Here is a 258592-nt window from a genome sequence, read left to right as displayed (position 1 = left end):
AAAATTAACCTTGCACCCTCAACTCAAAGCCTCCTTGATTTGACTCCCTACTTTCTGGAAACCTGCTTCGATTCCCTTGAAGACTTTTACGTCGTCTATTCCAAGGTTTTCAACAATATCAATCTTGAAGACAAAATATTTTTTGGAACTAATCGACTTAAATATCCCTCATTTGGAGACTATTCGTCCTCTAAAGAAGTTTGGAACAAGTTCTATCACTTTTTTGAAAACTATTCATCAGCTTTAGCCTTTCAATGGCTCAGAAAACAAAATCCTGGCTCCATTGAACGACTCAAGTCCACTCCTAGTCAAATGAGAATCAAAAGAAATGAAACTGTGAAGGCTCTTGCTCAGTACATTAGATCCAAGGATCATCGATGCATAAGGAGAAGATTTCGGCGAATCTCTCTCATTAATTTATCAGATAAATTATCCCCAAAATCTTAACAAATGACGGATTGAGTCAACTACCTTGCATGACCAAACAGCTGGGAACTGATGTCATTCATTAATAACAATCTAACCATTGCCTTTATTAATATACATTTTAACATTCTATTCATATTATTTTCTCATTCTTTAAATATATTAACATATAAATATATACATTAGGCATATCTAATATTTAATAATAATAACTAATATTTCACATAAATGTGACTTTATTTCCTGCAGCGTGATTTGATGATAAATATGCTTTAACAAATATTAATAATATTTATTCATATATAGCAAATATTGCGAGGGATATTATGTACATATATATTTTATCCTCATATAGGTTGCTTGAGAATTAATCTAGCTCAAATAATTATATCTAGTTTGATCAAAATAATAGGAGATTCATCATTAAAATGAGACTTAACCGACAATACTCTGGGTACTTTCATTTCTTTCTCCTTTTTGTAGTCTTTCCTTTGACAGATCGCCCCTTACCGTGAGCCATTCCTCCCCCTACCTCCTCTTCCTCCACGATGTCCTCGACCATGCTGTCCGACAAGCCCTGGATTGCGGGGATTTAAGGTATTTTGATGATAGTTATGATGAGTAAATGTTTCGGGGTGGGAAGAGGATGGAAGGGAAGTTGATTGAAAGCCTCCATTTCCTGAGGATTTGTTGCCCTCTCCTCCTTGCGCCTGCGCTGGTACCCCTGAGAGAGACACACATAACATAAAATGAAAAAAATGATGGATTTAAAGAATCCTTCAAGTTCTAGTTTATCTCACTCTTCTTTTTGATAGGATAAGACGTGGACTTATTCTTTGAACCTTTGTCTCCATCATCTTCTCCATCACCTCCAGTCCCATTCACTTCTTCTCGTTCCTCAATATATCGACTAAATATTTCTTTAAATACTTTTCTCATTTTTAATACCTAATAGACCTAATATAAGGTAGATGGAAAAAATAAGAGAGAGAGAAGAGAACAAGCAGTTACGAGGAGGATCTTATGTAACTTAAAATAAATCAAGTTAACTTAGTTATATCTACCATGTAAAGTAAGAGTTCCATTGAAAAATAACATTAGCGTAGGAGAAACCTGTTTGACTGTAGGCGTACCACAGTTTCTGGGTTGTTGAATACTAGTACATAATATTAAGAATGAAGGAGGGCAAATGAAGGATAATTGTACATTTATATTATTTATTAAAATAACTTGTCAGCCAACAATATCCTGGAAATATTTATACTTTAATATAATATTTTTTTTAGTTTCTCAATTAATTATATTATATATCAAATATGCATATTATAATTACATATTTTCATAATTTTTTTATCAGGCTTGTACCCGTTCATTGCAGACAGTTCATTCTGTTCAACCTAGTGGCGCCTTAATCATAAGGGCCATTGACCCCCCATTCTCCCATTTTTGAAATATAACAATTTTTTTGATTTTCAAGCAGTTTTATATTTTAGATGGAGAAGCCTGTAGAACAAAAATCATGACAATATGTAAATAGATAAATTTGAAAGAGAAAAAAAGAAGGAGTCAATAAATCAATTCAATGCTAATGAAACAATTATTTTAATCGAATGTGTTGAAGTTTTGATCAACATTTCTCTATCCCTAGATCGTTTGACTATAGTTATCATCATTGATTATTTAAGGTGGTCATAGGAAATCCTTTAAAAAGTAAAGATGTAATTATTGTAATGTAAAAACTAAGTTAAGAAATTGAAAAAGGAAAAACGGTTTTTGCGTGTGCTCTTTCTTCTTTTATGTTCATTATTTAATAGGTTTCGTGGTGTTAACTTCTCCCTCTGAAGTAAGCATTCACGCCTATCTTTGATCAAAATTGTTTTAATAATGCATAATCAAATAAATTTATATGAATTAAAATACAATGATAATATTTTCGATGTACTTACGTTATGTCAAATGTACAAAGGTTCTCTTCTTTTGAAAGTAATTCATTTTCTCCCCACAATATCATATAACAACCAGCTGATGTTAACAAGGGTCTTAATTGAGTAATACCATATGTCTCACTCTTGCCTTCTTCTACCGCTCTTACAAAAAATGTCTTCCCTAGTTGTAAAATAATTAATGATTTTTTGCGCGTTCACTAACGAACAAAAGCATAATTGTAGCTAATTACACACAAATTGATCACGATGTTTTCATTTTGCAACTTGGTATTTATTCTTTATCCTGGGATAAAGGATGTCTTTGGAGAATAAAAAAAAGGAGCAAAGAAATGAATGACTGATTTTTTTTCTTTAATCGTTTAGATTTTTCCCGTTCTGCGCTCAAAATCAATTGAAAACTTTAATGGCACCCATTTTCCGGTCATATCTAAGCTTGAATTTTGTATAATAAGTTGTAACTTGTATAAGTATATAATACAAGTTACAATTTGTACGTCTCATGTTAACGTCTTCTTTAATTAGCTATAACACGGACTATTTTAATTACTAACGATTAATTGATGATGTCATTAAAAGGTATTAAGAGTATATTATTACATTGTTATTCAATCTTTTTATATTGTAAATAGAAATTAGCTATCACAATGGAAATAAGAAAATATTTTTATTTAATTAAACTAATTTTCTCATCACAAATCGATCAAAAATAAAAAAAATAGTAATACTTTATACATAATGATTTTTAGTAGATATTACTTTGATTGAATTCAAATATCACTCTTATCATTGGGATCCCTTAGTATTCAATGCGAATTTCAAGTCATTTTTATTCAGACAACCTTTATGTCAAAAAGAAAGATAAAAAAGGCCCAAAATCATCTTAGCCATTTAAATCAATTATACCAACTGCTATTTATCTCCCAGACTATCATTTATCCAAATTTTTAAAAATGAATTACAATATATATTTCATAATATTTAAATCCTACATAGTATTTTATACGATACTTTATCAAAATATTGCCAAGTAATATTTTATTAGAAGCGCAACTTTGTAAAAGATTTGTTTTTTTTTTTAGAAATAGTGATATTTTCCGGATTTGACTGAATACCTTTTGGATAGGTGTATTTATTTTTTAGAAAAGACATTTGTGATTTTTTTCCCTCTTTATTTAAGAAAAATGAAAAATTGTCTAAACAAGTAGGTAGGACTCTAAATTCTTCATCTCATTTTCTGATTGCAATATCTTATACACAGCATATCTCTATATTATATTCCCCTTTAGTGTCACACTTTTTGTGATGTGATTTCCACCGATTTCCTTACTTCCACATGAAACCCAAAGAAACTATTCCTTACTGCAACATCGTTTTTTTAGTTTTGATTCAGTTTTCGGAGAAATATATCGGGATAAGTTTCCAGTAGGCTAGACTTGTCGGCAATTTTGGCCCAAGATGACGGAACGTGTAAGTCATTGAGAACTGGGCAACCGTACACAGCAAGGCAAACACCGCAACCTTCCAAAATCGTTGGAGGAGCAGGGTAGGAAATGCATAGACCATTGTGTATTTTTAAAGATAATTGCTATGTCATATCGAGTAAATGTAATACTATGATTAGTGATGAAAATCGTCTGTATTTTGGGGATGTTAAAAATACTCCGAAAATCAACATAGTAACATCAACAATTTGAAGAGCCTTTTGGAGGAAAGGAACTAAGGAGTTTTTTTAATGGAACTTCAATTAGCAGCTGTGACGAGTGAGGAGGAGGAGAAGGAAATCAACAAGGACATTGTCAAGAATTACACCGATATTGATCCTCAATTCTACTCTGAGTTCAACAACGGCATACACTAATAACTCTGTAACAAATTATCAAGGTTACCCTCCGTCTTTTATGAGCACACACGAATGTTCAATCAGGTTTGGAACATAATTGAATGTATTAGAAAAAGCGCTAAATAATAATGACGACAACTAAGGATAGTTCATTCTTCAGATTTCATTAACAAGGGTCTTAATTCAGGTGTACCTTATGTATCGCTCTCCCTTCTCCTCGTGCTCTTTTTTTTTATTACAAACTAATCAACTCTACTTAAGCTTAAAACCGTGCACCACCATTTAACCGTTTAAAGGAACACTAAAAAATAAATATAAGTGTAACAAAACGTGGACTCGAGAAATGGATTTAGGAATATATCAATAATTTTATATTTCCAATAATAGGCAAAAAAAATAATGTTAACAAAACATGTTGACAAGGTTTTTGCAAAACTTTTTTCACTCAATATGCCCACCTTCATTATCAATCACAGTCTTTATACGTCGCCTGAAGGCCATGCAAAGTTGATAACAAACTCCTCTGACAAGTTGTCCCATACACCCACTATGAAGCCCCTATATAAAAAAGTCAAGTGGGTTCAAATCTGGGGATGAAGGGGATGGACGAGAATAAAGCCTTTGAAACTGCGCATAACTTTTGACACTTTGGTGTGAGAGGGGGAACCGTCCTGAGTCAACACGTAGTTACCCTCCGGGTAGTTGGTCTTCAGACATTGCAAGATGGTGTACCTAAGCACTTTAAACTAGACTTCCTGGCCAATTTTCTGTCCAGCCTTGAAAAAGAACAGATGCATCTTCTTTCCATCAGAGGCCACAACTCCAAGGACCATTGCTTGAGTGTGCATATTTGGTGTGGCGAACCCCTTGGAACTGTTCTTTAGTTTCAACAAGCTAACATTTGTTCCGGCAGAGGCCTAATCAATTAAGACATCATGACTTTTTCGTATATCTACCATGAATAATGACAGTTGAATTACTTTCAGACATTCTTTGTAAAACAAATTCAAAAAAAAGTGATAGAGAACCTTTGGGCAAACATCGGCGACTATTTTTGTTTCTAGGGGAGGCCTTACCATTCCTTTGGATAAATTATTGAATTTTGCCAACCATTAGAATATAAATTCAATAATTTAACAGTATTCATGAGGACGGCATTGAAAAAGAGCAAACCTCTTTAAAAGGCTATCTGATCTTCTTATTGAACTTCATCCTAGTTGACATAAGGAATTAACTGTCTCTTTTGTAAAAACTAGGACAAGAATAAGATTAAAGTACCTAAATCACAAACTTAAGCTCAAAAGTGCAACTTCGAGAAGATTGAAACAAATTGGCCAATTTACACATTTGTATGATGACACAAATGTATTTAGTTCATGAACAGTACAAAAAAAATCATTTTAATGAGTGAAGGATTGTGTTTAACTATTATTATTATTAAATTTGGGATCTTTACAAAAATTAATAAATTAGTAAGTGGGTACCATACGACCTAATTATAAGTTGTTTGATTGAAGACAATATTTAAAATGTATCAAAATTATATTACGATTATTTGATTCATTCCCTATTATTTTGGACTTGCAAATGCTATTTCGTTATTGAGATTCTTGTCAGGCGATGAGGGACTTCAAAATCATTCCTATTATTAGTTCAATAACTATTATTGGTTTGTATTACTAAATAGTCCCTGCTATATAAAAGCGGGAATGCTTTAGAAAACTTGATTTCCCTAGTATTATTTAAATATATATATCGAGAGAGAAGAGTCAAAATCACAAGGCAAAAGAGTCTTATTCAAGGAATCATATTCGGTTATCAAAATAATTATATTGAACTCAATTTTTATTATATTCAAGATAAATGACAAATTAAGATCTTATTGTTAGTATTGTATTATTGTAAGAAAACGATTTGGTTTGGAGATTTCAAGATGGCAACAACGAAGGATAATTCAACATTTTCAAAATAGTTATAATCACACTATTATTAATTTATCAGAGAAATAGACAAGATCTTCACAGTAAGGTGCACTTTAGTTGCTGGTGGGAAGCCTCGTAATAAGTGACTTATTACTTATTACTATACAGAAGGTAATATTGTAAAGAAACGTATTACTTTCAAATGCAAGTAACTAGTAATATGAATATATTACATTTTGGAAGTAACTTGCCCAACACTGATTATATCATGTATTAATATAATTAGTTATATAAATTTGATCTTCGCTATAACGTCTTAAAAAAAAGCCATTATAATTCTAAACTAAAGCAAAGAAATCAATTATCGATACCCTTTATATAAAGTCACCTTTCATAATATTATGTATTTGAAAAAAGGGGTCCTTATTGACTTTTACTCGTTTTTCTCTTTAAAAATTATTTACAAGAAACATAAAAGCCAGGAACCGAGAAGAGGATCATAAATACAAATTTATAATACATTAGGGTTGGATTGGAGTAAAAATCGAGCTCGAAAAAACGCAACTTTACTCAAGTCTTAGACTTAATCGAACTCGCCAGAAATCTTATTTGAAAAGCTCGACTAAACTCGAAATATTATTAGCCATAAAATATTACACTTACTGGTGTTGAGCGAGATAGGCTCTTATCAGGGTCGTCCACAGGGGGTAGGTTGGAGGGGTTTAAGCATCTCTTAAAAATCAAGGAATTTTGAAGTTATCACCCAAAAATTATCACTTTGTGGTAAACATTTTAAACAGAAAAATGGGTAAAAGATTATTTGTTCAAATTTGGGGCGAGGCCGAAAATTTTAACTTCTAAACTTTTGAAAAAAACTATCAATTTAATGGAACAATATTTTTCCTTGCCCAGGATGCCTTTACTCGAACTCGACTTAACTCAATGCTCAAAAACTCACACTTGACTCAACTCAATATTCATACACGAACTCGAATACAACACTAATAGTTATTAATGCATACTAATCGAGGAAGAATACAAAGAGCTTATTGATTATTTAGTATGTATCCTCAATATATGTATGTCATTGCCCATTAGAATTTACATACTTATTTTACTCTAGAAGACTCACTCACTTGAGTAATGGGTAGGGTGGGTGTCAAATGAATGTATTTTAGTTTTTTGGTTCATAATTCTTCAGAAAGTATATTTAAACACGTAAATGTAGCCAATACTATGGGCTATTATACGGTATAAGTTTCATCAACTTTATATAATTACCTCCGCGAACAAAGATGAAAAAAGTTTTGTTTTTTTTGTCTCTGTTTGTTTGTTAGTTACCAGAATTATGCCAAAAGTTAAAAATCGATTTTGATCAAGCTTAGTGCGAAGATTATATATTGTCACAGGTCATTTAGAGACCATGACATTTTGTGAGGACATGGTAACAAAAATAATAAAAATGCATAATTGACCATAACTTTGGAACAAATTGTGATACATAACTCAATATGATGTTAGGCGAAGGTTAGTGCTCTACCGAATGCAACTTTTAGTTGATTGTATGTTTTCTTGGTAACGTTTTAAAATATAAAAAATATGACAGTATGGCTCGGAGTAAGTTGGTAACCCACCGTCAAATCATTGTAATTGACAAAGAAACCCGTGGGGCATGTAGGGGGCTCATACCCCAGGCCAATATAGTGTTACTTAGATTTTTATTTACATGATCCATTTGAATTCCAATTGGGTTTGCAAAGGCGATCAGCATCCAGAATGGGGCTCAGGCTTAGAAACATTTAAGAGCTATAACTATAAATTGCAAATAGGGTTTTCTATATATTAAATGTGCATGTCTGTCTGTGTGTGTTTGTCCTTCAATCACTACCGAACAAATGGATAGATAATGCTGAAAGTTTTCATGTAGGTATTTAAGGCTCCAGAAACACAAACACTTAATTATTAATTAAATTTAATACTCTTTAAGAAAAGTTTTTATGTTACAAGTTTTTGTAAAACCATCAGGGCATGTTGCACAGATCATCAGCAATAACATTGATATCTTTTGTCTTCCTAATTGTAAGTCTTAAGTTTTTGTCAGAGTTTCGTCAGTGTCATAATATTATCTTAGTCAGACATCGTCATTGTTTTGTCGTAGTTATTTTTTATTTCGTCTTCTTCGGAGTTTCGTCTTCGTCAGTGTTTTATCTTTGTCAGGGTTTCTTCTTTGTCAGTTTCCTCATTGTCTTATCTTCATCATGATTTTTGTCAAATTTTTCTCTTCGTCATGATTTTTCTCAAGTTTTTGTCTTCGCCAGATTTGACGAAGTTAACACTGCTGATCTATAAGGGAAGTAATTACAGGATTGAAATTTTATTTACAAGTTCTAAAAATACAAAAAAAAAAATCATTAAATGCGTTTGCCATTTTCGCTAATCATTCACTCGATACTCGATAGTAGTAGATGCTGTTGTATGAATTGGTAGAGAGATTCTTTTCCAACTCCTCCTAAAAGAAGTAATCCATAGGATTCATGTAGAGAGAGTTAGAGGACCATGTGTTGGGGTGTCAAAATTCTTCAAACAAGTTTTTGATCTTGTGAGAGAGAGCCGAGGCTGGTTGAAATAGGAACTCGACACTATTGGCCTAAGCTTTCATCCGAGGTATTACGTGGTCTGACAGGAGTTCAAAATACCTGTCAGCACAGATCCTCGCCTTTGGCTTAAAGAAGATGGGGTCATGACACCGCTGTTGGTCCCAATGACCCCAAGGGGCATGATGCTGGCCGTATAATTAGTTTTAAAACATTAGTACTCTGTTTGGGTAACCATCTGTCGTTCTGAATGTTGTTTCCAATCCAAATAAAAGATGATTCGGTTACCATGAAACTTAAAAACCGTTCAGCAATTTTCTTCCGTGGGCAACTCGGGTGGGCTTCATTTTGTCTGTAACGATATGCCTTTTGTAGATGCTGTATGAGTTCATCCTCAAGTCAGAATTTATGGACCTGGAGACTGCTTCACGGCTTACTTGACACTTTTTGGAAGTATTGGAGTTTAACGAAATTACTTCAAGGATCGTTTCAGGCCTACAATGAATAGCAAGATTTAATTAATATGACTACATTGTTATTTCTTCGATAAAAAATTATGCTTTTTATTCAAATATACATTTATACATATATATAAACTTTGTTTTATAAATATATAAAATACCGAGTGCGACAAAAAAAAATGTTGCTACATATATCAAAGTTTTTGATAATGTAGTAAAATGGTTCCGGTCAAATACTAAACATTAACAAAAAATTAAATAAGCAAGAAAAACTAGATTTTTCTAAGTATCTTAGAAGCCATCTGAACTTGACCAACGAATTTCTTTTAGACGCTGTTAAGAGTCCAATGGATATTTCCATGTTACCATGGGTCCAGACCAACTGACTGGGCCTTAACGTGGTGTTCCAGCAGGACGGTGCGCCTGCACACACGTTCAAAAAGGACCAGAAGTGGTTGGAGGAGAGCTTGCCTTTTTGGCCAAAGAAAATGTGGCCCCCTACTCACCAGATGCCAACGCATAGGACTTCATTTTTTGGGTGCATGTTGAGTCCAAGACCTGTACCGTCCGTCACCCAAATATCAACAACCTCAAGGACACCGTCAACCAGCACTGGGATGCCATGTCTGAAAACTACATCTGCAAGGGGTGTAAGGCCTTCCGTGGCCGCCTGGAAGCCATCATTGCTGCCAAGGGGGCTACATAAGGTGATTAGGGTAGCCAAGATATCATATTAGTTATTTTTATTTTTTTGGCATACCTATTATAATTGGTTGCTGAAATACATGTTTATAAATTTCTAGATTAAAAGTGTAAGGATTTTTTCGGTGCACCCGGTATAAGCTAAGGCAGCAAAACGTGGACTCGTGAGATGGATTTAGAAATATATGAATGATTTTATATTTCCAATAATAGGCAAAAAAAAATAATGTTAACAAAACATGTAGACAAAGTTTTTCGAAAACGTTTTTGACTCAATATGCCCACCTTCATTATCAATCACAGCCTTTACACATCGCCTGAAGGCCATGCAGGAGTTGATGACAAACTCCTCTGATAAGTTGTCCCATGCAGCCACTATGGAGCCCCTACATAGAAAAGTCCAGTGTGTTCAAATCTGTTGAGGAAGGGGGCCAAATCTCTTTGGACCAGAATAGAGCCATGTTATGTGTGCAGAACTTTTGGCACTTTGTGGACGTGTGAGAGGGGGTCCCGTCCTGAGTTTACTTACATGTAGCTACCCTCAGGGTAGTTGTTGTGATAAACCCCTTAGACCTCTTCTTTAGTTTCTTTTAGTCGTTTCGGCAGTTGTAGAATTGATCAACTGTGAAAATCTTCTTGTCCTAGAAAATTTTCATAATTGACCCATTTGCCTTCATCCATGTAAGGATTTTCTTGCACCTGTCAAGCCTCCTGGCTTTTATGCTCTTTTTGAGACATGGGCCACTTGTGAAGGAAACTAATCCCAATTTATGCTTTATAGCCCTGTCAATGGTCCTAGGAGTCACAGGGAAGTCCTTCGAGAGGCTAATCATCGACTGAGCGGGATACTCCTTTATGTTCTTCTCCAAACCTAACAAGACTTCATATCCCTCTATAAATAATGCCCACCACTTTCTGACATCCTGAAGAGGTCTTCTCCATTTTTTTTTTTTTTCATATTGGCCAACTTAAAAACCAGGCTCCTAGAACACTTAACAATGTCCATAATCTTCATCACATCAACTCCAGCATCTAGGAGATCTGAGATGTGCGCCCTTTTTGTTTGTTACTCGCTCATGATGATGAAATGACTAAATGATGAGTATAGTTTGTTTATGTAAAAAGGACGGCGAAAACAGATTATCAACAAATAATCACTAAACCTTTTCCTAGTATTGAGAAATAAACATTAATTAACTATCCATGTTTTGCTACTCTATCCTGTATATAGATTACAAATTAATGCTGTTTCAGTGAGATGGATGACTAAAATATGTAATATTAACAATGGAAACATATGAAAAGTTCATCGCATTTCTTGGGGCAAGTATATAAATACGAAAATAAAGCCATTAGACACCCCCTACCCTACTAAGTCATCTTCCTCTTACAATTTTTGAATACATTTTCTGCAGGAATTCCTCATAAAATATCTTTACTTTTAAAAATAAATAATTTTGTTATAGTTATAACTCTATTTGTTGAAATAAGTAAATATATCATCAAAAATAAATTAATCAGAAATTAATTTGAAGAATTTTCTATTCTTAAATTTATTTACTCAGCAAATTAAATGATAAAGGACTTTTAAAAATATATACGTAGGTATACATACATAGGTTATGTTTATTATATTACATGTTGTTTGCTTACTTGTTATCACCATAGTTTATCTAAATATGTATGTATTTATAAATGATATTGCTTTTATACATATTTGATATTTCTATATTTCACATTTTCTTCCTTTTCCATATTGTACCTAGGCTTTTACTTATATCTCAATACCGGTTCTAGGACATTTGGCCGAAAACATTTTTGCCGAAGGACAATTTGCCAAATGACATTTTGCAGAAGGTACATTGTGCCGAAGAAAAATTTGCCTAACAGATATTTCGCCAAAGGACTATTTGGGACAATTGGCCGAAAGATGATATAAAATTTATTGATATATACATTTGCATATTTTAATTCCATTTAAAATGATAGTATGATAAATTGGTATTGTTGATATATATGTCATATATCTAAATTAATGAGTGTTCTTTTGCAGAAAAATAATTTTATATTAATTAAAGAGCATAATATAAACACAACACAGTAGTACGTGGTTCGAATGTAATTCGAATCTACCGCCGACGCGTTTCTAAGCACCAGGGACTCCCTTTTAATATGTTATAATTCATCCCGACCCACGATTTGTGTAGATGAGCTGCTCTGCCCCGATGCAGGTTAAATTATTCCGCTGCCGCTTCCTTGAGCATCTAATAACCCTCCTTATATTCCAAAATACATCTCGGCCCTCGGGTTGTACATGTGAAGTTCTGGGACAAGAGACGGTTTGAACTCTGCCGCCGCCGCGTTTCTAAGGACCAAATACCCTTTCTAATATGCTATAATACATCCCAGCCTACATGTTGTGCAGATGAACTGCTGAGCACCGAAGCAAATTAAATTATTCCTCCTCTGGTTCTCTGAGAATAACGAAACCCTCAAAATATACTCAGGTCATCAGATTATACATATGAAGGGCTGGCCCCAAGGCAATTGAAAATCTACCGTTGCCACATTTCTAAGCAACATGGTTCCTTCTAATATCCTAGAATACACCTGGCATATGGGTTATGAATAGGAGCTGTTACGCCCCAATGTAAGACAAATTATTCCGCCACCGCTTCCTTGAGCATCAAGGAACCCTTCTAGTATCCAAAATACAACACGGCCATCAGGTTGAAGCACATAGTACCTCTTCTAATATGCTCTGATATGCCCCGGCCCAGAGGTTGTCCACAATCCATTCCTTAAAATCGAATATGTATAATACTGCATTAGTCCAATAAAGGATAAAGAATACAATTATATGACATACCTATTTTATTTCTAAGTATATAAATTTGGTTTTTTTATGCTTAGAGAAGCTGCCAAGATAGAATTTGTCTACCTCAGTGCCCAGCTGTTCACCTGCACAACTCAGGGTTCGGGGTGTGTTACAGTATGCTATAAAAGGGGCATAACTTATTAGAAACGCGGCAACTGTGAAGTTTAAAATGCTTTGGGGCTCTGCGTTTCGCCTATTCAACCTGTAAGCTGAGGATATGAAATGAGCATTTAATGGCAAGTTTCTTCATCATTCAATGATTTTATCGTCCAAATATAATATAAATTGCAACAAAATTACACAGGATAATAATGTACCTATATGACATATATAACATATGAACAATACCTATTTATCATAATATCATTTTAAATTGAATTAAAATATGCAATTATATATACTCGTATCAATAAATTTAATATCATTTTTCGCCCAAACGGTCCTGGGCAAAAATGTTTTCGGCCAAAATTCCACTCACGGTGAATACCATGTTACATAAAACATATATTGTAGTGATGTTTCACGAGTAAAACTTGCCAATAAGAACTCGAGTTTTAAGTTACTAAAAAAATGACTAAAACACTCAGCTTGTGGACATACAAAGCCGAGTATTACTCGGTATTTGTCAATTTCGAAGGTTGGATATGTGCATGGTGAGCAACTGGTTGACCTTATTATTCTATAATATAGGAATAATTCCTTATTGGTTTGGATTTTTAAAATGATGAATACTCGTACTCTATTGTTTATTCTAATGGTCCTAGGACTTATTTTCTAATCAGTTTCTTTTCTTCTTGCCGACTTTTTTTGTTTATATTTGTCCTATCTTGTTTACCATTCAACGGGTATAAAGACCGATCAGTCGATCCTTTACTCCTATTTCCTACGGTCCTAGCCATCTTTTTATTTTCTTCACTCCTAGCTAGTATTGAAGAATATATTGAATGATAGTAATCAGGTACGCTTTCGTCATTTTTTTTTTTTAATATAATATGGGGAGCTTAACTTAGCCTCAAAAATTTTCAATTGCGTTCTATAATTACTTATATAAATAGGTTTATTATATATTTATACTAGCACAAACACGCTATCTTAAAGATAGCCAATAAAAAATTTAAAAGATTTTATTTATATTTAGTTTGTATATGTAAAAATTATAAACTAAAACTATCTACTATTAACTATAAAAACATAATAGGTAAATTTCTATTATAAAACCTCTTTTTATAAAACAATTTTTGTTGTTTTCTGTCCATTTGATGTAAATATAATCAAATTTGTAGCCGTTTTGGCACTCTTGAAAATGCAACATATAATTGATCACGTGAAAATACTGATTTTGGTAAATATAAAGCAATTTTTTTCTATTGTTTGACCTTGTGATTAATTTATTGTCATTGTCATTGCTAACTTAATTGGGAACTGTTTTCTTAAAAGTGAAAATAGAAACTCATCACCACCAGAAGTAAGGGTGATTTTTAGAATAATATAATTATTAAATAATATGTTCGTTGTTCGGCCATAATGAAGATACATACTAAGACTAACTCGTTAATCTTCTTCTTAGTTTCTTCCGTTTTTTAATTCGTACTTAGTATACATTCTCCCTTTTTCTGCTAGGACAATAATTTGTGGTTTTTTTAAAATTTTAATTTTTTTTATGCATTTTCGAATCGACAACCCATACCTTAAAAATACTTTAAGACACGGGGAATTGATCTTATTTTATGAAAAAAATAAACTTATTTGCGAAAAAACAAACTTGTCATTCAGAACCCATGAATCTGGTCTAATCAGAGTGAAACATAACCTTACGTACGTAACTCAAAATTCTGAATAAATTCTGAACAACTTTTATGTTTAAAGTCTGTATCTGTCTCGGTTTTTGATATAAATGCGATTTGTCATTGTTTTTTTTAAGCGGGACATACATCACACAATCAAATAAATTACTTTAATACTATTTAGGATATAATAAATAAAAAATGGCTCCAAAAATTTTTACAAACTCCCTCAAAAAAGGCGCTAACGCTGCCACTGATAGCTTGAGTACTATAACATACGTTCTAGCCAGACACTTCTTAATTTAAACTTCAGGTATCTTGTCTCTTTGAAAGAGGTTATCTGAACACCTAAAGTAGGGTTAGGCAACCTTTGAGGCAATGAGTACCAACTTCAACATTTATTCACAATGAGTCTGCCAACATCAACAATAATGGTAAAAAACACACACAAAATACAGGAATATGTTATAATTTGCTCGTGCCATAGTTTTCCGACTCTTGACCTAAAATGACGTAGTTACTAAGTATGTCGTCATTTCAGCTGTTATAGTTACCATACAAGACTTATAAGAACCTACCATGGGACTGACAAATTTTATTAGGACAGTACTTTTAGTTTTTTTAAACCTATCCAACTCTAGTTTTGTGGACTTGAATCGATTCATTAGAAAATGAACAAAAGAAAAGAAAAAAATTAAGTAACTACTCGTCATATCCCAGCTAATTTATTATTTCGGGGATTCTTCTTTGCTTTATGTGCACTAATGAGCTAATATTTTGCAGTAATAGTGAGACCGTGTGATACAAAATCTTGGTATACCTATAACTAGGCTGTCTGATAGGAAAACTTAAATTGTGATTAATTAAAATATCACTTATGCATTAAATGTTTTTTTTTGTTTTTTTAGAAAAATGATGGAAATATGTATGTCCTAAAAATTCAATGCATACATACAATTGAAATCTCACTATGTAATGAATTCGAACCAGAGGCAAAATAAGTAATAAACTTAGTATAATTAGAAAAATAAACAAACACACCAACGATTCGAATGTAAGAAGTGCCAATCAATTCTCCATTATCAATTATCATTAGATATGTTAGATTATTCATAGTAGAAAAGACTCATGGCTTAACGAACAAGCATAAGACGAGGAAAGAGCATTATTCCATGATTAATACAACAAAAAAAAACACCATTTAGTGCGTTTTATAGTAATACACATGATACATTTTGATTAAAAAATTCAAAGGGAACATCAATTTAAAGTAATAAGGATGTATAAATCTCGCTTACATTTATATACATATATTAAGGGGAAATATGTTTGAAGCGGAAAATAGTTTAAGGCGAAAGTAACGGATACCCATAAAATTTACTTAACAATTGTATTGCAATTTATCCCTTTTCCATCAGTTAATATATATATAATTTTTTTTCAAATTTCAAAACTCACTCAGTGAAGTAAAATTTGAGATAATATTCTAACGCTCAGTCAGAAGGGACAATTGCAACAAGTGCTTCAATTTTCCTTGCATTTTTTATTCTTTACTATTATTTTATATATTTACTCATCCCATCAAGCATGTTTTCTATCCAAAGAAAGGGCCTTAAGAGTTGTTTGAGAGTCAATTTCTCATAGCTATAATACAGATCAGTTATATATTTTACAAATTGTACAACCGTATGCTCGCATGATTATTTTTTTCCCCTTCTCTCAATGTAATTGTGGTTGGAAATTCAAATCTTTATAAAAACTATAGAGCTCCTTACTCAACAATACCTTCGAATTTTCAAAATAGGAAGAAATAATTAATAATGTCATGTAGTTTACAAACATGTACTTTTTTTTTAAATTGTTATACTCACGATGATTTTGACAATTTTCCACATCCCTAAATAGGAACTATATTCCTCCTTGCTCACAAATACGTTAGAAATTTCAAAGTAAGGGGGCATTAATTAACATTTAGCCTCATAACAACTTTTATTATTAAATTTATGCTCACCTCAATTTTGTTAATATTCACATCTGTATTAACAGGGGCGTCCACAGGGGGGGGTAGAGGGGCTCAATCCCACTCCCTAATAAATGTATTTTATCTTGGTTAATAAAAACATATGGTTAAAAAAAAAAAAAAAAAGGAGAAAAGAGGAATAATTTTTTTTTTCAAAGGATTTAAATTTTTAAAGAAAAGTCAATCGAATGTAACTGTCCATAGCTATAGCCTACAGGGACAGTCACAACATTTGACGAGTCACATTTAAATATAATTTAGCGAAAACCTATTGACTGCTAATAAATGTTGTATTAAAATTTGGTGAGTCTAAGTCAAACCAACTTGGAGTAATTGAGCCAAAATCAAAAAGTGTTGCAACTGTCCACGGCCCTACTATATTTATACAAACGGGATATTGAGAGGTTGTGTGAAAACATTTAATACTCCCGTTGATTTTAAAGAATATATATAGGAAAAAAAATGAGTGAATAATATTTGTAGTTTTGCTATCGGACTGGTAAGGTGATTTATATTTCGTAGTTAAATTTGTTGGTATAGCCAATCTCTTTCTCTCGTTGTATTATTAATAAATAATAATGATTATTTCCATTAAAATAGTCCAATAGCTAGGCAGTATAGGTACTATCTTTTTCTACGTAGATAAAGAAATTAGAAATGTACTACAAATACAAGCAAGTTATATTAAATATACTACTACGAATAAAGAATATTAGCGTATATACGTTGTCCCTTGATCAATTTCACCATACTATTATCATTACTGAGTGACGTAAGAGAATGTGTTACTTAACTACAAGAAGTTATGAAAATGATAATATCTATGTTATTTGTTAAGTGAAGTTTTTCAATAGATCCACATACTTAAGGCAGGGTCGTTATCAAGTATGAAGTAAAGATAGGAATCAATGATTTCAATGCTTGATTAATACGTCTTGCTCTACTTTCTTATCACTTATCCAGTCATATTACATATTTAGTTAGTTATTATAACTTTAAACAACATTTCCACTCCTCCTTTAATTTAGATGCACCTACCATGTTCTTCATGTCACTTTTCTGCCTCTTAGTCGCCACTCAAGGACAAGAAGAGGAAGGGACAAGTCAGAATACTACTTCTGACACGAGAGAGGAACAAGAGCCCCTCCTTGGACTGACGGACTATGTACTTCTCGTGATTGTTCTTCTTGTTGGCTACTGGTATTTTTTCAAAGATGACTCGAAGTCATCGTCAAGTAACTTAACGTCCTTCAAATATGAATTGACACCGGAGAGTCCCTCCTCGGGTAATGATGAGGCTCAAAGTTTTCTTTCAAAGATGAAGAATAAAAAGCGCAGAATGGTCGTTTTTTATGGGTCCCAAACTGGAACAGCTGAGGAGTTTGCGGCCCGTTTAGCAAATGAAGGGATTCGTTATGGACTTAAAGGTGTTGTGGCTGATCCAGAAGAAACAGATATGGAAGATTTAACTAAACTTGAGGAAGTCTCTGACGTCTTAGATGGATCTCCCACACTTGCCGTTTTTTGTCTTGCAACCTATGGGGAAGGTGATCCAACAGATAATGCTCAAGAATTCTTTGAATGGCTCCAGACTGGAAGCTGCGATTTGTCAAGTGAGAGATAATTAATTAATGTTTAATTGTATATTAATATTGTAACTCAAAAAATGATTTTTTTTTTTACTTTAGCCATGACGTTTGCAGTCTTTGGTCTAGGAAACAAGACATATGAACACTTCAATGCCATGGGTATATATGTTGATAAACGATTAGAGGAGTTGGGTGCTAAAAGAATTCACAAGCTAGGTAAAGGCGATGATGATGACAATCTTGAGAATGATTTTGTAACGTGGAAAGATGAGTTTTGGGCATCAGTTTGTCAAGAATTTGGGATTGGAGCCTCAGACATGGAATTCAGTCTTAGGCAGTACTCTGCAGAGGTTTTGGAATCTCCTGATCCTAAAAGAATTTATTGCGGCGAACCAGCAAGGCTCAGATCATTTGAGACTCAGAGGCCTCCCTTCGATCAAAAGAATCCCTATCTCTCAGAAATCAAAGTAAATAGAAATATTCATGCTCCAACTTCAGATCGTTTTTGTATGCATATTGAATTGGACATTGAGGAGAGTCGCATCAGGTATGAGGCTGGGGATCATGTGGCTATTTATCCTACAAATGATTCAAAACTTGTTGAATCAATTGGAAAGGCTCTTGAGATTGATTTAGGTAAATGAGGCTATTTTCTTTAATTGAAATAATTATCAACTAATTATGTATCCCTATCTTTGTAGATGTGGTATTCACCATGACACCACTAGAAGACGACGCAATTAAAAAACAGCCCTTCCCTTGTCCTACTACATATCGAACAGCTTTGAGCCACTACGTGGATATTTGTTCATTTCCACGTACCCACGTTCTGAAAGAAATATCCAGCTATGCAAATGATTCCATAGAAAAAGAAAAACTTGTGAAGTTATCAAGTCGTGAAGGAAAGGATTTATATCAAGAGTACATCCTTGATTCCACTCGCAATATTGTACACATACTGGAAGACTTTCCGTCTTTGAAAATAGACATCCATCATCTCATGGAATTGCTTCCTCGACTTCAACCTCGGTTTTATTCCATTTCCTCAAGTCCTCGGATTTCACCAGACAAAATACATATAACAGCCGTTGTTGTTGGGTATCAAACACGGGCTGGGCGGATCAATAATGGAGTTTGTACCACTTGGCTCAAACCCATGGTGCCTAAGGAGGAAAATATTTACCGCGTACCTATATTTGTACGTAGATCTCAATTCCGTTTGCCAAATCGTCATACTGTCCCTGTGATTATGATTGGTCCAGGTACCGGCCTAGCACCATTCCGGGGGTTTATTCAAGAAAGATCCTGGCATAAGTCCAAGGGGAAACCCATTGGTGAAACTCACCTTTATTTTGGTTGCCGAAATAAGGAAAAAGACTACATTTATCGCGAGGAACTCGAGGAACATTTATCCAATGGTGGTTTATCCAAGTTGTATACTGCTTTTTCAAGGGATATCCCTGGAAAAAAAAGTCTATGTTACACATTTAATGAAAGAAAATGCAGCGGAAATATGGAGGCTCATCGGTGAGGAAAATGGTCATATTTATATATGTGGTGACGCCAAGAATATGGCTAAAGAGGCACATAGTATAATTCTAAATGATGTGATCAAAAAGCAAGGAAATATGTCTGACGAAGAAGCTGTCGCCTACCTTAAGCAAATGGAGAGCAAGAAAAGATATTCTACTGATGTTTGGAGCTAATATATACTTACTCCTTCAATCCTTAAATTAATTTCTTCCTCCTTAACATTCATTCTTTCTCAATGGCTGTCCATCTTTTTTCTTTTATCTCGAACATTAAGTTTGTCCAAAATAATAATAATAAGGAATTTTTTTAAATCTTTTTATACAGACCTTTTTTTCTAAAGTATATAAAAGTATAATAGAATATAACTAAACATGATGAAAATGAACGTTAAAGGAAATAATTTTCTGGCCAAGGAGTCGATTTTTTCTAAGGCCTCTTCTGTATGTGTATAAATGTACATTTGGGACACCGGTTTTGGTGAAATGAAAGTTATAGCTAATGTTAAAAATCTTTCAATTGTTTCACAAAATTTAAAAATTAGGTCAGATGCTCTTTGAGCTATTTTACTGACTTCTAGAGTTGAAGCCTTGAAATGAACTCCCTTAAGAGGAGTATTATCAGTCATGGTACCTGCACTCTTGGTTTTGACATTTTCGTCGTCAGAGGGATTATTTTCTATTGTAAGTTGTGATATAGTTTTCATCATGTCTTTCTGTTTTAGTAAATGGCGTTTTTGTCGTTTGGAAAGTAACTTACCGAATTTCGTTCTAGCCAACAACTCTTTCTTCTCTCTTGCTTTATAGCGACTAATAAATACGGAGATATAATTAATAAGTGCATACTCCACTAGACTTAGAAATACAGTCATAAAACAAATTATAATGAAGATATCTAAAGCCGTGGGATACTCTACATTTGGCTTTCCTTTTCCTGCAAACCCAATTTTGGTAACAGAGAGGGAAGATGCAACACCAAGTGAAACTCGAGATGGAGCATCTGTTTTGACAATCCAAAAGGCAACCCAAGAGCACATGACGATAATAAACATTGGAGTATATATTTGAAGAAGAAAAAAACCATATTGCCTTTTAAAGGAAAAATTAATTGATGCAATTGAGTCATTTCGAAATCCGGCTGCAATCTTGCGATTTGTAATACTAGTTTCCGCCTGTGAAATCCATTTCATGAGGTTAAATTGAGTCATGGTTGCTTTGGCAAGAGTACTTATCTCCAATGCCTATCAAATAAATTAATTAATCATTGATTGCTTGATATCTAAGGTTGCTGCTTCAATTAATCACATTATCTTTCCAATCATAGAGGACTTCATCCGCCGTATAACCATAGCTTCCAATATGGAGGGGACATTCTTGTGAGTCGAAAGGGAATTTTTTGAGTTCCATGAGACATTGTGCATGAATGGTGAGTCTTTGAGAGAAGCTCACAAGACCATCTATTTATACGAAAAAAATAAGTATAAAATCATCATCATGATATATATAATTATCACTCACCCGGTGAGATTCGAAGAAATCGATTGGGCACCGTGATTTTATGCATTTTTGATTTTTTTCCATTAATGAAGTAGGTATCTGGTTTCCAAATTTTATTAAGTATTTGCCAATTGAGAGGAAGCTCAGTGACACTGGATGTAGCATTAAAAGATAGACGTTGATCAACCCAAGCCTGTCTAAAATAAGCGTCTACCAGGTAGGATTGAGATTTCTCATCAACTGGTCCCATAGAGTTAATTAACAAATTCATAATAACTTTACATGGAGGACCTCCAAAATTGGGACGAATGCGTCGATTGTAGGATGTGAGTAGCTTAGTTAGAGTGACTTGTATTTGATCTCTGACCTCTTTCCCCGTTGAATAGAAATTTAAAGAGTCATTGAATTCTTGACATTGTACCTCAGAAATCTCCTGAAGGAAATACAGGATGAAGATAGTGAAGACTTGATGAGTGAACCTCATTGTGCTTCTTGATCATCATTTAATGGTGACATAGTGTTTATTATTATGTTAATTTATATTAGTACATATTATTGTGTTCTTTTTATTGCTTGAAATTGGCAAAGGATGCACAAAATGAAAGGAGTATGTATTTTAAGAAGAAAAAAAAAAAGGTGAAAAGTGGCTTTAGTAATAAAAATTTATTTTTTTTATCAATCTAATAAATATATATATATGGATATATATAAATGTGTGTGTGTTTGTGAATATATATATAATAATAATATATGAAAGTACAATAAAAGCCTTAAACAAACAGAATCTATCAAGAATGAATAATAATAAAAAACAGAGGAATACATTTAGTTTTAAATAGAGTACAAAAAAATCATCCATTTAATGACCGTTGTAGTGAGGAGGGATTGGCTGAGTAGATAAGATGTAAAGTTACTCATGTCTTTCGAATGATGATTAATACATAGATAGATTCGTAACTAATGTATGTACACGATCCTCTGCCGTGACTCGTGAGGGATGGAAATAAATATAACATAGAATTATCTGATTATATATGACGAAATAAATCCTTGTCTGTCCATTAGTAGTCGAGGCCAAATAGAGAATTGAGGGGGCACTGAAATTAAGAGAATATCCGTGGCATAGCAAGTCTCTGATATTATCAAATATATATGTATATACATAACATCTTGATTTCTATAATTATTTAACAAAGTAAGAAATAGTCAAGGCCCTTGAAGTGTGGAAGTGGACTGAAAATTGCCGTTAGAGGATGTAGATGAGGAGGAAGAGGACTTGTTATTAGTATTGCTGCTTTGCATCACTGTAAATATTTAAATAGATTGAAGGATAAGGCACGTGACTGGATTAATTAATAGTTTTTACCCGTTAAAACACTGCCATGTGACTCTCCTGTATTGTTTGATGCGCCATACAGTAAAGAATGATAGTTTGGTGAAGAAGAGCGATCTCTCGTGGAATCTTGTTCATCAATGAATCGATCCATATAGTCTGTTGTTCCTGCGGTTGTTTTTAGTTTAAAATATCTTTGTAAATGTGCTATTGATATGTTTATTTTTACCCGGATGCAAAGTATATTTTTTCTTTTCGAGCCGATTGGCATTTGCAAATACGTCATGTCTCTCAGTTTTTTTCCAAAGGTAATAGAATTGAACGATTTCCCCCACAGAGCGCGTTCGAACCTTTTGTTGCTGTATCATAGTAAAGTCCTTTCCATAGAGACGAAGACCAAGCTCAAATGCACGACATTCATCTTCAGACCAAAGTGACATTGTATCTGCAGGAGATACAACGTTCATTCGACGTCGACGAAGGGCCTCCTCGTAATTATATCCGCATTGAAAAAGAAGGAACAACGCCTGATTAAATTAAGAATATATATATATATTTAAGTTATAATATAGATATTTAGAGAACTCATATGTTAATGTGAGTCATGTTTATGAGTACCTGTTCATCATCTCTGATATGCGCTCCGAGAGGTAAACTTCCAACGCTGTTTCCTCCATTATTGTGGACTGTCTCATATGATTTGGTTAAATAGTTTTCGACCTCGTCAGGAGACAATAGCTTAGGATCCCATAACTGTTTATCATCATTTTCATAGGGAAGAGAATCTCCATATTTGCTGAGGCCAGCCGGGACGGAGGCTTGGAATGAAGGTCCAATCATGATCGTCTTTTTCCAAGAGAAGTCTCTTCCTTCAAGATCCGACTCCTGACCCCCTTCTGCACCTCCAGTGTCAGAGTCTTCTTCATCCCCTTGATTGGAGGTAGTTGAACGGAGGGACCTTCCCTCGATCGTAGACTCATAGAATCTAGTCAGTTCGGACTTACATTTCTTTGGGGATGGAGAGGAGGAATTGGAAGGTCGTTTTTTGGAATGATTTTCATCTTCTTCAAGATTGGCAGTACGGCAAGGGGCTACAGACTGAAAAGAAAGAACAATAACATTATGAAACATGAAGTAAATGGAATTTCGAAGTTAGTGTTACAACTCACATCCTTGTCTTTATTAACGAGAGTAGATGGAGAAGAACCAAGAAAAGGCTCTTCCTCTTCTTCATCATCTCCATCTGCATCATCTTCCTCACCTCCACCTTCTCTACTCACTTCTGTGGTACTGTCAATACGAGCAGGGCCAGAAAGATGATTGGGCCCCTGAGTTGAGCTATTGCTATTGGGATCATAACCATACATTTTTAACAAATCCTCGATTGGTATATCCTGTTCCTGATTAAGAGCGTTTAATTCCTCTGCTTCGTCCTCTTCACGGGTCTCCAGAGCTTCCTCCTCCTCTAATGTCCGCTCGTCATCGAAGTCGTTCACCATCATCTCTACGGATGGCTCGAATTCCTTTTCAGCTGCATCTTCATCAATGACCAGTGGATCATCATCATCCTCCTTACTCAGACGATTCTCCGACATGATCCAGCCACAATCAAAGGATTTGATTAATTATTTTAATAATTAGTTTATATTTATTTATTTATTTACTAATATTTATTAACTATCGTGATGAGTCTTTTGCTGCTGAGAAAAGAAGAAAAAGAAGTTAAAGGAGAATGCAGCTTATATATATCTAGCTAGCTGCTGCCTGGAAATGCTGCGCTAGCTGTTAATATAATACTTTTTAATTGCAAAGATCGAAATCTTCTTATCAGAGCACCTTTTTGAAACCCAAACAAGCCTATTTCTTCCCTTTGCGGACAATAATTAATTATTATTATCCATTCATAAATTGTTGTGATGGATAGTAAGCCAAATATTCAACCCATAATTTTCCATCGTAGAGTTCAAATATCTATAAATTTCTGAACGTTTACTAAAGATATTTTTATATATATTAAAGTTTGCGTATTTCATTTTTATTTCATCCAAAATAACAGCTTGTACAGGGATTCTTATTGACCGTGAGTAAATTTTACTAGTGTAGTTATGTGTAAGGAGGAAAATGTTAAATTTTATATTTTTCAGGTTATTAATTGTAAATTAAAATAAAAACAATGGACTCGCCTTATATATAAAAAATATATTAATCACTCTTTAAATTTCTGGCCTCAAACAACAACAATTATTTTATTATGTTAGAAAAGGAGTAAATCTGGATGATATAATGATTGGAAAAGTTTAAGAACCCCTAAACAAGCAAGAAATTCATTTACTCCTAAAGTTCTTATCCAATCTACTATATGTTAATAATAAAGTATTATTACTTATTATAATAGGTATATTTAATAATACTTTGGAGTCCTAAATTAAATACTATTTAATCCCAATAATTTACAACAACAAGGCGAGTTGAATTTCTTACAGGACATTCAAATATTGTCGGAATATTTGAAGCTTCCATTTTTTTTAAAACATTTTCTGCCAAGTGAGCCATTGTGCTGACGAAATATTTTTTCAGACAGAAAAAGAAGTCGACACATCGAGCCTGACGGTATAATAAATCCTCTATTTGGATGAACACTAATAAATTTTAAATGAAATTAAAGATGAGTCTGGACAAGGATCTTCTTCATTATGAAATAAAGCTCTTTTCCAAATTAAACATTTAATTTTTTTTTTGCAATACATATACATAATACTGCAATGAATGAAATTGATGCGCTACATATTCTGCAGTCTGAAGCATTACACCCTCTTAAGTGAGATTCTTTAAGATTTACTAAGTCATTGCCGCAGCTTAATTCAAAACGTGTTTCTGTAGAGTCGCTTTGATCGTTTATTGCAATGATCTGACGTTGTTCATCAATAACATTGGCCACAGTTAGCAAGATAGTTTCATCTTGTGGAATGCAGTCCCCATTGATATTTTAAATTATTCCTCCACCAGCATGGCAGATAATTTTTCTAAAAAATATATATATATATAAAAATTAAATATTTAACAATAATAACATACCAATGAACAAAATTAAAACACTAAACATTTATAATATTACCTATAGGCAAATCTAAATTGTTTCGGACTTGGATTGAAACACCATCCATTCCTTTGTCTGATTGCAGCAAAGAGATGTTCCAAATTGTCTTGCTGAAGTTTATGAGAACAAATATATTGCATATTTATTTCACCAGACTTTATTAGTTCCACAAGATGCCTTAGAGAATATATGCAGGCAATGAAGCCTAGTGGCCCAGTGCGTCGCCTAGAAGCAATTATTTTAATCCCATCACTTCTTGTTAAAACTTCATACATATGAATGAATTTTTTGAATATTTCCTCTGCTTGAACTATATTAGTTAGAGATAATGCTGCTTTTACTTTGTAGCCGTACTTGGATCGACTATTCATAATATCAAAAATCTTATCGTGCAATTCGAGAAATTTTGCCGTAACAAGAACATCTTCACTTTCAAACCCAGAAATTTTGTTTTCATGAGCCCATTTCAATGATCTAGTGACCGAATCTGACATTAACTGAACAGCTAAATTAACTCTCATTTTGCAATTTTTAAATGAAATATGGGGTCTGTTAGCTTATTACCAAGCCTAAAATCATGTTTGGACTGAATTTCATGCAGTTCTTTAAGATAAGACCATCTGATAACACCTTTATTGGGCCATATAATGGTTTTGTAATCCGCAAACAAATTCCTGACGTTTTTGAATTAGAATTAAGACGATGTTTCAAATAGTTAAAGATGTGCTCAAGTCAAATCAAGTTCGATTTTTTCCTTCCGATTATAACATATCTACAATTACACATATGACATATTACAACAGCTGTATACCATTTTTATAAGATCAGAATGTTTGTTCTCTGTCTGCCTAACTAAGTACAAAGTAAAAATCCTCGTCATCTCTTTGAATTTCTTTCTCTATGGTCTAACGTTACTAGCTTAAATCAAGGTTAATAGTATTTCTATTAATCTAGGCTGCAATGTATTTTTTCAATGTCGCCTACATGTCAGGGTTTATTTTATGAAAAATACACGAATCATGTAATCATATATTCAAAGATTCAATCATTTATATTTATAAAATGACAGGGAATATTACAAAGAGATATTATGGTTAATTATAGGGTTTGAATTCAAATTTCTGGGATGAATTGAATATATATATATACATATATAGGTTTAAAGAAGTTGTATATTTGAATATGATCGCAATTAAATTGATCGGATCGCAAGTGGCCCTGATCTCGTTATATCGTGTAATTTCTGAACACAATTTTTGATCGGATCGCAATTTTTTTCCTGATCGCTCACAAGCCTGCTTATTACATCCTGCAAAATAAACATTCAGGACATGGCTTTAGGGGGGACATTAAAGTCTAGTCAGTTCTATATTGTATCTGCATATAGTGTGTACCATGAATAGCTGAATTGCAATAATGTTATGATACATAATAATTAATCGACCAAAACCTTAACACAAACTGTTTTTCTATGCCTAATTTATTAGCTCCTGGGTTAAAGCACATCCCAATAAGAATACTATAAATTCAAACTTATTGGGTAAACAACACAAAATACAGGAATGACTCTTAAAAAATCATAATCTACAGACATTTTTACCCTAGAAAAAAACTTCTTAAAACAATTCTCAATGTTTATTTTCAACCCTATGTATATTTATTTTACACTTTTGGCAGCGAAATCGGGGTCAAATCTTCAGCCATGTCATATCCAAAGGGTTCACATTGACAATCTTTTCAGGACCGCCAAGTACAACAGAGAGAAGCTTATCACAAACAAAAAGAAAAACAGGATTATGCAACCCTCCTTAGGGTAGTTAAATGCGGCAGAGGGAAACATTGCGTCTAAGTATCGACTGCGGAAAGCAGATCCCCACTACGTCTTGACTATTGTGATCCATGTAGCAGAGAACGGATTAGGGACAAAAAATGATGTCTTAAAACAGATCAATGTAAGAAACCAGTTTGAGCCTTGAAAGGTGTAGATGTAGTTCCCAGAAAGAAGGAAGTTATATTGCGACTGACCGTATCAATTCTGTTGGATGGAAATGGACAAGGCTTTAAGAGGTGCAATTGAGCAGACTCTAAACTGCAAAAAAAAAAAAAAAAAAAACGCCACACCTCTGTAATTGCACAACATACTCCAGAAGTAGTTACATTGGTTAATGTGTATATGCTAATAATATATTGAGTAAAAATATTTAGATAAAAATTAAGTATTATTATGTTCAAAAAGATGATTTTTGGAAATGATTATATTTGATGTTGAAAAATATATTTGTTTTTGTCTATTTTGAAGAAAATAAATAAAATTTACATTAAATATATATTCTGTAACACAACCCATGGGTATTATAGGATATTGAAGGGGGCTTGATGCTCAGGGAAGCGGTGGGTAATGATCCACCTTTTGGAACAGTGATTCACTTGCACCCGGGCTGTATCATAGGATATTAGAAGGGGTGCTTGATACTCAATAGCAACGGCGATATGTTTTGATCCTCCTTGTGACAAGTGGTTCACTTCCGTAACCCATGGGCCCCTGGGGTGTATTATATAATATTGGAAGGGGTCCTTGATACTCAGAATATTTGTGCCGATAGGTTTTGATCCCCTTCAGGAACCAGCTGTACAACTGCACAACCTGTTAGCTGAGATATATTTTGCAAAGTAGAATGGAGTCTCTCGTGGCAATTTCTTATCATATTATTGATTACCTTAATTCAATATAAACTTCAATCAAAATAAACTAGATTATCAAAATGCTTGCAATGAAATTGTATCTAAATTAAATCCTTAACAATTAAATTGCTTGCAATGAATTGTTTAATAATCAATTTACCAACTATCGTTTTACCTGACAATGTAAATAAAAGTAAAATGACCACCCTATTGGAAATTTTATAGATTGCCCTGGCACTATGCAGAATGCCCGATTTTCCACATTGCACGTAACATATAATATATTTATATATTATAATATTGACCGCGTAAATTCAAAACATGTACAGTACATTAAATCTTTAGTAATTAGAAAGCAGACGGCTATAGTATTATACCTTTCTAAGGTAACTATAAGTTTTTAGTCAGCAAATAGTCATTGTCTTTAAGATACAACTATTACTTAGAATGCTTCATGCCAGTGGATTAATACCGACACGATTTTTAGTATTGATTGCTCATTTTGTCGTAACTACTTCTATTTTGATTTCAAGAAATGAAAATGTGAAGGCATGTCTCCCTTTTGAATACAAGCAGGAGGAGTATGCGAGAAAGGACATTGAACTAGCCACTGGATTAGGTATCCAAAATACAATTTAATATATTTATACATATCATAGAAACAATCCATCTGCCACCCTAGGTATATCCATAGGATTGATGGGGATCGAATTATTTGGGTTCTTAATGGGAATTTCTATGTTTTCACCAGGCGTTACTCTACTATCGATAGGAAGTCATGCTTCTGCTGTCGTGGCCATGACATACTTTTGTTTGGATGTTTGGGATTGTAATTTATATTGGTGGATTTTTGGATTTGGGAGTTGCTTACCAGCATTGACAGAAGTGTTTTTAATGATTGGACTATTAGGTCTTAGAAAAACTTTTTAAGCATTAACGAATAGATAATTAATTATTAATATTATATGGTCTATTTATTTTAATTCATTCTTGACTTCTTTATATAAATCAACCAATTCGCTGAATTTGTATTGGCTCGACAATGATTTATGGTTATATTTATACGTTTTAGAAGCTTTCCTCAGAATATCACCAAAGTCTCCACTCTCTTTAAATTGGTTCACAACACGAAGTAAGAAGTTTTTCACACTTTCCCTTGTTTGCCCATTGACAGTTTCAATAATCTCTGAATAATTCAACTCGAGAGGGGAATTGACTGCATAGTTTGCAGAATTGGGATCGGATAGAGACTTGCAAACGTGCTGTAAACAGGAATACTTCCAGTTTTCGAAAAGAATACCCTCTTCATGCGAACGTATAACAGGAAGAATAATCTTGGTCCAATGATCCTTAAGAGTTTTTGGGTTCCTCTTGAACTTCTTCCTAAGATTTTCATAAAATTTATTATCTGGCTCGTGACTAGGAAAATCCTCGATTAAAATAGAGCGAATCATTTCTTTTTGCTCATTCAGTGAGAATTTGGATTTGCTTTCCACCTTTGATCCAAATAAAAGTATATAATATCGCTTCTTCACAAACTCAAAAGAGGAACCTATTTCTTTTCCCACAGAGGAGAATGTTTCATCGTTTTCCCCATACTTGAGAACACTTTGAAGAAGCAAATGATCGTCATCCGTATCGAAACGTTTTTTTAACCGTTTCTCACTTCCATTACAGTAGAGTAATTCATATCTTCTCTTTATACTATAAGGATAACGCCGATTCAGTTCCTTCGCAATAATTTTATATATATCATTACACACGTATCCCTCTTTCTGAAGATCTTTTACGCGTTTGTGAATATGAGCATCCTCTTCAAGAGAGAATGTTTGTGACTTGTGAGTTTGAATGAGTGTGCTCCAAAGGAGGAAGGCATCATTTCCATGTCTATTTAGATCCTGACCAACATACATGCCAAGAACATGTTTCTTGTAAGATTCTTTCCTTCGCCAAGGAATGGAGATAAACTCCAGGGCTACTTCTTTGGAATTGTTTATTTGGCAAATGGCCACCAGATTTTTCCAAGCTCTGTATACATAGAAATGAGATACTATTAAATAATATTAAGGAATTTAACAATTATATTTAAATATGGTATAATTTTACAGGAAGACCTTGCCTCAAAACAGACTTCTCTTCATTCAAACTCCAGTTGAGTCCGACAGGAGATATACCATGCGTGTGAAAGAGGGACTCGTAGCCCTTTTTGTTTCTTTTACAGGAGATAGGGATCTTATTTTGAAGAAGTGCATCGTATTTGTGTACCTGGAGATTACTTTCTAGTAAGACGTATCGTACAATTGAATTCATGTGGGAGCTGCCGGGAGAAGGAGGAACATAGCCCGTCTCTGAAATTGAAACCTTTTCATTGATGGGAGCATTTTCCTGTAGGGATTTGTGCAGGTTTTGGAGCTTAAGCGTAGAGAAGAGATATTTTTGATGGAGGTGATTATTCCTTAAGTATCTCAAATTGAGATACTTAAGGATCATTGTTTTTACGTTTAGTAAAACTTTAAGCCTTTTCTTAGTACACTATTTATTTATTTTGAAATATGATGACGCAACGTGTGGAATAATAACAAATAAAAATTAAGATGCTTACGCTGGGAGCAGTACCAATGAAATGAGTTATACGGCTTATACCATGGATTTCTCAAGACCTGGATGTCCACCTACCACGCAATATTTCTTTGAGATACCGTAAACAAACTTTTTTACGGTTCAGTTCCTAGAATAAACTCGTGGTAAGCATTATGGGTTTGATTAAGCTGCATTATCAAGAGGATTGAATTCCAGTGACTAATAATGCCTTCTATTACGAAGGATTAATTTTAACTACTTTGAAACGTAGATGAAACACTACTAACAAATGGAACCCTCAAATATTCATCTTCAGGAGCCTTTCCTTTGTACAAAGGAGATAAATCAACTCAAGAAATTCTTTGTCATTGCTGGCGATATCTACAATGAAGTTATCTGCTATATCTGTTCAATATTCATATCATTTTGAATAGGAATTTCAGGAATTGCTCTCGTCAGCATCGGTTACATAGGAATAAGAAGGCTGCTGTTCCTATTTTTGCGTCTGAGGCTCTTAGTCTATAGCATAGCTATAATTAATAATAGTATAACACTCGAGTCCTGATTCGAATGTTTTCAATTTCATAGATTCGTCTCTGACTCAGATGCATTTTGAATCGAATGCACGAGGACTAGGAAAAGTTGGACTTTACTAGAGTACTGGTCTCTCTCTTAATGAAAGATCCATTTTATAAGTTTCTCAAACCCTTAAGAATCTCTTTATGTAATGTTAACATTATCTTCATCAACCCTACTTTCCAAAATGCATTTGGCTTTAAAGACAATAAGACCCTCCGTTTCAACTTGAACTGCAGTGATTTATATTTTATAATGATGTTAGATAGCTGTTAGAAAAATAATGAATGGTAAGCTACCATTCAGTCTTGATAAAAAGTGACATTTGTGGTTGAGTGATATGGATAAGAAGGTTTTTATAACCTCGAAGGAAGCTGGAAAGAATATATCAGAAATGGTGATTAGAGAAACTTTTCCTGCATTACTGGACTATGTGGACTGGTTTCAGGTTCATTAAAGGTTTTAACAAATTATTCTCTACTTAAGTTTCCAAAAAATTGGAATCCTCAAGAATTATGGAAGGCTACTGTTCCGAAGGAAATCATGATATTAATTTATAATATATTTTTATTTAATAGATTATATTAATATGTATATTTCTTGTTGTATTTTTATATCTCGTATCAACTTTATATTTGGAGAAGGAAAATCACCCTACTTCTTTAATGCAAATATCCCCCTCCATGCAAGTTACTACAGGGATTCCGCTGTCAACAGAAAATTACCTAAAGCAAAGATTCAAGGATTTGAACGATAATGAAAAAGTAGTGTCGATCCTTTTAGGCAAAGTATATTCTCAAAAGGTTGAATATATGAATGGAAAAATTTATGGATTCAACGAAGATGGAATAAATAACAGTTCCTGCTTTTGAGTAAATTCGATTGCTGGTCAATTATGTAGTTCCCATGATACCGATAGTGAATATATCATCTAGAACAATGAAAGAATGGTATTTCAAAGTTTTAGAACTACTAACACCAATAGCATTTAACGTAGTGGCAACAATTTCTGATAGTCACGTTGCTAATGTCATTTTTTTATTCTAATTAACTGTGGGGTTCATTTGAAGAATATATAGAAAATCATTTCAAGCCTTCCTCTATTTTTTTATTATTTGATACGGTTCATTTATTCAAAACATATATATACAAAAACCATCTAAACAGAATACATTTGTACGTCCCAATTTTGAACTTACAAGAACAGTCATATTTTTCACTCAAATCCTTGATATTTTTAACTTTGTCCCTCTCAACGGACCTTTTTATTAAATCATCAAGTTTGATTTGTTCGTTTCCTAATCTAAAAATTAAAATTGGTTTGTATTTAATTTTAAAGCAAAAGAACAAAATATCTTGCCTTTGCTCCGAAGATGAACTCACGCTAAGTCTTGGATTAGATGATACGTTCGAATAATAGGAAGGAAGACCTAGATATAAAGTTGGTAAAGCAAGTTTTTTTAATTTTTTCCGACCATTTTGGAATTTTTTTTGCTTCTATATATATTTGTGTCGCATTTTTCTGCTTTGAAATATAAATCGGCAAAATGCTTGCTGCATATTTTTGAATGTTGGCTGGGTTTCTAGTCTTTTCTTGGAATAAGGCTCAAACATTTGGTCGCAAGGTTAGCATCCTTTGGAAAAGATTGAAAGAACACATTTTGATCCTCAGGTTCAAGTTCATGAGCAAGAGATCATAGCTTGACTTTGGTGCTTGAATTGCAACCAGGACAGTAGTAATACATTTTGCAAGATCTAAAAAGTAAAAATTGATGGTAATAACTAATATATATCATGAATAAATATAATACATTTAGGGTGGTGTAGTCGGTGTTATAAAAACATCATAAGACTCCACAACCATGTAATAACTAGTGAAGTGTGATTCAATCATCAAAAATAGTTATCATTGCAAACATTCGATGATATTTCGTAAGTGTAGTAGTAAATAAAAGGACACCATGACGGGGCCGGATTTTTGATAATGACTGAAGGGGCTGAAACACTAGATCCCCACGCTGCACTTACTACAAAAGTGCTTAATAGGTCCAGCGTCCCCCACCTCTGCAGAGGAATTGCTGAAAACCTCCAGCATTCTTCTCCTCCTACACTATGGAGACCCTGGACGCCGTTGATCCGGCCCTGGAGTTGACCAATTGTCTGATACAGAAATAACTTAACATAATAATTAAAATCTTACCCCTTTTCTTCAATTATAACCGAATCACCTCAAGTGAAAACCTCAGGATACTTTTAATCAGAGCCCTATTAGACCTATCCTTAAAGGGCTCTGCTTTTAATAACTAAATAAAAAGGAAAAACAACGTGGATCTACTAAGGTAGTAAACTAAAAACAGTACATTCTCCACCTCTATAGTACTCCCTGGAGTGATACAGACATTACCTTTCACACTACAACACTACCCAAAAGTCAGAAGAGTACTGATGGAAATTCCAGCTCTTTTGGATCGGCTCACTAAAAAGGGCCGGCTCTTCAGATTTTTTTTAGAAAAAATTCTAAAATTTTTGGTCCTCCCAAAAAAAAAAAAAAAAAATCATACTATATCCGATTCCAATTTCATCCCTACAAAAAAAATATTTTATAATAAAGAGCCAAGAAATCCATCATTTGGGGTGAGCTGGCTCCTGTTGTTCACTTAAAAGAGTCGGCTCATAGGGTGGCAAGGAATATTAAAAACATAAGTTATAGACTGTAGTATTCCTTGAGAGCAGTTACGTTCGTGAACGACACATCTGACATAACTCATCATTTTTGCCTATCCAGGCAGGTGATCCATATAATAAAAACAAATTTCATTCGAAGGTTTACCACATCTTCTTTTCTTAATATTTGTTGGGAGTTTTGGGGTCAGACGTCCACGTATGATTGACTGGCATGATTTTCCAAAGGCCAAAACCTAAGGCATTACGTCTTTCTTTTTTTACATGTAAGGAATGAGCGTCGCGTCTATATACTATAGCAACCAGAAATTAACTAAAGCCATATCAATGAAATGATACATTAGCTATTGGTAGCTTTTCTTTGTTTTAGTATTAATTACATACAGCTCAAGAAGGTGATACGCCAGATCTACAACTCCCATCGACTAGTTATATTTGCATACTATAACGGGGCACGTCCGAAATAGTTTTACTTTATCAAAATGTTAGACATTACTTTGGCGAACGTTGAAACTAAATTAACGATTTTATTTTTATTATCGAACCAATGTTACTTCTGTTTCGTTTTCTTTGATGTTATATTTTTTAAGTAGCTATAGGATGAAGGTGGCGATTTTGAAACACGTCCATATTAAAGTCTTGGAGATAATCCTAAAGTTTAAAAAAAAACAAATAGTGATACATCAATTTTATAATAAAAATGTATATCTTCGTACGCCGAATGTTCCTTATTAGGAACGTATATTTAAATCAATATATTATTGAGAAAAATCAAGTTTTAACGAAATATTTGGATGTATATTTCAAACATAATATTTTGTCGACAATTAAGAGCAAAAAATACTCATACTGATTCAAAAAAATCCAGAAGGAACCAATGTGTATTTTTTAAACACAAGCACTTGTCGACGTATCATGATTTTTCTCTTTTTCTCGTTGACTAACAGTAGCATAATATATGCTTATATATATTCTGTTAAAAACTTGTGTACCTAATGTGGAGCATTCGTCCTTCAATGGATAAGGCAAGATCCCTTAAATAAGTGTTTAACTCGGGGGATCTCATCTCCTTTAATGGAAATATCGTTCATTGTGCAGGCGCTTCTTCAAAGCAAGGTCTGTGATAGTGACTTCAGTGCCTATAGATACACTTCTCAAGATCGTCCACCGAATCATCATATACTTCTACATATAATAATAACTAGAGAGTTCCTTAAAACGACAGAATAATCGACTGAAAGACCCAGTAAGGAACAGAGAGAGTTCTCATCATTCATCCACATCTCCTCCTTTGAAATTCTTGAAAGTCAAGTCTGTTTCGTCTCTTACTCTAAGAAAACTATTTTATTAATAAGAGTCCTTCAATGTTCTTGATGTATGTAATGGAGAAATCACTCATCTCAATCACATCTATAAGTTGGACTTTATGATATACAGTCTATTCGGATAATTATATACCCTTGACACTTCAAGCTCACGCCTGATTTATTTATTACTACTGAATCTCTATTGTGATTGGAAAACAAGTGGAAGATAATTCTAGACTCGTAAAGATAATGAGCTTCTTTTTTTTCTCAATATTTTGGTCTACAAAGCATATTCTATTCTGATATTACATATAAATAGTTATTTGGGACTTAAAGAGTTCCACAAAAATAAAAAAATCCCGAATGAATTACCCGGTGAGGAACAAAGAGTTATCATTTATCATCCACAGCTCCTTCGTTGAAACTCTTGAAGCATGTTCCTTCCACAGTCGACTTTTTTTCGCCTCTTTATTAGGAGAAAAACATCTCATTGTTAAGAATCCTTCAGTGCCCTTGATGTATATAAGGCTGAAATCCCTTTGAAAAAAGTAGAAGTCAATCTTAGACTTTTAATAAATATACAGCATTTTTCTCGATACTTTTGTCTGGAATGCATATTAGATTTTGTGAATTGTTGAGTGCTAAATGATCATGTAATAATAAATTATAAGTGACCTCTTAATTTCTGTAGATTTTTATTGGAATACCTTAATATAATTGCAAGTTCGACACTTAGGTAGTCTTAATCATCTTCTAAAAACTTAATTGCTTATCACCTATTGGAATATTACCCACATGAAGATTTAGGATCCACACACTAATAAAGATTATTAATAAATGTTTCCCATAACATTTCTTATATTTAATTAATAGTCATTTTAAAAATACTCATTGATGACCGATAAACATTCAAAATTAAAAAGGAAATATTTATATTTTATCCTGTTTTTCTTTGAATTATATATATATTATAAAAATGTATTACTATTTTAAGATCTGAATAAAACAATTTCTGTTAGCAAGGTCAATTCATTCTCTTTAATGTATTCTAATTCTACTTGAAATTGACGATTTTAATCAATTTCATACTTGAAAAATTTAACGAATTCTAGTTTACATTAAATCATCGTAGTTTTGACTTTTTAGTCTTTTCTTTTAAAATATATGTATTTGGATTAGTGCTAATAAATTTAATGTTTTTTATTTTCTCTTTCATGCTTATTATTTGATTTACATTTAATATTCTTAAGTTTCTAGTATAAATTCAAATCTTTATTTATCAAAGATTTATACGTAATATTAACATAATGATATACGATTATGTTTCTTAATTAAAATAAATGTTCATAAATGATATAGATAATATATCCCTTCAATACCTCGATATAACTACATATTACTATACATACTTCTTTTTCCTCTATACTTGCAAGGATATTGTATGAAAATAAGTAAAGTAAGCTTACGTTACATGTATAAATTAATAATTATAATTCAAAATATTATCATACATGGATAATTATAAATTATGTATATTATATATTACAAAAATAGTTAAATAATATTAACTATGACGTGACGCGTAATTCATAAATCAGAGTTCTAAAAAAGTACAAAATATACTATCATTTTATTATTTTATGATATTACCAAAAAACAAGCTGTACTACTGTTGTATATGGTACCCCTAAGGCCAGACAATTAATAAACAAATCTAGTCAGTGCTCATCTAACTTAAAGAGACTCAAAAGTACATAAGAATACTTACTAATTATGGACATAATTAAATATCATATAAATTATAATTACTTATATAATACAAACCATAAAAACACACAAATTAATAAATTGTATAATTCTAAACAACGTCACGAATAGACTCTTCCACACATTGAATAAGAAAGCTCCTTTTTTCTTCAGGGACTTCATTTAAGGATTTATGTACAACGAAAGGAAGTTCCCTCGTGAATGGTTGTCCATAGAGTATATTAGCTAAATCATAGTCTGGATCCAACATGCCCCTAGGAAGTGTAATTTTAACATCACTAACATATCCTTTTTCAACTATAAGCTCCAACTCAATAGCCAAAGATGACCCAGATATATCTGGCATCAATGTCTCAGGAAGATGAAATTTTTTCATCACCTAAAAGAAGTAGCAGAATACAAAATTTAAGGGAGTGGATCAATGAATATGAATATACCTTAAATTTGGGAGTTTTCCCAAAAACCCAATTATAGCCCTGAAGTTCCTTTTTAGTTTCATCTATTCCATTATACCAATCATTGTCGGGCCTCACGAGATGAAAACCCCAATTTTTATTATTTTGAACCCCTTGATCCTCTCCATTAATATCCGTTCGAAGGAATTCAAATCCAATAGACTCTAGGAGAGAGTCTGTTGTGGCAGATGGATATGCCTCTTTTATATTCTTCACTGGAACTCTGACACTCTGAGTTGCTCTTGACTCCACGTTGCCCTAAGTAGGACCATTGTAAATATATTTTAATATTAATTATTATCAAAGAGGGAAACATCTTACAACTTTAGAACTAAGAGAATCATGGAGAACAGCAGCATTGACATCTACGAGAACTGTACAGTGATGATATGCAGAGCATCTTCCTAATTTGGCAGCCGTCCCCGAAATCTAAAAAATGTGGATGACTTTGTGTCCAGGCCCAAAAATTCCTTCCTTAAAAATATCTCTCAAGAAGGGAATACCTTATGCTCCGAATTTAAAACGATGTCTTCTCTAGAGTTGATCCCCACATCAAGATTCGTCAAGCGTTGAATAGCAGAACAAATAATTTCCAAATTGTGCCTCCTTCTATATTGATCTCGATGTGTAAAGAACGTGCAATTGATGTTACCCAAATCATGGAAAACCGTTCCACCGCCGCTGTTGCGACGTGCTAAATCGATATCATGGTCTCGTAGGAAAGGAACATTAGTCTCTACCCAAGGATTTTGATGTCGACCAATAACAACACATGGATTATTTCTCCAAAGTAAAAGTAAATGCTAGAAAAAGAGTTAAACCATCAACAAAACAAGGCCATAAAAACCCTTTGTTCAGTCTTACGCAAGATATAATTCCATTATTTTTTTATTATTTGAATGAAAACACTCCGTGTCTAGTTAGGTATTTCAGTGAGTATTTTTTTAAGGTGGGGGGTTATTGTAGGTATATAATGATTGACAAAAAATACACGCATAACTAACGAAACATTACATATCATTAGTAATTAAAGTCAAGGCCAGCTCATGATGAGAACATAGTAACATTCGAGTAGGTACTAACATTAAGAACAACCCATACTTGGATCTTCAAACTGATTATAATACAACACTATTGAGAGTACATCAAACTTGTTTTTGGTAGTATTTTTTTAATACTCTAGATATGTAGGTTAATTTGGTCGTCAAATGACAATATTATAGTAGAAGTAGATAATAAGAAAAATTACGTTGACAGAGACTGACGACAATAATGTTGAGATTGTCACTAATAAGGAAATATAATTATAATTTATACTACATATTATTATACAACTTTTTCACGTAAAGTAATCTTTGTTGGAAGTCAGCCATCTTGGAAGCATAATCAACAACCAAATTTAATAATAATAAAAAGTTTTTCTCCTTTTAAAATAAGGAAAATAAAGAATTATAATTGCATGTATTGAGCATCTAATGAGACACAAAGCAATATTTAGTTTCTCTCATTTTTAATGCAGCATTAAGTTTCTTGAGACTTCATTTTTTTGAGAAAATACAATCAACAGGGAGTTTCTTTCGATTTATGATTTATTATACTATCTGTTGCATCGGAGAAAACACCTTATAATACTTTTTTTTTAAAGGCAGAAATGAGATTTGTATGAATATAATATAATATCAAATTAAGATATACATGTACTCATTCTGATTGTGTTTCAAAAGTTATATTTCATAAAACAACATTCTTGGTTTTCTAAAAAAAAAAAAGTCAAAGAAAAAACCAACTATAAGTTACACAAATGCGTCAGTGGCACCAGAGATAGAATGTGCAATATTTCCCAATCAAAATAGAAGTTAAGTAACAAACGATGTAGATGAAACATACATTATTTATTAATAATATTAACAGTGAAGAAATTTACCTTGTGTTGAAAGTCATGATGACGATAAAGCCAATCCTCTAGCGCTAGATTCGAAAATATATCATTCGATTGGGAGATGAAAACCTCTCTCACGGGATCTTCCAACTTATGACCTCCCTCTTTTTCATTACCATTCCCTTTCCAAGACCAGGATCTCTTCATCATTTGGTGGTATATGGGACAAGAAAGGTCCTTTCTTCTAAGAAATTGTTTCAAAACCGACATGGTTTGTTTTAAGGACAAAAATATACTTATAAGTTATATTAATACAAATTGGTTTTGTTTTTATAGGGAGTAAGGACAACTCCTTATTAAATTATTAGATTGAATGAGTTATGATGTGACTCTGAAGAATGAAAATAAGGAAGCAATGAAGGACCCAAGTTAGATGAAGCCACTTGAAGGTTTTATGCAAAATCTTATCCCGTCTGTTATTTCTACTTATACACATTAGGTGCTTTACTAGTAGTGGAGATAGATAAAAAATTGTTTGAATATGATTAATATACATAATTAATTATTATTAGTTACTTTACTTACCTTTAAAGCTTTGAATAACTTACTCGGACAAAAAAGGTGATGCTGATATTTACTTCGTGTAGTAAAAAAAGAGTCTTATAAATAGAATAATAATATAAATATCCAATCTACCCCAAAAGAAGTGAGTTTTCTCAATAAAGCGACTATGCTACTAGTACTATGATCTTTGAATGGCTTAGAGAATACAAAGTGCCGAGTGTCCATTCTCACTTTCCATCTCCGCGAAACTTAAAATTAATACACGCCTACTGTCAGTTTTTCTTGCCTACCTTCCTGGCTACTATTATTGTTTATGCAAAGAAGGAAGATAACTGATTTTTAATAGTACTTCTTCTAAATAGGAGTCAGAAAATGGAACGAGTTTTTATCACTTCCAACACGTACAATATAATATATTCATTTTATATCTAGTGTAGAATGAATCAATGTTTTTGATAACTCAGGAAATAATCATTTGACAATAATATAATAGTAATTCTTAATTTATTGAATGGGCACTACCATCATAACAAAATAGAAAAACTTTTCTCTACCAAGAGCGCTATTTGAAAAAAATCTTAATATATAATGTTGTTACATAAGCAAAGCCTTCAAACACAAAAAATCACCTTTTCAAATAATATAGTTATCAAACTCATATCATTAAGAAGATACCACATTTTTAATGATAATATATATTGAAATGTACATATATTTAATATGCTGTGTGAGTTAGCATTTTTATTTGTTGTATGTGGCTATATATAGAGGGGAAAAACAAACAAATTTCCTTATGTACTACAGAATTTACTAATAAATAACACTAAAAATAAATATCAGGGCAATGTAAATTGTGACAAAAAGAATACTAGGACGGTAATTTACCAAATAGTCACTTATGTTTAGGGTTGTAAGTTATAATAATCAAAAACTAAAGAGTATTTATTGTCAGTTCTGAAGACTGATAGTTTTATCTGAGCATGTTTTAGCGTGTAAGTTTTTTAATTGGCAACTGGAACAGTGTTCTTATTCTCTAAAGCTGTCAGCATTATTAGGAGTGCACATTTAGGAATAAAGTGTAACCACGAGTGTGTGTGCTCATGAATGACGGAGACTAACGCAGAGGATTCTTGGGGAGTTATAAATATAAATGTAAGTTCCCGTTGGAATCAGAGTAGAAGTGAATATCGAAAACGGAGTATCTCCGGTCTACTTCTTTGCTTCATATAAAGTGGAGTTTGTGTTTATTTCCTTTATTCTCTAGCTGCTCGCATCTAATTTAATAAAAAGTTATGACAGCTACTCTCCTCTCAAACATTATTCTAATTGTCAAGGTTACCGTATTAATTTTCGGGGTTCTTTTCATTTTGCATTCCAAAAATACCTCAAATTTACAACCTCACATAAACGGTTCAGTCACGGCGAGATTTTTAATCCACTCTCAACCTCGATTGTCAAAAGAGAAATGACAAATTTGAAAAAAAAAACCATATGCAAGCTAGTCTTCTGTATAACTGCTAATTGTTATTTAGATTTTAAGTAATAATGAGTATATACCTACATTGAATTGATAATTTTATCCATAAAAGAATCAATGACTGACTATGAAATGACACATTGATTTATGATTTATATAAATTAATCGAAATCCCTTTTTCAGTTCCCTAATACGTAGAATGCTGTAAACTCATCTGTAATCTGCTGTAAGTCATATATACCGACAGGGTTGCCATCGAACTTTTCAACAAAACCTAAAACGTAGCTATTTAAAACAAACGATTAAAAAAACCAAGCCTCTAAGAATAATTTATTTTATTATCCTTATGCAAAAAATATTTGCAAATGGTCTACTGCAGATAAACGGCAATGCCTCTATTGATTATAAAGATAGTTTTCTATATGTTTGAGTGCATGTGAAGGGAAATGTACAGCTAATGAAATAATAGATAATTCTGAAATGCTTGGATTTTGGGACACTTTAGGATCTAGTAACCTTTACTTTATAAATATCCCAATCGAATATATTTCATATTTGGTTAAATAGCTATACTTGGAACTTTAAACAATCATGTTTAAATTTTATATCCATAATTTCATTAAACATATTATTCATCATATGTGATGATGGGTTCTACTAAGATGAACTTCATTACTATTTTAATGCTTGTTTTGATTATTCGGATCGATTTCTGACAGTTAACTGGCAGCAATATTTGATTTTTCAAAAAGAAACTCAACATTTTTTGTATTCCGATGTTTTCTTCATATACAAAACATGTAGCCTAAAATGTTCAGACTGAATTCAATATTAAGCTTGTTTAATCTTTGCAACACATAAATTAAAACTTAAGAACCCAAGATGAACGGTAAAAGCTAATATCAGGGTGGTGGGGGAAACTCGAGCACTGGTAGCCCTACATACAAGAGTTAACTCATGAAAGCAGCTGAAAGGAAAATACAGAGCCATAGTGACTATATATAGTCACATTGATACAAAGCAAAGCAAAACATAGCCAAGACACTTAGAGATAGTCTTTAGCTATCTTGGTAATAGCTAGAATATACTATATATACCAAGGTGTGCCGATAAGAAATTTCTATACTTTTGTTTACAATTGTGCTGGCTATTTTAATGACGTCACCGCGGAGTCAATTGAGGAGGAAATTCAAATTTATAAAACTACATAGTTATAATAATATATCATATAATAGTATTTTATTTTCTTATCAGAAAATTCTATTCATGTAAATTTTTACCCTCCGGCCATTACAATAATAAAATTAATAATCTTGTACAAACACGATATGAAGTTGATACTTTATTTTTGAGGGGCAAATTTATCCGTTTAAATAATTAGTTCAATTATTTTTTGAGGATTTACTTTAGAAAAACTTAAAAAAATATCTACTTTAATTTTGAACTGTAAACGTGAAGTAAGTCCATCACTTTCACCTCAAAAACAATTTTTGAGGATATAAAATACTAACCTAAAATGGAAGAGTTAAATAAAACACCACGCGGTGTTGTTAAAAAACTACAACAACGACAAACTATCTGCTCAATCATTCGAACATAAATTATGTTTTTTAATATAAATTGTAGATTCTATAGGACTACAAAAAAATTTCACGCAAAAATTGTGGTTTTGGGGGGAAATTGAAAGGCTTGGATATTGATCGGCGTTCATTTGGCCGTTCATTTTTTATTGTTTCTAAGGGGTCGTTATGTAACTATTTTTTACAAAGATTACTACTTTTTTTTTCGTTATGGATATAATTATTATTGACTTTGAGTGTCCCTAAAATAAAAATAATTTATATTAAAAATTATGAACTTGATTTTATGTGTAAATTGATTACTTTCTATGAAATATCTCATATCACACCAATTGCAAATCACTTACCTATGGATTGGTCGTGTAGGAAATAGGTATTCTGGGGTAGGTAAGAGTGCAATTTTCTACATACCGCTCATTTCTTATTCTTATTGCTAAATATTTATTAAAATTTGAATATAATTTAAGTCTAGGTGGTCAATGTAGTGTAAAGTTAAACACATTGATGGGGATGCTTATGTCAGGGCATTTTTTTGGTGCCCTGAAGTGATTTATCTCAGATAATGTATTTTTAGTACTATGCTGGTAGGACCAAGGAGAGCGTAATGAATAACGTTTCAAAATTCTTTATAATGTAATAAAATGTTTTTGGTTCCTCTACTTCAGATCTGCCTCTGAAGTCTGAGCTAAAGATCATTCTATTTAACTTTATAAGATATCAGCTCTGAACATAACCAATCATTTCCAGCATTCCACTAAAAAATAATTATTTTCCAATTACAGTTTCCAATTTATATTAATAATGATTTAAATAAATTATACTAAGTAGTTTCTTTAGAGAATCATAAACATAAGACTAATCAACAAAGGTCCTTATTTCCAAAATACCATAATTTTAAGAAAACCCTTAATTGTTGGTTGCCTGTTTTAATTCAAGTTTTCAGTAATAGTAAAAATAGATCAAAAGGATAATTAATTTTAGCATCAGTGGTAGCTTATAACGGGCAATTTTTATGGTTATACTTTATTTGATTTAATATATATATTGGTTCCGATATGGTCTTTCAAATAAAATCCGTCATTTTTATTAGGACGATAATTTTTGCTACTTTAAGTCCAATTTGCGACACACTCAAAGGATTAACAATAATAATTTTTGATAGAAATTGACAATAATTTGCCAAAAAATACAGATGTAATCTACATTAAATTTTGAGAATCTTCATTCTAGCTTGCATTTATTTTGACGGGTTATATATTAAAAAAATTAACGTGACTTCAGCATCAAGCATATGTTTTTAAAACAAAGCTCATTGACGCCTAATATTAATAAAGTAATAATTCTGACGAATGCCGGGTACTCCCTCTGGTACATTTATTTTTACAAGCTCTGACTTTACTGGATTTGTTGCCATGTAATCGTGGGAATATTAAGTTTTACCGATCCCACAAAAAGTTTATTATTTTCATGTTTGCTTTTTTGTAACTAAGCGCACTTTTTATTCAAGCAAATAAAATAAAGTCCTTCTTATTCATTATTTGTAATAAAATAGTCAAAGATTACAGAATTGATTTATAATTTAGTTATCTACGTCCCAGTACTGTAAATCCTTCATTTAAAATTATTCATCTCATTTTTTAGTTGCATCTTGTAGAAAATCTTTACTTGTACACGTTATTAATATATAAATACTCAAAACAAAATTATATATTAGTTTTGGGTTTCGGTCTGGAAATCCAAAGCCGGTCTGAAACCGTTAGTAATTTTAGAGAACCGAAATAATTTTCTTATTGAAAGAAGTTTGGTCTGAACTGGTCTCTAAGAGAAAATCAGTTTGGATCGATTCAAACTATTTACAGTGATTGGTTGAGTACTTATAAATTATAACTAAGGTATTTGCTTTAGTTTTTTTGGTATTGGTTTCAAGAATAATATCTTAACCGCTTGTTGTTTTAGTGTTCATTGGTTTGAGTTATCATTTGAAATAATAATCATGGTTCTATATTGTTATGCCTACGGTTGCTCAAATAAGTAAATTCATAAATTTCCTAGAGATCCAGGTCCATCTAACTTAGGATTTAACCTCAAATTTAATTTAATGTCTATGATTTCCTTCAAAAATAGATATGCGCCAGAAATGGATACGTGGTGTGCGACGAAAGGATTTCCCACCTTAAGGAAAAACAAAATAATCTATTGCTATAGGTTACCAGATTATGGTATTTATGAGCTCCTTAATTTGAAGAATTGTATTAAGATGATTATTACATTTCAGATTTATTGTTTCTGAAATCTTCATTTAAAATAATGGGCATTGTAACTGTTCAATTTAATTGCTTGCTCGAACTTCATATAGTTATTAAGAAACTTACAATGACTTTGCTTAATCAATATTTCAATGATGCCAATTCAGAATCCAACTACTGATAAATATGGATATCAATTATAAACGATCGGAATACGGGATAGAGTCCAATTAAACGAAGCGTATTATCATTTTAAAAACGTTAATATTATATTAACTCAACTGTAAACCTACTATTTATATAGTCTGTTCTAAATAGCCTCTAATTATTTGATTTTAAACTGCAAAACCTAACCAAATAAGGAAATTTGTGTATAATATAGTCATAATTATTTTTTATACTTTTCCAATACAATTTTTAAAAACTGAAATATATTGTTAAAATTTCTTGTTGGTTGTGTTTGATAGTTATTGTATAATAAAGTTTTTTTAAATAATTTAATTTTTAATATTATTATATAAAACAATACATAAATTACTACTTTCAAAGCTCTCCATTTTTGCTTGGAAATCGATGAAGAAACTTTCCAAATCCTCTTTAACATCTTTTTAAGCAACTTTTCCAATTTTAAAAGATAGAACTATTCATGCATCTATTATTTTAATAAAAAATACTGTTATAAAATTTAGTATAAAATGAATTTAGAAGATTTATTCGGATAATTATAGTCAGTTATATTTATATTGTTTATAAATATTTACATTAATTTTTTAAATCCAAAATATTCCAATGTAAGACTTGTAGCTCACTCCCTGTTTAAAAATTCAAATATAACTTTTTATTAATGTCATCATTCAATGAATTTATGAAGGACTACTAAAGAGTTAACATATTTTTCCTTCGTTATTATTAATAAAAAAGGTGAGCCTCTGAGATTTTGTTTACTCATAAAATTTCCAATCATCCATATATCTAGTAATTCATGTATTATGGCGATTCTCTGAACAAAGGCATGGAGAGAGTTGATTTTATGCACAAGAAACTGCCGTTAACAGTTTATCTATCAAATCCGAAGTCATTGACACGTTTTTGTTACATAATTTACGTTGATACTATTAATAATTTAGTTATCCTTAATTGCAAAATTGTTACTGCCAAGCATCGGATTCAATATTATGAAGTGTACCATAAATAATTTCCATTTTCATCGTTGAGACAAACAAAATTATAAAAACGTTATTGAAATTTTTATTTATGTTACATATTTACTCGAGTTTCATATAAACATAAATGAAATGGTTTACTGTACTAGTTAAAAATAGATCTTATGTTAATTTGATAGTTTGTAATCTTCCTTTACGCATGTTAAAAAAAAAAATAATATAATGCCACTATTACATATATTTAAAAAAAAAATCAATTGTGTTTATTCAAAGACACTTTTCATTGTACTTACAAGTCCAATATTAGTTATTTTTCCATTCAAGAAAGTATAATTTGTTTAAAATAAAAATAAATATAAAATTAATTAACAATATTGTACTTCAAAATTATTTAATATTTATATAATAGCTTTTAAAGGGTAAATGAATAGATAAATATTATTTGATCGCTGATAATTTATGTCAAAATATATGGAATTACGACGAGAATTCTAGATTTTTGGCATGCCATCTTTGTAATTATGGAACTATAATTCAAAGTAGAACAACACAGTAAAAGCCAAATTCACGAAAGGAATTTGAAACTGTATACAAGTCATATAATTAATTCCAATTATGAACATTCCAATTTTACAGAAGATATAACCAAATGCTTTTCTCCTGCAATATTCCACTCCATATCGTTAATCATCCAAATTTTGTTAAGTTTATGGAAATTTACAATGGAAAAGTAATTCTCTCTCGTTTTTCCATCACCAAGTCAATGGAGTCTCAAAGTAAAGTAGTGTTGACCAAGATTTAAAAAAAAATTGAGGGTAAGGACGAATTAGACGAAACTACGGACACTCGATATCGGTCCATGACTGCAGTGTTGGTTGGTCCTTTATATGGTTAATTTTTGGGTCGTCCATATCTCATAAATTTGGAAGGTATCCAATGATAACAAGTATTGCTGTAAAAAGTATCAGGAACGTTCTTGTCTCTTATTTCAGAGGCGAAGGACTGAAGATTTTCATTACCAACGGAGCTTCATATTGTATTAAAGCAACCAAAAACCTTAAACAACATTTTCCAATTATGTTGCATATCACTTGTCTTACTCATTGGTTGAACTGAATAGTAACACTCTGACCTGATTTCTTTTAAGTGAATATATATTTTTATAATTCAGGTGATCTAAAACAATCGACTACTACGCCAAGTACTTTAATTCAGTCAAAGAGTGTATGAATGTTATGTATGGAAACAATGATGCAATTTATATATAAAAAAAAGATGTTTTGAAGAATGATCCACTTTTGTATGAAATAATGTTTATTCAACACAATTCAAATCCAATCCAGGTAACTAATAAAGCTTTGAAAGAGAAATTATCGTTACTCCCATGTGTAACTATCGTAGAAAATCTATGCCAAGAAATTACGCTTGAACCTTTCAAAATTAATGTCTGTAGATGATGGCGATACATCAAATTCAGAAAATTGGTACCATAAACCATGAATCACGATATAGAGTTTTTAACATACAAAACACTACTATAGTTAAATTTTCATTCCGAGAGGGTTTCCAACGTGATGTACATAAATGTACCAATAAAGTCCCATCTGACGAAGGCTCACGTCAAGAATATGATAATCAAATGGAACATTGGTATTAACTATGAGGATAGTTGAATGATTTCATAATTTCTAAATAATACATACCCTTTACATTTTAATCTATCATTTTACAACGATTACATTATGAAATTTAACTACTTAAAAATATAATAAATTAATTAGATAAAAACTAAATAAATAATAATAATGATACTTGAATGATTTATGATAACATTTACCTATCTTCATAAATCAATGCTCAATTTCACTATCATAATATCCTTGACATGAACCTCTTTCAAACAGGACCTTTTCGGTATATCTATGTCTGACATCACACTGAAAAACTCTTTTACAATCACAGTTAACAATAGGAGTGTTTTTGTATCTAAAAAATCGCTATCGTGATTGATGGTTTCAGGCGCCAATTCTCTCAATTCGATGTATCCTTTATTTTTCTCTATCACCTCCAGACATTTAGTTTTGAATGGTTCGAGTGTAATATATTGGCATAGACTTTAAACGATAGTTACACTTGTGAGTAGTGGCAATCTCTTTTCCAATGCTTTAATGGCTACTTGTATTGGATTCAAATTGTTTTGAACAAACACTATTTCTGACAAAAGGGACTCATTCTTCATAACATTCACTTTTTTTATTGCATCATTATTTTCATCCATACCAGAAGTCCTTGGCATAGTATTCCACTGCTTTAAGCGGGAAGATAGGTGATGGTGGTAGGGGAACTTAGCATAAAATAGTAAAATTACTTTTTCTATCACATGAATTAGAAAATACTTTCTTCAATTTAGAGATGAGAGTGTTTGTATTTTCGAAATAATCAGGACAGAGCGTTGCTATTCTGTTCAGACAATGAGCTAGACGAGTGACATGCAACATCATTGGAAAATGTGGGTTAATGTTTTCGGCTGCTTTAATACAAAATCTGAGCGAAGAACGTTGCTGATACTTTTTACGACAACACTTGTAATAGTTTTATTGTCGGCTTTGGTAACATTTTCCAAATTAATGAGATAAGGACAACCCAAAAAATAACCATCTAAAGGGCCAACCAACACAACACAAGAAACGTAATGAATTATTGTACTTACAAAACCAAATCTTAAGTCAATACTTTATCTCAAACTTCATTACGAAGCAATTTTACACGTGTCTAAACCTTATGAAAATAATCAATACGTAGTTCGGTTACTTTTTATTTATGAATAATTATCATGAATTTTGAGATGTTTCCTCGTCAAGAATGAAAAAATAATGATGACAGCTTTTAGTATTATAAGGATGACTAATTGCAAAAACACGCTCCCGCTTTTGAGGACATATAAATTATATATCCTCAATTATATGATATAATATTCATATCTGGGTAGAATTCATTAGTCGTTGACTCATTGCCTTGGTATAAACTGCATTTTTATTTATTTCAGAGAGCTGATCGTTAGTATTAGCTAGTTTTATTTATTATACTTTGTTACATAATGAATAGAGACGTTTAATAATGGCAATTGAATGACGTCACTTATAAACTTGGAATGTTTCAAATTCAACTCGTACGCACATATAATAATAATAATATTATATATATCCAAATCAAAATTTTAATAATCAGTACATAGGACGTATAATAATAAATTATAAAATAACCCTAGAATATTAGTAATATATAAACTTCTAACTGTAAGGAATTTTGTTGACCAAATAAGTATTATCTGCTCCTATAGCTATTACATAAATAATATTATATATACTTGAGCTTGCATACACAAACAGCCTATTTCTTTTTTCCCTTATATAAATAATGATAAAATTAATGATGACTGGCAGCCGTGATAAGTTATTACTTATTAGAGAGCTAGCTAGAGACAAAGAGGGATGAAAAGAGAGTGAGAGAGAACTGAACTTTGATCATGCATAGCTGACCTTATGTTTAACTCTACTTATAAATGACAAATCTAATTTTTGTCCAATTCTTTGTTATTATTATTATTGTCTCTTATTTGTTCACGATTCTTCGGAGTGTTGAGAATAATAACTAACTTCTAAGGAATAATTATTAATTCCAGTGTGATGTCACGAGTAAGATATGGTTTGTTGCGACGATGTGTGGTTCCTCCTCCTCCCCACTGTGTGCTCCTCCAGGGAGTGAGTAGGGCCTTTGTGCCCCTACGCATTCCATCAGCAGGATTAAGAACTACGACCCAGAGTCTCAGTAGTTCTGGAGATGATTCTTCATCTAAAGGAGGATCCCAAAATAATAGCAATGGCTCCAAACTGATTTGTCCTAAATGTGGGGATCCCTGTGAACACGTCAGTACCTTTGTCTCCACGACGCGATTTGTTAAATGTGAGAAATGCTCTCACTTCTTTGTTGTACTCTCAGACGCAGACTCGAAGGCCAAGGAATCCACTCCTGGAGGGGAATCTGCTGGAGCATCTCAGCGCGTTGCTGCCGCCGCCGCTGCAGCCAGTACGAGAAGAGCGCCGCCACCACCCAAAAAGATTTTCGACTATCTCAACAAACACATTGTTGGGCAAGATGCAGCCAAGAGAGCTCTTTCCGTTGCAGTCTACAATCACTACAAACGCATATTCCACAACATTCCCCTCAATAAAAAAGATACATCTAGTTCAACGGGGGGTTCTCCGAATACGAATGGAGGAGAATCTCTTCCCTCTCATAGAGATTTACTTCATATTGCGGGAATGGGATCCTTCTTTGGGTCCGGGCTACCTCACGGAAACTCCGTTCCCCCCACTCAGGATCGCACGAAAAGAACTCCTTCAGTCAATGCTGCAGGGAGTGATATCCTTGATGCAAAGTCCCATGATTTAAGACTAGAAAAGTCAAATATCATGATGTTTGGCTCCACTGGCTCAGGAAAAACTCTTCTAGCTCAAACCATCGCAAGATGCTTAGATGTCCCATTTGCCATATGTGACTGCACAACTTTAACAATGGCAGGATATGTAGGGGATGATATTGAGAGTGTTGTGGCAAAATTGCTCCAAGACGCTAATTATAATGTGGAGAAGGCCCAAATGGGAATTATTTTTTTGGATGAAGTCGACAAAATTGGAGCTGTTCCCGGGATACATCAACTAAGGGACGTTGGAGGAGAAGGAGTTCAACAAGGAATGTTGAAAATGGTGGAAGGCACAATTGTGAATGTTCCTGAGAAGAACTCTGCGCGCAAGACAAGAGGAGATACTGTTCAAGTTGACACAACTAATATTCTCTTTGTATCATCTGGTGCTTTTAATGGTCTTGAAAAAATTGTTTCAAGAAGAAAGAACGAAAAATACCTTGGTAAGAAATTTGACATGATATTTCTTTGAAGTAATGTGTATTAATGCTCAATCAATAATCATAGGCTTTGGAACGCAAGACAATGAACAAGGAAGAAGAGCTGCAGCTCAATCTGCTCAGAAGGAAGGAAGTTCCAATGATGAGTGGGAAGATCAACAGGAGAGGGATAGATATTTGGCTAATGTAGAAGCGGGTGATTTGATTGATTTTGGAATGATTCCAGAGTTTGTAGGTAGATTTCCTTCACTAGTACCCTTCCATTCCTTGGACGAAGATATGCTAGTCCGCATCCTTACAGAACCCAAAAATGCTCTTGTTCCTCAGTATCAAATGCTATTTGGCATGGATAAGGTAGAATTAGGTTACACATTGTTTAAATTAATATAAAAATATCCTTTTGTATTATTAGGTGGATCTGACTTTCCAATCAGAGGCCTTGAAGGCAATTGCGCGTCAAACCATCAGTAAAAAAACTGGAGCTCGAGGTCTAAGAGCTATTCTAGAGAAAATATTGTTAGACGCAATGTTTGAAATTCCTGGATCTGAAATCGTGGCCGTTGAGGTATTTTTTTAAGTTTAATACATTATTGTTTTAAGGATTTTCAACAATTTCCATTGTTTAGGTCACAGAGGATTCCGTTCTAGGTAAATCCGTACCGATTTACCATAAGTCAGGTTCCGAACCGAATATGAATTCTGGGGGCATTGGTGACTCAGACACAAATGGCGATCTAGACTCGTCCAGCTTGGCCTATGCCGAACGTTAATTGACTCATTGTTGCTAATATTTGATGTCTACATTTTATGGAAGAAAAAAATATATTTAGAAATATTTCGAAAGTACTTCAATAATTTTTTTTTGAAATTACACTTGCTATATTGCAGGAATTGCATTTTGTTTTTAAAGATAATTTTGGTAATGCTCTAAAGATTTATTTTAAAAACGAAAAAGTATTTTATTACTCTCTTTCAGATCATACTTAATACATCTTAAATGCAGGAATGATAGAAAATATGTTTGTCAATAAATTGTTAACTTGTTGTTTAAAGACGTATTTTCTGTTAGATGATGATTATTTTTTGTTACTGCGTTGTATTGACGGAACAAAATTTGTCAAATTTCTTGTATATAATTCTAATTTGTGTGGCACCTACAATTTTTTTTCTCTCTCCCTCATTTCCGTTTATAAATTATAATACATGCATTGAATTTGTTTACTACTGTCGTGATAATATAAATAAAATTATCTAAACCCCACATTTCCTGAATAACTATTTGACAATTGTTTCCTTAACGAGGTGAATAAATAATAAAAATGAGAATGTTGTATTGAGCATCTGATTTTATTCGTCTAATTTTTGATTATTGAACTTGTGAAAGTCATAAAAATTGGCTTGGACCTCTCTTCCTCCAAAAAATCTACCATTAAGATCAACCACGGCTTTATTAAAGAGTAAAAAAAAAAGAAGAGAAATGTAGTGTCAATTCTCAAATCATTAAGAGTAATACACATACCCTTTATGGCAGACTCAACCCGTTTGAACTCAATGAAGATACGAACTGCGTCTTCCTCGGATGAGGCATTAGATACTTCATAAATGAAAACCCTAACCACATCACCATACTTTTCGTTACATTCCTCCTTTACCTCCGGCTCTAAGAACTCGTCTACTTCTCCGGGTCCCACCATATTCTAAGAATGTAAGATGTAATTGTGAATAAAACATAATTCGAAAGGGAACGTTACCTTGCACAAAACCACTTTAGATGGATTTTTCATCATATCCGTAATTGAGGGCTTTCCTCCTCCTCCTCCACATTCTTCGGAAAAACTTCCCTGAAGTGTATTTGGCGAAGTATCCTCAGGTGGTTGTTGCTTTAAATCCTTTTCGTGAACGATTCTTCCCCCTCTCTTTGATGTTTTCTCAACAGATAGAGCCATGGACATTCCTTGCTCATCTCTTCCAAGTCCTTGACCTTGCTACATTCATAGTACATAAGTTTGTATTAAGGATAAGAATAAGTGTTATTTAAGGGAAATAATACTAATAATTAATGCATTATTACCTTGTAACCGTATTTCGCCATGATTTTTGCTGCAACATCAAGTCCAGCCATTCCTCCGCCTTTATCTGTCATACTCCCTCCAGGAGGAACAAATTCAGATGGATTGGAAGTTTCTGTAAGAGAAGGAGGGGGAGCAATAGCGGCTCCTCCACCCGCGCTGGATGCTGGGTATAGGGATTGTTTTAATATTTAGTAGGGTTATATTAAGTAGTATATAAACAATATTTGTATTTCTTCTTAAATAATTCCAAGAGGAGAGGAAAAATAAATTCTTACAGCCAGTATTGGACCTCCGTTCTCTTCTTCGTCGACTGCCTCGGCGCTCTTCATCCTCTTCATCATCAGAGTGTCTCCTTCGAGAGAAGCCACTAGAAGAAGGACTTAGAGTTTGGTTAAATCGCTCTCGTGCTCTTTCCCTAGAGTTTTCTGTATAACGTCGTTTCTTTGTTTCTGCAATCTCTTCTTGCGTTTGTCGCTTCATGTCTCGAATATCTAGAATGTTGGAGGGAGATGTATTATGAATATTAGGGAGGGATAAAGAGTCCTCCTTACCCGCAACGACTTTTTCATAATCATTAGGCCAAAGAGGATCATATTCGTTGCTAGGGGTCCAATTGGGATCTGTGAGAGGAATGAGAGTCCTGTCAGTTCGACTCGACTGGAAGAATAAGAAGAGAAGGAGGAGTGAGTGAGTGAGTGAGAATGACTAGTGAATAGGATACTTTGTCTGTGTTGTAGGTGTATGTGGACTCCACTTGGGCCTTATAGGACTGTCGATTGGATTGGAGATTGATGACAGGAGCCAGAGTGTTGGACCTCTTAGGGATAGGAGTACTAGCAGTGCTAGTAGTAGCAGGAGTTAAAACAGTGGAAGCTACTATGGGCACTATTATGGGTTTGAGTGGCTTGGCTGCCTTTAAGATCGGAGGTGGAGTATGAGTCACAATGGGCGGAGCAGGACGTTGAATGCCTCTTGACCATCCCACTGCCTCTCCTGCATCCGTTAATCCAACCTCTTCATCGTCGTAGAGGGACATGATCCTCAATCTAAGCGTCAACGCCTTTATCTGGATCCTTGCTAGTCACTAGTCACGACTTCTGGCTCAACAGCATTCAGAAAACTAACCTAGTACACTTCATAAATACGACTACTTAGTTATTCCCATACCAGCCAAACATTCCAGATTAGTATTAGTAACTAGAATTACACACCACCACAACAATTTAGAGGATAAGCTCAAGTAGGTTCATTGATTTGGATAAATAATAATTAATTTAATTAAGATTACGGTCTCCTCTACACTTTTTCGTAGTTCCTTCTTGGATGCAGGGAAAAGAGAGAGAGGGAGAGAGAGAGAGAGAATTCAGTAGGGAAGAAGAAAGAGTAAGTTTAAGAATAGATTGCTCACGCAACCTCCCCAATACCACGGCACATCTCGAATGGAAAAATACAACAGAGCATCACACATCATTGGATTCATTCCAAACAATGTCCAATCCCTCATGATAGTCATGCTACTTCTTTACGAATTCTTTTCTCAGAACTATAGCTATCTTGATTTTCCTTGTCCAATATGATATAAAATTTATAAATATGGATTGCCGGTAGATGAAGTTGTATTAAGAGGTTGCGTGTTGGATGGCGTGCATTACTCAGTGCTGATAGCGGACGTACTAGAGAGACTTCCCAAATCTCAACGTACGCTCGTCAATGTTAATGTATGCAACACTAACTTGTAAGTATAGGATCGGAAATGATAGATGAGTATTGTATTAATTCTTCTTCTTCTTCTTCTAATTAGTAATTAGAAATAGTCCTTTTGGAGAGCGGCGAAGAAAGGGATTAGACGGTGAATGGGGTGTAGGTAAGTAGTAACTACGAACTAAAGTAGTAACTGTAAGGATGTCTTCTGGCTATGGAGTCGGAGTTGAGAATGGACATAATTCAAGTGTTGGAGGAGGTGGAAGTGTGAATACGGGTGGTGGAACGAGCGTTGGTTTAAGTGGCGTCGGCGGCCTCGGGAATGGCCCCTCCTTAGGAGCTATCACACTGAAGATCATTCTTTCCCGAGAAGAGGTTCAGTATCTATTTGGGTTTGACGGAACTCTCATCAACCAGCTCCGTTCCCAGAGTGGAGCAAATATCAATCTTACAGATGGAGACTCTTATGAGCGAGTTCTTATGATCAATGGGTCCCTTGAACTCATTTTCAAGGCATTTAGTCTCATCACGAGAAAACTGTGGGACTTTATTTCCAGCCTCAAAACCCCACAAAACTTAGTGATTCGTCTTGCCGTTCCAGCCTCACAATGTGGATCCATCATCGGGAAACAGGGGTCCAAAGTAAAGGAAATACGGGATTTAACAGGTGCAAACATTCAAGTCTCACAAGAGAGTCTGGGGGACTCCACGGAGAGATGCGTCGAGATTTCTGGGAGTGGTGAAGCCTGTCTTCAATGTGCATACCACGTTTGTACTGTCCTCGAGGAAACCCCTCTTCGGGGAGAAATCATACCCTATGTTCCATCTCTCCTTCCTCGCTCTAGAGACTGGAAACCCGTTTTTCTCTGTGGCGATAAGGCTTATGTTATCGATGGTGATGTTGCTCATCTTGCTCCACCAGAATTACTTAGGAAGGAACTGGGTAAAACAGCCTTAGGCCCTGTCGGAGCAGAAAATGCAGCATCGTATAATCGTTCTTCCACTAACAGCAACGATCCTGGATTAAATCCTTTAGCGCTCATGGCCGCCGTCAATGCACGAAGTCACAGCGATAGCAACGCACTCATCATCAATAGAGAAATGAGTGTTGAGACTGAGTTCGTGGGCTCCATTATCGGTAAAGGAGGAACTAAAATAGCGGAGATTCGTCGAATGAGTGGTGCTACGATCACGGTCAATGAAGATGAAGATGGAGGACCTACAAGGGCTGTGAGTCTCTCAGGGCCTGAAGAATCCGTTCTTTTGGCGCAATTCCTTATTCAATCTACGGTTGATGCCGCCATGAGAGAGCGCAGTTCTTCAGACTATGGGTTATCTAATCATCCAATGCAGCAGCAACAACAGCCACCCCCACCACCATCGCAGCAGCAGCAGTCCTACATGGATCCCTCCATTAATTATAAAGATCAATTACAGCAGCCCTATCAGCAACAACAACAACCACATCATCCTAACCAGCTTCACCACGGCCATCATCATCATCAGGAAGAGGATCCCAGGTCTCAATCTCATCACCATCATCATCAGCAACAACAACAACATAGCGGTACTGTGTTAACAATAACAGCACTGATAATCGAAACAAAGGAGGCTACAATCGTAATTATCACCATCGGGGAATGAATAGTGGAAATAGTCGTAGTCACCACAGGGATCGAATGGGTAGACGTTCTCCTGCAGGAGGGAGATCCAGTGGCGGAAGGAGAGGGAGAAGATGAATTCGAAGGGTTTCGAATATTTAATATCTCTTTCCTTCGTGTTACCTTTGCATATGTATGCATCGTCAACTCAACTACTATACACTCTGCTTATTTAACTACCTACCTACCTACCGATTTATCCATGTCGTCAATTCAGGCAATTGGCAATTCCCAATTACATACTATTTATGTCATGTTCTTCTTCTTATATGTCTTGTCTTTTCATAAACAAAATGTAAATTTAGGATATTAGATTTATAATTTTTAAACTCTCAAGAAATAAATAAATATTTACAATAACTATTAAAACTATTATTACTCATACATAAAGTCAAGAAACAACTAATATGGTCATAAATATTAAAGGAATTTCAGAGTCTCAAAGATCCCTGGTTATTACTTATTAGTATATTACATTATGATTATACACTGATAAGTCGAAACTAATTCAGTAAGTGTCAAAATTTACATCACCAGGTGGCGGCACGCATTCGGCATTCCTTTTCCTTCAACAATCACAACACTCATTTATCTCATACCTGAACTCCCGTCGGCTTTGCATAGCAGCATAGGATCTCTTCATCTAATCATGCTCATTGATCAATAAAGTGATAAAGACAATACAACGTTTATTTCAACTATGGAGGACATTCGATCCAATATCATGGAGAGCATCAGGTCTCAAATGGCTCAATTGTACTTCACTGAAGTGTATTTCATCAATACCATTCAGAAAGCGTAAGAACCATGACACTCATACATAATACTTACAGATACTAATAATTAATAATGTATTATCCTTCATTTCATTGGAACTGAATTACAGATTTATTGGGCAAGACAAGCTATTCGTATCTTCGTGGATCTCTCTTTTTGGAGAGACCCAGTTTGTTTATTTCATTCTCTTCTCAGTATTTGTGGGACTTAGATATAATTCAGGCATGAAATTCCTTGGTGCAATATGTTTCAGTGAATGGCTCAACTTCATATTGAAAATGTAAATTCCCTTTCTTTTGATTTGATGAATTCTAGCTGTGGTGTTGTATAGTCCTCTTAACATATTGTCTATTGACATTGTTGTCATTATTTATAGATTCCTTCAGGGTGAACGACCTTATTGGTGGATCAAAACCCAAGATCCTACCCACAAATTACCATATCTCTCTCAAACATCGATGGTATGCAAGTCGGATCCAGGGAATCCATCAAGGTTCTTACAAATCAATACTGTTATTTGGTAATTTTAGTATACATATTTCATATTGATAATTATAAATAATGTAGAAGTAAAAACGAATATATTACTTTGTAGGTATGTTCTAATTGCTACTTTTAATAATGAAGTCATTGAGAACTCAGGATTCGGGTACACTTTTATTTTTATACCATTTATAATTAATATTTTTCGGAATTTAAAAATTCAGATCAACATCTAAAATACTCCTTCGAAGAAATATATGGAAACTCTATGGTGTCTATCTTATATTCCTGTTCATTTCCGAAGTGGTTTCTATCTCTAATTTCCCCCATCAATCTATTTTTGGTGTTGTTTGCGGTAGTCTCACCTTTCTTCCTATATAATTTTAATTTTACATTTCATTTTATTTAGGAATTTTTGTTCTTAACCGGACTTTTGTGAAGTCTCCATGGATGACATGGAGTCCGATTCGACTCTTCTTTTTGGCGGGCCTTTTGATTGTAAGGTAATCCATGACTTATTAATCATTTAAGAAAATATATACACTTGAACAAATATGTCATTTTCAGTTGTTTTTTCGCTGTAGAGAAGGCCTCCCTTCTAACTGGACGTTCCGGTCCTGGTCCGTTCCTCTTGCTAAGAAATGGTGCAATAGCAAGGAATTCGTACTCATTGAAAGATATCCCATGCTACGGTCCGAATAAGTATAATACATGTATAACATTGAGTATAATTTATTTTTTTATCCTCCTCATACAGAATTGTTCAAATGGGAGGTGCATCTATGGCCTTAGCCCTCTCTGTAAAAAATAACGCTGAAGAATCAAGGAGCCTACTTGAGTCCCTATTCCGTGCTGTTCTGGGTCTAACTCTTGGTTTATTATCCTTAAATGGACTGCCTACCGGAAATCAAATGAATATGGATGAATTTTACTTTTTCCAATATTTTATCATGTTTTTGTTTATATATATTAATATTAGTTTGATTCCTAAATTATCCGTTTATTTGTTCAGAGAAACGAAAAATAAAAAGGAGTAAAAGTATTGTTATTAGTTTAGTATTCGTATTGAAATAATAATAATGGATATAAAATATTGAATTGTATTTATGTCTCCATGGGTTGGACTTGAGGCGTTGGAATGACAATGGGCTTGACGACTTCACTCAAGATTGCAGTTGTTCCCTTGGCATAAGTATATTTATTTTTCCTCTCTCCTTTCTTGTTCGGTTTGGCGTATCCTCTAATGATTTCCATAGATCCATCACTGATCCTCGTGACAGCAATATCAACATTGGATCCGGATGCGTTGTCGTTAAAGATACCTGCCAGAATAGCATCCTTAACTAGTTCCTTTGCTTCTTCCTCCGTCATGTTAACTTTATAGCGACTCTCAAGCTCCGCCATAGCACCCAGCATCCCAGATCCCGTGGCCGCGTACAGCTTGGGAGAGGCACAACCATGGGCGGAAATGTCATAAATGTATCTTCCAGACACATCCACTCCCCCGAGGATCAAATAACTCTGGACATGGCCCTGGTATTGAAACAACCTCTGAGTGAGGATACGCTCAGCTGTCACGACACGACTTTGTCTCCCTGTCTCGAGTCTGTGGAGCTTGAGTTGTGAGGCGAGGAGCTCCGTCACTTTGTCACAATCCGCTGAGACTCCAGCGCCACAAGCCACAATGTTAGGGGCGAGTTCGTGGATTTTGAGAGTGAATTTATTGGCTATAATATTTCCAGCTGTTGCACGATTATCCGCTCCGAACACGATTCCATCCTTGTAGATTAAGGCACAGATCGTTGTCCCCGTCTTGGTTGTCTTGAAGGACTTGTAACCCTTTTCTTGCAGGTGAAGATTACGGCGAGCGTTCTCGAAACTGAATCCAGAGACGGGCTCTTCCAAATTAAATTGAGTTGACATTTTTATCAATTAACAATTATGTATTTACTAGTTAGAAAAACACTTTGGATGCCTGCTTAACAATTGCTTCACTTCTCTTATACTTTTTTGCTTATTCACCCGGGCTAATGATACACAGGGATAAATCATTATTTAAGAGTTCGAACTTAATATCTCCAACAGCTTCTAGCTAGTATTTATTTATTCTAGCTAATTTTATTATAAATTTCTTTTTTTCTCCATACAAGGAAATCTATAGTTAGAGGAAGGCAAGGTTAATAGAAATACAAGGTTAGACAATCATATAATCGGGCTTGCTAGAATTTTCAATTCGATGTATCGTCTGACAGTATCGGCTATCCTACCGACTGCTGGGCAAGAGAGGTAGATTTTGACGTCATAGTGAATAGAAAAGATACCAAACACAAATTCACAAAAGGCCAAAATTAAGAACTGGGACTAGGCTGTGGCCCAAGAGAGAGAAGTTTGGTATCCTATTATTGGTATTTCTATTAACCTTGAAGGAAGGGACATTTTTTTTTACTCAAGACCAACAGGGTTGTGAAGGAGAAGTTCAGTTGTTGATTCTCATACTAATCAGGGACAATACTATTTTACTTCTAAAAATCACTTCATCCTAGGGCTTGTATTTTCCTTATTTTTTATGAGGCCTCAGAGATATTATGACTTGAACTCATATCGGACTCGGAGCATTGGGAATTAGACTCTGAATAATTACATGCTATTATTCCCATCTGAAGATCGATATCCCATGGCATGGATGATGTATTACGTACATCGCAAGAGTTCGATTCGTGAGTGAATAGATCTTTGTATGTATATTAAGTGAATAAGGAGATGATTACAATCTCAGTATTTGTCATTTATGGTATGACTACATAATAGTGAAGTGATCTTTTTTGTGCGTAAAGTGATAGATATCGTCTCCATGTATTGCATCAGTTTGTATACTACACGGGTTGTCTTATTCGTCTCATTTTATTATTGACTTCCACTCTGAGTCTCATGAATCACATTCAACTCGGACAAGATAGCATAAGGACTTAAGAGTAATCCCGGAATCGTTAGACAAACTTAAGTTCGGGATTCCACTACAACGCAGTATATTATATTCGCATGAAGGAGTCTTCTGATAAATGTGATTTGATCTTCTAAGGATTTCTGTGTATTAAGTAAAGAAAAACATCGTTACCGCCTCTACTGTTAGTGTATTTTAAGAGACTTAAGTAAGCATGTTAATGAATAAAACAAGCTAGAATGAGGAAGGTGAGACCATCATACTTATGTTTCACGAAATAACTATAATGGAACTGAAACTATTTACCAAACAACCACATATACTGAAATATTTATTTATTTATTGATCATATATTTTAACAATAAAAATTAAATATTTTAAAATATAAGACATAAACTATTTATTCAAAAGTTTATCCAGATTCGCCTTTTGGCAAACGAATCTTTCTCTGCTCCGTATTTCCTTTTCTCATATACTTTGTCATTCACAGAAGATACAAAGTTTCTGGCCATAAAATTAAAAGTTTTTTTGACGATTTCTTCAATAAATTAAAAAAAATATTGACCTTCTTAAAATTTGGAAAGGAAACAATGTAAACCGTCAGATTCTTCAATCTTATTAGAGAAACACTTCACAAAAATATATCCTCTTTTAATTTTACAGAAGCAAGAGTAGTCAAGAATACAAGATCTGAAGGATAAATCTTCTATCTTTTTAATCTGTACAAAATTAGAACCATTTATTTCTTCAGGGAGGTTAACAACCTTATCTTGTTTTTTAAAAGATTTTTGCAATTAAAGCATTTGTTCCTCAATAAAAATGAACGAGAAATATTCCCTTCACAGTAAAAATAATGTACTTCATTTCTTCTAAATCATAAAATTTAAGAAATCATCATCTTCCCACGAAGAGAGGCGTGACATTAGGAGTGACGTTTCTTTTTCAATGATTTGATTAAAATTATTTATATCATTCACTTTGTCTTGCATTAATTTTATTTCTTATACTTCCAAATTGTTAAATATTTTGAGAGATTTTAACCGTATTTTTTCCCCGCCTCGAAGAATTGACAAATGGAAACATATAAGTTGGCATCATTTACCTGTCTGTACAATCCAAACCTTCTTTCCTCAGGGATCAGAGTTTATCTTACCGAGTAATATATAATCCAGGTAATTAACATCAAATAAAAAATCATGGGTCATGGGGGGTCTGAATGAGTTACAAATCAGAGTTACTATCCTGGGGGGGGTGTACGGCTAAGTGGACGGGACAAGGTATAAAACCAGTATTAGTGGGTTGGGGGGGCATGGGCATAATTTTTCTTAGAAATCTGAGACCTCTGATGGTATTTAGTATAACTCTGAGGACTATCTAAAAGCTAATAATTAGAATTTATTTTAGATTTGACGAGTATAGGTTATGGTTGAAATAATAATTCTTACAAGCAAAGGATTTTTTTTTATTCTTTTAAAAATCGATTTATATTCCACAGGCTAGCGGCAAATGTAAAGGTTGATTTGATTACTATTTTTATTATGCGTGTAAATTGACAATTCGTGGCCCAAGTTACAAAGGTTAATCAGTCCTTAAACGGTGTGAATGAATGCTGATCCAGTCATCTTTGTGAGCTTTTCATATTTCATGATTCAAATTAGCACTAACTGTGTTTCCATCGAAATCTGGACATTATACTTCCTTTCTATTAAGAAATTTAGTGTAAATTGACTTGAATAAGTGATTGTGCCAAAAATAGGAAATATTTTATAATGGGGAAGAAATAATATGAGGGTGATAGTGCGGGAGTTTATAAGAGATAAATGGCAGTTGGTATGGACGACTTATTTGGCTAACTATTGATAAGATTTCGGACTTTTCTTCTGTTTCTTTTTGAAGGAAAGGTTACGTGATACAATAAATATTACGACGTGCTATATATATATTATAATTCCAATGAATTCTTAGAATTCATTGGAATAACTTATTTATTTGTTTGTTTATCAAAAAGGAATACATTATGAAATTACCATGACGTATCAAGCAAGAGGAGGGAATCGACAGCTGACAACATGAGTTAACAGTCGAGGTTGAGAAAGAGTAAAATATATTTTTGGGATTTCTAGCTAGATGTGGAAACCTACCTATATTGAAACCAATGAAGCGAGTTGAGCGGGAAATTTATAATGTTAATTTAACTTTCATTTCTTTTAATTTAAAATAAACGGATTCACTGTCGTTAGAATTCAACCAAATGAATTATGAGTATCCATTGGTTTGGGCCAAGGTAGAGCCCTGGCCCTTTTGGCCAGCAATAGTGCAGAAGATATCCAAGAGTTCCTCATTGCGTGTGACATTCGTAGATAAGACTTGGACAGAGGATGACGTTAGTGTTAGTCATATTGTTCCATTCGATCAAAGTGCTCAAGGACTGAGTTTTCAGAACTCTGATCTGGAATGGGCAGTGAAGAAAGGAATTTTCTTGCTAAATTCAACTGAGGATGAGCGTCGCCGCTTTGTTAACTCCTTTAAATATCCCTTCAGCAAGACGAAGACAATTACTTCTTCAAGTCTTTGTCCCAGAGTCTCACTCTCCTCTCGTCCTCTTTCACACTACTCCTCTATAGAGTCAAGGTCATGCATATCAGAGTACGAAAAATATGTTTGGAAAACATTGAGGAGCGGAAACGATACTTGGAGCCCCTTTCATCTGCTCGAACTAAAACCTTAAATCTACCCAAAACGATTGAGTATGACTTCCAGAAAAGAAATACTCTCAGATCTAGAAAAATAGAAGCCATCGAACATCATTTGGAATGGGGAAAGTATGTTGGGACAAGGCAGCCACTAGTCGAAGGAATGATAACATATAAAAGAAGCTCGAAGGACATCTTGGACGATGTTGAGAGGAAAAGTGAAATAGGAGAAGAAGAGTATCTCGCCCCTTCCGAAAGGTCCTTTAGTTCTATGGCATTTGTTCCCTCTTCAAAACAAATTTCTCCAAATGAAGGGTTTAGAGGAATATTGAGCAGCATCCCAGTTGGTTCTGCAAACAAAATGTATGATCAAATGTCGGTTTCGACAGATCTTCAATGTAGACAAAAAACATTGGAAACCATTAGTTCACGGACTAAAGATGAAATATTTGCTTTCTTCATTTTATTTTTAATATTTGGTTTTTATAGTTTATTACACTAGATTTATTATTATTAGCATTATAAAATGGATCCCTCAAAATCCAAGCACACCACTACTCTTTTATCTACATATTTTTTATTTTTCTGATCCTGCAGTTCTATTATCATAATAATGGGTAATATGACTTGCGTTTTGTGAAGTCGGTCCGAAAAATCGCTATGTTGAACTTGTATCCGTCTAGGAATTTGTAATCGCTCAGTGTCCATCAAAAATTCAACACTCATTCCCACCCACACATATATATATCCCTCATAAGTCTGAGAAGCATAACCTGCTATCCTTGTCTTAGTTATATCATCTGTAAATTGATTCCTTAACAGAAATGAATTGTTATGGCTATATATATTTTTTCATTTGGACTAGCGAATACATTCAATAGATGCTGTGTTAGTACTAAAGAGTAGGATCCTATTCAAGGTATTTTCACCCTTGAATCCCAAATATACGTTCCAAGATACATCACAGCAAGTTAACATTTTGTCAGACAAAATAACAAAAATATATATTTATATTTGTCATTTCAACATTTAATTATATTTGATTTTATTGTGTGAACATATCTAATATAAAAGTTGGAACTTGTATAAGCAATACTTTATGTTGCAAACCAGAATTTGTGTTACCGTGCCATAGAGTATTTGTGAAAAGAAGGATAATTCCATAATAGAACATTTCATGGATGGTCGATGAATTTGTGTAATTTTGATGACCATAATTACTAATGGATAAGTATCCTGCGGCACATTGTAAAGCTCAAATTCCCATAGTGACGTCACTTATAAATATATAATAAAAAAATAATTTTAATACATCAAAATGAAATTTTAAGACTAATCAATTGCAACGTTTACAATTTGCTTATGCAAGTAGAATTGTAATTTTAAGTGAACTCACATAATTTTTTTAATTTTAAAAGTTAATGGGGATTTTAAGTAGGAAAGCAATACGACAGGAAGTTGATATTGTGTTTATTTCATTGGAATTGCGCAAAAATAATAATTCTACCATGGCTATTTTTAATTAATTTTATCTCTGAAGATTTACAGAAAATGTGATGACAGAAAAATTAGAGTCTAATGTCCTCCATATATAAAAAAATGTATAGAGCGTTAAATGGGGGAAACAATCTCAATATAAAATTGATTGATCTAAAAAAATAGAAAGAAAGATCATTGAAGAAATGAATTGACAATTCTTTTTTTTTTAAGTTCATTTTGAGATATTTATTTATATTTTCGTTAAAAAAAAAATCAAAAGCCTATATTTTACTTTAGAATGTAAAATAAGATTCTGAATTAAATTCCAATTTTCAAAATGGAAAGAAAAAGAGCCTTGTACTTTTATTGTCTTTGTCCTCAAAAAAATATTCTAAATAAATTTTAAGAAAATATGCAATTAAAAAAAAAAAAAAAAATACAAGTCCGAAATTCACCTTACAAAGTGATAATTAAATATAAAAAAAAAGGAAATAGACTTTTGGGAAAATTGAGCCATTTTACCACTGAACAGACCTCATTCTGAGTTTAGTTTTTTTTTTTTGTTGACACTAGGCATAAGTTACTGTGATTGAACTGAGAGTGCAGTTAAGTGTTATGTTACCAAAAGCATTCCCTCTAAGTCTATGTCCTTATTATCCTCTAGAAATATTAATTCTGATATTACATTGGGCAGTTAGATAATATTCATCGATGGTGTCATACCATTAGAAAATAAGCATATTAAAGACTATATTAATATAATACTGCATTTTATTGCTAATTTAAATCGAAATATCTCCATAATAAAAAAATGCCGTCTCCATGTGTACAGCCTTGGTGTTAAAGCTATAAAAATGATTCGATTTAAAAAAAAAAAAATAACACAAAGTTATACTAGCCCTTATAGCCAGCAAATCTTGTCCTGCGATATAACGGCCTCAGGTATAGTATAATGTAAGGTCGGTTAACTGGTCATAACTCATTGATCTTATATATTCTTTTAAATTTAATTAACATATATATTCGTGACCGGTATTTTTGTCCCTAACATTTTCGCCTCTTACACTTTTTGCGCTGGTAATTTTTCTTCAAGGAGATTTTGTCGCATGACATCTTTGCCGCCTTTTTATGTTTTTCTATTATCAATTCGAACTATGCTGTTGTATCTCGATCAGATTAATTAAAAAACTAGGAGAAGAAAAAAAACCCGAATAATTATAAAGAAGTAACCTGTAATCTTGTGCTGTTTATATATTTAATATTATAAGAATGAGTAGGCAATCACGGATCTAGGATGCTGAGTCTATTTCGAAAAGATTCATTGATTTGTGGCACGTTAATGAATCATAGTCGTTGCCTTAGTTGAGGCTTGAAGAAAAATTGAAAAAACTCAACCGATAGAAAGAAGATGAATCTTCTTGTCCGAAGATGGTGGGTAGCCTCATACAGCTTTAAGCGGTAACTTTTTCAGAATTCTATATTTCTGTTCATCAAAGAAGTCCTCGGGTAAAAAGTGTTCTGAGCATAGGACAGAAATAGGAGAAGGTGGGAAGTCCTTTCGTCGAACAGCACGTATTCATTTCTGGCGCATATCTATTTTTGAAGGAAATCATAGACATTAAATTAAATTTGACGTTAAGTCTTAAGTTTGATGGACTTGGATCTCAAGGAAATTTATGGAAGCTAATACCAGGTTTAGTACTCTTATTTGAGCAGCCGTAGGCATAACAATATAGAACCATGATTATTATGTCAAATGATAATTCAAACCAATGAATACTAAAACAACAAGCAGTTAAGATATTATTCTTGAAACTAATAGCAAAAAACTAAAGCAAATACATTAATTATAATTTATAAGTACTCAACCAATCATTGTAAGTAGTCTACCGATTATTTGTTAATGAATTAATAACGCCGAACAGCCATAAATTGAATCAATGAATTCTTAGATATTCATTGCATAAATAGATATTCCTGTAAATAGAATTAAGACTATGTTTCAAATAATTAAAGGTGTGCTCAAAGATTATATTCAAATTTTAATAAATATTTAGCAATAAGAATAAGAAATGAGTAGTATGTACAAAATTGCACTCTTACCTACCCCAGAATACCTATTTCCTACACGACCATTCCATAGTCAAGTGATTTGCAATTGGTGTGATATGAGATATTTCATAGAAAGTAATCAATTTACACACAAAATCAAGTTCATAACTTTTTAATATAAATTAATTTTATTTTAGGGACCTTCAAAGACAATAATAATTATATCCATAATGAAAAAAAAGTAATAATCTTTGTAAACAAATAGTTACGTAATGACCCCTTAGAAACAATAAAAAATGAACGGCCAAATGAACGCCGATCAATATCCAAGCCTCTCAATTTCCCCAAAAATGACAGTTTTTGCGTGGCAGAATTTTTGTAGTCCTATAAAATCTACAATGTATATTAAAAAACATAATTTATCTTCAAATGATAGATAGTGGCCAGGAATTTAAAATAAAACTGTTTTGTTCTGTTGTTTCTTCAATTATTTTTGTGCAATGGCCGTTTAATTAATATGTCTCGAGTCACAACCGGAATCGAAAATTCACACTTCTAGACATATTCCTGGCTTCGGGTAGCCATATTTACTGATAGGCTTGATTTTTCATATCTATTTGAAATTTAATAAGCTTTAAATTGATACCTAATTTGTACTATTTCTTGTACAGGAACATATAAAAAAAAATATTATCCCTACTTCCTGATTTTATTGAAATGTGAAAAAAAATACCGTCAGTCATTAAAATGGATGCAACATAAAAAAATTTGGAGCTATATACTTGAAAATGTAATCGTTTTTACCTGAAATAGTATCCTTTATGCGGATCTATTTATTTTTCTCCTACCAGCTGTAATATTTCCGATTTTTTTTACGATTTATGGATTTAAAATTTTATGCAAAATTTCTCATTACAAGAAGCATCAACCAAAATATGGAATGAGCAATAATCCTAAAAACTTAATCAAATAAGTCCAGCATATACTTCTTCATGAAAATGATACCCAATTTGAGTGAAACTACTTAATACTTTAACTCAAATCTCAAACCATGACATATGTCCAAACATCTTAATTTTCCCCATGGAAACGCTGAAATGTTCTGAAGCATGGTATTTAAACCCGCAATGGAGCAATTATGTTCTCCTTATACTGATTTTTACAGAATACCTATTTTTTGTCATAGCCCGGTGTACTCTCCATGCCTTTCGTGGTCTATATTTCCACACAAATGTAATAGATGCCTCTTTGTGTTCATATCACACTCTTTGAGTAAATGTTAGCTCTCAAGTCTACCCTTTTTCGGATGGACATACATTGCTTGGTATGAAATTCGCCCAATACCAGAGTGAAAGCGGGGATTCTTGGCATACTGAACGAACCACTGTGCATCAGCCAACTTACTTCTCTTGTTGCCACATCATAAAAATGTCTTGTATGTCTCGATTTGCTCTCTCATTTGATTCCTAGGATTGTGAGTGATGGGGATTTCCATGCGCAAGTTCACTTACACAATCCATTAGCCGAAGTCTATTATAAACTATTAGAAGGGGTCATCAATGCCCAAGGGAAGCGGTGGCTAATGACTAATGATTAAAAGTTGGATAAAATACTATTTAAAAGGAGGGCCCGCCTTTTTTCAGTTGTTACCTGATTCGGGAAGATCGACCATATATGGTGTATCAAGGACTCCTGCTTAAAGGAGTCCTTGTACTAGCCTTCAATATCTGTGTTTTATTCGGGAAACTCTATATACACATTAGTGATATGTCGAATACTTAAAATGCAGGTAAATGAATGCAAATACTGAAATTTGCTGATACGAGTATTTAGATACAATATATTTCAACATTATATAATGTTTTAAATTACAAATAATTCAGTTAAATAAAATTATTTGTTATAATAAGCAACGATAATATTTTTAATTTTTATAATATGAATTTTTTTGTTCATTAGCGAATCACAGACATTTGTATTTGAAGAGAAGTACTTGTATAGTCCAATTCTACAAAATAAAATTAATCATATGATTAAAGTCAAATTTTGAATGTCATGGTTCAATTGTATTGGATTTGAATGTGAGTGTGCTAGTGAGCGAACGAGGGGTTGAATAAATAAGCTGAAAAAATAATATTATCTAAAAAAATGATAAATATTTGCTGAGTATGTGACGTCACATACTCTGGAAGTAAGTCAAAGTTATTATTTACTCACCTTTGGTATGGAATGATGATGGATGATCCCTCAGAGAACTCGCGAGAAGACGTGGAATTATCATTTTATATCTCAATCTTTCATTTAGTATCCCAGTCTCTTCTTTTGGTACTTTGCTGTGTTTTACCTTCAGAGGAGAAGGAGTCCTTTGTGGCATCCTTTGGGAAGAACTTGTATTCCTACCCCTTCCTTTTTCTCACACTTGTGTCCTCCGTGCTCAATATCTACATTTCTAAGAGACTCTCTCTACGTGGCCCTATTTCAGTCAAACTTCAACTACCTGTAAAAAATCCTAATAAGACCAGATCCAGTTCCTCAACCTATCTCCAGAGAACCGTCCTACGAGTGAAGCGACTCATTCAGACTCTTAGTCCCCTAAAAAAACTCTTCAAAGGTATTTTTTATCTTCTTTCTCTTTGGATCCTTGTTAATATTGCCGTATTTTGTTTGGGGGCGGATCTTCGAAATATTCGAACCTGGATATTTTCATCTCTCTTGACTCTCTATGGATGTTTGCCTCCCATACTTTTGGGGCAAGATATTCACTTCTTTAAAAATATATTTGAAGATAAATCCGCTCTCTATTTAAATACAGTCGTTCAACATTCTTTTGGAGCTTTATTTGGTGCCTGGATTGGCGCATTTCCAATCCCATTGGACTGGGATCGGGACTGGCAGGACTGGCCTATCCCCTGTTGCATTGGAGCTTCAGTTGGCGCATATATTTCCTGTCTATACACGACTTACAACTCCTATAAACTGTTAAAAAGGGGTAAGAGGAGTTCCAAAGAGCACAAGTGGAAAAAATACGCTTAAAACATGGTTAGATCTCAATTATTAAAATCACCTCCACTTGATCCTAAAGTTCTTGAGCAACTCCATTCTATTCGTCTTTATACAGAAACGGATTATCTTAATGCAAAAATATCATCTTTGGTTCATGTTCTTAAGGATATAGAGCTCGTATTCTGTTTACGTGAAAGGATCATACTGCAAAATTGTTTTCCAATATTGAGTTTATGTAGTCTGAAAGACAATCAGTTCAGTCTAAAAAAATTGGGGATAGATTCATTGGAATTCAAATCGGGATGTATCTATGAAATTTATGGGGATCCCCAAGTTGGAAAATCGGAGTTTGCGATGAACCTCTGTCTAGAAAATATAAAAGCTCGCAAATCCATACTAATCGATACGAAAAATGAAATTTTCCCCTCAAGACTATCCCAAAAAGTACCATCAGACTCGGACTCAATAACTTTATATAAAACCTTGGATTTATATCAGCTCTTGGTGCTTCTCTACGATCTCATTCATGAAGAAACATCCGGTGTCCTCATTGTCATTGATAATATCACAAATCCTATTCTGGCGGAGATGACTTCTGACCATGTGTTCAATTTAGTGAGCAATTATTTAGTTGGATCCCTTAGGACCCTTGCAATCAATTTCAATAATGCCATTTTTGTTATTAATAATATAGCAAGAAGTCGAAAGCCATCCTTAGGAAATTACTTTAATATAGCAGCAGATTACAGGATTTTAATTGATGAAGGCGGCTTATATGTTTTTGATGTAGTCGATGGATCACCAAAAAATAAAATATATTTTAAAAGTTCATGATTCAAGTGCTAGTCAGGTTCTCCTTATTTTATTTTTATTTTTTTCCTCTTTACAGATGACTGAAAAATCTTTGGAGGATAACTTAATTGATATTCACTTATTTAGTGGTCACTATTGGTCAGAAATATTGAAGAAATTAAAACGAGGCACTGTATTCCTGGAAAGGGATATTTATAGAGTTCTTCATTTTAATGGTGGTGTCAATAGACTTTTTAGCGAGGGGAAAATTTTAGGACTGCGAGAATTTTCTTCGTTCATTTATGGGACAGAAAAGGATAACAAAGGTGTTTTTATTTTGTCGTCACCTCTAATGGGTCAAACCATGGATACTTTAAAGGAAATTTTATCAAATTCCTCTTTTGAATACGTTCAAGTCATAACGACAGCTAGTCCATCCATTCATTCATCTGAAGATAGTGGGGATAGTTCACAAGTCTGGGGTACTAATGCTTTTAAAGACATTGAAGAAACGATCCTTTCCTGGATGGGTGACTTTAACTATACCTGCGAAATTTTTCATTATCCAGTCAATTTAGCTCCTCTGAGTAATGAACTCTTTTTAACACCCACATTTGACGAACTTTTTCCTATTTACTGTGATGGTATGGAGGAGAAGTTCGTTAGAGAGAATAAAGGAGATGGCAATGATGGAGTTTTACTCTGGTCAAAACTTTCAGATGAAATTAAACTATCAGTACGAAGATTTGCATCATTTTGGGCGTCTTTTCTGGGAATGTACAATGTTAGACCAGACATTTTTACGGCAGGGAATTTATCATCTATAATAGCAGATAGAATTAATATCTTACTCTCATTGAAAGAACGAAATCAAACAACCGCCCCTTTAAATGATAATAAAGTTTCTCTTATATTTTTGGATAGAACATCCGATTGTGTTTCAATTACATCCAAAAAGCAAGCAAATTCTTCAGGTCTTGGTCTTATCCTTGAAAATCTACTCCCTTACCCGGACTCTAAAGAAGACGTCTTAGTAGATATGTCGGACCTTTTTAACTCTGATCAAGGTTCTCCACATGGATGTGTAGCTGATAACTCATCTTCTATATTTTTTGACGCCCTACTCTTGTCAAAGCCAGAATGCTTCAAATTTTTCATTAATAAATTAAGAAAAGCGAGCAAGGGTCTACAAAAGAAAAGTGAGCTCTATGAATCCGATTTGATGAAGGAGTTTATAACAGTTGTTAAGAATACGTCTCAAGAATACGAACTCAATGAAGATGACGCTTTTACATCTCTTCAAAAAGAATCTGTGATGCAAAATAATCGAATTATTCGTGACATTCGAGGTAATTCTTGTGGTTTTTTAAATTATCAATACATAGAATGTCAAATATTTTTTTAAATATATATTAGGTGATAAACAGTTGGCACTGGGGAATTATGAAGAATCTAATCAATGTAAAAAGCTTTTGTCCAATTTCAAGCTTCAAAATGATGCAATATTAAATAATATTGAGTTATTGCAAAAGTCCTTTGCTCTCATCAATGCTCATGATAAATTTGAGGATCAAAGAGAGGAAAGTGAAATTTTTATCACTCTTCAAGAAGAGATAAAGAAGGATTTATCCACTAAGCACCCGGAGGTCGTCTTTGAAACCCTGATAAAAGTTGTTAAGGACAAGAACAAAAAAATGTCACTCTTTGACATTTTTAGCCTCATTATCTTTACTTATTCCAGATTGTCTCCTGAATGCATTGGAAAAGATCCTGAGGCAGAAGATGAACTTGAATCACTGATTTCAGACAGACTCTTAAATGAAAAAGAATGTGTTTCAAGAATGATACGAGAGTCCAGCCTAGATGAACTTCTCGCTCATAAAATTGTTAAGAAATTTTTTAGCAAATGTGAACGTTTGAATGGCTGCACCTCAAATGCACTTCGGAAGTCAAATTTCTCCCAGACATTAATTGAGCTCCTCATAAATGATATGTACTCTGATGATTATGAAGATTTACCCTATTTGACATATAAGTCCAGAGGAAGCCTTGGAGGAAGACTCATCAAATCCGGTCTTTCTCTTTTCGGACTCTCTGTGAAGGAAAAAAAGGTTCACCCTAGAGAGAATCCTATTATTTTTATTTTTATTGTTGGAGGGATTACTCCGAGTGAAATAAAGAAGATCAGAGATTGTTTCCAATCCAACAACTCTCGTGCTCAAGTTATAATTGGATCTAATAGGCTTCTACATTCAAACTCAATCGTCGACATGTTCTTTTTAGAAGACGTTCTCTAAATATGTTGTTCTTATTGGTTCTTGAGAGGTCCTTTTTAAAAGTTCATTCTACCATCGTTTTTTTAAAAATTTTATTATTGATAATTAAATATAGAAACAAGTGTCTACAGATAATTATATAATATATATTATTGATCATGCTAAATTAGTTATTTATAGTTTCTGAAATCCCTGTTCTGTTAATGAGGCATTTACTATACCCGGCGGCCAATTAAATGTAGCGACAACTTTGATTCGACATAATTTATTTCATGAGATATCACAATGTACTTAGATCAATTTAGGTACTAACATAGTGCCACTTATCTACATGATCCGGCATAGCACCAGCTTCTCCTTCTGAAGGAGCGTTTGAGATGATTGTGTTGGCTTCTTCGCATGATAATTTATAAGCAGACTCATGTACTGTCCCTTTCCGCGCAATAGAACTCTCCGGCTTTCCCATGAGGGATTTCCATTGGCTGTGTACGTCATTAATGACTTTGATGGCAAACTCCTTATCTTTGGCAGTTCCATTGAACGCAAATTGATTAGCAGGCTTACCTTAACAATAAAAAACTTAAGCATTAATATCATTATAATATTTAATTGAAATATAGATACCATCAGGCATCTTGTAAATCTTGAACCATTCAACAGTGGCAGCCAAAAAACCGGGCATTAGTTTATCAATATCTTGCACATCATTTAATTGAGAAGCCATTGGATCGGTGACGTCAATGGTGAGGACCTTCCAATCAGTTTCACCTTCATCAATTAAAGCTAGTGTTCCGAGAACCTTTACTTTGATCACAGCTCCCTGAGGATGAACCTTTGTGCCAATTTCACATACATCAATAGGATCACCATCTCCCTTACAGTTGGTGGAGGGATCTGTGTGCTCAGGGTCTTCCCAAGTTTGGGGAATAAAACCATAGTTCCAAATGTAGCCCTTATGTGGGAAGCAATTAGCTACATAGCGGAGTTTTCCCTTTTTCACATCCTGTTTTATGGGATTCAACTCTTCTTTTAAATTAATTTCCATTTTGGCATTTGACCAACGTGGAACCTCTATCACAACATTGTACGTCCCCTCTTCATCACTGTATATTCAACATTATATTATTATTATGTTATACATTATGATAAAGGATTTATCAATGAGAGCATGATGCATCTCTAAAGTAACAGTTAAAACATTAATTAAATAATAAATATTATCTAACCTCAATGGAATGTCATGCATGGGTGATACAGGAAGGCCGTCCTGATTGCGGAAATAGCGGCGATAATCATCCTTATTGGGAGAACCACGAACTTCAGTAGTGTATGTTGATGACATGTTGATGTTCCGTCCTAGTTTTGCCTTACAATTAATATCGTAGAAGTTGCCCTTTTGAGCTCAAGAAGGAAACAAACAGTAGCAAAGAATATAATACAATCAATGATGATTTTATGTTTTTTGTAGCATCTAGCTCTGCATTTTGTTACTTATAGAGTATGTAAACTAGAAATACGTTGAACAACGCATTCAACAGTCAACATGCCGGCTATTGCTTCAGTCAGCTGTGAGATGTCGCTAAGAGCACACTACTAAAACAAAATAGCCTTTATAAATGGAATATTTATTAAATGCTGCTAAAAGTGAGGAGGACGAAAGATATAGTGAATTAAATTTCAATAAGCGTACCAATGCTAATAGTGTAATAACTAATAATAATACACAATTTCATTATAATCTATTAAAATTACTTATTTAGTATTTATGAGTTATATGGGAATGGGCATTTGAGCTTTATAATGTACCAGAGAACATGACATTAGAAAGTAATTCTCATTAAAATAGTAAAATATTAACCGATCAACCATCCAAGAAATGTTTATTTTTTGCATTATCCCCCACCAAAAGTACTATAAATTCTATAACAAAATTTTACATTATCATTTATTGGTTGTCAACTTGTAGAAAACCTATCGTATTATCAAAAGATTGGATAGTCGATGGATGATGCAAGAACCTTAACAATTCATTATATAGTATAAACAACCTCCACATTCAATTCAATGTAGTATTTTATTGAGAAATGATACAGTTACATGGCATTACAACTATAATACATAAAAAAAATATTTCTCATTATCATAGGTGACAAAGGAGAGACATGGCACTAATATGTTTTTATTCTTATATAGACACAGGCAAGGAAATAAAAATAGTACGGACTGAATCATCTTCAAAAATAAATTTTTACAATACTAAGTAAGGATTTATAAAGATCATCATACTACTACTAACATTCTTTATCGTAATACCATTATTTAAAAGAAAGAAAGAAAACTACAAAGGTAATTATTAAACTTTAATCCAACGGACTTCTCTGGTTTTGAAGGAGGAGATACTTCACTTTATAAATAACTGTGAACGTACCTAAATCCTTGGCTCTATACTAAAATATACAAAACGATAATTCATAATCGCTAGAGTCAAATCATTGTAACTCCTTCGTCTATGCCATTAAAGAAAATCAATTTAGAAAGAAGAATTAATACAGGGTTGTCGATACACACTTCATTTTTCGTTAATGAGACGTTGTTCTGTGATGTCATAAATGCAATAAGAAAGAGTTTTTGGAAAAAGTGAATTACATATTTAAGGCTTATTCAAGAGTTAATAACGTCGACATTGTCAGAGACAGTAGATTCTTGTCCTTCCGTTTTGGAGGAACTTCTCTGGGATCCATTCTCATCACTAGCCGGAGTCTCGATACTCTTGGCTTCTTGAGTATTATTATTATTGTTATTTAAGGATATCTTATCATCGTCTTTTTCATGCTCACTAGGGATCATGGACTCATTTTCCTGACTAGGACTTGAAGAAGTGGCGGCCGTCTCTTTAGCATTATAATCGGAAGCGTTTGAAGAAGAGATAGAGGAGGTATTGCCTCTCTTTTCGAGGCTCCCATTTTCTTTCAAACTACTACTGTTGGTAGATTTCTCTATGACTGCTTCTTTGGATTTAAATTCTTTTTCTTTATCGGCTCGAATGCTGGAGCAGTACTTTGAAGCATGATGGCTCTCGAGGTCTCTAATTCTAGAAACAACTTTTGAGCAGTAAATACAGGTTCGGGACTCCAAACAATCGTCTCTGAATCTCTCTGCATTAATATCCTGCGTATTTTTGACGAAGTTGCGACACGATTTTGTTTTTTGATGTTTCTTCATTGAGTATACATTAGACAAAACAGCAGAGCATCGAGGGCAAGATAGCGAGTTATTACTGGTTTTTTTTCCATCAGAAGTACTTTGATTATTAGGAAGAGAGGTCTTTTTCTGTTCGGCAGGAGGATCCAGCTCTTCCTCTTTGACTTTTTCATCTTGTCCTTGGGAATTTTGGAGTCTTCTCTCTACTTTTTTAAGATCCTGCTCCAATGACTCCAAAACTTCTTCATCCACAACAGAACGGTGAAGCTCTTTGATATGTTGAACAAATTCTTGTTTAGTATCCGTTATTTTTTGGCATATCTCACACTGGTAAGGTCCAATGGAGGGGAATACTTCTGCAGTATCCAATTCGGTTGAATCTTTCGAGGAATTTAGAGAAGATGGACGAGCCTTGGTTGGAGTTTGCCCTTGACCCCCCCTTGGATTTCTTCTTTGGAGGAGGATAATTGGAAGTAGTTCTTTCCGTCCTATGAATTATTCTTGAGGGGCGTTTCCTGTTACTGTTGCTACTCTTGGGAGAGGGAGAATTGGGCTCTTGTCTCTTGGATGGAGAAGAAATGGAAGAAGATGTATTTGAGTGATTCTTCTCGGATTTCTTCTTCAAGTAGGAGCACCCATCCTCTTCAAATTTCTTGTCTGCCTCATTACGTTCCGTGTACGGAATTTGAACTTGAAGCTCCTCAAGAGAACTTTTTTCGAAATTGTTAGACCTAGGACTTAAAATTCCATAAGAATTTCGTGGAGGGGGCTCACTTTTGCGGGAAGGGGATATCATACGAGATGTTCCGACTGTGTCCTTTCCCAGAATGACAGATGTACACAATCGAGTTTTTTTGATTTTGTGAATAGCCTTGATACAATGTTCTTTGAACCTTTTGGCCTCGGTTGCAGATGAGAAACAATCTGTACATATTTTAGGAGGGAAGTTGTCTGGCGTGATGGAAAGGAATTGAGAGAGGAAATCAATGAGGATCTCATCTATGTCCACAGATGTGTCTACAAGTTGGGAGCAGAGTCCACAAACTTTAAATGCTTCTCCACTAATGGAAACCATTGCTCGTCTTTGACTATATGGAGTATCCGGGAGAAATATTTGTTTGTTATCCTTCAAGTCCCGGGTTTAATTCATGTAAACAATAAAACGCAACCTCTCCCTTTACACTCCTCCTCTTCCTTTTTAATCATTCGGTCGGGCTCACGCAAACAACTCTTTTCAACTAATTTTTCCCTCAGCCGATTTAGCCTATTTCTTTTCTTTTATTCTCCCGGCTGTCTTTCCAGGTCAGCTTCTTTTTTTATCTTTCTAGCTCTTGTAATGCTTTCTACTAATTTTGATGTATTACATCCAAATGTCTAGGAACAAACTACTAAACTGTTTATTAATTATTATAATATTTTCTAACTATCTGTCATCCACCAAGAACGCTTGTTTTTTCACGTTTATGGGATACAAAAACTATACTCCGAGAAGTATGTCTACCTTCAATTCAAATTTATTTTCCCATTCAACAATAACTAATAAGTACAAAACCAAATCATGAAGTGTAGAAATATTCCCTAATTTCTTTCTGCAGTATGGAAGTCTTTGTAGTATTTCTATATATATATTTTTTTTTTTTCTATTTACCGTGGGGTTCCATTTTTAGATGTTATTTTCTAGCTTTGTACGACTACTACTTGTTCGTAGAGTTAGATTTAGCGAGTGGGATTCCCTCACTTAATATAAAATTGTATGTTTGACATTAATAATAAATTATATATCTAAATTTTAATTAACTTAATATGTTTGTAAGTTTACCATTACTTAGTATTTTCATAACGATAAAATAACTTTGTTAACTCGAAAATACTAATAACATTGTCGATATTACATTATATCGAGTCGATAATGGTTCTCTCCTCATTTTATTTTATAAAAATATATTAAAGGATATTATCTTCAAATCGTTATAGTGAATTAAAACTAAGCTTCACGATAAAGAATCCGATTAGGATTTGAACTGAAACATATATACTTGGGCTATCTATACAAGTTTGGAATAGTTTTGGTTGAACTTTTCAAATGTTTCATTTTTTCATGTTAGCATTACAATTATTAGCTATCAATTTCAACTAGACTTTATTAGTTGGTAATTGAAGAGTAATCTAGAAATTTCAATTTAGGAAAAAAGTTACAAATAAGTTTTTTGTACGTCAAGCCAAATATGGTTTAAATACAGAATATGGGACCTACAGGTAGGTGCTAAGTATTTTTATGACGAACGTGGAATTTGTTGATTCTATTGTCAATATATAAAGCAAAGAACTGATTAAATTTTTTGGGAGTTCGAATGTTCACCGAAAACTTATGAGGACGTTGTTTAAATGTTAAGTAACTTATTCAACCAACCACTGTGCAAACAAGAATTCCTCTCTACTTCGTTTAATGAAAAAATTGATGTACTTATTATAAATATACAATATATCATAGTTAAATAAATTATCATAAAAGAAAACAACCTTGATTGAATTCTACATATTGTTCAACTTTACGCAAATGTTCTAATGAAAATTTAGTCTTTTTTTTAAACCACCATCAATTGATGCTGCTTATTGACATATTTTTCTACATTAGTGATGAGACAATTAATTGGAATCAGAGAATCGTGTGTTTCTTCTGGAATCAGCAGCGGTAAGATAATGTTTAATTTACAATTCCGATTCTTATGTATTTATTATTACTTTTCCAAGTTAAAAAAAAAAAATATATATATATTAACTATATCCTTCAAGATATAAAAATCGACCATGTAAATCTGTAATTGTTACTTAAGTCTTATAATTTATAAATATTGTTATAAAATAATTTATGCCAAAAAATACTCGAAAACTGAGAAGAAACAAATTGAAGACGAACTAAACACATGCAGTCGGTGCAGATATTGTTATTTTAGGGGAATAAGCAATGATGAAAATCCAGTGTAGAATGGCCATGTTAAAAAAAAGGAACCGAAAATCAACGTGGTAACCCTGAAAATTTGAAAAATGTTTAGGAGAGAAAGAATAATACTCATGACGTTTCATTAGATCAGCTACAATCAGTTGTGACAAGAGAGAAAGGAGAAAAGGATAATTGCTAGAATTAATCCGATCTCGATCCTCAATTCTACTCTGAGTCCAACAAAGACAATCAGCCTTATCAGGATATTATAACAATCCCAATTTCACTATATTTTCAGTTACACATTGTATTATTAACTTTATAGATACATATTTAAATAAAAATTACATATACATTTGCCATGAATAGTGTGGATTTAAAATCTCCTCTTCATTGTCTTCACTATCCTCACTAGTATCATCATATTTATCAACATGCACTCAAAGAAAAAACACAAAATAAATAGAATTTCATCAAGATCATTTTCTAAACAATGCCATTGATCAAGTTCCTAGTCGACAGTTGGGAGGATGATAGTTTGGTTTGTTTGTTGCAACAGGAAAAACCCTTTGCCAAAATGTGTTCAGTCATTAAGAATAAAATAATAGTAATAAGAGTTTAAAAAAAAAATAATATGTTGGGATGACTGATGTAAAAGTAATAATAAATAATTAATAAATTACTTTAATCTCTAGAGCGCTTACTAATAAAAAATATATCATTTTAAGTTTTTAACATACCTACCAGCGTTGATATTAAATTAAAATCTTAATATATACTGAAAATACTCATGACATACAAATAAGAGGCTAATAGCAAAAAAATAAATATATATATGTATATATAGAACATTTGCACTTTTGATACGCACACACCTGCAATATTTCATTAATAATTATTATTTCTTAAATCAAAAATATTTTGATGATTTACATCTATATATGTTGCACCCTTTATGCAGGTTCGATGCTATCAGTACATTGTTGATTAGTAAGACTTAATTGTAATTTTTTAGATCAAAATATGTTTATAATTTACATACAGGAGCAATGTAGGGTACGTTTACTAAAATCTATCATCACCACTTTGTCTTACAAATTATTCTTCCTTTTTTTCGCTCTCTCTTTGTCTCTTTCTATACCAAGAAGTTTTTCCCTAGACCTAACTAAATATTAATCCTACAATAACCTAATATATTTAAATGCATCATTCAATACATAGATACATTAACATCATAATTATTAACATGATAATCTGGATCGTTCGAAGTACACCAACGGTCATTTGTATACCAATAATTCCCCATAGTCTCATTCTATTCGTGAATTAAGTAGAGATCTGCAATTGGGTGGCTTCAAGCCCGAATACTCCTTCCATCGCTCGTAATTTGTTCGTGCGGCAGGAATTGTAAGGAAGTATTGCGTGCAGGTATCACATTGTTTATGTGTTCTTGGGCGTCTTGTAGGAAAATATATTCAATTAAAAAAAACTTTAATAAAAAGTCACATTTCTTTCAAACATTCTATTATGATCATTCATCATTGGTCAAAATTATCAACGGTTTCTACTACTGCAGACCAAACTGGCCTTTCTAAACGTACACTTGTAGATTGCTATAATTTTTTGCGAGAAATTTGTAAAAAATATTTTGAAAACAAAACTGTAAGGTTAAGTAGGCCTTGGCGCGTTGTTGAGATCGACAAGTCCAAGTTTGGAAAGACGAAGTATCATAGAGGTAGGCACCAAGCAGGGCAATGGTTTTTTTGGGGGGTTGATATAGATAGTGGGGATTGTTTCATGGTTGAGATTCAAGACCGGACAGCGGCTACTCTGTTGTCACTCATCGCAATGTACGTCGAACCCGAAACTACTTTCATGTCCGACGATTGGGCGTCCTATAGGTGGGTATATTCCTTAGGTATGCAACACTTTACTGTGGTCCATAAGACAAATTATGTGGACCTCTTGACTGGAGCTACTTGTCTATTGAGTCTTAGTGGAGTCGAGTCAAGGGCATGATGAGTAAGCTAGGTGTTTTCAACACTTCAAGAGATTCCACCTATCACCCAGAGTATATGTGGCTAAAGAAACTCTCAAAGAATAAAGTTTTTGATCACATTTTGGATCATATTATTGAGCTATATCCACACTAAGTGTCTGTACGAGTAAAGGGATTGAAGAGAAAAGACAGATTATTAACTATTGCTTCTCTGAACATCTGATAATTAAACAAAAAAAAAATAAGGAGTTGAATACTGAATGATTAAAAGGTAAGAATAAATCATTTTATTGTTTTATAAAGATTATCTATTTTTTTATCTCAATAGGTGAAGTATATTGGATGTTTATCGGAAGTGGACTTAAGGATATTATAGAAAAAATCTACTTGTTATTATGGATATATATTTTAAATGTATATCTTACTTTACTTATTTAATTTAAAAATAATGATATAAATAAAACTTCTATATATATATCAAAAATTGTTATTTTAATTATATTAAGGTGGTGGAAGTGGTTGTTAAAAATATCTTAGGTTTATATTGATAACATATAAATTTGTATAATTCATTCTTAACTATTTCATTCATTCATACTCATTCAAATTAGAAAAATAAATTTTTTTAGTATATAATTCATTAATTTCCTATATCTATAGTTTTATATGCTACAGCATATTTAATATCTAGTTGAGTCTAGGGGAAAAAAGTTATTGTTATAGAAAGAGAGAGAGAGAGAGAAAAAAAAAGGAAAAATGATTAGAAAGAGAAAGTGGTGATGTAGATTTTAGTAAATGTGCCCAAAAAGGATACGTGCTATTTACTACATATAATGTAATATGATATGTCCTATAAAGCGGAAGCGGTTTTTTGCTACTGTCAATCAATACTACTAAAAACGAGTAATAGAAGCTATAATCGTTATTTTTTCATTCATAATAACGAACCATATAAAAATAAATAACTTGTAACTACTAACTACTTATTTTTTAATTTTATAAGTTTTAGAAAACTTATAAAGTTGTATTGTAATAAATTTAGAGATAAAGTATTGAACATTGATATTAAATCCTGGATCGCTCATAATAGTGGTAAAATGTATGGAATTACGAAGAGGATTCGAGGTTTTTTGCATGTTTTATTTGTAATTATGGAACTATAGTCCTGAAGACGTTCACAGTAAAACAACACAGTAAAAATCAAATTCATGAAAGGAATTTGGTATTGTATACAAGTTACATAATTAATTCCAATTTTATTACTGATATAACTAAAATCTTTATCTCCTACCATATTCCACTACATATTGTGAATCATCCAAATTTTGTTAAGAATTTTTTAAATACAAAAAACCTCCTATCCTTAACTGCGATTTTAAGAGAGTTTTCACTCTGATGTCGGAATTAAATGTACATAATTTGACGGAGAATCGCGTCAAAAATATTATGATAATGCAATTATTAAAAGTTGGAGATTTACTCATGATATGGATCAGGACTAATTGAAAAGCAATTTGAAAAGAATTTAAAAATAAATATACAAAAAAATAAAAATGTTTGCGCCAGCTTGCGATTTTTGGATACATATAAAAAGGAAAAATCCTCTAAGAAATTCTTCATTCTTATGAATTCATATGAAGATGATACCAAGAAAGGGAATAATTTTTTTGGAAATCTCCATTTCGAAGCAACCAGTGTTTGATTAGATCCCGTTTTTGAGAGATTATCAAAGATTTTTAGCTTATCTTTCAGGGATTTTTTTACTTCTTGTTTCTTCTATGGGAAGTATTTTATGTAATAAAAAATTGTTATCTTAGAGAACGTTTAACAAATGCGTATTTTTATTATATCCAGATTTGACTGTATGTGCATACAAAATATATTAAGACAACACTTGTATTTTTTCTTTTGACTTTTCTAGGGAACAAGATTTCTTATGAGCAGGCCAATGTTTGGCCTGGCACTCTCGTCCACAATATCGAACACTCTTGCAGACTGAGCACAAGTTCCTGGATGAGGGTTTTCGACAAACAACACAAGACTTACTCTGGCTTCCAGTCATCAATTCCTGTACGGCCTCATTGTTTAAAATATCCAAAATAAAGGATGACTCCTCCAATAGAACGGACTGCTTATTTTCTTCGACATGGTTCTTAATTTGATCCATGGCAATAGAAACATACTTCCCTTCATAGAAGGAGAGAATATCCTCACGAATCTCTGCAACTTGTTCAACAAGGAGTGCATTATTATTATGTTTGTTTGTATTGGACCAATGAGATATTTCCAGGGTATGGAGTGCCTGTTCAAAGTCCGAAAGGAGGGGTAGGCATATTTTTAGATCATGGTTTATTAGTGGAAGGAGACTCAGGAGTTGATTCTTACGAAAGGAGTGAATTTCGTATTTCTCTCGAAATGGTATTTTTTGGAGAAGATACCATAAGGAAGTCCAGAGTAAAACTTCAGAGTTTGAAATTTTGGAGTCATCATCCTAATTGATTAATTTGTGAGGGAATGAGCTGTACAAAATTCGGAAGCAACTTACCTTCTTTCTCCAATCATTGCCATCATAATAAGAAGTTTGCCCTCCTTTTTGAATTCGTTCCCATGGCTTACAACGAAGTAGTTCTATACAAAGAGCTGGAGCATCGTGATTTATAACTAAACGTGAAGAAACTCCTATGGATATATCCTCGATATGCTCACACAGATAGTACATGATACTGATGCACTTTATTCCAATCTGAAAATCAAGTTCTCTTCTTTGACGATGAATTTCTCTTTCCTCCGTCAAAGCCCCTTCATCTCTATTGTCGTTCGCAAGGAGAACAAACTTTGTGAGTTGTCTCATTATATAATCTGTGAGATCGACGACAGAGTCATCAAGAGATGTCGCAGAGGCTCCATCGAATAAAACAGTCTCTAAAAGATTACTAACATTTGCCTCAAAAAAGAGAATCATGTAAATCTGAGAAAATGAAAATAAAAATATATATATCTAAATAAATAAAACTCCTTGAGTACACAAATAAATTTACCGAAAAAGAAGTCTTTAAATCGGATTCCTTTAAAATGATTGGAAGAACTCGTTCCTTCCATAGTTCTACAAGAATTAAATCCTTTACAAATATTGGCAATTTATTTTTTTCCGTGAGTGAATCACGTACAAACTCTTCTATCCCTGCATTGGCTTCGATCGCAGCTTGAACATTTAAGCTTTCTAAAGTTTTAGCAACAGATTTAAGCCAAAATGCACTTCCAATGGACTCGAGATCTTGAGTTCCATTATAACCATTAATTGCAATTTCAATCTCCGTGCTTGACTCAAATATCCCCTTCTCCATATTTTGAAGTTTGATACATTTGTTAATATTGATTAAACACGCCCTTGATCGCACATACAAGAACGGAAACAATGAACAAATTTAATCAATAGTATGTTTTATTGTGGAGAATAAAGGAATATGGAAGACTACAGATTAGTGTGGTTTCGAGAAAAAATATGCGCTGGATTTACGGATTTAAAGTCTTTGGAAGTTCAAAGCTGGTTTACAGCCTATAATAAAAGGAAAAATGATATTTTCAAAGGGCTTTTCAATGAAGAATGCGGCTTTGAAATCCTATTTATTAGAGAATCAAATGAGTACATCAAGTTTAAAAAAGTAAGATTTTTTGTTTTGTTTGATATGGATGCGTTTGACATGAATTATGTATTTATAGGAACGAATTAAACAGAAAGAGAAACAAGTACAAGAATTCCAGAACACGAATAAAGGGGAGGAGGAAGAAGAGGAAATAACGAGGCCGGGGACTATTCCGCTCCTTACTATGGACATAGACATAATTAAGGAGAGTCTTCATCCACATGAAATACATATCCTTTACTTTCAACGCATCAAGCCTGGGTCTATACCAAAGTGCAGAAGTTCTGAGTAATATAAGTTACAACTATGGATCTCAAAAAACTAACCCTTTCATCCTTTGAAGAGTTGATTTTTTGAGGTTTTGTCCTCCAGGCCGGTGACAAGAATTTTTCTTTCATTAGATCATCATCCTTTCTTTAACTTATATAATTTTAGATCTTTGACAGAATGTGATGCAAAAAATTTTTACGATGACATTCTTTTTTATAAATGATATATAATAATGATATTAATTTCACTTTTTGACATTTTTTTTTTTTTTTGAATTTTGACATAATAAGCTTAGGGTCTGTTTGTTAAATACGATAAATTTTAAGAATATCATTTTATTTTTTTATAACAACAGCTGTCTTTTGCATAAAATATTAAAAATTTGACAAGAAAATCCCCTCATCCAATTCTTGCCCCTCCTTTTCATAAGGTGTCACAGGCCTGGTTTGATCTTTTTCCTGATGAATATTTTAGAGATACACTCCATGATTTCCTTGTTTAGACATGCCTCTCTCATAATGAATGAGTTCCTCTACGTCGGACAAATCAATAAGGATCCTCTGATTTTAATAAAGGAATTGATCAAAGAAGATGTAATCACGGATACATCTTCCTTTGCAGATCGTCATATTAAAAAATTTGCAAATGAAATTGACAAATTAATTGGTGATATTCCTGGAGAAGCTTTGATTGAGATTCCGTACTCTGTATATGCCCTATACAAGACTCCATTTCTCCCAGAAGACTCTGAAAATGACGAAGAAACCCTCGCTATACTCTCAAATACTGTTTGGAAATGGACGGAAGAAATTGCCAAAATTCTTGAGGATGTAAGATGTATCTAAATATTTAATCAATTTGTGTGTATATTATCTCATAAGACCTATAATTAATTCCTTTTCTAAATTCTTTAGATCAATGAAAAGCAAAAGGGAAATGATTCTACGGGGAGTGATGACTCTTGTCTCATTAGCGATGAGATCATTGAATGGGATGAGAAATTAACACGTTTGAAGTCCCTCGTGAACCAGTTGAGTGTTCCTTGGATTGATAAAGTTATCTCAATTCTCATTCGTGGGCAAATCCCACAGGCTGAAGAATTTAAACGCCATTGCACACAAGTTCATATCCTTTTGGAAGAGGCTGAAGATAATGTTAAATTCCTAAGGACCATAAGCCAACCCACAGATATATTGGCAACATCCAATGATTTTACGGATATGATTGGCTTACTTCCCACATTAATGAGTAGTATTAGGAACATTTGGGTCATTTCAAAACACTACAATACAGACAAAAAAATATGTGGCCTCATCACCAAAATAACTAATATTATTGTTTCAAGGTTTAGTTTAAATAATGAACGAAGATTGGATATTTAATTGTTATGTAATTTTTTGATTTTTCAGAGTTAAAGAATTTATTAAATTTGAGCTCCTTTGTGAGCCTGAGCGAGCAAACCACATTGCCAAAAATTGTAAGACACTTTTGAGTGAATGGAGGAGAACCTATAACAAAACAAGAGAAGCCATTGAGAATTCAGGTCGTGAGGCTCGATGGGAATTCTCTGTAGGTAGCTTATTTGCTCCTTTGGAGCACTGCATTTTTGTTTGCAGTGATGTGATCAAAGTGTCCAATGTTTTATCACAACTCTCAAAGTGCTTCTCTCCTGCTCTTATGTCTATGACGAGCAAATCTGAGGCTATGAATAGGGGTAATATATAAGTACCTACATACATAATATTTTCCAAATCGGTATGTGTTCTTTTAACTCTATCCATGTCTACTACTCTTAAAGGTAATGACAAAATCAATTCAATCACGGAAAGTTTTAAAAACCTAAGCTTCAATGTCTTCGAAATGAAGAATGAGCATCATTGGCGTATTCATGTTGCTTGGTTTGAAAGAGAGGTCCGTTTTTTAGATGCTGAATCTGCACGGATAGCTGAGGAGACTTTTGATCACCTCACTTCTTCTGGAGTCTCCATTAAAGCCTTGGAAGAAATGTTAGGGACGAATTTTCGGCGGGCTATTGGTGACAGATTCATGGACAAAATCGATTGCATAATAAAAAAGTTTTCTAAGGAAATAAAGTGTGCAGAAATTGATTTTGATTTGGCAAAAGACTCCCCTCCCATTGATAAGAACTTTCCACCTATGTCAGGAGCCATTTATTGGGCAAAAGATGTAGGATGTAATTTGGAAAAGTCTTTAAATTCCCTCATGAGAGTGGATGCTGTCCTTTCTCATTCTCTATGGAAGAAGGCAAAGTCCATCTATGATACATTTAGAGCTAAGCTAAAAGATTATGAAACAAGTCGATACAACGAATGGAAATCCCGCGTGAGCGATGTACTCTCAGAAAATCTAACAAGAACTCTATTGCTCGCTGATGATCCCAATGACGGATTTTTATCGAAGAGATATCGAGTTAATTTCACAACAGATTTAAGTGATACCCTTGCAGAAGTAAAACACTTGGATAGTTTGGGATTTTCAGTGCCAGAGGTCGCTAAAAATATGTCTCTTCAGGAGGAAAGACTTATAGGTGTCTCTGACAGTTTGAAGAACATGTTAAAGCGCTATCATAATTCTCTAGATGAAATATTCCCCGCTGAAGAGGAGCTTTTGTTTGCGGATATACAGGAGACTCAGGTTGTTTTACGACCAGGACATATTAGAATTACATGGAATTCCCTGGGCATTAATGAGTTCATCCTTGTGGGGCATCAGTCGATATCTTTTGTCCAAACAAAAATTAATCGAATAGAATTAATACGAAAAGAGATTCAAAGTATAGCAGATATACTTTCCAAGACGGATCTCTTTTCTTTTGAGTGTTATTCAAAGGTACATTTCTTTTCCGAATTTTTTCTCTGTATTTCGAAAAATATAAAGAATCGCTTCGAGAAACTTGAGAGATTACTTCTTTCTCTGACTCCTCAGTTTGTTAAAATTGAGGAAATTCTTGTTCAAACTCGATCTCGGCAAGCACCTCGACTAAAAAATTACTATGCCCACTGGGAGATGAATATATATGAGGCCATCAAGGAGCTCTTATTATCCAATTTGGATCGATATAAAGAATTTATTGAGTCCCGTGATCCTCGATTCTACATTGAGACAATTTTAGTGGATAATAATGTTTCGACAGATCCAAGTGCACCGAAGGTTTTAGATGTAATGGTTGGAGTAATCAAGGAGATCCTTGAGGCAACAAAAATGTTTCCCCGATACTACAAAGGAACTTGGATACCATGCAAAAATATAAGTGTGGATGGAGAAATTAAACCATTGAGAAGTTCCATGCATGATGAAATTATTCGTATACCATCCATCATTGATCGAGTTACTCATATTCAGAGCCTCATTGTGAATATATTAAAAGAATCGGATAATTACTTGGTATCTTGGAAGAGCTATCGAACTTTGTGGAAGTTCAATAAACAACAGACATGTGAAAACTTTGGTCGAACAATTCCAACATGTGTGGACTTTGATGAAAAACTGTTGTTTTACTACAACCTAAACCGGTCTATCCGGAACAAAGAGGACCATAAGGATTTTAAAGTTATGAGACTGGGCTTGACTAAGCTCAAGGATGGAATTCAAGAACATATCATTGAATGGATTCAGGTACTGGGGAAAATGTTGGATTCTACTGCGACTGAAAAACTGAAATACCTTTGGGATCGAGTGGAATATTACAGGAGTCAACTCAAACAGGTTGAGTGTACAGATGAGGTTGAGGACACCTTAAAAGTAATTTCAGGGATTTGGTCCATGTCTCTTGAGGTAGAAATAGGATATTTGGATATTCAAGAAAGATACAGAACTTTAGATATGTATGGCATTAGTGGCGACAAAAGCATGGTTGTCTTGGCTAAGAATCTTACTTCAAAATGGGAAGAACTCTACAAAATGTCAAAACAGGTTTACTTTTCCATCGAAAAACTTAAAGAGAAGCTGTCGGATATTGAGAGCTCAAAAATACTTCGATTTCAGTCTCGATTGGAAGAACTTCAAGGGGATTTCCGACAAAACGGTCCATCTTCTAAAAGAACGACTCTATCCAATGGGTTAAAAGCATTACATAAATTCAAAGATCTAATTGGACTCTTTAAAGAAGAGGCAGAAACCCTTAATGGAAAACAGAAGGTCTTTAAAATCCCCATCACTCATTTCCCAATCCTAAGAAGTCTTGAAAAGGAAATGGAAACCATAAGAGATATATATGCTATTTACGAAAAGTTACAAGATCTGTTTGAGACTCTTCAAGATCTTCCATGGGGAGAATATTTTACATTAGCTCCTGGGAGTCAAAACTATTCCAAACAAAAAATATTTAATATTAAGAGAGAGATCTCATTTCTAGAAAAATCATCTACAACACACGAGGGGGAAGGAGGCCTCGTTGTTTTGGGGAAATTAATGGATCAACTTTACAGCTTTGAACAGTACTTGAATCACTTGGATTGTCTTCAAAAGGGTGGATTATCTCAAAGACATTGGAAGACACTAATTGAAAAAACAGGTTTGATTTTCCAAGAAGGAGACCCCCAATCCTACCCTGATTTCAAGCTCAAACCCTTTTTGAATCTTCCACTCAATACTCTTGTGGAAGCCATAAGTTTTGTTCTCGAGACTGCGGAAAATGAAGATAAAATAGAGAAAAATTATTTAAAATCTCTACAAATATGGAAAAATAAGAAATTTATTTTGGAGTCTCCAAGAGTTCGATGGCAGTCTTTTCCGATGATCAGTAATTTATCCGACCTCATGACAGAGTACTATAATAATTAATTAATGATGCACACAACTTAAAAATCTAATTTATAATATCCTTTTTATATCAATAGTCTGGTGGAAGATGATCAAAATTTAGACTTAATGTTATCCATGAAATATGCAGAGCCTTTCAAAGAAAAACTTGAGAAACATCGAGAGATATTATCAAAGACTGGATCAGTCCTTAAATTTATCTATGAAACTCAGAATAGATGTTACTCCTATGCTAAAGTTTTTATTTCAAGTGAGAAGCAGAGCTATTTCGAGAACTTTGGTCAAATTTTCAAGACTTACAAGGGATTGATGGATGAGTTAAGTCGAAGGGTTATTGTACTGGATATTACACTTGAAGATAAAACATGGAAAACCTATAATGAAATCTCTCGCTTGTTAGATTCCTTCTCAGTTCAAATCCATTCGTTTTTGGATAAGGTAACCAAAATTAGTCTTTGTGTGTCTTATGTTATTTACATTAAAAGTTTTTACCCAATACCTCAGAATTTGAGGAAATTTATTATTCATGTGGGTTTTTCCTCCAACTTTTATTTTTTTTAGGAACCAAATGAATGGAGTCCATTATCTTTGTCATTTTAGCAAAAAAAAAAAAAAAAATGATGTACACCAAAATTTCAAAATAGTCATATCTTCTGAACCTTTGGGAATCAATTTCAAGAACTAAAATTGAACAATAAAAATAATTTTTGGGAATTAAAAAAATCATTTCAAATTGTAACATTTTGGATCAAATGTTGTTTTGATCAAATTCAGGTTTTCGTATACTGCATTTGCAGTCCAGTGGTTCTCACACTTCAGTTAGGTACCAATTTGATTGAAAAAAAGAAGATAAAAAATACATTTTCATATTTAAAGAAAAGGTCATTTGGGAAAAATTCTCAATTTATTTAGTAAAAAATCGAAATTCAAATTTTGATAATGCAAGAAAAAAATAAATCTTTGCTCTAAGCCCTTTTCAAAGTAAGGAGATATGAAAGTACATATGAAGTAGATAAAATACTGTGTTATGAAAGGATTTTGATTTGAATTAGAAATTAAAACAATTATATTGCTTTTCATTAATTATAAACATTTATTTCAGAACATTATTTAAAATAATAGTAAATTTATGTAGAATTTCTGTTATGCATTTTAATTTATAATTAATTCATATCCATAATTAAATATCTTGTAGATTTTTGGCATAATTTGACTCAGAAATATTGTGTTTGTTGAAATTGAATCATAGGTTCAGAAGATATGACAATTTGAAATTTTGTGCGCACCACATTTTTTTTTTATAAACTTGTAAAAATATAGGACTTTATAACTCTGGAACCATTCATTTGAATGAAAAAAAAACAGCTAAAATGGGGAATCGATAGAACGCAAAACCTCCGCTTAAGGTCAAACTGTGTTATGTATCTCAATTTATTCTTAAGTTATGGTCCATAAATATGCATTTTTTAGATTTTGTTTTACTTTGACCTTGACTTCTCAAAATTTAATGCCCTTTTTTTTGTGATCATGTATAATTTTCGTATCAAGTTTGAACAAAATCGATTTGTAACTTTTGCCGTAATCCTATTGACTAACAATAAAATAAATAAAAAACAGTTGGAAAAACATGACCTCCGTTCAACTTCGTTACATAGGTAATTAATATTATAACCCCTAGTAGAACAGCAAATAAATATAAAGTAACTTCCTAAATTTTTACATAGCCAAGAATGAAAATTGTTTTTTTATACATATAAGAAACCTCATTAAATTTCTGAGCTAACCCAAAAATAGAGATATTTTCATATAAAATGAATCATCATCAATTGAATTCAGAGATGGTACGACGTAGCTTAGTGAACAACGCAGATACACAAAATTATTTTTTTGAACTCAATGTCTTTAGGTTCGATTCACAGTCACTTCTAGGGAAGGAAATATCCATGAATATGTATATGGACTTTAAAAGACATTTTTAAGCACTTAAAGAAGGGATCAGTGTAAAGAAAAAACTAGTTTTAGCTGTTAGAAAAGAAAAAAAACTTTTCTTCTTTTTTGTTCATTAGTGTATTTGTCGTTAGAGTGTTAAATTCTCCCTCTGAAGTAAGCATTCGCAGCTATCTTTGGGTGTAAGTTGCTTTAAATATCGATCATAAAATAAATGTAGATGAATTTATATATAATTAAGATAAACATTATTTACAAATGCTATAAGGTTTACTTATAATTAATAAGTGCAATTCTATCTGACCAATCAGGTGATGTTTTTGCCTCTTTTAGTTTGTCTGTTGGTCACCAGGATTACGGCAAGAGTTACAAATCGATTTTGATCTAACTTGGTACGAAGATTAGGTATATATAGTCACAGTAACAGGACTTTAATTCAAAGAGGGTCAAGGTAGAACAAAACTCAATTAGAAATGCTTCATTCAATCATAATTTTAGGACATATTAGATCTCAAATAGGTGTCTTTATGTAGGTTAAAAAAATATACGTTATATAGCAAAAAATCTAATTTAGGAAAATGAGAATAAACAAAGTATTGCATTCAACTTTGTTTCACTTCTAGTTTATATATATGTTTAATTGAAAAAGTCGAAAATCGAAATATCGATAAAAGTTTTCATACTGGAACAGTTATGAAAATATTGATAATTTTATTTATCCACTTATCAAATTTTGAGAGGGAAAATAATTGTCTTTTTAAGGGAGATTTGATAAGGAATAAGCCATGTATAGTATATATAGTGTGACTACCAGTCAGTCCTGAATATCAGTCCGAAAACTTAAAAGTAAAAAGTTGGGCCCTTGATGACGTCACTCAACTTAATTTTTTATCAGTTCTAGTACTGGCAGTCCGAAGGACTGACGGTCTCAAGGACTGGTCCCAAACAGGCTGATAGGGCCGATTCTAAGACTCGACAAGACCTAATAAATAAGGAATGATACACCACTATATACCTACATATCTATAAACATGTATTAATTTATATCTTTATATCTATAAACATTTATTAATTTATATCTTCATATCTTTTAAGAAACGACAATCATTTCCACGACTTTATTTCCTATCAAATGAAGAGCTTCTTATACTCCTCGGGGGATGTTCACCACTTGCGTTGGATCAAGAAAAATTTGTTTTAAAAGATGATTATATGAGGGTTGCAAGAAAACTCTTTGGCTTCGGAGTATTAAGTATAACTCTTCATAAGAACCATAATCATGATTACAATCCCAGTGCTCTACTTTTGAATAATGGAGATGAGTTAAAGATCCACGGAAGAGCCTCCAATAATGCTAATTCTTCCTTTTCACAGACCTCTAGCAACTATCTTAATTGGTTCTCTATGATTGTCAAGGAAATGAAGAAATCATTTGCATCCACTATTAAAAAAGCCCTTAACTTGATGACATCAGAAAATATTGAAACCTTTCTTTCTAGATCAGAGAGCCTGTCCCTCATCTGTTATGAAGTGTACTGGACGGAAACACTTGAAAATTTCATGGAAAAGGGATTTCATGGACTTTTAAGCCTATTGAATGAAGATATTGAAGTCATCCTTGGAATGGAAATGAAAGATTCTTCAAAGAGAAGAGATCATGACCGGAAAAATAATTTCCTAAATTTACTCCTATCCAAAAAATTAGGCTTATCTATTCTAATTGAGAATCAAATCCGAAGCAAGGAAGATTTCACATACCAAGCAGGTACATCGAAGACCATTAAAGCACACTGTTTAATGACTATTTTTTTACTCAGATTTTTTACGGAGCTATTGGAACAAAAACTTGGAGACCTTGACTCTTAAGCAGGGACTGGGAGCGCTGGACTTTGAGTATGAGTTTCAAGTCCCAAAAACACATTTTTTAACTGAGTCACCCCAAGCAACTTACGGCATAATGATGGCTCTGGGCTGGCAAAGACGTTCATTCTGTATTTCAGGGTATCCTGGCTCTGGAAAGACCTCTATAATTGAATCTATGGCCTCTAGACTGGGCCGCTATTGTGTGAAAATCGATAATATGATTGGGTTCAAAAACATGGAATACAGGATTTTGGAACTTCTAGCTCAAACTTGTGTGGCAGATTGTTGGTTAGTGATTGAAAACATAGAGAATATACCACAAGACATGCTCTCTAAAATCTCAAACCCACTTTATCAAATTGAGGCTGCAAAGGAACTTCGCCTGCAACAGTTTAACCTCACTCCGAGTAAGGAAATCAATCTGGGTCCTAACGCTTCAGTCTTTTTTACTACGAGGGGGTCGACTAACTATAATAACAGTATACCTCAATCTCTTAGGAGTAGATGGAGACACATCTCCCTCATACCACCAAAGGATTTGTCCCCGTGGATTTCATGGAAGCTCAGTGTTCTTGGGTATTCGGGTATTGAGAGATTAACAAAGCTTATAATACTTTCGATTGATCAAATCACAAATTTGTCAGATTCACTCATGAATCACATAGGTCCTTATAAGCTGATAAATGATATTTTTGGGTCCATTGAGGTAAAACACAAGCACTTCAACAAAATGAATTAATTTCAACCTTGAGTTTTATCTTCTTAATAATTATAGATGAGTGAAGGGAGTGAGAGTGGAAGTGTCATGTCGGCCATTCTGCATGTCACGGAGTATTATATTTTAGAGGAATTTAAGCCTGGAGTAAAGGAATTCCTTCGAACGCGTTTTGGAAATGAGGAAATTCCTCCAAGATCTTCTCTTAGAAACTTGATATTAGAGGAAAGAATTAACTCTATCTGGGACCAGGAGTTTGAAAAGGTGGAGAGTTTGCCTGGATGTACTCCAAGTGAAAAACAAAAACGGTCACTCGTGAAAGCCTTTCAGTTTTTGGAGGATTCAACAGGTGTCTGCGTTGCTTTTATTGGGGATACAGGAACAGGGAAATGTCTGATGGCCCGTGTTTTGGCTAATCTACTGGACAGTGAATTGTTATTTCTTTCGTCTTCTTTATATACTGCAGAAGAACTTCTAAATAATAACGGAATTATCACGAGTGCAATTCGAAACTCCAATAGAAAATTCACAATCATTTTAAACCCATCCATGAGCAATTCCATCGCTTCAGTGGTGGCCAATATAATTGATAAGGGCATATATATAAACCCTTCCAATTATCACTCCTATAAAGTGGAAACAAATAGCATCAAGTTTGTCATTTTACTCAAGCCAGATGAACATTTAAATTCCATCTTGATTCAAAGAACGAGAATCATACAATTGAATGAAAGACGCGAGGTTATTGTGAGGATGAATTTAAGGTTATTTTTTGATTCTGAGACTTCCATCAGTGATCTCTATGAAAAGCTATCTACTATTCCAATAACTGATCCCTGCCTCAGCTTTGATTCTGATCAACGACTTCAACAGTGTGTGTCACTATATAAATTATTTTTACTGTAAGAAATTCATTAATCACTCAAAGAATTGTTATTTATTTCTCTTATTTCAGGGATTTTGAGAATAGTACACAAGAAGAAAGTCAATTGAGTGTTTCTTCTCGATTAAATACGCTGGTTTTGAGTTATATTTGGTCTTATGGAGCAACATTAACTGATTCCAACTCCGTTGATGACTTTGAGAAGAGATTGAGAAAAATAGTGAAGTCATACTCCGATGATATAGGTCTACTTCAAGAAGAGAGTGTATTTGATCAAATGTATAATGGCAAGGAGTGGGCGAGGAATGAAAATTCCCTTAGAAGAGTGGTAGCGCTCTTAGTACACCATGGAAAAGGAGTTTTTATTTCTGGGAAACTTGAGGCCGACATCTGGGTTGATCAGTTTATTAAAGACATGCCAGAGTTTCACATTGTTCAAATCATGCTTAAAAGGGTGGCATTTACTGATAGATGTTTAACTCAACATCTTTTGTCCAATATGCAAATCAAAGGCAATAGAATATATTATCCAAAGAGTAATCGAAAACTCTTATACTTGGTAAAAGGACTCTCTAATGAGGTGGACGTTGATTGGATGATAGATATGTCCCTTCATAAATCCCTTCATCAGTATGACCAAGAGAGAGAGAAAATTACTCTAAGAGACGTGTCTATATTAGCCACACTGGAGAGGGGAATCTCAGGAGCTAGTAGTATATCTAAAAGCAACATCTTTTGTCCAAAGTACTACAAGAATCAAAATCCAAAGTCTTTGGATATGACTCTTCTCTTACCCAAGAATCCAGATCTCAGTGACAATGATAAAGAGAGTATCAATGTCGTTTATAAAGCATATTCTTCCTACAATACGAACAAAGGCTCACTTTCTTCCATTAAAGCTCTAGGCCTCACAAATATGAACATATTCAGTCGCCTTCTAAAGCTTGATCCTCAGTCATGGAAAAAAGTTTGATGAAAGGACTGTTGGAGCCTCTTTGGTCTCTAGAGGAAAGACGGGAAACCCTTTCATTTCTCCATTCTCATCAAATAAATCCTGATAATGAGATTAAGAATGAAAACATGGCTGTTATTTCGCAACTCCTCGACGAGGGAGAAGTTCATCATATTCTTCTCATAGGACAAGGAGGAAGTGGGAAGAGAGCTTTACTCAAAAATTATAAACCTCTTTGGTATTGGAGTTTCAAAGAATTGATGGATAGCTCCTTAGAGAATAAGGATGAGACCAGAGTTGTCAAAGCCATTGAATCTCTGGTTATCCCTAGGGATTACCCATCCTTAAGAGAACAATTAGATTTGATGCATCAGAATGTCTCTGCAATTGTTGTTATTTGCTTGAATGTTGAAGAGTTTAAGGTTCAAGATTTAAAACGGGTTCTCAGTGCTTTTATGGAAAAATTTCGAATAATAGGAGTCCCTCAAGCATCTATATATGAATTAAAGTAACTACTGGTTAATTAATTACTCATAAATAAGTACTAGTGATACGCGGATTGACTTTTTTGAGCCCAAGGTTCCTGCATCTTTTTAATTATGTAACCCAGACGCACAAGGTTTTATCTAATTTGATTGATATGAAATTTGAAAAAAAAAACTTGATTATTTCTTCCTTAACATATATATTCAATACATATTACGGGTAATTCAATTATTTAATTGAAATTTGAAAGTTTATTTTACAAAAAAAAAGTCAGGAACCTTCTCAGTCATAATGAAATTACTTTTTTTTTCTTTTTTTTTAATGTTGATGTAATGTTAAAGATAACCTTCCACCTACAATTTACTTGCCAACTTATCATAAAAATAGATGCACCCGCCACCGTCAGCCATTCGTTCAATGTTAGTTTAAAAAAAAAAGGTTCTTACATTAAATTCCGATTTTCCTTTCTATATTTAATAAGAATGTGTTTGAAATTCAATGTTTGGCATCAAAGCGTGATAAAAGGTAAGCTGGTGTGTGATTCTAGCGTAACGTGTGAGACTTGAGAGCCTTGGAATGGGGACACATTTAAAGGGCCAAAAACCTAAACTACTGAACGAACTTACATTTGCTGAAATTGTGGGTTGAAATTACGTAGCCCGATTCAACCTGACCCTCTAAACCCACATGCTAAACGTCAAACCGCCTATTACTAGTAGGTGCAGAATATGTATACTTAATTCTTATTTAATTTCAAGGCAAGTCACTCAAGGTTTTGATATTGACTCTTCCATTCTCCAAAACTTCTTGGACATCCACGATAAAATTCGTACCTATTTTGAGACAATGAACATAATTATCGGAAATACATCTCCATGGAAGCTTCATAAGACTCTTAGTATCTACAAGGAAAATGTATCTAAAAAAAAAGACTCCCTGGAGAAAGCAGTCAACAAATCATCCTTCATTCTCACTTTTATTCAAAAACTCAACTCCAAATCCCTTGAACTCAAATCAGAACTCGAGATTATTAAGACCCAATTGAATCTCCATACAAAGGCATCCCTATCTAATTCACAAGCCATAAAAAACTTAGAGTCCAAATTAGAGGAAATACGTGCTGAGGATGTTGAAACGAGAGGCTTTGTGGATCAAATTCAAAAAAACATTGTAACAGCAAAATTAGAATACTCTGAGCTTTTGAGTCAAAAGAGACGTGACTATGATGAATCTCTAAATATAATGAGCTCACTAACCATGGAAGATGTGATTCGATTCTGTTCCTCCAAACCTGTTCATGAGTCTTTAATAGAAGCCTTTTTAGTCTTCACTAATGGACATGGACCTGGACAATACGAGGAAACGAATCCTAGTAAAACATGGGAAACATTTAGAGAGCTTTTTTCCACGGATTTGTGGGCGAAAAACTTCAAAAAAATTGATCCATTGATGTTTGGATACAGAGAGGAGTTCTATTTACGACAACGTCTCGATGAATTTCATAAAAATTCCGAGGCACCGGAAAATTCAATGGGTCAAATCATTTTAAGTAAAAACATTATAAATAAATTAATAAATGCATACTAATGCTCGGTGGACATATCGGCCGATTATAGAGCGTTTTTGCTGACGTCACAAATAAACCGACAACACCATCGTGGTGACGCTGCCTAGTTATTTTGACGTCTCGTGAAAAAGCTCTATATAAGAGAAGAATTGCTAATTTGCAAAGTTTACCAATAATAATTATTAGTCATAACCGATACAAAAATTTTCTTATCAAGAAAAAAAAACAATATCAAAAATTTACAAGTTAATTCATCCCTGCTAACCCAGACATGACTAGCACCCACCATTTTGAAAGTTATCCTGCTTATTATCAATCACTTTGATTCTGAGAAACACATTTAAATCCTACTAGAGTCCGGATTGTCCCGGGACATTAAGAAATTAAAATTAATTAAGAATTATTCTGCTTAATATGAAACAAAAAATAAAGATAGTACAATTTTAAGAATTATTCTCGCTTCATTTCGGTGTTAGGATTTATCATTGCACCCTTTGTTTATAAGGACATAGAGTAGGTTTTCTGGACATTAAGAAATTAAAACTAATTCTGAACTCTTCTACTTTTGTGAAAAGGAGATTATAAGGTTTAAAGAAGAAACAATATTCAAGATGCTCATCTTTCTTATTATTGTAAAAATATTCCTTTGTCTTATTCTCTTTTTTTCTTCTCTAAATCTTATTATCTCCATTTAAAAAAAGTCTGCAACGATAATCCAACAGGCAGTGAAAATAATTCTTAAAATTTTACTGTCTTTATTCTTGTATTTTATGAAATAAGCACTAATAAACTATTTGTTAGTCAAAGAATTGGTTTTTAATAATGACTCTTTTCTTTTAAGAACTCTGTAATGGAGCCTATGAGTCAGCTGCATCATTTGAGGATCGCCTTGATCTTGAGATTAAGATTATGGCATACGAAAACTTTGTCTCTGACAAAATATCAGAGCTTGAAGACATAACTAAAAAGGAGGATATGATACAATTGGAAAGGCAAGATTATTTGGACAAAAAATTGGATCACAAAATCAATATGGAACGCTTAGAGAAGGAGTTGGAAACATTTGAGGCCTACAATACGTCTGCTGGGAATCTTTTATCCCTTTTATCCGAGCTTGGGCCTCATTGGAAAGAAGAAAAAGAAAGGACTATGGTTATTCTACAAAACCTAGAATCAAATGAAATTTTTGAGACTATCAGAGATGTATATCTACGACTCCTTCCAAGACGTATTTTAATTCAGAGCATTGATCAATTATTTGATGGCCGAATTATTCATTCAGAGGACTGTAAGAAGAAAGGTAGAAAAGTGGACTATTTTGGTCTGAGAGATCAATTTTGGAGAAATATTCTCTACTATCCCGAAGGCTCTATTTCTCAGAATATTTGCATCCTTCATGATCCAGATGATGTATATTCCTATGTTTTGAGAAAAAGAAAATATAAAATACTGCATATCCTTTGTGAAAGTGACGTCCAAAAGGTTTGAACTCCTCCTTGATATAAATAAACAAGTCAAGGAATACTCTAAATACTTAAAGTAGACATTTTTGTAAGGAAAAAAGTTCAAGGTGAGAGGGATACATATGATACACCTGAATTAAGACCCTTGTTAATATCAGCTTCTCTTATACGATTTTTGGGGGAGAAAAGGAATCACTATTCTAAAGAGGAGTAATTCTACCTATGAAATAGCATTAGTGCAGGCAAAATATTGTAATTATATATACATACATTATTGCTCGGGTGTTAATGGACAGCCCGTAGTTGTTCTACCCCCATGTAGGACATACAGTCTTTCTTTTTTCTCCTTTTTAGATCAACTACGGGCAATGTTTTCTTTTTTTCTATTTATTGAATATTTATTAAATGAAAAAGATAATTAAATCAAAACAATCTCGTAATGAGTATTTGTAATTGAATATTTTTGGGTTGATCTATTTGTTTTATATGCTCGGAGCAATAATTCATGAATAAAGTTCTTTTAATTCCTCCAGACATTAATTAAACGATTGTTTTAATTCTATTCCCTATTTCATTTAATAAATATTTTACAAATGGAAAAAAAGAGAAAGAGGATGTATCCATGTATAGAGTATTTCTTGCAATAAACAACAAAGTTTTAACTTTTTTTGGTCATTGGGTTAAGATTGTAGACCCCAGATTGCTTATATCTCGAGAAATATGAAAATTATTTAAGCAATGTTAAATGGTGGCTTTTGTTGTCAAAATATTGCTTTTTTGTTGTCAAAAAACACAAAGCCTACCTTTCTTCATTTATTTTTTGGTATATTTTTTACTCGTACAATCTAGCTTTGTTGATTATTATGCCTGGTTTTAGAGTAATTGAGGGTTGGGCCAAAGTTAAATATGTGGCCCTTTTCTTTCTTTCTACTTTTATAATTTGATTTAAAAAAAACAAAAAACTTCAAACACAACATTTCAAATTACTTTTTCATGTTTTTTTTTTTTTTTTATAAAATAATTTTTCATTTTATTTTTAAAAGAACTTTTTTTAAGGTAGGTCAATCCTTCTTAATCTTTGAAGTAATTCCTACGATAAGAGTGGAGCCGGATGAAGGTCCATCCTATCCACCCTAAAACCGACGCAGTATATGAAATGTTGCACTCTGCAGGCCATAAAATTAGAAATTTCGGGTCATAAAAGTAATGTACATTCTTTTGAGTAATCAGGGGGACACCTTCTCAACCCAAGGTCTAAATGTCTTAATGATGATGATCTTCCTATTCATTCCCTTCTCTCTACCTGAATAGATTCAAGAAATCCTTCGTGACAGATTGGACATTGTTGTTCCCAACTTTGGTGGCTACATTAACGGCAAAAATGAAAATATGGGACTGCTATTTAGGTCTCTCATAAGTAGTATTCCTTCAGACTGCGAGTCCATTGTCTTCCTACTCATATTTGAAGAGAATCAAATCTCCAACCATGAAACTCCATATATAAACCTATCTCTCTCGGAAGAGTCATTTGAGGATCTGGATCGCCTTTCGAAGGAAATTATACACATTCATTTCAGTGAGGATGGACGTAGGATACGAGAAATTGAGGTGGAATTGGAGTGTATACAAAATGGAATGGAGAAACTAGAGGAGGATATCATGAAGGAAATGAATTCATGTGATTCTGTAATGCTTCAAAACAATGACTCTCTCCTCTACCTTCTCCGGAATCTATCCGAAAAACGAAAAAAATATATTTTTCTGGAGGAGGAATGGATTCGTCACGGGGAGGAGAGAGAAGTTGTGAAGGAAGATGAGGACTATATAAAATGGATACTCTCTCTCTATTTCGGACTGCGTTATATGAAAATAATGGAGAAAAAAGAAATTCCATTGATTTCCGTTATGGGATTCCTTGGATTTGCCTTGGATAGACGAAATAAAAAAGAAGTATTTGAGAGATATGCTCTTCAATTTAATGGAGAAGATCTGCGACTCTTTTCTTTTATTCTACATTTGAAAAGCAAAACGTCATCCATGCAAGAATTATCGTTAGTCATGAGTGCAATGGGTTACCCCAATGATGTCTTACTTGAGTCCTCTTTAGAGGGTATTAGTAGAGAAAGCAAGGCTTTGATAGATTCGGCAAGAATTTCGCCAGAAGATATTCCACGAATCATGGAGGCTTTCATAATAGAGTCATCCACTAAGATATTTGGAGAACCGTATGGGAGTAAAAGTATAATCTCAATTGCTCTTAATAGAATCCATAAATGGACAGAAAAGATGAATGTCATTGCTGGTTTCATTCTTGACGCTTCCATGGAGGATCCACTATGCGTATTGACAGATTTAGCAGACAAAGAAGGAATTGCTAGTACGAAAGTTAGATTCGTAGGATTGGATAAGGAGGATCTCCACAGTCCCTTCAGTTTATTGACGACCGCTTTTATCCGTGGTCAATGGATCATTTTTCAGAATCTTAGTAATTGTCCACACTTTTTGTTCTTGCTTCAACAACGACTCCAGGAAACAGACTTTGATGATGTTCATGAGGATTTTCGAGTATGGTTTACGTGGAATGGTCCACTTGGACCCTCGATTTCACTTCTCCAGAGAGCTCTCATCATTCGAGTCGAGCCTTCTCGGGAAATAAGATATCACGATTCTTGTATTTATTATGGAATAGAGATTCAAAGAGAGGGCGCAGATTTGGATGATAAAACGGAAAACCTTATTTATGGCTTAATTTACCTTAAACGAAAGTGGGAAATGCTTTCCTCATATAAAACTCTTTATTGGCAGGCTCCTAATTTTTCTATTCCAACAATTTTATTAGAGGAGTCATACCATGTTCTACAAAATATGGATTTAAGGGGAAAATCCCATTGGCTGAAAACCCATTACTTGAGACACATTCATGAGCCCCACCTCAATGGAAAAAACGATTTTGATCTTGCAGTAATGAATGAAGATATTGATAAGCTATTGACACAAGAGAGTCTCGACTTCAAAAGGGAAATCAATGAATTCCTCGAGAATGTTTGCCTCTCAACCTCAATGAACTCCCTTCTCAACATCAATCCCTACATAGATAAAGTCTTGCACAGACTTTATCGAAACAGGAAAAAAGAGGAAAAATCTGCGGATCTTGAAAACGATTCCTCCATTATTCCCCTTTCAGATCTCAATGAGTCCCTTTATTCCCATCTCATTTCATCTCCTTGCTGTCCCTACCCTTCAACGGAAGAGGGAGCAATCACTCTGGAGAAATTTCATTTATTTCGATGTCTAAAAATGGCGCATATAAGAAATGAGCCTTACTCCAATATCCGTACGCTTCAAGAAAAGTTAACTCGTCTGGTTTCTAGAGCTGAGGACTTTGATCGAACGCAGATTGTGGATCTGAGGTCCTTGCTACAACCTAAAACTTACTTAGCCGCAGTTCTTCTCGACTCTTACAAATTCCTTTCTGCCCAAAATCCTTCTGAATCCTTTCTCGGTACATCTCAGGAGCTGAATGTAGAATTATTTGAAGTTAATGAGGAGGGATTGGGTGAGATCAATAAGGGATTTTTGGTTAAAAGGTAATTTTGTATTTCATTAAAGCATTTTATTAGGAATTTAAAACTTAAAAAAAAAAGTCAACTCTTAACGATTTTGGCATTAATTTTGAGTCTCTTAATTCTTTAAAATAATTTTTATTTATTAAAATTCAGAACCTTCTAGTTCTTTTTTTCTAATTAAATGCTTCGCATATTATAGGTATATGATCAGGGCCGGTTTATGTGTGAGCAGAGGCTGGGGCATGGATAAATGTGTGGGCCCCTTTCTTTCTTTTTTTCAACTAATACAATTTTATTTTTATTTTGAATTATATTATTTATATATAAAAAAAAAAAACTTTAGCAATCCTTAACTTTTATTTAAAAAATATAAAATATGTGTTTACCCCGCAAGAGGGTTAATTGAGAAGATGATATTTTTATGGAAACGTTTGTTTATTAGAAAACAAAATTTTATTTATTTTTGAAATGCCCTCTATATAAGGTCAATCCTTTCTATTTTTTTTGGTGACCTCTTTTCTTAAACATTGTATTATCAATTTGTTTATATATTTTTTAAATCTATCCCTCGCAGGGTCAGCAAATCAAGAACGTGGCTTTAGACAAGTGCCCCCCCCCCCTCTAAAACTGCCCCTTATATGATATTGAGAGTTAAAGTTTATAACCTATGTATTATTTTCCATAGTCTATACCTTGTCGGTGCCTCATGGAAGGAAAATGAAGTGGGACCCGTCATAAATGAAAATGCATTGGAAATATTCTCAGATTTGGGTATTGTTCGACTCGTTCTCCGTGAGAAAGAGAGAAACCAGGGAGGATATCTACGTATTCCCTTGTACCAAAGACTATCTTCCAGATCAGGAGATGAGTTTATTACCTATTTAAGAGTCTGCTCAGTGAAGGAAACAAATTTGACCGCCGGACATTCCCAAATGAGTGTGATTAAAAATGGAATCAAGTTTGTGATTCAGACAAGCTCTTGACTTGTTTTTTTCATAACAAGTTGTTTATGATGGTTGTCATATTAATATATTGTAATAATGGATGTTTTAATCAAATGAAAAAAATATGAAAAAATTCTCTAGGAACCCTCCTCTCCTCACTACCACCTCATAAAAGAGATAAATATTTTCATAATACATTTTCATCATATATATTGTTGGTTCCTACCTTTAAATAAAGCAATAATCAAAATACCTTTACGTGATGGAATTTAACGAAGGAATATATTAATAAAAATGAAAAAGTAATGAATTCTTTAATCTTATTATTATTTTCATTACATTTGAGTAGTGTCCTAAGGACCGCATCCTTTTCATATTATGATCATCTCTCCTTAAGACAGAGGAATTGAATCCTTGCTCTTTATAGGAAATTTACCGATATCTACATGCAGTATATTGCATACTGACATACAAACATTACTTTACTCTCCAACAATCCTTGAGTCCTACAATTGTTAAAGAGTCTTTTAGCTATATAAAGTTGTCATTTGTAGTTCACATTGTTGATGCTGGCCATTTTGGGGCCCTAAACAACAAGGAAAACACTTTTTCATTAATGTTTAGGAAACTATTAAACTATTGGATGTCAAAATAGAAACAACAAATAAAAAGACTTACATTTTACTGTTTATCAAAATTATTGCCTAGTTTTATTATATATATGAACTCAATAAATGGGGTTCCCCCTTATTGAAATTATTTGGGGCGCGCTACATGAAATTCGCACTGTACGGGAACTTTTTTAGTGCTTAAACCCGTATAATGGGTTGAATTATTTGTCAAATTCTACTTTTTACTGTTTTTCCTTTGTTTTTTAAGTATGGTCAGGACAATAAAAGCCTTTTATTCAATGTTTGTGCAATTTATGACGTCAGTGAAAATACTCTATTGTAAGGCTTCTATACATATTTCTCTTTTCTTCATTTTCTTGATAAGAGGGAGGAGCTAGCTGGGACTTTCAAACATCACCCCGGGAAAACAATGTTAATATATACATATGTCTTTGAGACTTGAGGAATCATTTGCAATCGAGAAATAGAAGAGACTAGAGCCTAACTTAATACTAACTATATTAAGAACAGCAATATCCCATTGGTGTGTGACAGGAATCATTTAGTAGTATCTATCATAATAGCTAAATAGATGGTATTATAATGAAGATATGAGTTTTTTAGTAGTAAAGGCTATGAACGGACAACGACAAGGGTGGAGCTCATATCTCTTTGGATTTCTTATCCAGTACTCTCTTTTCTTTCTAAGTGCATCTACCCCCACCTATTTCCTAAATCCTTCCTTTCCCATCTACTCTCTCCAACTTCGTCCGGATCTACTTTATCAATGGCAAATAGTGGAGGATGAGATCATTGTAGAAGTGGATTATCTGAGTGAGGAAGGAAAAGGTGAATATTATTAATTGAGCTACTAAACCTAAGCAGTGGCAGGGTATCACTATTTTTAGAGGGGAGGACATGTGTAAATTTTAACGTTCCAACTCTAAAGATTTACAAAACATTTTTTTTTTTTTTTAAATTAGCTCCTTGTTAGGGAAATTTTGAGATTTTGTAGTTAAATTTCAGATATTCTTTCGATTAGATATTCAGTTTATTTACTTTTCTTTTTTTTATTTCATAAAATAAATTTAAGATCTTTTTCTCTTTAATAAACTCATTTTTTTAGAAAATGTAGAAATTTTTATTTTCTCAAACGGCCTTTTTTAATAGATAAATTTTGTGTATATTTCATTAGAAGAATTTTTTTAGAAACGAATATTTCTTTGGCCATTTTTTTTAGAAAAATCTTTTTGTTTCATATTATTTTTTTAGAAAAGACTTTTCGATGGAAACGTGTTTTTAGGTTGTTTTTTGTTTTTAAAGATTCCCCATGCCACTGAGTTCTTGAACAGGAAAAGGTGTATAGAATTATTATTTATTTATTTTAAATATATATTAAGATTGGGTGGCTGTGGGATTCTCGGACTATGGAGAATTAAGAAATGCGGATCTATGTGTAGCTTGGATGAATTGGAAAGGTCAGCATTTTCTAGAAGATGCTCACACAAATGAAAATTATACCATGCTTCTTGACGAATACCAGGATTGTAGGGATTTCGAGTACCAGGAATTTTCCAATGGAAGATTAAGTTTCAAATTTACAAGGCCTCTTCATCCATGTCACAATGGACACGATAAAAAAGAAGATTATGTCATTGAGGTGAGACGTCATGATATTAATATGTAGGTGATAGTAATAACTTAAATTGAATCATTTTTATTCCTCTCAAAGGATGGGACCGTTCATGTTGTTTGGGCCAAGGGAAAAGGGAGTCTATATGAAGTGAATGGTCTCAATTTATCTGATAGAGGCATTGCTAAGTCAGGTTATTTGGTCCACAATTTTTATGAATGAATAGGGATTCCTAACTGTTTTCACATTTTTTTTGTGGGGGTTTTAACAGGGTTTGAAAGAACAAGACTTCTTAAAGTTGATACAAAGTTTATTGAATCCTCCGATAATGTTGTTCGTTTAAATATAACTCATACAGTGGATATCTCAAATGATGATACGACCTACTGGTGCTCATCACACAAATTAAACCCGAGTATCATGTCAAAAAAACATCACATTATAGAGGTAAAGAAAAGTTCATAATTCGTATGAATGTAACTCACCTATACCTCTAGTATCTTCCAAGAATCTCGGAAGGGAATGAAGATGTTATCCATCATATGGAAATTTTTCAATGTGACGCGTCTCTAGAGTTAGAATTCCCCATTTGGTCTGGTCCTTGTGGTGATAAAAGCGCTCCACCAGAGCTTCAAATGTGCAAAAAAGTCCTTGCAGCTTGGGCCATTGGTGCTGGCTCATTTGAGTATCCTAGAGTAAGTCCTTTCAAAATTGAAGTGTCCTTCTACACTAATTAAATATATCTGTATACTAAAATCAGGAGGCTGGAATCGCTTTTGGGGGACCTCAAACAAGTCCTTACATGATGATGGAGGTTCATTTTAATAATCCTTCACGAAGATCAGGTATTATTTTTGCTTTATTTCGAGCTTTTATAGTTGAATATGAAGTATACATTGAAATATATAGGAATCCATGATGAATCCGGAATGACACTCATAATCACACCAGAATTGAGAAAATATGATGCAGGAATTTTAGAATTGGGATTGATCTATTCGGATTTGATGGCGATTCCTCCTTACGCCGTAAATTTTCCACTGAGTGGGCATTGCTTACCACAGTGTACTGCTGTCGTAAGTATAAACTATTGTCGGATTGTATTGATCTATAGACAAATTTTTAGGGGTTGCCTGAGGAAGGTATCATCATATTTGGATCCCAGCTTCATACTCACCAAACAGGGGCTCGAGTTGTGACCAAACATTTTCGGAATGGAGAAGAACTCCCAGAAATCAACCGAGATAATCATTATTCCACTCATTTCCAAGAAATTCGATTGCTTCATGAACCAAGAAAAGTGTTCCCCGTAAGTACTCCCTCCATCAATATGATAAATGATAATATGGATTTATTAGATACAAAGTGACACTTTACCTCTTATAAATTCGTAGGGTGACTATTTGAAAACCACTTGTTTTTATGATACAACACATAAAACAAATGTGACACTCGGAGGTTTTGGATTTGAGGAGGAAATGTGTGTCAATTATGTGCATTACTATCCAAGAACCAATTTAGAGATTTGTAAAAGTTCTGTGGATTCAATGGCATTGGATAAATACTTTCAATTTTTAAATGAGTAAAGCGAATAATAAATGTATCCTCTCCATATTGATCATATGGATTAGCTTTCATTCGATAATCAATTTTCTTTTGTCTTACTAGATGGAATAATGAAGACACAGATCCTTTAAAGAGTGTCAATGATAACTATGAGTCTGTAAAATGGACTCCACTACAAAGTGTAACCTTACGAAACTTTTATGAGGCTTCGTCTGAAATGATGCAATGTACAGGAGGTTCTGGAACTGGGCTCCCTGGCAAGTGGAAAGAGATGAATAAACCCAAGACCAGTTCTGATGAGTATGAGTCAGAGAAAAAAATATGTTCCTCATCACACGAGGTCTATAAAGATCAATTTAATATCAAAAGTAAAAAAAACACTAAGAAAGAACTTGATATTGATGATGGAAATTATCCTTGGTCTCCCAACCAGGCAGCCACGGATATTCAACAATTTAATCCCAGTTTTACTCGGCTCATTAAAAAGAAGGAATTAAGTGTAAGGGGTCCTCTTTGATAATTATTGTTTACTGTATTTTTATGATTTAATTAGTCCTCATACTTGGATTCAAATATCCAAGACTTCAATCCCCTCTTTCGCAAAAGGAACAAAGAGGCGCTGGCATATCCAGAGATTGAACCAACATTCACACGATTGATCAAAAAGGCAAGAATCCCATCTATTGTAACCAAGAAACCATGGAGTCCTAAAGCTCTTAGAATGAAAAAAAGATTATAGTTTTGGAATGGCTCGACGACGGAAAAGGATTGGCTCTCCCATGAATGAAATGAAGAAGAGGGAATTTGAAACCTTTGGGATTGAACGTATCAATGATGAATCACATTTAGTCAATTCCTATGGTTTAGACCAGAAATTATTGAAGAGAAGGAACTTCATGAATGAAAAAGAAGAGTTTTTGAGATATTTCCAAAATGAATTTCCTAAGCTCATCAGACAACTTAATAGAAAGAACAGTCCCTTGACAAAGAGAGGAGAGATATTTGATGACTACGATTCATGGGGTATCGATAAAAGAAGTAGAGATAGAGGTGGACTTGGCAGCATTCCTTTGCCCATCTAAAAAATTCAAATAATATCATTGTAATAATAAAAAGTGCCTCATTCTTTGAGGAAATATGACGAATTGCTTTGACAAAATTCGTGAAGAATTCAAACTTCCTCTAAATATTCGATTTATATGAATTAATATATCCTTATCCATCATATTCCTACTACTCCAGAGTTGTACTACACATATTATGAGATTCGAATACATCTTTTGTGTATCATATCTATTTACTGCATGTTGTGAAATCAGTCTTCAATATAAATATGAAAATAAACGGAAATACATACACCCTCATTGATACAATTATTTGTCTTTTACCCATTGACAACTGCCTGGAAATTGGGGAGGGGAAATTACGATTAACTATATTAATACTTGCTTTTGAATGACAAATAACTAATAAGCCGTGTGCCGTGTGTATGTTTGACAGGAACATTTTTTTTTTTTGGGGTAATTGGTAATGTTTAGAGCTCGTTTTCATTATTATTTAATTATTGAGTAGTGAACTCCATTTTCTACTAAATTCAGTAAATTATATTCAAAACCTGATTAAACATTTGTGTGTGTTCATAAAAGATGGAGAGCAAGTTTGAGGATTTGTTGCAGAAATATGAGTGAAAGTCCATATTGGAATCATAATTGTAGAATTGGGAATCGACATCGGAGAAATTCTTGCCAATAAGCTTTTTTATTTCCTTCTCCCCCTCCTCCATCGCCATAGCTGATTGTAGTTGATTTCCTACAAAATATTCTTCAAATTGTCAAGCTTACCATGTTGATTTTCAATTTCTTTTTTTTAACAAACCCCTTATATACATGATTTTCGTCACTAGTTATCAACTTTGATGGACGACGTATCTACTGATAGTAGTTTTCCACGGGTCTTAGGACTGCATCATTTATCAGTCTTTCTCCCCCTCTTTCAGGCTCCGTCCACACAAGAACGTTTTTAAAAGATGTTTTATTTCTTTTATTCGGATTCAAAAAGTTTATCATCTACACGATGAAGAAATGATAGATGAGTATGGATTACTTAAGGGGAGTAGTGTCGTGTGAGATTTCGTCAACTGCTGTATGATATATTTAAAGAAGGGGTCTATGTAGATAAGTAACTAAGTTTAGTGATTAGAAAAGGAAAAACAGCTGTTGCATGTGCTCTTCCTTCTATTATAGTCATTATCAGAGTGGAAATTAATGCTATCTTCCAGTATGCCAAAAATTAAAGTGGTACCCCTGACAATTTAAGAATGTTTTAGAGAGAGATATAATATACTCGTATCTACCTAAATTCATAACTCCCATTAGTTTTTTTTTGCATCTTCCTTATAGATCCTCTTCATACTCCATAAATAATTATTAATTACTCATTCTAAATAGTAAATACTCAATATAATTGAAGAAAAGAGATCAAATATTCAGAGCTGTATTTAAGTCCATCTTTTCAGTATTTAGGTCAAGTCCAACTTATCTTGCTTGGGGTCTTTCTGGTCCCAGTCATCATACTGTGGGGTTTTCGGGTCCCCAGTACAAGTCCTCATACTCCATTTCCATGAAAAAAGAAGTAAAGTCTGGATCTACCTGTAGTCTCGTCTAAGGCAAGAAATAATTTCCCCCAAGTTCTTCCTTAATCTTTGACAATACTCATTACTTTTGGCCTTTATTGAACTGCCAAAAGCGGGGTGAGTTTAAAAAAGAATAATGATGACAGCTTTGGTAAATAAAAAATATATATTAAGGCAGGGAGCACTCTTCCTGAATCAGGTAACAATTGCAAAAGGCTTTTCAATAGCATTTTATGAAACTCTGGGCATTATTTAATAGTTCGTTGTAGTGTTTACTTCTCCCTCTAAAAGGAGAATTTTGTATGCTTTTTCGTGTAAATTGACCCTTTTTTGATCTACTAGGAGCTATTTTTCTACTATTTAATTAATGACTGGGAAAAACATTGTCTGTAGTTGATCTAAAAAAAGGAAAAAAAGGTGTATATCATCCTACATAGGAGCAGAACAACTGTCGTCTGTACTTCAACACCCGAGCAAGTACCCTTGTGATATTACCCCCCAGCATTTCATTCCCCAAATCCTTTACTCCCCATCCTTTTTTTATCATATTTATTGAGAAGTACTGTTAGACAATGATGGAATGCCAAAGTCATAAATGAATGCTATGCTTGTTGGACAATGCAACTTTCACTTTCGAATGGGCATAGCTAATATTAATGATAAATTTGTGAGATTATTGTGATTATAATTCAATTCAAGAATCAATAACTATTTATTCTTAAATGGAATAAGATTCGTGGGTATCGCCCCTTGAATCCTCTCACTTCACGTTTTCCCAAATGATATAATCTTACGCCGCTATAACATTTTGAAGTAGATTTAATTTAAAGATATGATCATTAATAGATTGAAAGCCCTGATTATTTTTCTTAAAACCAATATTTTGGGAAAGTTGCCGCTCTGGAGTACAATTATAAGCAACACAAGTTGGCATGTTTAATGTGGTACTACATATATATCTTACTTCAATAACATACGCGTGTAGACATGGTGTGCAGGTTGATGTAATGTAAAGATCAATCGGATGCAAATTATGCTTTTAATTCGATAAAATTGTTGAAGTTTAGGGCAAGAAATACTATCTTTTCGATCGTTTTGATCAATTGTCTTTTTTCTTTCTCCTGTCGAGAGATAAAAAAATTCAATTTGCTAGTTTTCAGCAGTATTATCACTCTATAGCATTACTTCGCTAACACACAAATATAGAATGTATTTTGTTATTAGCTTCTTTGTCAAAAACGGTGTTCTGAAGGTTGATTGGTTCAATTAAAATTATTTCTTTCTACACTCTGAAAACGGCCCGATAATTATTGAATAATCATTCCATCATTTGGAAAAATTGGACTAACTACCACTGATTTTGGAACTGTTTTCTATTTCTCTTCATATAAAAAGTTGTGTGATAATGATAAAGATCTGTCTTACTCAAAAAAAAAAAATCATTAGCTTTGACCAACTCAGGGTAAAAAAAGGAAAAGAAAAATGAATGCATATTGCATGCAGTATTATTAGAGTTGACATATTTGTAACAAAAAACACCTTTTAAAATTAAGAAAAAGAATAACAGTCGTTGTGTGGGTTCTTCTTTCTTTTAAGTTCATTATTTAATAGGTCGTTCTGGCATTATACTATCACCTATACTGTATCCAGATACTGCTACAACATCGGTCAAGAGCCATCTGCCTTGGCCTTCATCGTTGCATCTCACAGGAATCTGTACGCGGAATAGACTTGGTGGAACACCCCCATTTAGATCGGAGCCAATACTCCGCATCTAAAAGGAAATGGACCGGGATAAAGAGAGATCTGAAATCAAATTTCAACGCTTGCTCTCCGGCTATAATTTTGCCCTCAAATCCAAAGACTGTCTTGAAGGCAAGGTATTTTTTCTAGCAAATAAGTCAGCTTCCTAAATTTTATCCATAGAAGAGGTGGGCAAAAGCTTCGAAGACAGCCTTAAACTTGCATAAGCTTACTTGGAGGAAGTTAAAGCTTGTTTTGAAATTGGATACAACTACGGATGAATTCAAATTTGATCTTGCAGAATAATTTGATAGGTTCAAACTTCACTTTGTGTCCTTATCTAAAAGGGATATTGTATGTCTAGCAAGTCAAGTCCTTGACACCGAAGTTATGTATTTATAATACAGTTCAAGCAGGTTCTTCCTTTATTGTGGGACGAAAACCTTAATACTACAGAACTGGAGCTGCTACAGAAGCCGTTAAGTTATTTAACAAATGGGTGTTATAACGGGCGAAGCATTAAGTTTCTTGCAGTCTTCGGAGATGTCTCCAAATTAGGAATGGGTGTGGCGGCCTAATTCGTTGTAGAAACTTAGGAAGGAAAAATGTTGAGTCAACTTCTATACTCGAAAATCTTACGTATGCCTAAAGCTCTCTATGAGAAAAGCAAGCTTGAAGACGTGTTGTCAATTGCTAGAGCAGAACTTGTTGCTCTTACTTTAGCTGTGCCTATGGCAAATTATATTCAGAATGTACTGAAGCCAATGGTTTGTCCTAAGAATACAGTCGTATTTTCCTACTTCCTATGGAATCTGTTGCAGAGGTTGTTATGTACGTGACAAATATCTTCCAACCATAAGTTAGGTTTTGCCTAGGAGTCCATAATTCAGTGTATTTGCGTAGTAGAGGGTGCTATATGAGTGAGCTTTTTGAAATAATCGATCTTTGGAAACATGGTCCAAGTTTTGTAATAAATAGGCGTAGACAGTCACATCAAAGTGAAGTTTCTGATTTTAAGTCAGAGATAACTGATCCTGACCTCTCATAATATTTTGCTCAGGGCAAGGCTAAAACGCAAGTGGACTGTATAATTCCGAAATCAACCTTGGGTAACCATGTGCATGAATAGCGACCCTCGAAAAGGAATATGATAAACAATACTATCCCAATAAATAAATAAATATAACAAAATTTGTGACGTGATAAAACTAGTAAATTGAATGCAGAAATACAACCTGCGTCTTCTGACTGACGTTAGTAACAAAATAGTATTGACTAAAAAAAATAATGAATGTATTCCAAGTGAAGAATCTTTTGCAGGTTGCTGTAATGGTGTGCGAACTTAGAACTCTTCTTCACTTTTGATGCAAAGGGTAGACAAAATGGGACAAGTACAAACATGTGATAATTATAATGGTATCAAAATTCAAGACAAACTCATTTTAGGGAATATGCAGATCCCTCCCCTAGAGGTTGTCGAATTAACTTACACATCGTTACCCAAAAGCGGGATTATGAATAATTTCGTTAATTGGACCAATGACGTTGTCCACTCGTTAGGTTTTGATAAAAAGAAGGTAGTTGCGAACTTTCCCACAAAGTTTTTTACTCGGCACCCAACTCTATATGTCCGAAATACGACTACACAATACATAGATTTCAACGACTTTTCCAATTCTCCATTACTTTTTCTGTAGGGTGTCCGATTTAAGCAGAACAACATTCCCTTATTGGAGATTTTTATGGAGAGAAAGTTTTTTAATCCACTTTGAAGGGATACTTAATTCTTATAAGTATTTCTTTTGCCATATGTACCAAAAATAATTCAATATCCGTTTTCTAGTGATCCACATGTCAAAACATAGAGCATTTTCCTTCACCTTATCTGAAGATATGTTAATGGCGTTGAGATTTCTGCCATACTGTAGCATGCTTAGATATATAATTCGTTCCCCATCTAGAGTCTTTCGATGTGGGAGATCATTTATGGCCCCAATTAATTCATAAATAATAATTTGGAATATGTTCTTCTGAATAAGTACTTTCAATTGCTGTTTGAAGATAGCCACCATACACTCGGTGCCTCCATTGCTCCAAGGGACCTCAGGGCTACTGAATTTCAATTACATACAGGGAGCGGGGATCAAATTGTCACCAAAATATTTTTCTACAAAAAACAACACAAAATATACATTTTTTAACTTTTTTATTGAAAATTAAGACTATGACGAGCATATAGGTATAGAGTAGCCATTCATTCGATATAATCACCGTTGGCATCAATAACGGCCTCAATACGGCCTAAGAACCGGCAGCAGGCTCTTCTGACCATCTCATTGTCCATGTTGCCGAATACCTCCTTGATGGAGTCCATCAGGCTGGCCTTGGTGCTATGGGGATGTTTGTTAGTATGTCTCTCGACATAGCCCCAGACAAAATAGTCCAAAGGATTAAGGTCGGGAGAGTTAGGAGGCCACAAATCCTTGGTTACGACGTGATAACAGTTCTCGGTTAACCACTGCATGGAGATTTTGGACATATGGCAGGGTGCTGAGTCCTGTTGCTACACCCAGGGCCTGTCTCCGGCCACCCCTTGGATCCAGGACAGAACCACCTTCTCCATAACATCCAGGTAGACCTCTGTATTGACCTTTAGACCCGTTTCAAACATTTGGGGAGGCATAACATGACCTTCACTGCTGACCACCCCGAACACCATGACCGTTGCAAGGAACTTGGCCTTCATTACCTTCCTCACATGGCTGGTGCAGGTGGCTATTCACCTGTTGTTCTGCTTGTTCACCTTCTAATCTTGACAGAAATTCTTTTCATCAGAGAAAAACCACAGCATCCCGGGTTGCTTTGGGTGCTTGAGCTTGTTGAGCAATTTTGTTGACTTCATCAGCCTGTTGTCCTTTGCCTTCTGGGTCAAGATCTGGGCCACCTGCATCTTGTAGCTCCTGCAACTTAAATCCTCAGATACACAGTCCCTTATTGTTTTCTCATGGTAGCCCAGATCCCTCGCCATGGCCTTCATGGACATGGTAGGGTCATCCTCAACCATCTTCTTCACCTTGTCGACAAAGTCGGTGTCCCTGACCTTCCTGTCGTCGCCCTCCTCCTTGGTTACGCTAAATATTCCGTAAATTCACTCCTAAGGTTGAAGCAATCGTTGAATTGGAGATTTCACCTCCATTATTAATCAATGCCATGACTACAGCGGGCCTCGAAAGCTCCTCGTTCCACTTATAGCTCTTTATCTCCTCCTATGATGACGGCATGATGCTAACTGAACTACGTATCGTCAGCTGACGAGAATAGTTTTCCTATTTGGTAACCGTTTTTTTTATTTGATAATGTCGTCTTTAAGTTATCAAGGTTTAAAGTAGGCGACAATTTGACCCCCGCTCCCTATATATTTTCCAGAATAATTGTCCTCTTGAACTTTCTTGAGGTACAGATCTTTAAATGTTTTCAGTTTCCTATTTACGGTTACAAAATGACGATAATTAATTATTTGAGTAGATAATTGCTTGTTTGCCATATAGGCCAACGAATCTTCTGAGAATTTGTAGAAACTCTTGTGTGGAACCAGATTCAATTATTTCGACGTGGATATCTCTCGTATGAAGGCATGTAAATAAAGTCATCCATACTTTGAACATTGGTGGATGAGGACAATGATTCACATATGTTTTATCCCATTGATGTTCACAATGTAATGGACCCAGATAGCCAATTCCTACATTTCGTCATGGACTTGGATTATATATTATTATAGTAGAATAAATAGCCATTCTTGGACACTCAAACTTTAAATATCGACACCTAGGAACTTTGCAAAGAGAATGATAAATAGTATCAAGATAAAAGTCTTCCTACTATCTAATTTTATTAATACCACCTGAATACATGGAAGCCTACCACTTTCAATGGTAATTTGGTATGAAATACCATCTCTCCACTAGGCAACATCCTAAGATAGTCAGCTGATTAACTGGGAATGTCCTGACAGTTTCTCCTAAAGTTAGCAAAATCTTCTTCTGCTCCTGAAGCCTGATTGTAGAATAGTAAGGTTCCAACAAAATAATTAGAAAGTTTCTAGCCCGTGGACTAGGGTCCTGAGATCATCTCTTTCAATTCTAGTTCATACCACCTTAACGAAAAATAATACCACGCATTTTTTTTTAATAGACAGAATGTACTAGTATGATGATTATGACCTTTTCCAGTCATTAGCCTGAATTAAGATGATCCTATTGAGATCTGAGGATAAATCCTGATTCTCCAGGTCCATGGAAAAATTGATAACGTCAGGATCTACTTGTAAACTTGTCTAAGGTAAGATATCCTTTCCCACAAGTTCTTTGTAAATCTTTGGGAACACAACTTGACTTTGGAACTCCATTGACTTTGTGAAATGGCGTAGTGAGGATAGAAATGAATAAAAGAATAATGATGCCAGCTTCGGTAAACAAATATATATATTCAGAGAAGAAGTTATCTCCCTGATTATTGGAAATAATATCATGAGATGTATTTGGTTATTTAGACACTTTAAAACTTATAAGGGGTGGTTAATTTTATGGATATTTCCTGCCGTTTATGTAGCTTAGATTTGGTAATGAATAAATGTTTGGGTTGTCAATTAATAATTATAACTTTATAATTAGGGTTGCCCATATATTTAATTATAATCAAAGGGGAACAAACTTAATATTAAGCAGTACAGTTTTTATAAATTTGGTTAATAGGTGTCTGGGTATGGTTCATTTGAAAAGATTAAATTCTATTATCTATTTATAGTACATATTATATGAAATGAAGGGATGGGCGTAAAGAAAAAAACTAAATATATTGATTAGAAAAGGAAAAACGATTGATACGTCTGCTCTTCCTTATTTTTTATTCATTATTTAATATCTATAATTCTGTTAATATCTCCCTCTAAAAGAAGAATTCTCGCATATCTTTGGTGCAAGTTAATTTTAAAATGCATTATAAAATAAACATAACGAATTTACCTAAATATAATTATAACATTTTCCCTTCATTTATGCTATATAAAATCTAGAAGGTTCTCTTCCCTGCAGCAATAATTCATTTTCTCCCTCCAAAATCATTTAACATACGTCTTTATTCGATAATACCATATGTATTACTCTCCACCCTTCTCCTTGCACTCTTACAAAAAAAAACCATCTCTGATTATATGATTCAGGCAACTAATGCAAAAAGCCGGGCGTATTTTTCTATTAACTTTATATTATCCGAACAATGATTCATAAATAAGTTTATTAATTGCTTAAGACTTTTTACTACACAATTACTTAAATTCAATTCCCTCTTTCATCTCATTACTATTCTACTAATAGAAAAATAGCCATTAGTTAGTAAAATGAAGGGGGGGGGAAATGTGCATTCCATGTATTTAGAGTGTTCAGATCATATTTTAGATATGTTCACAAAAAATCAAAAAAACATATTTTTGTATTTTTTATTTAAGATCAATTATGTAATTTTAGCTGTATAATGCAATGATAACAAAATTACCTTAATTGGTTGGATATATTCCGAGTAATTGCAATTTTTCGTTGTTAAAATTTTTAACCTTTTCCCGTAATCCCTTTATTTATGAGGAACTTGTGTATGTTTCATATATTTGAACACTAGTTGGCGCTGCAAATTTGAAAATGACGTCACACATCATAATAAACATGACGCATACTTATTAATAATAATAATAAATAAACTTAATGAAAAAATAATAATTTACATTATAGCATTAATATATTATCATTATTAATTCAATAATAATCTCCATTTACAAAGAAGTGAATACTAATTTATTGCATAACAATTAAATATTTACATACATTCTTGCAAATTTTACACTTTTTGTTATGATACCATTCTTTGAAGCTCTTAATCGACATGATATATAGTCCATAAAGATATATTTTTTATTGCTGAAAACATACCAATAAATTCTTCAGCGTCCATGTTGTGGCACCTTGCCTACGTAATTTCTCCCTTCAATCTTTCAGATAAGTTATCAATGTCTAATTCAAAATAATTTTATATTATCTCTTTAAAACAACATTTTTGTGGAAGAAATGCAAGCTTTCGTCATGTGGTTGAAGGAAAAAATAATTTTAATTTTTGAAGTTTACTATTACTAATGGTTCTCCAAAGAAATCATTATTTGATTTAGAAATCGATGTAGGATCTAATAAACTCATTTTTAATCGTTCGACAACTTCTTTAACTATTTTGAATCGTATCAAGATAGTTCAATTGATGATGATATAAGTTGTAAAATTTCTTCATCCATTTCCCCGTCAGAAGATTTCCCAGCACAGCACAGTTGGGTTAAGCAAGTAGGGTTATTAAAATCTTCATAAATGGAATGTTCTAGTCTTTCGGACTTTGCCTTATATTTTGATACTAAAATTTCTAGACCTGTGTTTTTCTTTTGGAGTGAAGAAAGTCAGACAAATATTTCATTGAATGTTTGAGAGGCACTTTGGGAAAGATGAGGCTGAGGTTCATTTTAATCGGAGGTATTTTGAGTTGTTTTGGAGGCACTTTGAGAAAGAGAGGTCTGAGGGCCATTTTAGTTGGAGGTATACGGGGAAGGATTTATTGGCTCAAAAGCGTATAGCGACCAAAGGAACGGTTTATTACATTCATCTGAGAATCTTGCCATCATATTTTTATCCGAAAGTTTCTTGAATTTTTGATATATCCTTAAGACAATCCATTTAACAGCAAAGTAAAACAAAAAATAATCTTTTGATTTCCATATCTTGATTCGCATATTTTTCAACTTTCGTGAAGATTTGATTGCATTGTAGTTTCTGGATGTTATATAGACACAAAGAATGTGTACATTAATGAGATCCTGGATTGACTCTGGATTTGAGTTAAAATGCTGAAAAATAAACGTTTTAGGGATTCCATTATATCGAATAGCACTTTCAGGCATTTGCCTCTTCTTAGAAGGAGACATCGTTCAATTATATTAAAGCCTTTGTAATAAGCGGGAAAAAATCAAATTAATTCAACTTAAATAATTATGACCCTAGTTTGCAGACGACCTGAGGGTCAATAACTAATATAAAGTTTGCTGAAATTTGGAAAGATAATAGATAAAACCCTACTACTTGCGTAAGATGTATTAAAAAACCTAAGAGTTACCTGGAGAGACTCGGGAGTAGAAAGATAAAAACTATTCGTGACAAGAATTTGAAGACATTATATTAAATGACGAAGTAATATAGTTATATCTCAAGGAATCGAATATTTTTTTGGGCAGTGATGTGGCTGAGATCTTTATGTAAATGTTAAACTTTTACGAAACTTTGCCAAAATACAGTATTCCAATCAAATAATGTTTAATCATTCATTAATTAAACATTCATTGAAGAATCAGTTTGAAAATGAATAATATGGTAGAACTATATAATGCCCTTGAGAAAAAATGATCGGTGGCACACTCTAATTTGCTAACATACCTACATATTTAATTCCTTGTGCACTGTATAAATTGATATTTATAGCTCTTAACATTAGAGACAATGCATAATATGTTATTCTAGCATTATACACTCTTATTATTTTTATAGACTTAAGCCCTTACACTAAGTAGCGAAACGAGGGCCAAACGTAATCAATAGCTAAAAAATGTCTTGGTGCACAGAACCTTTTTTTATCCACTAGAGATACTGTTTAGTTATAATTTGGAGATATACAGGCTTGGGCATTGAACGGAAAAACGAACGGTGTTCACTCTTTCTGTTCATTTTTTGAACGAATGAACGACAAACAGAAAATAAATGAAGGATGAAAGTGGGGAAAAATATGAACGACGTTCATTTTTGCCAATTTTTTGACATATAAATGACGTTATCGATTTTTCAACGAAAGAAGCCGTTTTCAAAAATATGGTTTCAGGTTAAACGGAACCCTAACTTTGTGTGGATGCAAATAGGGACAGTTTAACGTCTATTACGACTTTTTCTAGTATCCTGTCAAAACTCAATAGAATTATGTAAGATAATTATGACTGAACACATTAGGAAATGTGAAAAATCCAACCTCAAATCAAAGTTTATATAGCAAAAAAATGATGCTACGGAGTAATATGATTTTTGACAGAAATTTAACTTCTTCTTAGTGTTTAAAATTTAAGAAATCCTGTCAAGTTTTTGACTAGATAATAGATTATTGGCTATTCTTTTACATCAGACAGTCCCTGTTGCAAGCCATAGAAAAGTATATGTTTCTGGAAGCCGCTGCTGACGCATAATATCATGTATACTGTTGTAGTCCCAGCATGTTCTCTTAGCCCGAAGTTTTGATAATATATTATATTATTTATATAATGTTGAAATAATACATATATTAATAAATCTGAAGTTTTAATATTCCTCGATATCTCTTGAAATATGAGATATAAATTAAATACATCTATGTCAATATTTTTAAACTTCCATGAAATATGAATATCCCGTTCATTTACCATCGAAAAGATTTCGAATACTTCTGTTTGATCTTTGTAATGTTGACATCAAACCTATGGAGTCGGAGTAAGTGCCTTTTTTAGTGGTGTTGGAAAATTTGTTATTTGTATCGGCTTCAAAAAATTATCATAATTTATGTACATAAAACTTAGTTGTAATCTAAGGCTTAAGTGTTCGTAGAAAAAAAAATCAAAAATCCATAGCTTTTGACTAAAAATTTAATTTAAAAAAAAATTTAATATCACAATTTTTGAAAAAAATTGTGATATTAAATTTGTTGATATATTTAAAAAAAATAAAAGCTATTTATCGATTATTTAATTTTTTTGGAAAAAAAATATAAAAAAATCCATAGCTGTTCACAAAAAATTAGTAAGGAGTCTCCTGACTAAGGTGAAGAACTTTTTCACACCAAATAAAACCAATGACTTGGCAAAAAACGGAGTACAAATATATAGGGAACACTTGCTTGTCTTGCAGCTTCCAGCATCATGTGTCTCAATCGAGATTGAATCTCATTCAGCCGTATTCAAGATAAAGGAGTTTGGATTCCATGGGGTCGTAAATTCCATATAGAACCTCTGTTCAGAAGGTTGTTAGGTAGGTCCGACTACTTCTGTGATTTCCAACATGATTTACTTTCTATCTTTACGTTTCGGTCGGCTGTCAATGGATGATAAGTGTATACCAGAATTAAAATTTTTGCGAAAACCTCCGTGAGGATAAAAAAACGGGAAAACCTCTGAGAAAAAAATGTTGCCCAACTTCCGTCTGGAATTAGTTCTTAGATAGTCGATTCTATTTATCATATGAATGCTTAAGATACCTTTGTATATAAGAGGGGAAAAAACTTGATATATGGAAAGAACCCCTTCAATGTTTTCCTTTAATAAGGAGTTTATAATAACCTGGGAAGTGCCTCCTACTTCCAAACTCTTTATGGCATTCATTTCTGTCATGGTTATTCCTTGACAGCTCATCAGTTAGGCTACTAGAGAGCTCTTCAGCGTCCTCTATGTGCTGAAGTGGAAAGAGAACAGACTCTGAAGTTGCAGTAACTGTCTCTTCTCCTGGACCAGTGTCAATGGTTCATCCTTCACAAGAGTACTCGACGGGATCACTTTCGACAGGTCGCTCCCTCCCTCAGGGGTGATTAATCCCTTTGTTTAGGTGCCTTTTAATGTCAGCCGTCCGCTTCCGCAATATCAATTACCTAGGTCTAGATTTCCTAAGTCTTTGCACTTATCGTCCGTCTCTTCGAAAGTTTAGGATGACTCGAGCAATATAAGTTGCCTAACTGATCTGATAATGATCGTATTAGATAGAGGTAGCTTTAAAGAGACAGACGAAGCAATGCTTTGTTTATTTTTGTGGATTTCTACGTCTCTTCCAATTCTCCATTCATTATTCTCTAGGGTGTCTGGTTTCAGCAGAACATCCCTTTGTTGGATAATTTTTGTATGTGTAGATTCTTCCATCCACTTTGAAGGTATACTTAGTTCCTGAAAGTATTCCTACCGCCATCCAGACCAAATCGAATTCAATATCTGTTTTCTATCCACATATTAGAATATGTTACCTTATTTGAAGGTGTGTTAATGGAGCAGAGATTTCTGCCATACTGTAGCCTGTACGGTGACATAATAAGTTCCCCATCTTGAGTCATTCCAAGTGGGCGGTCATTTATAGCCCCAATTAGTTCAGAAGTAATTGTTTGGAGCTGTTTAATGGGTAATGAGTTCTTCTGAATAAGAACTTTTAATTGATTCTTAAAGATAGCCACCATACTTTCTATGATTCTATTTGTTGAAGGGGCCTCAGAGGTACTGAATTTCGATTCAATGTATTCTTCTGAGTAATTCTACTCTTGAACTTATTTGAAGTCCAGATTTTTAAATGATATCAGCTGCCTGTCTGCGGCTCCAAAATGACGACTATTATCCGAATATTTAGTTTCTGGTTTGCCATACCGGCCAACGAATCTTCTTAGGATTTTTAAAATACTCTTGAGTGGAACAAGATTCAATTATCTCTACGTGGATAGCTCTCGTATGAAGACATATAAAAAAACCATCCACAATTTTATATTTGGTGGATGAGGACAACCAGTCAAATATGCTTCATTACACTGATGTTTTAGTGTAATGGACCCAAATAGTTTATTCCTACATGACTTTTTAACCATAAAAAAATACACCTAATGTTAAGTGACTGAGACTTGTTCCACTCCACCTTTTATTAGAACTCATTTGTTCGATAGGATGTGCATTATTTATTTATATTTTTGAAAATAATCTGGATTTGTTGAGGAAATATCGTAGGCATAATGTCAGGATAAAGCTCCCATATAATATTATGTAGATATATATTTAAATCAAATAATTCACACTTAAAAATCACTTATGTATGTAAGCGAGAGTCTTTGAATAAACCATATTTTGTGTGTCACATTAGCATCAAGAGTAAAATAAATTCGGTTATAAGCCAATCTCAGATAAAGCAATATGATAATTATTTTTTAAGTGACATTTGCCAAATTATAATAAAATAAGAGATGAAGAAAATGTCAAGTATTATATGGATAGACATGGATGAAATCAGTGATGGATAAGTTTTTAAATATTTTTTATTTTTATATGAAGTGTTATAATCATCCAATTTAAGGCAAGTACGCCCGGTTCTTTTCGATAACTTGTTGGCCACGAGTATCCAACTTCATAATACCCTTCCCATAGAAGCCCTTGTCCCCATTGGCAAACAACTCTGACCACCAATTTTCACAGCCCTCTATTGATACCAAATGTGAACCCTCAAGCGTGTTGGCCATAGACATGAACATGTGGATTTTGTTTTGAATCAGCGGTGATTCGCAGTAGGAAATTCGGTCCATGAGATTTTTTTGTGTCAGCTCGTGTGGCACCCAAAAATCTAGTTTCTTTTTGTATTTAGCCTTCTACAAATGGTTCAAAATGGTTTAATGATCGATGTTCAGCTCCTGGGAGATGCTACGACTGCTAACATGACGGTCTATCCAGAATTTTTTTATGACTTTATCAACACTTTCAACGACAGGCCTTCCAGTACATGGCTCATCATTCAATTCCACCACAACAAAATGAAATAGCTGGAACCAATGTTGTGCAAGACGAACCAAAAGAGTATCTGCCCCGTATACATCACAAATTTCCTTGGTCGCTTTCGACGCGTTTTTTCCATTCAGGTACTTAGAATATAAAATATGTCAAACTTCTTCGACCGAAACTTCCATATTAGACGCACGATAATTCATCACTGAATTGGCAAAGCGCAATATGGCCTAAAAAACATTTGTATTATACACTCACATCTTATCATATGATCCGATGTGACTATAATCATTGAGAATATAATGCTCATAATGAAATATATATACTTAGTTTAAAATAAGGGTGGGAAATACGATATTACTTTTTCCCCCGACCTATTATTAAATGCAGCTAGGAAATATAAGCACAACTAATTTATACTAAAAAGTATTCTGATTCAAAAGCACGTGATTCAAAATTCTACATGATTACAGTTCCACCAAAAGCTATTACTTTCTTATCAATTAAGCCTATAATTTAATTTCATTCATTCTATAGATTTGATGAGTATATTTACTATAGTATATAATTATCTCATATACCTTAAAATAAAAAGCAATGAAATGGTCAATCATGATTTGTGAAATATTACTGTATATTATTATTCAATGCCATGTTGCAACAAGTTCATGATTTAGCTATGAAATATAATACATGTGAGAATTGTGACGTCCGCGCCTCTGTTTGCCTTCTCCTCTTTTTATTCTCTTGTAATATTTGTGGTGTTTTTGTTTCATCAACTACGTATTATTTACTAACTTTAGTCTGGCTATATAATAAATGTATTTATTATATACTTAGATGCAAGGAATTAACTTTTATTGTTTTAGTCACTGACCAACTGCAGGACTTATAATGGGAATTTATTAAACACTCGAGGTTCTTGATTCCACGATTTGATTTCAAGGATTATCTCCGAGTCCTTGCTGGAAGTAAAGAAGTATCAAGAAGGTATTGTTTGATTTCTTAATAATTGTATAATATGTTAATCAATCCTGGTCTTTAGACATGGACGGACGTGGTCATCGTGGAAGAGGAGACTACCGCGGTGGTCGGGGTGGAGGTTATGAAGGGCGAGGAGGGAATCGGGGTGGAGGTTATGAAGGGCGAGGAGGGAATCGGGGTGGAGGTTATGAAGGGCGAGGAGGGAATCGGGGTGGAGGTTACGAAGGACGAGGAGGGAATCGGGGTGGAGGTTATGAAGGGCGAGGAGGGAATCGGGGTGGAGGTTATGAAGGGCGAGGAGGGAATCGGGGTGGAGGTTACGAAGGACGAGGTCGTGGAGGTGGGAGAGGAGGAACTGAAGGGCGTGGAGGAGGTGGTGCACCTCGAGACATTCCATCTCTGAATCGTACTGAAGTGGGAGCTGAGAGAGGCCTCCAGAGAACGAATGAGCCACCGGAAGCACGTTTAGACATGATTCGCACACGACCTCACGATCTAACAGACAAGAAAGGAACCACTGGGGAAATGATTCATCTCAAGGCCAATTATATTTCCCTCGATAAAATCATGAACTCCATTTTCTACCGATATACGGTCGAATTTAATATGGAAGATGATCGTTCTGTGACTAAGAAAAGGCTACTCAGGCAACACAATGAAGTCCTGCCTGCCTACATCTACAACGGAAAGTTAGTATTCTAATTAGTATTTAGTTTTTGTCTCAAATCACTTGTACAAATATCTAATAATCATCATACATATACTTATCTCTATTTATAGCGTATTATTCACTTCCAAGTTCCTGTATCCTCAAAAGCAACAAGAGTCTCTTAATCTTACAAGTCTTTATCAAAAAGACAATGAGTCGAGTAAAGTGACGATAACTATTCGTCTCAATGGCGAGGTTCACTCATCTGAATACAGTTATTTGCAAATCTATAATAGTTTGAAAAATAAAATGTTAGGCAAATTGAGTCTCACCATGTTTAATGGTGAATACTTTGACTCTGAGTCTAAAAAACAATTCAAAGAGTTTGGGATTGAGGTTTGGCCTGGATACAAAACCGTTATTCGTCAGCATGAAAATAATTTGTTGATGAATGTTGATACGATTAGTAAAGTCATCAGGTATCGTTTATAGATAGAAATCCTTTTTTTTTTTTTTTTTTAATTCTTAATACTATTTTACAGGATGGATAACGTGCTCGACCTTATCAAAAAAATAGCTGGTAGTGGAGAAAATAAAGATTATCAAACTGCAATACGAAGGGAATTGATTGGTTTAATTGTAATGACAACCTATAATCAAAAGACTTACAGGGTTAATGATATTGACTTCGACTCTGACCCTCGACGTAAGTATTTTTGATAAATTATTAGATGTTCTCCTTATAGTCGTTTTACAATCAATTAGTTACATTTGACATAAGTGGAAAAGACAATACAGTCCGAACTGTATCGTATGAGAAATATTACAAGGAAAAATATAATGTTAAAGTAACTGATGTAAAGCAGCCCTTACTGGTTTCTATACCCAAAGACAGAGATCGCAGAGGCGGGATTAAGGGGCCTATTAATCTAATTCCAGAACTTTGTCAAGTGACAGGACAATCCGATGAAATCCGTTCAAATTTCCGTCTGCAAGAGGTAAGCTACGATTCAAAATAATTTAAATAGGATTCCATTAGAATTTGTATAATATTTATATATATTGAATAGGCCATTCAAGACTTGACGCGAAGGGATCCTCCTTCTCGCGTAAGGAATATTTTAGACTTTGCGCATCGTCTCAATGTGCCAGAAGTAAAGAAAATTGCATCAGATTTTGATGTTAATATTGGTCAAGGCTTGGTAGATGTCCAAGGCCGTGTCCTTCCACAAGAATGTGTATATCTTCGTAAATCAGGCGTAGCATCTTACATTAATGCTGACTGGTCCAATGATCTCAAGAAAGGAATGCTCTCTGTAAAAAATTTCTCATTTAACTGGGCCATTATATATCCTCAGAGAGATACAGATAAAGTGAAAGCGTTTTATGATAACCTCAAAAGAGTAGCTGTGGATATAAATTTCTCTAATCCTAAGATGATTCCAATCCAAAATGATAGAAACGTGGGTTCCTATTTAAATGCTATCAATGAGATTATCCCTTTAAAACCTCAATTTGTAAGTACATATTAACATGTATTACGTTTTTTTTTAAAGTCATGTGATTAATCATTTCAGATTTTGGTCGTGGTTCCTGATGATCGTGCTGATCGATACGGAGCAATCAAAAAACTTTTATTGATCCAAGGGTCTATTATTAATCAAGTCGTAACTGTTCGTAAATGCATGAACGTAAGGATAAAAATTTATAATTGGGATGTGTTCCTATTTATTTGTTGCATTTTTTCCTTCTTAGAATGAAAGACGAATGACCTCCATTGCCACAAAGGTCTATATACAGATGCAATGTAAGATTGGATCTGAGGCCTGGGGTATCACCATACCATTTAAAAAGGTTATGGTTGTCGGATTTGATGTTTATCATGATACATCGAGGAAAAATACATCGGTTGGAGCAATGGTTGCTTCTCTTAATGATAATTTAACAAAATATTATACGACGTTCACGTCTCACAAGAATAACACGGAGCTTTCCACTCAGATAGCTACCATGCTAACTGAGTGCATTCATGCCTACAAAAGATATCCAGGAAATGACGGGCAGTTGCCATCAAAAATATTTTTCTATAGAGATGGAGTTGGTGAAGGCAATATTTATCAAGTCAAGGAGGATGAGCTTAAAAAAGTTTTAAATGTGTTTAAAAACTTTACAACAGCGCAAGACCAAATCCCTTTACTCACATATATTATTGTTTGCAAAAGGATTTCTACCAAGTTTTTCTCTATTGGTAAGAGGCAAAATGATTATGGGAATCCTCCACCAGGGACCATTATTGATGATGTCGTGACTCATCCAGAGAAACATGACTTCTATCTTATTTGCCAGTCTGTTAGACAAGGAACCGTAAATCCGACATCCTATAATGTGATTCACAATGGTTCCAAATGGAAACCAGATCACATTCAACGACTGACTTACAAAGTACGTTCAATTAAGATAAAAACTTCAGCTCTCCTTAGTAGATATCTTTTTCAATTATTGTTTATCTATGAAAAACGATTTCCCTTTTTTGTAGTCTTTTTATTGGGTAGTAACGTAACACCATTTTTTTCTATCTGACCATAAATTTAAAATAGAAGATAAGTGGGTTTAAGATGTTAAACATTTATGTAAAGGGTCAATAATGAAATTGTTCATATCCATTACATTATTTTTCAAATGATCTTAATTGAGAAAGTGATTTTCTCCTTAACTGGAAATTATATAAGCATTTTATGATGTGTTTTCTTTGTGGGGAAAACTAATAATTAATTTCATTATTACTCAAGAAATGATTAATTCAAAATTGCTAGATAGTAAATACGGAAAGCCGCTAATGATGAGTTTGTACATTTCCATGAGTTAAAAGCCACATTTTTTAACTCAAAAAATACAAATATTAGTTTTATTATCTATATGTCATCCTAAAAGTCTAATATTGTATGTTAATATTTTAAAAAAAGAAAAAAAAAGAAATTTTGACTTTTGAAATGAACTTTTCCTATTTATTTTATTGTAAAAATGTGAAAACACAATGTTTCATAATGAAAGAAAGAAGCTTCCTATATTTAATATTTGAGTTTACGGCAATTTGGCTCTCGCCTCACGAGTTGAATTATGGTTATATCAAAAGTTAAGTTTGAATAATTTTGGACCTGACTTGTGTGTATTTGGTGATATGTTGAAAATGATCTCATACAATCTAGCACTGTAATCACCGGGAGGGAGGGGCAATAGTTTTTTTTTTTTTTTTTTTTCAGTAGTACCATTTATCGGTCATAATATATCTTATAATTAAAAAAAAAAAAAAAAAAGTAATCCACATAAAAATTAGTCTACGTTGTATTACTGTTTTTTTTTTTTTTTGTAACTCCTTAGTTTTCTAATGACCGATAAATGGTACTACTGAAAAAAATTATTACATATGAATTTCAAATATGCGCTTATATTTTCTATGCGACCATCCAATTTTGAGAAAATGCAATTTAACCTTAACATATTTTAAACAATATATCTCGCTTTCAATTTCTACTTTTTTGCTGCAAATGCAATATTTAGTCTTAAAATGTAACATTTGGTGATATAATAGAGGTATAATTTTAATAAGCTAACACTGGTTATTTTTTTAACCTATTGGTTTTGAATTGAAAATAATTATTCTATTACATGTCAAGTCGAGAAAGTAGGTTAGGTGTTGACTACTAACCGGAAGGGAGGTCATAAAATACAGATACTCTTTGATGGATGTGAATCCATGATCTTTAGGACTTCAATGGGGATTCATGGATTGTTACTCCATTGTTTTAACTATTTATGTTTGTATTTATTTATTTACTTTTTTTATACAATATAATTCATTATCATGGAATCTTAGAAGTTTCAGCACTTAACCTCGATAAATTTCTGCTTCAAAAAGTAAAAATAAAATGGAATCAGTGTTAAAGCTGAGCTAGATCTTCTAGAACCAAATACACTTACGTAAATAAAACACACATTATTCACACTTCAAGTGAACTCTTTTTGTTGGAGTAATAACAATTTAAAATCGAGACGTAATTCCTTTTCAAGCATGGTGGCTTTGTAATGTTTAAATTGAATTTTCTCAAGATTGAGCGAATATAAAACATAAGCTCATATTTGAAATTCACATGTAATTTTGCAATAAACAGATTAATTTTTATGTGCACTTATGATTTTTTTTTTTTACTTATTAAATTAAAAGTAAAAAAAAAAATCATAAGTCAAACACATAACAAATACTCAAAAAATTCTCTTAAATTAGATTTAATATGGAAAAATAATAAACAGACTTCTGGTTAGCGCGTCAAGTACTATCTGAATTAAATATGAAATTTATAAGACTTTTTTTTTTTTTTTTTTTTTTTTTTTTTTTTTTTTGTAAACTAATGTTTTAATTTACTTATCATAAAATTATATTAATATCTTTTTTTTTTTTTTCATAGCTTACCCACTTGTATTATAATTGGGCTGGAACCATTAAAGTACCTGCACCTGTCCAGTACGCCCACAAAGCTGCTCAACTTATTGGTGAACATCTTCACACGGAGGATATTGCCGATATTCTAAAAGATGAACTCTGGTACCTTTAAGTATGTATAATAGTTGTACCGTTTATTTGAACCTGTTACTCTATCTCTCTTTACTTCTTCTTTGAGAGTCCAATGTGTATTTAAACTTTGCTGTTATATTATTATTATCATAATGTGTATCTGTATTCAGTGTTGAATATATATATATGATATGTACACTAAAGTCTAATTTTGTATGCTTACAATAAATATGTATTTTATATATACAATTTATATATATAAATAATCTATTTAAAGTGTTCATTCATATTTCGTTGTTTAATCAAAGCTATCATCCTTTCTAAGAATTAAGTATGTCTTCATGACGTAAATTCCACCTAAAAGTACCTCGAATATTCCTCCAATGATTTTCATGGTACAAAAAGATGTGAAGTAGCAGGTCTGTTGGATGCATTGTGAAATCATTATGTGTCGATTACTTCATTAGTAGTCAAATTTATTACCTGAGATAATTGTATAACCAAGGACAAACCAGCAATCAGATGTAGTACGCTTGAAAGGCTCCAAGAGACTGCGTTATGTCCATGAATTAAAAAGTTGTAGTCTTTCTATAGTGGGGAAGTGATAAAAAATAAACATATATACATTAGATTAAAATCATTGTAGGCCAATAGCAAAATTGAGAGAATTCAATGATACTTTGATGTGCATTACTCTACTATTATAATGCATATTTAGCCACATTATTTGAATCAATACACTAAGGTACTGTTTATAAATTCTACGCTGCATACATAAATTAAAGTAACCACTACATAAATATGACTTATAATTAAATAAATTTTAAACGTTGATATTGCGCCTCTTTTACACTTTGTATTACTCAAAGCCCACGATATATTCTAATGTATGTATATTACGTAAAAACCCAGTGTCAAAAGTATAACAAGATCTTGAATAGCCGAGGAGAAACATACAATAATAATCATGGACTCTGTTGCAAATAGGTTATTACGATACGTTCCTCTATAATAGGAAAAGTTGATACCAAATCCGAACAAGAGAATGAAGGAGATGAGAAAGGAGAGGAGAGTTGAAATCCTGTCAAGTGTAATAAATAATTAAATAGGGTCTTGTGGATAGGGCCGGTTTTATAGGGTGCTTCATATAATTTTATAAAAATGAAAATATATATGTTGTGTACAAGTTGCAATTTCATCGTCTTCAACTACACTATTGAATGAGAACATTGGCCATTCTAATTATCAACCATATATTGATACTATCATTTTGATCTATTCAAATTGCATTGTAATTATGTTTTCATGAGTAATATAAATCTGGGTCTTTGAACTTGATAATGTGCCACAGGATACTTATGTTGTAGTAGAAGTTTTATTAAAGTATGCATAAGTTATATCATTAATATATTGATCATCCATGGAATATTCAATTATTGCATGACATCTTATTTTAAGGTTGTCAATTGTACAATTTTCTTATCAAATTATAACTTATACACACAGAAGATTTTTTTACTGTTAAGACCAAGGAAAATAAAAAAGAATTGTCTTTTCTTATTAGAACACGTTATTTTAAAAATAGAAATAAATGTTATTTTCTGTAAAAAACTTCATCAAATTAATTAGGGACACATAATTTTAAAATGGTCATAAGAAATTGTTTAAAAAGGCCATTCGAAAGATCGTTAAAAAAAATATATAGGTCCTGAATTTTATTTTCTGAAGAAGTAAAAATATTTTTAAAAAAGAAAAGGGCCCGCACATTTATATTTTACCATGGCCCCACTCACGCTAAAACCGACTGTGGTTGTGGGTGGAGGTAATATATGTATGGATTAATAATAATAATATACCCTTGTATGCTGTAGAAATGGCGTAGGGATGTTTGCCTGGGAAGGATGGTCCCAGATGAATTTTCCATAAATGATAAATTCATCATACCTATTGTGCTATTTTATGATGTTCTATGTCCTTGTAGCTGATAAACGTCGATGTGACTACTCACATAATAATATTCCATTCAATCCATCTCCGGAAATGACTTTGATTACTCGTGTGTTGATTATGTTTTAGGTATTTACATTAGATTTATTTATTCATTACATTGATATAATGCCTACATACTATGAGGCCAAGGTCTAAGATTGTTTCTTTTTCATAATACATAGTACCCAACTATGCATTAATTTTTTACACAAATGCTTCTCAAACTTTAGAAAAAAGATTATCCATATTTTTTTTTATTTTCATCTCCTTCACCTTGGTCATGGCCTATGCCTGTATTTAGGGCGCACACTGCTTTATATATAATGTATGTCAGAGGTAAACATTCTAAATGATTAATTTATTTATATTGAAAAGTCAAGAACTCTCAATAACTTAAGTTTGTATGGAGCTGATAAAATTTTTATTTCCTCCTCGGATATTAATTGCAATTAATAATTAGGTTTAGACCCATTCACCCTTTTTCCGTTCTCTCGTTCATTTTCTGAAAAGTTTCCGTTCGTCGTTCATTCGTGTTTTTTGAACTATGTAAAAAAACAGAAGAATCAAGTTTTATGAGAAGGATAAAAATTAATGTTTGTACCTCATGGCAACAAATCCAATTAAGTTAGAGCTTGTCAATATAAGTTTGTTAGAGGGAGTACCAAGTATTGGACGGAGTTATTAAGCGTCGATTAACTTTGCTTTAAAAATGTAGATAATCCCCTTTAATAAATACCAATGATAACACAGAGGAACAATTAGGGGGACGGGCAAATTTTGTATCATTGAAATTTAAGACAAATAATAGAATCTGTATTTTGAGTGCAGAATCCAAAACTGACCTAAGTTTTTCTCTCAGTCATCTCAATGCTGAAATATTTGGTATTATAGTAATTTGGGACAATTATTGTTGAGATTTATTTTTTAACCTTAAAACAATCCCAAAATTAATTGTTTAACTCTTTATTTTTGGGATTGTTTTAAAGGACAAAAATGACTCTGAACAATAATAGTCCGAATTACTATGATCCAAGATATTTCAGAATTCCGATGACTGAGAGAAAAAATAAGGTCAGTTTTGGATTCTGCACTCAAATATAATTCCTTTTTTGGCTTTAATTCATTTGTATAAAATGAGTGTTTCCCTTTATTATCATTAATAAAGGGAAACTTTAGTTAATGGTATCTGGGTAAATGCTCTTATAGATTTTGGAAGCTCCGACAGTTTTATTAGTCTCATTAAAGTTGAGATATAAATTTAAAAAGGAAAAAGTCAGACAAATTAATTGGGATGGCTTCTAATGTTTTTCAAACTAATAGCTTGGGTCTGATTCTTGTGCAGGTCGCACAAAATGCAGAGTTTTATGAGCATATTAGGTTGTTAGTTATTTCAGAATTATGTACCGATGTGATCTTGGGATTGGATTTTTTATGCCTTCATTCAGGTTGCACATGACTGGGATGAAAGTAATTTATTCCTTCACTAGCATTGTTTTGAAAACTTTCTTCCAGATGTTAAACCTATAATAACAAAGTCTCGAAAACGTTCAGAAGAGGATAGATATTTTATTCATCAAGAAGTGAAGAGGTTAATAGAGGAAGAAATTGTCGAGTCCAGGTCGTCACCATCTCATACGTCGCTCAAATGCTGATTACTGAAAGTGGTAGGAACAAGAAACGAATAGTAATCGATTGTTCACAAACTATAAATAAATTTACCTTGATAGATACCTATCCTCTCCCACAAATTGAAGAGGTACTGTGTAAAGTGGCCGTCAACAAAACTTTCACTACAGTGGATCTTAAAACTCCTTATCACCAGGTTGGAATTGAATCAATTTTGTCGTATACCATTTAGGGTCACTAATGGAGTCTCTAGTTTTCAGCGTGTGATAGATTTAATTATAGCCGAAGATAATCTAGTAAAGACTTATGCATATATTGATGACGTTACTATCTATGGAAAATATCAAAATGTGCACGATAATAATCTAAAAAAATTATGAGAGCTGTAAATAAGTATGGGTTGACAATAAATGAGAATAAATGCGAATATTCAACAATAACAACAAAAAAACCAAAAAAAAACTTTGGGTTGTCTGATAGAAAATGGTATGATGGACTAGAGTCAGTCATGAGAATTTCTGAACTTAGGAATAAGAAAGAGTTACGACGTATCTTGGGGATGTTTGCGCATTATTGTTGATGGATACCCTATTCCTCAAAGAAGTTACAGTATATTAGGGTACACCCTCAAGATTACACTTGGAATGCAGAAGTGAAAGATGCTTGTGCAAAAATGAAGATGACATTGGAAGTGCAGTCATTATGGTTATTGATCCTATGGAAAGGTTTATAGTAGAGACGGATGCTTTGGAGAGTGGGATTGGGGCCTTGTTGAGTCAATGTGGAAAACCGGTTGCTTTCTTTTCGAAATTGTAGAATAAGTCTGAGAGGCATCCTTCTGCAGTAGAAAAGGAAGCTTGTACAATTTAAGAAGCTTTACGAACTTGGAGGCATTTTCTGATAGGAAATCGATTCTTGGTTCTTACAGATCAAAAAAGCTTTGAGTTTTGTGTTTAACCAAAAATATTCTAGCAAAATCAAGACTGAGAAAGTTTATAGATGGAGGTAGGAATTGTCGTGCTTTTCTTTTTGACATACAATATAAACCTGGAGAGAAGAATGTGATTACAGATCAATGGTCAAGAATGTCTGGAATAATGTTTGATACCTCAATTTATAAACTGCAGAGTATTCATGGGAAATTCATATGAAATCAGCTTTTGTTAAAATCTTTATTATCAATCAACCTTACAATTATTTAGAAACATCATTTATAATTCCTAACACCCTATTTGAACCAAATGAATTAATGCTAATTTAATAGTCTACTTATTTAAATTCTATAAGGTAGGACTAGGACTACTAGAAGACTTCTAGTTGTCCTTGCTTAAAATAAAGACTTGATATCAGCTTTATAATTTTATTTCTCAAAGCTTTTATAAGAGAATATACCTCAACCATGAATTACTGTACTATATGGATGGTCACTATCTACGAAACCTCTGAAGCTCACCTTTTGAGTTAGTTATTCAAAGGATATTGACTGTTTATTACGGTTGTGATGCTTAAGACTTTTAATAATGCCATTAATTACATGCGTGTGACTCGTTAATAGTAAAGGAATCAGTTCCTGAACAGCAGCAAGTCTTCGGGAGTCCTCAAACCACGAGGCGGATAATTATCTACTTCATTATCGTCATATGGGATTTCAGATGTCAAATTTTACTCCGAGATAGCAAGTCTATTTCCTTAGTTATAGTGGTGGAGGAAATTCACCTCCTTAGGGAATGACTTTAACGAGAGGAAGATGAAAAAAAAACAAAAAAACTGATCCCTCATTAATTTGGATGGTCCTTTCTTACCTTAAAATTCATCAACGAGGGATATAATAATTTGTGTAGCTGAATACATTTCAAGAGTGCACAATTTTTCCTAAATACATACTACAAAGTCAACATATGTATATAATTATATCTACAATATCTTTATAAATGATCAAAAACGTTGAGGTTTTCGAGGAAGAGTTATCAGTTATCACTTATCAGCATAAGAGTATGGGACATTTCATATTCTATGACTATTCATAAATAGCCTAATAAAGTTATAGGGATTTCCCGGTGGTCCAACGGGATGGTTTCCCTTACTATAAATTAAATAAGCCTGCCAATGACTCCTCCTGAGTCATTTTCCTTAATCCATTCAGTCCAAACCTTACTTTCATCCTTAGGCAATGACTCCAAAAAAACCTTTTGAAACACAACGTTCATATGTAAACTCCTTTCGTCATCTCCTTTACTGTTGATCACATCATTGACTCGATATAAGCTTTTTATCAGTCTGAATTTCTTGATTGATAATCTCCTAATTAGGAAATAAACTCGACATTTCTAAGTTTTCAAATAGTATAGAATTAAAGCTTAAGGAAAAACTACTTTGAAATTTGGATACCTATAATGAACTATCGGAACAATGGGATAGAGTCCAATTAAACGAAGTGTATTGTGATTTTAAAAACGTTAATATTATATTAATTAAACTATAAACCTACTATTTACATAGTCTGTTCTAAATAGTTTCTGGTTATTTGATTTTAAACCGCATAACCTAACCAAATAAGCAAATTTGTTTATGATTTAGTGATGATTATTTTTTATACTTTTATAATGGAATTGTTAAAAACTGAAATATATTGTTAAAATTTATTTTTGGTTGTGTTCGATAGTTATTGTATAATAAATATTTTTTTTATAATTGAATTTTTAATATTATTATATACATAAATTACTATTTTCAAGTTGTTAATTAAATTTTATTAGACCTCCATAGTTTTTACTTATGAATAAAAAATGAGCATCATTTTCCACCCAAATAACTTGAATTATTTTTGGAACACAATTCAAATCTAACTTTCCCTTCAATTCGGATAAAGATGAAATATTATCATAGTATAAAAAAATTTCAGACATTTGATAAAGTTTATTCATTGTTTTCTTCTTTTGTGCTGAAGCACAAGAAGACTTTGATGTTCTTCTGGTATTCTGCTCAATCATTGAAGTATAAGGAAGATTTAATGACGGAACTTCATCTATCTTCAGCGAACGGTGTTTCATAGGTTTGTTCGAACATATATATTCTGTGCAAAAATTTGAAATGAATAGAAAAAATAAGTTTCTTTTTACTATCAACAAATTTTCATCTAAAAATATTTAAAAAAATTGATGTGTAAGATCTTATAAAAAGTATTATAAAAAAATATTAATGAAATATAATTTTTAAATCATTTTATTTTAGCAAATAAGTTGATTCCAAGTTCAATGTTAAATACAAATTCATCATAGTTATTATGTCTCCTAAATTTTTAATGTAGTTATTTTAAGTAAATTTAGTTTTTGAAGTACAATTCGATTCTAGATTTGGGTGTAATTCTATTTATTACAAAATGAAGACAAGTATCAAAATAGACTTAATAAGCATCTAATTTCGAGGTATAATAGATTTGCATTTTTGCAAAAGCTCTCTATTTTTGCTAGGAAATCGATAAAAAGGAACATTTTCATCCTCTTTAACAGCTTTTCCAGCAACTTTTCTAATTTTACAAGATGAAACTACGTAAGTAGATGGTATTTATATTTTTTAATAAAATATACTGTTATAAAATGTATTGTAATGTGAATTTAGATGATTTATACGGATAGTTATGGTCAGTTATATTTATATTGTTTATAAATGTAAGTATTAGTTTTTTAAATCCAAAATATTGCAATGTTTAACTTTTAGCTCACTCCCTGTTTAAAAATTCAAATAAAGATATTCATTTATATCATCATTCAATTTATTTATGATGGACTACTAAAGAGTTAGCATATTTGTCCTTCGTTATTATTAATAGAAAAAGGTGGGCTTCTGAGGTTTTGTTGACTTTTAAAATTTCCACTCATCCATATACATATCTAGTAATTCATGTCTCAACCCACTAATTCAAATATAGATATAGCTTCTAACCTCAATTTAGTTTTTCTATTTTATGAATAGAATGCTGAACGGAATGCTAAACGCTAAAAAAATATATTGAACGGAACACAAAAAGCGGAACGCTTACAATACCATTCTACAGGTCGTTACCTTTATTGTGTCTCGCAATTTTTTCTCGAAAAATAAGCATAAACTTGAGTGCAAATATCATCGAACAACCTTTTCCCCTAAATATTGTCAATTTTGCGTTTTTAATATTTTGTGTGACCTTAACCTCTCAAAATTTAGTTTGTCACTTATTTTAACATACATGTATAGTCTTCCTACAAAGTGTTATTAAAATAGGCCAGTAACTTCTTCTGTTATCCTCCTTGCTAACAAAAAAACGGAGAGAAAAACATAACCTCCGTTTAACTTCGTTGGTAGAGGGGAAAATGACTAGTCGGTTGGTAGTTAGCCCATCCTTATCAATAGTGGAATGGATAATTAATAAAGAATAATTCACGACTTAACAAGAGGAATTCAAATATGCCCCATTAGGGTTCAGAACACTGATAGGAGGAAAAGAAGCAGACACATCAACAGCTGACAATATGATACACGGTAAATGTTTGTGTTAGTGTGGTAACGCAAGGTGTAAAAATTAATTATCAATTAAAGTCCTCCTACAATAATATTGAAGGAGAAGTACGGAGTAGTAATGGAACAAACACTATTTAGTACTTCAGAGATTCAACATTTTCTCGGATCCGGGTCGGTTTGGATCTTTAGACCTAAAAATTCTAGTAAATTTTGGATCCAGATCCGAAACCAAAATTAGATGGATGCAAGTCTCGAATTATATTAGTATTTTACCCGAAGTTCGAACCGTAATAAATGGAATCAGGATAAGGTTACATTTTTACTGATTACTGATGCCAAAACAATAAATAACCCTACGTTATTTCTATTAGAACATAATTGTTAATTATTATTATTATAATAATATTTGACACGTCATTAGCTTTACTGTATCTCACAAACCCTCATCCGAAAAGAAACAGATCCATTCGTAGTTGCGATGTTAATAAAAATACAAGGTTATGCCATAGCGTTTGCCGTACGATGTTTGACTTCCACCATGTATTTTAATATTGACGTCATAGTGTATGAGTGGTTTCCGTGATTTGTCAAAATCTGTCTCTCTTTCCCAGCAGTCGGTACGATACATCAAATTGAAAATTCAAGCAAGCCCAATTACATGATGGTCTAACAATGTATTTCTATTATCTTTGAGTAGTAGGCCAAATCTTCCAACCATGGAACTAATTCAATAATAGTTGATAATTGTTCACAATATAATATAAACTAATTCCTGTCCTACCAATCAATGTTAAGAACACTGATTAAAAGAAAAGAAGAAGAAATTGAGATAGCTATTAACCGTATACAGTGTATATTTTTGTGTTTGTCCACGAAGTAACCCCGTGCGGAATAACAACGCGATGCAATGATTTAGATAGTGTCGCTTCAATCATTAATCAAGATAAAGATCATGTTTACGTTCGATATAGATGAATACCTCAGATCTTTTTTAAGATCCGTAAAAGTTTGGGTCTTGCATCTTTACGGATAATACAAGTTTACTTATACCGTCCTATTTCTATTCAGAGACAGCCATCATCATGATTCATATAAAAACAACCACTTGAATCAGTGGAGTAGAAAAGTCTAGTGGTCAGAGAGAGAGGGGATATTGACTACATAATATAATAAATGAATTATAGATTATTAATATTATGTGTTCTGCCTATAATTTTTCTTCGTTTAATATGTAAAGAACTGTTAATACATATATATAATGTAAGATCAATGTCTGAATGTATAGAAAATGTAGTCTTCGGAAGTGGTTAAAAAAGAAATACCTTTTAAAGTTGAGGGACAAGGGAAATTAGATTTAGAAATATACTAATTATTGCAATTATTACTTAGTATTACAAATAATAACCATTAATGGCATTCATTGCAAATATATATATATATAATATGACATGGGAATTTGCTTGCATTTAATTACAAAATATATTTGATCTCATTCCGACAGAAAAAAATATGATATAATACATATAATTTATACCAAGAATTTTATTAAGGAGTTCTTTTTTATAGCAAGAGATATCTACCTATGTACTACTAGCTAGAGAGATGTTATACCTCTACAATTCGAATAGAGTCAACTTTTTCTCAGAAACATTTTTTAAATACATCATTATGTATTATAATCTATAAAGTACTTGTGGTAGTACCCAGCATAGGCCTCGACAAAGAGACACACTTTGCTTTAATAATATAGAAGATAACTCCCCGAGAAATCCTCAGTTTATTCTCCATTTTTCATAAGCACACTTATACGTAACTGCTCAATACTTATATTAATTCATATGACGTGTTCTCTCCTCAATAATGAAAGTATAATAATAAGAGTTTGAGAGAAAAAAATATTATGATGTGACGACTGATGAGTACTTTTATCCATGGTTGTGCCCGTTTCAGCGATTCTATCTGTCCCGGTCACTGTTATTTCATTTCACCTGTTCCAGTTCTTTTTTATACAGCCTCAGTTTTGATTACAGTCACTTAAAACGAGGGACGTCGCTAGAATTTTGGGACCATCAAATGATATTAAATACAAACAGGGCCCCATTATACGCAGAGTGTGTAGTGCCCCAAGTTCCAATAGGGGTCCATAAGACTAAGATTGCTCAAGACGATGGGTTTCAAAGTGGGGGCCGTGAGGGGGGGAGGCATTGGAAGATGGTGAATTGAGGGTTGTTTACAGTCTACACATACATAGTATCCATGTTTCGTATAAAAGGGGTCTTAGATAATAATGTACTAGTGCAAAGGGGCCTTTGCATGGTAAAGTTTGGGAAACCCTGGCTTAAGAAATATTATAGTTATTATTATTATAGACTTAGGAATTGTGAGCGGTCGCTCAAAAAATTGCTCATTTATCTAAACTGGTATGTTATAAATATATAAAATTGGGGCTCTAGTTAGATTACGCAACAGCTTTTGATGATTCTTTGATTATATTTTTCGAAAGAAGATCCATCTGCAAAAAAGCTCATTCATTAAGCTCTCTTTTTGAAAGTAAAACTATGTATATTATGCAATCAGATTTGTGAGGGAGCCAGATTCTGTCAATAGACCATGAGAGAAAGTGGAAATTTGGGCCAAAAAAGACTGTTGAATAGACCCCTTTGAATCTTGCAACAAAGGAGAAATACTTTTGCACCAAATTGTGAAATCCTGATCTTCCATTTTTTCTCTAATTAAAAATTGCTCGCTTTTGATATTTTGGTTACTCATTTAAAAAAAATTTAGCACTCTTTTTTGCTCGTTTTGGCCAAAAATATCACTCAAAAATCCCAAGTCTAGTTATCATATTATAGGGCCCGGCATGCTTAGTAGCAGACCTGGATCCATCATCTACCCCTCCCCTTCTCTCTTTTTTTTACACCGTCTGGTGCCTGAAACCACTTTTCAAGATCTATCAGAATTTGGAAGTAAAATACAACTATATCATCATGGCGACATCAAAAAACGCTGCAATTGCAAAAAAAAAAAAAAAAACTCAGAAAATTGACTCATTAATTAAAGTTAATTTATTTTTAATAAGTGGATACATTATCCTTTGCTGATGCTATTTTTTCATGAAGTTCTGAAGAATCGAGACTGATAAGCAATATATTGCTGTCTCGGTTTGACTTTCTCAGTTACAGTTCTAAGGATTCAAGTAACGGAAACTCTAGACCGATAAAGGAACATCATATTTTCTAAAAAAGGGAAATGATTAAAAAATCAAATTATAATAAAGGGAAAAAAAGGCTCAGTACATTTAACTTTGCTCGGGGCTCTACCCTGGCTATAATTAGTCCTGAAAAAGACATATACTGACTTTATTTAGGTATAAATTTTAATTATGGATTAATTAATTAAATATTTATTTATCTATATTAGGATGATTTCCAAGAAAGAGGAGACTTGGTCTGATCAATGTCGGCTTAAAGAATAAAACAATAACAAATTTTGAATTTGTTATTATAATAAAATATAATGTATTTTAGGAACTTGTTATTTTATTTACAAAAATTAAATTTTAGTATATGATTTTCATTTTAAGTTAATTTTTAGCAAAACTGATTAATTGGGCCTAAAATCCAATCTAGGTAGGTATGGCGAGGAATTTAGTTTCGAATCTTATATTTTAAATTAATAAAATTCAGGCCTTTTTTTATTAGGGTAGACGTTTCAAGTAACTTTTTCCCGAAAAGATACTTAAGAAGATCTGCCTCCCTTAATGTGTAAAGCTTATTTGAAAGTGGTACCCACTCTGCGGTAGTAGTAGTCTGAGACTGGTTGTGTATACAAGTTGTAACTTCTATAAACAGATTGCATAACACTTAATTTTTTTAAATAACAAGACTCAGTCATTTTAATTACCGATTATATGCATTGATGCTTTCATTTGATTTTGATCTTTAATAAGTCTTATTTATGATGTTAATACAAATAACTATAGACATTTGAACTTAATTACGTGCCACTACTTATCAATGAATCATTTTCATTATAAAGCAGTCAAAAGTTAGATCATTTTTTTAATTACTCAGAAGCACTTAGTCTAAATTCTTCCTCTCATTCTTGGAAGGGCAACTTTTACAAAATTGCAATATGTATATTATATACCTATTGCCAGAGAAGAGTTTAAATATCAGCAGATCCTTCATATCTCATAGTCATGTATATGTTTATAACAACATAAGTTGTACATGATGAGTTGATGATGTAATTATAATTATACATAATTCTTTAGAATTGAATCTCCTTCCGGCCTTCTCATCAGTTATCATCAGAATCAATGTGTTGCTGTGGACAAACTAGTTCTTTTATAATCAAATATATACAATTTTTTGCATTTTTACATGTCTCCCTCTTTCTCTCCATATGTTTCCCTTCCACTCCTATGGCTATACATAATAATATTATTTACGAATTTATGTTCTGTCTCATTCCTAAGAATTTGAGTTTATTTCTATAGTTCATTTATTCTCTGTATGAGACATTCAAAAGAAAAATATTATAGAAATATACATATAATATCATATACAAATTGGGAAAAATTCTTTTTTTTTTTTTTGATGATATCATGTTTTTTTTTACTGAGAGTGATGCTCCTTGTCTATGAGAAACTAATGAAGTTACTTCCTTCAATATAATAGTGGATTGGATTAACTCCATAAAAATGATAGATAATTTTTGGCGTTTCCTATTAATTATTAGATGACTTAGTAGAAGGAAATTAAAATATATTATTAGTAGCCTCTTGTAGCTTGTTCTTATAAGTAATATTAATATTCTAATATAAATAATAATAATATAGACACTACTAAGCAGTAGTAACAAGTAATTTTAAAACGGCTAAAAAGAAAGAAAGAGAAATCTTTTTCCTCTTTTCCTTAGCTAGTGAATCTCGTGTGATGACTGATGATGTTTCCTTCTAGCTGTATGGAGTTTGTATATTTGAGTAGGGGGAGGGGAAAATAAGAAGAAGTTGAGGAAAAAGAAAGAAAAAAATAACAAAATTCATGTTGTTGTTGTTATGATTATTATTGGTTGTGACTTGTGAGTGAGCACAAGTGCTAAAGCTGCTGCTGCTGCTGAGCGAAGGGCTAGTACAAACATCCTACACACCCTCCTTTAGCATGTACGTACCCACACTCACTCACTCACACACACTGCTCCCTAGCTGATGGACAAAAAAGAAGAAGAAGAAGAAGGAAAAGAGAGAGAGAGAGTCAAGTCTGCTATTGAATTGAAATGTAAAAAGTTAGATTTGTGTATCTGTACGTATGTTTGTGTATTTTTATGTGTGAGAAGATTGAGAAGGCGAAGCGAGTGTTTGAAGAAGAATCGGTTTCCTCCTTCTCCTCCTCCTCGACAACGACGACGACGACGAATAGGAGGAAGACAGCGGTTGTGTTAGCTCATGGCGCGAGGAATGATTGTCCGCTTTTGATTTGCTTGAGTATTGTATTGGAGGCAAGCTAAGGTTCGAAAGTGGTAGTGGATTGTTGGGATTGTTGGCTGGCTGGCTGGAGTGTTGTGTGTTGGTTGTGCGGGATTGATCGTGATCGTGATGAGGTGTATGCTTGGGGTCTTCAAGCATAGACGAAGAAAGAAAGGATGATGCTTAATTCCAAGATCCCCCTTCCTCAACGTTCCATTTCCAGCTCTGGGCTGGATTATCACTCTCCTGCGGCAACTCATACGTCTACTACAAATCGCTCCCCTCTGACTTCGAGTCTCTCTTCCCCAGAGTCTGGCTTTCCCAAGAGTCGCATCCCCCTTCCCTCAGGATCTTCTTCCTCTTCCTCATCCAACGGATCCTCTCCCACCAAGAAACCAACGTCTCCATCAAAGATCCCCCTTCCCGTCACGAACGAGGTCCAACCTCAACGAACCATGAGGAAATATGAAACCTTTGTCATGACGGGAGAAAGGATGCTCTGCATCAGCAAAACACCGGCTAAAGCCATCACAAAGAGCCTTCCTGCCTCTCCCTTGGATAGAGTGGATCACTCTCCTTCCAAAATACCACTTCCAGCAGCTACCAATGGAAAACAAACTTCCATTTCTTCCTCTCCAGAAAAACATATCTCCCCATTGGAGGAGGATGACGACGACGATTTAAAACCCTTTAAAACTCAAACTTCTCGTGTCTCTCGAACACCTGAGCCAATAATTTCGGCCCAGGCAGTAGCAGTAGCACTTCACCATTCACTCGACTTGGATGAATCTATTTCCCCCTCGCCAACAGAAGATCGACTCATAGACAATATGAACGACTCCATCTCTTCATCTTCTTCCTCAGATGACATCGAAGAAGTGGAACTAGAGGTTGAGCACTATGATGATGCATCTCTACGAGGGCCTTCCATGATACCCTTTAATGGAGGTGGAGGAGTCCAGGATCCTTCATCTGAAGGGGAGTCCGATTTAGAGTCTCTCCACAGTTATCATCCTCCTCCCAAAATTGTTGATGTTCCTAGTGCTATTCGTCTCGCCAAACGACTTTATCAACTTGATGGTTTTCGTAAATCCGATGTGTCACGGCATTTGAGTCGTAACAATGAATATAATCAAGTTGTTGCGGAAGAGTATCTTAAATTTTTTGATTTTTCAAACTTGACTCTGGATGGAGCTCTACGCTTATTTTTAAGCCAGTTTTGTTTGACTGGAGAGACTCAGGAGAGAGAGAGAGTTCTATTTTACTTTTCTAAGCGCTATATGGAGTGTAATCCTGAATGCAAATCCAAGTTTTTGTCATCTGACGCTGTTCACACACTTACCTGTGCTATCATGCTTCTTAATACTGACCTTCATGGAGACAGTGGTCAAAGGAAAATGACTTCAGGAGAGTTTATCAAAAATTTATCAGAGCTCAATGAAGGGCAGGACTTTCCGAGGGAGCTCCTCAAATCTCTATACTACGCCATTAAACATGAACCCATTCCTTGGGCCCTTAATAACACTGTTGGTGGAGGGGAAATCCCAAAGGAAATCATTGCTTCAGTTGGTGGAGGAGGAGGGGATAATGGTCTTGATTCCTTTTCTCATGAGGATCAACAATCTCGAGAGCGAGGGCGATCATGGGAAGAGTTATATCCCAAAAAAGATTCCAAAGAAAACTCCTCTCAGGAGAATCTACAAAGAGCTGCTACTGAAGATGACAATCTCTCTTCTAATTTACTGCCCAAGCCCATTAATTTAGGCTCTGGAATAAATCCTTTCCTTGCTCTTCCAGATCCTATGAGCTCCACAGACTATAAAAAAGGATATGTGATGCGGAAATGTTGTGTCGATCCCAATGGGAAACGTACAAAATTGGGGAAACGTTCATGGAAAATGTTTTATCTTAGTTTGCGTGACATGGTACTCTATTGTTTTAAGGATGAAAAGAGCCTTCGAGCGCCGGGAGCGTTTGAGGATCTTAATCAAGCTATACGAATTCATCACGGACTTGCTGTTCGAGCCTCGGACTATACTAAGAAACAATTTGTTTTCCGTCTTCACACTTGTGATCAGGCAGAGTACCTTTTCCAAACCTCGGACGAGAAGGAGTTGCTTACGTGGATAGACGCCATTAATTATGTCGTTGCCTCATTTTCCTCTCCGAAGCTACCTGCTCCTGTGAGCTCTTCCCACGCACGTTTTCAAAGGCCTTTGCTTCCTTCTTCAAAGTCAAAACTATCTCCAGGAGAACAGCTTCAAGAAAATGAATCAGCTCTATCTGAACTTCGACGTGAATTAGAGGAGCACCTTCAAAATAGACCTCCCAAAAACTCTTCTTCAGCTTCAATTTCCTTCTTTAAAGACAAACAAGACTATCTCAGTTTTGAAGTTCAACGATACGAAACATACATTCTCACACTTCGAACAAAATACACATCAGAACAGTGCACCGATGATGGTGATAAATCCAAATCATTGGAAAGGATTTTCTAAACAACAATTAAGGAACAATATCTCTTATCAATCCTTCGCACACATAATTTCATTGAGTAATAATAATTAGTATATATACATAAATATATATATATTATTAATTAATTATCTATTAATATACAAGTTTCTTTTAGAAGGGTATTTATTAGTAATAATGATAAGTTGGCCTTTTTTTTAATAATTTATTATTTTTAAAAGAAAGAAAAAAGGAACTCAAAAATATGTATTTTTACAAAATATAATTAATTAAAATAATTTCCTTCGAGTATCCCTCTTTGTTAGAAAACTCAAGAATCGTCGGTTTCTTTAAGAAAGATTTAAAAAAAAATATTTAGAAAAAGTAATTTCAATTTGAAAGTCAGTTGCTTGATATTTTTCTAATGCATATATTTATACACACATATATCTATTTATATATACACATTTTGTTGTTATTTAACAATAATTGCCCCCCCAACTTTTCTTTATTGCTTATCATCAATCCGTAGTAGTACGCTCGAGAGTCTTTTTGAATTTATCTAAAATTTTGCATGACGTTGAGTTCGTTTTATCATTCGCCTGTGCACTGTTTTTAAAGTTAAAAAAAGGCACAAATTGATTAATATTTCCCAAAGAAAAGTTACCCCACTCCAGAGTTAAGCAATTATTACTAAAGGTAGACAAACTAATTAATGTGTGTGTGTGATTATAGTTTTATAATTTATTAACAGCCTACTCTTACTGCTGAAATGATCCTTTATATTGAGTATGTGGTTATATATATATTTATATATATATATAATTAATTGTATTTAATTCTGGTTGGACCCCCGCTCCTCTCTCTCTTTTATTTTATATAAATCTTAAATTAATTATTATAATTATACGTGTTATTATAAATTTTACTATTTAATTGCATTTAATACTACTATAATTATTAGTGTAAAAACATATATACAAACGGAACAAGAATCAACAAACTAAAAAAATAATAATAAAATAAGCATTGCTTTATAACCGAATTTACTCCCATATCATCAATCTTCTTCCTCTTGACGACTCTCTGACTCTTCGTCCATCTCTGACCTTCTATATTGATCTTTTATAAGGGCAAGGGCTGGCAATGGAAGGATTGTGGAGGCAATCAGAATATAATTTATCCACATACTTCCGATATTTGGTACATAGAACAAAAAACAAAATACTGAGGCGATCACGTTACTCCCAATGGTGAGAAAGGCTCCAATTTCTCCTTCAGAAATAGGATACAGAATCTCGGATGCATATTCAAAATAAAGGGGAAGGGTTGCGACGGAAGCTCCGATTCCGAGGGCATTGGATATGTAAATTTGTACATAGGAACTAATAGGAATGACTTTATTTATTATTAGAAAGAACCAAATAAAGTTCACTGAGGAGAGGAGGAGTAGAAAAACAATGAGAACTCTGTATTTCCTTCTTATTCGATCAGCAAGGTAACCAAACAATAACCCAAACACACAGGATGAAACAGTAGATACCAATCCAATATTTCCGGCCTACAAATGTTTCATTACTATTAATTTAATATTATATAGGTGGATTAATTAATTGTATATACCTCCTTGTCAAGGATCCCAATGGAATTATAGTCAAGACTTTGAATTCCATTCCAAGCAGATTGAAAACCTATCATGATGCTATGTTAAGATTTGTTTTACTTCATTTAAAAAAACAACATATCAAAATTTAATTAAAATTAGTTACCTATATGCAAAGCCAATGAACCATGCTGTTTTATTTTTGAGAAGCTTCACTACGCCTGAAACAAAGTCAACCCTTGAAATAGAGCTTGAGGTACTAGGTGGAAATTTTGGCCTTGATGGATAGTAGACTAATACAGAAACAAAAACGATGATCTCAGCGATTAAAATGTAGAGAAAGTAGTAGAATACATCATCACGAATCCTTTCTTTCACAGTCTCTGGAGTTTTTGAGGGATCAGTGGCGTTAACTCCTATGTCTGAAACAATTCTTGGTCCTAACATGAAGGACAAGGCATTACCAAAAAGGTTAAACATTTGAGAAATTGATGTTGCAATCGTTCTCTCATTGGGAGGAAACCAAGTGGAGGAAAGAACTGAGGGAGCTGACAATATGGTTGTACCAGATATTCCATTTAGAATCGAGCCAATATGACTACTAATAGTAAATCTTTGTATAGATTTAGTGTTAAATACTCGGATTATCATGGATAGAGCAGAGAAGAATGAACATAGAAGAACTGCTGATTTGAGTCCTTTTTTCTCTAGAATCCATGATGATGGAATAATGGTAAGAATGAAGAAAATATTACCCCAGTTTGTCATCATGGCAAAACTAGATGAGGGCCATCCGTATGCAGCTTGTATTGCCAAGTCCATGGGGCCGTATATAGACCAAACACATGACTAATCATTCAAAAAGTTGTTTTTAATTATTGATAAAATCATCATTATCTAATTTTTAAGTACTCCTACTTGAAGACACCCGAAGAGAGCAAAGACTCCCACAATGTACCAGCGCTGAGGGTAAATTCTTGTCTCAGAAGAGTTGCTTTGAAGTAAGGGATCGGATTCATTTGGCGTTTCCATATAGTAAATATTATGATCTTTCCTATTCTTGAATGTTGTACGTATTGACAATATACGGTATCAGTACACCTATAGGCTATAATATGATATTGTCAGACAATTTTGACAGTTCGTTACTTACTAGTGAATGACAGAAAACGCTCTTTTTCTAATGAGCGCGAGTACTTGCTTGAACTGATTATTTTTGCGTTGATAGAATTATGATTTATGAATGATAGGAAGATAGACGCAAGGCAAATGAAAATAATTCTACCTACACACACGTACCTTAATAAATACCCGTGTAAAGGACAAGCCAAGGAATATACTCATTACTCTAGTTAGAGAACACTGAAAGGATTCATGAGTACAGAACTATATCTTTTTTGGTGTGTACTTATTTTGACCAAAGTGCAAAAGAAATTTCTCATATTAATTGAGTAAATCCAGTAGTAAATTAAAAATTTAACAGCTCATATATTAAACATTTTTAAAAATAATATAATTTTTTTATAGAGGTTAAACCATTAAGCAATTATCATTTGAATGACATCAAATATGTATTATATATGTATTTTTAATTCAACCCAATTTTATAATTTACACATGTATCATGTGTAAATTATGTACTTAAATACTCAAGATAAAATGGGGATAATTCTCAATCCAATCAGATAATTAATAGACGATTTTTAACAGTTTAATAAATTTTTGGATAGACTTTCTAATGAGATATATAAATATCTGGAGGGGCAGCGGATTCATAGAGATACAATATTTTATCTAACTCTATGAGCAGATGTTATTAAACCCATCAATGAGGTTGCGCAACCTAATGGGTAGGGTTGATAAAATTTTAAGGAAAAAATAAAGTGACAGGTTCTTAGTCAATAACCGGAGTTCTTTAGTACTGGAGTCTGCATTATATTTTACACGGCCTAATACTCAAAAAGCTGTGTTACAATTTTTTTAGTAAGACAAAGTATATTTACTATTTCATTTGTGTGGAAATAATTCTTGATTTATTGTTAGTTAATAAAATTTTAGCTGAAAAATGTACATATATAGAATATTTTCTTTCAACGATAATTATTTTGGCTCATAACTGATAATGAAAACTCCATTTTTAAAATTCTATGGTTGAATATAATATTCACTATGACCATTAATATAAAGCTACAGTGTAGAAAAATAAGTTTTTGATCTCTTGTCGATTTTTTTAAGTTTGCCCACTCATAAAGATTTTCAATGAGTTTGATGTCCGGAGACTGGCAGGCCGCTCCATGACCTTAATGCGGGTCTTCTCTTTTATTCACTCCTTTGTTACAATGGTCGTAAGTTTTGGGTGATTGCAGTGCTAGAAGATCCATTTTCTATCTAAATCTGCTGAAGAAATAAATTACATTTTGTATTCTGGTAATTTTATCTAAATCTGTTATATCTATATGAGAAATCATTCACAAAAATGTTTTTGAATCATCTTCAATGTTTTTTTGTTGAATGGGGGGAAATGTATTTTAATTAATTTCAGGACCTAATGTGTTCATTTTCAATAAGGACTTAATTAAATTTATTTTTTCCTTCTCTAAAAAATATCCGCAACTCAAAAAGTAATAACTACCACCAATTTGACGATCCGAATCTCCTTTCAATGCGGTCATATTTTATTTTTTTGAGTAATAGATGGACTATGGAAGACGGAACAATGCAAGTTAACATGGCAATGACAATAAATACATCATAGGGTTAAACATTTGATAAATTGCTGTATATTTACCAAAATCAGTATTTTCACATGATCAATTATATGTTGCATTTTAAAGAGTGTCTAAAGAAAGTGAAGGTTTGATTATATTTACATCAAATGGACAGAAGCAACAAAAAATGTTGTATACAAGGAGGTTTTACAATAAAAATTTACCTATTATATAATTATAGTCTATAATAAATCGTTTTAGTTTAAAATTTTAATATAAATAAGCTATTTTTCATTGGCTATCTTTAAGATAGTGTGTTCGTGCTAGTATATATATAAATTAAGTTATATTTATTTAGGTTACAAGGAGGCGTTTATTTTTTCTTTCCATATGGATATTATCATGTATCATAGAAACAAAAATATATAGATTTCACATGTTTACTGGTATAATCCTTTGTGTAAATGAATAAAGACAAAAGTATTGAATTGTGATAACTGTCTTGAACAAAAAATAGAATAAGGCTAAAGAAGAGAAACTGAAGGAGGTGCTACTCATACACTAGCATATTACCCTGATAATTCCATTTACTAAACATCCTGAAAGTTTCCATAAAGAAAAATAAGACCTGTTAAACAAATTAACAATTCTACGATGTTTTCAACCTTGGCCCAAAGTTGAGGGAGGGGTTAGTGTGCAAGGAAGAGAACTCTCCGACTGAGTTTCTATCTGAAAATTTAAAGATTAATTCAGAAAAAGTATAAAATATTGATATGAACATATCATAAAATATAATTTCTAAATATATAGATATTTTGTTCCTAAGCACAAATATTAGACTTATTATTTAATCATGAATCGCTCCTAAAACATAAAGCTATCTCATTTTTATTTTCATAAGACAACCTCTTTTAGGTTAACTAATCTAAAATCCCCATTGATGACATTACCTGAGTTTTGGGAAATTAATCACTAGACCATAATCATTCCTCTTCTCCTCTATTATTTGCAACGTTTGTTGAAATTATATATTTTTAGCTCATTAAAGTTACCGGAGTACCGGGTGGTCCATTGAAATCTGAACACTTACTTATTCAATAATTAATTAAGGATGAGTGGTTGAAGTTTATTAATATTTCGACATATTAAAACATAAACAATTAGTTACAAAACAAACCTGAGCTCTTTAGCTTAAGTACAAGTCGAGAAAATTTACACTTTAACGTGATTGACGAATTTCCATTCGCGCACTCCAAGCAGTTGGGCGTCTCCAGGACTATCGTCTACGCTATCAGCAAGTCTAAAACGTTGTAGAGGAAGAAGATCTTTAAAAAAACCAAACAGAATCCGGAGGAGTTAAAGAAAACAGCCCAGGCCAATCCCCTGAAGTACATGAGGGCCCATGCAGCAGATCTCGCTGGTTTCACACCAGACTGTCCAGAGAGCTATCAAAAAAAGTGCGTGGAAGGAACCTTGTATGGGGGAAGAGGCCACTTTTGACACTAGTAATTTACAATTACAGTTCTAGGACACAATCCCAAAAACCTTAGTGCTGAAATCAACTCTGTCAAATGACGACATTGCTAAATAAAATAATAAACTTATTTGATGATGATTAATGCTCCAATTCTATGTTAATATTATTATTCCCATTCATGTTACTCCAAAATTAAATGGTAAATACTTAATTCATAACTAATTGATTCATTTAATTATGAGGATGCTTCAAAAGTTGGTTCGACCCGCAATTAGAACCGTTGTATCAAAAATCATGACCGCCCCAATGAATAAATAAAAGAATTATCTATATCTTCTCTAATTGTATCTAAGTGGTTTTTATTAAATAAGAGACACCTTCTTATTATCCTTTTATTTTGTTGAAGCAATCACAGCCTCTTTAATCCTCATTTGCCTACTATTACAGTATGTGAAGTATGTATAGCAACTGGCTACCCTTCTCTCTTCTGTACGCTTCAAATCTATAGAACTCTCTTATTCTTCGTTCTTTTCGACGATCTACGAATTTTGGAAGAATCCTCATAATTAAATGAAAGTTGTCTATCGGCAATCTGTTCGTTCGGCAAAATGCCTTTTGGTAATGTTTCCACTCAGAACAATATCTCCTCCGTTTTGAACTCTTTTTTGACACTTTAGGCCCTCCTACAGCCAAGATCCTAAACTCCTCTGTATAGCTCCTTTATCCAAACACCGAATCCCTCAAAGCCACTGTCAGTCAGCACTGGGACGTCATGATAGAGGACAACATCTGGAGTGGGTGCCAGGCTTTTCCAACTTCCAAGCCTTAAATATTTTTTGCAACGTTAATAGTCGTTATTCTTGCTTTCTCATATAAACATTGAATCTGAGACATAACACATTAACCTGCTTCATATTCCTTTTTTTCATTCACTCAAGGAAACGTATCAATTTTAAGGGTTTATGCATATTTGAAATTCCAAGCCTTCCCCAAAATAATATTCGGTAGACGCCCTTCCTACGGACTATCTAGTTCATAAAATTCGAAAAAATTCAACAGCCTGCAGAAGAGGCTACTTTTTTGATCCGTAGTATCAATTTCTTGGAATAGTTTTTCCATGATACTCCCATATTCACCAAATTCTGAGGATAATGAAACATACAGTTAACGAGAAAAACATTTCACAGCTTATGTGTGGATCTCTAATATAAGTACTCATGAAGTAGTCTATTAATAAATTATTTAGTATAGCTTTATAAGTATATTAAAAAAAAGGAGAACTAATCCCTGATAAATTATTTATCAATGGTCCAAACATTTCCTTAAAAATTTTTTTGGCGATCCTTCATTCACGAGATAAAAGAGTCAAGTGAATAGAAGCAAAAAAATCCCTTATTTTGTTGAAGTCTACTACGCCTCTCCACATTTTTAATGTAATAATTAAGTTTTTTGTGTAAAGAAAAAACGAAGTATAGGGATTAGAAAAGGAAAAACGGTTGATGAGTGTGTTTTTTTCTTTTTTTTTTTTGCTCATTATTTAATCGGTCGTCGTAAAGGTTTAAACCAAGTAGTGAAACGCGACTGTTAGCTTGAGGAGATACAGGGTCATTATTTTTTAGCAAGGTGTGCTTTTTCTATGACGTCACTCTATTTTTCAACATTTTGAGTAAGAAATGTTTTTACTTATTTTCAAGAACATGAACAAAGGTCAAAAAGTATCTAAAGCCCTATCCTATTCCAACCATATCTTCTTAGTTTAAACCAGAACCTGATCATTGCTATGACATTGTTGTGTCTTGACGAGGGAGAGACACAAGCTTATTTATAGTAGGAGAGATCCAGGATGACCGAGAGACATGACGAGAAGAAATGGCGTGGCGGAATAAGACTACACTGTTTATAAGATCATATGTATTCTTTATAATACAAAACCATACTCTATTTTATTTACAAGATACAAGACTATTTATAATACGTAAAACATAGTACTTTAATACACTAAAGAACATACAAGAAAATAAGAACAAGAAAGGAAGTATGAAATACATAACAGACATAAAAGCAGAGGCCAAGATATGCTTGAAAGGAGCTGAGATTATGTTGAGTCAAAGAGAAGGATACATTCCATGGTTAGGAACAGCCAATAGGCAGTAGTAGAGGAGCCCTGACAGTAAAGTTAGACAAGGAATGCAAGGCCGCCCTCACCTCCAAAAGATATTCTATGGATGCAAGTGGGAGGTTACTTGATCCCCCACAAACATCTAAGGACATAAATGACTTCCTTAAGAATAAGCCGTACCAACGAAACAGAAATTCAAACTAATGCTTCAACATCCGGATTTGGCATGTCATTTTCGTTCACGAAGTTGGAGCAAGGATATAAAATTATCTATCAATATTCATCAAAGGATAACTGTTGCTCGAATTATTCGCTAATTTGCCTGTACCATCTTTGAAGAATACAATTATATACCTACGGAGATGAAATCGTGAGCACTGAAGGCATTGCTATTGCAGGTGAGTAGTTTCATTGCAGTTGAAAACATCATTTATGTTATTAAGGCCCCAATTTCTTGGTATCTCCTTAGATAAGCGAATTTTGACCTCCGTGTTTCCTTGAAGTGATCTACTTGCTCCCATTATATCTTCTGGATCTCAATTTTCGGTACCAAATTTTTCCCATGGAATTTGATTAGTGGTGTACACTATGTTTCCCTTACAAGTCAAATATGAATAACGTTTGGAGGAAAAATTGAGCTTAAATTATGTATAAAAAGCTCCTTCTATGAGAGCACATTTAAGGTCAATTTTCCGTAGAAAAATCCCTTATATATATCCTGTAAGAAGATGCAGAAAATATATTGGAACACAGTAGGAGTGAGTGAATCAGTTCAAGGAAACTCGGAGGTTAAAATTCACTTATCTAAGGAGATACGAAGGAATTGGAGCCTTAATAGTATATTAAACTGTAATAAAACTACAAACTCTGAAATAGCAATGCTGAAACGATGCCTTCATCTCTGTTGGTTTTCTTCAAAGATGATACTGGGAAATTTGTGGATAATTTGAGCAAAATTTATGCCTTTAGGAATATTTATGCGTAATTTCATCTCTTTTGGAGACCATTATCCTTGCTCGAACCTCCCATCCGAAAAAGAGATCCCAACCCCAGACGTTAAAGCATCAGTAGGAATTTCTAAATATTGATTGAATTCCCAGAGGATAGGAGTGAGAGCACGAGTCCGTTTAAATTCAGGTTTGTAGCCGTTCACCCTTTTTCCGTTCATTCGTTCAATTGTTCATTTTGTAAAAACTTTCCGTTCTCCCTTTATTCGTTCATTTTTTCCCCATTCCTTTTTCCTTTCAATTTTGGATTATTTATTTATTCTTTTAGTATATATCTATTAAAAAAATTCCAACCTACAAAATACTCATTAGTGTATAATGCCCTCTTTGTTTCTCAATACATAAAAATGAGCCTCAAGGGTGTAGCTTACTAAAAGCAAAACAGGCAATCTCAGGGGTTTTGAAATGTACAGGGGTCTAATATACTTGTTAAGATGATTCTTTCAATTTTATAAAATGGTGTCCAATTTATTCAAATTGTTTTTTGAACAGCCTCAAAATAGCTTCCAAGCAGTTTTTTAGGGTAGCCTCATAAAGTGTCGACAGGCATTACTTTTATTTAGGGAACCTCCAATTTATTTTCAACAGCCTCCTTCCTTTAAAAAACAGCTGAATAGACATATTTTTCCAGATTAATCTTATTTAGTAGCAAGGCGGATCCATTGGATAGCAATATAGGAAAATGCTAATGGCGCCGTTCATTCAGGGTAATGGATAAAAAGAAAAAAAAAGTGAGCCCGAACCTAATCTGACTTTTGGGTTGGACTCATAACACTCTGAACTGGTCGGGCTTTATTTTAAATTGTCAGGCTTAGTCGGGTTTCATTTATTACATTCTGGCGGATTTTTTTTGGAGAGGCCTCTGATTGGTTTTTAATGGCTTTCCTTATTTTTTTAAAACCCTATAAATTCCTCCTGTGAGCTCATCTTTTATTAACGTGGTCTTAGTTTGTCTATATTGTAGAGACAGGTTTTTTTTTATTGTTACAGACATTAATACAAGATTGGTGTGGAGGGGGGTGATTGCCGTGTGAGGGGCTATTTTTTTGACCCGAACTGAATGTATGGGCTTGACCTGTTAAAAATTGCATTTATTTCTGTGAAAATAATAAGTGCATTTCAACATAATCTATATATTTGTGAAGTTGTAATATTTATAATATAATTTGTAACCCTTGTGTACAGCTTTCGTTTTATACATAGTTCAACTTTAAATTTTGCAACGACTATTGATAGTACGTTTTTTAATTATTTATTATATCATTAGAGGTTTTTATTGTTTCTCAAAATATAATAAATGTCTAAGCCAAATAATATATTCAGCTTTGTCTGAGAGTATAATATTGAATATACATGTTATATTATTGACTAATATCTTTCATAGGGCACCAAATTGATTTGGATTGGCCCTGGTCGATTGCATAGTTCATTACAATACCATACAAATGCAATTTTTAAGTACAAGCAGCAAGAGTAGGTAGAAGCGTCAACCTACTGAATGATAATGTTATCAATGTTTCTGATTCTCTTCTCCAAATTAGTGTTTTAAATGTTGATTGGTTAAATTAGCTCCTCTAAAGCTGTGTACAATTTTAGAAAAATGATTGGATAATAATTCTATAGTTGGGAAGAATTGATTAATTATCACGAACTAATGGCTTTGTTTCTTTTTGAAGAAAAGGTTGCATGATACAATAAAGAGAACGTCGTTTCATATATTTTTCAAATTTCCCTTTCCCTTTTTTCAGTCGAGTTTGCGAATGGATAAAAAAGTTGAGGAATCACTTTGTAAAAATGATAATATTAGAGCAAAAGTTATCATTCCATTCAAGTTGAGAAAAATATAATTAATCTCTCACAATTCCCGCTAATAATAATTGTTTCTTAAAAAAAAGAATAAAATCTGGGAAATCCTTGAGAGTAACAACAAAGTTTCTATTTTAATTATAATGATACCATTATGATTATGTAGAGGCATTATTATTTGATTTTATTCTTTGTAAAATGAAGTAAGCAATTCACGGTAGAGTACTTCTATTGTTTCTTACAATAGAAATTCAGAGTTGGTTTGGTAAATACAAATCCATTAAGGGAACCTCAGAAAAAATCTCACAACCTTTTATGTATAGAATCAAAACGTGAAATACTTTCAGGGGTTCTCTTCTACATGATATTAAATTTAAATAAATTAGAAGAAATGACTGTAATTTTATATAAACGTCAAGTACAATTATTCTCCCTTCTTATTTTTTGGTGATAATGAAAAAAATTACTCAACTTTTCTATCCCTCATGAATTTATGTTTTGTTCTTCAAAGGTCTTATTTTATTTTATAAATGTAATTTTTCAAACCTAGTTTTACAAGGAAATTAGGTAGAGGAAAATAAAATGAAATCCGTTCGTATAATTAAATAAAATATATTATGTTTATCGAAAAAGTCTCAACTTGCAACTACTTCAAAATCATGGATTTTAAGGTATCTAGAATTATTATATGTTTATTATAATTAAAATCTACTCTGAAATTTAACAATTTCTTAACAGCCTTTATAACAACGGTTCATGGTGGACCTCAATATATAAATCAATATATATGAATCAGTTGGAATGAGCAAGAAAAAAGCTTATCATTTCAATTCTGTTTATAGAGGCATCAATAGTGAAAACTAATGAAATTAAAACTTCTAAATAAAAACTATCAATAATTTAACAAGAAAACTGTAGAATTAAATTAGAAGAAGTCGGCTTGACCACGTGAGACAGGAGCAGAGGGTGGTGGTGGTGGAGAGGACAGATTGATTTGTTGTAGGCCTTCAGGCCCATTGGATTCAAGGACGCTGTTATTGTTATTATTGTTGTTATTACTTTTTTCATTTGGGTTGTTGGAATTATTGGAAGCATTTGAACTCTGGAAGAGAGACGCTGTCTGTCCAGGGATGATCGTCATAGTTCTGTAAAAAAATAAAAAAAGACATATAAAAAACCTTAAAATTAAAGTACAGATATATATATTAGAACCTCATTGATATGATATATTCATTAACCAATTCAATTTGGACGATTTTTGATTAATTGGTAATTGGCTATTTTTTTATTTATTACCGACAATTATAAGCAGGATTCAATTTAAAATCAACAATTATTAATAATTATTGAAACCTTGAAACACTAAACATGGTTGGTTTAAATATTATTTTTGACCCAAGATCGTCTTTGTTTTAACCCTCAATCTTTCTGTTGAAAAACAAAACAAGAAAAGAGTCAGTTAACAGCTATCCAATTCTTTCTATCTGTGGAATTATTCTACATTTACTAGTAGGGAATTGAAAGCACAATTGAACAAATGATAATTCGAGTTAAATCAAGTTTACTTAAAAAACACAGATGAAGGAAAATAACGGGGATAAATGGACAGGTTACAAAAAAAGAGTAATTTTAATTTTAGTAGGATTCACTGTAATAATTTTCTTTTTTGAAAATTAATGATAATTAATTTTCAATAACTAAAAACTTGTAAAAATTCATATGTTAGCCCACAATAGCTATTAATAAAATAAAAATGATTTTCAAAATTTTAGAGAATTATCTGCTCGGCTCTATTGATGAATATATGTATATAGCTACCAAATGACTATGTTTGGGATTTTGTTTGATTAATTGTTATTGAGATATCATGTGTTAGTTTGAAAACTATAAATACATAATGGGTATGGTATCGATCACATATCGGTTTGGACATACACATATGTATCCTAGGCTATTGCAATGAAAGCATTACCCATTCAATTCTCCCTGGAGCTCTTGCATGGTTTGATGACATCCAGCATAATATTTACATTGAGCCTCAACAAAGTCTTGAAGATAGCGGAGATGATGCGTTTGAACAACAGAAAGACCCTCCATTAGTTTTTTTGTCAACTCGACTTGCATGTCATAGTCTCTTTGAGCAGTACGGAGTTCACTCTCAGCCTGAATGAGGAGGATAAAAGTAAGAACGTTGCATTAAATAAAATTATGATTAGGGAATGATTTTAAGGGCGTAATTAAAAAGAAAAATACTAATATGGTTTAATTTGTCAACTCTCAATCCATATTTGGTAATATGAAATATATATTATTTTCTTTGACAAATATTAAAATTATTGAGGATCAACTATTTGGTGGTGTGATCTAAAATGATTAATTGTGCAATAAGAACATATTATTAAGAATAAGTAGTAGAGGAGATGAGGGTCCAGGATCTTGTTTCAATGACGATTTCTTCCTTGGATTTAGCTCTCTTAGTGTTATCACTAAACAAAAACACGGCAATAATAATATTTAAATATAAAGAGATTAAAAAAATAATAGTCTAATTGCAACTGTGACAAGTACCCCAATTTATCTCATAATTTAATCTTCTGATAAAATTACTAAAGTAATATAGAAATCGTAGGATTATAGCAACAACACCTATTTTCAATGAAGATTAAAGTTAAAGATAAGTATGTATTTTTGTCGAGCAAAGTTTCATGATGTGTTGAGAGTTTTTGTGGATATTTACAGGGTTATTACGAGGGTTTTCATGCAGAAAATTAAAAGCCTGTACCTGTTCTAGAAGTGCTCTTGGATCAATTCCATCTTTCTATTGGGTAAAAATTTTATTGAGAAAAAAATATAGATACATTAAAGATATTTGTGTTTAAAGGCTTAATATTTAAAGTCTAATAATATGATAAATGAGATGACTGTGAGATACGGAACAAAATTAAAATTTTGATATGAAGAATCGTACGCAGTCTTACCTGTGTCTGAATCGTCATTCCTCGACATTTTCTCACTTTATTCTTCGAAGCATCTAAATCCAATCGTTTATTTTCCAGGACTTTTCTAGATCTTATTATGTTCTTCATATCATCGTCAAGAAAGTTTTGCAGAGGAGCAATGAGGCCCGTATGTCCTCCACGAATGTATTCCCTTTCAATTTCTCCCAGACTTTTTTCTGTTTGTCCAACACGGATTAAAGCAGAACCATATGGGGTCTCTGCTCCAAACTCATTCCCTGCTTCAATCATATCTGTTCCAAGGTACTCCAGATTACTAAGTCGGGTATTGGTGATTCCGATTTTATCCACAGGAACGTTTTCAAACATGAATGTCTCAAGTCTGGCGGCTAATTAGGAGGATTAAAATGTTATTTTTGAGTGCTAATAAATATATATGTTATGTCTAATTGAACCTGGATTTGGTATTAGAACGGCCTCAGTATCACGAATTATCTTCTCAGAATATCCTTTGGTTACGTCTGTTTGTTTTGAGAGTAACTCATAAAAGGGATCGTTCTCAGTCCGCTCTGCTTTACCTAATTTCTCTTCTGTAAATTGTTTTGCACGAGTCAACATGGTGTTGGCCTCATCTGTGATGTGTGAATCCTTTAAACAGTGAATTTGGTCAATTTATAGATATGTATATGAAAAGTGAATACTTACTTGAACGGCTTTGGTAAGGAAGGATCCAGCATCTCCCATGGCTCGATAAATGTTTTCCATTATAGATCAATGATTTTAAATAGATCTTCAAGGATGGTTCAATATATTAGTCAAAATAGCAGCTGACTCTATTATATGTCACAATTAGGATCCAATTTTTTTTAATCACGTAATATCTATCCTTTGTAGAAATGATTGATTTTAGATAATTTCTTAGCTCACATCAAGTGAAGCTTCCTATGGTATATCAAAGAAATATTCAACTGCTTTCTCAATCACAATGGCCTTTTTTCTCCTCGCCTTCTAGAAAGGGAGAGCAAAAAAGAGTAGAAAAAAGAGGAAAGAGAAGAAACTGTCTTAGGAACATAGTTATGAGTATTCAGATACTACTATTTTAGACATGAGTTACTTTATATATCACATTCAATAGCTGTCCAATTATGAAATGATTGTAGTAACACTGTTTTTTACTTTAAATGGTTTTCGTTTTTATAAATAATCTTCCTTCTTCGTTAAAAAAAGGTGGCACTGAGTGCTTCTCAAAAAATACTTAATTAGAGAGGGTAGGCGAATCTCATGACATGCATTTCTAATCCATCAAATCTCCCGGTGTATATAATATTTTCTATATTGCATGAATTCTTAATGCTTAAGTATTGATCCCCCCTCTCTTCCAAATACATATACCCCCAATCTAATTATACAATGAGATAGCAGCGTTAATTTCGTCAGCTATGACTAAACAAAGTGTTTTTTTGCATGGCGATTATGAGTCGAAACTTAAATAAAACCTATAAATATATATTTGACGTAATAAGGACAAAGACAAATGTGGATAGTTTATTTACTCCCTTGACTTATGAGTCATGCATATATATTCCAAGATTAATCATCCGATTCGTTGCTTTTCTATGAAACCTCTGTTTTATCTATATTACGAAGGCAAAGTTTATCTGTATGTCGGTATGAAAGACAGTCATAGAGTGCACTGTACATAGTGCTCCCTAAGATATATCATATACCAGTACGGTATCAAGAAGGAAAAAGGGAGTATAAAATGAATTAAATCTCGCTGGAGTTTAGTTCAACTCATATTAAAAAAGAAAAAAAAAAGCGGGAAGTACTGTATATAAAATTTAAAAAAGTTAATGTGACTTTAGTTGAGGCTCAGCAACGAACAGCAGTACTCTCTGGCTAATCAAATCATACTAAAAAAAATAACACGCGATTTTTTTATATCCTTAATGAGGGAACCTCTAGGTATTGAGTGAGAAGCTGATAGTGATGAGAGTACTCACAGTATACACAAACTTTGACACTGTAAGGGTCTTATGATTTTGATAAGGATAAAAAGTAAGCTCTTGCTCTAAAACCACCCTAATTGGATGTCTGACAAATTGTTGAGTTGATTGGAGGCGTGAAACGCGTCAATTTTTTCATTTAATAACTCCAATTATTTACTGCATCTTTCTTCAGAAGATGCGAAATTTGTATTTCACCTTTTGTAAGATTAAAAAGTGTGTTTTGGGTACAAAGATAGATGGAATTATATCTTTATATGTTATGAATTCATACTTGAATTATAGTAGGCGTCTAATCCTTTCTATAGATAATTTTAACCCATACCTTCCTAAGATTTAAGAGTGTCGGTTCCACTCCTCCAGCTTACGACACAGCATTAATCTGAGTAGGGAAAACGTCCTTATACTGTAAGTCCACTTCAAATATCATGTCATGTCCAAGTTCTTGAATATTTGCATCGATTCCTCAGATATAATTCAAGCTCATTTCAAGTCAATTAATATAATATAGGGTCCATAGTGTTAACCCTTTTCCTGAGTCCGCAATATACTAGCTTTGGAATCCAAGACGAGTCACAAGACCTTATTTATGGAGTCCAAGTCAAGTCTCGGGTCTTTGATTGTGATATCGTCTTCAAAATATAGACTCGAGTCCAATTCCCACCTCTGGCAATTATTGACCATTCTATCTTAAATTATACTTTTATTATTACAATAACAACGAATAAATCATAAATGTATAATTGAAAACCCCAAAAATCAAAGAACAAAATAATTTTTTCTTTCCCTACAGCAATTTTAGAGAGTGAGGCGTACTTCATCCCTCTTTATTAGATCCCATACTGGATTAGCTGTAAACAGCTCTGAGAAGGGAGGAAAGAAAGGGAACACAAATCCTACTCTGTATCAATAGACAATTCATATTGTAAAACCATTGCCAAGAATTACTTCGGAGTCGATCCTCAACTCTAGTCTTAGTCCAACAAGAATTTTTTATCATAATCATCATTATAACTTTCCAAACAATTTTGTATGGTTAACAAGGGTTACAATATTAATCCATTATTTCAAATAGTTTTTATCAAGGTTTTTCTTCAAGCTTGGAAAATATTAATTTTCAATATTAAACTGCCATTTCCTCTAAATATTGAAATCATATTATCTTTTTAATTACAAAATTATTATTGCCAAGAATTGGATTCAATATTATGTAGGACGTCAAAAACAATTCCATCGTCCTCATCAAAACCCCAAAAACAAGACAACTCAAATTGTTTAAATGTATAATTGTGATGGATATTACAAAAGTTTGATTAAAAAAATAAATAAAAATTATATCAAATTTAAAAATAGAAACTTATGTTTATTTTATAGCATGTCTTCCTAAATGTTAGATGTAATTCATACACATTTCCATTTCTATAAAATATAACGCAACGGCGATGGAGTTTAAACTACCTTTGGGGCTCAGCACTTCACCTGCACAGCCGTATTTTTAGATATTACAAGATGTCCTTTTAGTAAATCTGTTCTTTTGATGATTCGTTCTTTTAAAGATTCAATTATTTTGTTGATTCGTTCTTTTGGTGAATCAGTTCTTTTTTAAAACAGTTCAGATGGTCACTCATTAATAAGGATTAATGATGCCTTAGTCATTATTAATGAGTGATCAATGACAACGACTGCAAAGTCCCCTACTCTAACAATCAATCATTGTTAGAGTTGCATAAAATGCTATTTAAAAAGAGGGTCCGCCTTTTTGCAGTTGTTACCTGATTCTAAGAGAGTGACCCCTCCCCCCACTTAATATATAAATTTTTTTTACCAAATCTGTCATCATTATTCTTTTTAATACTGACTACGCCATAACAAAGTCAATAAAGTAAATTAGTGTTGTCAAAGATTAAGGAAGATCTTGTGGGAAATGATATCTTGCCTTAGACGAGACTACAGGTAGATCCAGTCTTTACTTATTTCTCCATGGACTCGGAGTATGAGGACATGTACTTTGAACCCAAAAAACCTACAGTATGATGACTTGGCAACGTAAAGATCCCGAGGACGAAGACTCGGACTTCACCTAAACATTGAAAAAGGTGGACTCAAATACATCTCTGAATATTGGATCTTTACTCTTTTCTTTAATTATATTTAGTATTTACTATTTAGAATAAGTAATTAATACTTATTTATTGAGTATGCAGAGCCATCTTAGAGATTCACAAGCAATATTCATAGCATTGGTGGGCATTGCTTACCTTTTATGGAGGGATTTTCCTCTCTTGCGGGATTTATCTACAGTGCTAAAATCCATCACTTTATAATACAGACTGAAATGTGTTGAATTCGCTGTTGGTATCTAGTCAATCTTATCTCTTGGCATGGCCCTAAGCCATTTGGTTAGGCTTTTGTAGTCTTTCATGGGGAATTTGTGAAAGCTCACATCTGGATCCTTAGTAATCCCGTCACAGCATTGCTTGCATCCAGTAGCAGAAGACTTGTTCACCATTATTAATTAAATAATAACAAAACAAATTAATAAACTTTTGTAAACCACGTTTTCCATTATTATAAAACAAAGGAAGAATGTGTCAGCCTCATCGTGTGGAAAAAAAGTGAGTACAATTTTAAGACGTATGTACTTCCAGTTGTTTTTAGTATTACTTGGTCCACTAAAAAGAGTCGTTCAAAAGAACGAATTGTTCGAGAACGACACAGTGCTGCAACCTACAGGAGAAGTAAATAGTTTTTTTATAATAAGGAGGTGAAATTTTGTGCTCGATAAAAGCTGTGGCCAAAGTTTCTGAGGAAATATCTTCTCGGGTTATAGGGTTGAGTTGCTAGCTTTAACTGCTCGAAAATAAATGATATTTTTTCGTTTCGAAATTGAAATGTCATTTTAAACCATGTGTTGCGTCTTGACGAGGTTGAAAACAGAAACTATTTAATACCAGGAATCCAGTACGACTGAGAGAAACAAGAAGAATGCGAAGGGGAATGAGACTAAAAGGAGTTATATATAAGCAAGTATATTATAGACATCGTTGTTACTTGACACTACTTTGATAAATATATGAGAGTTACAACTATTTATACTATTAAGATAGAAGCTAAAGCAGTACTTTACATATACACATATTAAATAAGAATAAAAGGAGGGGAAGAAGGAAGGAAAGAAGAACCTTTGTAGTGGCGAAACACACAACAATATGATGTAGTGTATTTTATCGTTAAGGACATTAATGAAATATCTATTTTCTGTATCATAAAATTATTCAAACTATGTTTTTTAACAAAAAGTTTATTTTTAGAAGTTCCATTCTTCGAATCATTTGCTTATTAGACAAGATATTCAAAATCAGTATTTGAATTTTGACGCTTAAAAATCACATTATTAAGAAGAATAACAATATGAATGTTCATGCTTCTGGAACTATATAAATATTTTTTCTATGGTACTAAAACGTTGCAAAGCTTGTTTTCTTTATAGCTAGGAACAACTTTAAAAAGTAACAGCTATTGGCAAATTAAATATATAAAAAAATGTATTAAAATTCAACTGTATAGCAATGATTAATTAAATAGTATTTACACTTTCTTGATGAATATATTATATTTATGATATATGTATTCAGTATTCTAGGGTCCTAGTTTGACGTGCCATCTCTTGGATTATTTTAAATGACGTTGTTTACATCTCACACCCCATTATTTGAGGTATATGAAAAATTAACTGAGAGACATGAATTATTTATTGTGAAGTAATCTATAGATGAAAACAGGTTCATCAAGAGACACTCTTCTCCAATACAAGTCAAATATGATAAACTACGAAGGAACTGACAATCTCATAACTTTGATTGATATTATCTCAAAAAATGTTTTCTTTCGATTGTTGTCGAATAAACTATGGATACTAAGGTATAGATCCTCATGAGTATTGCTCCAATATTGAAGATTTAGATTTATCATTAGAGGGAGATGAGGAAAATATTAGGCCTATAACATCGAAGCTGCCCAACAGCGCGGTTTCTGTCGAAGAACATGTGGCTTTGGGATATAGTATACCAAAGGATTTTGACAAGGGAACCTTTCTTTGGTTCCTTCCATTGATCCTGGCAAATTTAAAGAAGGGTGCAGAGGAAGGTGGAGAAGAATCTCCTGTTATCAGAGGAGAGCAAGCTGGTAGTAAGATAATCAACTTTAAATGCAAAGAGTCTTGCATTAACCAGTTAAAAAACTATTTTTTATCTCAAGTGGCTGCTCTCTATGGATCCCAATTCAAGGACTTTATCGAAGGTAAATACTGCTTGGAGGAGGGTTAGCATGATGAATTGGAGTCCCCTACAGTGAATAGAGAGCTAAGATGACTTGAAGAGGGATATGTGTTTGGGATGCTAGATAAGATCCACCGAGTTTTGAGGTTAAGTTTGAGGCCAGTACTCGCGGCCATGGAACTTATAAAATAGATAAATAAGACCTTAAAATACTCACCTTATAAGGATATTTTGAAAAAGGAAATAAAGATGAAGCAAGAGTCGGGGATTCATATTTGGAATTTCCTTCAATGCTCCAAGAGGATGGAGACGCTGGGGAAGGGTAGTCAGATTGGATATGTACTTTTGAGACAGAGGGATTCTATAAAGAGTCATCTGGCTAGGGAACCTTCTGCATAGGATAAGGAGATGAAGTTCCTGTTATCTGCTGAGTCCATCAAGGCAGTAGTGGAAGCAGCGAGGGCCGATAAGGTGTTTTCAAACACTCTGTAGGGTTTTCATCAATACCCTAAAATTAAGTTTCATGGTCCTTTACCAAAGAGGACACAAGATTCTAATAATAAGCCCGACTTTAGACCTTTGAGTAGTAACACCTGGCCGTTAAGACAAAATCCTTCTGAAAGAGGTAGGTGTTTTTTAAATTATCATACTTATCGTGAGTTAGTTCATACTTTTGAACCAGAGCTACTGTATATGTGCTTTGATTGTTAAGTGTTAAATTTAATTTCAGATTTCATGAAATAAGTACGATCCCGGTGGGTGCAGCTGGCGTACAAGTTTATTCTATGATAATTGGAGTGTGGTATCAGATAGCTCCTTTATTTTATACATAATCAGTGAGGGTTATAGGTTACAGTTTTTATCAGGGGGGCCCAGAAATATGTTTTTTCAGGGAAGCCCACAGCAAGGGGAAAAAGCTCAAAAGGCAATTGATAAAGAAATAGATGAGATGTTACTTCCTTGGGCTATTGAAGAAGATAACTTAAACTTGGAACAGATACATGTCGTGTCTGGGGTGTTTGCTATTAGGAAAAAAGAAAAAGAAAGTTGGAGGTCATCATAAATTTAAAGGGTTTGAATAAATTTTTAGATAAATCCAAGTTTAAAATGGAATCTGTCCATTCTTTGAAACCTTGGTTCAAAAGAAATTTTTATTTATGTTCGATGGATCTTTTGATCGCATATCATTCTTTTCATATTAATGAAAAGGATAGACGTTACCTCAGTTTCTGTTGGAGGGCAAGATGTATCAATTCAAAGTGCTATGCTTTGGCCTCTCATCTGCCCCACGGGTATTCACTAAGTTACTAAGACCCGTTATTACCTTTTTAAGGGGTGAACTAAATATATCGTGTAGCATATATTTGGATGATATCATATTATAAGGGGCTTCACATAGTTTAGCTCGTAGGGATGCCTGTCTATGTGCTTGTATTTTTAGTCTTTTGGGGTTTTCTATTAATTTAAAAAGAGCTCGTTGCACCCGTCTTTAACCATCGAGTACTTGGGTCTGTTATGGAATACAAGACTATTTCAGGTTTCTCTCAAACGTGATAAACAGGAGAAAGTAAGCGAGCTTGCCATCTCTCATCTGGAAAAGAATAAGATCTTTCTGAAGTACGCTCAAAGTTTTTTAGATTTACTGAAGGGCATTAGACCGCAGGTTGCACTGGTGCGTGTATATTATAGAGATATACAGTCCTTGTTAAAGAGGAGAGATCAAAATTTTCCGAGAAATGATTCAATCTTTATTTCTAAGAGTGGTGAGGAGAAATGAAGGTGGTGGTCAGCCTTTATTACGATAAATATCAACACTACATTATCAAGGCCGTTCGAACTAGTGTTCAAACAGATATGTCCCTAAGAGGATATGGTATATCCTTGTCTGACGGACGCGCATTCCAGGGTATTGGGAATGAAAAGCACAAATTTCACATAAATGAGTGGAACTATAGCGAACAAGCTACATCACCAAATATTGTCTTCCTCCCTTCGTTTTTCTTAATTAATTAAACCTTTTATTATTAAGACAGGAGGATTTTAAAGTACTGTATATATAAAATAATTACTATAACAGGTCGAAATGAACATAAATAAATACAAAATCAAACTTATTACATTAAGATATAATGGTTTATTTTATTCGTTCTCACACGTACTAAACTGCGAGTAATTTTGTTAATGTTTGTGCATATTGATAAAATATTTCTGTCCTTCTCTTTATTTACGACGCAACCACTCTTTTTTATTTAAAGAATATGGAAGGAACGATAAACTCCAGGCTGAGCAATCTAGCTGTACAAATTTGCAAAAGACTGGAGGAAAACGAGATCGAACCACTTTTTGCGTAAATGTCCTCAAAGGAAAATATAGAGGCCAAGTAAATGTGAATTTATTCTATGGTCCCGGATTTTCAATATGTTAACGGTAATAGAGTTCTTCCCAGAAATAGACCACTTTGCCTCGAAAATATGCAATCAGGTTCCGAGGTACTATTCATGAGTACCGGGCAAGGAAGCCATGGGAATTGATACATTCACGGTGAGATGGGATTACAAGATAATTCAAGTATGATACATCTTAGAGGTGGTTACAATAGCTAGATTCAATGAGTTGAAATAAGATACCGTCAGTAATATTTTACTATGGAGGGATGTAGCAGTAAAGGAAAGAGGGGACTCTGGTTTCCATTTTCCCTCATTAGCAGGACCCCTGAAGGAAGCTGAGGAACAATCTCTCAGTCGGTGGCTGAAGAAGTGGATGTCTAGAGCGGGAGTTAATACAGGAAAGTTTAAGCCTCACAGTTCTAGAGTAGCAATAATTGCGTTTAAGGGGAATGACGGCTGCTCAATACAGGATATTATGCAGTCAGGATTCTGGTCGAGAGACTCTAGTGCTTTTGAACATATTTTATAATGTTCCTTTTCTATCTGATTAATAGGAAGAGGCTGGAAAGCGAGGAGGATGTGATGAGATGTGACATAAGTGCTGTATTGTTAAAAAAAATTATTTATGTTTATAATCCGTGTTTTTTCTGATTTTTTGTTATTTTATCCAAAAGAATATATTTTATTTTGTTACTGTTTAAGTAAACAAGAATCTGATGGTTTTCAATTTTGGGTTCGATTAAAAAACCTTCTAGAAACAATTTTATATCTACAAAGCGAAGTTAAATGAAAGAAATCAAATAAAGTTACCTCTATTCATTTCTATTTCACGAGCGAGGTAGATATACAATTGGATTTAGACCCACCCCTCCATCCCTTTAATCCAACCCTAAGAGATCAGATCAAGAGGAGGAGGAAACGGATGGATGGGTTGCAAGAAGTATGTTTTTAGGTTTGGTGCTGTTTCTTTGAGTAAATGGGATACGGACATAACAATTGTATATCTACTTCGTTCGTGAAATAGGGAATTAATACATGTAACCTTGTTTAATATCTTCCATTAATGCTTTTCTTTTACAATTGTTAATAAAAAGAACTATTTATTTTAAAAGTTCTAGTAACGAGGTTGCATGGCTTGTGTCTATCCAGATGTTAAGTAATCCATGGTTCAATCCTTTAATATTATTTGTCTTCCATTGATTAATTATAATAATATGCATATAAATTGATAGTTGGAAATAAAATATTGTTATGTTTTGATGAATTTCTTTTTAACTTGAAAAACAGGATACTAATCAGGTACAAATTGCTTAAAGCAAACAACTTTTAAGATTATATCTAGTTCAAAACTTTCATAATATGCACTGTTACGTAATGATTTATTAGTTATATTCAAGTATCTTAAAAATAATACTTTATTCAAATAGAACTGACAACAAATTTAAGTTTCTGAATTTAATTTAGCAATTAGACCATACAATGAAAAACTTTTATTGCCATTTATATGATGCTGTTGGCTTCATTGATTAATGCTTTCCCACTGAAATGGAAAAATTTAAAGACAGTTTGGACATCGTGGTCTTTATAATAATTATTGTCCTTGTAGGAGTACTGCTCCATAAAAATTTCCACCAAATAACTTCATTTGTCTAGAAGAACATCCTTCATCAAAAATTATATTTACTTTTTTATGTTCTGAAGGAAGCGACTTTAACCGTCACTTGAGATATGGTCATGTAGAAGAAAATATCCCTCTATTTAAATTTAAAACTCCATACAACTTTCTCAAGTAAGAAAAGTTTGACATACAAGACAGCTATCATGTAAAATTCTTCTATATTGTTAAGGAATACAGTTTTCTCATAGCATAGACGTTACTAAAACTTCATTGAGTACCTTCTCAACTGTTTTGGTATTGTTCAACTGTTCAGCTAGGAAATTTATTTTTCTTTGAAAAAAATCTTCTTCATTTTCAATGGTAATTATAATTGTTATTAACTCTTCAAGCTTTGATTCAATTAAGTTTCCTAAATGGCAAAGAGTTTATATTTTTTCAGATTGACATATTAGGCTGTGATACATTACAGCAATTTTTTTTTTTAACAAAATTTATTTGGGTGCGTTTTTTTTTTTTTTCAGTGAGGTTTTTTTTGGCGTACTGTTTATAACAAAACTCTGTATAGCGACTTTTCTTTTATTCGGTTGCTTTGAACTTTACCGTTCTATTACTTTTTAGTTTTTACCTTAAAGGTATAAAATTGAAAATAATTAGTCGATCGTTCTCTATGGGCGAGTTAGCAGGTACGTCTTATTCATTCATACGAGAATATACTTAATCCAATGGACAACCGTCAATGGCGTTGTGAGTTTCTTGGATTGATGATGGTCTTTGGTACTCATAAGTTATGAGTATGATTAACTTAAGTTGGGTTTTTTTTACGTGAAATATTGCTTCCCTTATATGAGTTGTACAAACCTAGGACTTAATTTAACTCCTTTGAATAAATAATATACGAATGGCTTTGATATGCAATTGTCTACTACTACCGATGCTTTATTTAACCACTACCAAAATCCTGTAATAATGAGAAAAAAGAAAATCCATTAGCATGAGACTATAACGTCGGTTCAACTATTTGTCGAGTACTTGAGAATACTTCCTAGTAGTCTTTCAATCTTAGGAGGATAGCTGAGATGATTGAATCTCAGGTGGTTGAATTTAATTTCATCATTGACTCTCTTAATCTTCCAGACCTCTGAAGATGTGGTTTATTTGAAGCTACAAGCTTGTACGTATGAGTGTCAATGCTACCACAAAAAGTTATAGACTATATCAAACAATAATATCATTGAAGTAATCCTTTGGACTAGAACACCTAGTTTATGCTTTATATGTACATGATTTTAATTGTTGCTACAATATTGAAACAAATTCAATCAGAAATTTGATAAATCATTTACATATCCAAGGAGCTACGAATCCCAAACAACCTTCATCTATATTTTAAGCCCAATTTAACCCACTTTGCTACATGTATCATTAATTTTTTTTTGTTCCAATTGGTAATGATATTATATCAAAAAATGTATTACATTAATTTTTTTCAAAGGTTAAAAATTATATCAAAGAAGAATAAAGTGAAATGATAATAATTGTGATAAGCATATTTTATTGTCCATTTACGATTAATTATCGCTCAAGATTTATTATTGAATATATATAATAATTTGATCCTATCACCACATCCAACAAAATGGAATAGGTAAATAATAAAAAGTTTTTCTTGATAATGGATGGAACCTAAGATGTGAGTAGATAATTGATGGCAGCAATGCTTTAATTGAACATTTAATTTGTACATTTTAAAGTCATTTATATTATCAATAGTAGTACAAGCCTTCATGGCACGTATGAAACAATTCAATCATAATCGATGAAGTTTCATTTATATCAAAGATGCAAAAAAAAGAAAAGAGTTAAATAGTTATAAAATGATTTGTGTAAGATATTAAGATATATATATATCAACATTGAATTGTTTCAATTCTTTGCTTAAATTTAAATTGAAAGTACTTTTGGAAAAACGATGAAATTAATTTTGATCCATATTTTGTTTATTTTTGAACTTGATGTACACCGATGTATAATTAAAAGTAATAAACGTATTTGGTAAAATCAAAGATATTTATAGTAACTACTTCACCAATACATGTAATTTAATTTTTCCTTCAACAAATATTGAATATTCGTTAGCCTCAATACACTAAAAACCAAAATCACAAGCTGAAAGTAAATGTTAAAATTTGTAAAATCATACCTTGAACATGTTTCATAATTTATTGAATTAGTATTCTTCGTTAATTGAAAATAGAGATCAATTGCCGTTATTGAACCATTTAAAAGGCTGTGCAATGAATTTTGAATTAAATATATAAAATTTTATTCCATTTTGTAAATATTTTAAAAGTGAAAAATAATAATATAAAATAGTCCTTATAAATTCAAATAGTGTGCATTTATTAAGTCTACTGCATATATTTCATATTTTATTAAGAATTCTGCCAAGAAAACGTGAGTTATTAATTATTGGACTAAAGTGGCCGAGGCTAGATCCTTAATCTTGGAGCATGAAGTATGAAGAAGTATTATTACATACAAAATTCCAGCTACATTATTGTACTTTTCCAGTTATAATTCAAATATAAATATAATGAAAAAATAAATCAAAGAAACTTTGTGGGTACTACAGTAATAATATGACAATCATCATTTCAATATATCGAAACATTTTTCAGAAATGAATTAATTTAATTATAATTTGGACTTAAAAAATAAATTGTCAAGGATCTAAATAGGCTGTTTCGTCAAAACCATATTGCAAATAAAGTAATCAGACAAAATAAAGGTGTAAATTTTGCGTGAAGAAGAAGACGCATAAACTTATTGGAAATGAAATATATCAGAGCTTGGAGACTTTATCATGATGAATTAGCTTATGATTTGATATCCATGATAATTCTGTTCATAGTCAATAAAATACTAATGAATTGACGATATTTTATCTTGAATTGAATAATTGAAACAAGTTTCAAGAGCTATTACAGAATAAGAATTCCATTTCTGATTTCTCTATTTGATTTGATTCATATACGTCAAAAAACATAAGTCTCCCTCATTCCTCACCACTATCACTTTGAGGATCTGCAAGTGATCCTCTTCTTTGACTTTTACTCATATACTTCACTACAACGTCGAAGAACTTTATGGGGTTTAAATATATCATTCCTTTTAGTAACATGAAGAGATTGGCATGATTATAAATTGAAATGCCGAGTCAGAAACTCAGAGGAGAGAGTCTTTTTTGAGTTCTTGGATGACAAGTGATCAGGAGACGAATGTACTTCAATTTATTATCAGAAATATTAATTCCTTAAATCCTGAAACACGGATTTGATGACTGAGCAGGAGTATGGATAAAACCGACGAAAAAATTAAAAATATGTAGATGTTTAAGTAAAAATTAATTTGAAAGTTTCATTAGTCAACCATCATAATTGATATTATTTTGTTCTAATATGAATGATTAAATCCTCAAATAAATTTCGATATAAAACACTTCGCTATATCTAGCACTGACATATTATATGTTTGAATTTGTCTCCACTTATAGTTATTAGTGTTGGATTTCGGTCTGGAAATCCTAGACTCATGTTAGACCGTTATATTTTTTGTAGGAATAGACCGATTTTACAGATGAATGTTTATAACATGAAATCATATGTTTTTTCAGGTACAATGACGTCATAAGAAGTTTAAACAGGGATAGCTCGGACTAATTTTTATTCCACGTCTCTTATATGTTTACAGTATTTGTTCTTGAACTTATTGTGTATTTTTGAGATTTTTTTGAAAAAATGAATGAAAGTTGATCTAGAAAAAAAAAATGGTCTCTCATATATGAGACTGAAAAAAATTGGTCCATAAATTGAGACCAAAAACAATTGTTCCATAATGTTAGACCGATAAAAATCGTTCTACGGTCTGGACCGAAAAATCGGTCTAGAAAAAATCACTTAAAGGAAAAAAAAGCAAGAACCAAAAAACGCCACTGTGGAACATAACGGAAATTTTAATTTTACTAATTAAAATATTTGAAGAGTTTGATAAATTTGGGGAACTTAATCATTTATTCAGCAAAATATCTCCTCTTGTTGTAAGATGAATATCAGACGATAAAGTAAACAAATACAAATATAATAAGAATCTTCTTTCTTTTATTTAAACATCTAATAAGGTCAAAGATCCTTTTTTTAGTTGTTTCAAAATAGTTACTTCTGCTTTTAGTTGACGATTTTTGAAATCTTTTAATATTTTAGGAAAAAAATATAAGCAGCCTAAAAGTACAAATGAATATGAAAAGATACATATTTCTTTGTGCCTATAATGTTTCTTACATAATCGTAAATCTGTACTCAGTTCCTAATCTTTCCTTTAAGTATAGTAATAGAAACTTTTAGTATTGATACATTTGTTCAAAGTGAACTTAAATATAATTGAAAGAGAAATGAGTAAATAGTAATCGCTAAGAAATCATTTAATTAATAGATATCTTGGTATAGACTTGATTCAACTATACCCAAATCTACATGTTGGAGAAGATGCTTTATAAAGACTGAACATGAACACGTAGCAGGCATTGTGGCCAATTAGTTATGAATAATGAAACCCGATCTAATAATAATTAAATATAAACAATTAATGCAAGATGTAATATTTTATAGTAAGCAACTTAATCTATTATTATGAAATATTGTTAAATATAAATAAAATACGTTTATATAAACGTTAAAAATATTTACTTCTATTAAAGACATTCTTTATTGATTTTGATGAGTGTAATTTTAATATTTTGTGTGTATTTTAATTACTAAATGACGTTGTCATTTGCAAGTATTGCAAATTCTAATAGTTGCAATTTAATTTCTTCATAAATGTGTGGTTCCCTCCCTCTATAAAACATATGATATGACTACGACAGCTGCAAGGAAAGTAACTCTATGTTTTAAAAGGAGCTACAACATTTGAAATATGGATCCTTTCTCTTCCATCATCATTTACGGGAAACCATTCGGAAAGGTGTGGTACTGGAGTATTTATGACAGATGGCTTTGGAATTGGGCCATGTAGTGTATTTGGGAGACGCCAAAAGTAGAAATCATCAAAGAGTTGATCATCTTCTAAAGGATTAAACAAGGACTTGATGTTTAAAATTAATCCTATGGAGATTTAAATCTATATTAATAAGTTAATAATTCAAATTACATGTGAGTCTTTTTGAGGGGGATTTCAAGTAGGTGGGGTCAAACAGATATCACTGTTCACTTCCAAAACAATATGTGTTCAATCAAATTTATTTGAGTTATTATATATATATATATATTTTTGTTTATTTTGAGCATGAAAAAATCACACAAATGTACAGGTTGGAAGAAAAGGAGGTACAACTTTTTAAACAGACTCACTTTATATTGTAAATAATTTAGTTTTAGAAGTATATGGACTTTTTCCTATTTAAATTCCACTTTTTGTAACATGTGGTCAAAAATAATATTCATATAAAAAAATTGATAAAAATTCTTTTTTTTAATGGACTTCTACACAAAAGGGTAAGCTTAAACATAAACTACCTATCTGTCAAAATGTAGTCAAGGGCATTTAAATGAAGAAAAACTTTGAAAATTTTAAAATAAAATATAAAGTATGTTATCGATGTACTAAAATGTATGGGACATTACTTTTTTCCTTTAACTGAAATTTTTAGAATGTTATTTCCTTCCAAATTATTGCTGCCTCAATGGTTTGGTGCTAATATCTATAATGGTATCATACAAGCATGAAACATTCAAAAAGCTTACCAAATTTAATGGAACAAGTCTCAAAATGCTTAAATACTGTTTGACATCACTCTATCCCATGCCATAAAAATGTTTACGGAACTTTTTCATCATTGTTTTTACAAAACCTTTTCTATTTCTTCTTTTTAAAACGTCATTATTACTAGCCAAGGGTGGAAACATAGTGTTGCTCCGGAAAAGGAGTGAGTGGAAAATCACAATGACAATGGTTTATTACTTCTTAATGTTTAGATCCTTTCGCTGTAGCCGAGCATTATAATATATATCAAATACATATATGTATTATTATGAATTTAAAAAAAAAAATGTTTTGTAAACTTCCAATAATTGACAAATATTTCAGTTAAACATTAATTTTTATGGGTCAAATTTATATGCAAACGAATTTCTAAACAAACTTTATTTTATCAACGAATCCAATATTTCATTAAAAATAATTTTTTTTTGCACCTGAAAAAAAAAACCAAAGTGCAATTTTCGCCGATTCCTTACTTTGTCCATAGCATGGTTGATTTTGAATACATTTAGAAAACGTCGTTATTGCTATAGTTGTTTTTGAAACACCAGTCACTTTTTGATTTATAAATCAACCCCCTATCTAGTCTCCTTGAGCTCCAAAAATGGTTTTGTGTTTTCGATGTAGCATAAGGCCCCCCTTTATATACCCCCCATCTTAATCTGACCAGGTTCTAAATCAGGCACCCATGCAAAATTTCAGCCTCCTAGGTCGAACGGTGTGGGGATCCATAAAGGACACACACATACACAGACAAACTCTATTTTATGTATATACAAATTATACTCTAACTACTAGTTTCGAAATTATGGACTGTACCTAGTATATGGATTGATTTTTTATGTTTACCTGTTATGTAACCCATGATGATGGCAACAAAAAGAGTAATTGCTAAGGCCAAGAGTTGTATCAGTGCTTGTGTACTTGGTTGTCGTCCAGATCCTGGTTGAACGCCGGGTATGTTTTCTCTCAACATGTTGAGTAGTAACTCATCGCTTGGGGCACTTGAAGGAAAGATGGTGTAGTATTCTCTAAAAATGAACTACATTATGATAAAATTCCATTCAAAAGGTGCGTCTATAAAATAATATGTGATTACTCTTTTCCATAAGTTAACTCATTGGCAATTCCAGAGAAAATTCCAGAGAGGACTCCACTTAATACCCCCGGTATGCCGTGTAAATTGTTTACTCCACACGTATCATGGAATCCCAATTTGGAATTAAATTTATCTTGAAGAATACGATATCCAATCGTGGAGATAGCTCCAGTCACCGTTCCGATTATGCATGCACCATAGGGTTGAATCCTAAGGTCTGCAATTGCGCCCACAGCAACACCACCGGCCAATGTGGCATTTTGTATATCGGTCATGTCGAAGGTCATGTCCCCTAAAAAGCCGGAAATAATAAAGGTTCCAACCGTGGAGCCTAGCAGGGAAAGGTAGGTATTTAAAACGGCACGGGTTCGTGGATGTCCTTCGTGTGCTAAAACTGCATTAAAACTAGGCCAGTAAACCCAGAGGATCAGAGTCCCTATCATGGCAAATATATCAGAGGTGTATTGTGAGTCTAAATTGTGACTGCTTTTCTGCAATTGACGTTTTCGTGTGGCTCTTGAGACAGCTAATCCGAAATAGGCTCCAAAGGCATGAATGAAAATTGACCCTCCTATAAAAAAGAGTAGAAGACATAATATGAAGAGCTTAATTACTGAGAGAACAGGGCTTAAAATAGAGATCTACCAATGTCAATAGCGCCTAAAAGAGTGTATCCGATGTAAGAGTTAACAACAAAGACAGTCGACTCAAGAATTCCCATCATCAAAAGCTGAAAAGGATTGAGCTTACCAAGAACGGCGCCAAAGGAAATTAGAACGGCACCTGCAGCCAAACCTCCCTCTAACAGACTAAATTCAAGGAAAAGGCAAACATAACATCATTCAGCTAATCTCTTATGCAATCAATAATACCTTGTGACTGTAATTTGAATGCTATAGTCTGCTTCCATATGAAGGAATCCAGAAAGGAAAATACTCCACTCTGTGACTATACAAATAAGAAACATGTTGAGTCCAATCGCTGAGAAGCTGTAGCTCTTTAAAAATGTCATGAGAAATCCAAATCCTCCAAATAACATCATATGTACATCCATTATCACTAAGGAGGACATTAAAAACCATCAAAAGTGACATGGCATTTATGTCAAACAATATGACATTCAATGACTGACAATTTTATAATTAGTACTTAATTCAATGTGCAACTTACTTGGAAGTGTCTCTAAACCTTTGTTCTCACTTGATGAGGAGTATCGTAGAAAAATGAGTGCAAAGACCAAAAGGACTCCTTGAAAGAACAGTCCAGTCCATAGAAACTTTATCTGTGATTGTCGTTGATATTTGAACATCATGCTGTCCCTAATCTAACTGATCAATATGATCATCGATAGAATTATGCTTGTATATTAAAATATGTAAATGTATCGATTGGATTTTTAAGAAAAAAATATCAATTTAAAATTCGTCAACAACATTTGGATAAAAATATGTTCTATGACTCATTGAACTCGGTGATATTATTATTTTAGCCTTATGGAGTTTTTATAAAGGTTAAGTAGAATGAAAATATTTACAGTATATATTGAAGTTCCTATTTACATTACAGGAATAGGCCCTTATTAGCTTTCAACAAAATTGAGTTTTTTTAGTCTATACAATAATGATCCCTTAGATCAGTGATTCACAACCTTTCAAATTTTTGCGACCCTTTTTAAAATAAGTATTCAAGAAAAGACAACAATTCTTAAAATGTCTTAGATATATATTAATTTTTTGTACAACAAACTACCCTATTTTGCAATTATGGATTATTTCTTCGTGAAGTAGCTATACACTCGGTCCCTATGATGTTTGAGGTCATTAAAAAGACTCCTCAACTCTCCATACGAAATTGTTGATGCTTTTGAGTCAAGAATGGATCCTCTTCAAACCTCTTTGACTTCCACCCAGGAGCCTTGAACACCATTGATACAGTATTCTAACAAAAATCTAGCCACTAAGTGAGAAAAAAAATATCTGATACTCCCAAGTTTTGGCTAAATCTAGCCGTAAATCGGCAAATTTATAATATTGGTAGGAGGATCAAACCAAAATAAATCATAAGATAAAAATGTCAATAGTAGTTCAAGATACTTAGAGACATCTAAGTATCTTGAACTAGCTGGAACGTTGTGTTGAGTGACTTAGGGAACTGTTACATTTAGTGGCATAGTAGAAATTTATAGAACTGTCTTAATATGTTTTTCATGTTAAATAGAAATGAAATTCGTAGAAACCTTTTCTTTTATTTTTTATCATCACTTTCTGGAATACAAAATATTCATGTTCTTTAAGGCTGTATTTACTTTACTGTATTTTGTAACCTTTCTTCTCAAATAAGAAACATAAATAAGGATCCAAAATCAGTCGGTAGATATCTAATTCTTCCCAGCTATGGAATAATTATCCAGAAGCTCCGAGAGAAGGAAATTGTTGTGTCTTGACGAGGGAGAGACACAAACTTATTTATAGGTGGAGAGATCCAGGACGACCGAGAGACAAATGAGAAGAAGGAATGGTGTGGAGGAATAAGACTATACTTATTAAATGAACATCTGTATTCTCTATAATACAAAAACCTACTCTAATTAATATACAAAATACATGACTATTTATACTACGTAGTAGACAGTACTTTATTTCATAATAAAAGAAAATACAAGACGATAAGAAGAACAAGGGGGAAGGAATTACGAAATACATTACAGAAATTAACATGATTTGTCATGATAGCTTTAAGATATTTATTAGGTCAGATGGACCATAATATGTACTTATAATACCTAATCGACGCATTACCATACGAACAATAAGGGAGGAAAAACTAATAAATTTTAGTACAGTTTTATTATAAACAACTGTTTTAGTTATGGATCGACGTCACTCATTGTTTATGAACCTGTTGATACTTATTTTTCCTTTTCTTACTTTTCAAATATATAAAATCATGAGTGTACTTCGTAAAGGAGGAGATGTGACTCCGCTAAAAGTTTTTAACAAATTTAATAAAATAGATATATATAATTAATGTTAACAGTTAACTAAGGAGTCAAATGGGACGAGTCCTAAAGATCACGGACCGTTCATTCTAAGGTCAAAAATCTTATAAACAAACAATAATTAAAAATAAACTCATAGAATATATATTTTTTAAAGAAAATAATTTTCCTTCTCCGATCTACATATTAGAATTAGTTATTACATAGTAACAAATGGAAAAATCCTTATTATAAACATATTTCATAAGTCTTGATTATTAAAACTCTTATTATTAATTATTTTGTAATAAGAATGTTAAAAAAATGGCCCGTAGTTTTAATACCAAAATAGTTGAGCCTCATTATTCAAGGATTAAGATGAAAATCTTCGTCATATTACGCTAATGAAAATTTCTTTGAAAAACGAAGAAACAAAACTTTTACAAAATAAGAACCATGTTGATTCAATGATTAAAATAAAACTATATTCTAGAAGTTTCTTAATTACATATTGAGCGATTATTATTATTACTTTCCTTTCTTAATTTAATTATTATATACGAATTGATACTAATTTTTTTTCCTTATTTCCCCAATTCTTGTGAAACTTGAAGTTTTACAAGAAACAAACTACTTCCTCATCTCTAAGGATTTCTCAAGTGGTCGAGATAATTTGGTTGAAGGCAGTTTAAAAAACATGCTTTTGGACAAACAATTAACAACACACATTTAAGTTATCACATGTAGAGAGAGACAGAGGTATCTAATAAATATCATTATCTCTTGTATAGATTTATAATTAATTGTTAATTAAACAACAATACACATTAATTCTTCGTAAATACAATTTATTGCCAATTAAATTATAATATGGATTTAAATAGAGTTACATTGACACATAATATTTATAATTGATCTAAAATGAAATGACACATAATTATATAAATGAAGGAAGCAAGTAAGAATATGACTTTCATAGATAATTCGAGTAATAAGTAGTTTAATATCAAAATAAGATCATCAATTTTTTTTCAATTGGGAGACATTGACTGAGCGGGAGGCATCGTCAGCAGCACTCAAGGCCATAAAACTCACAGCACTTGCAATACTAGATCGAGGATTTGTTCTATACGAATTTAAAAAGTATATTATCATCAAATTTTTAATTACTTTTGATAAAACTCAACTCACTTTTGAAACATGGACTGAGCCCTTTTGTGGACAGCATGAGCATTGGGCCGTGAAGAGGGATCTTTTTGTAGAGTTTCATCAACCAGTGATATAAATGAATCAGAGTATAGTTCAGAAGAGAGCGTAGGATAGTCTGCATGCTCTATTTTTTGACAAAGAGATGATAGTTCCATTTTATCGCCATAGAACGGAGAATGGAGTGCAGCCATTTCATAGAGGAGGCATCCAAGACTCCAAATGTCTGATTTGAAGTTATAGCCCTCTTCATGTATTCTCTCGGGTGACATGTAATAAGGGGTTCCAACGAGGGAGTGAGCTGCCATGGTGTTAGAACTAAAGAAGCGTCCAAGGCCAAGATCCCCTAATTTGGCTTCACCATTTGCAGTAATGAAAACGTTTGCTGGTTTTATGTCTACATAAAAAGAGAGGTAGAAAGCAATTAATTAATCATCGTGCATACAAAAAAAAGGAAGAAGGAAACTGACATATGTATATAATTATTAATTGGTTGAGCCCACTTTAAATGTATGTATGTTGATACATAATAAATGGAAGTCATCACTATAGCAACTTTAATAGACAGGGTCAAATTGTATGTAGTATACGAGTACAACTAACACAGGGATTGAGAAGAAGAAGGAAAAAAACAAACTTAAATACCACACACCTCGATGCATGATCCTCTTTGAGTGCATATAATCCAAGGCAGAGCATATTTGAACAAAATATTTCCAAATGGTCTTTTCAGGAATGAGTTTTCTACTCTTTTTGAAATATTTAATCATCCATGAGAGATCCCCAGCATCTGCCAGTTCGAGTACAATGTTCAGTTCATTATTTTCAATAAAAGAAGCTAAATACCTTACCACGTTCGGATGATCGAGTTGCTAATTATGAAGGAGGCCAAAAGTATGAATTAATTATTTAGGTGTGCTGCTTTATTATATAATGAATGAGTATTACTTGTAGGAGAAGTATCTCCTTAACACAATCAACTCGAGCTTTTGAATCCATCATTTCTAGGATTTGAACTTTTTTAAGGGCCACAGTCCGTTTGTCTACCTTACATTTAGCACGATACACAACAGAGAACTGTCCCTTGCCAATCCTTTTCTCCACATTGAAATTCTCCAATTTCCCATAAATGGAGTCCTCCTGATTTGTAAATTCCAATAAATCATTTGACATTCCTACAAGGGAGAGTAAATACTATAGCTACATCGAAGGTTGAACATAATATGTAGTATGCAATAAGTAAAAATAAAAATAAACGATGGATCAAGAAACGAATTCGGACGAGGACTATAGATTTGTTGTTCATTAAATATTGAGATAAATAGATATAGAGACCAGAAGGAGACGAACACAACAAAATCAATAGTCTTCCAAACGAAAAAATCGAATCAAATATATATATGTATATACAGTTGAAAGGCGCGTATCTTTCCCCGGAGTACTAGGATTCGTTGTTCTAAGTGCCATTCTATGTTTATACAAAACATTGACTTAAGCAACAAGGAATACAACAACAAAATCACTAGTCTTCCAGAGAACCATACTCTTCTTTATATAAGGTGTCCCTCGTTCTCAGGTTGTTTTAAGATATATATACTATTAAGAACATCATAAACCTAGTGAGTGAGGGATGAAGAAAATAAAAAGAAATAAAATAATATTCAAATACATGATAATAAAACATGGTGGTTATTTGCTCAGAGGATATTGTATTTGTATGCTGCATGAGGAATTTTAATACCCCTTAATAGAGGAGTGTAATTTTTTGTATTAAAAAAGGGAAGCTATTACTGACAGAGTCCACACCCAATAACATGTACCTATTTCTGTTACCAGTGACCCTACTATGTACATACAATATGAACTTACTATTTCTAGGTAAATGTATTCTTTCAATTTAACATTAGAGTTAGATAATGTTAAAGTACCCTTCCTTGACTCAAAAAGGGACACTCACACACAAACCACGGATATTCACAAATGCTATCTCTTTTTAAGAATGAGATATGAGAATTCAACAAAATAATAATAAAAACACACATAAAAAAAAGAAGAAAAAAAAGTCGAAAGCCAAACACAACAACGAAAAAGGAAAAAGAGAGCGTTTATGTATTAGATATAAATTAGTAAGCACTTTAGTCGTCCCCACAAGTATGTATTTATTTATTATTATTATTATTATTGTGTTTTGGACACTCCACTCCAGTAGCAGCAACACCACCCACTACCTACCAAATGGTGGTTGGTATACACATGAGGGTTTGAATATTTTATGAGGAGAAACGAGGACGACTTGCTATTATTATTTTTGGAGTGGGTTATTATGATTTGTGTCCTCCCCTCTATTCCCTACGACTGCCTTTTCCTTACCTTTCTCCCCCCTCCCCACTACAACTCTTTATTTTTACGTGAAATCTTACTACAGAGTCAAAGGCTTTGGAAGAAAAAGAATCTGATTCAATGTGACTCACTTAGAACCATGATAATTAATAAGTGAGGGACTCTTAGTATTACTTATAGTGCTCCACATTTTAGGTATTATGTATGTAACTCCCCCTCCCACCCCATATACTACTTTTTTTTAAAGCAGCATAGAATAATAGGTTCAGGATATTAATAATAATAACATGTAGCCCATGCTTTCCTTAACTTTGCAAAGAGGTTTTTTCACCATGTTTAATAAATTTCTTCTCTCTTGCTTTTTTATTTATTTGTTCCTTTCGTAAGCAGTGGGACAGATCTATGTTGTATGTTGGGCTCTTAGTGAGAATTTTAGAAAAATAGAGATATCAAGTCGTTAACTTAATCATTCCACGAAACTTTTCCTTCCCCAAAATGAAACAAGGAAAGTCCAAAAAACTCCTGTCTATATTTAGTCCAGTCTTTCTTTGTCAAATGAAACATTCTAAGTTATTGTGTTTTGTTTTGTTGTGGAATTGTCATGCAAAAAACATACACAAATCGCCAAACGTGCACTATTAGTAGTCTACAGAAATTCAGCTCAATTAGGAATGTTCATAGCTTAGGAAGGTTTATTCGAATTCAACCGATCAGAACATTGATAATAAGTATATTAATATTAATCGACGGCTAACAACAAAATACAATGTAAGCAAAGTAAAAATAGTAGCCGTAAGATAGGTCTAATAATAATAATGATTAATTACTAAGGTTAGGAACAACCCTTCGACAAAGCATCATTAGATAATCTATTTAAGAAGGGGGAGAGGGGATTATTGATCAATAATAGTTATTAGGATATATGTAGATACATACATCAAGTTTCTCTTAGATTTCAATATTTAATATATATAAGCATGTAACTTTGTTGTTACTACTGTTTTAAGAGGAGAGGAAGAAGATCGATTCTTGCAGGTATGAAGACTATAAAAAGGTAGTCAAAATACAACAAGTGGGAATCAAGCTTTCTCGAATACATACATATAGCTCTCAATTAAAAGGGTTTACGTGGATATATATATATATATATGCATATAAATATACGACTAAAGTGTATGTAGTAGAAATTGATAAGATAAGTGAATTATTAATTGAGTGACTGTTATTCATAGCAAAGGCGGCAGAGTACAAGGAGTAAGAGGTATAATAATGATATTTACCTGTCCATCAAGGATTTTTATATAATCCATTTCGTTAAGAATCAATATATGTACCGCAGACTTAGAACAACAACGAAATCCTTTGAATAATTAATCAGAATTCTCTTTCTCTTGCTTTGCTAACAATAATTCTCTCTATTGTGGTAAAAGAATTGTCAAGACAACAACAACAACAACACAATCGTCATTAATTATTAAAAATATTAAATGAGGAATGAAATACTATTATGTATCTACATTTATAAGGAATAAGGGAGGCTTCATGGGAACTTTTCCACTTTTGCTAATGGTGATACACAACCTTCTTTTAGTACATAAGGGATATAGTAGACTGTTACCTCCCTAAGACGAGTTTCCACATCTATCAGGGATGAACACTTAATTATGTGAATTATTTTGGTAAGAATCATTTATAATCTTCAAACCTTAAGAATGCTCCCTTTCAAAATGAAGAGGTTCTCCTACCTAAAATAATTCTTGTTTGGAGTAGAGGAAATGCCACAAGGAGATAGATTTTAACACGTTCGTAATTTTCGTGCTTACAAACTCCTACAAACAAGAAACATTTTAAATTGAAGGGATAATTGCTGAGGTTTGAAGATTTATAATACACAAAGTTCACAGAAAAAAAATCTAATTCCTCACCCTGTGTTTTGTTGTCGGTATGTACCACAATCAATGCTTTAAACTTTGAATAAAGTCGATTGAGTGTATGTACAGAGGGATAACCTGTCATCCGTCACTTTCTGAAAGAAGAAAAAATATTGAATGACCTTTTTTTTCTTGAAAATGATCCAAGGGACATTTTCATTCCCTAAGGTTTTCATTATTTTTTATGGTCGTATGCCATGTAATAATAACAGAAAATAAAGTGATACATTGATATATTGCATGATCCATGGCTTATCAGAGACGTTCATGTAGGTAGTAGGTAAAGAGGATTTATGTACATATAGTGGAGTGATTTACGGAAATATATAGTACATAAGTGTGATGAGTGCACTTAACAAGAAAACATTAAATATATTTAAGTATAATAGGAGAAACCTCTAAGAAGAGTCATTAACTTGCACCATCACCAACTTACAAAGAGGAACAAAAAATCATATCAGTGACACCCTAATTATTGTTCCTTAAAAAAATGTTAGTGTAAGGAAGGTCGTGGATTGTGATTGATGATACTTTGTTTGTTGGTACATAATATACATAGGTGTATACATTATATAAAACTACTAATTAAATTAGTAGTACTTTTAAATATATAATAATAATTGTTTCCCAAAATGATTTTGTCTATTTCCATTTCATACACTAAACGGTGTTACTAACACAAAAGTGTACACTGTATTTTCTTGTCAGCTATCTTTATTTCTATTTCCTTCCTTCCAAAGTTGTTCGTGTCGTTGATTGGTTGATTTAGAATGAGTTCTTATTGAACTATTACCCACAATTTTTGAATAATAATTCCATAATAAGAAGAATTGGCTAACAGCTACCAACTGATTTTGGGCCTTCCCTCCCCTGTTTCTTCTCGAAAGAAGGGCTGCATGATACAATATAAGTAACGACGTGACTAATGAAGATCCTCACACAGATTAAAAAGGCTTGAATATCTATATATAAGTGAATTTCTCCTCTGCCTGCCTTCCTTCCTCTTTTCAGCCACTCAATGACAAACAATTATTATCGTTATTCGGTGTACAACATGACATAGGAGCCACCAGTCATCATTATCAACCAACCAACATTAAAAGATCACCGATAAAAATAATAAAAACCATGGCATAGTGCATCTGTCACGATATTTTTTTCCATATCCCAGCTGGGTTTTTGTTATTCTTCTTCTTATTCCTAGACTCCCCCCTTATGCTTTAAATCCCAACTTGGAATATTACTATTATTCCCTGACACCTGCCCATCAAATCCTGATCACAAAACTCTTGAGCAAAATGAGTGATTTGCCACCTCCTTTCCTTATTTTTGCAGAGGTAGGATTTGGTTGTCGTTATTGTGGAAGAGTGAAGGAGATAAGGGGGGGGGGAGGGAGAGATGGTTAAAACACGTAAAAAAATCCATTCCGTCTACTGCTTTTAAGGCCATGTATATATATTTATATACATATACAATATGAAGACAGCTGCAAAACTATATCTTTTCATAATATATATCATATTTGAACTATGAAAATTATTCTCTACACGACCGTTCCTTTTCTCGTTATATATATATATATATATATAAAAGTTCTTTCTCTAACTTTTCATAGTAGTCGGTACATATTATTTTATTATGAGCAGCAGCTGCTAAGTGCTGTTATCGCAGGGATTTCTCTAGTTTGTAGTGTGTACTATATATTATATCAGCTTGATAACAAAGTTTGCTTTTCATCAAGGGGCTGATATATATATGTTATCATTCACAATGCGGATCCAAAATGGACTTATTGAGAGGGCAATTAACAACATTCTACCATTGATACAAGTCTAAAAATGAATACAGTTCATAATATGATGCAATTAGAGGAGTTCATTGATTAAAGCCTTGAATCCTAAATTGACGACTTAACTTCTAAAATATTCATATCAATAATATATATCATCAAAACATAACAAGAAACTGTATGAAGTTATATAGGAATTAGAGCGTGTTGAAAGGAAATATACATTCATTATATATTAATCTTCTTGAGAAGAGTGATTGCGTAAGAAGAAGGTAGAAGGGAGAGAGAAGAGTTGGTTGTACATGATGTTGTAAGTGTTGGTTAATACTACTACAACATCAATTAGCCGCAAAATTTACTTTATTTTTTTGGCGCGGTGTTTGGAAATATCCATGATAATACATCTATCTATGTGTATTGACATTTGAATAAAACGTTTCTCCTTTTGTAAGTAAGGATCTTATTAATTATAATAAAAAAACAGTTTGAAAAAAAACACACTCAGTAAGAGTTGTTAAACAATTAAAAAGGATTAGAAAAGCAGAATAAAGTAAAAAATATATAGTATATAATTTTGGAGACCGGAAAAGAACATGCACCCAAAAAATAAATCCATACAGCTAACTAGTACTAACTCTTAATATAAAAAAGCCTTTAATAATAAAATCAATAGGTTTCCTTCGCTGTTTCTCCTTCCTTTCCCTCTTCCGTCTCAGCCTCCTTCTTCCTTCTTTTCCTCTCCTTCCCCTGAGCAGCAATATGAGGCAATGAATGAGACTACAAGTATTATGAATGTACAACGCCCCCCAAAGCAAATCTTGGATCATTATTAATGAGTGAGGGATCTTAAGTTATATTAATTACTCACACATATCACGGATTCCCGACTACAGGGTAGATGAAAGCAGGCGGAGGAAGCTTCTTCTTCTTCCAATCAACGATGTTATTAATCATTTCACATTGGAGAACGTTGTTTTCTGTTTCTGTATCCATTATTATTATTATTAGTTACATAAGAAGTAAGAAGAAGATTGGGAATGATGTCAACCACAGCACACAAGTTACTTAGCAGTGAACAACTAATACGAGGGAATTTGTTCTTCATAATAGCAGATACATATCAGAAATAATAATAATAACAATATTATTATTATTATATCTAAAGGTATTGCGACGAGGAGGAACCACGACGACAATGAAATACCCTCGTCAGTAGTAGTAGTGCACTCATATGTCCGTTCGAACACTACTAGACAACACTAGTAGTTGTAACTACTATTTGAAAAGAAAAAACGGAAGCGCACGCCCGGAAAAAACAGTTCATTTCTGCTTCTTTCCTTTTTTTTTATTTTTATGTGAGTGCCTTCTCTTCTTCTCCTTTATTTCCCTTCCTCTTTCTCCTTTTGACTTCCCTTCGATTCGATCCTCTAGCCGTAGATCCCATTCATTGATCATTTATACTTATAAGTGAAACTACTGCTAATCTAAGTATGGCCATACTTATTTAGAATTAGAGTATAACATTATTTTGAATGTCCTTTTATTCACATTTCTGCATAGTAATAATAAGAAGGGAAAATAATATTTGCTTTCTTCTTTCCATCCATTCAAAAAAATAATTATAAAAATGACACACCTTTTTAATTCAATCATCATAAGATATATATTTGTATGTAACTAGCTTCATGTGATGTGATGCACTGAATGGGGGGGGGGTAGCACATTTTAGTATTAGGATTACCTTCTGCAAAGGGCTCTAAAGATTGGAAATCAATTCAATACGTGTGAGATTTTAAACCATACTGTTGTGACGTCATTAGTACAATGACGTAGTTGAACCAGGCTCTCCACTTTTATAAATAACTTCAAACCAAAATATGTATTAACTTCAGATATGAAAAGCTAATTAGACGACGACATTCTGGCTATTTTTTGTCGGATGTATGGGTGGCTTCTTTTTACATATTATCTGGAACATAGGGATCTAATACAACCAGATATGCGTGAGAGCTTGATATGGATTGAAAATGATTGAGACTTGAGAGCCCTGAGTCAGGGATCACTATATACATGGAGAGTGCAATTCTTTTCATAAAATACATAGGCTGACATAAGCAATCATCTCTAGTATATCTACGTGGGTCTTGATTGGATAAAAGATTATACGTAGTTATACTAAAGATGATAGTTTATGTCAATCTATGTATTTTCTGAAAATATGTATCCATGTATATCGAGCTCCCTGCCTGAGTCCACTAGTAAGGATCTGTCTGAGCTGGCAAGACGATAAACCTCTTTATAAATCACTGGAAAGTCAAGAAATTGCTCTTAAAAACTTGATCTTCAACTTATTTACATCAATGATGTAAGGGAGAGATCTAATTATGAGAAAATGTACATAATATTAATATACCTATGTTGTATTGTATATACGAAGAAAAGATGTCGATATTATTATTATTACCTAGTACTAGTTACCTACTACACAACATAAAACATAGTATTGATTATTGTAGTCACTAATATCTATTTCGTAAAAGAGAGCTACTAAGTAAGTAATATTATTGATGTTTTTCAATATCGTTTCTCGTTTGACATTATCATTAATCCGTGATTTATTAATATTCTTGTCTTTTTACATCTTCTATTTTAGGAATCACTAAAAGTTAGGAAATTGAAGGATTATATCTCTTTTTTTATTTATTAGATGAATCATGATAACTCCTTTGATAATAATATTATGCAAATGATTGTTTTAAAAAGTGCCCAAGTAGTCATCAGAGGTGTCAAAAAGTCATTTTACTACTATTTAAGTACGTCTCAAGTCTATGCTCATAAATCCAAGTCTATTCCAAGTCCTTTTATATTTTTATCGATACTAGTTCGAATCCTCAGATTTCTTTTGAGTTCTTTCCAAGTTCTTATTTATAATATAGGGGCCATAGATGTGTTAAAGCTTTTCTTGAGTTCAGTATAAAATAGGTATTGAGGGGAGCTACACCCTTCGTAACTAAAATGTTGTAATTAAATTACCCGAAAGACAACATTTTTGCCAAAAAAATTAATGTATGTTGTCAATTTTTTTTTGTGGCAATGTGAAATTAACAATATTCATTGCTGTCATTTTTTTTTTTTTAAACAAAAAAAGTTTATTTATGGTGCGTTAGCATAAAAACAATCTTCAACTAGAATCAAGAAAAGAAAAAAATCTCAATTAATTTTTTTATCTCATATATACAAACAGGCCAATGCTTGATAGACATAAAATTTGTGGGATGATTTAAGATACACAAGAATTTTGGCCATAGTTTAGAACCTTTATTTCATTTAAGATATTTATATTTGCTCCGATATACCATCGATTTCTCATTATTTTTCTCTGACGATGGTTTTTGGTTACATTAAGTGCAATTTGCAGCCCCTCTAAAGGATTAATAAGAATAATTTGTTTAATTGAGGATAATTTGTATAGGAACCTACAAATGAAATCCGCACTCAATTATGAGAAAAATCATTCTAACCTGCTCTTGGTTTGACGGCACACATTTGTAAATTTTATTTTCATAAAAAAAGGGCAAAAACTAGTTATGGGAATTCCGGCTCTTTCGGCTTGGCTCACTAAAAAAAGCCGCCTGTTTCGGCTCCCAGACGGCTCTTCAATTTTTTTGTTGCTTTAAAAGATATTTTACAATTACAGAAGCGTCCATAGGGGTGGGATGGAGGGTGGGTTCTAGCCCCCCAATCCAAATTTACAAAAAAAATAATTCTGCAAAAAAAAATAATAATAATAACAATAATAATAATTCTGCAAAAACAAAATCCCCAAATATTTAATTTTCTCTTAATAGATATGGATTTTTTAAACTTTTATCCAAAAAAATTAATATTTTTTTGATTTTGTAGACAGCTGTGGATGTTTGAAATTTTTTTTCCCGAAAAATTTAATTATTTGTCTATTACTACGGAATCTATTTTCAAAGTAATAAGAATAAATTTGCGAATGTGGGGATCATTAAAATCTTTTAAGCTTCAAGTGATATTTATATAACATTTTAAATTAATAAATTACAGTTTTAAGGTCATATAAAAAGGTCAAGGTCACAAAAAGGTCAACTTCTTCTAAATTTGTATTTTAGCGTGTGTATTGGGGTGTCCAATTTTTAGAGGGATCTTTTAATTCCATCTTCTTTTGTATTTTAATGAAAAAGTTATTTTTTTAAAGTTTCAGTCTTCAAAGGGAGTTTTTTGACCTGTACATCCATTTTAAAATTACTTCTTTTTAGCCACATTCTCTGTAAAGGTATTGAGAAGTTTCAATTTTATAGTTATGTTGCTGAATTTCAAAAATTTGAATTTTAAAGTGTGTTGTTAAATTAAAAAAAGTTTCATAAATCCCTTTTCTAAAGTGATAACTAAGAATAAAATCCTTATTTTTCATTTGGAAGAAAAACTAATTTTATCCCAACGAAATACTTCGATAACCTATACATAACTTCTTTCAAAGAGACAAGATACTTGAAGTTAAAGTAGGAGAATGTATTATTATAGGTTCTACCTATCATTTATGATTTTCTTCGTTTTTATATTCTTCAATCCTAACTATGAATGAAAAATAGTTATAAAACTAGCTAGGATAGTAGGAGAGATGTATCGGCCATTAAGACTGTTCTATGGTAAAAAAGATCGGACTGATAAAAAAAAAAGCCTGAAAGGAGGGGGGAGAGAATAATTAGAAAATTAGTCATAGGACCGATTCAACATAATTCAGGATTTTTGACGAATTAATTGATAGAATGATTAACCTTTGTAAATATTATGTACCAACAGTAATTGATACTTATTTACAAATCAATGACAACGTTCTTTTTATTTTTATTGAATCAAGTTATGAAGGATAGATACATATTTACAAGAACGAGACGTCTAAAATATTATTATGTTTGTTTTAATGGGATTGTTGTACCTATTATTGTAGTCAAATATACAAACAGTCATAACTTATAATACCTACACACGTACTACAATACATTATCAGCATGAGGAAATGAGGTTATATCATCAACTCCCATAATTTTTCACAAAGGTGTGTGTGTGAGGAAATGATTTGGTGGACACCTTCTTCTTTCTAAAGGCACACTTCTTCGTCCCATGCTGAAATAATATCTTATTTAATGAACTGTATAAAGATGGGGTAACGACCTTTCAGTCTATTGCTTTATTAAAGGGGATTAATGTATACAATAGGAAGTGACAGAGTTGCACGACTTTCACCGGAGTAAATGTAAATTTCTTAGATTTTCATTTGTATATATACACCAAAATTTACTTTGGTATGACATCGAATCATTGGTGAGAAAAACCCAATAATCGATTAATCGGTCCATGTTTTTTTCTTTGTCGGATTAACCCTTGAAAATCTAGTATTAATAATTGCACAAAAGTTCTTCATCACTAAGATTTGCAATGGTACTCATCAATGACAAATCATCGTCATCAAGGAATCAGAAAAACTTCAAATGGTTTCCTCTTGTTCTTTGAGGTAGTGAAGAGCGCCACGTATCATCCAGACTTGTGCAATTACCACCGCTGTCAGAGACATGATGCCTAACTAATAGCCACTTATAAATGGAGGAAAGCATGGGACATGTTGGATTATTATTGTTTCCCAAATGAGACCCTATGGCACAAAAGAATAACTCTATAAGATCCTGAAAAAGAATTAAAAATTGGAACAATATTAAAGTAGAATTCACATACACTAGGTAAACTTCATCCTTTTAGATTTAACTAGAGAGTCAAATATGCCACAAATTGAAGTAATTGATGCCATGAATCCAACAAAAGCAGTTCTTCTAAGCATTTTGACCAAAAGTTTACTAAATTTATCCTTCAATTCAGAAATATATAGAAACATATCTTGAACAATTGGTTTCCAATAGTCTTCTTTTCCAATTCTCAGAGGAGATTTGAATCCTTTTGCCAATGGATCTCCAATGTCAGTGAAATCAAAAAGTATATCAAATCTTCAAAGAAACTCGACTGTTCCTTCCAAGTTTCTAAACCCCGGTAATTGAAGATCCTCATAACAGAACTCGATCCCATCTGCTACAGAGGGACAAATGAGTTGAGCAGCCAAGTTTACCTGTTGAAATAAACAAATTAATTAATAAACATTTTTTTGTTTAAAAAATCCTAACATTTTTCATATACCTTCATTCTCATATTATGAAAGTTAATGTTGTTTTTCCTTAGTTTATTTGCAGCTAGTAGTCTATCTGACTTTCGAAGTTTTTCCAATTCTTGTAGGTCCTTCTATTCAACTCTTCTTCCGTCTTTATCTACCATAACTTTGAGAAATCCAATGTATTCTCAACTAACTTAAACAATGACAAATAATCTTTAATGGCGATCACTGGGGTGAAAGAAATAGGTCCGAAATCTCTCTCCTGATTCCAAATTACTTCCCAATTATTTCAACATTGCTTTTTGACTACTAGTCCCGTCAAAAATTAAAGAAATCACTTATATATATTAATAGAATGGAGTCTTCTAAGACATTTATTTAAAGACTGGCTTTTTTGCACCCAGTCAAACTATGAATGAAAAAATGAGCCACCGGAACTTTCCAATTCGAGTTAAAAGAAACAACCATGAATACAAGAATCTCAGTTGCCAGCACAGTTTCACAAATTACTTCCCCTTTTAAGCCCCATGTTGACATATCCATTAAAGCCTTCCCCATTCCATTGATATTTTTTTTTAATATTGACATTTCATCTAAGGTCAAATTAACAAGAATTTTTTCTTCAAATTTGTGGGCTTTATTGGCCTTAGATTCAGTTAATTTTTTTCCATCTGGACTTTTGTGATCTCAATGAAAGGTAGAAAATCATATGTCCTTGCCATTGGAGTTTCTTCTTGATGTTTTGAGCTGATGAAAGACAGTCGGGATGATCCAACTCTACATCATTTTGAGCTCACAGGAACCGGATATCTAGCGCTGGCTGAGGAGACGTTTTCACTACTTTGGGGGATGAGGAATGTCTCTCCTCGGGGTACTTGTATTTTAAATTGGTTCTAGCTACATCTTCTTGAAAATGAGGCGGAAATGCTTTGAATATCGTTGGCACAGCGTTTTCTCTTAACCTTATAGCATCAAAAGTTCTATTAAAACACTCAAGATCAAAATTTTGTGAAAAATCCTTGGAGTAAAGTTCTTCAACTTGAGGTACCTTACCCAATGCCGGCACCTCTCTGAATCCTTTGGAAATCGATGAAATGAAAATTTACTCTTAGCAATACATTTGTTCTTCCACCCAAACGGAACACAAGACATGATTTGCAATTTCACTTTAAATCTGAACTATGAATAACTTAGGAATACATAAAATGGCTGCCGACAGGTCCTAAGACTGAACTGGACCGAATAAATAAAGACTGACATAACAAATTGGTACGTCATATTTTAAAAATTATTATGCAGAAAAGTTGAATTGAGCTCTATTTATAGAAATCGATGGTGTTTACTTTTATTTCATTGTAAAGTCTGGGGCCTAATGTTTGTACATAGTTTCTTTATGAATCAAATATTGATATGAATGCAGCCTTTATATTTTTGGTCATATAACTACCAATTTGCAAAATAACTATTTTTGTACAAATTTTACATACACAGTCACTCACAAAAGAATGCAAACTACTTATTGTAATACAAAACAAATAAATAATTAACTGCAATACGTCTGTTATACAATATTGATTTATTCAAAATAATATTTTTCTGCCCTATTTATTGTAGTATCTGTGTTTGATAATCATCGAGGAACATCACAACAATTAGTGCTGTGCCACTCGAGTTGAGTCTAGTATTTTTATAAATTAAAGAAAAAAGCCCGAGTTGATTCCATATTTGTCTATTGAGTCCACTTGAATTTTTATCATTCAACCTCATTAAGTGATATTTTTTAGTTTATTGGGACAGATGTCCCTCAGTGATCTTCTAATCCATTACCTCCTTAATTTCTAATATAGTTTTTATAATGTCTATGGAGACAAACTGAACAGATTTGTTCCACGATTTAGCTCATATGAATTGCACAATCTATTACCTAGTTATTAAAAAATATGAGCTCAATAATCATTAGTGCTCTTTAAGGCATAAATATCACATGAAAGTACGTACGAAAGGCACAAAGTCCTGTTTAATTAAAATATTTCCTTAAATAGAAATTAATAAACGTGTATTGAGCATGCTGTAGTAGATACTTCATTTGTTCTTTTTTTCTTCCTTTTCTAATTTATCGATTCGAATCAATCGATTCTAGTCGACACAACACTAAAAAATAAATTTTGAATGACCTTTGTAGGATATCTCTTGTTTATCAACTAATGTATTTTTATCAGTCAAGCTAATGTGAGTTAACATTAGCTTTGATAAGCTATAAGATATGGAGCAACTGTAATTGATGATTTTTTATTTTATTACCAAGACTCCTTCAATCTATGAAATTATTTTCTATCTAAGTAAATTACTTATAAAGGGAGAGACAAATACTTAAGGCCCCAATAGCCATATCCTGTAGTAGTAATTCGATACTTAATACACATATAACGATTCATAGAATATCATAATAACAAATAAAGAACAATGCTAAACTGAAAAAGGAGAAGTCATTTTCATGATTGGAGCTTAGATTAGAATGGGGTGTGTGGGGAATCCAGGGTGATATACAATGAACTGAGGGGTGTTAGTGAAGGTTTAATGTTTGAAGTTTTGTAAGGTCTCATTTAATAGATATATCCTTGTCTATACGTCGATAACTTCATTGTATCTCTCTACCTGCCCTTCAATAAGAAACAGAAAAAGACCCCAAAATAATTGTTAGCAGGCTGTGAATTCTTCCCAAGTATAAAATTTTTATTCTTTAATTGTTGAAAATTGTTCAAAGGAATTTAACAAGAGCTTATTCGAAGTCAACCAATAGTGTTGGCTCGGTCCTACAACAGATTTCCTAATTAGTCTCCCACCCCTTCATTCTTTTTTACCATTTCACAGGTCATAAGGACCAATACGTCGGGTTTACGGTTGTAGCTAGCTTTATAGCTATAGTATAAAAACGAAGAAAATAATAAATGATAGCTAGAACGTATAATAATAAGTTCTGGCTATACACCTCCTACTTTAAACTTTAGGTATATTGTCTCTTGAAAGATTTTATTTTAAACAACTGAAAGGACATAGTTAGTAACTACGTCATTTCAGCTGTTGTAGTTACCATAAAAGACCGATAAGGACCGGTCCTAGTAATGACAAATTTTATTAGGACCAAACTGATAAGACTGCGGTCTTTTTAGTTTTTTTAGAACGATTTAACACTATCAACCGATCAACGTTGTTCATAACGCTATTAAGAGGAAAATAAGTTGAAAATTCGACAGCTGATAAGAAAATATATTATAAATTATTGGTAACGCCGTGCTATGGTTTATTTAATGAAGAATACCTTTATATTGTATATTTGTATTATCGTGCTGATACTCGGTCCAAGATCGATTTTTTCCGCTTCCATCTTATGTGATTTCTTCTAGATTGATATTTTGGTCGAGAATCGGTCTTTGACCAAGGACCTAAATCGACAACAAATATAACATTATCACACTAACCTAATAATTCATGATGTCTTTTTTCTCAGATGCCGATTTTTTCTACTTCCTTTCCCCTGCTAATTGTTTAAAATCTTGATTGCCAGAACTCAAATTGGCTGTTCTTAAGATGTAAACAATTTCCTAATATTAAATATAACATTGCCTTTCGAAAAATTTACATGCAACCAAGATTAATAGAAATACATGCTTATGAAATCATATAATCGGGGTTCCTATAATTTTTCATTTGATGTACCGTACTGGCTGCTGGGCAAGACAGACAGATTTTGACGTCATAGAGTATAACAGCGGTACTCTAACAGTAACAGTCAAGGAAGGCAGTGTATAGCTACTCCTGCTAACAGTTATACTATTTGACGTGACTATTAAAAAGCGTGGTAGAAGTGATCTGTTTTCAGAAAAAGTTGCAAGATACACTTATTGTAACGCCATACAAATTTTTACTTGAATATGTTCTAACCTATAAGAACGCAATATTTAAATTATTCTACCACTAAAATGAGTCACTGTTAAACGATGTAGGTACTCATTATAACAATCATTGTTCATTAACACAGCTGACTTCATCAGGAAGTTGTTGATTTTAGTTTATTTCGCAAACTGTCTTCCAAAATGAAACAAGAAAGGTCCAAAATCAATCATTGGTAGGGTCTTGTCAACTATGAAATCATTATTAAATAATTGTTAAGAATTAAGAAAACTAATTCAAATTTAACGAACCAACGTTCAGAACAACACTCATAAGGGGAGAATAAGTTTAAAAATCAACAGTTGGCAACGAAATAGAGTGTCAATTTTTATGATAGTGAGGTAACGCCGTACAATTGCAGACTTCATTAAAATATCTGTCGTTACCATTTAGTTTGAAGCAGATCCAGATCGCTTTTTTATGGAGACAGTCTTGTCTGAATGATATCGGTTAAGGTTTATGAACTGGCTATAGAGATTTAATACAATATGCTTAGAATATAACTTTGAACTTGTACTAGTATTTTGTCAGTCCCTATTTCGGAGGAAGACTGCAGTCCCGTCCAGTTCAGCCATCACAAACCCTCGATGCTTGTTTTCTGATCCTTCATATCTTAAGGATATATTTTCTCTTTTGAAAGGGAACTTAAATGCAAATAGTACTAATGCATCATACTTTAAAGGCAAATCCCCGTGAGTAACTCCTTCTCAGTCTACCCGACTTGATCTCCGATTCAAGCATCTTAACAGTAAGTATAAAGTAACGAATAAATAATTCTCTATGTGAGAAGATTATCTTGAAAAACCTTCTAATCCTCTGGCCGGATTCTACCATTAAAAGTATGTTATTATCTATCTTATAAAACATATGTACGTACAGCTAAGTACCTAAGTAATTATTTACGAATCTAAATACATACTACATAAGCCTACATAAACACATGCAGAAGGAATTGGATCCCCGTAAAAAAATGTATGTATGTAAAAGGTTCCCCCTTCACATGTTCAGAGCAGCTGCAACTTATCGAACACAAACAGTATTGTCTGTAATCATCATCTTACTTGGCGTGCATTTCTGTCATTATTTGTTACTCAATGGGCGTGTGGAGTCCTACTCTACTCTAGGCTCCACTGTTAATAATTGTTCCTTTTACTGCAGTAACTTACAACAACTAATTATTGTTTTTATTATTTATTTATTTGTCAAAAGTCTACGGACCAAAAAAAAAAACTGAAGTAATGAAGGAAAATGTAAGTAATCACTTCATAAGTACTAATTAAATTATCCGTTTACTACGGAGAGCAGGGTTGGAAACTGTTTTGACTCATTTGGAAACGTATTTCAGAAAAAGCCAAACAATATATTTTAAGAGTGAATTAAACTAAATGTGAGTATATTAAGCCTCTGAATATATTCTTTTCAGTTATGTTTTTATAATTAGGGGTGTCCGCAGAGGGAGGGGTATTAAATTTTTTACTTTTTACTTTAAATTTAATATTTAATATTTTTTTTTTCAAAAAGTTTAATATTAGAAAATTTAATTTAGTTATTCAAATTAGTTTTCTAAAAAAATTATTTTTTTTTCAAAAATTTAATTTATTTGAAGCACTATAGATTTTTTGAATTTTTTTCCATAAAATTTAATATAAGAAATTAAATTTGATTTTTGAAATTTTTTTCAAAAAAAAAATAATATTTAAAATTTTTTTTCCTAAGAATTTAATTTTTTGCGAATAACTATGGATTTTGGAATTTTTTTCCAAAAAAATTAATAAAAAAAAAAAAAATTTATCCTGCGGCCGTCCCTGATATTAATAATATTTTTTACATTATAGGCACCCATATTTTTAATTAATTTGACTTCTATAACAAATAGTTACATATTTATTAGGAAGTTATAATTTAGATATGAATATCAATCAATAAACAGTTCAAGAAATATAAATATTATTTTAATGGAGCATTTTCACGTGACATTAGCCTGATTGATTCGGCCATGTTTGAGACCTAAAGAACCAAGTTTTCTAGGAATAAAACCCCTTTTTTTAATACTATGGAAAGCTGTGAACTATTAGATGTCAATATGGGTCAACAAATAATTAAGGAATTAAACTATCGAAAATATATCCCGTTTATGCCTAGTTTTATTATATATCTAACCCTAAAAAGTATTAAAAGTATGTTATTACATTAATATAGAATATTATTTCAATATTGTAGACAACAAATTAACAATTACCTTGGAAAGAATAAGATATTTTTCTCGTCCTTAATAAAAAAAAAAAGAAAAAAAAAAAGTACAAATCTAATCATTTTTATTTTTATTCAATTCGATAAAGATTTATTGGAACTTAGTCCATATATTTTGTAAAAATAAGAACTTTCTGCCTCAATTTGGCGTCTTTGATGCAATTTATAACGTCTGTGAAAACGCTCTATACTTAATAAGAGAGTTCCTTGTTGCAAAGTATATTTGATCCTAAAAAGAAAAAGGCAAAGAAACGAGAAGAAAAATGTGAAACTTTGCCCTCAACATATATTAGGGGTAGCCACAGGATTATATATGTATTATTATATTTTTTTATTCTTGTCGACATCTTTGTATATTGTGGACATGACAGTAAACGTGTTAAAATCAACTAGAGTTCTGGACAGGCATAAGCAGTGAATGAAAAAAAAAAAAGAATTTAATATTTTATTTTATCTCCATCCCTGATACAATATTCTAAAGAGCCGCACCTGGCTTGGGAGCCATACGTTCCTGACCTACATAATCGTTTCTGAACCTTTTTGTCTGTATTACAATTTCAGAATCGCAGTATTTGATGATATTTTTCATAAAAGAGAATTTTTATTTATATATATATATATATTAGCAAAATTAGCCGGCAATGCCAAGAGTAATTTTCATTAGGCTGAAATACATTCAGACTGAAATTTTTTCCTTAATAATATAGAAGGTAACTACTCCTCAACAAATCATTGGTATTACTCTCCATTTTTTTATAAATTTGCATGAGCAAACTCACAATAAGACTGTAGCTAAAAAAAATTTCCAAAATCGAATTTAAAATATTAAATTTTTTTATAAAAAAATTCAAAAATCCATAGCTATTCACAGGAAGTTAAATTTTTTGGAAAAAAGTTCGAATATGAAATTTCAAATATGTTTTTGGTTTTTTAATTTCAAATATTAAATTTAAAAACAAAAATTGAGTATTAAATTTTTTTTTAAATATGTTTTTGGTTTTTTAATTTCAAATATTAAATTTAAAAACAAAAATGGAGTATTTTTTTTTAGTAAAAAGTCAAAATTCCTTTTTTTTTTAAAGGAAAGGAGGCTCTTGTTTTAACATCAAATTTTATTTCTCATGTTTATTTACTTGTATTTAAAATAACATTTTTGTCACATTCCCCTTTAGAACAGCTAAAAACAGCCTAATCTAATTTAGTCCGTATCCATTGGTGATTACATTATTACTAACTAAATATACATACTATGTATATATTTCATAATTAATTTCATTTTCACTAATGAATGACGTTAATCCATATTATAACAGATTAATTAATTAGTGTACATAAATACTCGTATATTACATTGTATATGGATTGGATATAATAATTTACTTAGGGGATAAATTTAATATGACATTACATTGTATATGATGCCAATCGGGACGATTATGGGCATGTTAAAAAAATATATATATATCAGCTACAAGCAGCTGTGACGGGGGGGGAGGGGGGGGGCAGAAATAAATAAGCAAGGACAAAGGTAAAGAATTACTACGCTGTCAATCTCCAATTATACTCAGCGTCCAACCATCCAACAGGGAGTTACAATTATAACTATGCAACAAAGCATCAGGGTTATTTTTATGAGCAAATGCAAATGTTCAATCTAGTTTCTTATAAATCAGTGATAGCTTGTATGTATGTAGTAGATATGGCTGTTCACTCCTCAGAAATTGGGCACGAACAAACTAAAAGTTACATATTATCCGCAAGTGTTTTGACTCACTTTCGCTTGGTCTAATATAAGTATTGATTGCTTGAGGGCGCTAGTGTCGCGTAAGATTATGTCAACTATTGTATTCCCCCACTGTATGCTTGAGTTATTATAACTTAATAGATTTGTAGTTAATATTTATATTTTATTTATAATATTTCATATTTGCAAATTTCAATGTTGTGGTATTTGTAATTTGTAAGTTAGTAATTATTATAATTTATAAAAAAATATGCCATCGTCTGGGTGCTTAATGGAAAGATGATTACAATTCCCTTCAAATGAAAGTACATGTCTGAAATGGTGGATTGCTCTGATACGAGAAGACGTTCACTCTTGAGGCCATCACCATACTCTTTGTTATATGAATAAGCCAGAAGATTTGGCAAGGCAAACTTTATCTTCCATTGGAGGAAAAACATATCGGCATTTGAAGCAAGTTAAAATCTAGTTTAGGAAAATCATGGTTTGATCAACATTGAAAATGGGACGAGTTTATGGTCCTTCAATCTTCCTAAGAAATTTTAATTTATAAACCCATACTTTTTTATTGAATGATAACATAATTTATAATGAAAACCGATTATTATGACTCGTGATCAATACTTGGATGTGTTAGTGGAGAAGGTACAGACTGAGAACATCAACGAGAGTATTTTAAGTCCAACAAAAGATGAAGATGACCAATCAGATCCTTTGACCACAAATGATCGATATGTTCGAACTACCTGTACGAAAGAAGTCCTCCTTCGACATTTGTTCTCGATCCAAAAACTTTGTTAATAATCTAAAATAGTCCTATCTATTTGTAATCAAATATTTGAAGAACTGTTGGAATCCTCATCATAACTTTCTTGATACACTTCATCTCCCTAAATTATGAAATTGTATAAATAGTGAGGAAATTACTATTTTTTTATATTAATTTTCACTCATATTATAATATAAAAACAAGTAATCAACTAATTTGAAATTAGCCACAACCAATGGATTCTAAAATAAATAATTGCATTTCTATTCCTAACTTAATAAAAGCAATTATAGAGTAAACGCTAAATAAATAAACTGAAATGGCTTTCGAATACAAAAATAGATTTAAAGGACCATCTGGATATCATCATTTATGTATTAAATATTAACATTAAAAGAAAAAAAAGTTAAATTGATACGTATGAGTCTTGAGTATTTAATTCAAAAATGCATAAAAATTTACAACAAAATATTAAAACATAGTTTTTTCTTTCCATGCACAAGAGATCAGAGGGCTCCAATAAACATAGTATTTAGATTTCTATAAATTGTATGAAGATGTTGACTGTCTTTATTTAGGATCTAGAAAATAATCCTTTCTCTATAAAAGTTAAAGAAGTAAAAGAACAAACGTTGCTCACATTCCTCAACTTTGTGTGCATGAGTAATGAATGAATGAACTACATATATTCGTATTATCTTGACATATCCTGATCCAAAATTGTCATCTTGGTGAGTCAGTCCTTGTTCACTAAATAAACAGATTCCGAGGATTAAACTTTCGTGAGAAGAAATGTTGACCATAATTAATAAATGAACTATATTTTTATTATCTTGACAGATCCTGACCCAAAATCGTCATCTTGGTGAGTCAGTCCTGGTTCACTAAAGAACTAACAGATTCCAAGGGCTACTAGCTAGGGAAGGACCTAGGATGAAATTGTTGTATAAATTCCTTTAATTAATAAGCTTATAATCTAATTAAGTGTTATTTTGCTGCAATACGACGCTGTTTACTGTCGTCTTGTTTACAAACTAATATAAGTAAACAACGCTTATGCCTTATTAAATAATAATGATAATGGCTGAGGAAAAGAAAATTTATTTTTCAGTTTGTCAAATAATAAAAAACGGATGAGTGCGATGTTAGGGTAGGAATTGATATATGTATTGAGTAATTACGTGTGAATGTGCTAATTAAAACAGAGTGTAACACACATGATAAAAAAACTGTTATATTATTAATGCAGAATTTGTCTTTTAGCCGACACCTAATTACTCAGGAGAATGCTACCGACCGCTAGTAATAGGATAAGTTGATAACACATCTCTAACTTATGAAAAGGTTTTTTTTTCTTTATATAAATCCGCATGATAATTGGACAAAGAGCTGCTCCCTTATTATGTACGAAGAAAAGAAAAAAAAAAGAACAGGAGGCAGGCAATCCTCCAAAAAAACAAGGCCAAAAAAGTAGCACAAAAACATTTTGTGTTCTACAATTTGTTCAGTTACATTTTTCTTTGTTCTCTTCAATGTAAAAGTGATTATAATACATGGTAATATAGGGTCAATAAAGTTACCCTAAAAAGAATATATTGTGTGGTTTTTTTAAGGTTTATCGTGTACATACATAATTTCTTTTGATCTGGATTTCAATCAACATTCCAGTGGTGTTTTCCTCCCTTTTGAGAAATGAGAATGCATACCACAGAGGAGAATCATGTCATGTAAAGTAATTTAATTTACAAAGATCCTTTTTCATTCTATTAAGGATGTTTTGTTTGATAAATAATTATAATTATAGGTCGTAAAAGCGTCAGTTCAAAGGATGAACAGTATCATATTTATATAAGATAATAAAAAAAAGAATTGATAGAGATTTTCCTGCCAAAAATATTAAGTCTTGTTGAGAAAAGGGAACTGTGTTGGTCTAAGCTATTGTAGGACCCTATGCAAAACGGATTACGTGTAACGCAAATACCAATATGGGTAAGGATAATGATAATAATTAATAACTGAGGCCAGGGCCAGTTTCAGAGTGAGCACTGAGCAGGGCCGAAAGCAAAGATACAATGTGTGAGTTTTTTTTTTTCATTTGACTCGAATATACTTTTTCTTAGAAAAGAAATTTCAACCTTCATTTTTCTTCAATAAAGCTCGCTATGACTACACTGAGCTGAGGCTGGCCCTGCAGAGAACCCATTAAAAAAATAAAATAAGTTGCTTTCAGTCAAAAGGATCCCATCTCCTTTATGATGTTGCATCAACACAAAAGCTATCATAAACAAATATCAAGAAAATTAAAAGAAATCCAATTTGTTTGTTTGTTACGTATATATTTTATAGACATAATTTGGATAATTATGGACTTAAATTTCAGGGGTGTGATTGAGATAGTCAAGAATGTTAGCTAGAGTCAAGAGTCGTTGTTTGATTTGTAAGACTTTATTTGATAGCAATATAACACGGTGTTAGCTCACTAAAGTACAAAATTATATTTATTTCAGCTGACAATTTTTCTGCTTCTTTTCCCCTTCTGGACGTTAATTGGTCGAATTTGAATCAGTTTTTCTTACGCTCTAAACAATTTACAACACTTATTGATTAATAAATGTTATACTGATATTGAGTCGACCTAAAAAACTATCGATTCGCCTCAAATGATGGGTGAACTTCGTATTTTTATTGAGATGCTTTAATTTTGATCATTAAGCATAATGAAATCTTTTTGATTTTATGGCACCGTCCTAAGGGATTTTCTAATCGATAACAATTAAACTTTTCTTTAGCCTAAAGTGATTTTACGGTTCTAGACCAATTATGCGATTTTTTTTTGTCGCAGGACTATTATGGGCATTGTAAAAATCATAATTTATAAATTTACATATAGAATGGCATATTTTAATTCAATTTAAAATTATGTAATCCTATATTTAATATCATTTTTTGGCCTGATGTCCAAAATGGTCCCTAAGGTACAAGACTTTTTAAACACGACCATTAATTCTTTGAACAAGGGCGTCCGTAGGAAAATATTGTGGAGAGGTGGGGGCTTGGTTTTTGGATTTTTTTCACAAAAAAATCCAAAAATTAAAATTTTTCTTAAAAAATATTAGAAATTAAATTGTTAAAATTTATTTTTCCAAAATCTGACCAAAAAAATTTATATTAAAAACCATAAATTGGTGGGGAGAGGGCTTCAGCCCACCCCCTGCGGACGACTCTGTAGACATTTCGATTATTTTATTATTGTCTCTTACATCGTTTATTGTATTTTTTCCCCTGTACTATTGGCTCCACACGGTGTTTTAAATATATATTGTCCGGATGGATCTAATCGACCTCCCTGCAAATAAAAAAGAGTTAATTTTTGCTTGAGGAGAAATCTCCTTTAGTTTATTCTGTACGTATATATTCATTTCCGAATCTAAGCGAATTAGGATTAGGATAAAAACAACAAATGGAGATATATTTATGTATAGAGAGAGAGAGAGAGAGACTAAATGGATAATACTCCGTTTAAGATGCGATGTGTTTTTTTTCTTATTGCTATTATGATTACTTCTGCTATTTTGAACCACTCAGGATAAAAATACTATAAGTGAGTATTAGTCTATTTATATTTATAATAAGTACACATATATTTTCTATGCCTCTTGGGACTTTACTAACGAACACATACTTTCTACATGAGGAATAACACCACCACATGAAATAGCATCCATAACAACAACATTCCCTCTATTTAAAAAAAACAATATTTATTAAGTTATTACTTCTCATAAGATCCTTTTTGATGAGACCAAAATATGTAGCTTTTAGAGAATTTGAATAGCGTGTCTTTCCCGCCCTCTTCTATCAGGATTTATTTGATTCGGATTTTAAAACATTACGTCTGCAAGACGGAGAGTTACACTGAGGATTTGTTGGAGGGTTACAATTGTGTCTCCATGTTGGACTCATTGAAGAATTGAGGATCAGCTCCGGAGTATTTCTTGTCTATGTTCTCCTTAATTTCCTTTTCCCTTCTCACAGATGCTTGTAGTTCTATGAAACGTCATGACACCTGCGCTGTTATCCTTGAATGCATTCTTCAAATTGTACGGGCTACCATATTGATTTTGGGCATTTTTTAACATGCCCAAAATGCTCCTGATTAGCATCACTGTTGAGTGATGATGTATGTAATGTAAATCTGTATTAGGAAAGGGAAGATGAGTGGAACGACGTAGCTCAATTGACGGAGTGATCGGAAGAAATTATTCTCTTGAACTCAATGTCTGTAGGTTTGCTCTAGGTCGTTCCTATAGGAGGAAATAGACTTGATGTCTACTGACATGAAAGAAGATTCCTAGGTCGGATGGAGTTAATGGAATATTGAAATGTTTACATATCCTTAATCAGTACAACTACATCTGAGTAATTAAAGGAACATTATAAAAATAGGAAGAAAAAAAAGAGAGCATTCTGCTGGTAAACACTTTTAATTGGTTGAATCTGCTGGTAAAAGTTACAATTTGTACCAACATTGTACACGTGACTTAGAACGTAAACGAAATTGTAAAATTCTTCAACTGAAGAAGCCATTTTCATACAATAGCGTCTAAGTGAAACGAAAGGCTGGTTTCAAATGGATGCATGCCCACAACGGATAAATATCAAGTGCTTTTCTCATAAAACTTTCCGTCTGGATGGGGCCTTATTATACTCAATCATAGTTACCAATACATGGACGATAATAATGGATAATAATAACTCGATAAAAAATAAATTAATATGACGTTAGGACTGATGAGCCTTGGAGTACTTTAGTCTCCAGAGCGCTATAAGGATACACGCAAAAAAAATTGAGAGTTCATTCATATGACAGTTATTTCTTAGATCAAAAATATGTATACGATACATCAGGGAGTACTTTATACAGTACACCCTTAATACACACTCGATGCTACAGTGAAACCACAAACTAGTTTTCGTTAATATGGCTACATTTTTACTTCTTAGATCAAAGATATGCTTATGAATATGATTTACTTTCATTAAAACATACAAATTAACATGTACACATTATTTTTAGTATCGAGATGACTCTCATGTTGAATCAAGGTTATTTTTTAAAGACTTTTTTTTTTACAACCATTAGCAAGATTTTTTTTCAAAAGAACAGATGTTTCGCTCAATTCAGTCAAATTGAATCAACTCATTGAATACTCCAATTCTATCTGGGAGTTACAATAATATAATTCCCTAATTTGATTGAAGAAAACAAGAGTTGATGTTATTATAAATAACCAGGAGTGAAACATTGTTTTATAAGTTAGATGTAAATTAAACATTATTCACAAATATAGAACAATTTAAGAATTTTTTTTTTTGGAATAAACTTTAATAAAATTCTACATAAATTTTATTGCGATAATTAATGAATTGGTAGTAATTTTTTACAATTATTTTTCATGTTTAAAATGCATTCCGATCTGTCTAGTGTGATCAAATAATATGTTCCTTTTCTCAGATAAAGGACCTCAGTTTTTTGAGAAAAAAATATTTTTCTATCTTATAGTCATCTTTACTAGTTAAATAATTTCATTCAATAATCTTAAAAAGTATTTTTAGGTGCTAAGGGGTTCAACTATTAAAAACAAGGTGCCCAATATTTGTAACGGGTGATCAACTAAATAATAAAAAAATATATGAAATACATTTTTTGAATTTGAATTTCATTTCTATATTATTATAACAATAATAATTAAAATTTGTCAATTGACATCAATAGATAATGGCAATAACTGTTATTTTTCTGACATCCTCTTGTCATTGTCATTTATGGGTATAGAGTATTCATATATCTTCCTGTTCTATCGTATAACTCTATTGTTTGTTTGTTTGTTCGTTCGTTCGTCCCTTCTTTGAAAAACAACAAACTGAATTGTGATGTTTTCGTGTATTCTGTAAAAATGATTTCTTCTTTACGTCTCTTTCTCTCTCTTTCTGGTTGTATTGGTTGTGTTTGTTTTTTTCCTCTTCTTCCTCTGTTTGATCAATGCTATCAATTAATGGAACTCTACCCAAAAAAAACCCACAATTTTGTTTGCATATTATATATATATATGGATATGGATGCTCAGCCAATATTCATTTTTATTCATACTATGTATATAGTTTCAATAGGACATGAAGAGAGATGCCACTCCTTGGACTATTAACATAGGGCAAAATATCGGAGTCTTGGGATTTTATAAATACAGCAATAATTGATTAAATTCTTTGTAATATATTAACATTCAAAGTCCTCTTCATAAAGTATTCTAATGCATCAATATCATCAAAATCTCTATCTTTTTGTAAATTAATTTCCCTTGTATAAGTTCGATGGTGGTAGGTACTATTATTTTAAGCCATTTTGCCTTAGGACCTTTTGCTTTAAAGTCATTTTTCATCAAGGATATGTCACCTTAAAATATAAATAAATGAGGTCTATACGTATGACTATGTATGTATTGAAATTTTGGACATGATTCTATTATTATTTATTTATAATGGCTTTAAGAGAAAGTTTCCTAAGGTGAAATGGTCTTAGTAGGCAAAAGTACCTAACACCAATTAAAGCATTAAGATTTGATTACTCGTTTAGTCGTTTTCAATTCGTTCAGGACTTGTTCTTGTTTCGTCTGATTTTAACTGCAGCTAAATAATATATTAAAAAAGAGCAGTGGAACATGTTCAAACGGGGAACTTCCTATAGCCTTAACAATAAAATTGGAACAGTGGAATTTATATCAACGATACAAAGATAGGCTCACAACGTAAAAAGAAAAAAAAGATTCTATACACTAATCAGGAAATACTAATATAAATAAACTAGGCTTATACCCGTGGAGTTCTTGAAGAAGAGTTATAAAAGTCCTACTAAATAAATTTGTGGATTACGAATTTTGGGACGGGAATGTATTTGCAAGTATGCGTTGTCATAGTTCCGTAACTTTACGATATTTTTATATAACTAGAAGAAAGTGGGGGCAGCCAATAGCCCCTATAGTTACAAATTGCGAGATGGAGAAATGATCCTTGATATAAAATTGATATCAAAGAGCTTGCTTCTTAAGCATACATCAATTACCATTCCATGAAAATAATTAATTAATGGTTATCAACGTGTTGAGTCTCACAAATTGAATTATTCTTCTCTGAGGTGATATGAGTTATAGGCCCAATAATAGAGTTGCTTTCTTTACAAGGTAGGTATAAAACTTTATGTCTGAGACGCACAGGTTGGGACCACTGTTATACATATTTACTCCTAAGCAATACAAAAATAGGACTTTTTTATTACTTCAAATTAGAGTATCATTTTTGCTAGAACCTAAGAATAGATTTTATAAGGATTTGATTCAACTCCAAAATCGACCTTAATAACAAACAGACATTCAAATCTTTGCAGATAATTAGTGTCATGTATTTTATTTATCTTATTCTGATGAGATTATCCCCGTTTTGGATTTTTCTTTGTTTTTAAAAATATACTTAGTATTATCCTTTTTAACCATACGTAATCATTTTATATTTTTAGTACGGAATTGCTTTTATCTCGAGAATAAATCCTACCTTTGCATACTTAATCCTTCACGACTCCTTATTTATTACTAAATTGGCGACGATCTATCCTACGTTCCACCTTAATACATAATAGTGAGTACCTAACATTAGGCATCTGTAGGCAGTCACAGTAATTTGTGTTGAAGAAGAAATGATCTAAATATGTAGAGGGATGAATTTATGATTAATGTGTGATAAATCTGTCTATAAATCACTCAAAAAGGTAGCAATCCAGACAAAGGGATACATTTATCAAATAAATTATTTTTGAAGCGAAAGGAAAGACAAGAATATGTAGACTCTACAACACATATACCATGTATGGTTGAATAAGCATTTAATATTCTTCTATAATTTTTTTAATGATTCAAAAGAATAATAATCATCAAATAAGACACGACAGATAGATATTAACAATAAATGTTTGAAAAGACATTGAGAGGATGTTCCTAAATACATACTTTGCTTCCTTCAGGATGAAATCAATATTTTTTTATTTGTTGTATTTATGTACATAGATATATTGAAAGAACCAAGAGAGGAAAAGTTGTCAATCTAATCTACCTCCTAGATTATTCAGTTTCATTCAAAGGCACTCAAAGGTGAAGTGATTTTAGCAAAATTGATGCAATAATTTAATCTGCTTTATGCCATGAGGTTAAGATTCTAGAAAAGGAGCTCAATATTTTGGGAAACTTTGCAGAAAACGGACACCGTTTATTTTTAACTTAAGATTTTCAACATCCCAGAATCAGGAAATAGAATGAAGAATTTCAATCTATTAATAACTAATATAATTGTATAATTCGGCATCTCATTTTTTCCATTGATCTACATGTCTGAAATGTATCAATGATTACATTTATAATTTTTTAATAATACCAATTTTTGATATCACGTTAGTTATTTTAAGTTTTAATACGTTTAATTGATTATGATTTGTCTTTGCCTATGGTTGAATTGTATACCCAACTTGATAATGTCTCCTTGAAAAAGCTAAAGTGTATTGTTCATAATTGCAACTTCAGACTTGGGATTCGAGATTAAAAGACACTCAGCTCGAATGAGTAAGATACAAAACCAAGTGGGAAGCGTCATCAATTTTCCTTTAAATTTAGTTGACTATGGAAATACTTCTTTGTCTGCTAAGGGAGGCTAAAAATATCTTGAATTAACCATAGAGAATATATAAAGGGACTAGGTTCTACATGACAGATCTGTTATCGCATAAATTCACATCAGCTCTTGTTGGTGGGGGTGGGGGGTGCGTAATCTATGCAATATATATATATATATTTACTTTTGTAATATTGTAATATTTTCAAGTATCAATATATATACATAGGGCAGGTTGTAAGACAATCCAGCTCTGGGCTCTTTTTCATGAGGAATATTGTCAAAAAGGGTCTTCAAACCCTTGGGGTTTGGAATTATAGTTTGTAAAACACTGAACTGATGGATGCAGATGATCCCTCAATTGTTAACCATTGAGCCACGCAACCAGGTTCTTTTTAAATTATGATATTAGTTAAAATATCCTCATATTTTTAGATTTTAAATTTTGATGAAAATTTATCAGAACAAGATAAAACCCGGATATTGCTGTAGAAAATAAATAAAAAGATTAGTGTCGAAGATATTTGACCATGATAGGTTTAATTTGTTCTAAGGATGATAAAATTATATGATAAAATTTCATATTTAATAATTTCTAGAGGTGTAAAGTATATCTTCAAGTTATGCTACAAAAATTGGTAGGCTATGAAGGGTAGTATATATATTTTATGTTTAGCTGAACCATTGGTTTTGGGTACTACATATATTATAAAAATTACCATTTATAATGATGAAGTGTTGATATAGTATTAAAATTAAAAACCTTATTACATATGCAGAAATATGAACCAAAACTCGAACTCGAAAATGGGTATCTAATACCAACTCAACACCATGAATAACTTTAAAACTCGAATCCATTACTTAATAGGCGTTTTATTTCTACAATTGTAATGTTTTTCTCCTTCGCCCTTTAACGCAATTCTCTATACACTTTAATCCAGGCTGGAGACAGGATTGTGGTGGGATCCGTAACAACCTTTGCTATGAGACTCCCTCGTATTATGCCATTCCCCCCTCCCTCCCTCGATATAAACAAGGATCTTTTTTCGTCTCTCTCCTTGCACTTTTGCGCACCAAATTTGTTGTTTCTTCCTCTCATCTCTTGAGTGAGAGGAAACAATTTGAAAGAACAGTCAAATGCCATAATTTCTATAAGAACTGACTGGGAAGTGGAACAAAGACAATAGTGAGGATACCACAAATATCAATCAAAACGGACAAAAACATTTTCCTCTCTTTTTCATTTCCCCCCTTTTTTTCTTTTTGTGCGTGTTTTTTTTTTCGTTCTCAGGGGGCTTTCAGAGGCTTAGTAATTTGAAAATTGAAAGTGTTATTATATTTTATACTCTTCAATCAGTTCCTGTAATAAATTTTGGATTTAAAAGTCTATAATAATATCATCTGTAGTAGTTGATATCGATTTTTGCCAGTACACTTTTTTTTTTCTTCCAAAAATTGAAGGTGCCTTAAGTGCCACTGATGAGCTTCCCCACGCATTGGTGACAGTATATCTTCTTCCTTTTTATTATTATCCTTATAAAGTAACTTTAAAAATGTTCTATGAATGGAAGTACAATAATAATAACAAAAAAAAAAAAAAAAAAGTAAGCAATTTACTATTCAGTGAGCCACTTTTGTTCTAGACCAGAGGTTGACAACCCCAGCCCGCCATCTTATCATGGATAACCAAGTAAATATAGGCATACTAATCCAAAATGACAGTTGAGAGCCTTCAGAAAATTCCTTCTTTGCACCTGGAGAGTGGAGATAAGAGAAGTCAAATATAGATTTTTCTTTTAAATTCTGTTTATATTTCAACCCAAAAATTCAATTATATATTCAATAATATGGTTTTCCAGCATGACTCTGCAGCAATAGCTGATGCCACTCTTCCATCTTGGGACCGGTCCTTAGAACTATCACTTCTACAACTGATTAAAAGAAGTATAAACAATGTTGAGTGACGGCATCAAGAACCGAATATTATAAGTTTGTAGGACTGAACTGGTTAAGGACTCCAGTCCTTAATAAGGACGAACGCAGCACTAGTCATAGGGTAGCTGCCCCCAGCCCTCTTGGAAACTCTGCCTATGGCAGTAGGGTTTTTCAAAAAGATATTGATGCAGGAGCAGTAGCAGCTGGTGAGGGATTTCGTTTTCTTGTTGTAGTATTGATTACATAAAAAACTCAAATCAGTAGGTTCCTTCATTTGAAACAACTAACTGAATGAGAAGATGTGATAATACTTTTTATAACAATAAAAATAGCAGCAGATGAATATTCATAAATAAAGCACAAATAAACAAATACATCAAGGAATACTCTCAAGTAGATGTTCCTTATAAATACATAATATGTACAACATATACCAAATAACACACACATATATTATACCCTTGGATAAACCTTTCAAACATATATGTTTAGTAGTTATAAAAATAACTACAATACCGTTCTTTCTTTCTTTGAAAGGTAGAGGAGCATCTACATAATTTCATGTATGTTGTATAGTAGCTATTAGAGTTCGATAGATAAAAGGAAACAGATGTTTACTTTTTATTACATAATACTATACTTAGATAAAGTATTTTATACGATGAATAACTTTCAATTAATATGAAAGTCATTCCTCAATCCTCGATTCAGAGGGGGATCCTTATACTGCAAGTCCATGTCGTGTACAAGTTTTTGAAGGTTGTGTACACTTTGAGTCCTCAAAAATAAAAAGTACAATTATAAAGAGAACGGGGGGGGGGATGGATATAGTTTTTGGTTCATAATTCTTATGTTTCAAATATGATGTGTAGTAAAATGAGATCCATTATTTTGAATGGATCTCAATTAATGTTGATCTCCTTGGCAATCAAAACAGTGCTTACATGACGGTCAGTCTCGACATTTTTGTCAATTGATAACGCATCTTTCAAATGAAAATTACGGGAAAAGAATCGACAAAATCAAAAGTTGGAGGTGATTGGCTTTACTGTATTAGGACCATAAACACGATTCACATTTTCAGCCACCTGGCTTGTGTTTTCCTTTGTCCCAAGACTAACTATAAAATATGGCGTATTTTCTTTTCCTGGTGTCCATCTTTGACGACTGTTCTAACAATACACAGTCAAAAAATCATCAAAATGTGAGATACACATTACTAAGACGTCAATTGGGAAAATAATTGATTAATTTTTACTCTAAATATTATTATCAAATGATCTTAAATGTAGTCAATATTATGGTGTATCAAACTGATTGTTGTTGTTGTTGGTTTTTTTTTTTTTTTGGGCAATATATGCTTTAAAAAAATTAGGGGAAAAATTACCTAAATTAAAGTTCCTGAAACACAAAGAAAAAAATTGGGGATATATTTTGTATAAACTCATTCAACACATGAAAGTATACAGTTTCAGCAATTATAACGATTTTTTTCCTATCTAAATTAGGCTACCCCAAAAAGTTCCATTTTCTAACGTGGGTTCAAACGGGTCTAATATAAGTAAAATGAAATTTATATATTGACGGTTATGTCAACAATAGTAAATAAATGTGATGTGCCTCAAAAATTGTTTCCAATCTCCTTTTTCTTCTTACCAAATACAAACCCTTGATTGACTTGTTTTGTCTTTTTCTTCAATACAAAATAAAATAAGGGAAATGTTTATTAATATTATAAAATTGACAATATCTTTTTTTAAATGGACATCTACACTAAACGATAAGCTTAAAACACCCATCTTAGTACACACATCAAGTCAAAAAGTATATCTGACTTTTTTTTTTCTTTTATTGAAATTTTCTGGATTATTTTTGAATTACATATTAATACTGCCTAGGTGAAATTGATAGCTAAGACATGTAATGCTATCATGGGAATATAAAACATTGAAAAGTTACTCTAATTTCTTGGGACAAGCCTCCTAATGCAATAATATACATATTAGACTCCACCCTACCCTATGTGAAAGAGTTGAAGTGACAAGTCGAGTCCCAAGACTTAGGTTTCGAGTCCAAGTCAAGTATCGAGTATTTCATTGTTTGATCAATTCAAGTTGCAAAATATGGACTCAAGTCGCAAGTCTTGGTCCAAGTCAAGTCAGAGATGCACTCTGAAACTAGGGGGGGGGGGCAAATTGTATTGATTTAGAGCCTAAGTATATAAAATATATATGTTTATATAATAAATCTTAAGGGTAAGTGGGGCCTGGTTCTGGCCCTACTGCAAACTCCGCCAATGGTCCAAGTCTCCACTTCCTCATTGATCTTCAAATACATATTATGTATACTTCATGACCTTAACAGGACTCACTTTTTGGAGTAAACATAAATACTATGCATTTAGTATATATATATAAATTTGGCTGTTTTCGTTACTTGACTCGTTCGGATTTAAAGCAGATGACTTTAAATATTATTTATTAATGCTAAGGGTTCGTTTATACTAAGTAAAGCTATAAACCAAGTAGCAACAGTTTTTGTTAGACTCAAAAGCCCTGTAATAATACCTGTAAGGAGGCAAGGAGGTCCTAAGCTTGAGTAGATTCCTTGTTTAAGTAACATCCCTCCCCCTCTGCAAAACGCCTTTTTTTATTAAAACACAGATGACGTTTCTTGATAGTTTGCCCTCATCATGTATACAATTTTTCTCTATTTGCAAAATTGACATTGTTAATTCAATTAAAAGTGTGATTTCATGTAGCCAGCGTAGTTACTTATAGAGTATTATTCAATGCCCTTAGTAGACACAAACAGTGTTGCATGGACCACTACCTAGGACAATTATTGATCATGGGATCTTTGTTTCACCATTCAGTATAGTATTTTGATGCAAAAAAATCTTTGTGCTCCAAAAATTTACATAATTATATTCGTGAGTAGACTTTTGGGCAAAACATTTTTTTGCCAAAGGACCATATGGGAATATTTGGTCGAAAAATGATATTGAATATATTGATTTATACGATTGTATATTTTAATTCAATTTATAATTTTGAAAGTCGAGTTGGGAGTGAACGGAAAGCTCATGGTGAAATACATTTTTGAAGTGTTTCAATCAACTTTAATTTGGGTTTGGTGGGTATGTATAATGTTATCTATGTACATTCTATACCTAATGAAATCTTTGCATCTGGATGCTTCCAATTTTTTTTGTTTACTTTTGCAAGAAAGGATGAGGGTAAGCAGATGTGGGCTTCCGTAAGGATGAATTATTGATTGATGTACTGGTTTGTGAGTGAGTAATATTTATAATGATACAGTGAAAACTTTTGTAGGATACCGAAGTATTAATAGTAATTGCTTTTAAAACGCTCTTTTCCTATATTCTCAAGAGGTCAATAAGGTAGATTAAAATGTGTAGGGTGAATAAAGGTAATCTCTCTTGACCCATAAAAACCTAAATGGATATTTAAGTAATAGAAATTATCCTCTGGCGTAGGCCACAATGACTATTATTAATTAGTCGGAATATTTGGTGAGCAGCTAAAGGAAGGGTTAAAAACATTCATAATGCATATGATAACAGAATGAAGGATACATATAGGTTTTAGAACACTCAGAGTCTATTTCAAGAAATACATGCAGGCCTTTTTACTCGTGGAATTTACAATTTTAAATATTTTAAATCAAGGGTCACAATTAAGGCAGATTAGGTAGGAATTGTATTTGAAGACTTTTTTAAAAAGGTGCATAAGTATAATTGACGTATTTAAAACAATAAATGGGGTATTTTTGAGTCAATAATCCTTCCCCCCCCCCTCTTATTATTCAGACGGAGTTGCATCGATGACGTTGGTAGACATTTTAATACTACAATTATGTCAATTATTAAAAAAATATTATTCCTTCTCAAGGAGTAAACGGGATTCAAAAGCAAACTGACTTTCCATGAGCGAGTAATCCACTATGCAATGGGTCACTCCATTTTTTTTGGTAATTTATATTTTAAATCGGTCTGTGTTCCAAATTTCGAGGTTACTGCAGGGCCTGGGGACTTGCCCTTTAATAAATACTGCTGAATAACTCTCTTTCTTGAACTAGTATTCCGCAGAATACTTTTTGGTGTTCCACAGAAAAATGTGTGAAAATAACTTTTTGTCCCATTGCAAAGCTTTTTTGAGTTTTATTTTGTTCTGATATGTTTTCATAAAAATTTATACTAAAAAAATGATCATTTTTTTAATTTATCATAACTAAACAAATTCTTCAAAATAATATTATTGCCTGGCTCAATAGCCAAAAAAGGATATATCACTGGTATCAATCAGTTAAGTGGTTTACAAAATACAATTCTATACGCCAAGGTCTCCAAATAATTTTTTGACAAAATTCCTTCTGAAAAGTAGCTTAAATGACAATACAATATGATTTCGTGTGTTGCTGGATTGTTGATTTTCCTATAAATACCTAGACAAGAGTTGGATCCTCAATGTAAATAGAGTCTTCAAAAGAATAATTTACAACCTCTACTAGGCCATAAACACTGCAATACAACTTTCCATGGTTTTGTGGTCACTTTATCGTTGGAGAATACGATTTTTATGGCCAGACATTATTGTATGCAAGCACATAATAAATTAGATTAGCCTACTCCTAATAAAATACGGGAGGAAGGGAGGAATCTGTGTCAATCAATAAATCAGATCACGCAGGAGTAAATACATAAAAAACTGTTTAACAACAATTACTAAATATTATAACCCAAGATCCAAGAAATTTGCTGCATATATTTTTCCCTCTCGGATAGTTTGCCGCATGACACATTCACTGCCTGTTTATGTTTTTATAATATAGGTTTGAAATTTACTTTTAGTCTTTACTGTTGCATCTCAGTTGTAGAACTGAAAGTAGAAAGGAAATAGCGAGAAAATAAAGAAAAAATAGGGTTTAGCAGGAGTCTTGGATCTGGGGTTATGAGTATGTTTCTAAATGACTCATTGACTAGAAGAACCTTATTTATTGTCCTGATCTTAGTTAATAAAATGTAAGAACCTTCATACATAGAAAGAAATGAATATTTCAAAAAATTGGTCTTGGATACTAGTCATGTGGCAAAATTCCTGAGAGGTGAAATTACCAGAGGCAAAAATACATGTAACAAAATTACCAGAGGGGACAGCTCATGCGTAAAATTAGCATCTGCGAAAATGTTCGCGGCCAAATTACCTAGAACCATAATACCTTATTTGGTTCAAAGATTGTGTGAATATTGAACTCCATATCCATATTTTTGAAAATAAGGGCATTCTACAAGACACCTTTCTTCCTAAGTTTTCCAGGAAATTGGTGGAAAATAAATAAGTACATATTGCGTATGTATATGAAAGGAAGAAGATCTAACTAATTAAAGAATAAACGAAGCTACACTTCACACCCTCTATAAACGAATAATAACAAATAAAGAAAGAAGCCAATCAGTACTTAAATAGAAAGGATAAATGGAACACAGATAGCATTAGTTACAAGCAATCAAATCTCTAACTAATTAAAAAGTGACTATCAAATTACAAACGAATCAAAATTAACTAGATAGTTGTTTTGTAATGAAATAGAAATCATGTATAGTCAGTATAATGAAGTCGATATATTTAAAAAATAAACACAGGAGTATCACAAAAACATCCACTGCTCCAGCGGATTGTTTGACAGATGCAGATTTTCTAGATTTATTGTCCAAACAACGTTGAATTGTTCACTAACATAATTATATTTTGTTCATCTTCATGGTAAATCTCAACCTTTCCTTCAAAAAGATCAATGAATGTTTTAAGGAATTAAAGTAACTTTATTTATTAATTATTATTTGGATGATATAAAATAAATAGATCAATCAAAAAAAAAAATTAATTATTTAAGGCATTTATAATTCCCCTGTTTATTTCAAAACTATTCTACATTCTCTAAAAAATAGTTATTAGTTTGGCCAACTAATGGAGAAAAAAAAGAAAAGAAGTAGAGGTCCCTGGCTAACTGAGCCCTCCAGCTTCTCTAGGTATATTGTTTTTCTGTAGATTGATTTTCAAAGAAACTATATTATTTATATTAATATTATAGTTGTCTGCTAAAAATTGTGATTGATAAAATCATGACCTTATAGATGCACCTTGGACAAAATAAATCTTTAGTCTATTCTAATATAATATTATAAACTAAGCATTTTTTATGCCATGATGGAACTCTTATAGTCTTTTTTGCTGTAAATCCAAGTTAAAAAAGTAATTAATTTGGGAGGACCATCAAATTTCAGGCACTTACAATGAAACCACCTGTGCAAAAGTAAGTTTTTATTAATGTGGCAAAGATGAAAAAAAGTTTCATTTAACGACCTTCCAAAGACCTTCTTCCGCTAATAGTTAAAAGAATGCTTTGAAGGAGAACTGCTTAGCTGTCATGACCTTTCCTTAGATCAGCTACACGCAGCTGTGACAAGGGGGGCAGAGGTAGAAATAAATAAGAAAGGAATTAGGTACAGAATTACTACAATGCCGATCCTCAATTCTACTTTGAACAAATACACACGATTTACATTACTATTTGTTAGTAACAGACAGACAAATAAGATATAAATTAATATTTTTTTTATATAAAAAGAAAAAAAAAGAATTAAATAAATATGTATAACAAATACTGGCATAAATGTATCTATGTTACTACGTCTGTGGTAAAAATGAAAAACTGAAATGCCACTTGTTATCAAATATTTATAGTTTATAGACATTAGCAGGGGTTCTCCTCTCTCATTAATCGATATGAATCCCCTTCGCTCCCCTTCTCCAATCCTAGCATTTTTCTCACTTACTAACATAAACCTGTTAGATATTATATTATGCCGTGACTAGAGTTGTGAATCATAAGCATTTTTATTATAGAAAAATCGAAAATCAACGTGGTAACCCTTATATGTAATTTGAAGATTGTTTTTCAGAAGAGCAGCTCATCTGTCATGACGTTCATTTTATCGGATACAATCAGCTGTGGAGCTATGTAGGAGGGGAAGAAGGATATATAAAGAGACAGGAAGGAATTACTCTGATATTGATCCTCAATTAATTTCAAAGTCAAACAATGACCTCTATGACTAGAGCTTAACGAGTGAGTGAGTTTTCAAAGCTCTTGCCATTATTCTTTCATTCTCGAGGAGGGAACATATGCAGTACTTGATGACGTGAACCATAGTAAGTAACACTGGGGATTGGTTGGGGAGTTGTATGAGTAGGTCCTGGCTGGACTCAGGATATAATTGAGGATCGAATTTATAGTAATTTCAGCATATACTCTTGCTTGGTATGGAGTAGGAATTGTATGCCCCCATCCCCCCTTCCCTCATGACTACACTCCTAAATATTTTTCAATTTCTCAGATAGGCCACCATTTATTTTTTTAAACATACCGGCAGATCATATTTTTAACAACTCTACCTATAGCTCCTTAACATATACTCATTCCTACTCGCCATTTTCATAAGAATAATTAAAAATGATGATAATAGCTATACAAAATTTAAAAAACTGCTTAGATTGCCAAATACAAAAAAATACTTGCAGGTTAAAAATGAATAGGATTTAAAACTCTAGACCAGTGGTTCTCAAATGGGGTACTTGAGATTTTGAAAGAATATTTTGCAAAGGTTTCATAACTCAAGGTGTCCGTTTGAGGGGGGCTGGAGGGGCTATAGCCCCCCAAATTAAGAAATTTTTGTTTTTTGTAGAAAATTTAATGTTTGATTTTGATTTTTTTTTTTTTAAACATTTAATATTCCAAATTTAACTTAATTTTTGTGAAGAGCTGGAGATTTTTAAATTTTATCTGAAAAATTTAATACTTTAATTTTTTTTTCTAAAAATTTTATAATTGTATTTTTTTAATAAAATTTAATTTTTTGAGAATATCTGTTGAGTTTTGAATTTTTTTTCCAAAATATTGATTTTTAGAGTACCAATGATTTTTGAATTTTCGTTCACAAAAATTTAGTATTTGTAATTTTTTTCCATATTTTTTTTTTTTTTAATATCTGGGATTTTTAGAAAAAATTAATGTTGAAAATTTAATTTTTGAAGCTTTTTTTCAAGAAATTTAATTTTTCCATTTTTTATTCAGAAAAATTTATTTTAAGAGCGTAAATTGTAATTGTCCTATCACTAATTTATATATATTACTATTAACAACAACGAATGATTACTTTGGTTTTACTGAAAGGAAAGCATCAAATTGTGTATGGGAAAATATGGATTTCATTAATGACTACTGTACTTCTGCTTCTTGCTTGCTTACTCCGTCGAAAGAAGTATGTAGAAGAAGAGAGTTGTGAAAGCAATGCCTCAGTGTTAGTCATTCATTGCTTAGTTAGAGTAGGTATTAGTACATAGACGATATTCTCAGTTCCCGGGAATGTGTCTTTGAGCTGGATCCCGGGAAACAAACTGTGAAATCTAAGTATTTATTTTTATATTTTTAGAAGAAATAAAACTATGTTGAAGCTAGTTCTACCCATAGCTATATTCTCGATTCTCATGCTCTTTATTTTTACAATTATCATTAATGGGCCTCAGGGTGGGTTCCACTCTTTTATATCGTGTAACCCGATCTGACCCCTTACAAAAAACAACAACTTAAATAGTAAATGGAATGAATTAGCTCAATGGTCAACGCACTCAGGAGAAATTATTCACTTCAACTCAAAGTGTGTAGGTTCGCGTCTCGGTCGTTCTTTGAGAAGGAAATATACAAAATATATATGGACTTCACAAAGAAGATTCCTAGGTCAGGTGGCTAACTTTCGATGGAGCTTGGGTTTATATAATTGTTAATATACAATGTGAGCCACGGACTATTTTCTAATTTTGTATGACTAGAATATAAATTATTTAACTCGTTATTACTCTTCATTTAACGATTAATTTTAAGAAATAATTAAGTATATCATTTGTTATTAAATATTTTTCCGTAGATGTAAAACCCCGGGAAATCCGGGGAAGTATTATCCTGGGAGATACACCCTAGAACAACATAACATGTATGCATGTAAATAAGTTCCTTGAATCTAATGAGACTGTATGTATTTGGCAGGGTCCTGCTCTTTCTCTCTCTCTCTGAATTTCTTCATTAGTCATTCATTACTTTCCATGGGTACCGAGGGATGTATTACGTACGTACTTAGTACCTATTATTATTCATAATATTAGGAAATTGAGTATCCCTGACTACTCCTCCCTGTCCTTACAAACCGTCATTGTCCTTTTACTAATGGGCGTCTGTCTCATGTTTAACCTAACAACATTTTCATTTAAAATACAAACTCCCAACTGGCTAATTATGTTGCATATATATGATGCCGTTATCCTCATTATATCACGCAACCTTTCATTATAAAAGAAAAAAAGAAAAAAGAAAAGAAAAAAAGGCCGTTATCATCTGGTAGCTATGCAAATTAGTTAATTTTTTACTTTTTTTTAATCAAAATAATCATATGCCCTATAATCATAGGATTATGGTGTAAAGAATTTTCATATTTTCAAATGGTTACTTTAAATCATTATGTTTATAACAAATATATATATTATGGCTTGTACGCTACGGGGCTGTACCACAGTTCGGTTCGGTAGGTTTTGTCCTTCGGTGTGATTCTTATGTGTATAATCATATCAAAAATGTTTTGATATATTAACTTTTTTTTAATTAATAGATTTATATAGTGAGGAAAGATTTAATCCATACACATTCCTTGATATAAGAAATAATTTATGCATTTTTGTATGAAAGAAAGAGATAATAACTTCCAAAATGATGAAATATCCCAGTTGACAAAACCCAGTGGTCAAGGAGTCAAGGAGGGAATGGGAAATCAAATTGACAATGGGGAATATTATTTCTTCTTGATAATTAGACACCTTCCGTGAGGGCGAACATTATAATACATATATATATTTAAAAAAATTGTGGTAGGTATAATCTTCAAATAACATACCAATATTCATATATCAAAAAGTTGTCTTGATGAAAAGGTTATCTTTTATTTTTGTAAAAGAAAAAAAAAATCCAAAACGAAATTCGCAAAGAAAATTGCAAAAAATCTTTTTGCTCTATTTTTGAAAAAAAAAAGAAGTAGTAAATAGTATTAATTGGAATTGTAAAGAGGAACACCAAGTTACCCAAATTTTGTCCATACTAGCAAAAACACAAAAGTTAAGGAGAATAATATTGTGCAATAAATAAACCTCGATAACTGGTTCATTTTTGCAAATATTGAAAACATTATCTAATCAAATGTTCAGGAAATTGAAAATACTAGTGAGTCTTTAGAGATATAATTTTATGCACAAATATCTGGTTTTGTGGTATTTCTTTTTAAAAATTGTAAATTGTAATGGACATTTGACGAAAAAAAAATATATATATATGTTCAAAAATGACAGATATTTTAGTTAAACGTCAATTTTTATGTGTTAATTTTATATGCAAACAAATTTATAGAAACAAAACTTCATTTAATCTCCTAATCCAATATTCCACTGTAAATCCATTTTTTTGCTTCTGAAAAAAAAACAAAAAAACAACAACTAAAAAACTGCAATTTTCACTGATTTTTTTTTTCATGACAATTTTTTTTTTTGAATAAATTTCGAACTATTCATATAGTTGCTTTTTAAAACACATTTTACTTATTTATTTATAACTCAACCCCCTATATAGTCTCTTTGAACTCCAAAAACGATTTTTGTACCTTGGATTTATAATAAGCCCCCGTTATATGACCCCTCCTCCCCCCATACCCAAAAAAAAAAAAATGGAGACCCCCATTTTAACCTGATCATGTTTTAAAAAAAAAGGACACAATAAAAATTTCACCCTCCTCGGTCCTAGGGCACTCATAAAGGATACTCAAAAAGGATTTTGTATATATATATATATTTCATAACCAGAATTTATTTCAAAAATTTAGAAACACTGAAAACATGTTTCAGTTTGTTACAATAAGATAATAAAAATATTCATAAAATATTTAAGACTTAAGCCTAATTGTATTTAAAATGTACATATTGTTTTCTAAAGTATTTATCATGCACCTGTCAAGCTTGGAGCCAGATGCCTTCATGGCATAGATTGTCATTGTAAGCTAGTGCGAAAAAGTCCTTTCTATTCAATGAGTCTCTGAAGCGTTCATTTACCAGCTCTCCAAGAATAGAGTTAACAGCTTTTAAAACTGGATTCAGATGATGTAAGGAGATTATTTGAGTATCTCATACAGGCTTGAGGAGCTGAGACATCGAGGTTTCTGAAATTTAATACTGATTTAACCACATTCGAATGCTTTTCGTTTTTTTTTTAAAACTTTACTGATGAATGGGAAATCATTTAAACTAGTTAGTCTGCATCTTTTTTTCCTCTGCAAGCACATTAGCCATTGAAAACTCAATGTAGCCAGAATATTTAGATGGAAGGACTCCAGGTCTCCAAAAACTTCCACGCCAATTCTCTGATTCACTTCTGTAAATGAGTTCAAGCAAATATAACATTTATTTTGCAATAGCAATAAGTTTACCGAAATAAAAACTGTATTATGTTTTTTTGTCAACTCGACTTGCCAATTGTTCTCTTCATTTAGGGTGTTATCAGTGACACAGTGTTTCCAAAATTATCTTCATCGATATGGTACGTTTCGTGCTGAGATCAAGGAATTCAAAAAAATTTGTCCACCTCTGTGCACAAATATTCATCTAATTCAGTTAAACGCCTGATATGTATGTAAAAATCATGGAGTAGTTCCAAAGATCAATCGGGTCTCATCTATGAAAACCAAGTTTTTTTATGAACCTGGTACGTTGTAATATTTTGGATAGAATTTAGCTCTTGTTGCATTTCATGATGTAATTTCCAATGAATGATCTTAGTATAAAATCCTAGTTTCTATTATTAGTCGATATTTATTTATGATATATGGATTGTTTGTGATGATGCTCGACTTCTCTTTATTATCTAGTAGGGCGGTCGATGAGCCAAAGGTTGATGAAATTCTATTGAACTCTATTCCCAGTGGTGTCCCTAGGATTATAATTATCATTTTTGGGTGGTGGCTTTGTTTTTGGAATTTATTATAAACAAGATCAAAAAATTTAATTTGTGGGGAAAAAATGGAAGAATCCATAGCTATTGAAAAAAAAAATTCAAAAAACCACAGCTGTTCACAAAAAATTAACCTTCTTGATGAAAAATTAAATTAATTGGAAAAAAATTCAAAAAATTAAATTAAATTTCAAATATTAAAATTTCTAGTAAACATCTAAAATTCCTTAATTGGGGAGGGGGGAGGGTAGAGCCCCTCCAACTCTCCCCTTGATGCATGATGTTATAGTAAACGCAGCATTTTCATTGATTATAACAGATCTATCGTCTGGGTAGGCATATACTGTTATTGTTTATTTGATTGAAAAGAGGATCAACCGCAATTATGAATAGCTAAGCCGCTATTGGATCACCTTGTTTATAGCCTCATGACACCTGAAAGGTTCTCAAGTTTTTTGCCATACTGTACTAAGTTTTTGATCTCACCATAGCTTGACGCCATTGCTCGGATTATAAAATTTCCATAGCCCTTATTTTTTTAGTGTTTTATTGAGGTGTAGATGTGATAGTCAATCCAACGGTTTTTCCAAATCGATGTCAATAATGGTGTTGTCGTTACTTTTTTCAACCACTGTTTGTAGATTAGTGTTGACGTCTCTATCCGACATTTTTGTATAAAACCTCTCTGAGACCTGCTAATAATATCAGGAAGGGTTGATTTCCGCCTTTGGGTGATCACATGTGAGAATATTTTATTCATTTGCTATTACAGCGTTACACAATCTTATTTCCATAGGCATGTGCGTTTGCAGGATTATGTATATATTTTTATTGTTTTGGAGGGTGTTTTTATGGACATAGAAATTTTTATGGATAAAAATTTCAAAAAAATATTTAGTATAGATCCATAGCTATTCCCAAAAATTAAATTTTTTCGGAAAAAGTTTCAAAAATCCGTCAATATTCACTAAAAATATTAATTTTTTTGGAAAAAAAAGTTAAGAAATTCTCAACTATTCTCAAAAAATTTCAGATATTAAATTTTTTGGAAAAAAAAATCAAAAATCTATAGCTATTCTCAAAAAAATTTGAAAAATTAAATTTCAAATATTAAATTTTCTAGTAAAAAGCAATAATTCCTTCATTTGGGTATGGTTTGGAGGGGCTAGAGCACCTCCAACCGACCTTCTACGGACGCCTATGATAGGGAAGTCAATATTTTAGCATCACGTTTGCTAATATAATAAATATACTTTTCTCCAATTATCCTACTTTTATCAGCCCTCATCGATTTAAAACATAGTTAAGTGTACAAATCTTGACAGTTCATGGGGATTTTCTGTACATATTTATTTTATTTTATTCAAGTACTAATGTTTTTTATTAGATTCAAGTAGTGTTCAATGAAAGCATGCACTTTTTTATATTTTTAAAGACATTTGATAAAGTTTAATGAAGATATTAAAAAATTGTATATTTTATGGCATAAAAATGGTACCGATGAACCACCAAGATTGCATCACCTTCAATTATGATGGAATTTATGACATCAGTGAAAGCAATCAGTTCTTTTGGTCCCCACATAATGTGGGTTCAAATAACGAGGAAACCATATAGCTCGGTGTTTCGAAATATTACAACTCCCTTCATGGTCATAGAGCGGTGTATTCCTCTCATAACGTGGTTATTCCAACTACAAAAGCATAATAAATTATCGTTGATTAAGAAATTACTTTTTTTCAAAATAATAGTTTAATATTGAAAGGATAGGAGAGTCGAACTTTTTCTTGAGGGGGAGAATTGTAACACATCTAGAATGCTTCTACAAGTATTTTATTTCTAAAGGAACATTGTATTTTATACACGAAAATTACAGACGTGATATTTCCTCCCCTCCAAACAAGAAACATTTTAAATGACAGAACTTTTTTATTATGAGAGGGAGATATCTTGAGGTTTGAAAATTATTGAATGCAAAGATCTGAGAAATAAATTGCGTAGATGCAGAACCCCACTTTTAGACGTAAACCTATATGTTTAATAACAGAATGTACCTTCAATTATAAAAGGTTGCCCTATATATATATAGTGTTAATGCTCTGACTACTTAATTTTTTACTGCAAATCCATGTCTTTATGTCGGTTTACAGACAAATAGTATTAAGCAGTTAGAAAAGGGAGACGGAGAAAATGGCCACTTAAACCAAATTTGGTATTTTGGAACAGTTCAAAAGTTGAATTAGTGGATAAGACGGAATTTTCATACTCCCAAAAACTGCAGAATGCACAGACCTCCTGTATTTATAAAAGATACTTTTCACCTCGTTTAATATGAAAAGTTACGAATAAAGCCTTCTTCATCAATAATTTGGAAATGTAAATAAAAACTTAATTTATCGTGTGGGAGTATGCCAACCCTCAAATTCATAGTGTTACTTTGCGGGCAAATAAGTTAACCTCTATGGCCACCATGTCGTTTTTGAGGTCATCAAGAGAAGCAATAAGTTTTTAAACACCAAATTCGCTCATTTTTCCTTCATTACTATGTAGCGTTGTTTCTTCTCTTATTATTAGAGTTGAGTCATTCATAATAAAAAAAACTACCTTCAAAAATTAGAAAAGAAAAAATAGTTTTTGCGTGTGCTCTTTCTTCTTTTTTGTTCATTATCTAATGGGTCGTCGTGGTGCTAGTATCTCCCTCTGAAGTATGCATTATTCCCTATGTTTGGTGCAAATTGATTTAAAAATGCATAATAAAATTGATATATATGAATTTATATATAATTACAATATTTTCTCAGTACTAATGTTATTTTAAATGTAGAAAGGTTCTCCTCTTTATAGCAGTAATTCATACACCCCCTCCCCCCAATCATTTAACAAGCCGCTGATATTAATAAGTATCTTAATTCAAGCTGCCACGGAATCTCCTTCTCCTTGTACGCTTTTTTGATTACAAACCTCTCGACTCTACTTATTATGTAGATATCGATGTCAAAGACAATTGAACTCCTTACCAAACTATCTATCTATGTACTTGTTTATAGAGATATCTTACCTCCTTGATTCAATTATACGTATTTCTAAGAGTCTGTGAGATTTGATTCGTGGTACTACATAAATAAATACGGATAATAATAATGATCATTGTATTGATTATTATTGTTAAAAAAAACAAAAAAAAACAAGAATAAGAAAAGGAAAGTAGATTTATTTATATCTTCAGAGCCAACCATCATAAGCATGTTTCAAATTCCAACTTTCTTTTAGAGCTACACATATTTATTTATGTATATATATTGAACATTTTCAATGACGTCATAAATTATATCATAACTAAACGAGACACAAAAGATGACATTGTTATTAGATAAATGACCAAATTTCCAATAAATCTTGATGAAACTTCATTAAATGGTTTTAAGAAGAAAAAAAGATTCAATACTTACAACTTTATGTCAATGTTAAAGACTGATACATGAATTAAATCAAAGTGATCTATGTATATATAGAATTTGTTTCCTTTCTGGGTACCCACACCGTTGGGCCTAAGAGAATGAAACTTTGAATGGGTACCTCTCTTGAGCTAAGACAGGGTGCCGGTTTTCTGGGAGAGGGGGTCAATTAAAGGTGCTTATACTTACACAAAAATACAAAAATTGTTTTTGGAGCTCATGAAGACTAGATTGTGGGCAGAGTCATTTGTTAAAAAAGTCACTAGTGTTTAAAAAACAACAACTATACGAATGACAACGTTTTCTAAATTTATTCAAAATCAAAAAGTTATGGGCAAAAAATGAAATAAATGAAAATCAAAGTTTCGTTGTTGTTTTTTTCAGGTACAAAAATGGATTTTCAATGGATTCGTAGATAAGATATAGTTTGTTGAAATTTGTCTGGAAATTCATTTGTATATAAATTTAACATATTAATTTATAGGTTTAACAGAAGTGCCTATCATTTTCATATTCAATTTTTTTCATTTTCTCTCTTTTTTCAAATTTTCAAGTATTTATAAAAATGTCAAAAAACGTTATATTTTGAGCATAACATCATAAACTTCAAACTTTATTTTAAATGTTGTGTTGTTAAGCCATCTCTAGACAAGAGAAAAAGTTTGAGGATAAATATTATTCTTTTAAATTAATAAATTACAATGAAATAATGTATCTCACAAGTTATCCAAATCTTTCCAACTATGGCACTCTTTAATATAGAGTACAGTAATTTTGATGGAAAAAAAAAAGAGAAACACATTATTGGGAATTGTTCACAGAAGCTTAACCTTAATTAATCTGAATTCAACCAATCATGGGTCAAAACAGTTATAGAGTGTAATGAGAGTCTAAGGAACGAGGCAAATAAACAGGAAATAATAATGGGGGCAATATAATATCTATCTAAATTTTGTTCACCGATTCACACAACCATTATCAAAAAAGAAATAGGGAAATGTCTTTTGTAGGCCACAAGGATAATAGATCTGTGAAGTTTCTCTACAAAAATGCCCTTCTTAACAATGACGCTAGACAAAACAGAAACATAAGACCGTTAAAAATGTTCAGCCTATCAGTATTTAACAGAGGTGGGAACTTTTTGACTCACCTAGTACTACAATCCATATTTGAAAACTTGCTACTAGATTTGATCACTCAATCAAATGGTCGAGACTTGAAGAAAATAACTTGTGATCAAAGGCTTGAGACTCGACTTGGACCTGCATCGTGAGGACTTTTTCCTACGTCTGTAATTCAATGGTATAATTTTTTTCTCCATTGATTTTCTTGTCGTCTCTTTCCTTAGAATCTCTTTACTAGAGGCGGAAAGAAGTAGAAAAATCGACAGGGGATTAAAACCAGCATATATAAATAGCTTTATTTTTTTAACTATATATGTATATACAAAAGGAGTCAGCAACCCACTCTTTATGGAAACAAAAATATAAGATAAGAAAAACTCAGCCATGAAACAAGAGAAAAATGATAGATGCACTAAATATAAACTAAAGCAATGATACTCAGATACCAACTGGACTATAAAATTGAATATATATCTAACTGTGGTGGACACCCGCTAATTTAACGTTATTGCCTGGATTGGAGTAAGTAAGGGTGTGAGGAAAAGTTGGGAGGGAGACATATGAGACATCCGAAAAAAGCCTTTGCTAATATCAACTGCATGTGATATGATTTTTTTTAGGGGGGATAAAATAAACTACTACTATACAGAGGAGAACTTCCAACATTTTAAATAGCATAAGTGATGGGGAAATATTGTAATTATATTTAAATTCATATACATATATTCATTTTATTATACATTTGACAAAACAGTTTACACCAAAAATAGGGGAGAATGCTTCTTTTAGAGGTAGATGTTAACACAAATATTATATCATGAATCTAAAAAAATATTATTGATGTACGAGTACTTCAAAAGCAATTCCTGGGTCAGATGTAGTAAATCTAACACTATAATGTTTACTTATATTTAATCAGTTCAACTCAATCTAACTAAATAAAGGAACATTCACAAAAGAGGACACGCTCAACAGTTTATCCTGTTCTAATCGTTATATTTAGTTTTTCTTATCACATGTCCCATCATTAACCATTGCAAGATACGGAGAGGGGTTTGCGTTTATATCTTTCATCTCATAGCTGCTTGTAGCTAATCAAATAAAACCTCATTGCAGCAATGCTGCTCTCCTCCCAAATATTTTTCAAATTGTCAGGATGACCAGGTTCATTTTCCGTTCTTTTTTTTTTTTTTAGTATACAGATAGTTCATATTTTTTACAGCTATAAGTAAAGGTCTTCAGACTACATTTATTTATTAATACTGTACATCCGAGCATATAATGAATTATGATAAACTATTTGTCAAACGTATTTATTGTTAATTAATGCGTTTTTCTATTTATAATTGAGCCTAGAATCTGACAAGAACATCGACATTCGACGTACATACTACGTACACTATGACGTGTACCTCTTTTATTATTATGCTCCATTTTATGATTTATTTATTTATATAACTAGAGAACTGGTTACTTTCATGTATTTATATATGTGAATGAGAGACAAGAGAGAGAAAGCATGTCAAATATTAATTAATTTCTAATTACATTTGTCTAAGATTAGGTAGGAGAGAAGTAAACTGAGGCCGGTCCCCAAATCAAGGGCTTACAAATTTATACGTCCTTATTGTTTTGTTTTTTTTAGTTAAAATTATTTTCCAAAAAAAAATTAAGTTTTTTGTGAATGGCTGTGAATTTTTGTGTTTTTTTTCTAAGAAATTTAATTTCTGTAATTAAAAAAAAAAAAAACACCAACAACCAGCCCCCCCCATAATATAATCCTGCGGACGCCCATGTTTATCTACCTATGTACAGCTACGTTTATTAATAGTAAACTACTATTAATTACCTTTTAACTTTGAACTCGTAAGTCGTCATATAATGAATATTTTACAAAATATTTTCTTTAAATAGGGACAATACATCATTCTCTTAATATTGAGCTTGTCCACATTTTCCTGTAATAAACAAGGCCGATAAGTAGTCACAATATCGCCAGCTGTCAATTTTTTTCCGACTTGATACAGATTACCTGTGATTGCGAGATATTGTGAAGCTAACTTGGAAAAATTTATTTTAATTATCCCTCCAACATACCAATGGATTTTCTTCAATTATTTCTTATATTAAATTATGCGTAGAGATGAAAATCTTACCTCACTATCTAAATCTACTAATTAAAAAAAAACCTAAATTTTATGATATGAAAATATTTAATATGTAATTATATATAAAAACGTACATAACCGAACCGCGGTACACACGCACTGTACCAGTCCTAGTTATTATTTATTTAAATGAATATTTGAGTCTCATAGAGGAGACTTTGTTCGAATTTGCTCAACACTTTGTATACATGCAGGTTGATCATCATTCAAAAAAGAAGCAATTAGCAAACAAATGAACCTTCTTTTTCCACAATCACTTTCATTAAGTCCACTCTTACTTAGTTCATTAGCAACCATTGGGAATTACAAATGGAATATTCCTCCTATTTGTTTGCTTTTAATGAATAGAAATTGTATCATTAGTGGGTATGAGTGTTATATACGTTAAGGTGTAAAAAAACAACAACTTGGGACCTTAGGGGTAGGACAGGAAGAGAAAGGTGCTAGCTGCTTTAAGTTGTGTGTATGTAAAAGGTTCAAAGCTCATCATTTATTCATTAAAACAGTGCAATTGTTACCTGAAATCGGGGGAAATATCAATAGTTATTAATTATTCAAAATCTCTTATTTAATTATTCATACTACTATCCAGAGTAAGTGCGGGTAGAATGATTACATATTATGAAGTCTTGTGTTTTCCATGTACGTTGATTGTTTGTGGAAATTTTAGATTATTATTTATAATTAAAGTTGTGATTATTAGATGACTTTACTTGTATTTGGCAAGACCCTTACTCCAAATACAAATAGAATGCTCATAGCCCTCTTCCACGGGGTCGCTAGCCCCTTTGTGTTTCAGGAAGGTCCCTTCCCAATTTTGATCATCTTTATTTGTATATATATATATATTAGAGTTTCTGTGACCTTTATGTGTGCCCAAACTGTTGGACCTAGGAGGCTGAAATTTTGGATGGGTGTCTTTTTTAACTTGGTTTAGATGTAACGTGGGTTTCGATTATTTTATACACAAAACACAAAAGTTGTTTTTGGAGCTCAAGGAGACTATACAAGGGCTTGAGTTATGCATCAAAAAGTGACTGGCGTCTGAAAAACAACTATACGAATATCAATCTTTCCTCAATTTATTCAAAATCAAAAAAGTTTTGGTTAAAAATATAAATGGTTGATTTTTTTTTCTTTTTTAAGGTGCAAAAAAAATGGATTTCCATTGGAATATTGGATTCGTAAATGAAATAATGCTTGTAGAAATTTGTCTGTAAATTCGTTTTTATATAAATTTGACACATAAAAAATGATGTTTAACTGAAATATGCGTCATTTTCTGAATATTTCTTCATTTTTTTTTTCATCATTTTTAAGTAGAAATGCCACAATACAATGAATTTCGTCCTTAAAATTTGGAATAATAACCTTTTTTTTTTTTAGAAGATGATTATAACCCTTATGTGTATATTTTAGTAATTGTTTTCTCAATGTTATATGTTTTAAGGAATGCAAATGGGATGATGGGCTATAATTGAAGGGGATGATTTAGAAACATAATTTTTATATATGATATTTATTTTTGCATATCCTCTGAATTTTTTATTATTTCATAATGTTATGGTTATATTTTTGTGAATATTAAAAACCCATGAAAAATATAATATTAATAAGTTTATTTTAAAAAATTATAAAAATAAGCTCAAATTTTGACGTTTTTATTTTTTGAAGGCAAGACAAATCATTTTTCTATCACTATAAAAATTCCCTATGGTTCCGAAACAGTCTTTGAATAACTTTCATTTGAGTACTCAATCGTATAACATGCTCTTACACTATTCATTTTAGAGTTAGGCATTGGTCAATACTAGGATGTCCCATTACCAACCATCCTTTTTTTCTCCAGAGATGTTCTCTTTTTACACGTCATACCACCTATGTTTGAGTTTTTTTAATAAGCTCATGAAATGTCAGGCTTTTAGTTGGATCTACTAATGATCCCACATAAAATGACACACCTACGATTCTACTTAAAGATTTTTGCAGATTTTTTTGTCTTTCCACCCCCATCAGTATTCTGAGCAAAGTTGATTAGGTTTTTCGCTTTTTTATTAACGCAAAGTTTTTATTTATTGAAATAAAGACCTTTTTTTATTCATCTCAATAAATATATATTCTACAAATACAGACAATAATCAAAATAATTTGATATATTGTAGGGTGATATTTACTTTTCTTGTAAAAAAAGCTCCTTTTTTCAATATATCAGGAGTAACTGCCACTAGGTCCGTACACTGGCGCAAATTAAATCACAACCCTCGTTTTTTTTTTTTTTTTTTTAGCCCTCCAAAAGTATCTTAAATAATAAAACAACTGTATGCCATAAAAAAAAAATTGACCCACTAGACCAAAGAATGCCGAGCATGCTTTAAGGGCTTTCAACGTATATTTTAATTCATATAAAATTTGGCTATTTATGCCGAAATAAGATGTCCGATATTCAGAATAATGTCGTCACTTTAAACCTTGGATTACATTTAAACTCCTTTAAAAATGAGGAATGAGGAAAACTACGGGATCTCTCAACCGTTGCTACCAAAGAAAAAAAGACAAAAACCCGAAATCATAAGATTACCAACTATGAAACAATACTTTATTGATTAATAAAACTGAATTTTTCGTAATTATAATCAATCAAAGTTATACAACTCGCTTATATGAAACCTCCCCCTTCCAAATACAAAGATGGAAGTTGTCTATGTTTTTGGGAGATCTTTGAGCTGGAAAAAAGGAGACTATTAAGCTGGGATGAAATCGGTTGTATTATTTAGCTAGCCCGTTTTTAGGAGTTGGTAAACTGAAAATAAATTTTCTTGTCTTAAGCTGTGATTATTATTTAATTTATGGTGAGTGAAATTCCTTTCCACTACATTCAAATCTTGATAAAACATTCATGTCTGCTCATTGAGGATTTTTTGCAGAATTATAAGTCCTTCTTGGACTGAGAGTAGAATTCAACATCAAATTAATTCTTCCTCTTTCTTTTTTCATTTCCTTTTCCCCTCCCGTATCGTTATAGCTACTAGTGGCTAATCTTGTAAAACGTCATTACAGCTAGTCTGCTCTCTTCTATAACATTCTTCAAATTGTCAGGGTTACCATGTTATTTTTAAGGGTTTCTTTTACGTGCTTCACAATTAGCATTACTACGAATAAGTCTATTATTAACTTTATAAGTAGTTTTAGTACACACCTCCCTAATGAGGGACAAAAGAAGATATCTCAACAGATATTACCACCAACATATAAGTTCGAATATTTTCTTAACTATTTTTTTATTTTAACAAATAGAATCATCCTAATGAATGATTATTATAATTCCATCGACTCTGGTTTACGTAATAGAAATAAAAATGTATTGAAATTCGATACTTTTTATGATCTATGTATATTGTACAGTACATAATATAAATATATTTTCATAATATGAAATATTAAAGATCAATAGAATTTATGGATTATTCAATTAATCAAATCCTGCATGCTAAAGACAAAATGTAGTCATACATGTAGAGGACGTTATTACCTTTAGTGTATTTCCAGGTGCGTCCGCAGGGGATGGGATGTGGTGCACCCTCAAAAATTAAAGAAATTTTGCTTTTTAATATAATTTTTTCCCACAAAATTGAATTTTTTGTGAATGACTGTGAATTTTAGAACCAAAAATTAGTTTTTTTGTCAATGACTGTAGATTTTTGAAATTTTTTTCGAATTTTTTTTATTTTTAGTAAATAACTATGGATTTTTGAAATTTTTTTCCCAAAAAATTAATCTTTTGTGAATAGATGTGGATTTTCGATTTTTTTTTTTTAAAAAAATTTAATTTTGCATTTTTGTAAATAACTATGAAATTTTTGATATTTTAAATATTTTTTTTCAAAAAATTTAATATTTGAAATTTAATTTTTGATTTTTTTTCCAAAAAATTAATCTTCTGTGAATATAGGTGGATTTTTGAAATTGTATATATATACATATCTTACCGGCAAAATATGAATATCCGGCATATTTATGATACCTAGGTAATGTATATATGTAATGCTTGATGGTCTCAGGAAAATATATATTAAACAGACTATAAACAACAACACAAAATCAAGCATAGGGTTCTTTGTGTGCGTTAACTTATTTCCTATAATCAACAACATATTTCGATTATATACTCATCGAGCAGGCTTGATCTAAAGCAGTTGAATTAGAAAAAGAGGGGATTACATAGTGGTAGATAGTTTAAAGGAGTACTGGCTAGTCCTAAAAATCGTCCACGGAAAGCCACCCTACTCACAAAGTCAGGGAAGCATAAAACAAGCAAATCAGGACATTGAAAATATGTTGTGCACTTGAATGAAAGATCAAAAAAGCAACTGTTGGAGTGAGAGATTAACATTTGTTCTGCTTATGAAGGATATACCCTTTCATTCTGGGATTAAAAGGTATCCATACGAAGCTGTATTCGGCTGCCAGGCAAGAGTTGGTCTTTCGACATCCTTTCTACTAGATGATATTTTTCAAGATGTAGAAACCGAGGAAGAACTCGAAAATATAATAACCAGTATTGAAGTAACAGGGGAGAAAAAAGAAATAGCAGATAAGCCAATGCAAAAGCTACAATCCCCAGTAGAATTCATAGATGACCTATGACGGAGGAAACTAGATAATTTTTGATTCTTTTAGTATCAAAAAGATTTCTACTTCTGTGGATACTAAAAAACTAATTTCTCCTGACATTTACTGCGTATGTTAAAAAAACAAAACAAAAACAAGGATGCTAGCACATGTCAAAAGTGCGACGGAAACATCCTATATATATATGATATAACAGTCAAGACCATTGGATAGGACTCAACAAATGTGAACACTGGTGTAAATACTGGAGTTATGGAAAACTCATAACACATTTTGGGAGAAAACTGGTCTGGTTGGAGTTTAGTCTGTATACTAATGAACTTCCCTTACGCCGTCTAATTCTTGAGCTTGATGGCCCAATTCTCTCTAATATTAGATTATCTTGACCAATAGGAAAGCTGATAGACTCGGTTACTGGCATGGATATCGATCCAAACTCTTCCCGAATCTCTACCGACCTACCATTACTCAAACTGTGTGATGATGTTATTCAAGATTTGTCCACAGATCAACAATAGTGTGTTCTATCAGAGAAGAAGTCTTTCCTGAAAGGATTAATTCCTTGGAGATCAGATCTGCTTACCAGAGCCGCTGGCTCACCACTGCTATCAGACTTGTAAGACTCTATGCATCAAAGATGGGACCTAAGGGTAAAAATCTAAAAAAATCTGGGACTCATAGGGGAGTTTATTATTCGCGTGTATTATCCATTTTTGTTCAATGCCAAGGTAAAGTACTGTTCGATATAAGGGCCAAGGCACGCCATATTTCAACTTAATTGCCTCAAGTCCCAGAAAAAATATGTGCTGGAACTCGTGAATTACTCCGAGTCCAACAACAAGGACTTACACTTATAAATCCCAAAGGAGCAAACCCTTAGTGTTACTCTCCATCTTTCATGAGCACACACACTAGTCATTACTTTATACTTAGATGTTCCAAAGGTGAGGCAGAAAGGAAATTCTACGCTTTTGTTTTTTACATATTCAAGAGAAGAAGGAAAATTGAATGACGTCACTGTAGCACTCTGTCCTATATAATTATAAAACAATAATTTTAAAATCCAGATTTAATTCATTGTAAGGCAACACAAATTAAGTAAATAAATAAAATAAAAATTCATCTATAAAAGTAAATCCTTTCGAATACTTATTCCGATTGTTATAAAACTTGACGATATCCTTGCTTGATACTTAATAGAGAAAGAAAATCAATTTCAGAACTAATTATTTAAAAAAACTAACCTTAATTTGCATAGAGCATATATTAATAATAACGAACTATCTGTATGAAAGCTTATATTAATATGTTTTATGTATATTATATAATTTGCCATTTTATTACATTATATAAGAGTCGTGAATTGGCATTTAGAAAATAATTATTACATACATACATGAATAATAAATATTAAATTTTTCTCAGATTAGCACTTATTTTTAATTTTTATTGTTAAGGTTATTTACTGTAATTCTTGTCCTTGTTTTCACAAAGAATATGATGACTTCATTTGGCCGGTTAGGATATAATTCAGTTAGATGATTGTAACTGGGAGATGACTGATTTGTTATCTAAAGCGATGGCTTTGATTAAAATGTTCAAGCCTCTCAATAATGGAGAACAGCAATTTCTTTTTCATATGTGTGTCGAATTTCATATATATTGGTTACCTCTCACCATTGCAACCCGCGTCTGGGTAAAATGGAAAAGATTATAAAAAATGAATCTTTAGGTCTCCAATTTTGCACATATTATATTCTCTGACTATTACTTAATAATTGAATGTAAACATACAAAATGGTATGCTTAAAAAAACAGTAAGAAATTTGATAAAGCCTCCCTCATATCAAAATGATATTTTTTAAATTAAAAATAGATTGATGAGTCTCCAAATTTGTACATATATCCCCTTGTTATTCTTCTAATGTATTATCTGCTATAATAAAATATTATAGTACATGGCAGTCAGTCCGTCTGCGGATTAGAAAGTTTGTTTTAGTATCCTTAGATTACAGACATTGTTAAGTTTTCTAGGAGGCTGGTTTTTAAGTTGGCCAAGATAAAAAAAAATTGGAGAAGACTTCTTCAGGATGTCAAGAAGTGGAGGGCATGATTTAAAGAGGGATACGAAGTTCTTGTTAAGTTTGGAGAATAATTTTAAGGGATGCTCCTAGAATCATTAGGAGGCTATAACCACAACTTTGGGAATAGTTTCCTTCACAAGGATTCCACGCGACCTGCTACCAGAGAGAATAAAATCCAGGGGGCTCAGGAAGTCCAAGAAAATCTTCACATGGATCAAGGCAAAAAGGTCAATTCTGAAAATTTTATTGGACAAGAAGATTTTCACTGTTGATCAATTCCATAACCCCCAGAAATAAAAGAAGAGGCCCCGGCTTTACCACACCAAATATCCGGGTCAAACAATAGTCTTCGGCGTTGTGGCCTCTGATGGAAAGAAAGTCGGGCAGGAGGTCTACTATAAGGGGTTTAGGTACACCATCTTCCCATGGATGGAGACCAACTACCCTGAGGTTAAATAGGCATGGACTGAGGACGGCACCCCCTCTCACACGTTCGCCAAGTGCCAAACGTTCTTCGTAGATTAACATGGCTCGATTCTGGTCCAAAAGATATGGCCCCCTTCCTCACCAGGTTTGAACCCACTAGACTTTTCTATATGGGGGACTTTGGAGAGGGAAACCAACATAACCTCACACCCAAATTTGGATTTACTGAAGTCCTCCATAGCGACTGCATGGGACAACTTGTCAGAAGAGTTTATCATCAACTCTTGAATGTTCTTCAGACGACGTGTAAAGGCTGTGATTGATAATGAAGGTGGCCATATTGAGTTAAAAAAGTTTTGAAAAAACCTTGTTTTGTTAACATTATATTTTTGCCTATTATTGAAAATATAAAGTTCTTGATGTATTTATAAATCCATTTCTCGAGTCCACGTTTTGCTACCCTACCCAGAACTTAATACCCATATGTTCGAGAATTAAAGATAATCTTAACAGCTTAGGATTATAACTACAAAAAAGCTTGCACTCGTGCAATGTCATATTTTCTACAACCCTGAGAATATCCCTCTAAAAAATCATCTGTTCCAGTAAAAGTACGCGGAAGTTCCCTCTTACCCCCTCCACATCTTTCCCTGTAATTATGCATCCCTTACTACATTAACAATAAATAAAAAACAAGGAACTGATAACAATTAATAATAATATTATCAGTCCCTTGTAATTTAACAACCGTAAATACATATCATGTACAATTATGTATGTTCTTTATCATGTTTTATCATGAATAGACCAGATGAGAAAGGGGTTGTTTTGACTTTCCTGAACCTATTACAAGCTTTATCTAGTTTATATTTATATGTAGTAGATACAAGTAACAGATTTATACCTTTTTGTTACTCTTAAACAAAAATTTTAGTAAAAAGGAGGTGAAATTAATTTCTTAGGATGAGACTAAAATTGAAGGATTTAATTATGAAGCTTTTGGATAATTTATTTTTGCGTCATTTTTAGTTCTATTTTTATCACATAGCAATCTTCATTGACTCTCTTAACTATCAGAAGAACCATTCGGTTCATCAGCAAATGAAATAACTGCAGATGAAATACAATCCTCTATTACTCATAATATTCCAAATCAGTCATCGGAATCCATTCTACACCAGGAAGAGAGGTAAATGAAAAACGCTCCAGGTCACCATTTAAAACAACTCGATTTTTATTAAAAAAGTTATTCAAATACAATAATCCACAATAAAAGAACATGGGTTCACTTATGACTTACAATGTTAGCTCCGTAGCCTCTCTAAGTAAATCATAAAAAATAATTAAATACCTCATATGAGTTTCGTTTCCTGATGTAGTCGCTTTAATTGATACAATGAGTGGAAATATAAATGACATTGTCCACCTTCTCCTGAAAACTCATTCTTTCTTCTTCACAAAGGCAACTAGAAAGACAAGTCATCCTTCTAGAGGAATAATTGTTCTCATAAAAAAGTCGCTTAGTCCTTCAGATGAGAGAGTAAGACCCTGAAGGGAATCATTTAGTAATTGAGATGGATTTTCTTGATAGAAAAACAGCACTTTATGCGTTATTTATGCGTACTGTTCAAACTTATAATCCAAGGTTTGGTTCTCTAACATAACGAAAAAATTTGACCCGAAATCGGAGAATGAGTGTGTAATAGTGGGCGAACTCAACATTACCCACTAACCGTCACGTCACTCCTCTGGATATGGGGTTCTTGTAACAAAAGCAGCAAAGATCTAAGAAAGGTTAAATGATAATAATTCAGTTGACCTGGGGCTTGTTTGATGAGCTTGCACCAAAAATTACTTTAAAGGGATTACAAGATCCGGTCACAAAATACGAAGTCGACTTGATTATGTTCTGCTGTCTTCAAGTAGATTGTCAAATCTTTTGGCAGAGGTGATGATGTTCATTTCTGACGATTCTCCAGTTTTTGCAGTTTCAATAATCCATTGAAGCCTCAAAGATCCTTCTGGAACCTGAATGTGTTTCTCCTAGCAGCAAAATGAACTTGTAACGAGATATGTGAAATTATTATAAGGAATAGATTATTATTATGATGCTGGTATAATCTCTTCATGGGATTTGCCAAAAAATATCGAAAAAATTTATTCAAAAGAAAATAGGGTGCCATCGAAAGAAATAAAACCAAGAGACGTCTGGAAAAATGAGGGATGATAATAATACCCCAAATGCAAAATTGGAGGAGATTATAGAATATGAAAACATGGGAACACAGATAAGAATAAGGAAGAAAATGGTGGAGTTGAGTATAAAAGGGAAATCTTCTTACAAACATCTGAAAAAATCACTTCCCTGAAAATAAATGACTTCCATAAAACTTGCCTCGGCTGAAATATTGGAGGATCTGGAGAAAATAGAAACATGCAGATTTTTTCCAAATTATATAGTTGTTTGGTCTGTAAGTCGAACAGACTATGTAACTTCTGTTTGAACTGGAGGTTGATGAAAGATCCAACAAAACGCAAACCTTTGTTATTTCAAAATTGAGAAAAAGTTGTAAGAACTGAAAAAAATGATCAAAATTAATAATATCGTGATATATTTTTCGATATAGACTCACCCATCACTGAAAAAGAAGTTATGAAGTTCATCCAAGATTATGACAAAAAATTAAAAGCCCTGGACCATCCTTTTGAATTTTTGAAAAGGTTTAAAAATTTACTTTCTTCAATCCTCCTAGAATTGTTTAAGGAAATATTCAAGAATGGTTTTGTTCCTGAACACTGGATCCTTAACTTTAGTCCTAAAGAAGAGCAAGTCAAAGTATGACATTAAAAACTTTCCTGGATTCTCCCATACATTGTATCAACGGAAAATACTCATAACTGATAAATTAAACATAATATGAATATTAGACCGGTTTGATTTTCAACTTTTTTCGAATTTCGATTACAGTTAGTGTGGAAAAGTTGATATATGATATGAAATTACCAATGCAAACTTGCATTCTCCTACGAAATGATCTTTATGTTTCACATTTCGATCAAATTTTGAAAAAAGGCGGAAACTCTTTACTTAGTGAATATAGATAATAAGAATACATTTTTTTTTTAAACCTTTAATTAGACAGAAAATAATTTATAAAAATCTTTTTTTTTTTTTTGCTCTTTCTAAAAAGTTTGAGTATCTTCTTTAAAGCTCGAAAATGTCTCAATGCGTTTGATGAATGATATCTAATGATATCAGAGGCCCAGTCCCAAGTATCCTCGATCGCCCTAGGTATCTTCAACTCGAACGCTCCATATCTTGCCACCGCCGAAATTAAAATACCACGAATATCCTCCGCAACCACGGGCTCTCCTACAGTTATATTCTTAGCTAGGTAACTCTTTACATTTAATAAAGCATTCCCTATCGACCTACCTTTAGGGTTACTTTCTTTCTTTTTTGATGACATGACGAATAGAATTATTGCCGTTATTATATTAACTGTATTGTTCTCCAGACTCTTCAGGTTTAAACTAATAAATGATCTCAGAATATGTAATTGTGAACACTCCGAAAAAGCGTGTCTAAGAGTATTGAATAATTTACCAAAATCTTTACATGGAGTGTTGAAAAACAAAATTTCTATGGCTATCTGAAATTGAGCTGAGAATTTTCTTCTTTCAGCAATTCGGGAAGTCGAAGACATAATCCTATTCATTCAATTACGAGATAGATTTAGTTCCCTAATCCATCCATCATACCTTGACGACGCAGAAACCTTTTCTGAATTAGAAAAAATCATTCACGCCTACTAGAGAATATACTGCGCTCAATACAATATTATACAAGACTTATGACATCATCCCTTGTCCATCATCCATCATCATCCCTTGGAATTTGAAAATGCCAAGGGACGGGCACATTGTGTAGCTTGGCATATCTAATGATAGGAAATTTAAACTTCCCGGTAAAAAAAAAAAAAGATTGAACACCAATATCATGTATTGTTAGCTGATTTTTTTGTTAGTTCCTCCCATTCCAAGGACACAAGGTCACGTAAATTCTTAAAAAAAGGTTTCTTTCCAAGATTCTTATAAATTATATACACAGGCGTTCCACAATCGTAAGTGGGAGTCGCTTTCCAAAGAACCCTTTGTGTTGCAGTAAGCATAGGGGAAAAGTCGTCGATATATCCATTTATATGGTCAGCTCCAAGTATAACATATTCATAGTATGGACTTGATGTTATCACATATATCCACTCCATGTTGGGATTCTTCGTTATATCAAGATAAACTTTCGAATAAATTTTTGTGATTATGTCCACAAAAGATTTGAGACCACTCTTTAAAGCAGAAATGTAATTCAATGAAAAATATTATCTAGCCAAAAATTACCTGCAATATGGCATCCTCCGCCAATATTGGTAAAGAGATAGCCTTATACAAAACATTTGGAATAACAAAAATGTTATAAAGGTCCATTCTTTTTTTAAGGTTAAAATTGCCTTTCATAAAATTATTGATTCTCGTTTTTAGTTCCAGCCAATTTAGTTCTGAAGGACCAGAACCCACCCATTGAATGCCTAAAACAGTTATCATTTCTTCGGTAGAACAATTTGAAATTTTCAAACCTTTTCCCAGATGCCATAAGCCAATCGGGAGAATTGTAGCCTTTGATTTATTGATTTTCAATCCCGACTTTATTTCGGATATTGTAAAATAAGATAAGATAATTTCTCTTCTTCTTTGCAATTGAGCTTCCGAGTTCGCTTCTATCATCACGGTCACATCATCGGCATAAAGATCTATAAGATGTTTAATATTTCCAAAATTGACACCGAATCCTAGATATGTTTTTTGTCATGGGGGTTCTTAGCTCATCTATTGCAGCTAAAAGAGCAGGGGGCCGAAGGACAACCCTGCCGACAACTTTTGCTCAAGTAAATCGGTCTGCTCTTTTTACTTCCAACTGTAACTGTCGATGATCCCGTAGCTAGTAATGCCCTGACAGGGTTAAAAACAGCTTGGTAGTATTTTTTCACCCATCTCAAAAGGTGTGAGAATAAGAAAGGGAATCGAATGTTTTTGAAACATCTATCGCAATAATAGCTTCTAAACGCTTGTTCCCATCCACTGCTTCAATTGCTGTCTGAATATTCCGGGAAATGTCAGATATTTTTCTTCCTTTTAAAAACCCTTTTTGCTCACGGGCCTATCTTTTTATTTAAAATAGATTCAATCTGACTTGCTATCACTCCTGAAAATATTCTGTATGTTTCGTTTAGTACAGTGATTGGTCTCCAATTGTCAAGGTTTAAGCCATCTCCCTTTTTGGGGATTAGAACAATTCTTCCTTTAGTTATAGCTTCTGGCAGATATCCCTTTTTTCCATAAAGTTTCCCATTTTAAATAAATACGGGCCGATCTTTCTCTGCATGTCGTAAATACATATCTTTCCCCCAATCCCATCTGGACCAATGCCCTTATTATCTTTAAAGTGTTTCCTAATATATTCAGATAATATCTTGCTAGAGAATATAGAAGGGTTTTTTTTTTTTCCTTTTCCTTTTAGGAAAATTACTTCTGAACCCCCCTAACTAACTTCTGGAAGGTTTTACGAAATACCTCTGAAATGTCCTTTTGCTTATTTAAAGTTTTACGACCCTAGTCCATTCTCTTTATTACTGAGGCTGAGTAATCATTTTTGCTGTTAAGGTTTTTAATCCTTCGAAGGGGATTATTTTCATTTTCTATTATAGCCCTCGCTTCTAACTCGGCGATTTCCGCAATCCTGAACGAATTCTAAAACTCACAAGTTATATTTCGTTGAAAATGTGAATTCATGTTCAAGGTACGTTCCATATTATTGTTAAAATCATCCATCACTTTTCTCTTTTTTCTAATGCAGTTTCTCGCAGTACCGTGTATTGTGCGCTTAAGGGAAAAACATAATTTTTTTTTACAGAAAATGAAGAATTAAAACTATTTTCAATGTTATTTTTTAATTTTATATACATTTTTCATCATCGATCAGCCACAAAGGGAGTTTCCGGGCTTTGAAGAAGTTCAAGTACAAAACTAACCACTATCATCTTGTGATCGGACAATGGTTCAGAACGATAGAAGACATTCTTAGTATTTTTATATATGAATTTTGACGCAAGTGCTAAATGAATTCGTGACGTTGATCGGCCTCTTCTTTATGACACACTATCACTGAGGCTAAAATAAGGTGTTAATTCAATCAAATTTAATTCACATATAAGTTTCTCCAGATATTTTTTATTTTGATATGAGTCGCTGACACAATGTAGGTCAACATTAAGGTCTCCTACAAGTAAGATTGGTAAATTATTACCTTTACAATTGTTAATAATGGCCTGGAAGAATGATTGACACTTTACATTAGGACCATAAGCATTAACGGACGAGGATACTTTAGCTTTGATGTCCTGAAGACTTATAAACATCATAAAATGATAATAATCTTTTCATTAAAGCATGGCGTGATAAGCGATTCTTGCCCCCTCTCATATTTAGCGACAGGACCTTTCCAATGCCTATATTCTTTTCAATATTGCTATTATTAAAACTATTATTACCTGTCATTTTTGTATTACTCATGAGAGAAGAATTTAAAAAAGACAAACACAATCAATAAATGATTAAAAAAAAACACCCGTCATTTAATCGGAGCTCCTCAATTGCTTAAGGCGATGTAAGCCGGATACATCACCATCACCCTCTTATTTGGTGATGGTGATGTATCCAGCTTATTTTGTGTACCAACTGATTTGGAACGGAAACGCTGAGATAAAATTTGTTGTTTATCAATATCAATATGAGGCTTTGGGGGGTTTATTTAAAGTTTACTTTTCTTTTGGATCCTTAGAACTACGAATATTATCATAGATTAAACTAATTCCTTCGCAAATATTCACAAAGCCATTTTGCAAAAAATAGTTTTGATACAACCTATAAAAAATATAACAAAAGTTTTTCTTTCTTAAATGGTCCTATGGAAAAAAAAGAAAAAAGTTAGGAAAGTTTGATGATCTGCGTATAACGGGCATTCTTCTTTTTTTACATTTTCAAAAGGAAGGATCAATTTTTTTGTTGTTCGCTCTATTTTACTAATAAGGTAGGCTTAGATAAAAAATTTATTAATATTTTTTATTGGAAAGGATGTCTATAATAATTAGTTACGGTAAAATAATGATTAATGCTATATTTTAATCTTTATTGACGAAAATAAGAACCTTTGTCTCCTTTCAAATTTTGACATCGTAGGGTAATGAAATTTTGCATAGGTTATTTTCAAACCATATGACATCTTTTCTGCACTATCCGTAATCGAAATTTGAAAAAAATTGTAGATAACTACGTGTTTACTAACGGCTATTTGTCAGAACTCGCTCGAGAACCTCATTTCTTGATCTGATTACCTATTTACCGGTTTTTCTTTTCCTCCTTCAGATGTGTTACCTTCAGTTTAATTAAATATATAATATTTCAAATTCTCATATTCACTTATTAATATTTTTTGTATACAAAGAAATATTCAAACGAAAAAACAATAAAAACATGTTAGGGTCTACATAATATATGGTTAACAATACTTTTTTTGGTTCTTTTTGCACAATAGCATTGGCACTTGAATGTATTTGCAGGTGGGGAAGTAAAGGGGTACAAATTATATACAAGTAATATCATCAGTACTACGATTGGGGAGAGGGAGGGGGTGTAAGACTATTTTTAGACACAAAGAAAAGTTTTATTTATAAATGCCAAATTTGAGAAATTATTTTTAAAGTTATAATTTTTGATATGAGACTAAATTTGAATCAATAATTATAAAAATGATTAATTTACTATAAATGGTTCTGCAAAAGGGGGATGGCTGCTTTGCCCCTACAGTTCTGGCACCACTGCTCTACAGATTGTTTTAAAGCATTGTAAAAAATAGTCCTGATTTATCATATTTAGTGTTGGATCGATCTAAAAAATTAAGAAGACTGCAGTCTTATCAGTTTGGCCAATAATCAAGGCATGTGTTGCACAATTTCATGCATACTTCTATGTTTTTTGAGTATACGAAATCAGCAATTCTATTTTTCAAAAAGTACATGAAACATTCTTTAAACCAAAAATACACTTTTTTTTCTAATAAAGAAAAAATTAGTATTGAAGATTGAAGTTGTAAAAGTCAAATTAGCACATTATATCTATATATATATATACTTTTTTCGGGAGATTTTGTTGTCTTTAATCTTAGAATATTCAAATGGAGTAGGATTGAATTATGTACCAAACACCACGTATTTTTGGAGACTTTTGCAGAAACATTGATTTTTCAAAGTGAGTCTAAAACGAATAATTTAAGCATAAATAATTAGAATATGGAGCACAGTGACATTCTAAAAAAACAACCATTAATTTAATTTTCACATACCTCTCATAGTAAAAAATAGTTATTAATATAACTTGGTAAACTCTTGAGTCTTTGGTGGAAGTCCAATTCACATGTTTGATGGCATCGATCCACAAATTTCTTGAATTGATGTCTTTTGGAAAATTTAACACTTTCTTGGGGGGATAAGCTAGGAGACTTTTTAGTCAAAGTTTATTACAATACAGTGCAAAAAAAGTTAGTATTATGAAAAATATATTGTAATTAATAAGTATTGCCTAGTTATCAAGGATAATTAAATTAAGCTCACAAAAAATACATAAATGACATTCAATACCTTTCAAATAGACCTGGTGGCAGCTGACAATTTTAAGTCAATAAGTAAAGAGAAGGAAAAAACATGTTCTTCTTCTTCTAATTCCCTTGAGTCCTTTATGTAGGACCGTTGAATGGTAAAAAAGATCGGAAAGTTTAAAAAAAAAAGACTGAAAGGAGAGGGGGAGACTGATAAGGCGATCAGTCATAGGACTGATCCAATACTAATCATATTGTGATTTACCACGATTACTCTAAATGCATGATAATGAATGTGATTTCATCTTGAATAAAAAGAAAGGCAATAATATCATGTAGGTTCTTAGCTATCTACAGATAGGGATTAAATATTGAAGAGCCTTAAAATGTCATGCTACGCCATATTATATTTTTCTACATACATGAATATGTATGTAGGTAGGGTTTAATATCTATCCATTTATGGATAGATAGATAGGTAAAGAATGGAAGAAAGATCAATAAAATAATTAAAAATATCAGGAGAGTATATTTTTCCTTCTTTATGATCGAAGTAGAATATCGATTAATGTCCCTGGTTGGTATTCGAAAAGGAAATTGGGGAAGATAGAAAAAAAGTACATTAAATATGTATAAATAAATTGATAAGGAAATGAGGTATTTAAAAATAAATAATATAATATCTTCATTAGCTCTCTCAACCTTTCCTCATCAAAAGACGAAAGAAAATGTCTTTAATTATAGAACATGGTGTTAGTTAGGACGTCCAAGATAGATTCATTCTATCCTCACAACCTTTCCTCCAAAAAGAGAAAGAAAAAAGGTCCAAAATCCAATTCTTGCTAAATATGTATTATTATTCAATGTTCAACATATAGCATTGTTGGGAATTATTTTTCACATAAAACGTCGTTACCCTTATTTTATCACACAACCTTACATTAAAAAAAATAATAAAGCCCAAAATTAGTTGGTAGATAGCCAAATAAGTCAGATGGGAGGGGTCTGGTGGGGATGGAGCCCCCTCCCATCTTGAAAAAATTCGAAAAACCAAGACCCTTCCCCCTCAAAAATATAATCTTACCTATATATATTTGAGAATATTAAAATCCTACATAATATTTTATTGGATACTGTATTATAGTATTGCTTTTTAATATTTTATTAACCCTCCGTTATTGAAGTGGGAATTTACACACCCCAAGATTCATAAAAATGCTTTATATTCCAATAAATCTTCGTTTTATGCTCTTGAAACATTCAATTTTTATAAATGGAAGTTTGTATTTATCTTGATAATGACGTTTTTAGGATTTCTTCATAAGTTTAGTCATTTTTAAGTAGAGGATTAGTGAATTTGATAAACTTTTTAGTTTAATAGTTGTTCCTTTGTTTTATACTTTTGTTTCTTGGATATATTTTTCTTGATGTCTAACATTCATTTAAGTATTTTTATCATTTAAATATATAATTACGAGTACAAAATTGATGAAATAGTTAAAAAAATAATAGAAAATTTAAACGGTGTAATTATTAAAATTAATCAACAACAGTGTTTATCATGTAATGAAGTACGTTCTATTTTTGGTGTTTGTTTTTACCTATTTCAAAAAATGCGTTATACAAAAGCGTTCAATAACGGAGGGTATAAAAAAATATAAAAAATTTGCATTTAATATGATAGCCAAAAGTTATTCATGAAAATAGTTAGATGGCAAACATATATATATGTTACGGGCAATGTGGAAATTGGGCAATGTGCATAATGCCCGTTAAAACGGCAATGTGCAAAATACTAGGGCAATCTATAAAATTTCTTATGGAGTGGTGAATGGTCATTTTAGCTTCATTTACATTGTCAGGTGAAATGATTGTGGCTAATTTGATTATTAAACAATTCATTGAAAGCAGTTTTGATTATTAAGGATTTGATTAGGATACTATTTTATTACGAGAAATTTGATAATCTAGTTTATTGTCATTGAAATTTAAATTGTGTTCATACAATCAAACTATTGTATGCAGTATGATTAGAAATTGTTGATATGAACACAACTTAAGGGATTGAACTTATTTTGGTATTATTCTTGGTAGTCACTGTCAATGTATGTGTAACTTTGGAGGTGGTTTATGATTGTTATCCGGCTTCTCTGCAACCGGAGAGTTCAGGTGTTTTTTAAGTGATTGTAAGTGATGGGAATTTCTATGCACATGTTCACTTGCACAACCCATGGGCCGAGGTCTATTATAGACTATTAAAAGGGGTCCTTAGTATTCAATGAAGTAGTAGCTAATAATCCCTCTATTCGACCAGCGGTTCACTTGCACAACCAATAGTATTTTAAAACGTGTATTATAGGATATTGAAAGGGGTCCTTGATGCTCAGGTAATGATCCACTTCTTGAACTTGTGGTTCTTTTTCACAAACAGTTAGTGAAGAATATTAAAAGGGGTCTTTGATGCTTGGGGAAGCAGTGACGACTGGTAATAATCCACCTTTTGGACCAGTGGTTCACTTTTACAATCTGTGGGCTGGGGTGTATTATACGATATTAAAAGGGGTCCTTGATATTTAGGAAAGTGGCAGCAATAGATTTGGATCTCTTTTGTTGACAAGCGGTTCACTCTCGTAACCCTTAGGCCGGAGCGTATTATAAAATATTCAAAGGGGTCATTGATACTCAGGATAGTGACCAGCTGTCTACCTGCACTATCTATTGGCAGAGGTATATTTTACAAATTGAAATGTAATCTCTTCTAACAATGTTTTATCATACTATAGCTTGATTGTCTGAAAACAATTTCAATTTCAATGAAAATTTACTAGATCAGGGATGTCTCGCCTTTTAATATAATGGGGCTCAATGGGACATCACAAAAGATTATGCATCTATTTGTAATTCAATGGCTTCACTGAATAAAGAGGCTTCTGTGTTTAAAGCAGAGATTTTTGCCATAAAATAAGGTGTAAAAGCTTTTCTCAAGTACAAAAAAAACAACACTGAACAATGCAATAATCAGATTGGACTCCCAATCAGCAATTGCTGTAACCTTTAATCCACTGACTACTAGTAAAAAAGTTTTAACATGTAAAGAAACCATCATCAAAGGAATGAGTGACCAAAATATACAGCTAGAATGGTGCAAAGGGCATTCTGACATTACAACAAATGAATTTACAGACCATCTTGCAAAGAGGGGTACTAAGAGCCAAAGCCAGTTTACTATTGGGGCGCCTCCAAGCAACATAAAGAAGATAATTCATGGATTCTTCAATCAATATTGGTGTGACTGATATAAAAAAGATCAAAGTATGAAACATACGCATACTATGCTAAATAAGCCGAAATCGAAGTATATCAAGCTCATAAGAGAAAAATTGAGACTCATTGTTCAAGCCTACACGGGATATTGCCCTTTTCTAGCTCACCTAAACAAGTGAAAAGACAAAAGCTCAGCATCTGTATGGAAGACCTGCAAAGTGGAGAACATTTCATCAATAGATGTCCCGCCCTATCTTACGAGAGGCATCAAGCAATGAAATAGGAAAACGAAGACTTTCGTTAAAATTTATGAAATGTAAAAAAATTAATAATATTATTGAACAAAATTTTAATGTAAAATAGGTTTTAGAATCTGCTATAGTTGCACAAATGCTGCATGGACCGTTCCCACGGATATGAAGTCCCAGGCAGCCACCAGTTTGGCCTTCAGGTCGTCCAAATTCGTGCTGGGGGTCACACAGGCTCTGCTCTCTAGAATAGACCACATGGAGTAATCTATGACGTTTAGGTCGGGCTGGAAAGGGGGCAGACTATCTTGTCCCAGAAGCCACTCAAATTGGCTTCACAGTAACGCTGCGTCCTTTTGGATGTGTGGGAGGGGTACCATCCTGTAGAAGCGTATTGTGGAAGTGCTGTTGGGTCAAGGGGACAAGACCTTCCTCCAGGATTGTGCTGATGTTCTCCTTGGTGTTGATCTTCACCCCGGCTAGCACAAATACGAAGGGGGACTTCCCTGTCTCAGTCACGGCCGCCCAAACTATCACAGACTCTGGCTTCTGCACTCTGTTGACTCTATGGTCATCCAGCTTCCCTTTTTTGCCAGAATCCCATCATTTTGGGGGTCAAAAGCCTGTTCCACAGTGAAAATCTCCTCATCACTGAACACAATGTTGGGGGCGATGCCAGTCCTCAGCTTCTAAAGAATGACATTGTTTCTCTCAAGTTTTTACGACAATGGATCAACAAGAAATTATATCCCCATAGTTTTGGAAGGGGTACATAAGTAATATAAATCACTAATACTTTAAAACAGGTGTGTCAAACGGCCTGATAGCTGGATCTGGCCCGCCTGAAGGTTTGTTAGGATTGGAAGATAAATCTGCACTATCACAATAAATGAATGATTTCACATTAGTTTTTTTTTTTTAATCTGTGATTCCTATATTGTCCACTAGGGACACAGTGTTTTAGTTCTCATTGCCAACCTGAAAGCATCAGTAAGGAGTAGAATTTGAGTATTTCTAGCATATGTTGGTGGTCATTGCAGTATTAATTTTTCCTTAAGCCTCCCACCCTGATTAGCAAAAGGTCTTAATCAAAAAGGAGTAAATTGGACACAGAGGTTAATATTTTTCAAGAAACATTGACATTTTCTTATACCGGTAGTTGCATAAATACACGGACTAACTTTTAAACGCTTGTATCTCGAGGTTCCGTGACCAGAAATAAAAAATTCCAGCACAAGTAACTCGGTAAATCTTTTGGCTTTGTTTTTGTTTTTCTTACTCGCATCAAACTAAGTCGTTTACGATGAATGACGAGGCTAAACGTCATATGGTTGCCACTCTTCTCCTCGCCGGTAGGTCTGTCAAGGAGATAATCAAGGACACTGGACTATCCAGGACTACTGTGTTCAAGGTCCAGAAGCTTGTCAAGGAGGGAAAAGATCTGAAAGACCTGCCCATACCTCTGGAATTACTCAGGATTGGTTCGTTGCCAACATGCCATTTTGGAACAAAAACATATGGCCACCTCAATCACCTGATTTGAATCTCCGTTACTACAGTATGTGGTGGCAAATTGAGAAGAAGGCCTGTGCTATCCGCCACCCGCATTGGGACTCATTGAAGGCCAGCGTCAATGAGCAATGGACAGCCATGGAAGACCATTACATCATCAATGTATACAAGACCTTCCGCGGGCGCTTGGAGGGTGCATAGCAGCTGATGGTGGTTATATTCAGTAATTATATTATATTTTATACCAGAATAAATTCTCTATTATGTAATTCTCAAAAAAAATACGTCATACGAATTTTATTACACATTTAATTATTTGCCACAAATAGTCCGCGTATTCATGCAACTACCAGTATGTTCAGAGAGGTGAATAGACGACCCTTTGTACTTCGTATCCCCGTAGCAAGTTTTGATGTTAAAGAATATAATATTCGGCTCAATTATGAAACTCAATTTATTGAAAAATATAAGAATTTGCAGGGAGAACTGAGAAAGTAAAAGGTAAATGAAATGATTTTGCGTCTAAGGATACAGCAATTGGTTTTCATCTCAAATTTAGAAACCCGTGATACTACGGTGAAACCTAGTTAACTAATTGTGAGCCAAACAGCCTTAGCATCAGAGCCTTATAGGGATGGCAAATTTGTTAAAAACTGCATGTTGACTTCTGCTAGAATGGTGTCTTCTGAGAAACATAGTGCTTTTGTTAACATTAGCTTGACAAGAAATATTGTGGCAGACTAGATTTTGGAACTATCGGCGGATTTGGGACGTCAACTGAAACGCAAAGTGAAGTCCTTTTTGGTATTTTCTGTTGCAATTGAGTAAAAGTTAAAATTACACATAATTTTTTGAGTTCTTAGGTTGTTCATAATGTATTTAATAAAGGAAAATTCGTTTAATAAAGATTTTTCTAAATGATTTATTTTTCTTTGCACTGAAAATAGACTTATTGTTAGTTTTGTGTAATTTTGCAATTATTTTACTGCCCGCTTGAGATCAGATTAAGCTGCATTCGGACCCGAAACCAAAATGATTTTGACGCTCCTGCTTTGTAGTATAGTATGATAAATAATAACTTATTACCTTGTTATTTATCATAAATTGCACATTATGAAATAGCCATGAAGTATCAAGGGAGACGAGGGAATCGATAGCTGATAACAAAATAACCTGAGTATTTTTTGTATTACCCCTGATAATAAATAATTTGAATTCAACCAATCAACGTCCAGAAAATGATAATGGAACAGAAGTAGAAAAATCAAGAGCTGACAATAAATCACAATATAAATAGTATTAAGCCGTGATAGTCCAAGATGGCATTCTCGCCAGTCACCAATATACGATCATACTTTATTTAATTAAACAAGTTTAGAGAGCAAGATTTTTGTGCAAAAAATCAGGCCAGCTTTTTTTTTTGTTCAAAATAAAAAGGAAATAATTCAATTCAACTTTATTCATATCGACAAAAACAAAATAACTTCACAAAATTGGGGGGGGAGGGGGCTTGAGCCACTGTTAGCTATCATTCATTTTTTCTTTAACTAGGACTTTAGGACCTAAAAATTAGTCCTAGGACTCTTTATACGCCTTTACATTTATTATACTTAGCAAACTCTCGTCCGAAAAGAAAAGAGGGGAAAAGGCCCAACATCAGTTGGCTTACTACTGTAAGTCATCTCTTCCTAAACATGGAATTATTATTTAAATTAAATTATTATTATTTCTTATTGTAGAGAATTGTTTACAGGTTAAAAAGAACTCATTCTAATTCAAACCAATTAACGTTCTGAACACTGATTAATATATACATATTTACGTATATTTTTGTGTTAGCAAGGTAACGACGTGTTAAATGGAGCAAAAGATTAGACAGATCAGAAAAATATACTAAAGGGGAGGGGGAAAAGACTGATTGTAAACGAAGTAGGATTTGAATGCCCTGATGACTTCTGCGGAATCGACAGCATTCCACTCCCTCGTAATGGAGCCCTTCAGGGCCGCAATGCTCTGGTGGCTGACCTTGCACACCTCCCTCTCCAACTTCCCCTACCAGTAGTAATCACACGGATTGAGGTCGGGTGAGTTGGAGGGCCAGGTGTTGCGATCCCAGAAAGTGATGTCGTGGGAGTTGAAGAGGTTAGTGGTCCTCATGAGTCTTGTTGGAATATGAACTCCCTCCCAGTGGCCGTATCCTTCATCCAGGGGATGACGAACTCTTCCATGACTTCGCAGTACCTTATCGCGTTAACTCTTTCCTTGGGATTGAAGAAAAAAGGAGGCATCACCTCACCGGTGCTGCAGATGACACCCAGGGTCATCACAGAGGCCGGGAACTTTGTGGTTAAGACCGCAGGGACATCTTCTCTCTCCTTGGCAAGCCACCTGCCATTCTGGACGGTGTAGCTTCTGTTGACAGTCCAGTTCTTCTCGTCAGAGAAAAAGATTATTCTTCCTCTATATCTCTTCAGGTTATTGAGGAAATGCTTACCGTTGGTGAGCCTGGTGGCCTTCATGGATACCGTGAGGATGTGTTGTTTGGCCATTCGGTATTACCTTTAGCCGAGGTCCTCATTCACAGCCTTGGAGACCAGCTGCTTGCTCACTCCACGGTTCTTGGCCAACTTGGACAAGGAAGTCCCCGGCGAAGCCTTGACGGACTTCCGGAGGCCTTCAAGGAAGCGGGGAGTGCAGATTCGGTCACTTCTCATGTTGTGGGCCTTGCGGCATACCTTCCCCTCAACCTCCCAGGCATTGAAGACCCGGTACACCGTGGTCTTGGGGTAGTTAAGAAGCTTATAGATAGCAGAGGTCTTGTGTCCTGCGCGAGCCAATTCGAGGATGGCGTCTCTCCTTGCTTGTTCCATGATGACTATTGTTTGTTGTCAAAACAATTGTGGTGGAAGTTATAGTGTATTGTTCACGCAACCTTTTATATTAGTATGATTTAACCCCGAATATCCACATTATGGATCTGGATGAAGTTTAAAGTAATTCCAATTTATCATGGACACCCTGTATGATTTAAAAAAAAAGCTACCTCTATTAACCTAAAAGCAACAAATAAAACATTTTTGACCTTATTTGGAAATAAAATCAATGTTTATACTCATAAAATCTTTCTTTGGATCAATATTAACTTTTTTGTGGTCTATCATAATCCTTTTGGACGTCCAGGAGAAATGAAAAAATAACCATTATTTTTATAGGGATATATATATGAGATAAACTGAAATACTCCAATTGATACTTGAAAATTAACGGTTAAGTTCAATTTTATTTGAATGCAAAAATGATTAAATAAGAATTATAACAGAATAATCTCCTTGTATATTTGTTATTTGCATATTAAAGATATATCAATACCTAAATATATTAATAAATATCAACTTAAATTAGGTATTTTAAAATATTATCATACAAATGTTGATTAAGCTAATAGATAATAATTTATTATTACACATAGAAAAAAAGTGGAGGTTGAGAGATTACAATATTCTAATTCTTCCTTTCTTTAAACTCACTTTCTCTTTATCTTAGATGAAAATAATGCGATAATGAAAGAATAAGTGACTTTATGTGTTTTTTATTTTTCATCGCTGTTATAATTATTCATGAAAAGAAAACATTTAAGTATAAATTATACCACTGAGGATTTTTTGCAGAGTTATAGATGTAAGTCCTTGTTGGAGTCTGAGAGAATTTTTTTTTAATTTTCGTCGAATTGTTCGGATTGATTTTCACTGATTAAGTATAACTAAATATTATAGTGTCATGATTAATTGCATCGCCAAGACACAGGCCTTCCTGAGAGACAACTTTCCCGACTTTTGAGACATCAACATGTGGCCATTCTCCTCTCCTGATGCGAACCCCTTGGACTACTCCATCTAGGGTCGTCTGGAGAAAATGGTGTGTTCTACTCCACACAGGAATGTCCCGTCTCTAGAGGCTTTCATCAAGAAGGAAAGGACCAAGCTCGAGTCTACCTAAATATTCAAGGTCTGTCAGGGATTTACGCCTTGTATTGAGTCAATTGTTAGAACTGAGGGCTCACACATTGAATAAAAGTGGGGCCCAGCACTATTTTCAGATGATTTTGTGAAATAAATGTCGTCATAAAACCTCTCGTTCAAATTTCACTCATGAAAAGTCGAAAAAAATAAAATCTATACCCTTAGATAAGACCAACCCTGTATATATTCATTATTTGTTTTTAAACAGTAAAGTGTGTTTTCGAATTTGTTAAACTACACTTCTTACCAAAAAGTTTTATTTGGAACCATGAAGAGTTCTTCCTCTTTTATTAGATTAAATATGAAACAAAAAAGGGGACGTCTTAAGCCGAATCACATTCATGAGAGTTATAGTCTTCGAATAAGAACACACAGCTTAATAGTTTTCTCGTACAACGGGGAACGTATTGACTTGTGAACCCCAAACACAGTAGCGCATTTTGTTTTGGGTTGCTATTAAAAATGTGTCTTACTCTCGAGATCCAAATCCCTAAACGGATACACCAAAGGGGAAAAAAACTGCAGAAAATAAACTAAATTTACAAAAAAATATGGAGCTCAATTGCTCGCAAAGTGAAATAGTGAAATAGGCCCAGTCAGAAATTATGAGAATTGAATTTGAGTCTATTAAGAAACCTCTCTAAAGAGAGCAGTCTGAAGAAAAAGTCTTTAGAAACACACCCTCCATTGATAGTGATCCAGAGAGCTTGACTGCCTTTAGAACTTACGATATTTAAAAATGGAATATTTTTTATTCATTTTATTTTCCACAATAAATTTTTTTAATTTTTTTACTAGTTATATTGTAATACTCTTTACTTAAGTACATTATATTGGAATGGATATTTAAGAAGACATATTTTAAGGAGATCAGGTTTATATACCCATAGGGCATGACATCTATAGTTACGTACAATATACTAACATACAGTATATAGATATGAAACTCCAACCAAGTACTAATAATAATCAAAACACATACTCTTAAAGTTGATCACAAAACATGTTAGATGTATTCTATGTTGATCCATTTCATTTTACAAGATTCTATTTATCTCTCATCTTCAAAACAAAAGAAAAAAGCTCAAATAAAGCATCAACTATTAACTTTCGAGTCCAAGTCAAATTGTGAGTCTAACATTGTGAGATAATTTTGAGCCACATGTCTATAAAATATAGACCTGATTGGACGTAGAGTCCCATGTCTCGAGTCTGAGTCCCCGTTTCTACCTTTGTTATGAATGGTTAACATATACAATATCACACTATCCCTTGTCAAATCGTTTGTATAGGAGAATTTACTCAAGCTAACAGGCTCGTTTTGCTCGTTATGTTTTAAATTTTTATTTAAAAGTAGTGCAATATATTAGTAATGAAAGTCATGGGCTTGACCATCTCCGAATAGGTCCTTCTTTTAATAGTAATATCTAGATAAAATATTTTATTAAATTAATTTAGAAATTTGTATCAAAAGTTAATTAAT

General features: G+C 32.7%; 23 protein-coding genes and 4 long non-coding RNA genes across 40 annotated transcripts in view; 12 read left to right on the top strand and 15 right to left on the bottom strand.

Moving 5' to 3' along the window:
- Positions 1–1410, top strand: part of LOC121131352 (dnaJ homolog subfamily C member 21) — a 3412-nt gene extending 2002 nt beyond the window's left edge. The window contains exon 3 of the mRNA XM_040726826.2: positions 1–1410. This exon is cut by the window's left edge and continues 78 nt beyond it. Within this exon, the coding sequence (XP_040582760.1) occupies positions 1–447 (447 nt within the window). The 3' untranslated portion in view covers positions 448–1410.
- A 15910-nt stretch (positions 1411–17320) lies between these two features.
- LOC121131274 (NADPH--cytochrome P450 reductase-like) lies at positions 17321–20076 on the top strand. Its single transcript, XM_071893868.1, is given in 5 exon segments — positions 17321–17458; positions 17602–18186; positions 18262–18798; positions 18864–19629; positions 19631–20076. Coding segments are annotated over 4 exon segments (2115 nt in total). The 5' UTR covers positions 17321–17458; positions 17602–17612; the 3' UTR covers positions 19869–20076.
- Positions 19677–21812, bottom strand: LOC121131284 (gamma-aminobutyric acid receptor subunit gamma-2). 3 transcript variants are annotated; one of them, XM_040726789.2, is made up of 4 exons: positions 21210–21812; positions 20997–21148; positions 20558–20932; positions 20192–20501 (listed from the first exon to the last, which is right to left on the bottom strand). In XM_040726789.2, the coding sequence occupies exons 1-4, from the start codon at positions 21670–21672 to the stop codon at positions 20493–20495; spliced, it is 999 nt and encodes a 332-aa protein (XP_040582723.1). In that variant the 5' UTR covers positions 21673–21812; the 3' UTR covers positions 20192–20492. The 3 variants fall into 3 exon arrangements, with proteins under 3 accessions (XP_040582716.1, XP_040582723.1, XP_040582726.1); XM_040726792.2 differs by having other exon boundaries at positions 20609–20932; XM_040726782.2 differs by having other exon boundaries at positions 19677–20932.
- A 20-nt stretch (positions 21813–21832) lies between these two features.
- On the bottom strand, positions 21833–24240 carry LOC121131310 (mesoderm induction early response protein 1). The gene is made up of 5 exons (XM_040726798.2): positions 23691–24240; positions 23140–23619; positions 22751–23048; positions 22555–22689; positions 21833–22492 (listed from the first exon to the last, which is right to left on the bottom strand). Exons 1-5 carry the CDS (start codon positions 24114–24116, stop codon positions 22395–22397), a joined length of 1437 nt encoding a protein of 478 aa, XP_040582732.1. The 5' UTR covers positions 24117–24240; the 3' UTR covers positions 21833–22394.
- A 3615-nt stretch (positions 24241–27855) lies between these two features.
- LOC121131242 (uncharacterized) lies at positions 27856–30860 on the bottom strand. The gene is made up of 2 exons (XM_040726751.2): positions 30420–30860; positions 27856–30328 (listed from the first exon to the last, which is right to left on the bottom strand). Exons 1-2 carry the CDS (start codon positions 30788–30790, stop codon positions 29275–29277), a joined length of 1425 nt encoding a protein of 474 aa, XP_040582685.1. The 5' UTR covers positions 30791–30860; the 3' UTR covers positions 27856–29274.
- A 52-nt stretch (positions 30861–30912) lies between these two features.
- LOC121131266 (uncharacterized) lies at positions 30913–32052 on the top strand. Its single transcript, XR_005868997.2, has 2 exons — positions 30913–31044; positions 31124–32052. It is a non-coding gene; the product is annotated as an uncharacterized lncRNA (long non-coding RNA).
- Positions 32053–36912: 4860 nt separating this feature from the next.
- On the bottom strand, positions 36913–40491 carry Lipt1 (Lipoyltransferase 1). Of its 2 annotated transcripts, none has more exons than XM_040726731.2 (6): positions 40132–40491; positions 39592–40053; positions 38171–38470; positions 37989–38096; positions 37650–37925; positions 36913–37591 (listed from the first exon to the last, which is right to left on the bottom strand). In XM_040726731.2, the coding sequence occupies exons 2-6, from the start codon at positions 39814–39816 to the stop codon at positions 37304–37306; spliced, it is 1197 nt and encodes a 398-aa protein (XP_040582665.1). In that variant the 5' UTR covers positions 39817–40053; positions 40132–40491; the 3' UTR covers positions 36913–37303. The 2 variants fall into 2 exon arrangements, with proteins under 2 accessions (XP_040582665.1, XP_040582671.1); XM_040726737.2 differs by having other exon boundaries at positions 40155–40491.
- Positions 40492–40996: 505 nt separating this feature from the next.
- Positions 40997–45814, top strand: LOC121131234 (uncharacterized). The gene is made up of 3 exons (XR_005868982.2): positions 40997–41262; positions 45292–45386; positions 45443–45814. It is a non-coding gene; the product is annotated as an uncharacterized lncRNA (long non-coding RNA).
- A 4193-nt stretch (positions 45815–50007) lies between these two features.
- Positions 50008–52837, top strand: ClpX (Caseinolytic protease chaperone subunit). Its single transcript, XM_040726678.2, has 4 exons — positions 50008–51502; positions 51567–51853; positions 51912–52064; positions 52126–52837. The coding sequence occupies exons 1-4, from the start codon at positions 50263–50265 to the stop codon at positions 52267–52269; spliced, it is 1824 nt and encodes a 607-aa protein (XP_040582612.1). The 5' UTR covers positions 50008–50262; the 3' UTR covers positions 52270–52837.
- Positions 52828–54915, bottom strand: Spf45 (splicing factor 45). The gene is made up of 7 exons (XM_040726692.2): positions 54293–54915; positions 54123–54228; positions 53847–54062; positions 53571–53734; positions 53251–53484; positions 53019–53196; positions 52828–52944 (listed from the first exon to the last, which is right to left on the bottom strand). Exons 1-7 carry the CDS (start codon positions 54605–54607, stop codon positions 52847–52849), a joined length of 1311 nt encoding a protein of 436 aa, XP_040582626.1. The 5' UTR covers positions 54608–54915; the 3' UTR covers positions 52828–52846.
- A 195-nt stretch (positions 54916–55110) lies between these two features.
- On the top strand, positions 55111–57293 carry LOC121131149 (poly(rC)-binding protein 3). Its single transcript, XM_040726685.2, has 2 exons — positions 55111–55306; positions 55373–57293. Exon 2 carries the CDS (start codon positions 55474–55476, stop codon positions 56914–56916), a length of 1443 nt encoding a protein of 480 aa, XP_040582619.1. The 5' UTR covers positions 55111–55306; positions 55373–55473; the 3' UTR covers positions 56917–57293.
- An 8-nt stretch (positions 57294–57301) lies between these two features.
- LOC121131171 (glucose-6-phosphatase 3) lies at positions 57302–59235 on the top strand. 4 transcript variants are annotated; one of them, XM_040726698.2, is made up of 8 exons: positions 57302–57731; positions 57820–57990; positions 58087–58230; positions 58306–58359; positions 58418–58548; positions 58603–58696; positions 58761–58895; positions 58951–59235. In XM_040726698.2, exons 1-8 carry the CDS (start codon positions 57634–57636, stop codon positions 59228–59230), a joined length of 1107 nt encoding a protein of 368 aa, XP_040582632.1. In that variant the 5' UTR covers positions 57302–57633; the 3' UTR covers positions 59231–59235. The 4 variants fall into 4 exon arrangements, with proteins under 4 accessions (XP_040582632.1, XP_040582637.1, XP_040582649.1 ...); XM_040726703.2 differs by having other exon boundaries at positions 57484–57731; positions 58603–58691; positions 58761–58885; XM_040726715.2 differs by having other exon boundaries at positions 57484–57731; positions 58603–58691.
- LOC121131205 (proteasome subunit beta type-7) lies at positions 59173–60116 on the bottom strand. Its single transcript, XM_040726723.2, has one exon. It carries the CDS (start codon positions 60114–60116, stop codon positions 59298–59300), a length of 819 nt encoding a protein of 272 aa, XP_040582657.1. The 3' UTR covers positions 59173–59297.
- A 434-nt stretch (positions 60117–60550) lies between these two features.
- On the top strand, positions 60551–73595 carry LOC121131067 (sec1 family domain-containing protein 2). Of its 3 annotated transcripts, none has more exons than XM_071893844.1 (3): positions 60551–61382; positions 71251–72502; positions 72570–73595. In XM_071893844.1, exons 1-3 carry the CDS (start codon positions 61374–61376, stop codon positions 73448–73450), a joined length of 2142 nt encoding a protein of 713 aa, XP_071749945.1. In that variant the 5' UTR covers positions 60551–61373; the 3' UTR covers positions 73451–73595. The 3 variants fall into 3 exon arrangements, with proteins under 3 accessions (XP_071749945.1, XP_040582576.1, XP_040582570.1); XM_040726642.2 differs by lacking the exon at positions 60551–61382 and adding an exon at positions 69525–69969; XM_040726636.2 differs by lacking the exon at positions 60551–61382 and adding an exon at positions 69537–70976.
- Positions 73596–73678: 83 nt separating this feature from the next.
- Nurf-38 (Inorganic pyrophosphatase Nurf-38) lies at positions 73679–74958 on the bottom strand. The gene is made up of 3 exons (XM_040726651.2): positions 74656–74958; positions 74054–74532; positions 73679–73993 (listed from the first exon to the last, which is right to left on the bottom strand). The coding sequence occupies exons 1-3, from the start codon at positions 74769–74771 to the stop codon at positions 73731–73733; spliced, it is 858 nt and encodes a 285-aa protein (XP_040582585.1). The 5' UTR covers positions 74772–74958; the 3' UTR covers positions 73679–73730.
- An 8425-nt stretch (positions 74959–83383) lies between these two features.
- LOC121131055 (zinc finger MYND domain-containing protein 10) lies at positions 83384–84935 on the bottom strand. Its single transcript, XM_040726626.2, has 3 exons — positions 84609–84935; positions 84116–84538; positions 83384–84061 (listed from the first exon to the last, which is right to left on the bottom strand). Exons 1-3 carry the CDS (start codon positions 84912–84914, stop codon positions 83453–83455), a joined length of 1338 nt encoding a protein of 445 aa, XP_040582560.1. The 5' UTR covers positions 84915–84935; the 3' UTR covers positions 83384–83452.
- LOC121117215 (dynein axonemal heavy chain 10) lies at positions 84905–101498 on the top strand. Its single transcript, XM_071893837.1, has 14 exons — positions 84905–85232; positions 85291–85502; positions 85987–86314; positions 86399–86829; positions 86894–87198; positions 87283–90271; positions 90344–90704; positions 93309–93978; positions 94031–94782; positions 94852–95693; positions 95747–97134; positions 97871–98661; positions 99521–100161; positions 101454–101498. The coding sequence occupies exons 1-11, from the start codon at positions 85035–85037 to the stop codon at positions 96645–96647; spliced, it is 7989 nt and encodes a 2662-aa protein (XP_071749938.1). The 5' UTR covers positions 84905–85034; the 3' UTR covers positions 96648–97134; positions 97871–98661; positions 99521–100161; positions 101454–101498.
- Positions 101499–104916: 3418 nt separating this feature from the next.
- On the top strand, positions 104917–109820 carry Tbh (Tyramine beta hydroxylase). The gene is made up of 11 exons (XM_040726619.2): positions 104917–106112; positions 106664–106923; positions 106996–107089; positions 107168–107343; positions 107394–107591; positions 107657–107741; positions 107806–107972; positions 108023–108205; positions 108291–108478; positions 108565–108961; positions 109016–109820. Exons 1-11 carry the CDS (start codon positions 105875–105877, stop codon positions 109199–109201), a joined length of 2172 nt encoding a protein of 723 aa, XP_040582553.1. The 5' UTR covers positions 104917–105874; the 3' UTR covers positions 109202–109820.
- A 13857-nt stretch (positions 109821–123677) lies between these two features.
- On the bottom strand, positions 123678–124849 carry LOC139907391 (uncharacterized). Its single transcript, XR_011783961.1, has 2 exons — positions 124775–124849; positions 123678–124678 (listed from the first exon to the last, which is right to left on the bottom strand). It is a non-coding gene; the product is annotated as an uncharacterized lncRNA (long non-coding RNA).
- A 353-nt stretch (positions 124850–125202) lies between these two features.
- LOC121130979 (protein piwi) lies at positions 125203–130921 on the top strand. Its single transcript, XM_040726592.2, has 9 exons — positions 125203–125438; positions 125494–126121; positions 126213–126560; positions 126624–126787; positions 126847–127079; positions 127152–127598; positions 127659–127772; positions 127837–128523; positions 130545–130921. Exons 2-9 carry the CDS (start codon positions 125496–125498, stop codon positions 130689–130691), a joined length of 2766 nt encoding a protein of 921 aa, XP_040582526.1. The 5' UTR covers positions 125203–125438; positions 125494–125495; the 3' UTR covers positions 130692–130921.
- Positions 130858–136811, bottom strand: LOC121131009 (uncharacterized). 2 transcript variants are annotated; one of them, XR_005868903.2, is made up of 5 exons: positions 134360–136811; positions 133242–134295; positions 132508–133182; positions 131135–131732; positions 130858–131072 (listed from the first exon to the last, which is right to left on the bottom strand). XR_005868903.2 is itself a non-coding variant. In XM_040726612.2 (4 exons), the coding sequence occupies exons 1-4, from the start codon at positions 132591–132593 to the stop codon at positions 130950–130952; spliced, it is 495 nt and encodes a 164-aa protein (XP_040582546.1). In that variant the 5' UTR covers positions 132594–133004; the 3' UTR covers positions 130858–130949. The 2 variants fall into 2 exon arrangements, 1 of the variants encoding a protein (XP_040582546.1); XM_040726612.2 differs by lacking the exons at positions 133242–134295; positions 134360–136811 and having other exon boundaries at positions 131135–131239; positions 131552–131732; positions 132508–133004.
- A 930-nt stretch (positions 136812–137741) lies between these two features.
- On the top strand, positions 137742–147729 carry Efa6 (Exchange factor for Arf 6). Its single transcript, XM_071893826.1, has 2 exons — positions 137742–146784; positions 147217–147729. Exon 1 carries the CDS (start codon positions 144407–144409, stop codon positions 146726–146728), a length of 2322 nt encoding a protein of 773 aa, XP_071749927.1. The 5' UTR covers positions 137742–144406; the 3' UTR covers positions 146729–146784; positions 147217–147729.
- Positions 147598–149647, bottom strand: LOC121130968 (solute carrier family 49 member 4 homolog). Its single transcript, XM_071893831.1, has 4 exons — positions 149206–149647; positions 148454–149136; positions 148308–148386; positions 147598–148245 (listed from the first exon to the last, which is right to left on the bottom strand). Exons 1-4 carry the CDS (start codon positions 149317–149319, stop codon positions 147745–147747), a joined length of 1377 nt encoding a protein of 458 aa, XP_071749932.1. The 5' UTR covers positions 149320–149647; the 3' UTR covers positions 147598–147744.
- A 1697-nt stretch (positions 149648–151344) lies between these two features.
- Positions 151345–152555, bottom strand: LOC121129870 (uncharacterized). Its single transcript, XR_005868563.2, has 2 exons — positions 152173–152555; positions 151345–151724 (listed from the first exon to the last, which is right to left on the bottom strand). It is a non-coding gene; the product is annotated as an uncharacterized lncRNA (long non-coding RNA).
- Positions 152556–158078: 5523 nt separating this feature from the next.
- Positions 158079–161876, bottom strand: LOC121130925 (endophilin-B1). 2 transcript variants are annotated; one of them, XM_040726553.2, is made up of 6 exons: positions 161067–161362; positions 160817–161009; positions 160383–160750; positions 160187–160222; positions 159377–159567; positions 158079–158549 (listed from the first exon to the last, which is right to left on the bottom strand). In XM_040726553.2, the coding sequence occupies exons 1-6, from the start codon at positions 161124–161126 to the stop codon at positions 158330–158332; spliced, it is 1068 nt and encodes a 355-aa protein (XP_040582487.1). In that variant the 5' UTR covers positions 161127–161362; the 3' UTR covers positions 158079–158329. The 2 variants fall into 2 exon arrangements, with proteins under 2 accessions (XP_040582487.1, XP_040582495.1); XM_040726561.2 differs by lacking the exon at positions 160187–160222 and having other exon boundaries at positions 161067–161876.
- Positions 161877–175287: 13411 nt separating this feature from the next.
- LOC121130912 (ammonium transporter Rh type B) lies at positions 175288–180702 on the bottom strand. The gene is made up of 7 exons (XM_040726544.2): positions 179886–180702; positions 178733–179826; positions 178435–178621; positions 178208–178371; positions 177563–178133; positions 177313–177494; positions 175288–175808 (listed from the first exon to the last, which is right to left on the bottom strand). Exons 2-7 carry the CDS (start codon positions 178872–178874, stop codon positions 175588–175590), a joined length of 1467 nt encoding a protein of 488 aa, XP_040582478.1. The 5' UTR covers positions 178875–179826; positions 179886–180702; the 3' UTR covers positions 175288–175587.
- Positions 180703–181370: 668 nt separating this feature from the next.
- LOC121130883 (serine/threonine-protein kinase Nek7) lies at positions 181371–189064 on the bottom strand. 4 transcript variants are annotated; one of them, XM_040726531.2, is made up of 6 exons: positions 188674–189064; positions 186011–186111; positions 182694–182920; positions 182398–182617; positions 181731–182142; positions 181371–181665 (listed from the first exon to the last, which is right to left on the bottom strand). In XM_040726531.2, the coding sequence occupies exons 2-6, from the start codon at positions 186099–186101 to the stop codon at positions 181560–181562; spliced, it is 1056 nt and encodes a 351-aa protein (XP_040582465.1). In that variant the 5' UTR covers positions 186102–186111; positions 188674–189064; the 3' UTR covers positions 181371–181559. The 4 variants fall into 4 exon arrangements, with proteins under 4 accessions (XP_040582465.1, XP_040582474.1, XP_071749911.1 ...); XM_040726540.2 differs by lacking the exon at positions 186011–186111 and having other exon boundaries at positions 188674–189063; XM_071893810.1 differs by lacking the exon at positions 188674–189064 and having other exon boundaries at positions 186011–188667.
- Between the last annotated feature and the right edge of the window lie 69528 nt (positions 189065–258592).

Source organism: Lepeophtheirus salmonis, chromosome 1, assembly GCF_016086655.4.
Source record: "Lepeophtheirus salmonis chromosome 1, UVic_Lsal_1.4, whole genome shotgun sequence".
NCBI classification, from domain to species: domain Eukaryota; kingdom Metazoa; phylum Arthropoda; class Copepoda; order Siphonostomatoida; family Caligidae; genus Lepeophtheirus; species Lepeophtheirus salmonis.
This window is presented reverse-complemented; position numbering and strand designations above follow the sequence as displayed.

Coding starts and splice junctions, on each gene's coding strand:
- LOC121131284 (XM_040726782.2), bottom strand. CDS start 21,672: ATGAGGTTCACTCATCAAGTCTTCACTATCTTCATCCTGTATTTCCTT. Junction 21,149..21,209: donor ATTTCTTCGAATCTCACCGG/GTGAGTGATAAT, acceptor TCGTATAAATAG/ATGGTCTTGTGAGCTTCTCT. Junction 20,933..20,996: donor TCTATGATTGGAAAGATAAT/GTGATTAATTGA, acceptor TTTATTTGATAG/GCATTGGAGATAAGTACTCT.
- LOC121131310 (XM_040726798.2), bottom strand. CDS start 24,116: ATGTCGGAGAATCGTCTGAGTAAGGAGGATGATGATGATCCACTGGTC. Junction 23,620..23,690: donor TCGTTAATAAAGACAAGGAT/GTGAGTTGTAAC, acceptor CTTTCTTTTCAG/TCTGTAGCCCCTTGCCGTAC. Junction 23,049..23,139: donor ATATCAGAGATGATGAACAG/GTACTCATAAAC, acceptor TAATTTAATCAG/GCGTTGTTCCTTCTTTTTCA.
- LOC121131242 (XM_040726751.2), bottom strand. CDS start 30,790: ATGATCCTTAAGTATCTCAATTTGAGATACTTAAGGAATAATCACCTC. Junction 30,329..30,419: donor GAAGAGAAGTCTGTTTTGAG/GCAAGGTCTTCC, acceptor CTATGTATACAG/AGCTTGGAAAAATCTGGTGG.
- Lipt1 (XM_040726731.2), bottom strand. CDS start 39,816: ATGTCGGTTTTGAAACAATTTCTTAGAAGAAAGGACCTTTCTTGTCCC. Junction 38,097..38,170: donor TTTTAAATTCGGAGCATAAG/GTATTCCCTTCT, acceptor CACATTTTTTAG/ATTTCGGGGACGGCTGCCAA. Junction 37,926..37,988: donor ATTCTCTTAGTTCTAAAGTT/GTAAGATGTTTC, acceptor GGTCCTACTTAG/GGCAACGTGGAGTCAAGAGC.
- ClpX (XM_040726678.2), top strand. CDS start 50,263: ATGTCACGAGTAAGATATGGTTTGTTGCGACGATGTGTGGTTCCTCCT. Junction 51,503..51,566: donor AAAGAACGAAAAATACCTTG/GTAAGAAATTTG, acceptor CAATAATCATAG/GCTTTGGAACGCAAGACAAT. Junction 51,854..51,911: donor TGCTATTTGGCATGGATAAG/GTAGAATTAGGT, acceptor TTGTATTATTAG/GTGGATCTGACTTTCCAATC.
- Spf45 (XM_040726692.2), bottom strand. CDS start 54,607: ATGTCCCTCTACGACGATGAAGAGGTTGGATTAACGGATGCAGGAGAG. Junction 53,485..53,570: donor TGGCGAAATACGGTTACAAG/GTAATAATGCAT, acceptor CTATGAATGTAG/CAAGGTCAAGGACTTGGAAG. Junction 53,197..53,250: donor CTAAAGTGGTTTTGTGCAAG/GTAACGTTCCCT, acceptor TTACATTCTTAG/AATATGGTGGGACCCGGAGA.
- LOC121131149 (XM_040726685.2), top strand. CDS start 55,474: ATGTCTTCTGGCTATGGAGTCGGAGTTGAGAATGGACATAATTCAAGT.
- LOC121131171 (XM_040726698.2), top strand. CDS start 57,634: ATGGAGGACATTCGATCCAATATCATGGAGAGCATCAGGTCTCAAATG. Junction 58,231..58,305: donor CAAATCAATACTGTTATTTG/GTAATTTTAGTA, acceptor ATTACTTTGTAG/GTATGTTCTAATTGCTACTT. Junction 58,360..58,417: donor ATTGAGAACTCAGGATTCGG/GTACACTTTTAT, acceptor TTAAAAATTCAG/ATCAACATCTAAAATACTCC.
- LOC121131205 (XM_040726723.2), bottom strand. CDS start 60,116: ATGTCAACTCAATTTAATTTGGAAGAGCCCGTCTCTGGATTCAGTTTC.
- LOC121131067 (XM_040726636.2), top strand. CDS start 70,395: ATGGTTAGATCTCAATTATTAAAATCACCTCCACTTGATCCTAAAGTT. Junction 70,977..71,250: donor CTGACCATGTGTTCAATTTA/GTGAGCAATTAT, acceptor TCCTCTTTACAG/ATGACTGAAAAATCTTTGGA. Junction 72,503..72,569: donor AATTATTCGTGACATTCGAG/GTAATTCTTGTG, acceptor AATATATATTAG/GTGATAAACAGTTGGCACTG.
- Nurf-38 (XM_040726651.2), bottom strand. CDS start 74,771: ATGTCATCAACATACACTACTGAAGTTCGTGGTTCTCCCAATAAGGAT. Junction 74,533..74,655: donor ATGCATGACATTCCATTGAG/GTTAGATAATAT, acceptor TTGAATATACAG/TGATGAAGAGGGGACGTACA. Junction 73,994..74,053: donor GATTTACAAGATGCCTGATG/GTATCTATATTT, acceptor TTTATTGTTAAG/GTAAGCCTGCTAATCAATTT.
- LOC121131055 (XM_040726626.2), bottom strand. CDS start 84,914: ATGGAGAAGGGGATATTTGAGTCAAGCACGGAGATTGAAATTGCAATT. Junction 84,539..84,608: donor ATTTAAAGACTTCTTTTTCG/GTAAATTTATTT, acceptor TCATTTTCTCAG/ATTTACATGATTCTCTTTTT. Junction 84,062..84,115: donor GCAATGATTGGAGAAAGAAG/GTAAGTTGCTTC, acceptor TTAATCAATTAG/GATGATGACTCCAAAATTTC.
- LOC121117215 (XM_071893837.1), top strand. CDS start 85,035: ATGGAAGACTACAGATTAGTGTGGTTTCGAGAAAAAATATGCGCTGGA. Junction 85,233..85,290: donor AGTACATCAAGTTTAAAAAA/GTAAGATTTTTT, acceptor ATGTATTTATAG/GAACGAATTAAACAGAAAGA. Junction 90,705..93,308: donor TCCATTCGTTTTTGGATAAG/GTAACCAAAATT, acceptor ATATCTTTTAAG/AAACGACAATCATTTCCACG.
- Tbh (XM_040726619.2), top strand. CDS start 105,875: ATGAGTTTTTTAGTAGTAAAGGCTATGAACGGACAACGACAAGGGTGG. Junction 108,206..108,290: donor AACCAAGAAAAGTGTTCCCC/GTAAGTACTCCC, acceptor ATAAATTCGTAG/GGTGACTATTTGAAAACCAC. Junction 108,962..109,015: donor TTAAAAAGAAGGAATTAAGT/GTAAGGGGTCCT, acceptor TGATTTAATTAG/TCCTCATACTTGGATTCAAA.
- LOC121130979 (XM_040726592.2), top strand. CDS start 125,496: ATGGACGGACGTGGTCATCGTGGAAGAGGAGACTACCGCGGTGGTCGG. Junction 127,599..127,658: donor TCCCTTTAAAACCTCAATTT/GTAAGTACATAT, acceptor TAATCATTTCAG/ATTTTGGTCGTGGTTCCTGA. Junction 127,773..127,836: donor CTGTTCGTAAATGCATGAAC/GTAAGGATAAAA, acceptor TTTCCTTCTTAG/AATGAAAGACGAATGACCTC.
- LOC121131009 (XM_040726612.2), bottom strand. CDS start 132,593: ATGATGAATTTATCATTTATGGAAAATTCATCTGGGACCATCCTTCCC. Junction 131,240..131,551: donor TTTTGACACTGGGTTTTTAC/GTAATATACATA, acceptor TCCCCACTATAG/AAAGACTACAACTTTTTAAT. Junction 131,073..131,134: donor TGGTTATACAATTATCTCAG/GTAATAAATTTG, acceptor TGCATCCAACAG/ACCTGCTACTTCACATCTTT.
- Efa6 (XM_071893826.1), top strand. CDS start 144,407: ATGATGCTTAATTCCAAGATCCCCCTTCCTCAACGTTCCATTTCCAGC.
- LOC121130968 (XM_071893831.1), bottom strand. CDS start 149,319: ATGGAAACGCCAAATGAATCCGATCCCTTACTTCAAAGCAACTCTTCT. Junction 148,387..148,453: donor TTCATTGGCTTTGCATATAG/GTAACTAATTTT, acceptor ATCTTAACATAG/CATCATGATAGGTTTTCAAT. Junction 148,246..148,307: donor TTGGGATCCTTGACAAGGAG/GTATATACAATT, acceptor AAACATTTGTAG/GCCGGAAATATTGGATTGGT.
- LOC121130925 (XM_040726553.2), bottom strand. CDS start 161,126: ATGGAAAACATTTATCGAGCCATGGGAGATGCTGGATCCTTCCTTACC. Junction 161,010..161,066: donor TCCTTACCAAAGCCGTTCAA/GTAAGTATTCAC, acceptor CACTGTTTAAAG/GATTCACACATCACAGATGA. Junction 160,223..160,382: donor GAATGACGATTCAGACACAG/GTAAGACTGCGT, acceptor TTTACCCAATAG/AAAGATGGAATTGATCCAAG.
- LOC121130912 (XM_040726544.2), bottom strand. CDS start 178,874: ATGATGTTCAAATATCAACGACAATCACAGATAAAGTTTCTATGGACT. Junction 178,134..178,207: donor TTTAGGCGCTATTGACATTG/GTAGATCTCTAT, acceptor TCTTTTTTATAG/GAGGGTCAATTTTCATTCAT. Junction 177,495..177,562: donor GAGTTAACTTATGGAAAAGA/GTAATCACATAT, acceptor GTTCATTTTTAG/AGAATACTACACCATCTTTC.
- LOC121130883 (XM_040726531.2), bottom strand. CDS start 186,101: ATGACAGGTTATCCCTCTGTACATACACTCAATCGACTTTATTCAAAG. Junction 182,143..182,397: donor AAAGAGGATCATGCATCGAG/GTGTGTGGTATT, acceptor CTTTTTATGTAG/ACATAAAACCAGCAAACGTT. Junction 181,666..181,730: donor GCTCAGTCCATGTTTCAAAA/GTGAGTTGAGTT, acceptor AAATTCGTATAG/AACAAATCCTCGATCTAGTA.